This window comes from Micrasema longulum, unplaced genomic scaffold (assembly GCF_059751315.1).
Source record: "Micrasema longulum isolate JH-2025_06_02 unplaced genomic scaffold, ASM5975131v1 h1tg002182l, whole genome shotgun sequence".
NCBI classification, from domain to species: Eukaryota; Metazoa; Arthropoda; class Insecta; order Trichoptera; family Brachycentridae; genus Micrasema; species Micrasema longulum.
The window spans coordinates 13,408-301,765 of record NW_028279347.1 but is presented as its reverse complement, the minus strand read 5'-3'; the positions used below and the strand labels follow the sequence as shown (position 1 = coordinate 301,765).

Here is a 288,358-nt window from a genome sequence, read left to right as displayed (position 1 = left end):
TAAAATATGTGAAAAAAAATTGTATGACAGTTTTATTTCAAATTTACGTGTTTCATATCGGACCATTCCAAATTTCTGTGGATCTTTCACCGTAAATAATTTATGTGGCTCCTGTTTTGTGAAAAACGACCTGAAAGGTTTTTTTCAATGCGGTCAGTTTTATTAAAATACTAAAAGAAGTTTAATTATAGCATGTCTAGCAGTTACAAACAGAGGTGGACGGTTGATTTTCAATCCCAATTTTCAGGTTAAACAATGATAATTATAAAATTTAATGGTGAGGATACGTGAAATAATTGAGTGAAATTGGTCAACTGTTGCCTGTATAGTGATATTAGCTTTAGGTAATAAAGTTAACAAAAGCCTCTACTATTGTTTGTATTTTCCCGGCTTGGTTTATTTCATGTATTTTTAATTATCGCCTCAATCAGTTAAAATTGTAACAAAGGGTTATTTCGAAAAAGATTTTTTAACGGGTAGGATGAATAGTGTTCATGTACTTACTGTATCCAACTGGTTCTCAAACAAGAAATTTTTTTTTTATTTTTTAAATAACATTTGAGAAAAGGTAATGTAAAACTCTAGGCATTTACAGGGCGTATGACCAATTGTTGGCTGATTTAAGTGGCCACTTTATACAGTGTAGCATTCACAATTTTGCCTTTGTTTCAACATCCATATTTCCCTAACTCTTTCCTCACTCCATTTGTTGACTTTTTTGAAGGAAAAGAGCTGAAATATTTATCATGTGGGTGAGATTCATCCGGCTAAATGATTTCATGTATTCCCTTTCTATTGCAATAAATTTACTTCTAAATAACTCCCGGGAGAGGATATCCAGTCTGTCTACAAGCATTTGGAATACTACATTTGCTTTCTGAAAACATCTTTATGTAATACCATGTTTTTATGAAAAGGATCTTCACCGACAAGCCGTATAAATTGTTTTGGTGAGTCTTGTAATTAAAAAGAGTGTTTTATTATATTAAAATAAGCTTTTAATGTGCGTCTTTTATGGATTAATTCTGACATTTAAGCTACCACTGCAGGAGCCATCTTCAGGGTATATTGTGTGTTTTGTAGAAAACAAAATATGTTTATGTACTAGTTATTTGTGCCGTGTTATAGTCGGCAGGCACGTTTTGTATCATTTTTGTAGTATGTGTGCTGGGAACCATGCCGAGTTTAATTACAGCCCGTCGTCATTTTTTATGTTATTTGAGTGTTTGTGTATTTTAATTGCCTCTTCAATTATTCGTGCACTCTAATGTTTCCTATGTGTATTTCGGCTGTGTCGTTGTTTGATTTGTTTGTATAACTACGTTCTTCTTCCTTTCCGAAGCGGGGTCTGGAGCATGCGTGCATTCATGAACACTGTTTTCCTTCAATGTCATGCTGGGAAATTAGAAAAATGTGATTGTACTTACCATGTGTATTTGATTGATCACCAATTGACAACACTACAGTGAGGGGGTACAATGAAAGCTTTTAACGATTCTTTGTTTTGTTATTTCCGCGGTTCGGTTGTAAAGAAATATTAAATTTTTGCTTTATTAGATTTTAAAAATTGATAATAATATGTGAAACTAAAGAAATACACACATCTTTATGAACAGTTTCGGGAAAAGGATGGTGCTTTCATATTCACGCACTGTTATTTCTAGGTTTTATTTTTACAACATACACTGATTCACCCAAAAAAGATACATAATGATGTCAGTGACCATAAAACCCTACGCACCTATTAAAAAGATGATTGTTTTTAATGAAAAAAAAGAAAACACACAAAAAACTTTAACTTTACTGACGCCTTTTATATAAGTCACCAATAGACCGATTTCTCAATAATTCAATTGATGTTGTCAATTTCAAAATTAATTCATTTCTATTAATATAACTGAAAGCGTTTTCTACATTCCCGAAAACAGTTTTATAGACCAAGGGTCTTTCTTTTGGCTTTTGTAACACTAAAGATTTTTTTGTCGAAAATAAAGTTATCCTTTTTTTAAAAAGGAATAACCTACTAAACCTCTATTTTGAGGCTTGTCAGCAAGCAGGACAGAGGAGATATGGAAGAGTTTTGTTAAAATTACTAAGGAAGATTGACAACCCATGGTCTTTCCTATTTAATTATGAAAATGCACGTAACAGAGTATCGTAGAATGACGTCACTCGTCAGCCATGTGGGACGAGACTATATATTAACGTTCTTGCGTCTTTACTCTATATTGTGAAACGATGTTTAAGTAATAATAATACCTTTATCCAGGTACAAAGGTTGTCTTAAACCCTTTTATAAAACTGACAGATTTATACAATGTAGCTTGTAAACGCAAGAATAAATTATATTTTCCTCGACCTTAACTAGAGCAGTATTTTATGGGTAGGCATTTGTTTGGTCAGTTCAATGCCTCTCAGGCATCGAGTAACTGATAACAGCGGGATTTTAGAGTTTTAGCGGACTGTATGGAATTGTTACTCACTTTTAATGTTCTTCCGACTGTTTCTTGTATGAAGCACTTCCCTATTGCTGTAGCACGTATACCGGTATCGTGTAGATGTTGTAGATAATGATGAACTGTACAATTTAGTCTGTTTATAACACACTAAACTTCACTTTGTTCGAATATGCTGACGCAGTATATGATAAAGATTTATCAGAGAGGTGAATTTTCACATGTGACTTTCTCACAGAACGGTAGAAGCAACAAGAGTTTTGAAATAGGAAGGGTTTGGGAAGGAAATGAATATTTACAGTCTTATATGAGTTGCCAGTATAGAAAATGTAAAATCAGTACTTAACAGCATTCATATAAATTAGCACTGTGATTGGTGTAGTAACGCAGTGTCCAATGCATCGACAGGTGTAAATTAGGGAAGTATTAATTATCGTTACACGAAATGCATTTAATTAAAATATTGCTGCTCTTTCCACTCATTGAATTCATTTGGTAAAAGTAATTGAAAAAATACGGATGTTTTAACAAAGACAGAATTATGATTACAACACAGCATGTATAGTGTTCACTAAAAGCAGAAAATTAAATATAACAAAGCGTATTGATTATTTCCATATTCCTTCTGCTGTTGAAATTCGTGTTAATATGATATGATATTTTAATTCATAACATTTCAGCATACGTAAATTGATAATACTAATAATGTGCACACCAACTCACATCTGAACACTTAATCCCACATAAATACATACCTCTACACTTACTCTCATACAAATACACATAAACACACCCTTTTGTTGAACCACAATTAAAAATGTATAATTTTTATTTAGTAACTTCACTGGTTTGTCTTTCAATCTTATATTTTTATGTTATTATATCATTATCGACTGTTTGTTTCTGTAAACAAATAAATAAAAAAGAAACTTAAAAATAATTTATAATTTTTTAAGTATCAACCATTTCAATAAATGTCAGTAAATAATTTAATTCATCCACTGACCGAATTTTTTATGTCTATGGGCTTTAAGACGTACCTTTCTAATAGCATGTGTCCTATCAGCCCGTTGGTTTTATGTTTTTGTACAACTAATATGGTGAAGGTATATATTGTGATTCTACGTTAGTATAATTAGTATTCTAATGAAGAGACAAAAAAGTAAGGTTAAATAGATTTAGTGGTATGTAAGAGAATGAGTAGGGGGGAGTTTGGGAAATAGAGGAGCTAAAAGGTGCTTTTCGTACATGTTTGGGTAAGGTGGTGACTACATCGCCCCTAACTCTGCATGTTATTTATGTATTTTTTCGTAAATACTATGTATACTATTGTGTATTTTAAAAGTAGAAAAGCGTTTTTTACTATTTTTATGTTGGTGAAGTAAGTGATTGTCCTAATGAATAAAGGGTAGATGTTTTGAAACCGGTAGATATAAAATTTTGGTATGTGGTTAAATACTAATATTTACTAAGACAAGTTTAAATGTTTGACCACAAAGTTAATACTTTAATCATAACTAATAAAAATAAACCAGTTGTTTTAAAGATTGTTTATTTTTCTTTAAATTAATATTTGCGTTCATATGATTTACCAAAATATTTAATTTTGAGGCCATTTTCAACGAGTTGTTAATGACTCACTATTAGATAGTGGTAATCAAGTAGGGGTAGAGTGGGATTCGAACCACGGAACTTTGAGCCGTGAGTCCGAGACACTAGCCACGGGACCACAACCCGATTTTATATAAAAGTATTTAACAAAATTGAGTTGATAAATATTAAACGCAGGTATGTCCACAACGATCTACCACAGTGTCCATGAGGACCATCTAGCTTCTGAATTGAAACAGAGTTTTTTGGCAGTGGTTTATTGTAATAATGAAGACATGTTTAAATTTGAACAGTAATGAAATGATCATCATTTTTTTCTCTATATTTTATAGAACAAATATTTTAAAAAATGGGTGGACATAACGACGTTTGATATTTATCAACTGAATTATTAAAATTCCATTGTAATCAGGGATATTAATTCGGCAGTGACTTGTTGGGAAATTACGCAGGCGAGATACATAGCTGTAATCATCTTAAATAATACCTCATTATAACAAAGCGAGCTGTCTGTGGTAGTTCTGCTGATACGGTTTTGTTCTCAGTTCTAACATTTCTAGTATACTACACTCAAGTAGAAGTATATTCTATTCCCCTGTCACGAGAACTCACATGCCCTGCAATAGAGTCGCTCCTGTCACATACAAATATCCAGTGCAGGATCATTTACCACCTACACTTCCTAAACTCTATTTATCTGATATGTGCACACTACAAACCTTCTAAAATTATCTTTTTTTAATTACAATTCTTTATTATGTTTTAAATTAAAATAGTTTTTTGTGCAAGTTAAACAAACAGCCTGTAGGTGAAAATAATATTATGAACTTAAAAATAAATAATAAAGACGTAAATATTTTTGTTTCGTGTAATATACAACAAAAATACTTACTTGTTTTGTATATTACATAATACAAAAATACTTACACCTTTATCATCCATACATGAAAATTTCAACCTACAAATGGGCTAAGCCGTGTTAAATGGAGACTAAAATAACTAGAAGACACTCCAAATCAATGTAAAGTAAAGATAGCAGAAGGTACTATTTGTGATTTTCAAAAATATTAAAAGTGAGTTAAAATACGACTTAATTTAAAGCCTTTAATCCGCTAACTCAAATATTTTAGTGTAGTTTTTCAATAATAAATTATCATTTCAAATTACGCTTTTTTTTTTGTATTTATTGACTGAAAAATTTGTTAATTGAAAATTACAATGTAGAAAAAAATACAGATGCTTCTGCCAACTGACTACCGACATATGTTCATGTATTTTTGATAAATATCGACTGAAAATTTAAAACTCACGTGAATAAACCTGAAATAACTCGTTAAAAATGTTATTTTGCTGTCAAAATGATGAGTATTTTGTTTTTAACTAACTCGCAATGAAGAGAAAGCGAGGTCCAAATTCAAACACAGAATTCTATTGTTTTCTGTCCTCTCTGCCTACCCTTAGAGAGAAGCAGCGTTATAACTTGTTTGCTTTTAATTCGTATCTATTTATTTTTTATTTAACTCTTGAAGTGGGACACACATAAACATATTTTTATGCAGTTCTAATAATTTAAAATATCATATTAATACAAAACTATCGTACCTCTACCCCAGATGTTGCTTGAGACACTGCATGGTACACCCAATTTTAAAAACACCTTGGTAAAGAAGGTACAAAAAGTTTTCACGAGATATGCAACTAGACATGAAGAAACGGACCTTGCTAGTTTAAGAACTATGAAATATTGTGGGAAATAAAAACACATATAAAATAAATATTATCTGTCAATCCTGCCAGGAATCGAGCTCAGATCCTTAAAAATGGTGGTTACAAGTACTAACCACTACCATCCGTTTCAATTGCTTTTAATATGTTTCAAAGCAGGTTTCACTTTGTGTTTGGTGGTTTGATTTTGTGAGAAATGAAGTTATAAGAGAACGGACGCAGCAAACTCCGGTGACAACTATCGACAAGCAAAGGCGACACAGTTGGCTAGGCCATATACTGCGGATGCCTCCTGAAAGCCCTAACCACGCTTGCCTACTTTACAAGGCATCAGGTTCTTGACGTCCTGGACGTGAACTGCTGACTGTTTGGAAATTATGTCAGAACTTCGGGACGAAAACTTGACTTGGGAGAACGCAAAGGAGTTGGCAGCCGATAAAGATGCATGGCGGCTCTTTCTGGATAGCATTTGCTTCAACTAGGGAGCGGACATGGAATGATGATGATGATGAAATTAGGCGTCAACTTTTTAATTATTTAACTTTAATCTGATTTAATAACGTTCTCAAATATGTTTGTGGTACGAAGTGCAATATGTTCCTTTTGTTGTTTTTATTTTTTTTATATTTATTTAATCATTTTAACTCCCAATAATTAAATAAAACTATACCAAGACTAATCTACGAGGCGGCCTTATATTTACTCAATTTCCATTTTCAATAGGTTTACATGAGAATAGCCATCGAGTACAAAACACAAATTCAGGATTCAATTTCTAATTTTCAGACAGAAGATAATTGATTCACTTGTGATGTTTTGCATGCTTTCGTTTTAAAATTAAAGAGTTTTTATCAATACGTAATAATATCAATGGTCGCATATTTACTTTGAAGTGTATTGTTATTGTTGCAAATTCGTAAAAAAAATTCATCCACCTACTTGCTCTTCAGTCAGCCAGTCCTTCGGTAATTGCCGCTAAAGAAAGTCCTTAAAGAATCGCCACTGAATCTAGAACTTAAACGGTGGCAATACGCGGTCATTCGTTCGCGCCTTGCGTTCGTGTTGGCGCCTCGCGTTGGAAGTCGCCTCCGAAGGCCTCCGTGTTATGCAATCATCGTGACCACCGCGCCATTGTAAAGTGTTATGAGTCAGAATCAACCGAAGAACAGTGCTGCAGGAAGAAGAAAGAAACCAGGAACAGGTTAGTGTCTATCCCATCCTAGTCAAATTGGTGAACGACAATTAATTGACACCGGTTTAGTTGACGCCCGGACCGCTGTCATCACAAATCGAAAATTGCATCGCGTTAATGAATTAAAATCTAGTAAATACAGTCAACTTCTTTAGACTTTATGAACTGACTTAATAAAGCATAAATAAAATAAAATTAAACAAATAAGCAGCAAGGACATGACTTTTGGGAAATTTCGTTTTTTGAGTCTTTCTCCGCCAATTAATGTGAACGCAAAACAGAATTGGCCTGTCAAAAATACTCTTTCTTAAATTTATCTAAATAATACTAAATAATTAAAAGTCATCAAATCAAAAACAATTTGTTTGAAAATGTTTTTTCGTCCTAGATTGTTTTCTAGTTTTACTTCGAAATTCGGAAAACTGATTTTACAATATTTTATTTATCTTGTTTGTATAAAATAACATATTTCAAATTGAAGCAATATGCATATAAAAAATATGCAATTTAGAAAATAAATTTTGTTTCATCAAACAAATTTATTTATTTAAAAAAAGTTTCAGGTTTAAGTCAATATAATGAATACATAATTCTAAGAATTTTTCTAAAAGCAGTTATCTCATTATACTATCGCTGGTTTGCAAAACCGTTTTTTTATTATTATATAATTTAAATACGATTAACGAACAGTGAATGTTCGCCACTAATAAAGCGTATATTGCACTGAATTCTCACGTGTTTGCTATATTATGTGGGTAACGCCAAACGTTAACGTGTCGACACCCTTAGTTAAACTAAATGACAATATCCTTTGGCAAAGATAAATACGGACAAACCATAGGTAATATCATATTGTCTAGAGTTTAACACTAACATTATCATGATGTAAACACTTATAATTACAAATAAGTTATTAATTAAAAATACTTTATACACATCCACTTATTTGTTTGACCCATTAGCGCTTTCACCCTACAATAGGCAACCTTAGACTGGTTTAATTAATAACTATAAGTATAAGTTATTAAATAATAACAATGGAACTTCATCAAGAATAGTCGAAAAATAATTTAAATCAAACAAACATTATCTCTTATAACAATAAAATCAGTTTAAAAACAATTTCAGTTCGATATATAACGAAACATTTCGAAATCTCTAAGTTCAGTCATATCACTCCACTATTTCGGGAACTACACTGGCTACGTTTTCCACAGAGAGTCGAATACAAACTCTGTTTGCTTATGTATAAGTCACTGCACAACTCGGCTCCGGAATATCTAAGGGAACTATGCATTCCATATGAACTAGCTGACAGGCGTCTCACGCTTAGATCAGCTACGTCTACGGCGAGAGGAAAAGTTATTATACCCCTACGCAAACAGCGCACTAAATTTAGTGAACGAGCATTTGCGGTCGCAGGCCCTATGGCATGGAATGCTCTCCCAGCAGAGTTGCGAGGCTGTGAAAGTGAAGTGATGTTTCGGAAAAAACTTAAAACCCACTTGTTCTCTAAATCATTTGAATAAATCCGTAGCACGTGACAACAAAATAAATTGTTTTAATTAAATTACAAATTTAAAAGCTTCAATTAAATTAATTTAACAATAGAATCACCATGTAAAGCGCCCTTGAGGTATATTTATTACGAAAATGGCGCTTTATAAGTTGTCCATAATAATAATAATGCTATTTAAAAAACGAATTAGCAAATGAAAGACTAAAATTTTTAATTTGACTTGTCAATCGATTGGTTTTTGTCAAATTTTAAACGTTTCATTTCAGATTTAAAATATTTAGGGCAACTAACTATCAGGTAGAAATCCTAAAAAAAAAAATTTGGGGAGATTCGTCCGCCGTGTAGTGTAGTGTTTGGTATATTCGCCTACCATGTTAGAGGTTCCGGATTAAATTCCTCACAAAGTCAGCATAATATGTTAGTTTAAGAAGTAGTTTTGCATTTTTATATTTTATTACCGCACAAATGGTTTCAGAGCATGGGGAGTTGGGAGACAAGCTTGATGACCTTAGACTTGCCTCTGTCTCGGGCTGTGCTTACGGAATAATATAAATTTGTTCCTCATTCTATTTGTTGTAATAAATATATAGGTACTCGGACGTTCATTTATTTATTTACTCATACGCCCAATGGGCATTTTTTAGGACATATTTATATGTAGAAAATTATTATTAAAAAAGTAGAAAGACTCAATGGTATATAGTAGACTTTGTGGGAAAGGAAGCGGGAGAGAGGTGTTTATAATTGAATTTGATTCAGTGATCGCCTGAAAGAAGACAATATTTTATCAAAGAAATTAAGACTGTTATGTTTGTTGGCAGACCTAAGAATTCTTGTCATAGGAGAATGAAAGCCATAGTTATTTCTATGGTTTTCAACCAAAACCAATTTTCGGCTTCTGTTCTAGTTTCAGCCGAAAGCGAAGCTCATTTAAGTATGGTAAATCTCTTTTTAAAACGCCTTAAATTATGCATTTTATTGTTAAACCCTATGAGTTTATTCGAATAAGGTAAAATATACAATAAAATAAAATAAATAAATTTGACGGGACAACTAACAATACACACCGGCCGAAAGCCGAAACAAACTAAAGGTCACATATCATGCGGCTGAGTCACGAGCCATAAGATGCACCCGAGTACAGCTAAATGTAGTTTGACACAAAATGACAACAACAGATTTTGGCTGAGCCGAAGGTTCGGCTGAAATCAAACCTTGGCCGAAACTCGTTTTACCGGCCAAAACTGGCTGAAACCGAAACTTCAGTCAGTCACGTAAAATACATTTATTTTAATAATTGAATTCCAAGTTCCTTTAGAGTGCGGTAAGGTAACATTCAAATATATTTTCAACCGATATTTTTTATAAATTTAAATTAATTGAACAATGTTTCGAGTATGTCCAAATGCTTGCAGACAGGCTGGAATTATTTTCTAGATAGTTATTCAAATCTAAATTTGTTGCGACATAAAATGAAAACATTTTTGACAGAGGAATCCATATTACTTTCATAATTCTAGGCATTTACTGGGCTTATGAACGGCCATAGGTTGGTTTAAAAGGTCACTTTACATACTTTGTACCATTCAGCGTTCTGCGTATGCTTAAACATCCACATTTTGTCAACTTTTTCATCTATTGACTTCTGTGAAGTAAAAGAGCTGAAACCTTTATCACGTGAGTGAGATTCATCCGGCTGAAACAATTCATCTACTAGGCAACGCAAGAAAACAATTTCCAAATTTTTATACTTCTTCTCTTACCAATTAGTTATATACATAATTTTTTTGAGTATGTCCAAATGCTTACAGGTTGGCTAAATTTCCCCCCTAGGGAGTATTTCCGATCTTAATTTGTCGCAACAGAGAGGGAAAACATTTTTTAATACGGATGAATCTCCCTCACATGATGCAGGTTTTAGCTCATTTACTTCACAAAAGTCAACAGATGAAAGAGTTGACGAAATATGCATGTTTAAACATAGGCAGAAGAGTGAATGTTACACAGAGTGTAAATTGGCCAGTAAACCAGCCAATGGCAGGTCATAAGCCCTGCAAATGCCTAGAATTACATAAACAAATAAATTTTCTTTTCGAGAAGGTTTTCCTTCTCTGTTGCGATTAATTTAAATCCAAATTAAATTATTTTCCAGCTTGTAGCTTGTAGCTAACTGCTACCGTAATTTATTAATTAAATTTTCCTCATTTTTCCCTGAAATCATAATTCAACTTTAGCCATGAACGAATAAGCGCAAATTGCGTTAACTTGGATGAAGCTAACTCAAACTGCGTTTAATGTTGCGGCGCATCTTAAGCCTGAAACTCAATTACTTAGTAGCATAGTACTTTTAAGTTCATCCTTAAAAGGAAATAAGTGTTGCAGCTAAATATGTGCCAAGATGGGTCTATGCCAAGACTACTGAGTCTAAAGAGACGTGTGCACAATTCCATGTACTAAGTAGTACATAAGTAATATTAATCTATTATAAGGAACTTATGTAAGTAAGTTTAAAACTACATACTTATAAGGGCGGGCTTAAATATTCAACCATTCAAAAATTATCCATGTCCGGGTGGTTCCGTGGTGGACAAGCGCTTTCGACTCGATAGCTTCTCTCAGGTAAAAATTCCTAATACAAAAATCGAGTGGAGATAATTCCGCCTCGTATTGTAGTGGTTGGCGCATTGGCCTACCATGCATGAAGCCTCAGTTTCAATTTTTGGGAGGGTCGGCATGAAATGAAAATGACATTTTTTATTTTTGGACTGGCGCCAAAGCATATGGTTGATCATCTTACCTTAATATTACAGGTGATCAATATACGCTGCATTTAAAGAAATAATAAAAAAAATCGAGTGGAGATAAGTCCGCTTCGTAGTGTAGTGGTTGGCGCATTGGCCTACCATGCATGAAGCCTCAGTTTCAATTTTTGGGAGGGTCGGTATGAAATGAAATTGATTTTTTTTATTTCTGGACTGGGGCCGAAGTATATGGTTGATCATCTTACCTTAATATAACAGGTGATCAATATACGCTGCATTTAATGAACTAATACTGCCTTATACATCACCAGGTGTAAACAGGGGTATGATGATAATGATTTCTCGTTGTTAAACTAACAACATATTATTTATGGAGGCGGTATTCTTCCGGACTATTACCCATCATTTGCATATGGCAAATGTTTCGAGGCGGATAAACAATAAAGTTATATATGTAAAATAGAACCAAAACCCTGGTTGAGTATTTTTGACTCGATTGGTGCACATATGAAAAAATCCTGAAAAGGCGATCGAGTGGTAATAACATGTTTTCTTCGTAGTGTATTTGTTGTTGCATTCAACAAGCATGCTTTAGGTTTAATTTATGTCAAGGTGGACGTAAAATGTTGGTTTTAAATCAAATTTCTCCTGTTATATTTCATATTTATTAGTTGACTTTCATCGGAAGTGTAATACTGTTCCACCTTATCTTATTATTATTTTTAGAGGTGAGGATCAGTGCAATAAAAGCTCTTAACGTCACTGCAACTTGTGAAGATCTGTTGTGGCAAGTTCCCGTAAATAGTTCTCGTCCTCCAAGCTCAGGTTTATAAAGAGCTTGGCTACTGTGTGAAAGGAGAGAGTTCTCATTTTGCTAAATCTCCCCCTCCAAGCTCAGATTCGTAAAGTATATCTTTAGTTAGCTCGTTAACATCCCAGGTTTAACCAGTGGTTCCCCGAGGATGAAATTTTTTTATGATGTAAAGCATAACATTCACATATAATGCTTGTAGGTGTTTTCTGATCTGCACTATGGAATTTACATCTATAAGTTTCCTCATTCTAGCTAGGTGTTTGTTCTATCTGCACTGCCATGTAAGGGATTCTAGAGAAAACGCTCACTTGATTTCAGCTGAGCTTTATTTGGTCAAAGGAAAACCTTTGCGAGTACTCTTTTATCAGTTTCTTCGCATGAGGCTGACCAAATACTTTTTGCCAAAGCATTATTCTCTTCTTCCTGACCCATGACCTAAGAACGTTACTAGGAGCACATTTAGGCAACCCACAGTAAGACTCAGGGCTTATTGGGGCTGTCTTAGTTTCTAGCCTTGCTTATTCATCAGCTGCTTTGTAACCGTCGATGTTTTAGTGTCCAGGTACCTAAATTTATGTCATACTGTTACATTCAACGACACAATTAAGCGTCCATAAGTATTTCAAGGTTAATTTAGTATTGATCTCGGCAGAGCTCAGTGATTTTAGAGTAGCCTGACTGTTGAGAATACAAAAATCTATATCTTAATTTAAATACCTTTATTTTTAAGATGTCTACGCTGCATTTTGTAAAATGATTATTTATTGAAAGAAATTTTGATTGGTTGTTATCAACATTGTGCTAGTTTTAAATTGAAGAAATACTATATTTACGGAAGGTCTAAATGTAGGATTACAACGTTGAGACGTGTTGTGTTGAGGTCTGGGCTATCGTGATGGCAAGTTAAGACAAAATTACATTGTTGTGGATTAATATGGTGTGTAGACGGCTCTTTTTTCATTCATTGTGCTTGCTTAACTTGTTTAACATGCAGACTGAGACTCAATGCGCAAAAGAGACTTTTCTAGAAACACAATGCTTTGATGTGTTATAATGCTCCATAACCCCCCTCATCATTCTGACGCTGACCGAAAATTGTTGTTTCGGGACTGCTTAGATAGGCTAGAGCAGTGTTATTCTAATTATATAAAAAATATTGAAGTGGTATGCACCAGATAGCTCTTGAACACATCTCTCCACAATATGACATTACAATGTAATTCTATCTTTAGTGTATGTTTCATAATGCAGTTTTAAAAAAGACATAATTGTACACTGTCTAACGATTGAGTATCTTAAAAATATTTCATAGATACGTATAAATGTGCAATTTTTTTTTAATTTTTATTTTATTAATTTTTCACGCCCATAAGGCTTTTACATACATGAAAGTTATATAAAACATAAGTATAAAAACAAAATTAAATTTAAAAAATACAATATAAAGCAACAAAAGATAGAACAGTGTTTAGAAGTAAAGTTGGTATAAAAAAAAGAAAATGAGTATATAAACAATATAAATATTTTTAAAAATACAATATAAAGAAATAAAAGATAGGAACAGTGTTAAGAAGTATAGTTGGTATAAAAATAAAAGTGTATTAACAACATAAATTTAAAAAAATACAATATAAAGTAATAAAATATAGAACTGTGTTTAGAAGTTAAGTTGGATTTACAAAATTAAAAAAAAATATTAAAATATATGTATATAAATATTTTTTTTTTTTCTTTTTTTTAGTTTTAAATAAGCTAAATAAATGCAGTTAAAGGTTAAAAGCAGCTAGCTACAGAATATTATGAAATACAATATGAACAGAATATTAAGTTCTATTTGATATGGAACATGTACATTGATATTTAAAATTTCTAAGACTCACGTTAAAGACATCGATGTTGTTAGCATATTGGTTCGCAAGTACATGCATCCGCATTACTGGTGAATGCGCGCAGTAATTGGTCGATGATGGACCACAGTAGAACAAAGTATTACATCGGGTAACTCAACCAGGCACCCGCACATTAAGCAAATTGATAAGTTCACAACAATCGAACATCGATATTATTATTTTAAACAAAAAAAGCAAGTCATTTAATTTTCGTCTGTTTTCTAATGTTTGGATGTTTAAATTATCATTTCAGTATGTGTAATTTATGTATTCAATCGGTATACTTAATTTAAAATTGATAAAACGCAAAAATTTATGCTGAACTCTTTCGATGTCTTTAACATGAACCCTGTAATGCGGTGACCATATAACTGAGTTATACTCGAATTGACTTTGCACTAAGGTAATGTAAAATGTTTTCATAATGTTTATAAACTCAAAATCCCGTATCGTTCGCAGCAAAATCCCAAGGTTCTCATGATCTTATTTGTAATGTTTTGTATTTGTTTAATAAAACTCAGTTTTTCGTCAAAAAGAATACCTAAGTCTGTCATCTCTGTAACTTCTTCTAATGGTGAAGAATTTATTTTATTCGTGAAAACGATGGGATTCCTGTTGCGGCAGAATGTCATAATTTAGCATTTTTGAATATTAAAAAATAAATTATTTTTTTACTCCAATTATACAAATTATTAATATTTGATTGCAGAGTTTCACAATGATTAATGTCCAAATTTTTTTTTAAATATTTTAACATTGTCCGCAAAAAGCAAAACTTCGACATCACGGAAACAGGATGTAATGTCATTTACGAACATTAGAAACTGAACAGGCCCTAGGTGACTGCCTTGTGGAAGACCACTAGAGACAGAAAAACCGTCTGATTTTACATTTTTGATCTTTACATATAAAGACCTGTCAGATAGATACGCTCGAAACCAATCAAGGATAGCTCCACGAAAACCCAAACCGTACAACTTATTTAGTAATATTCTGAAAAGTGCACGAGTCTTAAGTAACAAGTGGTCGATTTGTGAGCATTGCGGAATGAACCAAAATCTGGATGCAGATAACTCTGCAAGTTATTGCAAGAGTACATATTCATATCATTATCATGTTTCTGCTTGGTATTTTTTACGACACCAATAAATATGATTGTGAAGATTTGGCCATTTGTTTCAACAACGCGTTGTGTCTATTGGTAGCCATACGCCTATGTTTTGTCATCTGTTATGATACGTTAAAGGAACTTTGGATCAGAATCAAAACCTACTACCTCACGGCTCCTATAAAGATTTTGTTCAGTACTCTTAGAATTATTGTATATTGTGCAGTTATTTGGTAGAAATCTTTTCTAATTATTAGTAAAGTCTCCAAAATATAAACATGTTAGTCGATTTAATTCTACTTTTATTTAAATGGTATATAAAAGGATTCAGTAGACGCGTTTCGTCTAGTTAGGACATTTTAAACCATACTTTTTTTTTTTTTTTAAGCCAATCAACAGGCTTTAGTAAGTCCTAACAGATTGGTATCAATGAGTTATGCTTAATCTAAACATTCTTAAAATCTACTTAAATTAACAAAGTGCATAATTTACAAAAGGTATGTATATGGCGTAATCTAGGCGGAAATGGCAAGTGTGACGTCGCGAGTCAGGAGAGACAACACCGCTTGCTTCTTAAATGCCTGCCCTTGCTGTAGGAACAATACCGTTTAGTGAGATTTCGTTCACTGTTCTGAGGATCCTTGGCAGAGGGGAAAATAATCCGAGGTTAGTTTTATAATTTCCCACAGCAAAGACAGGATTGGTACGCAAGTTAGGGCGAGGTACATTAATGTTTATCTGAGCGAGGATATCATGGGCATCTTTATAGTTAGATATTAATTTGTGCAAGAATATCAAACAAGTAAAAATCCCTCTGAATTTTAAGCAAAAGATGAGAAAGTATTCTAGACGATCATAATAGTTGATTATGAAAGTATTTGATCCGATTCTAAATATTAACGATTTAAAAAAATTACGTTGCACCGATTCAATCCGCGTTCTATGAATATTATAATTAGGAGACCATATTATAGAATATAGAAATAAAACATATATGTGAAACAAACAAAAACTCAGTCGGTAATACAGTCAGCAAAAAAACTCTAATTAATTTATATAAATTTTCCAATGTTATCAATTAATACTTGTTAGATTTAATTAGACAAACGACTATCTATACTTATAGGAAATAGCACAGTTTCTCGTCTCTCTTGGTTTCCGCATGTACGAAAGCTCGTAGACTTAATAGCTTCACGATGCATCAAGCTAAGGGCTGTGTTAGAAATTTGAGCCTCGAGCCTGGGGAATTTATTTCATTAACTTTACATGAGGAAGATGCTCCAGTAATTTAAATGCCACGTCACGTATGTAATATGAGAAGTGTTCAGAAAAATTCTAAAGCTCGTAATATTAATATATTATAAAGTTTATTTTAATTCAGTTAATAATAATTTTGAAAACTGGCGAGTCTTGTAAAATGTTAATTTTTTCTTCAACAACTCTTGAAAGACTGTAAAAAATAATTATTTTATGAGAGGTGATGAAACATCTTGTTACCACAAACAAAATACGGAATATTCTAAAGTTTAGACATTTGAAAAGCAGAACATTGGTATGTACCTGCTGTTTATTTATTCCTTCTTAATAATTCAAAAAAATCATAAAAATGCCGGTCATCTAACATGCGCGCATTCCCCCTCACTGCCAATACCCGACTGAATATTTTTCACAAGAACATCGGCCATAGAACAGCGTCTCTGTTTTCCTTGTTATGAGTAATATCTTCGATCTCTCTTGTACAGATTTATTGCTGTATTGACATCACAATCATTTTTCGCGTGGCAAGGATAAATATTTTTAGATTAAAATCCAGTATGGTTATACAAATTTAATTTCCAAATCCAGTGTGAAAATGTCCATTTGAAGATTACAAAAAATACAAATTCATCATTTAAAAAAAGTAAGAGATATATATCAAGACTTGTATCCTATGTAGACCAGTGTGACATCACAATCACGTTACTATTTAAACACAAAAATGTTAAAAATTTATATATAAGAGAAAAAAAAATATGGTAATTCTAGAAAGAAGTTTATTACAATTGTATAATTTTATAATAAATTAACTAGTAGGTAGTCACGTTATTGTTTATTTTTGCAAAAAAATGTCTGCCTTAAAACAAGTTGTGCCTAGTTAGGCAGACTAGACATAATCCAGAGAAATCTATTACATGAGTATGTATGTAGTAGATAACGAATTTGTAATTTTTAGTATTCGCGCGATGCTTGTGGACGCAATGTATTGGCGCCTAGTTCCCCCTGTTCGTACCATTTATATGCCGATGATTTGTAATTGTATACTCATTTCAAACCCGTTGACATTGTTGAAACACAAAGAGTAATGTCACTTGCACTCGAGCATATCTCTTTATGGACAAAAAAACATGGACCTCTCATAAATCCAACAAAAACCTAAATTGTACTTGTTGGTAGTAAACAAATGTATTCAAAAGTGAATTTTTCCACACTTCTTCTGTTCAAAATAGATGATACAGAAATTCCATTCATGACTTCAGTCAAAAACTCTGGTATTATCATTCATAAGCATTTAGGGTGGCACGATCAGGTTAACGAAGTTAGTCGTAAACTTTATAGCAGTTTGCACTTAAAAGATCACAGAATTTATTTCCAATTAATGTTAAGCAAACATTAGTCCAGAGCTTACTTCTTCCACTCCTTGACTATGCGGATGTATGTTATCCAGATGCTAACTCTGAATTACTTGATAAGTTAGAACGATCGCAGAGTATTTGTATACGTTACATCTTTGATCTTCGCAAATTTGACCACATAACCTAGTATCGCACGCAACTACACTAGCTCAGTTTCAAACATAGAAGAAACATTCACATTTTATCACTTCTTCACAATATTTTAAATAATCCCACTTTGCCTGTTTATCTGAGAGAGCTCTTCCAACCTCTTTCACAACACGGACTATCTCTTCGTTCTAGTAATAATAGAAGCCTTTTAATACCCTGTCATTTCTTTAATTTTCTTGCCTCCTCTTTCACAGTAGTAGCTGCTTGATTGTAGAATAATCTACCCACTAATGTTAGCGACGCCCCTTCTTTATTTACATTAAAGTCAAGATTGATATGTTACTATCTGAATATTAAAATCGTTCCTTTATCCTTTTTCTTTCCTTACCATCCCCTTTCCTCTCTTCATAGTATAGTGTTAATTTTTTATATATTTTTTTTTGTTAATCTTTGTTTTTAATTTTTGAATAAAATTGTAAGATTCAATATGTCCATGTATTTGTAATTTTCTCAAACTAAACGGTTTGGCTAGGTAGGAAGAAATTGCCTTAAGGTAATATTCCCGCCCTTATATGTATATATATTGTATAAGTTTATTAAGTGTTAAATAAATAAACAAATAGATCTCGCTAACGCACGAATTAATTTGCGCGAAATGTTTTGCGGTGAATTCGCCCCTTCTGGACAAACTCTTATAAAAAATGAAAAATAATATGACTTAATTACTGCACTTCGAGTAAAAGAAATTAAAAACCATTATACTAATACAGGCAGTTTTACTCTTGAAAATATATAAAAATAAAATTCTTAGTAATTCGCTTAAGACAAAATGTTTACATTCTCTATCTAATACTTCATGCAGCACCATTAATTGAATATTCCTCGTTCTCGTGTCTTAAGCTTGCAGGGGTTGATAACTTAAAAAATAAGTATAAAGATTATTATAACTAATAAAAATCATGTGCAAAAACTACTGAAAATGCGCTACCTTTACATGGAAACCATTTTAAAGACAGAGTCTTCTTATTGGTTTCACTCATAATAAAAACTGTTTTGTCAAATATTGAATAAGTTTTAAAATTTCATTCTATCTCGATTCAAATTAAATTAAACTCTTCTGGTTTTATTGAATCTTTTTCTGTGAGTTTGACAATGTGTATGAAAGGTTTATTTTGAATATTCTGTTTATTTATTTAAATCTTCAAGTACAAAGAATATGTACTTTGGCGGAATTATTGCTAAAAGCAATATCTTCCAGCCATCCAAAAAACAAACTAGTCAAAAGAAGAGTTGGTCAAAAATTTGTACTAAGAAACGAACATTTATATCGAAAGATAGGTACATAAAAATAGCTATTTTTTATGGGAAGATAAGGCTTGCACACATTAACTTAAATAAAATTACATTTTTCCATTAAGTTGGATCCCAACTCAACACGGAGCTATTGGCTTCATAGAATTAGAGATACTTTATTTTTTTATTTTTCGTGATATATATTTATTTGATAAATAAATAAACCCAAAAAAAAAGGAATGTGAAATCAGATAATGAATTTGGAAGAAGAGCGAAAGAGTCTTATTGTTTTTGTTACCTCATAATCAAATAAAAAAGAATTAATGGAAAAAAAAACGCGCTGGGGGTTTATTGAAACAAACCATAAAACTTATGAACTTTAAGGTTTTCTCTGAAACATTTTATTATTCATACCTACATATATTTATTTTTAAAAAAAATTTTTTTCATGGAGAATTCCATTTTTTGTTTGCAGAGGGTGCTTTTTTATTTTTATTTTTAGTCAAAATTAATATAATTGATTCTTAAGATGGTTGGTGAGCCCTCCCACCCAGATAAACGGTTTACTCTACTATAGAAAATGAACGGTGGCCAGGAAGATAAGTTAATGGCGTTACCTCAGTTCACTTAGTTATTAAGTATTCTTCAACCAGAGGGTAGTAAATTAAAATAGCTGTTTTTATAATTTATTTGCTTCCGTTTTTAATTGGAAACTGCATAACAAGGTAAGCAAAGTACCAAAAAAAGTAGTCGATAATTGAATTTAAATGGAGATCATCGGTAAAATATCAAAGAAATTAACATATTTAACCCATTGTTCTCTAAAAATAAATTAAGTAGAGTTTTTGAACTACTTCGTAAATTATGTTATTTATTTCTCGAAAACCATTAAGTATTTTTATTTTCTAAAACTCTTTGTCAAAAAAAAATGTGGTGCATATTTCTACCGTCAAGAAATTGCAGTAAAAAAGTTACAATACAAACAATACGACATATTCACAAAAATTTATAAAATTCGGATTACAGTCAAATCAAAAAATACTTGAAAAAAAAAGAACTTACTTTCTATCGTAATTCTAATATTGACGTTCATTTCATTACCTCTTTCCATTTCTCCTCTATCTTACCTGCTGACAAGCCCCTAAATAGAGGCTTAGCGGGTTATTCCTTAAAAAAAAAATCATAATTAAACACGACGAAACGGGTAACAGCTCTACGTAAAAACTGATCCATCGGTGTGTTTTTTTTAAACCAATTACTTAAAAATGGATGAAACTTCTCAAAAATGTCAAAATATGTACAATCAGTAATTAGTTACAAATAAAATTAGTTTTTTACACCTGGAGAAATTTGCAACGTCAGAGAGCAAAATTAAGTGTTTGTAAAAATTATTTATTATAATTTTGAAATATTTGTAGGTGTATATTATATATTTCAAGTTAGTAAAATCAATAAACATGGGTGTGTGCGTATGTCTATGTTAATGTGTAAACGTGATAGAATGAGAAAAAAGAGGTGGAAATGACGAAATAAATATTCATCTTTTTTAAGAACATAATTTTTTTATTTTTTATTAACAAAACTTTAATTACGTCTATGGGTCTGTAGACAAGGCTGGATTACACTCCCTAAAAAGTAATGAAAATTTTTATATATTTCTAAAAAATATAATGCAAATAATAGAACAGATGTTTTAATGATGGATCAGAGGTCCAAGAGTCAAACTCCACTCTACCCCAACTTGAATTCCCATTTTCTACTAGTTAGTTATTACCAACCCGTTGAGAATGGTCCCAAAAATCAATATATTTGGGTTAACAACAAGAACGCAAATATTTCCTTTTAATAAAAAAATTAAAATCCTCGTAGTAACTACAATTTAAAGTAGATGTTATTCAGAACAACAAAAAAACAAAGCAAGTTAAACAGCTTTATAGCTAAATATATAACAACAAAGTGGTAAAGGTCTTGGTTTTTTCTGTATTCATGTACGGTGTGGAGTGTTATACACTGAGAGAATCTGAAAAGAAAAAATCAAAGCTTTCGAAATGTGTGTTGGCGGCGAATGCTGCGGAATCCGTGGACGGCCAGACGTACGAATGTAATTTTACTTCAGGACATAGGAGAAACGCTTACATTCATGTACGAGAAAAGGACATACTTTCAGGGGGAACTCTGATAGTTAAGAGAAAATTCTCCTGGGATGTGTCGAAAGGACAAGGTCGCGTAGACGTCAATCTATAAAATAAAACATAAATCAATCCCCTAATTAATGAAAATATGTAAAACCCTGCGTATTATATATTACTTGGAATACCAAGGAGTAAGTCGTAAAGGTTCTCGACGTCCTGGATGTCCACTGCTGACCGTTTGTCGGCAGTTCATGTCAGAGCTACGGGACGCGAACCTGACTTGGCAAGATGCACAGAAGCTGGCAGCCGACATAGATACCTGAAGGATCTTTATGGATACCATATGCTCCAACTAGGAGCAAGGAGCGGGCATGGAATCATGAAGTCGTGAAGAATTCAATATGTAATAAATAAAATCTACAAAAATTGAACTGAGACATTTTTGCAATAATCCTTTATACGTTGCTTATTTACAGGAATGATAAGTAATTATTCAAGACGATTTGTCACACAAAGTTAATGTGTCTAAAATTACAATTTACGAAGGAGTTAAGTAAGTAGACAGTTTTGAATGGCACACTAAATTCTCCGGCGTGTGTTTGGTCCTATTATTATTCAAATAGTATATTTTACAGCAAATTAGACGCAAGCTGTTCACTTGATTTCCCACAACATTGAATATAGCCGGTTGTGCCATTTAATTGATAATTTCACATAGAAAATTACCCCAAGTTACCCGCCTGTCTTGAACTAGGAATTTGAAGAGATTGTACGGGTCAAGTGTTACGTTGCCATCTCCATGGAAACAACCAGTACGAGTATTAAAGTGGAAAAACCAAACATTTTCTTTTTCAAAAAAGAAAACTTCAAATGACTTCAGAATACATGAATAAGGCGTATTTATATATATATATATATATTTAAGTATGATTATCTATCTGTTTATCGTAGGTGACCAAAATGACTCAAAATCAGACCGCGGAGAGACTCTCACACCCTGTCACTTCGGTTCACTGAAGTTTTAATGTGTTTTTTTATTCTTAATCACTTAACGGTTTACCCGTTCCTTTTTTTCTTAAAGTACCTTCTTAATTTGCAGCCACAACCCTTCTTTCTTCATTTAATCTCATAGTGTCCATGCAACTCGACTGTGAAATCATCTCCCATCCAACATCAAAGATTTTTCTACAGAATCTCTGGTGAAATCACGACTAAAGAAAAATCTCTTTTTTTTCCCACATATGTTCATAGATTACTGACTAAATATAACACCGGGTGAACTGAACTCTTCACACTTTAAGACAATATTTTTTTTGTTTAATAGGTTTTCTTTTCAAAAAAAATTTTCGTTTTTGGTAGTAGAGAGTTAGAGATCCTACCCAAGTTGGTGATGAACAGAAAAAACGATATTGATGCGTATTTATTGTATGTCGAATAAAATACAGAACTTGGGTGTGTAGCGCGAACGTAGTGGCTATCAAGAGTTGAACTGGCTGCACTTAGACTATATGCTAGAACTGAGTAATTGCGTTGAGTTGACTTGGTTGGGCTGACTTGTTAGGCTGACTGACGTTACCGCACCCTGTAATCTCTCTCAAAGTTAATGTTCTTCTAGACATTGGTCTTATGTGGACGGACGTCTTATATGCAATACTGTTGGTCAGAAAAAGTTTAGTTTTTTTAAGTTCTTGCTCTATATTTCAGGTTAAATCATGCACGTCTGTGTCATTGATCAATGAACTATGACCTTCATACTTTTTTAATGTATGTGCGTCTATTTATCATTACTGTGTATGATTTTGAAAAAGTTTCTGGCCATTTCAATCCGGGTATTTGTTTTTTCATCTCGTTCAATTTTTATCTAAATCAACTTAAATTTACTATTTTTATAATTTCTCTATTAAAAAATATTTTATCTGGTACGTTTTTTACGTACAAAAAATTTTGATGTGTTATTTTTTTATCAAATTGTTGCCTGTATTTGTTACAGTGTAAATTTATTTATTCAATTTTTACCACATTATAAATCAAAATACAAATAAAGAGTCCTCGTTGTTATTACTCGTGGCAAGGACACATAACAATATACTTATATATTTTTTCACATGTGAGGATAAACAAAAAAAAATTACAAAATGTTAAGATAGTTTTAAGCACAACGTATTCATGTTTATATTTAGTTTCTGCACACCTAAATTAATTATATTATAGAACACACAATAAAAGAGCAAAAACATAACACAAACTCTACGTTTGTAAAGCAGGTGGTTAAATGTTGAATTTGACGAATGATACCATCCATTTTACTTCTGCTTACCTCCACTATCCTTTTTTTATGCCATGTTTGAATATTTTCTTGTTACTAATTTCTTATTTTAATGGACAGTCGAAGCAGGTTATAGATTTTGATTGCAGAATACTCAAAACCCCTTTATCCGAAAGTGGTATTAATTTGTATTTGCTTATGTTGTCTTTGTGTTGAAAATATAGTAATCATATTTTTTGTATTTTTTGTATTGTTGGGGTTATGTCTTTTGTTTGAGTAAGTAAGCGTTTTATTCAAAAATGAAGCAGAAATGGCTTTGTTAGTGGTTCGCAATATGCGGACGTCTTTTAAGTGCACAATGTAGGTGACTTAGAAACGTAAAGCTAGGTTTAGACGCGTTTACATTACGAAGCGGAATATATTGTATAGTCAAGAAAATAAAGTATGGTCTGTATATTATGTTTATGAAATATTTTAGTTCGTTACTGGAATTCGTTTATCGTATCACCATTAAAAAATATTTGAATTATCATTAATCAGTAATTACAAATAAATAAATATAATCATGTTATAACCTTTTAACATCTTTGATACAGAAATGAAGCTATTAATAAAACGATTTTTTTAAATTTATAATATTCAATGAGTAAAATTCAGTGGTCTGGGAAATTCAATTAAAAAAATGTTTTCTTACGCGCGGTAAAAATTAGACAATTTAATTGTACAGCCGAGTTTCTCGAAAATATATGAAAAATGAATAAAAATGATTTTCATAAAAAGAAACTATTTTTAACTACGTCAAAAGTGTAAGGGAAAAACTAGTTTTAACTACGTCCAAGGTGTACTTACCCTCTAAGGAGTTATGAAGATCAACAAATTACAACAGAGATGGAAAACATTTAAGAGAAGGAAACATATTCAAAATATCCAATGTTACACAGTGTGTAATGTAACGACTTAAACCAGCCAATGACAGGTCATAAGCCCTGTAAATGCATAGATTCTCTAAAGTCGTCTTTTGTGTAACTTATTGTACATAATACTGTCTGCGCATGCGAGATATAATATTTAAAATCCATATTCAAGAAGAAATGATTAACTTGTAGTATGTCCGAACTATGTAGTAATATACCATCATATCTGCTGCAGTGTCCTTTCTGAACGTCATATTGGCGTGAACTTGAGGCGTCCCCATAGCAACATCGCAGAGAAGTCTACAAAGGCCATCTATTTATAGGGTAGGGTAAATTATACACGACAGTAATGCGAGGTGTCGGGCGTAACTACTAACTACGTCGGATTTGGAGTACCGTCACCTTGTTATGTAGCGATATTATAACTTGCTACAGCAAACTTTACGCCTTTATAACATTACTAGCTTTTACCCGCGGCTTCGTTCGCGTAGTATTAGGAACAAATTATTTAGCTAAGTAATTTGTTTTGTCGCTAAGCAATAACAATTTTCCAGATGATGCAATATATGTTTTTGTGGCAGAAAGTATCTTCGGTCAATTGGTGGTCCTAGAACTGTCACTTTGAAAACAAAAACGACGATCTATGGGTACGTCACATCATTTTGTTTCAATGTATAATATTGAGTAATCACTGTTAAAATGAAATAGGCAAAGATTCATTTGTTTAGTATTCCTTGATAAAGAAGATAGTGTGGCTTTGAAACCGGTCAGTAGAAAAACTAAAAAATAAGTGGTTAAAACAAAGTTGTTTTATGTTTATTTTATTATAATGGATAACTTCTATTCGAAGAATACAAATTACCTATTATGACAGTTTTAGTGACATCGACATATTGCATTGAAAATACCATATTTTTATCTGATCTGTTAAAGACATTTTAAATTTATCTACTGCTTGACTTTTAACTTTTAATTTGATTTTTAATTTTATCTTTCGATTTAAACTTTTTAATTTCAATTCTTAATTTTAACTTTTAATTTCAACTATTAATTTGAACTTTTAAGTTTATTTTTATTTGAACTTTTAATTTAAATTTAAACTTTTACTTTTGATTTTAATTTTAACTTTTGATTTCAAATCTTAATTTTTACTTATTCATATATACATTTACTATTTGCATCTAATAAATTTTTGTTGGTTGTGAATTTTTACAAAGAAATTTACATGTTCGGGGAAGCAGAGACAGAAGGAGGAAAGTAAAGTTGGAGCTATACAATGTCTTCTCCCTTTCATATAATTTTTATTTAATATTCATTTTTTTAATTATTTTTTTAATATTCATTATTTCAATTATTCATTATTTCAATTATTCAATTATTTTTTTCCTCTCCTCCTGCATTCATAATAAATTAGTGTGAAATCTGTAATTAGTCTTACTTTTTTAAATTGTTCTTTTGTACCTTGTTTTATATAAAGACTGTATGATTTCCTTAGTAAATAAATAAATAAAAAACTACAAAGTTAGTGAATCAAATATACCTACCGAACAAACATTTTTTTTAACATAAATTGTTATATAATATACATGCATATGTACATGTTTATAAGTTAGTTTTTCTTATGTATTTACAAGCTTTTACTCGCGGCATCAATCACGTCGTATTTATTAGGAAAAAAATATTTATCGACAAAAGTTTTAGCTTATGAATAACGATTTTCCCGGTGGAATGACATATTTTATCGGGGTTGAAGATATATAGAAAAAAGACATTGAAATTTAAAGAACTAGAAGGAAACAGTCAGCTATCGTCAACTGTTACATGCTAGGAAATTCGGCACTTCGGGCCTCGCTTTATCGGCCCTGCGGGTCTCAGTTGATTAATTAGAATCTTGGGCTCCATGAAATTTCACCCCTTTGAGTTTCACAATTTACTTTTTGCTGTTAGGAGAAATCTAAATGTAATAAAGAACCGGGTTGTTGTTCCGTGGCTGGTGTCGCGGACCCACGGATCAGAGGTCCGAACTTCGCACCCCGCTCTACCACAACTCGGTTTCCATTTTCTAAAAGTGAGTTATTTACAACTCGTTAAAAATAGCCCCCGAAATTAAAATATTTAGGTTAATCATATGAACACTCATATATGTTTTTTTAAATAATAAAAAAGAGGAATCTGTCACTTAGAATAGAATAACGCTACTAAAACCACCGTCACAATATATAAAATATCCCGGCGGCCTCCATGGTGTAGTGGTTAAGACGCTTGACTTACGCTCGGAAGGTTACGATTTTTCTTAAAAACAAAGGGCAATTCACTTATAAATGAATAAACCAAATACTCACTTTTTTCTTTTTGTTCAGAAAACTACTTTTTCTGCGATTTGTTTATTTATTTTTATTTTTTTAACTACACCACAACAGGTCAGGAGGGCCATTATAAAGATGAATTGTATTTCAGAATACCCGGACTTTAAAATAATCACATTTATTCTCATTGGGAATCGAACCCGGAACCTTCCGTGCGTGAGTCAAGCATCTTAACCACTTCACCACGAAGGCCGCCTTTTATGTTTTATAATATAATACGCTGATAAATTAAGTAAAGTGAAGCAAAATATATATTTTTTTTAAATATGAATAACCCGCTTAGCCTATATTTAAAGGCTTGTCAGCAGGTGGGATAGAGTAGATATGAAAGGGAATCATAAAAAATACACCACAACACCCAGACCAATTGAAAAAAAAATCGAAGATTTTTTTTTCTTGCAACTGGCGGGATCGAACCCGCGACACCAGTTTCACAGTCGGCCGTCTTACCAACTGCGTCACTAGCTAAATAATTTATTCCTAATACCACGTGAGTGCACGCAACTTCATGGGCGCTAAATTAACGCTGCTAAATGCTTCCACGCGTTGGCTCAGCTTTCAGTAAGCTATGAACTACCGGAGAGGGCGCATGTTTTTTTGTGGGCTTTTAACGTTGCAATGTCCGCACATTGACTCCCACTACAGATATATTAAATCCCCTATTTAGTGGCTCCTTCGGACAAATACAGAATAACTCAACAACGTGTGAACAGTTTAGCGATTTCGCTGGTTTTTTTTCATAAAAAATTGTAAATGATCTTTTTGATGTTCCTGATTTGGTCAAATGCACCTATTTCAATGTGTTTAATTGGCCAATGAGGCATCATATTTATTTTAGATATATTAACATATCCAAGTCGAATTTCCACATTGATTCTCTGTTCCCGAAAATTTGCTCTCTCGTGAACAAACACACTGCTGACCAAATTTGATGATATTTGATATAATTTTATCAAACTTCAGGGACCAATTATTTTTAAAACGTTTTAATAAAAGTTAAATTTCTTTTATTTTTATATTTGTGCATTATTTATAATCTCTGTATATGTAAAAGCCCTTTGGGCGTTAGTAAATAAATAAATACGCACGCCAGCGTACTGGCCGACCGACGTACCTGTACCTAATGGCCAGTGTGTTGAACCGCTTTTAGATTTTCATACACACGAGTTATCGCGGAATGCCTTGCAGCTAAAAATCCCGCGTTAACGCAAATAGAATGATTACATAATATTCTACTTGGGGAGTTTTTTCTTAAATTTCTCTACAAATTACCCTTGTAATTTGATATGTAACGAGCCGTGAATATCAAAGATTTTAAATTCGATCCATTTGGAAGCCTTTGGAAACCGTTTCGCGTCGCAAGGCAAGAGGCTTGTTAATTTGCCAGGTATAACTACGTTAAAAGGTTCTTGGCCTTAGGGCAAATACAACCCTAAAGGAAGGTAAGCAGTTTAATCTAATTTGGAATACTTACAATTACTGGGAGGAGATATCTTTGCAAATTGTGATGTTTGAATTTAAGTTTCGACTAACTGAGGTAGGTAATAAAAAACATATTTCTTTGAACTGAAAATGGTTTCATAAATTTTTAATTTTTTTAATTAATTAATTTTACCAAGTTTACCGCTTTATTGTAATAAAATAAATATTATTTTAGTTCTCAAGTACAAAAAATAAGCAATTTGGCGGACTTATTGCTGAAAGCAATATCTTTCAGCCAACCAAAAAACAGACTGGTCAAAAGAAGAATTGGTTAAAAATCGTAATATTTAAAAAAAAATATATCAATCCATAAAAAACCTAATTAGTTAAACAAACAATAGTTTTTTTTTATTTGGGAGATAAGGCTTCCATATATTAACTTAGAATAAAAGTACATTATGTTAGACATATGAAAGAATCAGGAATGTGGAATCAGATTAATAGTTTGAAAGGAGAGGAAAAGAGTAACCGAGTAAAAAAAAGGTTGAAGGTATATATTTTAAAAAACAGTCAAATCAAAGAAGGTCACTAAGGATATATAGTAGCATTTCAGGCGTTTTTGGAAGGTGGATAGAGAAGGCTATTTATACACAGTACTACAAAATTAAATATACCTACACACATAGGAGCACGTGATATGAATCAAACACAATGACATTTAATGTTAAACATCAAATAAACCATACACTTATACAACCGAATAATAAGAAAAATTAGTGAACGGATTTTGCGAGCACAATAATTCATAATATACTCTCAAGAGTTATTAAAATTAGGTATCTTGATATTATTTGCTCAAAAATACAGGTGGACCTTAACTATATGTTGTTTCAATCAGCAAAAAATAAATAATTAAAGAACTTAGAAATGTTTTATATACATTTACAGAAACTACAGCAGATGGGAATTTTAATTATATCTACGTTTTAAAAATTATATTGTCCAAGTGAGTTCCACCAGCTTGTGAACATTGTTTAAGGCGGATTCGCGAATTCACGAAAACACGTTAACAAGTTGCCTGTGGGATGGCGTTAATTTCCCGTACAAGGCTTTGTTTAAACTGATTTATTGTTGTTGGATTGTTTTCATAGACTATTGATTTTAAGTATCTTCCCAAAAAGCAATTACACGGGCTGATATCCGGGCTCCATGGGGGCCACTCAATGTCTCTTCTTCGTTAAATGAGTTTCCCGGGGAAAACCTCCTTCAAACGGTCGAAGATCAGTATCATTCGGCTTCAACTCTTGCGTCAGCTGAATTTTGTAGGCTTTTAAATGTAAGCCGTGGCGTGAAATTCTTCGTAAAACGGTCCTTTTGTTATTTAAGGCTTGGCTTCTCTTGCGAGTCGATTGTTGTGGATTTTCCCTTACTAATTCACTAACACGCTGAATAACTTCTGGTATCCTCGCTGACTTCGGGTGGCTCATTCATTATTCTTACTGTTGAGCCGGTTGTCTCAAATATTTTGATCCATTTCCGAATAGACTCAGCGCTTGGTGCTTGACTAACGTCTCGTAACCTGAATTGAGCACGGTACATTTGTCTCGAAATTATCAAGGAATAATTATTTACGTAATATGCGCGAACACAAAACACGCGCTGCTTTCGGATAAATATCTCTATGGCAACTAAAATTCCACAAAATAGCGCGTCTAATGCTACCTCCCGCACTACGTCCGCCCCACGTATTATTAAAAAAATAACGAAACAAACCGCGAACGCAGTTAAGGCCTACCCTGTATAAAAAAGATTGTAGATAAAAACGTACCTTCTTTCTGCAGGGAATTATAATTGTTTAATCGCCAAAAATATCTTTATTTATTATTTGCATGCTGTACATTTAAATGTTACGGTATTCGAGTTACCGGCTCGATTGGTGATCATAATGTACTCGCTCGCAACTGCGAAAAAAGAAAAAATGGCCACGTGCGTGATATAAGAAGACGGCTAGACTCTAGTGTAACGTGGTTAAATTATGAAGATAATAATGAGCCCCGAATAAGCAGATGATAGCTAAAACAGGTAGATATAGATTTTTTTTTACAAAAAACAGACCCTTTGCATTATTCGTGGGCGATAGATAGACCCGACATGCCTCTGATTGAAAGAATAATATTATAGATTAAAGATCATATTATATAAAATGGAAAATAAAGATAAGAAGCAGTATACACAGTATATGATGAATAAATATAATAAATTTAAATTTATCGTAAAAAAGTGAGGATATGTTTTTGATTTGTGAATTACTTATGATAAAAATATTCACAATATTACCAAATTTACCAGCAATTAATAATCCATAAATTACGTTATTGTAATTGACGTTGGTTCGGTAGTTTTCTTCCAAAAATGACATTTGTTATCTTGTACATCTTTGTAGTACATAAAACCTAATTAATTGTACAATATCTGGCCAATCTGGTAAAGTTGATTATTCTATGAAGTAATATAAAAATTGCTCTTCATACAACGAAGGTAGTTTTAGTTCTGCTCGTAATTCTTTGCCATTAATCACATCTATTGGGATATTGAGCTTGTAGTTAATTTGTTTGAGAAGTCTTCTCTGTATAGATTCAAGAAGTCAATTTATAATTTATAATACGGAGACCATATTTGATAACAGTATTATAATTGACTACGAACAAATGCGAAAAAGTGTGTTTGAATACTATTAAAACTTTTCTTAGTACGAAACCTATAATTTTCATTGCTTCATCTCTGACAATTAAAACATAAAATTTGTACGATAAAATTTGTACATTGGCAAGCTTATTTACAAATAACAATTTTTTTTAACCAACTTAAATAAAATATGTTATTTATGCAGTGCTAGGTGTGAAAAAAACCGAAATCCCAGAAGACTGTTTTAGATTCAATGGCGGCTCTCGGGTAAAAATCCTTTATAATAATAACGAGTGGAGAAACGTCCGCCTTGTAGTGTGGTGTTTGGCACATTCGCCAATCACAATTGAGGTCCCGCATTCGATTCCCGGGAAGGTTGACATGATTTTTTTGTATTTAACGGTGGTTTTCCACTTAAGTATTTCACTATCCCAGGACTGGCACTTGATCAGCTTACCTTCCTGTGACAGATGGTCGAGAGACGCTTTGCGCATGTTGCAACGTAGGGTATTTTGTTGATTCGGCGTATTAGTTTATTGCAAACTGTTGACTCCTGAAGAGACTGTTATGGAATGAGCTTGCCAGAATATGCAGATACTAAACTAGTACACATGTGAATAATTGTGAATTGTGAACAATATATGTGAATAATTTAATTCGATACTGTTCTTTAATAGAAAAGATCGAAGAGGGACGTGTTAAAGGTAATTGAAGAAGAAAACGAGAAATGTGTTTGATGAAAGACGGAAAATGTTTTTTCAGACGTTATTTAACCTAAAACCGTTTTTTTCTAAAAACGCGGTTCATTAATTTTCTCCAGATTCATTTTTTAAATTCTTATTGTCTACAGAGAGTTAATGAGGAACAGAACAAAAGAGTAGGAAACACGATTTTCAAGGAAAGTTAGCAATTTGACCTGGTGCCTGGAAACTATAACTTTTAATTGAACGTAGTTATGCAGAAAGCAGCCAACCATAGAAAAGAGAAACCGAGATAATATCACCGCAGTGAATAGACTGAACAATCAAATCTACACAACAGTTGGAATGTTTTGGACAAATGATAAATAATTACGCGAATCTTTTGTACACAAAGATTTTTTAGAAAAAATAAATAAATTTACCGTTCATTACAGCTAAAAAAAAGAAATTGTTTTTGCAATGTGCGTATCTAAAAAGAGGCCACAAAACCTTATAAACAAATTCGCGTAAATGGTTGGGGTTTTATTTATTTGTTGTTTATCATTTATCAAATGATAAACATTGATTACATTAGGTTTTTTTGTATTAAGAATAAGAAAATGATTTTATATTTGACCAGTTTTGTTGATTTTTAAAGTACCGTCAGATTTGTGCAAATTGAGAAAGGACGTTTTTGTGAAATAAAATATTTTTTTAGAAGGTAATTGTTCCAGTTTTTTGTATGAAAGCGGTCTGGCTGTTTTTAACAGAACATAGAATTGACCTTACTGCATCAGATAACATCAATATCTAATTTTTTTTAAACTGTGGACTAGCTGCTTTCTGCATGACTACGTTCAATTAATGTATCTAACAATCATACTCCTATCCGCATCCAATATTGCATTGGAAACTAAATTATAAAACTAAATGCAATGTTTTTCTATAATTTACTATATGGAAGTAAGACGATTAGTCTTACACTTCAGGTGCCAGTCCAGAAACCGTAAAATATTGAAGTTTTAAAGTGCAGAGCTTTGAAAATGAGCTACCTCATCATATAAAAAATGCATCATCTTTGGTCACCTTCAAGAAACGCCTGAAACATTAGCTAACCTCCCTTCAATTTACTGGTTTGAAAAATTTCAAAAAATCGTTTTCTTTTCTCGGTTTTTTTTCTTTCTCTTTCCTAACTCATTACTTTATTCCACATTCCTCACCCTTTAATATTTACTTATAAACCTGGTATAAAGTTGTGCTTAGGCATGAATTTATACCAGGTTTATTAGTAAGACCCAACATGTTCCGCTGGATTAAACTGAGGTCACCAGGAGTGCACCCTTCTTCCATCAGTGGGCTTGCCAGTAGGTGGCTATCTGGCTATCGTACTAGGTCTTGCCGCAGTCACATAGAAAATCATTATCAGATATTTTTCTTAGATCTCCAACCACCGTCGTTTTTGAGGTTTTTGGTTAATATGACTGCTTATGTCGCTTTACATAATAATATTTACTTTAAATGAATCTATTTCAATTTTCTATGTCAATTTACATAGTTTCGGTTACAAAGGAGATAGCCACGTTTTTTTTTAGCGATACATATATACTCTAACAATTGGAGATTTTTTTATATCAACTAACACCCACCTGTTATTATAGTCTGTTGAGGGTGATCCATAGAGTGTAGGGTAGATATTCGCCTACTTGGATACCCTCGTGTGGATCCTTCACTGTCTCGCTCAAAGATCCTGTTGCCACAGTTCCTCTCTTCGTTATTGAGAGGTTCAACAGGGAGGGATGGATTTGATATCACCTAAAAGGTTGTGCAAAAAATTCCTTAGCACGCGGTGATGTAACATTGTGTTACCTCAATCAAAAGACAGAATACTGCTAAATAATTCCTTTTCCGTATTTTACTAAAATAAATAATATTTTAGGCCTGTTATAGCAAAATAAATAAAAAATCTTAAATACGCCGGTCATTAAATTAGCATGCACTTACGCTCACTGCCAATAACCGTCTGATTGAACTAATTTCATCTTTAGTTTTTGTCTCTTTCACACAAACATCGGCTAAAGAACAGCTTAAATTATTTTAACGTGCTTCTTATACAGTAAAACAGATCTATTGTAGTATTGGCATATTTTTCATTTGTGTAATTATTATTCGCATAGAGAGGAAAAATACTCTTTAGATGCAATCCGGTGCAAAAAAGGTCCATTTGAAAATTACAAAAAATGCAACTTGGTCATTTTAATAATTAAGATAGATATATCAAGTATTGTATCCTATGTATACTCGTGATACACTCCAGCTACATAAGAGATAAATTTGTTTGTAGATCTCAGACGCAAATCCGTTGGTTGCTGATGATCGTGAGTTTGATGTACATCTCTGCTTCTATAGCTGTCCTTCGTCAAATGTGTGGTGAAAAGCCTTTGATAGTTATAATTATTAGAATATTTAAAAATAAAAATACTTTTTCTTTATACTTTCATATTTAATTGATTACATAATTATCTTCCTATAATTTAAAAATACCAAAATTGTGAATTACGATTACTCAAAAATCTTACACGCGATTGGGTGATGATGCATAATCCCAGGCAATTGTGGAAACGCTCAGTAGTTAAAAATAAAGTTCAGAGGTTTAAAAAAAATACATTTATCAAATTACTAACTAAGCCAATGTTTATTTTGATTTGGTTTACTATCATCAATATGCTATTTAAAAGTTTTTATTTTGAAATTACACCACCCGTGATGTCACGAGTGTTTCTCGATATTAAAAAGAAGAACCCCGTACCTGTCAAAACACGCTTAGCGTCGAAAAACATGACTGCACGTAAACTGGAAAAAAATTCACCATAACTCTCTAATTGATTGATTATTGTTAACATATGTATATCGTCGTTGCACATCAAATATGTGCCATGTGACTCCAAGCACATTCTGAGAAAATCATCAAAATGCGACTTTTTGGCATAAAGTAATTAATATTTTAAATAAATATATTACTTTATTGAACAACGTCATATTTTTCCTACTTTGTCCATACGCAGAAGCGTTATTTTCAGTTTTTTTTTTTCATCATTTTTATCGATTTTCTCAAATGTGCTTTGAGTCACATGGCCCATAATTGATGTGCATCGACAATATGATAAAATGTATAAATAAAAAAAAATAAATATATTTTTTTTAAACACGTGTTCACTTAAATCGGTGATTGTGTTTCTAAGTTGTTCATTTTTATTAAAACCATTTTTAAAGTTTTCATATATATATATATATATGTTTTAGAAACTTCTTCGTAGAATTAAATGCTTTAAATTTTGGGTAGAAACTATATTTTACGTCTAATTTCTCGTAGTAATGAGCTGTCTCATTGCCGTAGGAAAAAGTTGTTGTCACCTACGTTAAAGTTAGACATTTTGATCAAAGTTTACAAGGAATGTTTAATTATAACATTTATACCATAGCTAATTTCATAGTAAAACGTAGCGCCCCACAGTTCTTATATTCACAAAAAAATATTGTTTAAATATGGAAATCGATACATAAGCAGAATTACCAAACCTCTTAAATAATATCCTGTAAAATTTACTGACTGATAAAATAAGGGCGCCTACAATTAAATTATTTCTTTTCAAACTGTGTATATTAAAACAAAGTGGATTATAAAAGGTCTTGGCACTTTATTTGAACATGCGAGAATAAAAGCTACTAACGGTCCTCCTATTTCAGGGACAGATGTTGTACTAATGTGTTTCTCAAATTTTTTGTACGTAGACCTTTTTTTGTTTATTTTATTTATTGACCTACTTGTGCACAATTCATTTTTGTACATTAGCGGGCTAATTGCTAAATTGCAATTTCTTCAATAAAAGCGTTATTTATTATTTAATTCAAGCTTCAAAATATATTTGAGAGAAAATAAAATAAATAAATGCAAAAATAGAAAAAGCTATATTTTAATATGAATTAATTTAAATCAATGCTAATATTCAATGGGTGATGGGAATAAAGATGGAGGAAAATAGTAGAGATTAAGGGTGAGAAGGGAGATGTTTCTTCCGGCCGACTTAAACAAATATACTGTGGAAACATTTTTGATGGAGAGTGGAAGATGGTTCTACATCCGAGCCGTATATTGAACACTTTATGAAGTGGAGAAGAAAGAGGAATAATTGTGTTTGAGAATAAAGAGGGTGCTTTAAGAATCAGAACGAATGTGTAAGTTTTGATTATTTATTATAATTAGTATTCGTTAGTTAGATTTAATATATTTTAACGTCGCACAACTTGGAATTCTTTGAGATAGATCTTCCGGCTTTTTGTGTATTTCTTCGTCACTAAAACAGTGTGGGATGAAGATGGGTTGCCATGGTCTATCTCGAAGTCCTTTATGTTAATCGTGTTTATAAATATATTGTAAGAGATTATTTAATTCCCTTGTTGTCTTTGCTACGTAGATTTATGTTATTTTTGTTCAGTTTCTTATACATGTTTCTTATTATAACTTTTGTAATTGGCTTAGGCCTTATACAAAACAAATTTTAAAAAATTCATTTGATTTTTACCATTTGACGGTTGAAAAAGTTTCAGAGTCCCGAAAAAAGTTTTTGTTTTTACTAAGCAAAGTTTATTATGAATTGTGATAGTGTAGGTTAGAGTGAAAAATATGGTAAAGCAGTTTTATCTGAATGCTATTTTAGTTCATGAGAAAATATGAAACCATGTGTAATCCTATGAAATATATGGTCAAAAAAATAAAAAAAATATCTGAAATAGCAACAACTTAACACATTATCTTTGATTTATAAATATATTGAGATACGTGTTGAGTAAACTAAATAAATTTCATTTTAGGATATTTTTTAAAGTTATCTTTACTTACGTAATGTCGGCAATAAATGATGTAATTTTTTTTTTTTTGAATTTTTAACCTAAATACAAGCACTTACTTTTGTTTTCAACATTTCCCTTTCTCATTTTTATTTTTGTAATTATTTAATATATGTACATACTTATTTATACGGTTTTTATTTGTCCTGACCTTGTAGATACATTTGCAATGATATTTGGTTGGTTAGAAGATATTTCTTTATAGCAACAGATCCGCCTATTAAATTTACTTTGTACAATTTTTTTTTTATCTCTATTCTTTAATCCCTCTGTCCAACACTATTACTACCTTAGAACTATTATGTATAATTATATTGGTTTAGTTTATATTTACACGTGGTAGTTTATAGTTTTAAATACCCGAAACTTTTGTTTGTGGCGTAAAAATACAAAGGGCCTTACTTATAAACCTGGTGGTAAGTTACGCATAGACAAAGTAATAAAATAAGGGTGGAAAAACCATATTTATTTTACCACTGTAATAAGGATTATATTTCCATTTGTATTCTACCACTATACCTAGGCGTAACTTCATACCAAGTTTATGAGTAAGACAAAGGTTTTTATTTATAATTTATTTGAAATGTTATTTTACAAAGTAAATGCTGAAACCATCCATTATAAAGATTAATTTTTTTTAGCAGAAATTTTAACAATGATCCTTATTCAGAAGTATTTAGATATAAAATATGTATTATTTTGCATATTCAAATTTATTAAATGAAAATATAAGCATCCAAACACTTATCAATGGCATATTTTTGTGTGTGGTAAATTTGCCGTTTTTATGACAAATATCAATTTGTGGGTGGTAATATATCTTTTGATTATTTAGATTGAATATTATCTTTCAAAAGTCTCATGACGCACAGAAATGATTATTTATGTAAAATATTTTCTCGGTTGAAGAAAAGTCGGGAGTTTGTGGATACCAGTTTATTTATAATATTACGTGTTATTATTAAAAAGTCCTGATTCTAAGAGAGCGAGCCTCGCTTTGGCTCATACTCCGAGGTCTCTGTGGTTTATTTACGGTTTGTTCTTTTAGAATAAATTCCGAATGAAAAACAGCACAATTATCAAATAAAACATAACCGATTTTGATTGACTTGGATTCCGTAAGTTGAGGTTTGTTTGGTTTTTTTTTTAATACGAATAACGTTTTTACTGCGTAAGTAACTTTTTTATAAGTATACGCAAAAATATAATACAGTTAAAAAATAAACTTACTTTATTTATTCTAGGTGGTAAATATTTTTTAATGTAATATTTTTCTTATACGGGTATGGTTATTCCAAACCATAAGCATGGTTTAAGGAAATCAAATAAATAAGGTCCTAAGTGTGAAAGCAATTATTTTTTTTAATATAAAAGAGAAATACTTGAGTTTTTATTATTCACTAAAATACTTAAATTTTCAGACTGTTTCCTAAAAGTCGTAAATAAATTATTTTGGAAAAATGGAAATCGAGTTGTGGTGGAGTGAGATTTGAACCTGAGACCTTTGGCCCGTGAGTCCACAATACTACCACGGGACCACAACCCGGTTATTTATATTATTACTTTAATATTATAGTGATTTTATTAAAATAGTATTATAATTTTTTTAGGAATAAAACGCGTCTAATAATTGAGTACGAATTTTGAATAACCAAAACCCGCTTACTTGTTTTTTTAGGGCCTTACTTATAAATCGGGTATAAAGTTAGGCTTGAGAATAGTGGTAGAATAATGATGGTATAGCAAAAAGTATTATATCGGGTTGTGGTCCTGTGGCTAGTGTCTCGGACTCACGGACCAAAGGTCCGTGGTTCGAATCCCACTCTTCTTCAACTCGATTACATTTTCTAATAGTGAGTTATTTACAACTCGTTGAAAATGGCCCTCAAAATTAAATATTTGGGTAAATCATAAGAACGCAAATATTAAAAAAAAAAATACTTATACACCTCACATAGAGTTAAACTCGGTTTAAATCTGGTATAGCAACCATAGAAACTTATACCTGCATATTTTGTGATATAACGCTGGAATAAGCACGCGATCTGTCAAAAATCATCATTTTCGGTAATCAAAATGGACAGTTTATCAGTTTTCTTTCAATTTTATACAATTTCGAAGTCCCGCAATCTTCTCAATGCGATTTGAGTGATTTTTAATTATTCGTTTAAATAATATCCAAAATGTTATATGTTTTTATGTGTTTTACTTCATTGTGATAAAAAAAGAAACACGAATAAACCAAAGAATTCGTTTTTAACTTTTCCTCTTCTTACTAATTTTGATTTCTTTTTCATACGGTTTTCTCCATGTTTGTTCTCGATTACATTGACAGTAGTTTTGATTTGACTTTAACGTTTGTTTGTATTGTTATAAAAGTTACTGCGCACGCGCACATATCAGTGTTAACTGTTAAAAAAAAAAATAAGCATGAAATAACCTGTGAATTGTTATTTTAGGTAATAAATATTTTCATAAGTAAGCTTTTTTTTATATCGGTTATAAACAGTTAAACCGGGTTTGGTTATTTCTTAATTTAAACCTGGTATAAGGAAATCTAATAAGTAAGGCCCTTAATGTATTTTATGAATAAAATATTTTTTAGTATCACAAAATTTTGCGGCATTACCACTGTTTGAGAACAGACGATCTCAAACAACGATCTCCATAAATATGACGTATGTGAACATTTGTTAGGAGCATGGACATACCTTATTCTCTCAAGATCTTATTAAATATTTCCATCTAACAACCCTTTGAAGGACAATCTATTGAATGGGATATTTAATTATGCTAATGCGCTACGGTCCGGGAGAGAACTTAGGTTGGGAATTACGAGTACCTTGTACATCAGAACTTAATTGAAAACGTTAATGGCGATTATGAGAATAGTAATGTGGTGGGTTGAATAATCCTGAAATCTAGTTTGCGTTTATTAATTTTGCAGCTAACACGCGAATAATTTTTTGGAGAACTCAATATTTACTAATACCTTAAAGTACATATAGATGTTTTTTTATTTCTTAAATAACAAGAACCCGCAAAACCTCTATTTTAGAAGCTTGTAAGTAAGTGGAACCATGAGAATATTTGAAAAAGTTATAAAAAATAAACATCACCTCGACCAAAGAAGACAAAATCTTTCTCTGATTCTTTTTGGAACTAGAGGAAATTGAACCCGCGACGCCACTTTCACAATTGGCGTCTTCTAACTAGCGTGCCATAGCTCCTGCTTAAACTATGAAATTAAATGTGATATTATTTTTAAATATCATCAATCCCCTTATTAAAAACGCTACGTTAAAACGATAGGTGACCCCGTATTAACGTTGGAAAAACTAATCGGAAATTGAACGTAGTTATTACGATACGGACTATCTCTTCGTTTCGTTCTAGTACCGAGAGAACCCTTTTAATACCCTTTCATCGCTCTAATTTTCTTGCCTTCTCTTTTACAGTATTAGCTGCTTGATTGAGGTATAATCTACCCACCAATGTTAGAGACCTTATTTACTTACATTTACGTAAAGATTGAAATGTCACTATCTAAATATTTAAGTTGTTCGTTTATCCTTTTTCTTTCCTTCCCATCCCCTCTCCTCACTTTATAGTAAAGTGTCATTTTTTAATTTTTTTAAACTTAGTTTTGGTTTTTCATTTTGTAGAAAATTGTAAGATTCAATATGTCCATGTACTTGTAATTTTCTTAAACTGAACGGTTTAGGTAGGTAGGGAGAAATTGCATTAAGGCAATATGCCCGCTCTTGTATGTATATAAAGTGTTAAATAAATAAATAGTTATGCTGAAAGAAAAATTATATTGAGATAATAGCACTTTTGTGAAAAGCGTGAATAATCAAATTTACACCAAAGTTGGTATTGTTTTTTTACTTTGATAAATGATAAGTAATGTATTCATTCGTTTTTTTATAATTTAAAAAAGGATTTAATTAAATATACGAAAAGATTTCATGATTTTTAGAGTCCGGCTAACCACAAAACACAAGATGTGCATTTTGCAGAAAACAGCTAGCTCTAGTAAAAATCTAATGTGTGTTATGTCAGCATGTAGTAATCATATAATATTATTAACATATTACAACAGAGATGAAGAACATTTAAGAGAAGGTAATATAGAAGTCTAGGCATCTACAGGGCTTATGACCTGTCAATGGCTGGTTAAGTGGCCACTTTACACACTGTGTAACATTCACCATTCTGCATATATTTGAACATCTATATTCCTTCAATTCTTTCATTTGTTGATGTTTGTGAAGTCAAAGAGCTGAAACCTTTATTTATGCAGGTGAGATTCATCTAATTGAATTATTTCACCTACATACTAGGCAACGCCTGAAAATGTTATTTTTTCAATTTGTATACTTCCTCATGGACCAGGTAATTTATCAGCAATATTTTGAGTTTGTCCAAATTTTTGTAGACAAGGACTGGATTCAACTCCCTGGGGAGCTGTTTATCATAACATATTACAACAGAGATGAAGAACATTTAAGAAAAGGTAATATAGAAGTCTAGGCATCTACAGGGCTTATGACCTGTCAATGGCTGGTTTAAGTGGCCACTATATTACCTTTTGTTAAATGTTCTTCATCTCTGTTGTAATATGTTAATATAAACAGCTCCCCAGGGAGTTGAATCCAGTCCTTGTCTACAAAAATTTGGACAAACTTAAAATATTGTTAAACTATTATTGTTAACCGTTTTTCGATGGTACAAGCAATATTTTCCTATAATTACACCGCAACGTGTAGATTTACATACCACAGTATTGAGTTTCTCAATACCTTTTTAGATTAGCCCCATTTTCCGATAACACATCTCACCTTCCAGAATGTTCCATTCAGTTCGTTTTGTTTTTTATCTTGCTTTTAGGGTCCTTCTACCTCCGTCTACACAACGTGTGACTCCTTTCCACTCCATTAGGAAATCAACTCGGTTCATGTACGTGTAGGGGAATACAGCACTCCCAAAGGACAGACGGATATTTTAGTAAACATTGAAACACCATTTCTCAAAAGACACCTGGGGCACACTTGAAAAAATACGATAATAAAATACGATAAAATACGATACGATTAAATTTGTAAGGTATTTGAAAATTATTAACTATTTCATACAAACACTATATTTGAGAAAGCAGACATTCTTCTTTTTGCTATGATCTCGAAATTCCAAAAAACTATTACTTCTGATATCCATTATGGAGTTCTTTAGTCTAATTTGAACATAGTTATGCAGAATCCAGTCGACAATTTCGAAAAAAAAATAGATATTGGTGTTATCAAGAGTGCGGTAAGGTCAATTCTATGTTTTGCTAAAAACAACCAGACCGCTTTCATGCGAAAAACTGTAATAATATCCTTCTGAAAATAGTGTTGATCACAAAAACGGCATTTTTCAATATGCAGAAAACACCCACAACACTACAAAAATCTTACGGTATTCTAAAAATCATTAAAACTGTTCAAATACAGAATGAGATTCTTATTTGTTATATAAAAGAAAACTAATGTATTCATTGTTTGTTAATCATTTGTCAAAGTCAAAAACATTCCAACTGTTGTGTAGATTTAATTATTCACACTATTCATAAAAGTGTTATTATCTCAGATTCACTTTTTTATGGCTGGCTGCTTTCTACATAACATCGTTCATTTGACATGACAAAATGAATACAACTTTCGGTCAAAGAGGATTGGCCTACTACTCGGTTAAAGTGTACAATCTACTTCCATTATCTATAAGGACAATTAGTAAGTACTCACAATATACAATTGCTATTCAGAAATGGATAGTGAAGGTGGGTTGCGCACGGATCGATCAGTGGATCAAGCCAAATAGGTAAAAAATTGTGTCCTGGGTACGTATTCTGATGGAATGTTGAAACTTATATTCAATTTTATCTACAAAGTAAAATAAAGTTTTCTGTATGAAAAATAGAATATGTACACAATTTTTTTTAAACATGTTCGATTACCGGTTACTGACTAAAATACACTTTCATACATATATATCGATATTATTTGATACCGTCTCAGTATATACCGATGAAGATAGCCGTTCATAATCGCAACCCTGATTATGAAATTTTGTCTACAAGTTATTTTCGTTTATATTGTATTATGTTTACGATGATAATTAGATAAATTAGATTAATTTATTATCATTATCATCATTCCCTTGCCGCACCTAATGGTGCATAAGGCACTGCATGGTACACCAATCGCAGAGTATCTTTTTTTGTTTCATGAAGGTAAGATGATTAGTCTTACGCTTCAGGTACCAGTCCAGGAACTATGAAATATTCTAGTGTTAAAACAACCTTTCAAATAAATATTTCATGTTAACCATGACGGGAATCGAACCCGAGACCTCTTGCATGGCAGGCAAACGCGCTGACCATTACACTACTAGGCCGACTATTACGTTTTTATTAATTACGTTTTTATTTTCTTAATATTATGTTAACTAAGGTACACTGCGATTGGTATATTAATGCAGTTCCAAATGCACCATTAGGTGCGGAAAGGAAATAATGATGATGAATATGATAAAACAACAATATAAAAACCACGTAGGTGTCCTTTTTTTATTTTATTTTTATTTAAAAAAAAAAAAATGTTACAAAAAAAATAATAAAATACTAAAAATTGTTTACATCCAGTTAGAGTAATTCACAAATATAATAAAGGAACATGTTACACAATAAAAAGAAATAAATGGAAGAGCTTAATAAGAAAGTTGGAGGTGAGGAAAAAACGTAAAAGAGTGGAGGAGAGCGATTTTTAACATAGTTGACTAATTCGAAATTTACTTACGTTAATAACACAAACAGCATAAAAGCAACATAAATAATTTACACACTGACAAATGTATCAAATAAAAAAAAATTTAGTCATCAAATTTAGCATTAAAAATATAAATGAGGACAAAGTGAGTTTAATTAAGACGAGCTACGATGGACAAATGAATTTTGAATATAACTTATTTTGGGGAATGGATTTTTAAAAAGTTGAACCTGTCATGCTTACTTGACGAGACAATATATTGAATACGCTCTACGACATATAGACTATCAAAATAATTGTTCAAATTTTTGAAGAAAAAAGACAGATCAGAAAAACTTCTTCGTTTAGTAAGAGAAGTTAAAATATGATTCAAAATATAAAACCTAACCTAACCTACTTACATACGAATAAAATTTACATAAATGATTGTGTGTAAGTGGCGAGTGCCCGTAAAGAAATTGTGATTAGATCAGATAATCTTTTAAGGAAAAAAAATCATTTTATTTTTAATCAATCTTATTGGGGATTGTACCCCTATCCCCACAAACAGCAGGATTACTTTTAAAATAGCTACATCACCAGGAGATTAACGTGATTACGAATATTAATTGACTCTTTTAATCCTATGTAACAGATCGTTTACCCAACCGGTGTTTGCAAAATATTCCATGTGGACGATTGACGACTTTATTGATTTCATTTTAGTTTTTTTGTAAATTTAATGTTATGTTATATAATAATACCGTGTTAACATTCCTATCAAAATAAATGTAAAAATACTCGTATAAAATAGGAAAGAACTGAAGTTTTTTTTAAATTTCTTGAAAATATTCCACATTTGAAATAAAACAGACTGAAATAAAAGTATAAGAGTTTATTTTTTGACAAAATATTTTTATCGTCTCTGTATTTTTAAAAATTCATTTGTTATATTTGTTGATTCCTTTACAATTTTCAAAAAAATGTGCTACGCCCTTAGAAAATATTTCTCTATTCTCCTTATTTGCAGTTTAACATGATTTAGGCAGACAAAAATGATTATCTATATTCAATATCAATAATGCTTCGAGCCTCTCTAAATGCTTGTAGACAGGTTAAACATCCTCCCTGGGAGTTTAGATCTTAATTTGTCATGCTTACAAACATTTGGACATACTCAAAGCAATGTTGATTAAACGAACTGGGACAGTTAGGTAAGGAATACAAATGACGATTACGGCACGAAGCAAATCATTTGTATACTACAGCAGCCCAAGTTGATGTTAGAACCTACAATTTCGTCAATCACAAGAATCTATAACTCTCTATCAGTACATGGTATAAACTCAGTTAAATGTTTAGTATCAGAACACTTTATTCATTTAAATGAAGAGCTAGAGATGAATATTTCCAAGACTAAATGTATGGTTATTCGGAAAAAGCCACAAACTTTCCCGATGACTTTAAAACATGGAGGTTATTGAGCAAGTTCGTCAATATAAATATTAAAGATGCTGGCTGAATGATAAATGGGATCAATCACAAGAGATCAAAGTCAGAATAAAGATGGTGCGAGACTGCTTTTTCAGGATGCGTGACCTTCTTTGCAGTAGATACTTGAATTTAGACCTCCGAATGCGCATTGCTCTATGTTACGTCTTCTCAGTACTTTTTTACGGCATCGAAACGTTGACACTCACCCAAAACACTTCAAAAAAGATCGAAGCCTTTCAAATGTGGTGCTACAGGAGGATATTTAAAGTTTCGAGTCCGAAACGATGATGTTCTCTGACGGATGGAAAAAGATAACGAGGCACTGAAGACCATAAAGAAAAGAAAACTTGAGTACTTTGGGGATGTGATGAGAGGCATTCTACAGGAAAAGATTGAAGGAAGACGCAGTGCAGGTAGAAGGCGCATCTCTTGGCTTAAGAACTTGCGCGACTGGTTCCATTGCAGCACTCAGTCCTTGTTCAGGGCAGCTACCAATACAATAAGAATCGCAACGATGATTTCCAACTTCCATCGGGGAGAGGAACCATAAGAAGAAAAAGAAATGAAATATCTCTTTTTAAATTGTGCAGACACAAAACTATTTTTAATTATTCCTCTAGAGCATGGGTTCTCAACGAGGGCAATAACGCCCGCTGGTAAGAGTTAAGACTTTCAGGGGGGCAGTTGAAGACCCAGAGAAAATTAGGGGGCGTTGAGATGGCATAGTAAGGGCGTGGGCTGGTAAAATAAAAACATAGTCTTAAAAATACAAAAAATACGCAAATTACGTACTAATAATGCAAATTAAACTTTAATTATTGTTATTGTATGTATTGTACTAATTTTTATCACGTGTGCAAAAATTCGCTACCTATTTTGGTAGTTCAGGAAATTGATGAAAATTGAACTAAAAGATTCCATTACATTTAAATCTACATTGAATTGGATGATATGAAAAAAAAGAATCTAATTGAATAAAATAAATAAAACTTCCGATTTCACGTGAAAACATTTTTTCGTCGTGAATTTTTCGGTAAAAACTGACGCCATAAATTCGTCTGATTAGGCATTTTCAGCTTTCCAGTCAGTGGTTTGGCTGTACCAGGGCAAGTGATGTGCAAAACGTGATAATACGTCATACGTGACGTTACTACATACCTTTCATTTTTGATAAATCATACCTGGAATAATCTGGAAAAAAAAGATTTAATTGAAAATACTCGCAAACAATGGACTTGTCATAAGTAGGTACATTTAAACACCTCAAAAATTAATTATTTCTATTTCAATAAAAATAAACGAAAAATTGGTTAAAAGTAGAATTTTTTTTTTTTTTGCATCACAACAGGCCAGGAAGCCAATGAAATGCTTTTGTTCTCACGGTAATCGAACCCGTAACTGTCCGTGTGTGAGTAAAGTGTCTTAGCCATTACACCACAGAGGACGTTCATGTACATAATATGATTATTTATTCATTTATTTATGCACCTGAAGTACAAAAACGATGTAAAATGTAATATGTACGTGACTACGAGTATGATGTTGTATAGATATGTATGTATAAACATAATACCTACTCGCTTACAGATTAAAAAAACTAATCTAACTCAATCGAAAGACATAACCCTAACAATACAACACATACAAATAATACAATCACTATATCCACAACACAAAGACAACAAGCAAATACAAACTAATACCACTTTCGGAAATGGTGATTTTGAGTATTATGCAATTAAAATCTATAGCCCACTTGCACTGTTCATTAAAACAATAAGCAACGAGAAAATGCTATAAAAAATAATTGTGGAGCTGAGTTGAAGGAAAATAGATCGTCTCATTCACTCAAACCAATATTAAATCACCTGCTCCACGAACGTATAGTTTGTGTCATATTTTTGTTAATTTATTGTGCGTTTTATAATATAAATAATATACATATTCAGAAATTAAATATAAACATAAATACGTAGTGTTTAAAACTGTCGTAAATGTTTGCCATTTCTCTCTGTTTATTAAGTTTTCTTTGTTTATTCTCACATGTTAAAAAAAAAGTAAATCGTTTAGTGTCCTGGGCACGGGTAACCCCACCCCAGTGAGGTAACATTATATTCAATATTTATTATTGTTCACAATGTGAAAAAAATGAATAAATGAATAGGGTTGTGGTCCCGTGGCTAGTGTTGCGGACGGTTGGAGGTCCGAGGCTCAAACCCCATTCTACCCCAACTTGATTTCCATTTTCTAATAATGAGTTATTTACAACTCGTTGAAAATGGCCACCAAAATTGAAATATTTAGGTAAATTATAAGAACGCTAATATTTCTTTTCATTTAAAAAAAATAAAACGAAATAAATAATGTACGTTCGAGTATATTGTAATTAATCATATCGCCTATTATGTTAATAGTATAATAAATTACACAAAGACACCGCGACGCTGCATACATTGATATCTTTGGAGACGAAACTTGGTACGCGTTTTCACGGGGGCGGGGGGTTTTTGCAATGTCCGTTGCTTCAATTTTTTTCTCAGTATTGTATAAATGCATAAGCTTTAAATAAGGGCAGAATAAGCATTTTTACAGTATTAAAAGACATAACTTAAACAAGCTAGTCAAAGGCTTGGTAATTTTTTTATTCATATTTTTTCTATTATAAACTATAAGTAATAAAAAAAATAATGTGACCTCACTGGGGGTGACCCATGCCAAGAAAACTTACAATGTACTTGTATACATACTTTAACCTTAAAAATAAACAAAGAAGACTAACTTAATAAATAGGGATAGTTTAAAAAATGTTCACAGTTTTAAACAGTTTTATTAATAGGCTTTTTATGTTTTCCTTAAATATTCTTATTCTTTGTCATATGAAAACTAAGCACCCAGAACTTGTATACTTAGAAACGTGTTTTTGTGTTTAACTTTGAAACTCCACGAATAGTTTAATGGATATTTTATTTTTGTGATGACATGGTTATTTTTTGTATTCAGTCTAAAAAGATCCAACTGAGTAAATTGAAATTAAGCATTCTTTTTGCCGAGCAAGATATTTATTTTTAAATCTAAAAACTTTCCTGACAAACCATTTTAGTATCTTTCATAAAAGGTAAAAAGACTCCAACAGGAAAGTAGTTTTGTAGTAGTTTTGTATGTTTGGTTTGTGTTGAATTATACCCATATATTTTATATTTATTTGAGTATCTAGCATACAATTTCTTGTATTCAGTAAACTTTGTTCTGTGCCGATGACGAACGCGAAAGTGAATGTCAAATGCACAGCATGTCAGATTGTAGTTTAATAGCAGTGCCAAGAACTCACCGATCTGAATTTGTTGGCTTAAACCCCTTTCTACCACACCTTGTTTAACATTTTTTATCCTCAAATTACCTATTTAAAACAAGTGTGGGTACAGCGTCCATCGATTAATGATACATACACGCGCAAAATTATTTTTTCAAAAATCTAGAGCGTCGACCGAAGAAAGCAACTTAGCTTTTTCTATTCAACACAATTGATTATATATGCAAGACATACATAATATTAACTCTCAAGAGAAAACGTGGTCTTAATTAAGAGCAATATTTTTTTTTTCACACATAGTACTTACGATATGTTTGTATATTATACGACTTATTTTTTCAAATCAAACTGTTTGTGTAGTTTCGACGAAATTGTCTTACGGTAGTAAGCCCCTCCTCATAAATATATAAACGTTTAGGAACATAATTATTTTATTTTATTAGGGAAATCAACAGTCCTACATACATATTTTTAGTAAAAGAACAGATAAAGTGTATAAACTCAGAACTAATAACAGATTTCCACATAGTATAAAAAGTAAGTAAAGAAAATATATTACATATCAAATAAATACATACAATTTATACATATCAAAATGTTATTTTCATGTACTCAATAATCAAAGATTTTTTAAATATTAATTTTAAAAACATTAAGTTACTGTAAATTGGGCGGGATAAGGACAAAAATGCTTGAAGAGAGGATAAAGAGGGGAGGGTAGATGTAAGTATTTATTATTATAATGTCTACTAAGTTACATAATACATTTTTAGTGTAAATTTTAAATCCGACAGAGTGATGTTTGTGTAATCTATATTTTTAAATTTTGTATTGTACATTGAAAAAGTCCTACGAAAAAAAGCATTTTTAACATACGATGTTTTACTTATTGGTACATGAAACAGGTGGTACCGTCTACAAATCCTGGCTGGCACATGTATTGTTATTAAACCAAGCAGCTCTGTACAGTCAACCATTCCTGTCATAATTTTGTAAAGCAGTATTTGGTCCGCACACACTCTGCGGTATTGTAGAGAAATGATTCCATGGAAGGTGGAGGCAGTGAGAGTAGATACATAAGAAATACCGGTTTTGTATTTAAGGTACCTTATAAATTTGTTTTGAATATTTTCTATTCTACTTATATATATGGCATACCGGGGATTCCATATCTGAGAGGCGTATTCCAAATGACTTCTGACAAATGTAATTTCAAACTATCGTTCTATGAAGCATCATTTCTATTTAATTATACGTCAGTGACCATTGGCGACTCCCTATCGTTTTGTTATTTTTGATAAACTGTTTCTTATAGGAGCTAGGACCATAAAAAAATATTTAAAGCGTCAATTTGTATCTGCCGTCTTTGTAAGAACGATATGCAAAAACAAAAAGTTTTTTTTAAAACAACAAGATACGGACTCAGAAAATTGAATTTTGAATTTTTTTCTTAAAAAATAAAAAAAATGAATAAAAACGAAGTTTTGAATTTTTTTTTTATTTTTTTTATTTAATGCACAAAATACACAATTTTACATAGCCACAATTATATGTTTTTTTCTGTCCCGACTTGTTAGAAAATTCCGTGTTAAGTCGGGACTCTTCGATATATAAATCAAAAATGAAACATTATAAAGTTTTTAAACCACTGGGACATTCAAATAAACGTATCCTATTCATAAAACAGTCTAAGTAAGCTATTGCGATATTGTTAAATATAAAAGAACCTGCCTAATCTATAAAGATTAATTATTATACTCTTCTTTGTAATCTTAAATAAAGAAATCTGCTTAATATAAATAGCTTATTTAGATTGTTTTATATAATCTAAAATGGTTTACCGCCATAAAAATAAAAAATTAAAAAAATTGATACCACGTTGTTGTTAAAATAACGTAATATCTTATACTAAATGCGTGACAATGCATGCAACACAAATTCTATTTTGAATTAATGTATCCGATTTGGATTGCGAGATGAGCTGAAAAATATTTGTCAAACCATAGAGTTAAAGCAGTTTTGTACAATTACTTGAAAGCGAAACCGAAAAAGTGCTCGCTAGCACCAAATACCATATTTCGTTCTAACGATCGTAAACACCTTCGTTCGGTTAAATTGCTGCATAGTGAGTCCCCGCTTATATTCCCACTAAGGAGACGAAAGAGAAAACTAACGAACCCTAGAAAGCCTTCCGGGCTTTTTGTACGTTCGTTTTATACCATTTCTTGAGGAAATAAAAGTCCATTCAGGCACCCCTATTTTGGGAGATTTTAAATCTCTTAGACCCGGGAGCACTTAAGCATTCAAGCCGAATGTAATGTTTTGGAAAATTAATATTACCACATTAAGCTACTAGCCAGAAAATACACATAACTTTTGCGTTTAATATAAATCCAGAAATATACTCGCTAATCTAATGTCCACTGCCTAAATTTTAATGTGAATAATTTGCCCTCTCTAATCACCATGGAAAAACGCCTGAAACCTTACCATCTAGTAACAATATTTTGAGTCTGTCTAAATGTTTGTAGATAACGACTGGATTTCCCCCCTTAGGGAGTGATTAAGATTGTCACATTTTTTTTCTCCCTCTCTTACAGGGAATGTCTTTGTGCACACATATTTCTTTCATTCTTCCATCCGTCGATTTTGGCGAAGCTATTTATTATACATAAAAAAAAAACATAATATAAAACAAATTATTCACGGTTTTTCACGGGCAGAGATAATACATTTCCATATTACTCTGTATTTCCATGCTGACCTCGCTTCCTCTACATTCATACATCTTCTCGTGCACGCGCGCCGATTATTCCAACTTATAACATTCCATATTGAAGTATTTGTTGGACTTGGTCGCGCCATGTCTTTCTCGGATTTCCTCATAGCCTGCACCTAACAACATTCGTATCGTAAATCTTTTTAGCCGTTCTTTCGATGTCCATTCGATGTACACGTCTAAACCAAAACTCATTTCTTGTTTTTTTTTATAGTGTTTGTCTTATGTAATGCACGGATTTCGACGTCTGTGCACTTAATTTTTAAGCCTTTCATAAATACGTATATACATTAATTTGGATATTTTTAAAAGCTCTTGACCTCTATTAAAATTAGTACAATATGTTTTTAAATTCAACAGAAAGTTAAGAACTTGCTATGACCGAGGGTTTATGTAATTGCTCCTCTAAGAAAATTTTATTATTGTCACGAATGTTTTTTTTTTGTATTTCGAAGTACAATATAAATCTAAAAATAAAGTTAAAAAGTTCATTTATTTTATTAATGCCATCTATGGGGGAAAAGTCTTAGTATTGTGAGTGATAGAGTTAGCTTAAAATATAGACGAAAAAAGTTTGACTAATAAAACAAAGATGGTTAGATTTACATTTGAAAAAAAATAATGTGTATTAAAAAAAAGAAATAATCAAATAAGCATTCTTGTTAAAAAAATAAAACCAAGCACTTTCGTTTATTTTTATGACTAATAAATTTTTTGCTGTCATGTTAAAATTCCGACATTTTGTTTAAATTCCGTCAGACACGTAAAAATGCAGTGTTGGGAGACCTCTATTAACAAGTAGAAAAGTTTAACATTTTGCTATTCATAAATAGATGCTGCTTATTTGAAACTTCATGAATATTTAAAAAATAATGTGGGTAGGTAACGTAGTAATTTTTTTTTTATTCTTGCAAGTCAATAATAACTCGTCCCAGCATTTTTCATGCATTTGTTCATTTATCATTCATGTAACGGAAACTTTACTTCATCAAAAAACAATATGTTCAATACTTACATAATATTAAATTTTATTACGTTTGTTTTAAATATTTACGTAAGTGTGTTTATTTGATGTTTCCATCTCTCTAATGGAGTTCATATTTCATATCGATACAAAAAACCATGAAGAAAAACTATATCTAATTTTTAATAATGAAAACTAATTTTAAAAATTCTAAATAAATGCATTACAACTACTTACTGATTTTTCAATGTCTACCGATTTCGAGACATACCCGCCTCTTCGTCAGGACGCTCATAACACTTACATACAAATTTCACTATAGATAGACCTTCGCCATATAAGTTGCTCAAAGGAATTAAACCATCAAGGACAAATGATATAAAAACTAACACTAACGGTCACTGATTATATTCCTAAACAATAAATCTTTAGGAAACAATAGTTGAATGAAATTGGTTTTATATTTTTGATACTATGGTGAAGTGGGATTTACATGTAAGTTTAATTTGTGTCCTGACGAAGAGACGGATTCACTCGAAGCGGTAATATACAATATTTGCTTTTATGGATTGAAATGTTTGGCCACAAAGTTAATGGTTGAATTTAATATCATAAATACAAATACAATTGTTTATGTAAAAATATATCAAGGCACTTTTATATAATATTAACAATGGTTTTTTTATGAAGAAAAATTAAACTTTAAAAATTTTATAAAATAAAATATAAGTTACAAAACTTCAATTTCATAAACCTCGGTTTTGATTTATTGATATTCTTAAATTAAAGTACAAGTTATTGCGTTACGTTAGTAATACATGCACTTTGGCGGGCTTATTGCTATCTTCCAGCCATCCAAAATTGAAAAATCTAAGTCAATTCATTTTCTAAAAATTCATTCTGTCGACTTTCATTTCCGAAAGTAAATTATGGTTTTTAATACCCATAATTTAAATTGATAAATTTGTTTATACCTAACTACATTATAAAAATTAAAGAATCTTTAAAAATGCAGAATTAGATTTTTTTTTTAAATTAAAAAATACGCTGATTGCTCAATTTTTTAATTTATTTGATCGATTAGATAATGTTTAAATTATTGTTTATGTAGCAATATTACTGTCCAATTGTAAATTCATATTATATGAGAAATGTATTATGCTATTATTTTTTAAAAGGTCTAATACATCGATTTGCTTAGCCAACATTGTGGAAAGTCCACATAAACATGTTTTAATACTGTATTATGTATTGCAATATTTCACTGTCTCTGGATTGGTACCTGAACCATCACACTGATCACCTAACCTTCCATTTAACAAAAGCAATTAAGATGCGCTGCGATTGGAGTGCCCATGCTTTTTTACCCCGTGGGTGCGGATGGGAAAATGATGTACTTGTTTAAATATGTATATTTTTTTATTAAAAAAAAAAACAAAACCTATAATTAATAAAAACGTTTCTACTTCCCCAATAGAGTGAAAACTCGTGTTTAGAGACGGAGTTTTTTTTACATTCATTTTTATATTTGATGAACCTATACTTTATGCTATATTTAATTTTGTAAATTCACATATATTTTATTTACATTTCATTTTTATGATGTAAAACAAGTTCCTTAAAATTAGATATTATATTCTAAATATTTTAAATTTGTTTTTATTTTTTAAAATAAAAAAGTAACAACATGTTAACAAAAAAAAACATTATAAAGCAAGAGTACAGAAACAAAAATACATAGTTTTTTACTGTATGGAGTCCAGAATAGGGTGAATCGCATGGGCTATTTTAATTAAAATTTTAATGTTTTAATATTAAATATTGATTTTAAAATTGCATCTTTGTATAATAAAATTATTTGGAAATCTAGGATTTCGGGAATTTTCTAAATAAGTGTTTTTTTTTCTTTGAAAGTTTGTCTAATAAATGCATTATTAAAGATGTAATCAATTGAAGGTACATCTAGTTCTTTTAAAATAACATTTGAAAGGGAAGTTCTAGGCTGTTTGAATATAGTTTAAGCGATTAAAAAAAAATCTACACGGGTAAGGTCAAAAAAATTAATCTTCGTTGTGTTAAAAGTTGAATATGTAAGTATTTGACTATATTTTTCTGTCACTATCGCAAATGCCTTTCCGAATACTGTGCGAAAAAGATAATTGCACGTCAGCGTCGGACTGATTATGTCTAACTAAAATCGACAAATCGAGGTTTCACATTCCCATTTTCCCTACCTCAAAACTGACCGTTTTAATGTTTTTAAAGATAATGCATCAGAAAGAAATTTCCGGCACGTTTTGTTTTTTTCAAAAATATTTATCATATTTATATGCCATACGTCCGAAGACGACAGAAGAAAATATAAATTATAAACGATTTTTTATGGTTCCAGATCCTATAAATGACAATTTAAAAATACTTACATCAAAACACAATGGTAGATATAAATATGGGAAACAATAGTGTATATTGTGAAAAAAAAACCATCGCTCTAAGACCCTAATCCAGGGATAAAACACGAAGATACGTTTGTATGGAGAAAACTCATACCGCGCACTCTTTAAGTACTATAAAATAGATAGATAAATAAGATCGATTCTTATATTATTAATTAAATAAGATAAGATTTAAGTATATTTATTATTCATGCTCATATGAAACGTTTTTTATAAAAATTTGTTTCTCAAAAATGCTTTAATTTTTGAGTTATCGAAATTGTAATTTATTTGCAACAGAAATGAAAACATTATTTTGTTATTTTGCCTCACAAAAGTCAACAGATATAGGAGAAGGTTAAAGCAATAAGGATTGTACAGACATAGGCAGAATAGTCACAAAGTGTATAGTTATAATTTTAACTAGCCAATGACAGGTCACAAGTCTTGTAAATACCTATACTTCTAAATTCCCCTCCATTTTCTTTGTGTTTCAATACTTTTCTTACTAAACTCAACAACCCAAATTTCTTTTTGTTAATTTTCAACAATCATTTTTTACCCATTATATGAATAACTAAATGTATTATTATGAATTTTTAACTTAAATGTTAAAACAACTATTTTTTATTCCTCCATCTCAATGATATCGGCGCGGCACGTCGAGGTACAAAATAATTTATGCTTAAAAGCCAATTAATGCGTCTAGGTAGGTAGTAATTGATTTCAATAGATAAGAGACCTATCACAGTCCTTTTATAGACCTATATTATTACTATTTTGTTTTTAACAATATTGTTTTAATATAATGTAATATTTTGGAGATTTGTATTTATTTAAATTAAAAAAAATAGTAGAAACCAAAGGCAATAATATAAATTAAAGCAAAGATGAAGACGTTTTTATAAGGGTATACGGATAGGCATTAAGGGAGCATATAACTTTTATGTGGAGTAATAAATAATTAACATACTTTATTTAACCTTTTATTTTTAGCTATTTTCGCTATTAGCAGTTCAAAAGTTAATTTAATTGGGCAAATAATATTTCAGAATATAAAAATGCTGTAGTTCTTACTTTTTTTACCCTTAAAAACTATTGTATGAGTCAAAATGACCCATATACAACTCATTTTACCAACTATAAAATATCAGTCTCACGTTTTTGGTATTTCTTGTTTATGTTAACACGTCAAACGGGGTGGATGTATTGCAACTGTTTGTTTTATAGTTTCTTTAATAAAAACGTCTATGGTCATATTTGACCCATAAAAAGTATTTACGTACAAAAGAGTCTTAATATTTGACGTAATATTTTTGTAGGATAATAGTTAAGGATTAAAATGATTTTTTCTGAAAAAAGACAACGAATAAATGTTTGCACTTTCATAGGTAGTCTTACTTATTTTAACCTGTAATAAAAACACACATCGTTTAAACATATTAATTAACTAATTACTATGCAAATGTAATATCAATTTCTTGTTTAATGAAACTTCGTTTTTATTTTTATTTTATTTTTTTATTTTTATAAACTTATTTAAATTGAGGAGTAGGCACCTACCTAATGGGATTCAACTACATCCGAATACAAAAAAACTCAAATATATATGATTTTTTCGATTATATTCTCATTTACCTAGAGTTGACTTTGGATAATTAAAAAATATCATCTTATACGAGAGCATTTCAAAGTAATGTGATGATTATTGCAGGTTCTATTTAAAAAAAATAATTATCTTATTTATACTGATAATAAAAAAAAAATCCAAAAATGTTAAACAATAAAGGTACTTAAAATGCAAACATGACAAATGTATTGTTGGTACAAGACTCACAGAACTAATTTATATGGCTTGTGAAGATTATTTACAAAAAATATATTACATAAACTATTTAACTTTTGTTAAATATTGCTTATTTAACAATAAAGAGTGGAAAAAACACTTTCGACAGCAAGAAAATTAAAAGGGCAATACCAAATTTAAAATAAGAAATATAAAGAATAACTTAATATTACTCAGATATCATTATTATAATTCTTTTTCCGGAACTTATGGTGCATAGGGCACTGCATTGGTTCACCAATCGCGGCGTATCTTGTTTTTTTTTACTGAGATATATCCCGAACCAAATGTAGTTTTAAAAATACAAATATGAGATGTTAAAAGTTCATTTTAAACTGTGCAATAAAACTGATTTTAGAATATACATTGTTTTTTTTTATATTTCTCTCCAGGGACTAGGTTTCAGCTTAAAATCTTATTTTTTTTATTACTATTATAATAATATTCCACAAAAGAAAAAAACGTGAGTCTATCTATAAAATCTAAGCAAAACTGACGTACAAAAACATAGTAATAGTATTCAAATAAAATAGTTATTGACACAACACACCGTAGGTAATTTGCGGCCAATACAAAAAAAATATAGTTGCATGACTTGTAATATATAATACTTTGATTACGTATTTCTGAAATTATTAGATAACCAAAATTGGAGTCTTAGAACGGACGCAGCAGCCTCCTACAATGAGCGTCTTGAGGGTGCGGCGGTAGACCTGGCTTATACACGTGCTGCTGATGCATCAGGAGAGCCTTAAACAAAGTTGCCTCTTCTTCACGCCTGCTGGCTCCTGCTTGAGGAGGCGAAATTATGTGCTAGCGGTAGAGTCTCCTGGAGACGTCTGGTGATGTTCACGTGCTCCATTTTGGAATGGATATGGAAAAGGACAAGAATAAAAAAAAAATAAGGACATTTTTATTCTGAAATATCCATTCAACGACATGAACAATACGTACAAATAAATTTTTATGTCTCATAAAAAGTTCAATTTAATAAAAATTAATATCATTATTGAGCTAAAATACCAACAGTGGTAAGTTACCAAACATAATACCCAGGCTAGAGAAATAATAAAGTGAAAGCACTCCCTCGACATACCCGAAGAACGTTTGAAAGACTATGGGTCATTTTATCAGTTTCGATCATACTATAAAACATTTTTTTTTGTCCATAAAGAGTTATTATTTATAATTTACAATTGCTTTTACTGTCACTTTTTTTTTAATAAAAAAATAAATATAAGCGTTCTTATAATTTACCTAAATATTTAAATTTTGGTGGCCATTTTAAACGAGTTGTAAATAATTACTATTAGAAAATGGAAATCAAGTAGGGCCAGATAGAACCTCGGACCTCTGATCCGTAAGTCCGCAACACTAGCCACGGGAACACACCCCGATTCAGTGATTGCATGAAAGATTCATATCGGATGTTGCCATTCATCCTCATGACCATATTGCAGTTATAAAAACTGTGTTTACTAGTTTTAAATTAATAGAAAAAAAATACTTTTGGTATTTTGATTTCATCGGGAATCTAGAACAAATTTAAGAACCGTACTTTTTTGTGTATCGCTTTACACGAATAGTACAAAAATTAAATCAGGGCGAGATCGTAAATTTTATGATGAAACATTACAATTTTTATTTGAATGGTACAATTTTATATTGTAGTTAGTTATACAATTAAAAAATTAAAAAACGCGCTTTAGAATACAAATGTATATGTATTCTTGTATAATGCCAGTGTTAACGAAAAGCGGACTGTATAATGTAAAAACTAATATCATTCAATTTTGTACAAATTTGGAATATTTTAATCGAGGAAAGGAGCACGGGAATGAACCTACCTTTGGTGCGATGAGGATATTTTCAATATTGGTGCTCTGAATTATATAAGTTCACTATAAATTATAATGTTTAACGATCTATTATAATAACTTTCACATTCAAGCATGACGAGTCCAAGAATTCTTGTGCAAAATGAAGTAATGTCAAAATTTATTCTTAATTTTCCAAATCTAAATTTTCTACTATTATAAATCTTCTATCTTGATGTTAGGTAGGTACCATAAGAATAGGTTAAGGGAAAGATGTAAAAAAAGGGTAATCGGCCAGGAATAATATCGATAAAGGCTGTTTTATACTAAAGCTCTAGTCATCATATATGGGTGCGAATCTTGGCACCTTACCAAAACTCAACACCCCTAATTTCTGAGTTTTGAGAGTACATAAATGCTTGAGGAGAATATTAGATACTTCTTAACTTACATTGAAGTCCGAAAATGGACGCGCAGCCTCCCATACGAGTGATTTGAGGATGCGGCGGTGTAACTGGCTTGGATGCGTGATGCGCCTACCTCAGAAGAATTTAACCCCATTTGCCTCTTACACACACCTACGGGCTCTCGTCGCCCTAAAAGGCCGCCGAAGACGATCTTTCAGCTTTATTCGGCAGAACTAAGGGGCGCGGGATTGACGTGGGAGGAGGCGAGAAAACTTACTTTACTTAAATAAAAAAATACGTTTTTGCTGGAAAAGGAAAAACGCAGTATTTCCATAGTTATGTTTTTGTTTAAACATGCACTTGGAGAAAATAAAATAACTACGTTACACGTTTAGCGTAAAAAGCAATAAAAATGATTATAAATTTCATGACGAAATTCTTTTCGTTACATTACAATAATTACACCTTGTAAAATAGAAATAAATTTACCATTTTTTTCATAATATAAAAAGATTTTAAATTCCGCAAGCGTTGGTATTTCACATTAACAACTGCGTATACCATCAAATTAACGTTATTACAAATATTTTTGCTTAGAAAGGTGCATTTGAAATCCTGGTTTCTATAATGTAATGACAAGATACGCATGTTAAATTATACAGAAAATTTTATGCAACACCTTATTATTTATGGAAACTATTAAAATAATATATGCTGATAGTTTGCGTGTCGAAAACTTGTGTCAAACCTGCAGCAGTGTCATTAAGAGAGTTATTAATTGTAATTAACCATTTGATGTTCGTTATTCGAACGGACTCTGCGATGCAAAATACATAATTTATATCTGTTATTATATGCTAAAGGGGAGGGAATCAATTTCGCATTTAGCCCAAGGAGAACTTCTCTCATTGGTCCATTGAACTGAAGCGTGAATTTTAAAATCCCCGGTTGGCTGATGTATCAGGGGCGGACGCTATCCAATCATTGCGTGGAGCAAATCTAATTGCCGTTTATCTTTATTTTTTTCGCTTCGAGAATATAGTAGTACATAATTGTCGGTACGAGAAACCTGGCCGGAGGTTTTTTGATTGGCGAACCTGTCGATTTAATAATCTTTATTATCTGGCCAATTCACAAGTTCGTTGGCACGACTTTTTATGCGAGTTCATTGAAATCTAAATTTGATTTATAGCATTTTAATAAGGTATTGAATACATCTTCGCGATGGAAGATTAAATTACATAATCAACTTTGACGAAAGCATAAAGAAATAAACGAGTGAATTGAGAGCTAAAAATAGAAACTCGCTACAAGAGACAAGTTGTGAAATACTATAATATGTTCACATATATTGTACTTAATAAAAATCCTTCGACGCAAAAACTGGAAAAGTATAGAAAGCATAATTTTTTCACTGTTTTTATAATAATTTATATTTAAATCACTCATTTGCAGGCTCTTTGCATATTCACTTCACTTGTTCTATAAGGCATATAGTTTCACAAAGGAAAAAAACACTGCGTTTCACTTATTGAAAAAGCTCTAAAATATAGTAAGCATTTCACTAGGTAAAGAAAACTGCAAAATCTCTGAAAAATTGAATATTTGTTTCGTAATTTAAAAAGAAAATATTGACCGTCATTATGATTTTAAGTATGAGCTTAAAAAATCAAAAACTATTGATTTCCAAGTGTAAAATTTGGTGAATCTCACGTCCTGATAATCCATCGCCGAAGACGATGTCTTGCAAAGATATTGCCCCGTAAAATGTTTTCATGGCGGTGAAAATCGTCGTTTTTATACTGAGCTGAGCTGGGGTTCAATTCTTGGTACAGAACCCTCGATGGAAGCAGACCGTCGAATTCTCAAGAAGAACAGATTTTACTAGGAATCAGGGTTTAATGATTTTCAATACCTACACACACACAGGTGCCCAGCGTTCACACTACCACAGTGTGGGCTGTTACACAACCCAATATATTTGGAGATGATTCAAAAGATATTACTTGGATTGATTTAGATATTAATCTCTTGAACGTCAATTACGATGGCAATCTATGAATTATTTCTTGGCAGCTCCAAGGGCTTTCCCAGGAATCGTGGCCATTTTGTAGCTGTTGAGTAAATCAAATCTAGTGTCGGGTTGTTGATCCGTAAGTAATATTATGAGAAAGGTGTTCAGTATTCCGCCAAGTTCTGAATTTTTTTAGTACTCACAATAAATTTAACATTAAAAAAACACCCTTTTTCTTTTAAATGAAAATGTGCTTTGACAAATACAAGCACATATAATCTAGTACCATATTTATTATCATTTGTTAGTTTTATTTATAGTTTCGCTTTAAACGTGCCACGATAAAAAGTCACGATGACAAAACGCATTATTAAGACTTAAATTGTTTTGTTTTAAAATTAAATTGATTCAACTTTAAGTAAATTATTTTTTTTAGTAAGAAGACGTTGGAATTATATAAAAAACACTTGTGCATTTTAATAGTAGCGATATTTATACATGATGTCTTTTCCTTGCGCTTATAATTATATTAATCACCTGAATATATTTAAATGATAACATTTAATGAATGGACATTTTGTTTGCACAATATGGGAAAAAAATAATTCACGTTTTTTTAGTTGGGCCTTAAATATTTTTGAAAAAAAATATGACTTCAACATTTTGAAGAAAAAAATATCTTTAATACTACTTTAAAATATATTGAACCTGTTAAAATATTTCAACTTTGCTATTGAGTTTTAGTTGATTAAAATATATTAGGGTTTGTTGGAAATTTGTAACCTCATTGTTTTATTTTATATTATCCATATAAATTTGTTACTGAAAAGGTGATCTAGAATCAAAATTAATCCTAAAAATGTTCATAAATGTGTATAAGTGCTGAAATAGTAAAAAAAAGATGACAAAGACACGTTTTAGACAAATTAATGTAAAGTTGAAATAAGAATCATAAGAATTAAATGCTTAAAGTTTTATGAAACAACCATCTTAGGTTTTTGATCCATTATTTATTTAAAATTTGCTCTTTCATATCAAGAAACTTTCATATCACTTTATGCCTGCTCTAAATTAGGTATCTCGCGTTGGTTTTATATTGCTTTTATTTAACGGAGTAAATTTTAAATTTGATGATAATTTTAACTATCTCGTGAGTTTAAGAAAAAAATTGTTTTATAGGGACAGAGAGATATCACAAAATTTAAACAAGGAAAAAATTTCAACTAATTCCTTAATTTCACTCTTATTTATTTGAATAAATTTTTTAACTAACAAATGTAGGAAAAAACAGCACTTGACTAAATGATTTGATGCTTTAATAATATTTTATTCCAATTTAGATTTAAAAATGTAAATTAGTGGAAAATAAAAAAAAATTGCTAAAATAATCCGACTTAACTATCATGATCAGTTTACATATTAAAAAAATAAATTAATGTTGCATTAGTTAGTAAAAGTTAGAAAAAAAACACATGACATTGCCTTATTAAAAAGGGAAAAGTCTTTGTAATGTAGCCTAGACTTGAATTCAGAGATTGTTATCCAAAGTTTTTTTTTGGTTGGCGATATTTGAGTAATTTAAATTTGAAAAATTATATGTATAAGGTACTTAGCAATATAATATACATTTATTTTACAATAAAAAAACACTTTGAAAACTGTCATGTCAAGTTCGGATCTTAATTTATCTTAACTTAATTAAAAGACGTTTTTTAATACCATCAAAATTAAATTAATTTTATTTGTACCTACAGATAGCATAAAAATCTTATAAAAATAAAATTAAATAGTCATAGTGCATTATATCCCACTATACCAGCACTTTATTATTATGAAAGTATTCGATCCTATTCTAAATATTAACGATTTTAAAAATTATTGATTTAAGCACCGATTCAATCCGCGCTATATGAATATTATAATTAAGAGAGCATATTAAAGAATTAAATTCAAGCAAACTACGAACAAATGATTTATATAATGTAATTGCGATTTTCGGGCTTTTCAATTGCTTTGATAATCGCAAAATAAATCCACAAATTTTGGACGCTTTCTTTATTTAAATATTTGAGTAAATAATAAAAAATCAAGTATTTCGATTTTTTTCGCGAAATTTTACCGACATCCTAGGCAACGCCAACATATATTTTATTTTTTATACTTCTTCGTGGATCAGGTGCATTAATCAAAAACGTTTCTACCAGAACGCAGCGCTGCTATTCCAAACGCTCTCGCGGCCATTTAATAGCTCGTATTTAGTACGTTAATACGCGCTATAAAAAGCTTTTTCTACGGCCGCAAGAGCGTTTAATACAACAGCTTAGGGCCTTACTTATAAACCTGGTATAAAGTTACGCTTAGGCATAATAGTAGAATAAGGATTTGTATACTATCTCAAAACGTTACAATTTATAAATAACACCTTTTATATTATTCGTTGATTGAATAAAATTCCATTTTGGCTATGAGCTAGCCAATATACAAAAAAAATAAAAAACAAAAAATAAACCCAATTACAATTTCTATCGTTATATTAAAACGCAGTTAGTTGGTAAAAATCTATTTCAATTATTGGTAAGGCAAAAGTAAAATGTCACTGTATTTAATTCTACACCAATTTATTAGCTGTAGTTTTAAAAAGTCATAAAAAGTCGAAAATCATTACATGTTTTACTTCTGAATATTAATAAGCGCAGAATTTATTTATTCACAACAGAACATACATTAAATAAAATGGTAACGCATCCCAAAATCCATCAGACCAAAAGCCCAGCGACGGGTTGAACAACAACAAACCATCACACCGTTTCCCCGTAGGGGTAAGATGAGAAGGTAGAACGCCATACCACTCTGTCTTTGTATATGACCTCGCTTCCTATACATTCATACATCTTCTAATGCACGCACGCCGATTGTTCCTAATATTAACACGTCCATCTTAAAGTATTTGTTGTTTATTTGATCACGCCTTGTCTTTCTCGGTCTTCCTATATTTCTGCATCAATCAAATTTCGCATGGCAAATCTTTTTAGCAGTTCTTTCGCCGTCCATTCGCTCTACATGTCCAAACCAACGCAGAGCTTCTTTCTTGATTTTGTCGGTAGTGCCTATCTTAGCCTTACATAATGCACGGATGTCGAAGTTTGTGCATATATCGTACATAGTTTTACCACACGTTTCGAAAGCATTCAGTCTAATTTCATCCATGCTTTTCCTAGTCCATACATCAGGGTCGGCACCAGAACTCCCCTGTAAACTGCAATTTATGTTTCTTGCGACATACATTTATTTGCCATGGTTCGTTTAAGTGAACCGTTTACTCTGTTCGCATCACCCACCCTCCTAATATCTTCCCCAGTCATACTTCCCATATACACAAATTCCTCTATTTGTTTCATCATATCCCCCCCCCCCATTCACAGTGATTTTACATTTAGTCATAGAATAAGAATAGTCTAGAAGGAGCGTAGAATCATATTTAAATACATCGGACTGTGTCCAATAATTCTCGCACTATGTCTCACTTTTGTCGCGCGTATTCTTGTTGTCGCCGCGTAATGTTGCACGATGGGAAAAAAATAATCATTACACAGATGTAAGGTAAAAAAAAAGTAACCTGTTAATTTCCCTAAAATTTTATTGTGCACGCGGAAATATTGATCGACACAACAGAGTAGAGAAGTAAAGGGTCATTTAATAAGAGGAATTGAATCAACGAACTTTTATCTCAAAATATACAACAAATTTTATTTTACATATCATATTAAATAATTTTTGATGTTTTGTTGAAGATAATGCCAGTCAAATGTCCACCACAGAGTTGTTTAATCCGAGGTCGAATTTCAATTCGTTCTCTCTTTAGATAAAAAAAAAGTAGGGTAAAAAAAAATACTACCCTGGCAACATTAACGAAATTTCCATTAAGTTTCTTTGACAATCTGACAGATGGAAAAATAATTCAATTTTTATTTTATGCATTTGCTACTTAAACATTCGTTTGCTAATTACACATGAAATGTGATACCACCCTGTTTCTTTAAGATCCTAGCAGTATTTTAACACTTTAAAAGGACACAACACGGCATAGTTAAATTCAAATCAGGAGTTGCATACTGAGCGACGTCTACAAAGAAACTAATGAGTCAAAACGCAAACCTACTCATTTATGAGTAGTTTAGTCGCCTTATGTTTGATGTGCGTATACGGTTTCTGAACTATTTAAAATTCTATGCATTTAGTCATACTTTTATATAAAATTGTTGCAACAGAGAGGTAAAATATTTTTGAGAAGGGAATATGGGAGTCTAGGCTCTTACATGGCTGACGACCTGTCATTGACTGGTTTAAGTGGCCACTTTACACACTGTGTAACATTCGCCACTCATTCAAAAACTATCACATTCTGTTTATCGACATTCATTAGCAAATCGCTTTCTTTGCATGCATCGTAGACTTACAACATAACATTATACCATAAAACAACAATTTTATCGTACTATCTGAAAGAACAGATAGCACTTTGTGCGCATCATAATATTGTAATGAATAACAATGCAAAATAAAGCCAAAATAATTCATATTAATGTAAAAACATAAATACGTTCAAAAGTTCAAGTCTTTGTTAGCATATTAAAATATTGTAATAATTTTTACGAGATTTACAAGCCCTTCTTAATACAATGGCTATTCGTGTCTTCAACATGTCTCAAGGATTAGATGCATATTATTAACCGATCCCTTTATTGGATCAGTCTATCATTCCCGCAATGCTCCATGGCCAGAATGTGATCACACCGAACATGTATCAAACCAATAGATCTCCAGAGGCGTACTTACTGAATTCGTAAGTGATTGCGTATTAGAGAGGCCGATGATGTTTTTAGACATCAAAGTAAAAGGGGTCTAAAAGGTTGCATTTTGGATCACGTTAAATGTAAAAATTATTTAAAAAAATATTTCATACTACTTTTGGCCTTCAACCGAGGTTTGAAGTTTACAACTGCCTAAACATTTTGTGAATTATCTATATTGATAAAATTATTTTTTTTAGTAAGGATATAACCGAATCACATTACAAATTCGAACATGTTTTAAAACTACGGAAATGCAAAAAGTTTACACTCCGCGGAACTGATTCCGTTGGGCACCTGGCTAATATTGACGAAAACAATGGCGCATTAAAACAATGCCATCCATTTATTACAAAATAAAGTGCAACTCGCGCCCTTAGATGCTTATTTAATAAGGTTTAATGCACATTATAACATTTAATTGGACTGATTTTCTTACTTTATTAGAGCAAAAAAATGACATTTTCGAAAACTTCAAGCTCTGGTTGAGGGCCAAAAGTAGTATCAAGTAATTTTTTTGATATTTTATGCATTCCGAGTAATCCAAAAGGCAACTTTTTAGACCCCTTTCATTCAAAAATTCGGAAAAAAAATATCGGCCCACCCTATTGCGTATAAATACCTCTTAGGTAAAATTAAGGCTCAAACTAAACCTTAAAGCTTCCTAAGTTCCAGCTAAAGCCAACAACTATTTATGCACACGTTTAGTTTAATTTATTTAAAGATCAGTAATTTCAATGTGAAAACTTGTTTTAATCGAGTTCAGCTTAACAAGTCGTTGGTTCAAGATTACACTTTAAACATTAGTAGAACCAATTTTTGTTTTTGATTTGTGTTTCCCAAACCTTATTAAACGTGTTATTTTTTAAGATAAAAATATTTTGCATAATAGCATCTGGGTGGTAGATTGATTAGAATCGTAAAAAATGTAGACGCAAATTCTGGTGGTATATGCACGAAGCACTTTTTTCTAGTTGTTAAAAGGTTAACTTAATTAAGTCTAAAACTAAAACAATAAATAAAACAACTTTGTTTTTAACAACTTTTTTTTTTAACCACCAACCAATAATCAACCAATAACGATAATGTACGAGCTTCAAATATAAACTATATAAGTCTAAAACAATTTAAACTCAAGCTAAAGCTTAAAAATACTTAAGTTCAATCGCTTGCTGAAAACTTGTTAAGCTTCAGGTTTTTTACAGTTTAAAACTTCTTAAACTTTACTTAAACATCAAAATTTTTATTTCAAGTTCAAGCAACTACAAATTTTATAAGCTAAAGCCTATTTTTTTTTTACGATCAAGCTTTAAATAATATTTTTCCCAAGTATAAAGCTTTTTTAGTTTAAGTTCAATAATAAAAACTTTTTATTCCCAAGAAAAAATAAATTTTTTTTCAGTTCACGTTCAAGTTTTAATTTTTCTGAGATCAGGTTCACTTTTTTTTAGTTCAAAATCAATCAGAAAATATTTTGAGCTTAAACTCAGGCCTAAAACTTTTGAGGGTTAGGTTTGACACTTTTAACACTGAATCTCGAGCTCATATTTCTTAAGCATTTTTTGAATTTACTTTTATTTACAGTTTGAGACCTCAATATTTAGACATTTATATTCTTATTAGTTCGTAAATGTTTTTTGTTTTTGTTGAAATATATTTTCAAAAACATGCAGAATCTTAAAGCAGCCTACATCTTGCCAAAAGAGTAAATTAGTATTTCATAGAGTTCAATAATCAAATATTTTTTCATTAAACAAATTTAAGATAGCTTCCGTCGAGTTAAAATTGGCTTCAAAACGAGACATAATTTAATTGTTTTGTATAAAAAAAGTCTAGGTGGATCAAAAATACTGTGTGTGAAATAGAATCAGAACCCTAGACGAGTATTTTTAACTCAATAGCTGCTCTCAGGTAAAAATCCCGCTAAGGAAATCAATTGGAAATAAGTCCGCATCTCTGTGTAGTAGTTGACGTGTTTTACTACCATTCTTGAGGTCTTGGGTTCGATTCTTGGTAAGGAGGACGCAAATCATTGATTCCGAAGGCTTGTTTGAACTGCAATATTTCATTGTTTCTGGTCTGGTACCTGAAGCGTTAGTTTGATTACTTTATCTTCGTGCAATAGATAATCGAAACGCCAGTGCTTTGCCCTATGCTCCACTGGATGCGGAAAGGGTTATGATCATGAGTTTTATGAATTGAATGAAGATCAAACTGGTCTTTGATATAAAACGTCTTCATAATAAAAATGTTTCAGCATTTAATAAAGGAAATTCATTTCTACGTACGTCTCTGCATACCTGCAGTACCGAAATTCTTCTTTGATCCACCTGCGAGGTATATCTGAATAGGCCACTTCCTAGAATTTTCGTACTTTATTCGACGACAGAAAACGAGGCGGTAAATTGAAGCGACTTACTTTCGTTTACATTACGGTCTTTGGAGATTTTTTTCTTTTTCTTTTTCCACCAACGGCCGGTAGAGAATAGTCGAGATGATAAATTGGATTTATAAAATCTCTATTATAGTCCATGAGACCTAAGCGTACTTATTGATTTCCTTAATGGTTGAGAATGCTATTGTTTCGTAAGATTCATTTCTCACACATGTGACATTTGTAGGTATGCGACTACCGTTATTTTTAATGATTTTTATTCAAAAAACAAAATTGCACCTTTAAAACAAACCGTTGTTAAGCAAAATCTTTCAAGAATTTAGTTAAAAATGTTCTATTTAAAAATAAAACTTCTAAATTGGATGTTTTAGTGTAAATAAATAAATAGCTTCACATAGATTAAATAACGATATATCAAACTATGCATCAAATTTAAATGAATTAAAACATAATTTTGACAAATCAAATAACATAAAAATTTCACATGTAGGACATAAAGGTCAAAATTTAGATAGATTGGAAATTTTAGAAATAAACAGTTTAAAAAATAATAGCGATAGAATTCTAATAAATCAGCAGATAAAATTCAAAAACTCGCCCTTATTAGCCCCTTTAGTAGGACCCTGTACATTGTTATAAAACCATTAATGTTTTTCATGTAATAGAATCTTCTCCTAAAGTACACCGCCGACACATGTTTCAATAATTTGTCTCACTCTGTTCCATTGAAATATTGCGTATTGTATATTTTTCAACTTATTTTGAAATGTACTCGTACCCTACACTTAAGATAATATTTAGTTTTATATAAATTATCCTTACACTGTACAATATTCACCAGTCTAAAGATGCCCATTAGAGAGTGAAAGCGCTAATTAGTCAAATAAATAAGTGGAAGTGTACCAAGTATTTTAAAATTAATAACGTATATGTAAATATAAGTTATTACATCATCTATCATTATGACCGCAAAAGATGGCTTAAAGCTCCATGGTCTTAAATTCCATTGCAAAAAAGCCTTGCATTTTTTTTATACAAGTTCTGGTGTAAAATTTTATATTTTCGTTTAGTAACAGTTTGTATTTCAATCAAAATCAGACGAGACTAGTCTAGAATATGACGTCTAGTCATATTATGTCTCGTGTGGGAATGTAGTCATTGTTTGCTTTTTTGGGTTTCATTTCATTTCATTTATTCATTATTTTCACATTTTAAACAATAATAAAAATAATGTGACCTCACTGGGGTTACCCGTTCCGAAGACACAATTTTTTTACATGTGAGAATATACAAAGAAGACTTAATTTACAGAGAAAAATTAGAAAATGTTAAGATAGTTTTAAACGCTACGTATTATGTTTATATTTAATTTATGTATATCCATATTATTTACATTGTAAAACGCACAATAAAATAACAAAAACATAACATTCACTATATGTTTGTGGAGCAAGTGATTCAATGTTGGTTTGGGAAAATAAGACCATCCATTTTACTTCTATCCAGATCAACTACTTTCCATTTTTATAGGATTTTTGAACGTTTTCTCTTTACTAATTGTTTTAGTGGATAGTAGAGTTAGGTTAAAGATTTTAATTGCGTAATACTCAAAATCTCTTTATCCAAAAGTGATATTTGTTTTATTTGTCTTTTTGTTGATGATCTAGTGATTATAATATTTGTTTGTTTTGTATTGTAGTGGTAATATCTTTCGTTTGAGTATGAAAAGTTTTTGAATCTGTAAGCGAGTATGTTTTTAGCGTATAATTGCTTTGGTGTCATAAGTTGTGATTTGTGGTAAATGCCTTGTGGTTTTAGTAATAATATTACTTACATGTATAATGTCATTTGTAAATTGTTCAAAGCATATTATGTCTTAACGTCAAGTTTAACACTCCCTTCCCGGCGATGTATAGCTAGTACGCGTTGCATTACTTAAATATCCCCATAAATATTATAAATTCAAGGGTTGAGATTTTCGGTATTCCTCCGTTATACATTTACGTATCAGTTAAAATATTTTGTCATTTAATAATTAATTCTCATTGGAAAGAAAGTATTTTATCGAAAATCGGACATAAATCACCAATATAATTGAAAGTTCACCAAAGTGGCGAATGTTCCGGAGTACGTAGTAAAAGAGTAATCCTAATATACAATTATCTCACACACTCTTTACGTCTGACTCCCTATAATACAGATATATTCGGGAACGAGAGAGACAATTGCACGCATCATCCGCGCGAATAGCAAAGTTTCTAGTACTTCTCCCAGACGCCAGTTAGTAACTATCTAACACTCGTCAGAGGTGGTTCTTTAAGCAAAAGCTACTGGTTTTTTTGTGTTTTTAGCAATTCGATTAAAAATATTATCACTTTAGACTTTAACTTTATATAATTGAATCAATTGCTTTTGAATATGATTTTTTTCCGATTTAAAAATTCTCATTTTTTGCATGCGTAATGACTACACAGCACCGTAACGCGGGGATGTATTTGTGACAGTAAGACAAAGGTTAAATGTTGTTTTTTTTTTCTTCATTAAAGTTTATTCTTAATATTTTCAATTGCCTTATATAAAATTGCATTCTGTGCTTTTCTCTAAATCGGAGTTTGATTTTTATTTTTTCTCTCGCATTATTATTGTATTATTATCATAATTCCATTTCCGCTACCTAGTTGAAGCATATGATCTCCACAAACACCCTCCCGGTCTCTTAGTCGGCTACCAGCTTCCCTGTGTTTTTTCAAGTCAAATTCGCGTACCGAAATTCTGACATGAACTACCGACAGGCAGTCTGCATTGGAAATCCAGAAAGAATACAAAATCGTTAATTACAAAATACATTAAAAAAAAATTAAAGAGCAAGTCATTCTTTTACCTGCTCAAAAACTGATATTTTTTGCAAGTAAATCAAGATCATTTAGCCGGTCAATTGGGTTGTCTGAAAAAACGGAAGCTTTCTTTAATGCTTTTATGCTTCGTTCATTAACTTAAATCCGCCAAAGAAAAATATTTGTAGACTATAAACCCTTTAGCGACTGTTGAAAAATACCGCTTTTATAACATGACACCTGTTTAGGGAGATTATTTAATGAATTATTGGCGTCAGACTGTCTGGTAGGAAATCAATCTAGGCAACCCTCGGCTGATTGAAAAACCATTCATCCCCTGGCAATTTGCCAACGGAATCTCTTTTCATAACTCTTTTTGTGGTTAAAAAGCTGGTTTGACAATAAAACTACTCAGAACACCTGCATACCTGTAATAATATAGATTTATGATGACGAAGTAAGTATAAATTTTTACCATAATACCCGATATATTGAATTTAAAAAAATGTTCGTAAAATCGAATCGCAAAACTTAAAATAAGCTATGTTAAGCTATGTTTTGCATTTCAGTTATATGAAGGTCATTCATCGCATTTAACTTATATCCGGGCGGATAAAGAATAAAGTTCTGTGTATACTCCGATATATTAAAACCTCTTAAATAGTACAAAGATTAAATATCAAAGTAATTTTAAAGAAACCCTTAACATTCAATAAGGAAAATCTATTTAAACTATATCAAATTCATACCGTAGATACTATTGACCAAATAAATTCTAGTATACAAAATTTACAAAAAATAATAAAATAAACGGAATTGAGATAATTAAGTCACTCAGATACCAAAAGAATATTGAAATTCTTAAATTTCACACAAGTCATGGTCGAAATACCTTTGTTTTTAAATGGATAAATATTAAAATAATCTCCCTAAGGAACTCAAAACTATTTAAAATAATAAATCACCAAATGAATTAAAATAGTGTTTTTGAACCTGAGTAAAAGCTGCATTTTATTTTAATTAGTATTACTGGATTATAATTGTCTTCTGTTTTTCGTTTTATTTCGTACATTTTTTTCATGTTTTTTCGAAATTCCATAACTTAAAATGACTAACTTACCATAACATGAAGCATAATAACAGAAAAAATGTATGACTAGTAAACTTAATTTTAAAGGTGTAATACTTTGAGTTTTATAACAAAATACAACATTGTACGAGTAGGTACAATATATGTAATATATTTCTGTTCTATGTAGGTACAGTATTAACAACATTTTTAATACCCGTGTAACTATTCGTATTCGATTCGTATTGCCGAATAAATAAACATATTGATCTTAAATAAATATTTATATGGCAAATTGTACGTTTATCATTTTTATTTACGAGTACAAGTAGATAAATGTTTGTTCTTTGCTACGTTTTGTAGTATTCCATTTGATTTTTGACATATTAACCCTAACAAAAGGTTTTGCGAATTTTAAAAAAGTTGTAAACGTGTTTGCCATATAAATATATAAAAAAAAAACTTTAAAAAGGTACTGCCGGCCTCGTGGTGTAATGGTCGACGCATTTACCTACCATGCGAGATGTCTACGGTTCGATTCCCGACATGGTTGATAAGAAATATTTATTTAAAAGGGTGTTTTTACACTAGAATATTTCATGGTCCCTGGACCGGTACCCGAACCGTAAGACTGATCATCTTATTTTCATGTAAAAAAAATGATTAAGATACGCTGCGATTGGTGTACTAATGCAGTGCCCTTTGCAATTTAGGTGCGGAAAGGGAATGATGATGATGTAAGGTTAGGAATGTTTTTACCATCACGCCGTTTCCCCGTAGGGGTAGGCAGAGAGAATGGACCGCCAAACACGTCTATCCTGGCATATATTCCTAGCCTCTTCCATATTCGTACTTCTTGTCGTACATGCCCTTCGTTTCTGTCTGCTTTTGACATAACCAGACTTAAGATTTTGGTTTATCTGAACATGCCACGTCTTCCTTGGTCGACTTCGCCTCACGTTACTGTTCATTTTCGCCATATATACTTGTTTTACCATTATCTCGTGGTCCATTCGTTCTACGTGACCAAACTATCTCAGAGGCCCTTTATTAATCTTATCAATTATACTTGACTCAGATTTACACTCTCGCCTGATTTCATCTTTCGTAACCCTGCCATACATTGATTTACCACACATTCGTCTAAGAGATCAATGAATAAATTATTCAAAATTATTAGTTAGATAACTTATTAAATAAATCATTCATTATTATTATGTCCCTATTTCGTAATGCCAAAACTGTTATTTAATGACATATCAGCGTCTAAGTAACTAAAATACACAGATAAGTAATTGAAATGGTAATTAAAAGATATAATTTACTTTCTGGATGTATTTAATAGGCAAAACTAATGAAATGTTCCTTTTACTAAAAAGCTATAGTTTTTTTAATATTTTCTATGACGTTGAGGTAGAGATAATAAAATATGGTATGTGAAATAGCTACCTTAATAGAATAATGTTCTATTAACGCTTTTTCATGGCATAGAACTACTATATACCTTTTGTATTATATTTTTTTATAAAATTCAGGGTTATAAATCATTGAATAGTGAAAGCAATAATTATAAATTGTTGATGATGCTAACAAATTTTAATTTTATGTGTATAAGATAAATATGATGTTTCATTGCTTAAGAATACTTCCATATAGATCTACTAAAAACTTACCTATTACATTTTCGGCAATGGATTTTTTCGAGAAAGATTAATTTTAACAGAAACGAATAATATTTGAAGGATAAAATATGGAAATCTAGGCATTACTAGGATCTGCTATTGCCAAGTTTACGTACACGGCATAAATTGCCTATAACATATATTGAACATAAATTGGAAAAAAATACCCATATAAATACATAGCAAAAAATGATGAAATTGCATAACTATAATAATAGTAACAAGTAGGTTAATACACATAAGCAACCAAAAATATTAACAAAATAATACATAAATATGAAAAAGCAAAAAAGAAAAACATTATTAAATGTAAAGAAAAGTTTAAGAATTATATTGCGAGAGAAAAAATAAATCAGACTGGTTTTATAACTTTTAAGTCCAGAACCAAATATATCAGTCTTGTCCTCAACTCCTGATGAAAAAAAGAACCTATGTACATTTTAAAACTGTGAAATAAATAAGTGCTAATATGTTAACATGTAACAAAGTTATTTTTAAACGCGATTTTTTTAATAAAATAAAAAATCTTTTTTCGAACATGTCTAGAGAAATCGTGATTTTAATTCTGTTTTATAGATTAATTTAACGCAATGCAATAAAAATCGTTAGGTAAAACCTTTTGAAAGTAAGGCACCGAGATGCAATCAAAAGCACGAAGGTGGGCAATTATTGCAATACCCAGCTCATTATTACATGGAATTATGCAATTAAGACCCTTAGCAAAAAACATTAGCAGCGAACCACCGCGCGCGGAAAACTTCTGGCATATTTTCGCAAATTCAATCCCGTAGCCTGACGTCCAATTATCGAGACGAGGAGACGAATGTCTGTGCTAATGGACACTAATTTGTCTCCGTTTGTTCCTTGTGGCTTGTAATGACTTTCTAGGAACACTCGGGCGGCGTAAAGAGATAATATCCCTGTCCCAAGGTCTCCTATCACAACCACTGTCTTCATCGGTACGTATCGAAACCGTGTGCTACTATTTTTATCTACTATAATCACGTCCGATCGATTTAATTTTAATCACTTCCCCCTTTTTCAGAATGAATCTAATGTAGTCTATGTATTAATCTAGATTATTGACTGTCTGCAAATGATGCCAAGGCTATTAGATTACAGGAAGCTTCTTAATGCAGCTTTTCTTGTTGGGCAAGTAGGAATTTTCCTGTGTATGTGAGCAGGTCAAAGGAGACTTATTTTATTGAGAGAACAAACAGATGTACATGTTAAATTGCTAATAGTTCGATGAAAAAACGACATAGAGAATGCGAAGTAGGGGCCTACCATTCAATTATATGAGTTCATTTAAATGTTATAGAACAAAGCGATAGGTTTAAAAATATATCTTTTAAAAGTGGTAATCAAAACAGTATTATCGATAAAAATTAAAAAAATAAGAAATAATGACAAAACAAGAAGCAACTGAGAAGAAGAAGTAAAGAGAGTGACGAGGAGTAATAGAAGATGAATGAAATAAAATAGGAGTGCATTGCATTTGATTTCATGTGAATAAGTAAGAGAAATAAATAACAGAAATCAAACAAAACGTCTATAATACCTGTCCTCAGATTTGGTGTGAGGTATGTGGTAAATATTCCACGTGTGTCTACCAATGTATTATAAATCAAGCTCAATAGACATTGTAAAATGCGTTTTTAGTTTTGCTAGTAATTTCAGTAAATGTGTAAAGCATTTTTCATTTCTAATATACTATAAACTGCAACTATCGGGTTTCTAATATACATAAACTGCAACCTTTTCTAACTGTCAAAACTCGTACGTTCTATATCTTCGCCAAAGAGTGTGCGAAGTATTCCATCACATCGTCTTTTTACAGATAAAGCTCCTGTATCGTCTCACTGTAATCAGCCCCTTGGTATTCTTTACTGTGTTGTGAGACTATCGACCAAGTGCGTGTTTCTTCTAGAAAAGCATTGTCGCTTAGCGCTGAGCTAATTTTTTTGTAACAAACGCGTCGCATAGCAAACGTAGGTAGAACAGTTCTATGAAAAATAACGTTTATAGTTTTTGTAAATGATTGTCGGTTTTTCCATAGACTTTTTGAAATCGACTTTCATTATTTTATATATGGAACTTAGTTTTTTTTTCATAAGGAAACTTTGTCTTTCATCATGATTTCAACAAAATTATTGCCAATTCATCTTAGATATACATCGGACTTTTAAAACTCTAAAATACATAAACGAAATAGTTATTGAGAAATATGTAGGTATAAATAGACAATGTTTCCATGTCTTGGTGGACGATGAATACAGTGCTCTGCGTAAAATAGAACCAGGACCCTAGATGAGCATTATCAATGATATCCTCGATAAATCAATCTCGTAGTTTAGTGGTTGGGGCTTTTGCCAATCATGATTCAGGTTCTCGGTTCAATTTTCACTAGGTTCATCCTCTCAACGCGGTCTCTCCAGAACCGCCTTCTCTGCCTACTCTATCTTATGGCAATGTTTTCATTTCTGATATTCTAAGAAGATGTTTCGTTCTTACGGTGTCTTCTCTCGCTTCGATTTCCTAATTTAATAAGTGCCTGATGCATTCTTTGTATATTCTGGCTACTTTGCGTAGCATATGCTTATTGTCCTATAGAGTGTTTTTACTAAAATACCTTATTCAAAAGTAAATTGGACCATATCTAACTTTTTTGTTAGAACTATTATTTTATCATAAATATTTTGAGTACCTGTTTCCAAATGTTTCTAAAAGGCTAGACTCCACACATTAGGGAGTTGAAAATATACATTTATTGCAAAAAATATGAAAATATGTTTAAGAAGAGAATAAAAATGTTTTTCAATCAGTAAAGCTCCCGTCTTAAGAAATCTGTTTTTCAAATTGATTTCCTATAATCCTCGTTTGAAATTAATAAGTGTAATGTAAAACAATTACAGATAAGAATAATTGAATCCGTAATAGAAATGGCTGCATGTTCCGTGTACATAACGGTTTGTACATGACATGAAAATGTTGTACATAGATGCGGTTACCTTTGGTATACAGCATACTTCAGTGTCATTATGTATAGAGAAAAGCAATGTAATTATAGCAAAGAGAAAATATAGAAGAAAATACGGAGAAACATAATCTAGCAAATTAAGTATATTATATTACATATCTTTATGCCTTGCCACATTATGTGGCTGTTTACATTTAGTGTACGTAATAATTACAATATTCTAATCATACCTTGCAAAATACAAATGGAGGGAAATATTGCGAATGCAATAAACTCACTTCGGGCAGAAAAAATGACCTCTTGCTCAATCACAGATGTTTATAGACGTGGTTAAAAAGTCTTTAGACTACTTGACCGATCACAATGGAGCATGTTTAATTTGTAGAATCAGCGCAAAATACATTTTTTAATTTTAATTTTTTATTTTGTTTATTAAGCAATACAAAAAAATATACGCAACATAATAAAAAAACATAAAATAAAGCCAAATCAGTTTTCCACATAAATACAATTATAAAATCCAGTTCAGTTAGATATAATTCATAGAAGTGCATGTGTGCGAGTTTTTTTTTGTGTGAGGATGCGTGTGTAAAAAAGTGGAGTGTGGTTTTGGTAGGTATGTGAATATGTGTGTGATTGTATATGTGTGTGAGGGTAGGTTAAATTATACACTAACAATTATAATAAATTAATTTCAATTTACCATACTTACTTAGTGAATATTATAGATGGAAAAGATGAAAATTGAAATTGTGTGCGAATCTTGGTACCTCACCAAAATTCAAAAACACAAAACTTCTGAGTTTCAAGAGATATCGATTAAGAAGAATATAAAGCATAAGGTAGTTTGATTTCATGACATACATTAAAGTCTAAGAACGGACGCAGCAGCCTCCTATAAGAAGCTTTTTAAAGTTGCGATAGTGGACCTGGCTTGACACGTGCTGCGCATGCCTCAAAAGAACCTAAACCCAAGATGCCTTTTCTATAAAAGCAATCGATGAACATATTTTGAGCTTCTTCGGTGGAACTCAGGGACACGGGATTGACGTAGGAGTCGGGAGTGATTTTTACATGCACCATCTAGGAGCGGATGTGGAAAATGAAGAAGAAAGAGAAATTGAAAAAGGTTTGGCGGCAAAGAAGTATTATCAAGTTTACAAAAATAAAATCCTAGTTTTTCGTATATTATACGCCGCAGAAACAAGGACTTTGAGAAAAAGGGAACTGGCGTAGAATGTTGCGGATCCTAGACATCCCATAAGACTAATGTTTCCGTAATCGAATTGCACAGCAATCTTCCACTGTGTTCTCAGATACTTTGGCCTTGCTCCTAGGCAAAAAGACATCATAAATGGTACAAGGATGAGTAGAGGGAACTTGATCTCACAGAAAGAAGTCCTCCAAAATGGTGGACAGACTTGGTGGCAAAAACGGCTGCCGTTTTTCTTCAAGAGGCCTGCAGAAATGCTGAAGACAGAAGCGGATGGAGGCGGATCGTAACGACGTGCTTCCCTACTACCAGCGGGACCACGACTGCTCTGCCAAGAGTGAACAACTAAGAAGAAGTAAATAATACGCTATATAAATAAAAAATTGAAAAGAATTATGTATATTTTTAACCAAGATGCGATTTACATTCATTATGAGTTTTTTTAAATATTTAAACGCCTACGGCCAGTTTTGTCATTATTCAAAAATAACATATTACAACAGATATCGAGAACTAGGCATTTATAGGACTTTGTTCCTGTTATTGGCTGGTTAACCATACACCAGTAGCGAGCCGTGATTTATTTTATAGGTAATCTATTAAAAATGTTTATTAATTTGTACTACATGTAAGTACTTACATAACATGTCAGTAATGTAATTATAAATGACTAATTGTTTCGTGGTTCTGTGAAAATTAACTCAAACAACAATTATTATTAACCACCCGATACACGTAGCTTTATTCTACACTATTTTAATAGAATACTAAACTTGTACAAAAGTTTATTAACAAATACCACAATGACATTTAGCAGATATTTTAGTTATGATCTGTCATTGACAGTACTGTCAAGACTTGAGCACTGGCCGATTTCTTTTAAAATGAATAATGCCTAAAACGGCCACTGCGAACGCCACCTGTCCTATGTGATACATAAAATGTCAACGGTATCCCATAAAAAAAAAATAGTCCTTCGGAAAAAATGTTCGAAAAACTAGTTTCCAAATAGAGAACCTTCTAAAAATATTTGTAATCTGCAAGTTTGTTTTAGTACTAAAAAAGCCGACTTGGGTTAAAGACAAAAAATACAGTGTACATTTTTGTATGGAAGAATAAGCTTAGTTAATCGGCTAGTTTCATCGTTCAGTAAGAATGGGCTGAGCGCTGGCGTTGGGCGTACCTCATAGATATTTTTTTGTAGAAAGATATAAATGGTGATTTATAATAAATAACAATTACTTTATTTATTTTCCCATAAACATCGTTACTATAAATTATTATAATTAAAAGTAAAATATAATGGTAAGCTGTGCATAATCGCTTACTTTGACGATTCGCCCCTGCTATACACAGTGTGTCTTTGTTTGAATATCCGTATTTTTTCAATTCTTCAATCTGTTGATTTAAGATTAGGAGTTTAAACCTTTATTGATGAAGATTCATCAAAATGAATGATTTTATCTAAATATTAGGCAACGCTCAAAATATTTTTCAGATTTGAAGCCTCATCTTAAAATATCTTCAATTATCACATGGGAACAATATTCATAAATATTTCAATTTATTTATTTTATTTACGTTTATGTACATTACAAAAATATTTCAATGCATGCGTAACACGAAAAAATTATTGCTAAAATTTAAATATACAAAGATGGTAAAGTAAAAATACCCAGCAATTATGAAAAAAGGATTTTCTCCTCTCCCAACTTTTTTTCACTAATACGAAAGATGCCGATATCTGAAAAAATACAATTGAGTAAAGACATTTCTCTTCCTACTGGCATTACCATCGGCAGGTTGGTTCTGCAAGCAGGAAGATTAAACCGCTTAAGCCTTCTATGTCTAAGGTAGTCATTAGGAACATAAAGAAAAATACTCTCCATTACTCTTATGTTGATCGTAATACCACGGAATAATCGGAAAAAATACATAAGCAGGATTATTTTATTTTATTAGGGAAATCAACAGTTCTACATACATATTTTAGTAAACAAACAGATATAGTGTATAAACTCAGAACTAATAACAGATTTCCACATAGTATACAAAGTTAGTAAAGAAAATATATTACATATCAAATAAATACATACAATTTATACATATAAAAATGTTATTAATGTACGATAAATGTAGACAGCGCAGTAGGAGGGGTCGCATACAACGATTTTTGATTATTGAATTCGTAATATTGAAACTTGCGTATTAGAATGCTTATCAACGGAAAAATACTTGGCAGCCCAAAAGACCAAAAATTTCAGAAAAATGTGACAAAATATTATTTTTTTTTGCTCAAAACACATAGGCAACCTTTTTTTACTTTAAATAGCATGAATAGATTATTTACAAATTAAGTTCGTATTGTTAACCAGTTTTCTGACTCCTTGTTTCACATGTCAATCAACCATTTGCCATTTTTTCCCCCAAAATACGTTCTATTTTCGCAAGTACCTAGTTCATTTTAGTTGCCTGGTGATATATACGTATTAAGGACATCTTGAGTATACGTAAAGGGTATTTAAAAAAAAAGATTTTTATCTTTGAGTAATAATACGCCACTGGTTAATAGAGTCGCCCATACGGACAGTTATAGTCAGTTTTAATCGAATACAACGAGCCGTAGGTACTCAGGTCGTGAATTTCAAGCTTAAATCGAAGCCACCCGTTAAACGTTTGTTGTTTAACTAAAAATCAAATTGGAAATTTGAAACGCTTTTGTTTTATGCAATAGAGCTAAGGGGCTTCTCCAGATAATTATTTGTTTTTACCGTTTTCATTTTGCAGCCTATCGCCCATTTCATAGTCTGATTGGCACCTGAAGCGTAAGACTGATCATCTTTCCTTCATGTAACAAAAATAATGAAGATACTCTGCGATTGGCATACTAATGCTTCCATGACTGATTTAAGCTTCAAGCAACTCGATAAACTTTAACGACTTCAGAATACATGCATAAGGTATATTTTTGTTATAAGAAAATATGACCACATTTCTGATTATCGTAGGCAACTGAAATGGCTAAATATTAGACAGAGGACAAACTATCACTCCCTCTCACTTCTGTTTTTTATACTTCATAGTCCTAACACTCCGTTATACCTTTGTGAAAAAGAAAAGTTCAGCGCCTATTAGTTCACGGTTTACCTCTTCGTTTTAGTTGTCAAAGCATCCTCTTAATACCCATCCACAATTCCTGTTCTTCTCTAACTCATATAGTGTCCATGTGGCTCAACTGTGGAATCATCTCCCATCCACTATCAGAGATGATATTACAGTATCTCTGTTTAAATCACGTCTTAAAAAACATCTTCTTTCTCTTCCTTAATCTCTCCTCCTCTCCTCTTTCGTCTTTATTCCCTTTTCCCATTGATATCTTTGCAATAATAATTGCTCTGAATTCACAAATCACTTAATCAATTTAAATCATGACTTTAATAAAAATACAGGATTTAAAATCTTACATACAAATAATAAAGGGTTAAAAGTAAATAATATGGAAATATTTCGAATTAGGAAAACTTTAAAAAATAATGTTTCTTTGATCAATAATCAAACAAACTTCCAATATAATCCTTTATACGATGTTCCACTGTAATATTCACCCTATTAAACCTATTTAGCTTACCCCCTCCCTCCATGCCCTCTATTTTTTTCAATAATTCTCAAGCAACAGAATATTTTCATAATTTAATCAGTGCATGTTTGTCTTTATCAGTGCATGTGCTTATTAAAATGCATGTCATGCTGGTTTTATATTTTTGTGTAACAACTATGGTGAAGGTGTATAGTGGGTTTTGCATGTTAGTTAAATTGGTGTCCTGACAAAGAGACGGATACGTCTTAAAACCGTTAGACATAGAAAAGTCGGTAAGTGGTTATGTAAATTTTTTTAATTACAACATTAGTAAAATGTTTATTGTTATTTAGGCACCTTTATTTGAGTACTTTTTCTCATTATTAAAAAAACAAAACGATCAGAAAATAAATTATTGTAGCATGGTTTGATTTTATCTTAGCAGAGTAAAAGACATATCTTCTGACTTTCTTTTCCAGAAAATCATTAAAACCTTCACTTTCTTCAAATAATAGGGATGCCTTGTCAAGAAATGATTATAAGAACGATTACCCGAAATTTCAAATAATTATTCATCCCAATGATCTGATCGCTGATCTGCGATACGGTTAATTTGATCATTCAGTGCTACTAACAATACGCAGTCCAGACAGAATATGTCCGAACTGAGCGCGTTTTCCTGGAAGCAGTTCAATTCTGTTCCATTAAAGTCGTTAATCTGAATGATGATCTGGAGAGACTAAAACTTAAATGAAAGTAAAAATAATGATGAAATAAAAAGAAATGCATAACTTTGATTAGTACCTTAGTTATTTCAGAAAAAAAGATACGTCACTCTCAAATAATTGAATGATAAATTCATCGATACATTTGTTTTTATCATAAGAAGTATAATTAATTTATTTAAATATTTTATTTATTTATTCGAACAAAGATACATTCCACAAAAAAATAAAAACGTATCCCTAACTCTATGAGGCCGAGAGTCTTATACTAAGTAATACATTTATAACATCTGGGCCCCGAATACAATGGGAAATTATCATGTTTCATCAATTTTATCTTCAAAATAAAATTTAGTTTTCTGTATGAAAAACAGAATATGCATACAATTTTAATAAATCAATAAATAAATTTAAAGTAAATCTAAAGAATTTTTTTGAACACGTGAACAAACTACATTAAATTTTAATTGTGATGAATGTATTATTGTTTCATGTGTTTTCTTTATATATCCCATGTTTTTTTTTTTCTCATGTACTCTTATTTAAAATTTTATGAACTCTTATAAATAAACAACTACAACAGTGTTAGTCAATCTCCGAGCACAAGGGTTAGTCTCTTTTTTTAAAGAATTACAGGAATAACATTTCCTACACGTGTAAAAGTAGATATGTATAGAAAACATGTTTTCAAAAATTCTATACATATCTATACATACCTTTTATGAAATTTATTAATTAAAAAAAAATAAAAAATCTTCTAAACATGTTCAATTATATGTTACGGGCAAAGATACCTTAAATGTTCATGCAAATATACTTATACTGCAAATGTACACAATTATCGGTTTTTATTTATAAACAGTCGAAGACAACTCTTGTTAACGAGTTTCTTCTTCAAAGCAATTAACTTTGCTGGACTTGTTTAAGTATTTTTTCAATTTTTAATTTTAACTCACTAAATTATTTCAAAAGCAATAATCTTAAGAGTCAATTTTGAGTTTAAAAAAAAAAATTGCCTTTATTCAATGGTTAATTCATCCGTATCCGGATTTCTGCATATCTGGATAACATCTGACTCTCATAAATCAGGATAATTATACTTTTACTGTGAATAATAACATCCTACCTTACTAAATGTAATCAAATATTTATAAATAACCACTTACCGACTTTTCTATGTCTACCGATTTCGAGACGTACCCGTCTCTTTGTCAGGACACCTAATAAACCAGCATGCAAAACCCACTATCCACCTTCACCATAGTTGTTGCACAAAAATATAACAATTATATAACTATTTAATAAAATTTAGTTAAATATTTGACCACAAAGTTATTGCTTTAAATTTTAATAACATCCAATCTTACTTATAAATTAATATGATTAAGCAAGTTTTCACAATTTTCCCTTCCTAATCATTCAAGCAGCAGTATTATTACAAATTTATTCAGTTTAAAATAATAATAAAAACTGCAAACATTGGGCATATTATTATTGAACATTTGGGAATGCATACAACCATAACAATTGAAAGCATGACCAAGAAATTTAATTTGTCTCCATGACCATTCCTTAGATTTGACCCCTGGTCAAGTAATAATAATAATAATAATAAATTTCGTCAATTTTTGTAGCGCCGTTTTCGTGAGTAATCACTTCAAGGGCGCTGTACATTATACTTAAATAAAAAACAAGGTCTATCTACAGGTAGGAGTGTATGTAGGTATATTGGGGTTTTACAGTATTTTTCTCTCTAATAAATATGAGAGTTTTGTTGACATACACACGCTTACCTCAGATTTAAAACTCAAAATTTCTCAAATAAGTTAGTTGTTTGTGCCATCGGCATCGTCCACAGTGCTTTGTGTCGAGATAAGGTATATACGAGTCTGTCCCATCCTAACGTATACCTTCCTTATTCCCGTACACTTGTCAGATCTCTAGTTTCACCTTCGTGTACCTCATCCACCTGTGGCTTTTCGTCAGTTCCAGGAATGGTATCGGCCTTCGATAAGCTCAAATCAAATTATCTCAAGTTTAAGACAGGCGGTGACTTAACAAGGAGCAAAGAAAACGAACGGGAGAGATGATGCATACAGATACTAATAGTATATTACATTCCATTGTCATGAGAAAGTATATATTAGTATTTTAGAACGGAGTATTTAAATCCATATTTTTAAGATAAATAAATACTATAAACATATAAATTTCTTAACAATATTTATTATATGAGCGCAAAGGGGTTTTACATGACAGGTAAAAGATTAATAAATCCACTTTGCCTGTTTATCTGAGAGAGCTCATCCAACCTCCTTCACAATACGGACTATCACTTCGTTCTAGTAACGAGAGAACACTTTTAGTACCCTGTCATCGCTCTAATTTTATTGCCTCCTCTTTCACAGTAGTAGCCGCTCGATTGTGGAATAATCTACTCATTAATGTTAGAGACGCCCCTTCTTTATTTACATTTAAGTCAAGATTAAAATGTCACTATCCAAATATTTAAATTGTTTCTTTTATTCTTCATCTTTCCTTCCCATCCCCTCTCCTCTCTCCATAGTTTAGTGTTAATTTTTTTAAACATATTTTTATTTTGTTAATCTTTGTTTTTAATTTTAGCGTAACATTGTAATCTTCAATATGTCAATGTATTTATAATTTTCTCAAACTAAACATTTTGGATAGGTAGGAAGAAATTGCCTTAAGGCAATATGCCCGCCTTTATATGTATATATATTGTATTTGTATATAAAGTGTCAAATAAATAAATAAACGAACTATGTAGGTATTCATCTAATAAAAGACAATTATAATTTTAATTTGCTTTTTTAAGTATGGAATGATATTATGTTTTATAGATATACATAAGTTAAGATATCATAAATTCGGTAAGTACAAAATTAAATGTTTTTAAAAAATTAAAAAAGTTTTTGGGAAAAAAGCTAAGTTGTAAGTAGGTACGCAAAAATAAACAAATATTTTTTTTTTTAAAGTGTAGGTAATGAAAAATAGAAAAAATGTGAGTTATTTTTACAGCATTTAAATAAAAAAGTCATTTTTTGATTTTATCAACGTTAGAATTTTAAATTTAAAAACTTTATTTTTTATTTTTTTTAAAGTGAAAGAAATATTTGCGTTCTTATGATTTACCGAAATATTTAATTTTGAGGGCCATTTTCAACGAGTTGTTAAAAACTCACCATTAGAAAATGGGAATCAAGTTGGGGTAGAGTGGAATTCGAACCACGGACCTTTGACCCGTGAGTCCGAGACCCTAGCCACAGGACCACCAGCCCGACTCTGAAAAAACTGACAAGAGAAAACAAAATATATCAATTTATTCCTACTTGTTTTCAAGCCGGTGCAGTCTGACGATTAGTGGTTGCGATAATACGTACAAAAATATTTTTTTCAATGCAATTTTTGAACTTAGAAAAAAATAAACTGTTTTGCGCTTAAATCAAAATCATCATCACTATCATTCCATGTCCGCTTCCTAGTTGGAGGATATGGTACCCACAAAGAGCTTCTATGCATCTCTTTCGGCTGACATCTCCTGTGCGTCCTCCCAAATCAGGTTCTCGTCCCAAAGTTCTGACGTAAACTGCCGACAAACAGTCAGCAGTGAACGTCCAGCACGTCGAGAAACTGATGCTTTGAAAATTAGGCAAGCCCGGTTAAGGCTTTCAGGAGGCATCCGTAGTATATAGCCCTGCCAATCGTATCGCCTCCGCTTGATGACAGTTGTCACCGGAGTTTGCTGCGTCCGTTCACTTATTACTTCATTCCTCAAAAAGTCAAACCACCGCACACCTAAGATTCTTCTCGGACACCAATTCTCAAAACTCAGTATTTTGCTGTTTTGGGCCTTAGTGAGGTGCCACGAATCGAATCCGTAGAGGAAAATAGGTGTTATGCAGGCGTTATATAGGCGGCATTCGATTTCCACCGAGTAAAAATTCAATCTCCAGACAGCCTTAATGCTATTGAATGTGGCACCTGCAACTCCTAGCCGCACTAGCAGTTCTTTTTGAAACCTGCCTTTTTCTGTAACACATACTCTCAGGTATTTAAAACCCTTTCTCTCTCGACCTTTTCTAATACATACAAAAACTAATACATTATTAGCGATGTTCATTATCATCGTTCCATTTTCACACTTGGTGATGCATAGGGCACCGAGACTTCTAATAAAAATCAAATTACAATAGGATTTTGTATAATGCAGACGAGTTTATTAACCTCTTTTATTGTCTAGATGGCCTCCATGCTTTGTACTTTCGTCTCTCTCCTCGTCTTTCGCTTTTCCGAGAAAAACGTTGGGAGATTTCAGTAAATTAAATACCATTCAATTATTATGCTCATGACACCTATGTACTCGTGTACCGGGCTGGGGTTTTAAGACAGGTGCGTCCAATTTATCAGGAATGGAAATCGTTATTAATTTTTTTTAAATTACATGCATTCCGGTTAAACAGGTATGAAGGTTTTCACGGTGAATGTAATCAATTTGTTTCTTTTTTGGGTGATACCGTGTGTGCTGGATTTGTTCCGACGTTTCGGCTACCATTGCAGGAGCTATCTTCAGGTTTTGTAGAAAAAGTGTGTGTTTAAGTACTAGTAATTTATACGTGTTGCAGTCGGCAGTAGGCACATTTCTTTTCATTTTTGTATGTAATACTGGGAACCATGTTGAGTTTAGTTTAAGCCCGTCGGCTTTATTTATGTTATTTGGGTGTCTTCAAATTGTTTCGCCTGTTAAGCTAGGGTTTCCTAGGACAGCGGCGCCCGTATTTTAACGGCCGTAGTGAACGGTGATGCGGTGGACAGCCGTCGTAACGGTGACTAGAGAGTGGTTTCCTAGGAAAACGATGTTGATAACATCGTTAAAAAATAAAAACACTCTCTAGTCACTGTTACGACGGCTGTCCACCGTATCACCGTTCACTACGGCCGCTAAGATACGGGCACCGCTGTCCTAGGAAACCCTAGCTTTAGCCAATGACCGGTCAAAAGTCCTGTAAATGGCTAGACCTCCATATTTCCTTCTTACAAATATTTCCCATTTCTTTTATTTTATTTATTTTATTAACATAAACGGCAAATCTGCCTTTTACAAAAAATTATAATACTAACATATTTGGCTTAATATTTTTTTTTTAAAAACCTAAATTTCTTTATACCCAAGATTTATATATAAAAATAAACCTAAAAATTAAACAAGATTTATATAAAAAAATTATACAGCACATTCAGTTGAATGTTTAAATAATTCAAGAATAAATGTAAAAAACAAAATTAAATAATAAAACATTCTACAGTAATACAACAAGAAAATCATCAAGTACTTTTTCATACAGTTGGGCAAAGTGAACAAAAAACTGTTTATATTATGAAATGCATGAATAAATAAATATAATTACCATTCACCATCTTTGAAAAAGTTCAAAAGGTTTGTTCTATAGGAACAATACCCTACACTCTACACTAAATATATCAGATACGTGGAAATAACTATTGCCGAGTTCATGAAGTCTGTTTAATACGGCTTTTATTTTTATTAACTTTACTCCCAAGGGAATGAAATTCAGCCTTATCTACAAACATTTGGATATACTCAAACTGTTGTTGATGAAACACTTTGTTCGGTTTTTCTGTCCAGAACTTGATTATCCTTTTCTTGGCACCTAGTGGACCACAACATATCTTGAAAATGTATTTCAAACATGAAGATAATATCATTCGCTAATAGAAAAATATAACATACTACAAACACCAATAAAAATATGTGAAATGGATTAGGAAAATTAATTGTTATTTCAAAATCAATTGTGAAAAAACATTTTTATTCATAATTTTATAAATAAAATTGTTTTAAAATACGCCTTCGCAAAAACGCGCCATGATTGATCATGACACTCGTGACGTCAAGATTCATGTTCGTCAACAATATATTGACATTTTTTAATTTTATTTGTATGGACTGTATGGGTTTTAACGAAAATATGGGTTTTCCAGACATAATGTACAATAAACAGTTGTTAAATTACTAATACCTGTATATGTATATGTAAATAAACGCAGATGAAATTATATACGACAGTATGTTTATAAAAAGTGCGTCACAATTCTATGCGAATCTTGACTTGTAAGGGGCAGGGCCAATGCAATGAAGCGTTTTCAGGGGAATTCAAAATCATAAATTTTAAAATATTTTTTATGCTACTAATATGTACAAATAAAGTATTTTATAGACCCTTATTAATGAACAATTGTTTAAAAACACGTGTTTTCCATTCAGACCAGGGACTGGAATTTTGTACTGAAAAATCACCATTGGCAATAATTTATTTACTTTGATATTACCGGGAGTCGAGCCCTTGACCGCATGCACGTCATGTCATTATCAGGGTTATGCTAACCACTCCACCACGGGGCGCACTATTTATAATTTATGATTTTTTATTAGTAAAAATATTTTTTATATCTGGATCAATAAGTATACACTTAGATATCCAAACGATCCAATTAAACGCCACACTGTAGCGCCGTTGGTTAACGAGATTTATTAGCGAAGACTCAAACCCAGCGGGCGGAAGGCCCACCGTATACCCCCTACCGGGCTACAGCGTAACTAGACATGGCACCTGAAATCATCAAAAATAGTCATTTTGTAATCACGATCATTGCAACTATAAATATTTGTCAGTCACCGAACTTTGACCTCTACTTACCTCATAAATTGGAAAACAAATTGGCTAGAATAAATGTTCCTTTATACCATCCATGTTTAACCCTTGATCCATGGATTTAGAAGAGTTTTTGAATATTTCCCTTTTTGAAAATTGTATTAATACAACAATGTTTTGAGTATGTCCAAATGCTTGCAGGCTGACTGGATTTCCTTCCTAGGGAGTTATTTATATTTAAATTTGTTGCAACACAGAAGGAAAACATTTTTGAGAAGAAAATATGGAATTCTATGCATTTACAGGGCTTATGACCATTGGCTGGTTTATGTGAACACTTTTAACACTGTATAACATCCACCATTCTGCCTATGTATAAACATCCACATTTCCTCAACTCTTCCATCTGTAGGATTTAGGTTGTTGGGTGTGGTGAATGGAAGAAATGAAGAAATATGGATGTTCAAACATAGGCAAAATGGTGAATGTTACACTGTGTGTAAAGTTAAAGCCACTTAAACCAGCCAATGACAGTTCATAAGCCCTGTAGATGCCTAGACTTCGATATTCTCTTTTCTAAGGTATTCTCCAATAAGTGATTATTGAAATACAATAAGACATTATTGAAATGTTCAGTCCAGAAAAATCCAGTCTTGTGCATACAAATATTTGGACAAATCAAAATATTGAAATCAAAATAAACATTTAAAAAAATATTGTTCAGAAAGTGGATTGTATTGCAAGAAGCAAATGTTTTTTTGTAAATAAAAAGATTGTTTTTGTATTTGTCCGTTTGGGTATTGTGTCTCTTTTACGTTAGAATGTTTGTTTACTTTCTGTAAGCATTACATCGTTTCAGGTAAAAATGTTTTCATGATTTGTAAGGGTTGTAATTTGCCGTGAAAACGGACATACCCAGACACAAAAAAAGTAAGGACCAAAACAGCTAAAAACATCCGTAAAATCAGTGATTGATGACATAGCTTTTAGAGATTGACAAAATTCAGAAGTATTTACTTTATTTTAACAAGTTAAAAAGCGTATTTGTTTATTGATTTACCTACTCATCAACGATTCATACAACTTTTAACACGATTGATAAAAATGTGTTTGTTACATATAAAAATTGTAAAAAAGTAAGGGCAATTGTATTTTTGATTTTACAATTATAAACAATAAACAGAGCAACGTATTTTAGTTACGTGAAAATGTTTTTTTTTATTTTTTTTAATACATACTTATGATCTACCATTTTTACAGAGTTGTAAATAACTCACTATTAGAAAATAAATATAAAATAAATCAATAACATAAAGATAATACATATCAAATATTGATTATCTCTTTGGTTAAAATTTAGTGATTTTTAAGAATTATGTTTTATGTAAATTGTAAGTAAATCGATGAATATAAACTATATTTGCGGTAGAATTTATTGTATTTCACAATGTTTATCCTAAAGATGCGTTGACATAAATAATCTATTTATCGGAATAAGCAAAGTAATTTTAATGAATAATGATGATTAACAATACTTTTATTTGCATCAATAAATGAATCCATGGTCGACGTTGCGTCGTGTCGTAAGAATCCGATCGAAAAATAAACTAATTTCAAACAATAAATTCATTTGAAGGTAGTACTCATATTTCGGTGTTGATGTGTAGAAGTTGGTAATTGAATTTTGCAAGAATAGGGTCCGTACATTTAGTCCGGATTCTGTTTGCATTATTTATGGGACTCTGTTTTCATTAGTTTTTTATTTACTCTGTCGTCGAAAAAATATTTAATGTAAGTCAATAATTGTGTGTAATCACTTACCGAATTTTCCATGTCTACCGGTTTCAAAACGTACTCGTCAGTTTCTTCGTCAGGACACTTACTATGCAAAACAACATGCAAAACAAAAAATATATAATCAGTACACGTTAATGATAACTACTAAGAGCATGTATTATAACAGCACGTCAGTTTTATACTTTTGCGTAACTACTACTATGGTGAAGGTGTAGTGGGTTTTTCATATTAGTGTAATTAGTATCCTGACGAAGAGACGGTAGATATAGATCAGTCGGTATGTGGTTATTTACCTACATTTAAGATGTTTTTAAACTGAGTGTTTTAATTGATCTAGCTTTCGCTAAAATACGTCATATTTGTTGACACACAAAAAATCCCAGTGATGTTAAGTAATATGAGTCGCTCAAAAACGTTTTTTTAAAGTGATGTGTCAGATTTCTTTCATGTTTGTTATAACAAAGCGAAGCGTAACTTAGTTCGCTTCCTAAAATTATTTTAAGCCCAGACATATTATGATGAGACACACAGACGACAAAATAAGTCAATTGTGACTGCTTAAACTCTTGCGTGTCCAGCCGAAAATTTTGAAGAATAATCATGTTCATTTGGTGAATTTGGATCCATTAATTCTTGCGATGATCTGTCCCGACGCCAACGATCTGATGGTGAAAAATGAATAAAACTCTTGAACAACAATCACTAGGATGTCACGCCAAAGATTTACTATGGCGAGGTTTAAATTATTGCAAATCTCATTTTTTCTTTGTTATCTGTTATAAATTGCGTTAACACAACTCTCCTGAAACCTGTGGACCACAATTTTTCAATCTCTTAAGAGGAAATGCGGGGCAGAATAATTTGGTAAATGGGTATTTTAATAAAGTTTTGTTGTCACTTTCTCGCAGATGCCTCCCGGTATTTGACAAAAAAGACAGTCGGACTGATTATGCTTAGCCAAAATCATAATAATAATAAAAAACGAATAAAGTTTTATTAAACTTTAAGTTATAATTTTTACCTGTAATCGGGTTTCATCGTGACTAACATCGTCAGACTGGTGGGAGACTAAACAAACTTCTATGTTATATGCAAGTGCAAGCAGGGGTTGTAAATCATGATTTTATATAATTATGGGAAAACCAATTTGCTTTCAGAGAATCACTTAATTACCCCTAGGCCCGGAGACATAGTTGTCGACGAAACTACCAACCAGCGGCCCCTGTTTTGGTTTTAATAAAATTTATATACAATACATATAATTCAAATACGTTTTTACTTTAAAAGTTCTTAAAGTTATAAATTTTACATCAGTTTTTATTATATTAATTCAAACAAAACCTAAATTCATACAATTATTATTACTGATACTTTAATTATTTTAATTTTAACTCTTTTATTCCCATAATTATATTAAATCATGATTTACAACCCTTGCTTGCACTTGTATATAACATAAAAGTTTGTTAAGTATCTTACTAGTCTAACGATGTCGGCCACGACGAAACCCGGTCACTGGTAAAAATTATAAATAAAAGTGGAATAAAACTAAATTCGTATTTAAGTTATTATAATTAAAATGCAGTTCCATCAAGAAATGTCCGTAAAAAAATTCAATCTATTAACTAGAATCGACAAAATTGAAGTTTAGTTGTTCCGTTTTCCGTACCACAAAACTGAACCAATTTCGTTTTTTTTAACAGTATCAGACCTTTTTTGACTGTGTCATAACCGTTTCCATTTTTCAAAATTATTTATTATTTAGTATACCGTACGTCTAAAAATGACAGATAAAACTGGGCTCTTTTATGGGTTTTCGGATGGTCTACGCTCCCATACGAAACAATTTATTAGAATAGTAACATTATAAACACACGACAATAGTGCTTTTAAAAAATCACTGCTTTAGTGTCATAATCCAGGGAGATGCAGTGTTACGTTAGCATGTGGAAAAGTCAGACCGCGTAACCTCTTAGATATTTCGTACTAATTTATAATATTTTCCCTCTTTTCCCTTATAGAGAAAAGTATGACAATGCAGATGTACACCATTTACCTACGAGTACGTCGAATCTGAGCGGTTTTACTAAGTAGTCAAACATGGCAACCATCAGAGAAACTAATATTTTCATTAAAAAGTAGTTTTTTTATCGCGTTATGTATGTATGTACCTATTAGTTATCCATGCCAAAAAAAAGTATTTTCATAACAATTAGGCATTTCCATGACATTACCTACCTTTTTTTATCTTAAATTTTCCGAAACTATATCTGGATGAAATAAAAACAAATTAAAATATTATTGTAAATATTTTTAAAATGGCTAGATTTCCAATCTAATATGTTAATAATGATGACGTTTGTAAGTGTGTGTTTTAAAGATTTTTGAAAACAAATACGTATTTGAATTTTTATTGTTAACCAAAGCATTTCGATTTTCAAATCATTTCCCGAAAAATGGTAAATAACTTGACCTGAAAAAAACGAGTTTTGGTGGAGTAGAATTTGAACCACGGACCTTTGATCCGTGAATTTACAACACTTACTACCGGACTACAACTCGATTCCCGGTTGAAATAATGCGTTGAACATTTCAATATTTATGTCATTTTTTGGTTTATTTATACAAAATTTCGTGGTACAACACATCATTTGCAAATAACGCATTTAAAACATAAAATATTTTTATAAAAAATAAAATCTAATCAAATAATTCTCGTCGTTTTACTTATTTTCACAAATACTGTATTTAAAACACGTTTATTTTAACAAGTTCATATTGGTGCACCCGCTTGCTTCAAATGTTGATACCTTGTATTACATTGTGTTTTAATGTAGTGTGATGTAAGATCGCTTCAATTTAACTCCTTTTAAATCCTTTTTTCCAATAGTTAAAGTCACAGCTTTAACAAAGGCGCAAGGACCCTAGCGGCCCATATTTCCCGGAAGAGTGGTGACCAGACATTCTGTAGCATTACCTCCCAATCTCACCATCTCTTCACGCCATTATGTGAGGACTAATGATGGCCATCATACCTAATAAATGATCTACATAAATAAGACGATAAAAGGAGATAGGGGAATCATCGTTCATAAAACCAGAAGAAATATAAATCCAAGATTTTTAAAAATAATTTTAAATTCACGTTTACACATTTCACCTGAGTAATAATAATGGCACAAATCCAAAATTGTCGATTATGAGTTAAGTTTGCTTTAAAAATATTTTATTCCGTTGGTTATTTATATGACTTTAAAAGCAAAATGGTTAATGTTATACTTGATGTATTTATTATTCAAACTCAAAATATAATCTTGACACAAATGATCCAGAAACATTAAAAAAAACTAGATGGCACAAGTGAGCGAACATAAGTTTGTCATTTTGTTTTTCGGAATTAATATAAGTATACTGATAAAGTGAGTGTGTGTGTAACTGCTTTTCTTTAGAAAAGTTTTTTGAATTAAGCCAATAATATTCCCGGAGGGCGGTATGCTTAAAAAAGATGTATTCAACTGAGAAATTTGACTTCGAAAAGTTGTCCATTTCATCAGAATCATTCCCTTTTATGCAGCAAATGCAGCGTATCTTAATTATATGTTAATGTGGCTCTACACGCTCGACTATACCTTCGCCAGTACGTTGGCAAACACGTTTTGGCAAACGTGTAGAGTGGGGTATGTATTTGTGGCTTGCAGAGCTGGCATCCGCGCCGCTACATACGCTGGCGTGCGACTCGAATATTATCTGTTTTTCAAAATACATGAACGGGCGCTAGCTGGACGCTGGTAAACCCGTCTACACGTTAGTCCAGCTTTTAGTACTACCGAACACCGGAGAGGGCGCACGTGATTTTTGTACGCTTTGGAGGTCCGCACATTGGGACGCACGGCAGATACTGAACGACTCGCGAACGCGCGAACAGTTTAGCGATCTCGTTGCCAATACACGCGCCAGCGTACTGGCGAACATATCGACCAGCATGTAGAGCCGTTTTTACTCGAAAGTAAGGTGACCAATATCATGCTACAGTTGCGAATCCAGGAAAAATTAGAGATAACAAATTACTGCCACATTATAAATTATTATCTCATATTGACATCCACAGAAATTGAATCCGGAAACTTAAGCATGGTAGGCAAGCACGCCAATCACTACACTACAAGGTAGATTAATCTTTGATCAATTTTCTATTACAAGATTTTTACCCGAGAATATCCAGCTAATCAATAACACTAACTAGTCTAGAGTTCCGGTTTTATTTCACTCATATATTTGTTTTCTTGTAGCCCGGACACCAATTAATACCCATACTAAACTAAGGAAAGCAGAGTCCTTTTATTTCATTTATGTTTCCTTAAGATTCGTGTATTTTTTCTTGCAAGTTCACTATTTTTCATTATTTTTGAATTATTCGTTAGTTCATTGTTTACGTTTTACTTAGCTTATTACACGTTAACACATTTCTTTCATTTTTTATCTTATTTATTTCATCTATATTATTGTATGTTACGATACTAAATTATAATGTAAAAACTAAATATGTATAGATTATAGATTATTTAAATTTGTAAGACCCAGTAGCTATCATTTCCTCCTTAAGTAACCTTGCAGATTACATATATTACTTAAACATTGTCTATTTCAACAGTAGTATTTCGAACATGATTTCCAAAGGCGTATTTTTCGAGAAAAATCACATAAAATTTTGGTGTTCTCCCCGGGAATCGAACCCGAAACCTTCCGTTTGTGAGTCAAGCATCTTGACCACTACACCACGGAGGGTACAACAAACCGGAGCTATTTTCAGGAGAGGTGTACAAGTTGGAATTTCGTCTAAGGGAAGAGACCAATTGCAGGAAACTGCTGCGAGACACTGCATATATGTTTATATAGCATTTAAGCTTTTTGTCCAAATGATTATTAAAATTTATAGTTATGTAATAACTTTTATTTGTAGTTTTCTTTAATAATATTGATGCCTCCGCTTTCTATTATGTTGCATCCCAACTCAACATGGGACTCATGGTCTCGTAGAGTTACAGATACGTTGTTTTTTTAATGAATGAATATAATAAAATTAAAATAAACAACTTATCCAAGAAGTACATAAATTTAAAAATATTTTAAAAGTTTACCTAGTAAGTGAAACAATTCAGTCATGCGAGTTTCATCAACATCAATGAAGGAGTAAGCTCCTTAACTTAGATGGATATTCCGATGTTTGAACATATACTTATACTTTTATACTTATAAACTACTTTTAATTACTTATATTATATATGTATATAAAATCAATATATTGCTGCTCTTACTATAATGTGCAATTAATTTTGAAGATGTTTTTTAAATTAACTTTAATTTATCGTCTTATATTTCACTTAAAGATTCTTCTCATCGTTTCTTTGAATCCCTTAAAATATGTATGTGTATATTTATATTTTTCCTTTTTTGAATGTCATTACTATTTTATTGTATTTTAACGTGTGAGCATGTTTTTCTTCTTTATTTTAATTTTTAGCTTTTAATTACTTTTACAAATTTTCTAAATTTTTAATATTATTTCCATTTGTTAATACTAACTACGAACTACAAACTTTAAAATAACTTTTTTACTTTAATTTTTATTTTTAAAGAATTTCCATTCATGTTTTTTTTCCTTCTCTTTTTGTACTTTCATTAATAATAACCTTACATACAATTACTTTATAATATGAAAACTTCACTGGTCCATTAGAGTTATGTCAAACTGTGTAAAATATAAAACTTTGTAACTTTACTGTATGTTTCCTAAATAAAAGAAGAAAAAAAGTAGAATGGTAAATATTACACAGTGTATAAAAAGGCCACTTAAACGAGCCAATAAGAGGTCATAAGCTCTGTGAATGCCAAGACTTCCATATTCAGTCTCAGTACGTTATGCTTATTAAATTAATTAATACTTAATTAATTATTATACAGCAATAATTTCAAGCTCGTATGCTAGTATGCTCATACTCACACCGTGTAAAAGAGGAAATAATAACAACTTGGTCATCGTAGGACAAAATACAGTACCTTTTTAAAATACTTCCAGCGATTCCCAAACAGTTTTCTTCTTTTTGGCTTCGATTACAATGAGAAGTCAATAGAGTTAAGCTTAATTGTTCATAAAGCGAAATCGAATTTTAATTATAAAAATGTGAATATTTGGATAAAAAATCATCGAAAACCTTTAAATAAGTGTGTAAAAAAATGTAAAAATGCAATGTTTCATACAGAAAATTCAACTTAACAATGTTGACAACTGTGGTAATTTTTCAATATTATGCGGGCCTTGGTTTCAATTCAAACGATATTTTGTTTTGTCCCTTCTAGTTTGTTTTGTCTATATTTTATTGAAAATGGAGTGCAGGAGATTTTCGTAGCGCGAAATTTCACGGATCTAATAATAATCAGTATCTAGTGGTGCATAAGGCAAAGCCTTAGTACCTATTCCATTTCCAATAGCAGTGAATCTGGATCTTATATTTTTCATCCAGCCAAATACAAAAAAATATTTAGTTATAGGGCTTTCATATTTGTTATTTGATTAATTTGTTTAGTAGTGCCAATCTCTTCCAACTTTTTAACCGGTGAACAATTTTTTCATTATGTGATTTATCCGCTTGATTTATGGTTCTCTTGAATTTCATTAAAAATATTCGTGTGAATAATGAAACGAGTAATATTATTATTTCCTCTATATAACATTTAACGCAACTACCATAAAGTTGCGTGTCTTACTGCAAACATGATGTAATTTTTTTAAATTTTTTTTTTAAGATGAGTTTTATTAATGCTTTTTTAAAATTTAGATAAGACACTTCAAATAAGAATGATGTTATTGTAAGCTGCGCCTGCTAGAAATTTAGTGGATTGTTCCGTAGTTGTAATGCTTCTTTTATCAACTCATGACACAAGAGCCACAATGACACAATATGTATTGAAACTCATTTTATTTCATTATTTATCCTTTATATATACAGTCTAGGCCAATTACAACAATATTGTGAAGAAAAATATGTACAAGAAACCAAACAGAACGCACATAAAATTATTTAACAAGACAAACAAGGGAAGTAAAATAATGGTGTACAATATATTCTTAAACATGATCAACATGAAATACTTCTAGTTACCCATGCCAATTCATTTTCATACCACCCTGTGTAGTGGCAAAGAGATCTTAGAAAAACCGGTAGATCTTCACATTCTGGGCATTGGGACATAAAAGCAAAAGTTGTTCTTAAAAGATTTGATAAATAACAGATTAAACAAACATAATACATCAAAACCTTGGAATAATAATGGCACAACCGAAAAAATCATATTTACAGAAGTACGGTTACACAATAAATTAATATTTATTCGCCAAAACAAAGGCACAACTTAAAACTCACTCAATTTTGCCATCTTGTATGAAATTTCGTAGCTATTTTTTATGATTTATTTTATTTTATATTTTTATTTTAAAGCAAAAAATATAATTTTTTTATTCTAAAGCCACATTTTTTTTTCATATTTATGTGTATGAAAAATATAATTAGGAACATTTCTACAAACTTTACTAAAAAAATTACGATTTTGGATATGTCCACTTAATAGTGATAATTCGCCCAGGAGTACTATATAAACCCGGCATCACTTAAATAAATGGTTCTACAGATAATAATATTGATTTATTTAAAGTGTTGAATCCCTTATTCTTTTTGAAAAAAATATTTTTAATTTTATAGTAAATATACCAGTTCAGTTTCAGTGTATCAGAACTAAGAACTTTTTAAGACAAGTTTATTTTACGCACTTTTATATTTTACATATTTATTTATTAACTTTTAACGGACTCCATAAAGTATTTTGCAAATATTTATTCAGATTAGTCTTAAAATTTCGATGAATCTAAATCGTTTATTGTTGATTGTTTTAAATATATGTGGATTTAAGTTTAGCACGTATTTGATGTCTAAAATAAATTACACTAAATCAAGAATTTTTTTTGGCAAATTTGAAAGTTTCATTTTTTGTTTCTTAAAAATGACCCAACTAAATCATAAAAATTATTTTTTTTATTAAAAAAATAATAAAGTCAAAGTTCGAGAAACTGGGGGTTTGAAGATTGACTTCCGGGAATCGCGCGGCGCGGTAAAGTATCGACGTGCCCCTCTTTATATTGGCACCCTATTGTGGAGCTATTGTCTACTAGTTACATATAGATTCACCAAGTCATCATCCAACCAGATCAGCGCGCAGGCTCTCAGTGGTAACCCTAAATAGCCAGCTTTGTTAACTCTACGTGGTTATTGAAATGACCGGAACATTTTTACATCATGTTTATATGAAAACTGTTATTCTAACTGTTTCTGTATAAAAAAGGATTTTTTAAAATTTATTCATTAATCTTTTTTTTTTACATAAAAAACAAAAATTGATAATACAAATAATGTGAACTCACTGGGTTAACCGTGCCAAGAACACTTAAGAATAATATTTTTTTAATATTTTTACAAGTGAGAATAAACAAAAAAGACTTAATATACAGAGATAATTAACAAAATGTTCAGACAGATTTAAACACTGCATATTTAAGTTTACATTAAATGTATGTACATCTTTATTATTTAAACTTTAAAACGTACAATAAAATAACAAAAACATAACATAAACTATTCATTTGTGGAGCAGTTGATTTAATATTGGTTTGGGCGAATAAGACAATCCATTTTACTTCTACCCAGTTCTACTATCCATTTTTTATGGACTTTTTCAACATTTTATCATTTTCTGTTGTTTTAATTGACAGTGGAAGTAGTTTATAGATGTTTATTGCATAGTACTCAAAATCTCTTTGTCAGATAGTAGTATTAGTTTGTATTTGTAAAAGTTGTATTTGTGTTGAAGATTAAATGATTGTATTATTTGTATTTGTTGTATTGTTGGAGTTATGTCTTTCGTTTGAGTAAAACTAGTTTTTGAAAAAGTTAGCAAGTATTGTTTTAGCGTATAATTGATTTTGTGTCATAAGTTGTGATGTGGGAAATATTTCTTCAGTAGATCTCTGTATCGGTACTCTAAATTTTATTTTAATAATGGTTTAATATTTAAAACTGTGCCACTCGCACCACCCCATCCAATTATACCATACTCCAAAATTGATTTGCACAATGCAAAATAAATATTTTAAAGTCCTTTACATTTATTATATTTTAAATTGTTTTGAATATGTACGTTCATATTTTAAGTGTGTTTGAAATATTTTTAATCTTCTGTTTCCACATTAAATTGATATCGCATAATTACAAATAGTTTTTGAAATTATCTACCCTTTTCAATACTGGGCAATTACGATGGGGTCATTTAAGTTTTTGCACTTTTTTATTTAAAAAAATGAGAAAATCTACATATTTACATTCTGTGGAATCATCTCCCATCTACGATTAAAGATGTGAGTACAGTATTTCTGATTAAATCACGTTTGAAGAAACATCTCCTTTCTGTTCATTTATATCTCCAACTTTCCTCTTTCCTCTTTATTCCTTTTTACGATTTTGTAATAGTATTGATTTCAGGTAGTTTTTACATGAATATATTTTTTTGGTTTTTGTATATATTTAGCTTTTTTTATTTTTCTTTTCTATTGAATTTGTTTTGTACCATGAATTACATAAATAAACCTTTTATTTTATTGGTTGGTTGGAAAAAATTGCCATTTGGCAATAAACCCGCCAATGTACAATTTACATTAGATACACAAAGGTAAATAAATATATATATTCTAACGCACACAGGTTTATTCAGACACGCCGACATAAGACATAATGAAATATAGAAACTAAAACTAAAAGTTAAAAATATGAATTTAACTACACTCAAAATAGTTTTATCTGATGAAATTTCTAACTTATTAATAAATATATTTATAACTTTGAAACGTTATTCCATTTAGTTTGATGCACCAATAACCGGTTTTATCACCCTCGCGACATTGTCAGACTGGTATGTTTTTTACTATGTTATTAAAGTTGATAGATTAAAGTGTGTATGTGGAGGGAAGAATTTTTATTTTGCTAATCCTTCAATTGTAACTATACAAAATTCTAAAATTAACTTATAAAATAACAGAAATCTACGTAATTTTCAAAAATGTAAGAAATAAATACTTTAAATAAATCAATTAAAAACTAAAAAAAATAATTTATTTAAATAAACAATCATGGCAGATCTTTTAGCTATCTGAAAAGTTAAAATAGTTAGATAGACAAAATAATTTTAAAAGGAAAATTATTTTTCGGTCTGTTACATTTATGCAAAATTTCTTTCACAGAAAGTATTTAAATCGTAAAAAACATAATAAATTTGTAATATATGATAAATAAAAGTTACTTAAAAAAGCGCTCATTTATAAAAAATACAGCTGGAGTCATATTTATCAGATAATATTGTATTCTATATGTTTGTTTGCAATATTTACTTACATACTTACGGTTGAATTATATCCTGCCACTCCAATACGTGGTGACAGATATGTGTGTAATTATTCATTGAGTTCGTACCAAAAATATAATAACTAAAAAAAAACAGTTTCAAATGTAGCTTTACATATCGGTTCTTAGTGAAATTACCACTACAGATAAAAATCCAGCATCAAAAAAGATCTACGGGAAAATTATTCGTCTAAACTTAATATTTTAAAGTCGAAATTGTATACAACAAGCGAAAAATTCTTATTGAGATAAAACAGTTGTTAGTAAAAATAGATCAGAATATTTTGATGTGTTAAAAACCTGACTAGCTTTCAAAGACTGTGAAAAATTTCCTGGAATCAAAATTATCCCATCCCAAAATTGATTTCTCTTAATAAAGAAGCTTGCTTTTTGCACGGGGATTCAGAGTTCTATTCCCAGTGAGACCACAATATTTTATTCTATGATTTCTTTGTGAAAACATTTTTACCGACTAACCGTATAAATTGTCTTGGTGAGTTTGGTTATAATATTTTTTTTTTTAAATATGAATACACTATATATAAATGAATAAAAATAAAAATAAAAGCCATTGAGATATACATTTGTTGCAACAGAGAATTTACTTTACACAGTGTTTAACATTCACCATTCTGCCCACGTTTAAATATCTGCATTTGCTCAACTCTTCCATCTGTTGACTTTTGTGAAGTAAAAGAGCTGAGACCTTTATCATGTGGGTGAGATTCATCCAGCTGAATTAATTGTTGCTTCTAATTTAGATCAGATTAACAACCTAAGGAGGAAATTCAGCCCGACTTTAAGCATTTCGGCATACTCAAAACATTGAAAAAATATTTATTTTTGTTATTTTTAGCTTTCAACATTGGCGAGTTTCTTGCTATGAGTATTTTCAAACCAACCATATTCAAATCAATTTAAGTTGGACTTAATTTGAATTTGTTCTATTTTGTTTTATTACAACTGTTTATAAATGTACAGATAGCTATTGCATAGTAATATGAATTACTTTGAAATTATTATTTAATCTTTTATGAGAATTTTCATTGGTGCAACTGGCATTGCATTAGATTATCAAATAAACCAACAAAAAATGTTAAATGTCTTTCAAGTGGTAGATAAATTTAATAAATTATATAGATGTTCCAACATAGACAGAACGTTAAATATATTTACACGGTGTATAAAGTAATTACTTAAATAAGCTAATAAGCTCATAAGCTCTGTAAATACATAGACTTTTATATTCTCCCCTCCAAGAGTTTCTGCGTCTGTGTATCGTATGAAAGTTTTTTTTTTAAATAATACATTTCACACTCTTAAATACAAATCAACAAGTACACTACTACTACTACTACTACTACTACCATCACGCCATTTCTCCGTAGGGGAAGGCAGAGAGAATGGACCGCCACACACGTCTATCCTGGCATGCAATCCTAGCCTCTTCCACATTTATACATCTTGTCATACATGCCCTTCGGTTCTGTCTGCTTTTGACATGACCAGACTTAAGATTTTGGTTTATCTGATCATGCCACGTCTTCCTTGGTCGTCCTCGCCTAACGTTGCCGTTCATTTTTGCCATATATACTTGTTTTACCATTCTCTCGTCGTCCATTCGTTCTACGTGACCAAACCATCTCAGAGACCCTTTCTTAATCTTATCAATTAAACTTGTCTCAAATTTACACTCTCGCCTGATTTCATCATTCGTAACCCTGTCATACATTGATTTCCCACACATTTGTCTAAGAGATCGCATTTCAACCGCGTTTACTCGGCTTTCATCCATCCTCTGCCAGTTCCATGTTTCACTTCCATACATAAGTGTTGGGACTAAAATTCCGTTGTGCACTGCCAGTTTAGCTTAACAACACAGTAACAAGTACACGATGTTTGATAATCTAAAAATAAATTTTAAATGAATATTTTCTTATTGATTTTTACTATATCTGCACTTATTTAAGTTATTTCTTATCTACATTATTTATCACATATTTTAAACAATATTTTGAGTTTGTTCAAATTTTTGTAGACAAGGACAAGATTCAACTCCCTAGGGTGCTTTTTATATTAACATATAACATATTACATGAAGAAGTATAGAAATTGAAAAAATATCATTTTCAGGCGTCGCCTAGTATGTAGGTGAAATAATTCAATTAGACGAATCTCACCCGCATAAATAAAGGTTTCAGCTCTTCAACTTTACAAACATCAACAGATGAAAGAATTGAAGGAACATAGATGTTCAAATATGGGCAAAATGGTAAATGTTAAACAGTGTGTAAAGTGGCCACTTAAACCAGCCATTGACAGGTCATAAGCCCTGTAGATGCCTGGACTTCCATATTTCCTTCTCTTAAATGTTCTTCATCTCTGTTGTAATATGTAAACACATATTTTGATATTACATAATTTATTTATTTTATTGATCTTAAGCTAGCGTACCTTCATACATAATTTTAAAAACAGATGCCTTTATATATAATAAAATCTTATTTACACATTACATATTTTCATGATAAATACTATCTATTTTAATATTCGACCTTGTAGTGTAGTGGTCAGCGCGTTTGTCTACCATGCAAGAGGTCTCAGGTTTGATTCCCAACATGGTTGCCATGAAATAAATATTATTTTTTTAAATTACACTAGAATTCTTTATAGTCCCTGGACTGGCACTCGGAGCCTAAGACTGATCATCTTAGCTTCAAGTAATAAAAATAATCAAGATACGCTGCAATTAGTGTTCCAATGCAGAGCCCTATGCATCATTAGGTGTAGAAAAGGAATGATGATTGCATTTATATTTATCGAACTTGCATTATATAAAATTATTATTTTGTTCAAAATTATTTTTTCTGCATTAGTTAGTTTTACGACATTATTTATATATTTGGATAATTTATATAGCGCCGTTTTTGTGAAAATCACCGCAAGGGCGCTGTACAGTAAATAAATATCCCACCACGTCTTGCAGCTACAGAACGCATGGACGGTTAGGATTCTTGTTCCTCGTCTCCAATTATAATATACAGGAGCTAGATTACAGCACGTCTTGCAGCTACAGAGCGCAAACACAGTAATCTAGCCCCTATTTACATTTTTTATTTTTTATTTGACAATAAAGTTAAGAGATTTAGTGACATTTAAAAAATAAAATAAAAAACAAATTTATAAAAATAGAAGTTAGATTACATGTCTTGTAGCTACTGAGCGCATGGACGGTTGGAATTCTAGACCTCATTTACTAAATTTTGATGTTTGATAGTTGATAACATTTACCTATTGAAACTAGATTACTAATCGTCTTGCAGCTACAAAGTGCATGGACGAGTGAAATTCTGGCAACTTTAAATTATCAAAAAATTTACAAAAACAAACATTGAGCATAATAGTAAATTTGTAAAGTGTTCGAAAAAAAGTAAAAAATAAAAAACTTAACAGATAAAGCACTTCAACACTATGGATAACGTAATAGATAGAAATTGATAACAGAAAGAAAACATTGCTTTTTAAACGTTTCGTTTTAAATATATTTTTACGTTTTAATTTTTTAATTATTTAAAAACGTTTTAATTTTATTTTTAAACCTCGTTCTTTATGGACATTTTGTTTTGAAAATCAATCGCTAAAATGCATTTGATACAGATATAATTGACTATTACTTCTTTGGTTAATTTTGCTTTTAGTAGACATCTTTCATATTTGTCAATAATTGATCGATAAATAAAATATTAACTAGACCAAGAAGTTTGAGTGATGGTGAGTATCAAATTCATGAATTTAGAGAATGCGTTTTTTTTTGTTTTTTTTTCAAATCCCCGCACTACCAAATTATCGATAAATCAAAACTGGAAAGAACAAGAAGCTTTTGAATTACAAAAGTGTATTACGATTGCCATTGAGCGTGAATTTATATCACTCTGAAACTTTATTGAAAATATCCCCGAGCACGCAATGTTGGTCTAAAAATAAAGTAAGAATTTAGATTACTATCAATTTTCAACGAAGCTTGCGGATGTGGAATATACAGTATGTTTATTTCTTTAAAATAAACCTAGAAAATTATACTAAAATTAGTACCTCAGTCAAGAATCGGGTTGTGGTCCCGTGGCTACAGTGACGTGGACTCATGGATCAAAGATCCGAGGATTGCACCCTACTCTACCACAACTTGATTTCCATTTTATAATGGCGAGTTATTTACAACTCGTTAAAAACGGCCACCAAAATTGAAATATTTGGGTTAATCAAAAAACGCAAAAATTTATTTTATACATTTTTCTCAAAAATTAAATACTTTGAAGATGTGTGAATGTAGAGGAAGCGAGATCAGAATGCAAAGGTAAAGTGATATGGCGTTCTATTCTATCTACCTACTTTTACGGAAAAAGGCGTGATGGTTTGTTGTTGCTGTGAAAACACTTGGTTTTAAAACTACTTGCATTCATTTTGAAACACTAATCTATACAGTTTTGGTAAGATCTGTGTTTTCCAAAACTATACAGTATCGCTTTTAAATAAATTCAATTGGTAGTAAAATAAATATAAAACACTTTTGTTTTTAATCACTTATTTTTTTTTTCTACCGACGGGTTCAAAGCTACATAAGCGTCTTTATGAAGGTATACTTAACTTAAGAATTTTTTACTATTTTATTTTTATTTATTTAACTTTTTGTACATAATATTATTTATACATTGGCGGGCTTATTACCAAATGGAAATTTCTTCCAACCAACCAATGTTTAACAGTGATTACTAAATATTATCAAATAAACATGACAATTTACTTGATTTATTACTTCCATATGTTCGGCATATACCACAAAGTTAGCGCTTTAAATGCGTATTTTTTTTTTAAATAAACATTTGCGTTCTTATGATTTACCCAAATATATGATTTTGAGGGCCATTCTCTTGTTTCTTCTTTCCAGCAAAACCAATTGATTGATTGAGGTATTGAAATCTCTTTCATTCATATATTTAAATAAAATATGACGTCTCATTGTCCTGTTACAAACACTCGAACTTTTTTATTTTATTGAATCAGGAGCATTGGCAAAAACATGGGTATGCTTTTGTTTTTATTCCAAATATGATCAAGAATAAACCGAAATTGATGAAAGTATTAAAAAAAATGAAAGTGCTAAAAAGCAAGGTCAGAATATACAAGACATGGCCGTGGAAGCACGAACTGACGCTTTTCGTACCAACGGGTTATTTTGAACATCTGCAACGAAGGTCTCAAGGTCCTTTACTGCGAGACAGAATCCGTAATACTGTAATTAGAGAAATGTGTGAAATGGAGGAAATTGTGTGATGGTGTAGATCCAGATGAAGATACCCGAAAGACCATGTGAGCAGGATGAGCAGTGATGACTTGTGTATGCTGCAGCTAATGAAATCCCATCCGTATAATGTCAACCTGGAACACCACCTAAGAGATGAAGGGACAGTTAGGTCTCATCGTCTCAGGAGAACAATAATTATTTTTCTGTTACACGGATCTCAGGATACATTAAAACGTGAAGAAGTTAAAAACTTTTTTTCCTTAAAAATAAACGTTGAAATCATCCTGTGTAGAAAATCACACGTTAACTATTGTAAAAGTATTTGACTGAATAAAAGATAATCGCTGTGCGAAGGTATTTATGGTAGGAATTTCAGTCTTTTATTATTGCGTGTTAGTTTAACCTCTGAAGGCGACACAGCTTGATGGCGAACTTGTCAAATTATGAACAAAATATTGAAATTATTGTTTAATTATTATACGACCGATTTTGTTTAATAAATACCATACGCACAACTGTTTAATAGTGATTGAAAGAAAAATAAAAGACATTTTGATCGTTTTTTTAGCTCTACAAGTTTACTTAAAGAATTGGTAAGTACCTGTGCATCGATTTTAAAAATGTTTTTGTTTATTGCTTTTTAAAGTTTTCTTATAGAAATACGTAATGAAAATATAATAGACATAAATTTAACTGTAAAAAAATTGCAATACTAAGATTTTTTTAAATCGTTGTTTACTCATATTTTATTTGGTAGAAACAAACCTTTTTAAATTAATCTCTTAAAAACCGTACAAGTTTTAAGTAAAATATAATAATCAATATGTGTACATAAATACATGAATTCGTTACTAATCTTCAATGAAAAAGAAGGAGAGGAAAAGAGAGGTACGTTTGAGAGGAGTGTTTAAGGAAGAAATAGAAAATTATTCTTCAGACGTGGTTTAAACGAATGTACGATGGGAGATAATTTGAGATTCCGCGTGGACAATAGGGGAGACCGGAGTTAGTAGACTATAGGCCTTAGTAGACTCATCGGTGATAACTCTTCCGGTTCTCAACAGAGGGCGTTCTTAGTCTTTCCCGTCTGGAACGTGGCGGGAGTGGATTAGTATTTGTGTTCCTTTGAATCATAACGCATGAACCGGTTAACTTAGAGCTGATTTTTCGTATTTTACTTCGGTGAGTAACTTTTTTACTTCTATTTAATTGATTTTATTATCCTTTAAGTAAACAAAATCATATACGAGTATATGTAAAGCGAATGCTAATTTTTCGTCTTTCGTGAGTTAAAAGCGGTATTGGTTTTACTTGTCGGACCTGTCGTTTACTGGAAATAATGCTTTCAAATGAAAACTGACTACTTGGGCTAGTCGACTCAGCGGCATTGAAGTCACTCGACTCACTCAATTTGTAAACGTTTTTTACAACCAATGCATAATCACATAACTACTAAATAATTTATCGTTTACCAAGCCATATCCGATGTTTCCTTTTTTTTAACGATTACTATTTTCTACCAATCCAGAAAGGATTTTTTTTTTCATTATTTGCGTTTACTATTGATTTCTTTTATTAAACTGTCACTCTGTAAATACATAATTGTTATTGAATAAATTATCGAAATATGAATTATGCCATTTAATATTTTTTACTTGATTTATCTCATACTACTTTTTTATTTTGGAACGAGTCAACAAACCCAATTAATTAATTTCCCCACACCCGTGGTTGGTCGACCCACTGGACGGGGTTTTCTGTAAACGTAATTGCTTCCTTATGGGCAGATTGACGTTTACTGTTTTGTATTGTATGATCACACAATCAAATATATATTTTACAATATTCGATTAATATTCCATCCGTAATAGGTTTTTCCCCCCCCTTTTTAATCACTAAGTTAGAAGTGGCTCCACCAGCCCCGGTTTACCCTACCATGTATTTGTAAAAAATGAGAAATTATAGGTGGTAGTTAAAAGGGCATGTTTAAAATGTAAATGAAGAAGTTAGCCATGACCTAATAACCGTTTTTTTTTTCACGAAGGTATAGTGGAGCGTTAGAACAATAAAATATAGAAATAACATTAAAACAATGCATATTTAAACCAGTGAATTTAAATTGAATTATCGTGACCAAATGTTTCAAGCAACTTGTCCACTACATACTGCTCACCGCATTTGAAGACATAAGTCTCCTTGGTGATGCCCAAATACTAGGTGCGTAACTTGAGTGACGATAAAATTATGCGTCTTTGGACCAAAACCATTCATCTAACCAATTTTGCAATTCTTCGAAATTGGCCAAATATAGCCCAGCTAGACCATGAGCAATCGACCGGAACAAGTGATAACCAAAAGAAACCAGATCTGGAAAATACAGCAAGTGTGGTAGCAGATCCCAATTCAGTGTTTTGATGGTATCCTGGACAATAGTAGTACGATGGCAATGAGAGTTGTCGTTCTGCAATATCACTCGTTCGTGCCTCGTGTCCCATTCTGGCCGTTTTTCGAGCAATTTATGATTCAAATTGATTAATTGTTGTCTGTTGTGACGCTCATTGACAGTTTCACCCATTTACAGTAGCTCAAAGCACACGATTCCTTTCTGGTCCCACTAAACGCCGAGCATTATCATCTTTCCGAAGCGATTTGGCCATGCCGTCGATGTTGATGGTTCGCGAGGTGAAAGCAACGATTTTTTGCATTTAGGATTCCTGAAGTTTATCCACTTTCTATCGCCAGTAATAGTTCTATGCAGGAAATTCTTTCTTCCATGCCACAAAAGCAATATTTCAGAGGTTGTTGTTCGATTTTTCATGTGAGTCTCAGTCAACTCATGCGGCACCCATTTTTCTTCCTTTTGAACTTAATGTTCCCATGGAATACAAATATTTGGAAATACCTTGTCGAGTCATGTTTAATGTTTCTGCAAGTTTATCTTGTGTTTGCGTATTATCTTTACCTAGTAAGTACAAGGAAAAGATGCAAAAAAAGAGAAAAGCTGGCCAAAAGAGCTCTATGTAATATTCTACTATGTATACGTAGTATGTACTTCATTTGATAGAAAAAAAGAGGAAACTGAATTTTTTAAATGTTTCAAAAAAAAATGTTTATTGTTCATCCTTTGAAAAATCAAGTATTTATATATTTTTAAAAAATTAATTGATCAAGGAAAATAAAAAGAAACATGGTTATCAAAACATTTGTTATCCTTATTTGCCATAATTATGTGAACAAAAAACCTTTAAACTTTGCAATACTAACATATTTTTTTACGATTTAAAAAAAAAACGTTTAAACATATGTAACCGTTTTTTCTTTGAAGGTCGCTTATTTTAAATGAGTAACCCGTTTATATGAAATTTATATAAATTATGTCACTATGTAAATGATATATGGTTAAATGAACAAGAAATTAGAAACCCTCGATGATTTAACAACGGTTAAGGATACTTTTTGAAAAGATATCTTATTTTCTTCGGCGCATTAAATTTGTCTGCACATACAAATTTTTAGCGTTCTAAGGACACTTAAGTAATTTATCCTGTGTGTTAATTAGGGTCAAATTAATTGACGCCTAAAAACATTTTGATAATCTTAACACATGTCGTATTTTAAACAGAAATAAACCCATGTAAATAAGTTGTAAAAAAATCATTTATCCTTATAAATCGATTTAAAATTGTCACTTGAGATTTTTTTGCGTACAAAAATTTTGAAAAACTAAAATTATTGTTATTTAAACCAACTAGTTAAAAAAAACTATAAGTATAAAAAAACAGTTGTTCAGGCGTTGTCTAGTATGTAGGTGAAATAATTCAGTCAGATAAATCTCATCCGCATGAATACAAGTTTCAGCTTTTTGTCTTCAAAAACATAAAAAATTGGAAGTATTGAAAAAATAAAGATGCTTAAATATAGGCAGAAAGGTGACTGTTACATTGACATGTCACAAGCCCTATGAATGCCTAGACTTCCATTTTCCCATACCTAAAATGTTCTCTGTCTCTGTTGTAATATGTTAATCTAAATAACTCCCTTAGGGGAGAAATCCAGTCTTTGTCCACAACAATTTTAGGAACATTAGAACATTGTTATATGAGTATTTCTTCAAAAATTGTGATCTGTAATAAAACTAAGTATCTCTGCATATTGATGCGGAACTGACAACTAGGACATAGTAAGATTTTAAAGTATTATAATATTGTAAAACTCAATAAATGATGTCAAATTTAATTGTGTTTGTTAAAACATCTTTCAGATTGTGATGGATAATTAATTATTTTACATAAATCAATGGATGGCTTCGGTGGCAGTTTGTAAAACTCTTCACAAACCATTGATATATAAACATAATAATACTTTGCATATAAAAACACATTTCTACGAAGTGTTCAAATTTATCGACAAAATACTCATTGTTTTAATAATTCAAACTGTGAAAAATTTATGGGTCGATCTCCATTTACGTTTGGATGGATTTTTTTTCGGATTTAATTCCGTTACATTTTGATAAAAAGGAGTGAGTTATTGTGTTCATCGATCCGTTCGCTGCGCGAAGCGCTTTGACCTTTTGTATAAATTTATTTACTGACCCAGTTTTTATCTAGGAAGGAACAACGTCTTGGTAGGAATATAATGGCTGAATACGCCGCATGCCACGAAACATAACAACTGTTTTATACATATAACATCAAGTACAGGGTTACGGGAAAAAAACTTGTATTTTTAGTTTGTCAAACATATCTTTATTTTTATTGTTTTTAAAACAAACTTTTTTTGAAACTTTTCCTTGGAGATTTATTTATTATTATTTTTTAATGGTTATACACAAATTTATAAATTGGTGGGTTTATTACCACATGGCATTTTTTTCCAATCCAACCAATACGATGTGAAATTTATAAAATTTTAGTTTCAAAACGAAAGAATAATATTCAAAAATATAACTAACATCATGTGTAAGTAAATGAATTAATATCGATACTCGTCTTCTTTAAGAAAAGATAATAAGGAAAGAGGAAAGTAGGAGAGATTAAGGAAGAAAAATGAGATGTTTTTTCAAGTGTAAATTGAACAGAGCTATTTCGGAGCTTTACAAGTTATTCCTGGAATGAAACGTATTAATTAATGCAAAAAAATAAGATGAAAACATAATGAATAAATAAATACAACGTTCCTATTTTACAAAATGACCACTCACATTGTTGAGAAACTGAATTAAGAAGAATAAAGAATTAAGACCATTTTATTATTTTATGTCACCTTGCAGTTTACTGTACAGACGTAAAATTAAACTTGGTTGTTCCAAACTATGCTTAGTTATTATTTCTAAACCTTGTCTAATTAGATTTCATTTTTTCCTTCTTACTGTTTTTGTCTGTATTAGATGATACTTAATAAACGGAATTAATATGCTAATTTCAGTATCTTATGATTAAATTCATTTACATAAAGAAAACGAGAATTTCAATTGAGATACCAATTAACGAACATTATTTTTCTAAAACAAACATTATAGAGCTACCTAATAAGTACAAATGTGTTTAGGACAAAGTTTCGAACCGCAATTTGGGCCAAATTTGTTTTATTAGTTTCAATATATTTTACCTAATTACGTGAGTCTTATACACATAGAAAATTAATGAAATCAATTGGTGTTGTTTAAACACTTTGGCTAAAACATGTATAATGTATAAGCCCTACTTACGCAATTTATTGAATAAAGCCTTTTTTTTGATAATTGTTGTTTGAAGCCTTTATCTCGAACACAGTCGATATAAAAAAACAGAAGGTTTTTTGTAGATAAAAATGTTGAACACGGATTATTGGGCTGATTAATTACGCTTATTGTATTCCTATAGAATAGTTTTAAATGATATTTATATCAATTTACAATTATATCCGTATGCAGAGACAAACCTTAAGGTGAGGTAAGTACATTCTATTGTCTTCACCTTCGGGTTATTCTTTGCATATGAGTTTTAGGCTCAATCTTACACTGGAAAATACGTGCTACAAAAAAGTAAATTTACCGAAACTACGAAATCTTAAAAGACTGTGGTAAATAATTTCTTTGCGCTCGGCGATAAAACATCGTGTAACCACAAAAGACGGAATATTTTAAAGTTCAGACATTTGAAAAAAAACCTGAATCCATAATGTTTGATAATTTCTTTTCCATAATTTATAAAAATAAACATACAATTTAGTCATAGCAAAGCAAATTAAAATTCATCTTACATGCGAGCATCCCCTATCACTGTCAATAACCGACTAAATCTGTTTCACACCAAATACCAGCAACGGAACAGCGTCTCTGTCTTTCTTGTTGTGAGTTCTATATTCGTGCTCTCTCTTGTACAGATTTATTGCTGTTGTGGAGAGCAACACCAAAAGCCGTGTGGTTGGCAGAACCAAACCCAGTTTTGATCCGCAACGCGTAATTCGCTGCAACGTCAGCTCGGATAATATTTTAAACATCGTGCACCGGAAGAACATTGTACATTTCGTCTTGATATTTCGTGCCGCTAACCACAGCTCTCCGTCCAGTGTTCGCTATTGTGAATTCCTTCTGTACAAAAATTATAAGGATGTAACTCGGGTATATCTACTCAATAAATAACCTCAATAATTGTAACCCGTTTTTCTAATTTAACCTCAAATCAATTCGCGCGTGCCCATCCATACACTGTATTGACGACACATTCATTGATTGAAAAACAAATATTTTGTTGTGTTTTTTTTTGTATTTTGTTTATATCCAGCACAGTTTTACAAATTTTACTTTCCATATCCAATGTGAAAATGTCCATTTGAAGATTGAAGAAAAAATAAGAGAGATTTATCAAGTTTTGTGTAGTATGTAGACAAGTGTGACACCGCAGCCACACAAGAGTTAAATAAAAAATCCTCTACTCTTTCTTGATGTGAGCTTGAAGTAATTTTTGTTTGATTGTGGGTATCGGAAGGAAAGTAGTAAGTAAACCCTAAGGTTTCTGGCCCGTCACAATAGATCTAGGGCGTGTCGAAAACAGCGATTTTTAGGTTATCGGATTTAAGCAGAGCTCAACACATGCATATTGGTACACTCTTTAACAAAAGAATTCTGCATCGCACAAATCGCAGTGCAAATGGCCTAAGTTTTGAGAAAATAATAAAAAATACCGAATTTTAATTTTTCGCGAAAAATACATGCGAAACTATTTTTACTTTTAATAGCATCTAAGTACTTTATTTTACTTTACTTACGATAGAAATAATTAATTTAAAGACATCGTGAGTATGCGCTAAACAACTATTTTATTTTGCAGCTCTTTCCCCATTTCACATTTCTTTAATTGTAATGACGTCTGTTGGCTGGCTGCTGTTATTTGAATTCCACCCACACCCTAGCCGTCCAACCAACTTATTGGGGTGTATTTTATACATTATAAAATAGTATTTAATTAAATCAATTATTGTACTTCTGTGATGTCTAAAATAGCGTTGATAAAATTAAATTTTAGGTGCGATGCGTTTGAATGTTCAATAAGCCTATATATAGTAATAGTGCCTATCGGTGAGCCAAATAAAAAAACACATTTCTTTTGTAGACACCCTAAACAATTTTATTAAAAAAACCATTTGGTCTCGCGCGTATAAGATAAGGTTTATAAATGGATACGCATAAGATTAGAATTTGAATAGACTGAACTTAATCCTAAACTTCTTTATTTGAAAAACAAGGAAACACCTGTCTATTTGTTAAAGAAAAATTAATGATTTTTCGTAAACTTAAATTCTGTTGAAGAACTCATTCTAATAAAAAAACGAAATAACTCATAGTGTATGATCATAGTGACGAGCGTTATGCGTTGCAGCGCGGCGGCACCTTGCCGCGCCCGGCACGGTTACTATGGACACTATACTTGTTCCCATATGTTTGAGTTCACCGCGTCTGCGCCGCCAAACGGTAGGCCACTATAGCCATACACTCAGGTCTTGACATCGCATTATATTTTAACCATAAAATTAAGAATATTATAAGCGGCATAAGCTATTTTAAGAAAAAATTATATTAAACAATGCTTAAGTAAATTAATGTTCTTTTGTTATCATTAGCTGTTACAATATGTTTGTACATTTCAACACAAGGCCAGTGTATGAAATATTTGTGAGTATTTTCGTTCTGTCAATATGAACTGAATTTTTAATCATAAATCAATACAATTTGATAAAAGTGTTTATCCATTGGTTTATCAAATGTTTGAACACTCTGTATTTCACACAGTTTACTTTCCGTTTTCAGGTGTAAAAAACCATTAAAATTTTTACAAAAAGTATGAGTTTATCTTCTTACTGGCAGATTAGTAGTTAAAACACCTTACTACAGTGCAAGATGTCCCAGGTTCGATTCCTGAAAATGCCTTTTTTTACAATATTTGAGTTTGTTCAAATGTTTTTGGACAAAATACTGGATTTCACCCCCTCGAGAGTCAATAAAACCAATTAGTCCAAGAAGAAGTTTGAAAATTGAAAAATTGTTTTCAGGCGTTGCCTAGTATGTGCAATAATTCAGTCAGATGAATCTCTCCACAGCAATAAAGGTTTCAGCTCTTAAATTTCACTCAAATCAATAAATAGAAGAATTGAAGAAATATGGATGTTCAAACATAGGCAAAATGGTGAATGTTACACAGTGTGTAAAATAGCTACTTAAACCAGCCAATGACAGGTCACAAGCCCTGTAAATGCCTAGACTTCCATATTCCCTTATTTAAGGTATTCTTCATCCCTGTTGTAATTTGTTAATGCCTTTTTTTATTAAATCAGTATACCTTTGTGAGACTCATCTGGAAACCAATGCCCATTGTCATTTGACCTTGTACAGTGCAGAAGGCGAATCGTGCATTTTCCGTATGTAAATAATAAAAACAACCAAAATACTGATCACCTAGCACGAATGTCAAATTGCTGACAGTAAGGGAATTAGGATTTGACTTCAATTCCCGACCTGGAAATAAAGAGTACGCTATGGAAAACTACCATAAAAACAGTAGCAATCTTAAGTATCAGCAATAGTTGTTTAGAAATTTTCGGTTCTGTTCAAACATTAAGTAAAATCGTTTCAATTTATCTATCGCCGTTACTCTCGCTCTTCATTACCGAATTCTGTATTTCATTCAAAATGCGATAAACACACATAAAAGTTATACACATTTTCTTTTGTCATCTCTAACTGGTGTAGCAGCTTCCTTTAATAAATAAGCGAAAATCGTACACATTCTTAAATACCAAAAAAAATATTTTTTTCTTTTTTTTACTTTTTAGCTACATATTAAAATGATTAATTAATTAAATGTATAAGCGACGAGGTATTCATATGTATTATACATGAATTTGAAAAAATACTAAATATAAACAGTAAAAAAATAATAGAAAAGAAGAAAAAAAAGGGTAAAAGGAACGTGGGAAAGTAGATAAGACACAATTTTTTATATAATTTTTTCGTATAAATAGGTTATCTGATATTTGTAAGAACCTGGTGGACTCAATTATTAAAGACAAAAAACAAGAAACATAAATAGCCATTTGATGGTGCATAGGGCACTGCATTGGTACACCTAGTTCACCATATTTCGATGATCTGTTATATAAAGAAAGGGTGATCAAACTAGCGTTTCAGGTGCCAGTACAAAACCACCTGTTCAATCAATATTTCATGTTGGCCTTCCAATAAATCGAACCCAGGATCTCAACCATTGTAGGTTGATAAACCAACCACTATTTTAAGAGGCCTAAGATAAGATTTCATTTTCAAGAATAAATAAACCAATAAGGAAACTAAAAACGATAAAATTTTCTGGATTTTATGAAAAATGTTGATGATCTCTGTAAAGACTGTGTTCAGACGCGTGGACAAAAATAATTCTACTAGCGATTTTGCTTCCACTGAGAAGAGTTGCTAGCACGCGAGTGTTATTTCAAAACTAATTTTCGTCTTTTCCTGTATACTTAGGATTTTTCCAACTTGCGACCCTTCCGCGGGACTTCGGAGAAATCCGGGCGAGTTCGGGAAACGTCGGCTTCCGCCACAGCCCGCGAGTTTACGAACAAATTTTCCATTCAAAATTCAGATGCTCTAGAGTTACGCCACGCCAGTTTGCGATTTTATCTTCCGAGCATATCACGAACGCACTTGTGTTGATTTATTGCGTAATCACAGAGAAGTGTCGATATTTCAACGCAGACCTGGAACACAGAACAACGGTAATATTATTTATAATATGTCCACATAGCGGAACGAATCTTAGCCTTTCTGTGCGCACGTTTGTTTCAATCTAGAAAAAGACATTTAGTTTCGTCTCGTTCTATCACAGGCCTAAGCACGTCTTCTCGGTATCGACTCGCGCGCGAAGGCCTCTTGTGTCTGGTCGTTGTTTACGCATCCAGTTTTTTCAATGTTTTTGTGTCAGGTTTGTCCGTGGTAGAAGGTAGAAATGAGTGCTTTTGAACTTGTGGGAGTTCCATTATAGCCCACGTTTGGATTTTACCTTGAACGTGGATTACTGAACTGAAGATTTTACCTTGAAATGACAAACTGAAGCGGGCAGTTTAAACGTTGTGAATAAGTTCAGTTGTTGCTTAAATCTAATCGAACCTGGTTGTTATATTTAGAGTTAAAGGCTTACAAGAATTAGGGTGTTTTGTTCATATCTGATTCAATAACGATTAGTTATCAAATACTGTATCAGTTGCACGAAGGTAAGACTCTTATATTATATGTAGTTTATTAAATAATATAGCTTAGTTGCCCTGACGTACAAATTTATAAATAAACACGTTACTCCTATACTAGCTACATTTAAGATACAGCAAATATGGCGTTAGCCTCAACAGTTTGATAAAAAGGTCTACTAAATCACGATACACATTCAATTATTCATGGAAGAAAGTGATAAACATGTTTCATTTGTTCATATTCTTTTTTTGAATTTCGTTGCCATAGATACGACTCTAGCTGGGGGCTTTCAAAATTTAAAAAAATCTTTATAAAATATAATTAATTATCTGCTTAAATAAATTCGAAAGCATTAACTAATAAAACAATTTTTCTGTTGTTTTTTTCAAAGTTTTTACCGTGCAAAATAATACATGATGATGGCACATTTCTGCGCACCACCAGATCTGATCATGATGAAAGTCCATTAAAGAATGAAGGCACTGAAGGCAATTATCCACGAATTATAATACCATTTTCTTCACCCTAGTAACGTGTCTATTTTATTTAATACATCATTGGCTAAGGGGCAGTTGCATCATAAAAACTTAAATTCAATAAATATTTTTTATTGAGTCGGCATTCACTTTGTAACACCTCATTGTAATTCATTATAAAAATAAAACTTTATTATTTATGTTACAGAATTTCACTATTTTACATGAACACTATATAAAACTAATATTGGTCACGGTGTCATTATAGAATCTATACAAAAAACAAACAAATTAATCCGTGATGGAACCTAAATCAGGGTGGTTATTCCACTAATCTAAGGTGTTGTGCATATATATGGATAGTTGTCTCAAGTACAAATACGGAAACACGATCAACGAGCGTAATAATATTAAGTCTAGTTTAGTTCTTAAAATCTGGCCTATCAGTAGATGTTACAACTATTAATGCTAAGATTTAGTATGTGGCACACAAAAAAAAAATCTCAGAACAATTTAATTAATAATTACACATTTGATCACCCCTCGCCTTTATTGACAATGTTCCCTTTGCGGTGGGATACTGGACCTCCCTCACTCCACTTACCACCCCCATAGATATAGACCCGCGTCTGTTAAGACACTCTTAGTCAAGTGGATGTCTTCCCACATACTAAATCTAGATTTTAAAAACTAAAATCCACTTTACAGCATTTTCCTCATTGATCATATTTCCGTATCTGTACTTTAGAGAACCATCCATAGGCTGACACCTTAAATAAGTGAAATAACCACCCTGATTTGGGTTTTTTTTGTATATCATATCATATCACACGGTGAACAATATTTTGTGTGTACAGTATTAGTTTTATATCATTCAAAGAATTTTTAAAATTTTTATAATTTTTGCATTTTTGTCAAAATGGACAAAATGAGTTGCTGGAAAAAAGTAAAATAATGCAGCTGATTTTTGTTCATTTTGAGGAAAATGCAACAATTATTTAACTTAACGTTTTATGATGCAACTGGCCCTGTGAAAAATTACACGTCAAAAGTAAAGACTCAAATGAGTAATATTATTAGACGTTATGTATTATATGAAATGAGTTTCTGGTGTAAATTATTACTCTTTTACCGTTACTGTGATTGATTACTTATTCAAAGTGCTTGTAAATTCATGCAAAGTTTTACGGCATGATAACCACTTCGGCACATAACCTTGGAGACATATGACTTATTGCTAAAAAACATAAAAAATACTGATAATATTATGATGATTATTTATTGACCGATATTTCAACAAAGATGAAGAATCTCTTCGGTAAAGAAATGTGGAAATCAAGGCATTTGCAATGGTAATAATCTTGGTATTGGTCTTGAACTTAGTTTTGATTGGCTAATTTAAGCGATCGTTTTGAACACAGCATATTACGTGTTATTTTTATAAATTTTGAATTACAGTGTACATACCCGTAATACAGAAAATTTCAATGTATATAAATTAAAGGCAATAGCAACAAAAAAAATAAACTGCTATTGTAAAATAGTTATTCTTCCGGAACAGCTGAATATGTTAAAAAAAATATAAAACTACTATTATATTCTATACTATAGTAAAACAAAAAACGGTAATTTTTCATATACGGTTGTAACAACTTCATGCAGTTGGTATGAATGTGGGGTACATTTCCTTATTTTTACTTATTATTGTTTCTTTTAGTTTTTCCTAAGTTATTTTTACTTTTAACCTTATGTATATACTTATGTCATAATGCTGCATTAAAATGTATTACTTATAAATGTAAAAGACTTTAGGGCGTACAAATAAACAAGACAATTAAACTATTGATGATAAGAAAAATTAACCAGGATATTAAATCAAACTGTTTTCAAAAATAACAGATTAAAGGTACATGGTCAAAATCGTAATCACCTGTCCCCCTGATTAAAATGAAAAAATGTGAATTTGTTTCTTAAATAGGAGTTAATACTTAAGAGTTTGAAGGCCATCATAAGCAAGGCAATGCTCCGTCTGGCCCTCAATCTTGTAATACCAAGCACGCCTGAAGCAAAACATGATAAATATTGCAATAAGTAGTATCTATAGGGTTGTGGTCCCATGGTTAGTGTCTCGAACTCAAAGCTCAAAGGTCCGTGGATCGAATCCTACTTTACCGCAACTTGATTTCCAAATTTCTTCGGTACTGATATCTGTTGATTTTAGTGAAATTAAATATCTTAAACCTTTATTGATGTAAAGAAATTTATCTAAAAAAATTATTTCACATACTGGGCAACGCATAAAAACAATTTTTCAATTTTAAAACTTTAGACCAGTTGGTTTTATTAAAATACTTTGAGTTTATCTATACGTGTGTGTAGATAAAAGACTGGATTTCATTACATTAGAAAGAAATTATACAGGAAACAGCCAGCTATAGAAAAGTAAAACTGGGATAATGGCACTTTTGAGAGGGAATAATCCGGCCTATAAAACAGTTTGAATGTTTTTTTACTTTGAAAAATGATAAAAAATACGTCATAAAGGCCACAAATACTTTTTTTTTCTATTTTTCACAGAAATCAAACTTCAGCAAGTAAAAATGTAAACTAGACAAAAATGCTTGAAACTCTAATTGGTTAAATAAACACTTGGAGTAAACACATTTACCGTATGAACGTAGGTACACACTACATCAGTGATGGAGAACCTTTTAGAGAAGTCGGTCAAATAACGATAATTAATGTCTTTAGTAAAAGATCGTGGGGCACTATGTCAGTCACTAGATACAATAGAAAATCAATTAGCTAATGTACGCTGGTAATTTTTTTTTTAAATTCGACATCATTCGATTATATACTGTATGTTCTCTCATTATGATATTAAAAATAAGTTTTTGCAAATCAACGCGTGGGTCATTTTAAAAGCCTGCGTGAGTCAGTGTCTGACCCGCGGGTCTTAGGTTCGCCATCACTGCACTACGTCATCTTTCCACCATAAAATTTTTATAACGCAAAAACACGTTTTTCAACACGTTTAGTGTCGGTCTAAAATGTTTTTATCTCAAAAAAAAAAAAAAATATTTTATAAATTTATTGCATAAAATTTGTATACATATTTAATAACAGGCAATCTATATTAAACTAATTAATATGAAATGAAAACGGAGTGTTCTCTGTTTATGATAGTCTCCATCTAATATGGCTCAGCCTGTTCTAAGATGAAGATTTTTTATCTTTTAGAGCATAAGTAGTTATATACTAATAAAACAATAACATAAAATGGATTTGATCGGATTGTGGTCCCGTGGCTAGTGTCTCGGACTCACGGACCAAAGGACCGTGATTCGAATCCCACTCTACCCCAACTTGATTCCATTTTCTGAGTATGAACAGTGAGTTATTTACAACTCGTTGAAAATGGCCCTCAAAATTATATATTTGGGTAAATCATAAAAACGCAAATATTTATTTTATCTAAAAAAAAAAAAAAACAACTTAATTATAAATGCCTAGCTAATCAAATGTAAGAAATTAAAAATCGTTATAATACAAATTTAAAGTAAATATATGTGCCAAGAATATATGTTACTTAAACATAAATAATATAGTACAATATATAATAAACAACAAATATATAGTAATGAAATACGTAAAAATATAAATAATATGTGTACCAATTATATAAGGACTACGTTTTTTGATTTACATATATTTTTCAAAAAAATCTCTCGCTACACTATTTATTGTGCAGTTATTTTTTTTTTACATTTTAAGTCTTTTATATTTGGAAATAAATCATTAAATATTTTTAGAGAAATTACATTATATTGCTTTTTACTAAATGCGGTTGATACAAATGGGACAATACAGTTAATTTGTGTTGCTGAACGAGTGTTTATATTTTGTTGAGTTCTTTTGACCTCACTTAATTTATCATAAAATTTAAGTAGTAGGCACCTCACAAACAATTGTCCTACATCCAATATCTTATAATTCAAACATGTTTTATTATCATATTGGCTCAGAGATCAAAAATGTAAAATGCAGAATAAAGCAAAAAAATTCGTATGTATTTTTGGGGAAAAACGTAAAAATGAAAACTCCGTCGACATGCGGAGCTGCCATATGGATGGAATTTTTTTCTTAACTCCAACTCCGAAAATTGGCAGAGCCGGCAGTGAACCTGTTAATGAATATTTCATGTCAATCATCTCGGGAATCGAACCCGAGACCTCCTGCGCTGTAGAAAAAAAAATAATAAGTGCTGACCACTAACTCTCGCCTTCCACACTGGCTCTTTATAGACCGGGGCTTGGAGGGCGAGCACTATTTACTAGGACCCGTCACAATAGATCTTCACAGGTCGCAGTGACGTCAGGAGCTTGTAAAGTACTGACTCCCACCTCTAAAAATAAGAATAAGCGGACCAATAAACCACTAGATTATTTTTTTTATATTCTTAAATATTTTTTTAAGTTATTTATTTATTTATTTGACGGACTTATGCAGTCTATTCTAACAATGGTAAATATGATTTTTTATAATTAATACAGGCACTAATAAAATAAAATTAAATAAAATTAAAGCTAGGACAAAAAAAATAAAAATTACTACCTCAAAACAAGATCCGGTCCATCTTAGTGAATTTTCAAATTTAAGTAGATGTAGATCTTTAAGTATGGATTATTTCTTTTCGCATCTAGAAGTGGATAGGGCACTGCATTAGTACGTATTGTATTATCATCGCTATGATTTTTTGAAGTTTTGTAATTTTTACATCATTCCACCCGTGACGTCACTAGTATTCTTCGGTGAGTTATCCTGACATTAAAAAAATAGAACCCTACAGCTTTAAAAACGCGCTAAAAATGGTTTCCATTCAACCGAAAATATGTCAAAACATTTAATTTATTGGTTATTCTAAACAGCTGTTCACTAGAATTTGAGACGTTTTAAAGTAGTTTATTTTTATTCAAACGCGTTTTTATTATTTTTTTCATACATTTTCGAGAAACTTCGCCTTACAATGAAATGCTTTGATGTTTACCTAGTGTAAGAAAGCATTTTTTACATCCATTTTCCCGTGGCATTGAACTTCCTCAGTGTACTGTATATCTTATGCTGCTGATGCCAGTCCAGTAACAATGTAATGTTGCTATCTTGGACCACATTTGAAACCAACATTTCAAGTCCACTCTGAAAGGAATCGAACCTAGTGCCTTAAATGTGGGTGAACGCTCAAACTAAAAAGTGGACACATCCTCTCGATGTTCTTTTTCAGGAATTGTACCATTGAACATGCCCTATGTAAAGTGCGAGTAAACAAAAGAAGGAAAAAATTACTTCACCTCGGTTTATTTTTGCATGCATACGTAATTTGCAATACAATGTTACTTTAATGTTACTTTAACATTGTTTTGTTGAGTATGTCCAGATGTTTGGGGACAGGCTGGATTTCCTCCCTAGGGAATTTTTTTATCTAAATAATTCCCTAGAGAGGAAATCCAGCATGTCTTTAAACATTTAGACATACTCAAAACATTATTGATTAAATTAACTGGTGAAAAAGAAGTATAAAAATTGGAAACTTATTTTCAGGCGTTGCAAAGTAGGTGAATTGGTTCAGCAGGATGGATCTCACCCACATGATAAAGGTTTCAGATCTTTTACTTAACAAAAGTCAACAGATGGAAGAGTTGAGGAAATGTGGATGTTTTAACATGAACAGAATGGTGAATGTTACTCAGTGTGTAAAGTGGCCACTTCAACCAGCCAATGACCAGTCATAAGCCCTGTAAATAGCTAGAATTCCATATTCTCTTCTCAAAAATGTTTTCCTTCTGTTGCAATAAATTTAAATGTCACTTTGTTGAATCAGCAGTTTTGATATTTAAAAATCAATAAATAATAAAAATCGTACATGCGATTTAACAGTGTATTGTGCAGAATCGATTGTTTTTTGCGGAGTTATATGGCTCCGCAAAAAATGCATAGTTTATAATGAGAAAAGTGAACAGAATTAAAAATGGTCTTAAGTATTGATAACGTGGATGGTTGATAATTGTATTGATATAGCAAAGAAAAAATAATTGTATTGATATAGCGAACAAAAAATAATTGTATTGATATAGCGAAGAAAAAATAAATAAACAATATTTGGAGTTTGTTAAAATATTTATAGACAAGGACTGGATTTTATTCCATAAAGAGTTATTATGATTGACATATTATATCAGAGGTCACATGCCGTGGAAATATCTCTACTTTCATAGTACCTTTTCTAAAATGTTCTCTATCTCTGTTGTAATATCGCAGGGTAATTAATACAACTAGGTTACATTTTATCATCTTTCCATAAATGCTACAAATAGTCGTACATACCAACAACGACAACGAATTATCACGCCGTTTCCCTGTTAAGGTAGGCAGAAAGGATAGAACGCCACATCACTCTATCTTTGACAACAGATCTCGCTTCCTCTACATTCATACATCTTCTCATGCATGCGCGCCGATTATTCCAACTTTTAACATGTCCATCTTCGAGTATTCGTTGGATTTGGTCATATTATTTCTGCGACCATCAGCATTCGCGTTGTAAATATTTTCAGCCGTTCTTTCGGCGTCCATTCGCTCTACGTGTCCAAACCAACGCAGAGCTCCTTTAGCATTCCAATCATCATAATATGATTTTAATGCTAATACTTTTAACTACTTGCTTATTTGTAGCAGTCATGGAGGAAGATATAAATATGTGTTTTAGTGGGTAACTGAAAAATGCTGATTTTGATGTTACGTAACTACCCCACCAAAATATGGGAAAAAACTAAAAATTAAGGTTTTTTTTAAAAGGCGTTACTTATTTTTTCATTGCTTATTATGCACAAGACTTATATTTACTGCAAAAGGTATATTTCTTCTAATAACTAACTAACTAACTAACCATCACGCCATTTCCCCAGAGGGGTAGGCAGAGAGGATAGAACGCCACATCACTCTGTCCTGGCACACTTCCTTTGCTTCCTTCACATTCATACATCTTCTCATGCACGCACGTCGATTATTCCGACTTTTCACATGACCACTTTCAAGAATTTGTTGTACTTGATCATGCCATGTCTTTCTCGGCCTTCCTCGACTTCTACAACCAGACACATTCGCATCATAAATCTTTTTAGCCGTTCTTTCATCATTCATTCGCTCCACATGACCGAACCATCGCAAAAGACCTTTCTTAATTTTGTCGATAATGCTTAACTCAGCCTTGCATTCTGCTCTAATTTCGACATTAGGGCACCTATCATACATTGTTTTTCCGCACATTCGCCTGAGGGATCGCATTTCAACAGCATTCAGTCTACTTTCGTCCCTTTTTTTCCAACTCCATGCTTCACTTCCATACATTAGGGTTGGTATCAGAACTCCATTATGAACTGCTAATTTAGCCTCTTGCGATAGACACTTATTTGCTACGACAGACTTTAAGGCACCATCAACTCTGTTACCGGCACTAACCCTCCTTTCAATATCCTTGTCCATATTTCCATCTCTAGTAAACATACTACCCAGATATACAAATTCTTCGACCTGTTTCAAACTATCTCCATTTACTACAATCTTACATTCAGTCATAGTTACATTTCTTTCAAAGACCATGACGTTCGACTTTTGCACATTCATTAGCAAATCACTCTCCTTGCACACTTCGTAAACCTTTGTAACCATGGATTGCAGTTCCTCTTCGCTGTCAGCTAGGAGGACTGCGTCATCGGCGTACAGAAGGCAACTGACAGTTAGATTACTCATTTTCGCTCCCACATCCATACTTTTCAATTCTTTCATACATTTCATAGTGTGAGTATCAGGTTGGATAATCGGCTGCGGCCTTGTTATGGAACTTTTCCGCATTTTCTTTAACAAGCAGAAACCACAGATAAATCATCCAGGAGAAGCCGGACCAATGATAAATATCAACAGACCTACCGTTCCACCTTGACAGTGTTCAGCATTTTATGTCCTATTTTTATTTATTTCAACAATTACTTTTACTCTTTTTACCATGTAATCTATTATTTCACGCGATACGTATTTATGACTTATAACTGTAGCTTTTACATGGAGCAATAAATCAGAATGCATTTAAAGTCCAATATATGATATATTCCTCAGTCTCCTCTCATGTCGTGAAACAATTTATTATAAATTCTTCGATAAGAATTATTTCATATCAGCGTTTAATTAATTGTTTTTACAATATAATTGTATTAATGGTCTCTGTGAATCATCGTAAATTATTATTATTCATTAATTTATTAAGAAAAATTAATTAATTGATTGATTTGGTGTTTATTTTGTAGAACTCCATATTTAAACTTTTAATAATAGAAATCAAACATTGATTTGAGTCTACTGAACACTTTATTTTATTTTTACAAATATAAAAAATATTTTTTTTTTAAAATTCTTGACAATTGTTTCGCCTTGTTAGGGCGTTTTCAAACAAATGTGAAGTTTAGATGGAATAAATGTCCTTATATAGTTTTATAATTCAAGGTACTTAAGTAGAAAATAAAAATAATCTTATGAACTATAGCATTTACATTAATTGTAATTAAGGGAAAAACCATTTGTTTTTATTTATTTTATTTTACAAAATTTTTGTTTTAATATTTTCTATATTTGTAAAAATAAAATAAACTTAATTAAATAAATAAAACAGTTTTGTTTTTAACCACTAATTTTTATTTTTCATCGACCGGTTTAAAAGCAAACAAGCTTCTTTTTCAAGGTTTACGTAACTAATTAATTGATTCCTTTTTTTATTTCTATCATGTTCACTAAATACTACACGTGGACCCAATAAATCAGGTGGTTTTTTTTTTCCTACACGGGTGGTAATTTGATGTCATTATTTTCGAAGTAAGACAGGAGAGGACTAAAAGAAATATTGTTTATTTGGTTATTAATTATTGTTTTCTTATTATGAATTGCTTTTTTAATTTCTAAGATTTCTAAGTTATCTAATTTTAATATTTTATTTTCAACATGAAGTACTTTTAATACAGTGTCTTTATTGAAGTTATGATTGTTTTCTATAAGATGATTTGCGAATTCAGAAAAATGATTATTATTTAAGCATCTAACTCGATTTATTGGGTCCACGTGTAGTATTTAGTGAACATGATAGAAATAAAAAAAGGAATCAATTCATTAGTTACGTAAACCTTGAAGAAGAAGCTTGTTTGCTTTGAAACCGGTCGGTGAAAAATAAAAATTAGTGGTTAAAAACAAAGTTGTTTTCTTTATTTAATTATAATGAGTGACCACAAAGTTGGTGCTTCAAATATAAACTTTATAAAATAAACTGTTCAGTGGACTCAAATCAGTGTTTGATTTCTAATATTATAAGTTTAAATATTAATTTCTTGATCGTGTCTGAAAATTAATGTCGACCGATTACGTAAAAATTGCATTGTAAGTGTTTATAATGTGGTTTTCACTGTAATGTGCTGCGGATGCCTCCCGAGAGCCTTAACCACGCTTGCCTACTTTGCAAGGCATCGGGTTTTCGATTCTCCTAAGCGTCCACTGCTAACTGTTCGTTGACAGTTCGTGTCAGAACTACGGGACGCGAACCTGATTTAGGAGGATGCGCAGGAGCTGGCAGTTCACAGAGATGCTTGGAGGATCTTCGTGGACACCATATGCTCGAACTAGGGAGCGGACATGGAATTATGATTATAATAATGATTTGGTCAAATGTCGTATCTATTGCAATGTGCCTAATGAACCAATGAAGCATCAAATTTATTTTAGATACAATAATATCTTTAAGTCTAATTCGCACATTAGTTCTCTGTTTCCGAAAATTCACTCTCTAGGGAACAAACATACAGATGACGAAAAAATAAATTTATTTGCTACAACTTAAACAAATCTTATGGAGCAATTAGTCTTAATTTTTTAAAATTATAATTGACTTCCTAGAATTTTATTTGTATTTTTTTTATAGTTTAAATTGTATTTTTATATTTTTAAATGGTTTATAAGCACCTTAGCAAATAAATGTTATTTATTTGTGAAAGTATTACCGTAAATATTCATTAAAATATAGCCAAAATGCCTATTTTCCTCATGTTTGTTTACCATGTTGGCCTAAGTGTGATTTATTTCTTGAGAAAAAGGCGTAAGCCAAGTGTAATAATCTGGCGCCAGCCTACGATCAATATAAGCTACTCTATATCGCTTCTATTTTCCTTAACTAGAGCAATCCGTCAAAAGTATTACAAATAGATACATGAAACGTTTTCCTGCAGCGTGTAGAGTGTACTGCTTAAATGCCGCAAGCATTTGTATGCAAGAATACAAAACTGAAGTTTTTAGAAATTATATTGAACGTTGTTATGCAGAAAGCACCAGTCCGCAATTTTGTAAAAAATAAATATTAATGTTATCGGGTTCAGTAAAGATAATTCTATGTTCTGTTAAAAATAGCAAGGCTACTTTCTACAAAAATTTATAAAAATCGCCTTCTGAAAACAGCGTTGATCACAAAAACGGCATTTCTCTATTTGCAGAAAACACCCACAAAAAAATATCACAGTATAGATGCTGATTAAAAGATTAATGCCTCCAGAAATAAAGTTTTCTTAAATAAATTAATATGTGATTTTTTTATTTTTTTTGGAATCATTAATTTAAAATACGTGTAATAAAAAACATGCTTTAATACGAAATGTCATCTCATATATTCAAAGTTTGAATGAGGTATCATTCAATATTAGATCTGCCAGTTTTCTGCGAAACGCATATTTTAGGTTGTGTGGTCAGCCATACTTTAAAAAAAAAACACAAATTTTCCTTGAACACAAATATAAATTAGTATTGAAGTCACTATAACAATTGAATTAAATGATATTTTACTAGTATCCTAATATAAATATAAAAGAATATGTTTAATACACAATGACACAACATACATCAAAGTTTTACTTTGGCTGGCTGTTTGCTGCAAACTGCACATCTTAGGTTGTGTTGTCAACCAGACTTTAATAATCATTAAAACTAGTCAAATGCAAAATTCAACTCGTTTCTGTATTGCGAACAAACGAATGCATAAATTATTTATTAATTTTCAAAGTAAAAAATCATTCCAACTGTTGTGCAGATTTGATTATTCACCCTTTTCACAAAAGTACATCTATTATCGCAGTTTCACTTTTCTACGGCTAGTTGCTTCCTCAATAACTACGTTCAATTGATAGTATATCTGGATGGGGAAGAGCTGCAATGTCCTATACTATATTATACGTGGTATGACTTTCTTCATACGAACGCATTCTCATATTTTCTCTTTGGATTATGACACTAAAGCGATGATTTATTAATCACTATAGATACTTATCCACCACTGATATGTCTCTATCGTTTTTTTAAATAAAATTAATTGTTTTTTCGACCGTCCAAAATTGCTTAAAAGCGCTTGCTGTCTTCGGACTTGGAACGAAGATGTACAAATATTTTTTTTTTTTTTTTAATAACAAAACACGCCGTTACAGAATATTTCTTTCTGAAAGTCTTTCTTTAAAAAAAGGACAATTTTGGAGTGCGGAAAACGGAACTACGAGACCTCGATATTTTCGATTTTAGCCGACTTGCAGTTGGTTTTTTCGCTCAGTATTTGGGAAGGCACCTGCGAGAGAGAGACAGAAAAATTGTATTCAAATGCTTATTCATCAAATCGCCCTTCCACTGCATATTCTCTTTGCATCAGAAAAATATATCTTTTCGATGCGAAATTTATTATATCATTAAAGTATTCCTCTACAAACAGGTTAAACAAGTTTTAATATGTGTTAACAACTTTATTAATGGGTATAACTGCAACAACAAATGCTTGACTCGTGATAAACTTATGCACACAAATATTAACATATATTTCTTATGTTATTTTTATGTATAATTTCATAAAATCGTAACATTTATCATATTTTATGTCACACTATTGTTTTCAAAATACACAAAAGCTTTTGCTATCTGCCGTCAGATGTCAGTAATAAAAAAATATTTTGGCAAAGATAAGGTAGGCGAATTGTTGGCTCCATTGTTTTAGAGCTTTTCATATTGATTGACAGATGTCGCTAAAGTGCTTTTATTTTATTTAGTTTTTTCTGAAGACGCAGAGCACCTAAGTAAATCAAATGTATTTGATATTTTTTATTTTATATAATTAGTTTGTCCCATGGTCAAATCACGCAAGAGGTCTTAGGTTCGATTCCTAACATGAAATATTTATTACAATAGAATTTCGATCATTAAATTTTTTTCATTGGAATATTATTTGAGTTTCTCGGCTGACACTTGAAGCATAAGGCTATAATCTTTCCTTCATGTAACAAAACACGTATTATATATTTTTATAAAAAGGTATTTGATATATATTTTTTTGCGGTAGAATGAATAAAGACGACTAAGCAAAGAAGTCATTTCATTGTGAAAGTTAGTATAAATGTCACATTTTTTTATTGTTTTAATCCAAAATGGTTATTCTAAAATAAATTTCGTGGTAAACACATTTTAATGGGTATTAGGGTGTATGAGCTATATTAAATATTAATATTTTGCTTATTTATCTATTAAACTGTTTTATATACCTACCTATCTATAACATTAAAAAAAAAATTAAATAATAAAATCTGTCCGAAACAAATTAGCATAGAAGAAATAAACAAAATTATTTGCGTGACATGACAAACGAACAATGTAAATTCATTTTTAAATACTATTCAGTCAAACAAAAATTAAAATAAATAAATAATATTTAACAATTTCACTGTATTTACATACATGTTTTATTTTAAACCCATATTGAAAAAAATACACACACAGTTTTTTGAACTGCCGGGTGATGTAATATTATGTATTATTCAAGAATACAAACGGAAAAAATCTTATAAATAAAACCGAAAACCATAACTAGGACTCTAACACAAAATAGCCAAATGACCCAATATATTATTCTACCGCGTAAAATTCTGATTTTAAACAGAAAAAGACAACAATAATCGTTCTAAATTCATTAATAAGTTTATGTAGTCTTTGAATAGGCGAGTGAATATAATAATTATGTTCTATTAGATTTGCAAACATAAAATAGAATTTATATGTATTATGTATTTTGGGTAAACCATGAAGTAGGTACTCATTCATGTTAAATTCTTTTAGGAGCTATTCAATCAATTATTACTCTATATATGTTTCAGAACTTAGAATAGGCAGACGAATTTTCACAATTTTTGTTTCTGACTGCTAACCGTTAGAAAATAACGTTTTTTTTTATATGCTTTGTCGTATAATACACGTTATTCTTGTACAAGATCCATGTAAGATGTGACAAATATTGCGTTGCCTTCAACAATTTGAAATGAGGAGATAGCAAATCACCATTAATTTTAATTTTACGTCATCAGGCATATGACGTTATTTTAAGTAAATATAAATTATCGCAAAATAAATAAATCTTAGATTTAATATTTAAATAAAGTAAAACGAACCTAATGAACTTCGTCATCTTCTATGACTGCGATGACTTGCATATTCTAACGACCATAATAATTCACACATAATTAAGTTATTATTGGCAATAATTCATGTACTTTGGAACATGACAAATATTTCAACAAATATGGAGGACCCATTTAAGAAGGGAACGTGTATTCCTAAGTTTATGGCCTGCAATTAACTTATAAGCCAGTGATCCATATGGTTATCACAGCATAGGCTATCTCTTCGTTTCAGTAATGGGAGAACCCTTTCATTAGCCACTCACCGCTTTAATTTTTTTGCCTCCTCTTTTACAGAAGTATATGGTCGCTTGTGGAATATAATAATGTCAGAGAGTAATTTGTTCGCATTCAAAATACGATTGAAATGTCACTTCCGTCTTTACCCCCCCCCCCCTCTTTCTATAGGAAAGAGTAAAATATTTAGTCGATTTCTATTTGTAAAAAGTATACACTTAATCATATAAGCTCGATAGAATGTATTCAAAAAATATTCTGATAATATCTTGCATGTGTGTGTATGTCCCAAATTTCCAACTCACATTCAAATTACGAACAAAATCTAATTCGTTATCATTTTGATTCCCTGACGAAAAGCCATGTTTTTGATAGTATGAGATTTGTCGACAAAATAATAAACCATAAAGTAGATATTGTATTAACCTCCTTAATAAAATTCAAAATACATAAAATTCGACTTGGACTTGCCAAAAAAGAGCCAAGCTCTAACTAGGTACACCAGTTTTTTTTTACTGGTATCCTTAAATACGTCTCCATTTTAAACTGCTTAAGTTGGTATCCAGCATTACACAGAAAAGTTCGTCTTAAGTTTGACAACTATTTTTCTTGCTAGTTTTCAGCCGGTTATTATGTTTTAGTAAAAGGCCGAAAGAAAAAAAAACCTTTACTTTAAAAACACTTTAGGTTTCATGAGATTTGTATATTTATCCTTACTAACATTTGGTTGTTTTTAAAATATGTTTTTAAAAACACGTTTTTAGGTTGGTTATTTAAAATATATTTTTAATTCAAATTAAAAGCTATGCGTTTTTTTTTAAAGTCATAGTTTCGTGTTTTTTTTTTTAAAAAGAAGAAGCTTGTTTGCTTTGAAACCGGTTGATGGAAAAAAAATAGTGAAATAGAAAAAAAAAGTATCTGCTGTTAGTTTTCCACAAAAAACTACAAAAACGTAATAAACCATATAAAATACTGCATTTAAGGCTATAATTAATTTTGAAAATCATTAAAAGTAGCTTTTTTGTGCAGTACCAAGTTTAAGTATTGCATTTTAACTAGTTTTGGGGCAACTTTTTGTCTGCAGTAACTGATGGAAATTAGAAAAACTTTTGTTTTCTTTGTATTTCAATGAATAATATGACACAATTTTTTCTAAGAATTAATCGAACTAATAATTACGATAAAATTTTGAAAACGTACTAGGAATCGAATGAAAAAAAAAACAAAAAAAAGTTTGAAAAATCTTTTAAGGCATTGCCTAGTACTAGGTGAAATAATTTAGTCAGATGAATGTCATTCGCATCAATAAAAAATTCATCTCATTAAATTCACTCGGAATATGTATGGTCAAACATAGGCAGAATGGTTAATGTTGCACAGTGCATAAAGTGGCCATGTAACCCAGCCAATGACAGGTCATACACCCTGTAAAGACTTGGACTCATATAGCCCGTTCCATAAAATTTTCTTCATGTTTCTAGTAATATACTTATTGATATCAATAACTCCCATGGGGTTAAATTCAGTCATTGTCTACAAAGTTTTTGACAAACTGAAAATACTAATGACTGTATTTATAAATTAATAGGTAATATACTTACGGTCTATGACTTTTTAGGCTGTACCCATGTTAAGCTAAAATGATCAACATAAGGCATAAAATTTTGTAAATTGAAATAATTCATCAATAACAATATCAGAATAACAATCCGAAAAAAAAATACGGTAAATGCATTTAAATAATAAAAAATACTCAAAGTATACGTAGAGTTTTAAACATAATCTAGAAAACAGAATAAAAAAATAGTATCAACTTTTATCAATTTTTAAATATTGTTACCTATATTGTATGATGTTGCAATAGCAAATTGATTCGGTTGAAGATGTAATATGATATAAGAATTGCCATTAATATGTTTTTGACGTCACACTTGTACGTTATACGTGCTAGTGAAGCAAAGGTGTTCCTACGAGTTCGCAGTAAATGAAGCCGGATTTACGTGGAACCGGGTGTAACCTTTGGTACCGTGACGTCACGCTAATCTGCGCTGTTTCACCTATCCGCCGCTAGGTGACAACGCGCACAATAAAGTCGAGGGAAAACACATAAAGGTTAATTGCTCTATTGTAAAAAAAATCAGTGTCTTTTTTAATTGATGTTTTCCGTTGAGTAATGGTTAAATTGTCAGTTTCCAATTAGACCATGTTTTACTTTTGATTTCCAACTGCCAATACCTCATAACCACTGAGGTATTTTTTATTTCTTTATTTATTCATATTTTTTTCCATTATAAACTGTAATTAATAATAAAAATAATGTGTAAACACTAGGGTTACCCGTGCCGAGAACACTTAACTTATTTTAAAAATATTTTTACATTTGAGAATAAACAAAAAAGACTTACTTAAAAAACAGAGATAATTAACAAAATAACGTATTTATATATATAATTAATTTATGCCCATCTATATTATTGATATTACAAAACGCACAATGAAAGAACAAAAACATAACACAAAATTACACTTGTGGAGCAGTTGATTAAATATTGGTTTGGGCGAATGAGACAATCCATTTTACTTCTACCTAGCTCCACTATGCATCTTTTACAGCCTTTTTAAACATTTTCTCGTTACTAATTGTTTTAATAGATAGTGGAAGTAGGTTAGGGATTTTAATTGAATAATATTTAAAATCCCTTTGTCCGAAAATGGTAGTTTGTATTTGTTTAAGTTGTCTTTTTACGCTCGTCATGGGTTATGTTTCCATTTCACACACATAACTGTATTTTTCATCCGTCTGGACACAGGTTTTAGTTTTTCATCAAAAATATAGTAAAAATTTTAACATAATTGGACCTTTAAAATGAAATAGAACCAGAATCTTGTGACCCTACCTTTGCTGAAATTTGTAAATCCAAATAACTCCCTAGGGGGATGAAGTCCAATCTTTTGTCTACAAATGTTTGGAGGCAACCAAACTATTGTATTTAAACCAACTGGCCCAAGAAGAAGTAAGTTTGAACTAGTTGCCTAGTAAGTGATATAACTTAGTCAGATGAATTTCTTCACAACAATAATTGTTTACGCTCTTTTTTCACTTACATCAATAGATGGAAGAATTGAAGAAATATGGATCAAACAAAGACAAAATGGTGAAAATTACACTGTACAAAAAATGGTATCTTAAACCACTTAATGACAGGTCTTACGCCATGTAAATGCCTAAACATCAATTTTTCCTTTACTAAAATGTTCTCCATTTATTATACATCAATCACTCTTGTCCGTCTGTGTTGTTCTTGTCCCATAGAAGGGAAATGGTAAATTACAAATCTAAATAGTAGACTAACTCAAGAGAACCACGCGCCGACCATGCTCTAGGACCCGTTTCGTCTGCTTTAAGGTCTGTGAGATTGTTAGGACGATTAAGGTCTATGCATAGGATTGTTACTACTGTTGGTATTAGGAAAATGGTTTTTGCGAGGAATTCAGTACTATGACGAAAAGTAATTTCGCCTGAGTTCGATAGGGATTATGTTAGGATCTGTGTTAGGATTTTGCCGGTAGTGTCTTGATAATGTGATGTTCCACTGTGATTTGTTATAGATACGTATTGTTTTTCTTCTGTTGATTGAGTGCATGTTGTATATGGCAAATTATTCTAATGTTTCCTATGTGTAACTGGGTTTCGTGTCGTCTGATTGATTTGTTTGTATTACTTCGTTCTTCTTCTTTTCCGATGCGGGATCTGGAGCGTGCAGCCGCGGTCTCAATTTGGAACTAACACTGTATTCCTCCACTGTAATACTGGGAAATTAGAAAAAGGTGATTGTGCTGACCATGTGTATTTGATTGATCACAAACTGACAATACAGCAATGAGGGGTACAATGAAAGTTTTTAAAGTTTATTTGTTTGGTTATTTTCGCGGTTTGATTGGAAAGAAATATTAAATTTTCGCTTAATTAGTTTAAAAAAAAAAAAATTGATATTGATATGCGAAACTGAAGAAAGACTCAAGTCTTTATGAACAGTTTCGGGAAAGGGGTGGATGCTTTCATTGTATACATCAATCAATATTTTGACATTGGATGTACAGACATAAGTGTTTATAATATAAAACAAAAAAGTACGGACTTATACGAAATACTGTATAAAGAAAAAGCGTAGTCTTATATCTACCCTCAGAACTCAGAAGTACACAATGGTTTGTCTAATTTGGTCATTTTGCAGGAAAGCAAAAACAAACTTTTAAATATGTATTAATTTATAATTCAACCGTTCGAAGAACCTGTTACGAAAATTGTAATACCAAAGCAATCACAGCAGTGGACAAATTACAATGTAACCTATAATATTACATATATTATATTCAAGTATACTGAAAACTTGATTCGATGACAGTAAAATAACTAAAAAATATAAAAGCAGAATGCAACAGTAAGACAGAAACATATCATCAGTAAATAAAAAATAACATTAATGATAAAAATATCTTATTTACTGAAATATACTGAAATTACTAAGTAAAGTGGAGAATGATATCAAATTTAAAAAAATAAAAAAAGAATGAAGTGGTTTATATTTACAGTAATAATTCTTTAAAAAAATTAAAGATTTTAACAATATTATTTTAAAATAAACAAGTATTTTTTTTTTAAACGATTGCTGTTCCAAAAATTACCGAGTGAGACTATATTTCAATTGATTAACATAATTTGTATTAAAACTGTCAAATATTTTCTCAAAATGATAACTATACCTATGTTTTCTAGGTATAGGTGAGTGCAATTCAATATGGTTCGTGAAAAATTATTGTTACAAAAAAATATTTATTTCTTATGCACCTGCTAAGTATTTAAATTTGGTTCAATTCAAGCCAAGGAAGGCTGTCAATTATTAATTTTAATATAAATAACTTAAATAAAAATGAACTAGGACTACGGGCTGACTATTTAATTAGTCTCATTTCACTTCTTAGGAAATAGAAGTTTAAGGATTCTATAGGTTTTTAATTTAGAAAGTGCAAGAATTTATTTTGTTAAGAATTATTTTACCTAGCATGATAATGGATTTCATAATAGGGTGGCCAAACCGAAGAGTTGTATTCCAGTCAACTCCTTGAGCATGCTGTATATGGTGCGTGTTGTGTGTTATGCTCATATTCATATGATAATACCCAGAATTATTTTAACTCAATTGACTATAAAGATATGAGCACACTGTAGCATCATAAATACTGCAGTGTTCATCTCGATATTTTACTCATAAAAAAATCATAGAGATACTCCTAAGAAAGAGAAATGAAAATCCAGTAAAACTGAATTAATTACCAAAATCAGCAAAATTAAGATTTACGACGGTGTTTATTAGGAGGTGCAATATGTGTTTTGATGTTTTGAAACGAAAATTTCTTTTCAAACTGCAAGTAAAACTGAATTAAAAAAGAAAATTATGCACAGGAAGAAGAAAAAAATGAATGCACGTTTTTAACTATTGTTTGGCTGTGATGTCACAGTAGTCGACACAAGACACAAGACTTAATATATCGCTCTTATATTTTAAAATTATAAATTCGTATTTTTTGTAATCTTTAAATGGACATTCTCACACCCGATTTGGAAAGTAAAATTTGTATAACTATGCTAAATGTAAATACAAAAAATATTTATTCTTGCTACGCGAAAAATGAATGTCCGCTAATTCAGCAACACATCTATTTATTTATTTATTTTAAAGAAACAAACAGTCGACAGTGATAAAATAACATTTTTTTTTCAAATACAGTTTAAAGACAGACCAGCAAAGTTTCTAAATAAAAATCATACATACTATTAAATTGTGTTACAACAAAAGGATGTGTTTATGTGAATTTGTAAGTGTAGATGTGAGTTTATGTGTATTAGTGTGGGAGTAAGTGTTCAAGAGGGTGCATCATTAAAAAGTAAGTAGGATCGTATCGCAGCCAGAAATAATAAGTCTTAATTTATTTTTAAATAAATTAAGTGTTATGTAAAATATATCAATACATGAAAAAAAACATTATAGTTAGAGCAAGCACGAAGATAAAAGTCATAACGAGGAAGACAGAGACGCTACTCTGCTGCGGGTTGACTAAACTGATTTAGTCTTCAGTCGGTTGATGACAATGATGGGGGATGCACGCGAGTAACGTGGGCGGCGTATTTGTGATTTTTAATTTATTTTGCTATAACAGGGCTCAATTATATGTTTATTCCCATAAAATATGGAAAAGGAATTTTTAAACAGTAGTCCCCATGTTTTTTTTTTTTTCAAATGTCTGAACCTTAGATACTCCGTCTTTTACTAGTGGTAACACGATGTTACATCACCGCGCGAAAAGGGATTATTTACCACAGTCTTTTAAGAGTTAAGTTCAAGCGTGTTTTCAAAACAAATTAATGTGTTTTCCTTGTACATACTTGTATTTGAACGAATGATAGTAGGAACTTAGTGTACTAATGAGGTGAAATCATTAAACAAATATTCCTTATTTTTTTTAAAACCGCATTGGTCACAAATCACATAAATGTAGAAAGGCAGCCTAAGGACTTGAAAAATAAAATGCGTTTCATTATTTGTGTGAGACATGATAAATTATAAAATATTTTATTTTCCATCGAATTTAAAGTCGATGAAAATATTTTAATGATTATTTGATACGATAAATAACACTCTCACCCGCTTGAGTGTATAAAAATTGCAGTTTTTTAATAAACATAAATATTTTTATTTACAATGAGATCCTTGGATTGTAGTCGCGTGGACAGTGCCGCGGACTCTGGATGAGGAAATTAGAATCTCGAAATATTTATGTAAATCATTAGAATGCAATTTTTTTCAACTAATTTCATTGAAAAAATATGAAAAACGTACTTTAGCCAAAAAACACGTCTTCACTATTTTTTAAATATTTTATTGAATTTACCTATTTTAAGATTAACAACATTTTCAAATTTTTTTAATAATAATTTTGTGATTTTTCAACATTATGTAAATTTGATTAAAAATCATATTTTTTTACACAACATAATAAATTAATTTATTATGTTATTTAATTATTTTTTTAAACTAACCCCTTTTTAACAATATCGGTATGTTGCTTGTTTTCTCCATAGTACTTAAATCTCCTCGCTTGGTAATATAATATTCAAACCGAGCATATAATGTCCTGACAGGACTCTGCTATTTTAATTGTGCTGCACAATCCATGACATCTGCGACTCCGGTTCGTTACCAAATTCCATCATTTCTTTTTCTGTCTCTTAGACATACCTGAGCATCCGTTTTTCCATGGATCGTTGCATGCATTTCAGTTTCTGGCTCCTTTTTGGTGTCACAGACCCGGCAAGACAAAATTATAACAAAGACACCAAGAATAATCAAGTGGAGACGAAGGGCAAGCCGTGGAGGTCGAAGGCCACAAACAAGATGGCCGACGACATTGCCTCTATAGCTGGTAAATCAGTGGAGAAAATAAGGTTTAAGAAGAAGTTTTGAGAGTTATTCTGCCGGTACTACCCTGGTACTTTATGCGTAGTATCCAAACCATCTAACCTCTACACTTTAAAGCGGACAATTGATATCTAGTAACGGTCAAATTACCTAAATGTATTATGCAACGCTATTATGTAACTCCGTAGTAACCACGAGTGAACTCCGCAAGCGATCATGACACTTCTATCATTTCCCGCTCTAAATGTATCACTTCCACGCGGATGCTAACCAAGTATTGTATTATTAGTAAACACAAAGGCTAACCGTAATTGCCATTCATTACGGTTACTGTTTAATCACATGAAAATGTGGCCACTTGGGGTTTACCCAAATCCTGGTTCCTGGGAAAAGAAGGTCGCTCAGAGCTTTATAGTGCATTGGAAAATGTACAAAAGGGGTTATTTTTAGAATGATTATTGTATTTTCTACTTATGTCATTGCAAAAAATAACACGTGTTGCCTTTAAACATAATTTGTAAATAAATCGATGCTTTTTTGCGCCATGCTATGAATGGGGTCTTTCCACGTGTTTTAATTTTCAAAGAAGCCAAAAGTTACGATGGTATTAAATTTTTTTCGTGCGACATCGGATAAATGTTCTACAAAGGTCAAAAATATGCATATTTTGAATTACCCGAAAACGAAACGTTGCGTACCCTGTGGGACAAACGGCACGTACGACGTTTTAGTCTCAAACTTGTACGCAATGTTTATTGGGAGCGAAGTCGGCGGTCATAACGCGTGACGTCAAAATGACTGCGAGCCGTTTTGTTTGTGCTCATTTTTTAATTCCAAAAGTATAAATGAAAACTTGTTTTGAAAATATTGATAGTTGTATCATTAGAATCGTAAAAATCTGATGTAAATATTTAATAATCACACTCACGAAGGATGGGACACTAAAAATAAAATACTTAAACTCATTAAAATAGCATTATATCAACTCATTAGTAAACCCGAAAAAATGTTGATAATGATCCTTAAGATAAAAATATCTTTATTTAATTTACTTTCATATAATTTCGAATTTTCTATCCTTACCTCTGTTTTGTATAAATACACTGAACTCCTTAATAAAGATACCAGTCTCGAAGATGTCGCAAAAGCGATGAAACCGGTCACTGGATATTCCAAATTTGTGGATTAAAGTATCATCACTCGTCTTTTATTTGTATAATAAAAAACATATATGATATTTTTAATGTTATTCCTGACTATTGAAAAAACCCTATTGTACATGCCGTATAAAGTACTAAATGCTTTTTTTGACAAATTTTTCTTAAGTTCGTTCGTTCTTCATATATCTATCTCATTCTAACGCAACGAATACCACATTTAGCTCTCGTCCCCTCTCATACGATACGAATTAGTTGACGAAACGAATTAGTTATAGCATAAGGCCACTGCTATAAAAAGTATGTATTATTTTCAAAGTAGCGTTATTTTGATTGGATTATTACGAGTAAGCTTTTAATAAAAATGTGTATTCAATAACGATGAAGTTATATTCAAACGTTTGCAAACAGGCTGGATTTCCTCCCTAGGCGGATATTTAGATCTCAATTTATAGCAACAGAGAGGGAAAACATTTTCGAGAATGAAATATAGAAGTCTAGGCAGTAACAGGGCTTACGACCTGTCATTGGCTGGTTTAAGTGGCCACTTTACACACTGTGTAACATTCACCATTCCGCCTATGCTTAGACATCCTCATTTCCTGAACTCTTACATAGGTTAAATTTTGTGAAATAAAAAAACTGAAATCTTTGTCATGTGGGTGAGATTCATCCGGCTGAATCCATTCACCTATTAGACAACGCCTCAAAAACTTTTTTACACTTTTACGGTTCTTTTTATGCCAGTTAGTTAATTAAACGATATTTTAAGTATGTCCGAATGTTTGCAGACAGGCTGGATTTCCTCCCCAGGTATTTAGATCCAAATTTGTTGCAACACAGAGGGAAAATATTTTTTATAATAAAATAGGAATGTCTAGGAATTTACAGGGCTTATGACCTGCCATTAAACCTGGCCATTTTAACCACCTTATGCCAGGTCATAAGCCCTGTTAAGACCTAGACTCTTATATTTCCTTTTTAAAAATGTTTTCCCTCTCTGTTGCAACAAATTTAGAAAAAACATGTTTGAGTTTTTTAAAAATATTATACATTACAATATTTAACATTTGCTTAATTTACTTAACTCTTGTATGGCTGTGGTGTAATACGAGTTTTCAAAACATAAAAGACTTGATATTATGCGAGTATCTCTCTTATTTATTTTAATGACAAGATGGTATTTTTTATAATCATTAAATTGACATTTTCCAACTAGGTTTGAAAAGTAAAATGAATATTAATACGACTTATTTTAATACAAACAATATTTATTCTTGCTACGCGAAGAATAATTATACGTATGAAACTGATGCTAATATCACAATAAATCTGTAAAACAAGAAAGACAAAAGCGCTGTTCTGTGGCCGGTGTTTGAATGAAAGGTACCAAAACAAAATAAGAAATTCGGCAAATGAGTTGGTTATTGGCAGTGCTTGCTATGCATAGCATGCTATTGAAACGACCGGCGTATTTGAGAATTTTAATTACTTTAACAATAACACGCCAAAATCACGTTATAATTTTTATGAATTATGAAAAATGCATTATTAACAGTATGTCTGTATATTTTTAGAATATTCTGTCTTTTACTTGAGGTAACACGATGCTATATCACCGCGTGCTAAGGAATTTTAGTGCACAACCTTTAAAGAGTTAAATAAAAATAAATGACATCCAGATTTTTTAAATTTTTTTTTTTACATGGGTTAATTTTTTTTAATAATATGCATTTTTAAACATTCATCGAAATTTATTGGTCTTCCAATATTTTTTCTTCCACAATTTTAAATGAGCCGTCGAAATTGTTTTTCAAATTAGCATTTGGAAGAGCTAGCCCCTTTATTTCTAAATGAATAAATATCGCAAAACTTTAGAACTCCTAATTTTTTTCTAGTATTAAAATTAATTTGTTTTTGCCCCTTATGTATGAAATGTTCAATTTTTTTAAATATTCGTTTGAAAAAACCTAAACCCGATGTACGCACTAATTTTTATAACTATTGTTTTATATGAAAATATAATTAAATAAGTATTTATAACGAAATATCTTAGTTACATAATTATTATTTTTTTAAATTTCTACAATAATATATTTGAAACATATCTACGGTATAAAGTCTCTTTTAGCACATAAAAAGAATTGTATAAAATATAATAAAAAGAAAAATTTTGCAATCACGAAGTGTTTGAAATACTATGGAAAAGATAAAAATAACTAAACCCAATAAAAAAGAAAGCTTGTTTGAAAATTTAATAATTTGAAGGGCGAAGCTCAGAACAGTCCGAACTAAAATGCATGCAATGGTTGGAGGAAAACGCATTGAAATATTATTTTGGTTTTTATATTTAGTTAAAATTGAAATATTATTTTAGTTCCGATGAAAGCATCGAGAACACACCTTATTTTACAATCGAGAAGCTTCTAAATTTGAGCACATAACAATGTACCAGATATTTATCGTTGATCAAATAATACAACTCGCACGTCAATCGTTTTGAAATCTCAATACAAATAGTAGATCCTCATAACATGCCCGGGTTGCGTATTTGAATCGTAACAGCGTGGACCCAGTCCTATTTTGGCTTAGTGCCACGAATTCCGAACAGTCTTCTTCGGAAGTGTTCGGAAATTTTCGGAAATTCTTGGAAAATGCGCGGCGGATTCCTGGTAGTATGATGGACACTATGTTAGTCATGGACAGACGCGACCTTTGAGTCATTTTCGCTGGACGCTCGTGTCTGCTCTAAACTGGGTTATAAGTCCAAACTCTAAATGGGGTTCCACGAACGAATTCGCATTTTGCCAACCCCAATATTTGCTTTTTTGTGGTCAAAGCACACATTTCTAAAATGCCTTAATAATGAATAACTTTTGTAATGTCTGCGAAAGTATTTTATCAGGATACCGTGTGCAATGTCTCATTTCTGGAGAAAATGGTTTAATAGAAATTGTTAATGTATTGTTTTTTTATTTTATTTAAATTAATATATTTTTCAGTTTTCTTTAAGGTTTACTTTTTTATCTTGGAAAACGTGATTTAAGTTTTTTATCGGCTGGTTATATATTTTTTATCCACAAAATAAAAGAAAATAAAGTTTTAAAGAAAAAGTGTTTAAAAAATGAATGTGATGACGTTATAAACGATGATTTTTTTTTTCTAATGTATTTTTCTTTAAAATCTTTGGCTTAGCAATTTATAGTCTTACCGCTTCTGGAAAAACAGTTTTAGATTTTGACACATAAATATTCTCCAGTCACAATTTGATGATCTTTTTGTGTAGGAGTAAGAAATCTGAGTATTTTATTTACTTATGTAATAATATGTTTATAACATAAGTAAATTTAAAAAAAATGTAAATGTTTATAACATAAGTAAATAAAAAAACAACCTAACGTAATTTCTCCAAAAACCTTTAATGATTTAATGCTTAATATAAAGGACACGAAATAAGGAACTAATTTTAAAATAAAAGTAACTGCATATATAATTAGATAGTGTAGCGAGAGATTTTTAAGAAAAATGTATGTAGATTTTTTTTCCACACATATTGGTAAACATATTATTTATACTCTTATGTTTTACATTACTGTATAGTTTACTTTATTTTTTATATTCATGTAAAATAATGTGTTCTAAACACATATGCATACTTTATAAAATAATGATAATTCAATACTTACATTTGATTAGCTTTGCATTACTAATGAAGTAGTTATAATTTGTTTTTTTTTGTTATTGTTATATTAGTATAGAACTACTTATACTTTAAAACATAAAATATCTCCATCTTAGAACAGGCAGAGCCGTGTTAGATGGATACGGTCCGTATTCATTTTCTAATGCACTAATTCTATCTAAATTTCCTGGTATTTAATATGTTTACTTATTTATGTGATAAATTTATAAAATAAAATAAATTTTTTTTTTTTATGCCACTATTTCAATGTTTCTATTAGTTTAACATATTTCAATAAATTAAAATTAAAACAGTTTAATCTTTTACGAACTGTAGTCTTGAATTTATAAACCAGCTAGTTTCGTTAACATATTGCCTTCTCCAGGATTAATTTCAAACATACGCCATGTGTTGCCGCGAGTTCACAAATTTAAAATTAAATTGGTGCATAGTGACAAAGCTATTAAAATTGTCATCTATTGGTCAATGAAGTTTCTAAAAGTTAGTATTTCAAACATTTTAAACATATATCACGCACTTTTTAGTAGATATCCATAAATTGTAGCAATATTTCTCTCGTATGTTATTTTATTTTATTTTATTTTATTTTATTAGGGAAATCAACAGTTCTACATACACATTTTTAGTAAACAAACAGATATGGTGTATAAACTCAGAACTAATAACAGATTTCCACATAGTATACAAAGTTAATTAAGAAAATATATTACATATCAAATAAATACATACAATTTACACATATCAAAATGTTATTTTCATGTACTCAATAATCAAAGATTTTTTAAATATTAATTTTAAGAACATTCAGTTACTGTAAATTGGACGGGATAAGGACAAAAATGCTTGAAGAGAATTATCATATTAAATTTGTTCTTACACGTTAATTTATAAAATTAATTTAATATGTAATTTTATTTTAAAACCTGTTTTATTTTTCGACTAAGAAATAGCTTATTTTTTTTGAACTGAAAATAACAGTATAATTTTGTCTCATTCAATTGTTAGGATCGACGGTCTTCTTATGCACCAATTATTAAAGTTATTTGTATTTTTTTAAATTTTATTTATTGGGGATATCAACTGTAATACAAATGAAAAAATATAACAAAAAAATATACAGAAAATAAAACCAATGAAAGATGTCCACAGAAATACATGTTTGTGTGTTAGGGTGAGTGTAAGCGTGTGAGAGGGTGGGTGAGTGGGTGTTATAATGGAATGAGGGTGGACAGTGGACATGTGTATAAATATTATTGCGCAAGTGCCAAAAATACATGAAAAATTAAGAATTAGATATAAAATAAGATTTAATAATAGAAACTACTAAGTATAACTAACTACTTACACTAACTTAACGTTCAAATTTTAGATTAAGGTTTTGTATTACATGGGTTATATATAAAATGGTACACGACCTTGCTCAAGATTTGATGGTATGAATATTGTGTAAAATATAAATTGGGTGAAATGTCTTGTCAAATAAGAATATGCTAATTTTTTAAGGAAATATATAAACCAAGATCTACCTATATTTGGTATAAGCGCATCCCCTACGCCTGTTATAACGCGTATTTGACGTTGATCATGTCACTGAATTCTTCCTCTTATTCTTATTCTTAGAGGTGGGGGTCAGTGATATGCAAGTTCCTGACGTCACTGTGACCTGTGAAGATCTACTGTGACGGGTCCCCGTCCCAATGAATATTATCGAACTATTAGGTAGGGGGCGAGCTCTTTAACATATTCGGGTTCACCTAGGGGTCCCCCGAGGATGAGGCTTCATTTATGATGTAAAACATCACATTCATATAGAATGTGTTAAGGTGTTTCCTCGTCATATTTTTCCTATGTCTTATTTGTTTCATTTAGCGCTTGCCTTTCTTTTATGGAAATGTAGATTTTCAGTAAGGTTCACAGTCCATGTTATTATATATATATATATACATCGATAGGGACGAGGTTGTCAATTTTTTTAAAGTACGAAATTAGCAAAAAATTATAAATCTGCTTTCCTTCCATACTCTTTTACTTTTTTTTGTTTTTTATATATATTGATAATTTTTATGTTTTTCTTATTATGTATTTTTGTATAATTTAATTTAGTACGTACTATTATTTGGCATATGATTTATTGCTCCTATTCCTTATATTTCTTACTATAATTGAGTGAATTTCTAGAAAACATAACTCAATTATCATTTCAATTATGCTTTTATATATATTTATTCTTATTCTGTTGATTTAAATCATGCTCTTATTGTGTGTTATTTTTTTTATACTACTATATTTTACTATTATTTTGTTGATTTTAATGATACCACTATTTTGTATATTTGATTATGTGTGATTCTTAATTTGTATAATTTATATTTTAAAAATTATTTCTGATTTTCTTTTTTGCATTGTATTCTTTGGAATGTGATTATTTATTAAATTTACCTTTTTTTCTAGATTGTGATTCTATGTCATTATAATTTGATCTAATTAACTTTACTATGTATTTTTATTGTTATTTATTGTGGCTTGACACGAGCATAGCCTAAAAAGCCTTAATAAGTTCATAAATATGTAATTTTGTTTTTTTGAATGAATAAATAAATAAATTTGAGAAACCTGATGCCGATCGCAGAAAAATATTTTGTTAATTGTCAGTAATTGCATCGCGTCTTCACAAGATCACTCACTTTGTCAACTGAAAAATGCCTACGTACTGCGTATGTTAACCCGCAGTTTTAAATCCCGGAAACTGCTCCGTGTACAACAGCAAATAAAATTATTATTATAATTATCATTTTTATTATTAATAATATACTAGCAGCTATTAAACTAATGCGTGTATATCAAGTGTACATGGTAATTAAACATTAGAAATTGATGTGTGTATCAAGGTGGTTTTTAAAAACATACCTGAACCAATCACTTTCTCGGGAAGGCTATTCCATTTCTCCACAACTCGGATTGTCAGGAAGTTCTTCCTGGGATTGGATGAGAAGGAAATAGTTTTTAATTTAAATGAATGGCCTCTGAAACGGTGGTTTTCATTCTCAGTGAACATTGATTTCAACTTGGGTACATAATATTGTTCAGTTAAGATTTTGAACGTTTCAACCAAGTCACCACGCTGGCCCCGCTCTTCCAGTGAACTTAACCCAAGCTCCTTTAAGCGATCTTCATATGGTTTAATTCTTAAAGAAACTACCATTTCAGTTGCTCTTCTCTAAACTTTCTCCAATCACTCTTTCAACATGTCTTTTTTAAAATAAGGACTACAGATTTGGTAGGCATTCTCCAGGAAAGGACAACTGAAGATTTTGCACAATAATTATTGTAGAATAAACTGCGCAAATCTTGTAAAATTTTCTGACCCATTACGAGGGCTACCCTAAAACGATTCATATAAAGTATTTTTAGTATATTTTAGTGGTATATTTTTTTACACATTTGACGGTTGAAAAAGCTTGAAAGAATCCAAATATTTTTTTTAAAGTTTTAATCAAAGTTTATCATGAATAGGGAAATATTACGTACTACGAATACCGATAAAAATAAATGAAATGGATTTAGAATAATTAAGTGTATTTTCTAAATCGACGTGGAGAAATGTTTTCATATTAATCAACTTTAAAAAAGAAAATATTTTTTAAAAATGTCAATAGAAAAACGCGACATGTTTTGCATTGATAGTTGTGACATTAAGATTCATGACGATGTTTAATTAAAATTTGAATGGTTTGGAAGATAAAAATGAACATGAATAGTGACATATTAGGAGCTTGGCCAATGCAATGACCGATTTTGCGGGAATTCAGAATTGCAAATTTAAACATATTTTTTATGCTAGTAATTAGTATATGCCACTAAGAATATAGATGTTAAAATATGGGTAGAATAGTAAATGTTAAACAAAGTGTAAAGTAGCCACTTAAAACAGACAGTGACATGTCATAAGCACTGTAGATGCCTAGACTTCTATATTACCTTCTCTAACACGTTCTTCATCTCTGTTGTAATACGTTAATATTACCAGCTCCCTAGGTAGTTGAATCCCGTTTTTGTCTACAAAACTTTGGAGAAACTTAAATGTTGTGGATAAATCCACTTGCTCTATGAAGATGTACGGATATTGAAAAAAATATTTTTTTTTATGAGTTGCCTAGTGTGTAGGTAAATAATTCAATTAGATGAATCTCACCCGCATAAATAAAAGTTTCAGCTTTTTAACTTCACTAACATCAACAGTTGAAAGATTTGAAGGAATATACTAGTAGATGTTCTAATATTGGCAGCATGTTGAATGTTACACAGAGTGTAAAGTGGCTACTTAAAACAGCCAATGACATGTCATAAGCATTATAGATGCGTTTACTTCTATATTACATTCTCTAAAATGTTCTTCATCTTTGTTGTAATATGTTACTACTAATATGTTCAGTAAATTAGTTTTAAAATGTACCTACAGTAAAATATTCAAATAGATAAATCTCGAACTTATCGAAATTACTACTACCTAGGTACTTTTTGAATGATTTGTTTGAAAAATTTCTCACGTTAAAAAAAAAGTTTAAACGTTTCTTGAATTATTGTAAGTTGCGTTTCATTAACTGTAAGAAATTGATACATTATTTAAATTGTAATGCTGGCGCCGTATAATTGAAATTCTTAGTATAATATCGAGACAAGGATTTCATCATCAATGGACTAGATTTTGATCGTATTTCCAAGCGCTGTCCATGGAATCTTCCCAATATTTCTAACGTGGTCATAATTATTGAAGTAAATGAGCATCGTCACGTTGAAAGACATCGCTACGTGTGACTCAGTACTATGGAATGACATTCCTAGTTGCGAAAATTAGACATATTTGCTCTAGTCAAATTTACAATAAAACATTGAGACTATCAAACACTAAAATATCAAGGTCCAATAAAAAAAAACCTTTAATTATTATCTTATATAATATCTATGGCGCCATTTTCGTTATATCCCGAGGGCGTTTTTCGACAAAACTTTTTATTATAATAATAAAAAATACGTATTTATTTTTGTTTTTATTTTATTTATAATTTTAACCAGTGACCGGATTTTGTTTGTGATTGACATCGCGAGACTGGTGATGTTGGTTTTCGAAAACTTCCAAAACATCACTTAACTCACATATTTTCACACTTCTACTGGGAGACTATTCCATGTCATAGGGCGCGGAACCCCAAATGAACATTCGTCGTATTTAGTAAGATAAAAAAACTTTTCTTATCGCCGTAAATGGAGCTGATTCAAAGACATCTGTCAGGTAGTACATTAGGAATGCAAGGTTATTTTAGATATTTAGATGCCTTTGTGAGATTTTTTTGTTTACTATTTTTACTATTAATATGTATTTCATTGCTATGTAATTATGCTTTATTTTTTGAATACTCTGTTTTACCACTTTTGTTTATTGTAAAAAAACAAAAAAAAATGATTAAAAAAATATAAATATTCCGGAGCGGAGTTGTGCGGCTACGCCGGTGACTTATACGAGTATATAAGGCAACAGAAATTGTATTCTACTAAAACTTGTAAAAAACGGAATTTATGAAAACGTATGTATTTTTTTTATTAAAGAAGGTAAAAACATGTACAGAAAATATAGAAGGAAAAATAATGAAACCCACTAAACTGCGAAATCGGCTTGTCAGCAGGTTTTTTATTTTTCCTTTACAAAGAGAAAGTTAGGCAAATTATAAACATTTAAAAAGTAATATAAACATTATTAAGAACTAAAAGCATACCTAATTTTCACACAAAATTTATTTATAAAAATTAAAATAGATGACATTGAATGATAATCAATATAATGCTCTGTTACACATTAACCATTTAATTATTTTTTTCTTAAAATCTTTGTCAACATTTTCTTTTAAAATCATCTTAGAAATCTTATTAAAAAAAATATTTATTGTATAAAGAAGTGTTCTTTGTTATGAATACGTTAGTGTATTTATTGCTTTAGAAATATAGCGATGTTGTGTGCTATTTAAGCGAAAAATTTGTTTAGTTGGGTTTTGGTGATTTAATCGTGTGTTTTTCATTATTTATCATGAAAAACTTGACCAATGTAAATCATTTAAAATAATAATTCTCCACCTTTTCGAATACGGGACCCCTTTATCAGAAAACAAACCTAGCGACCCCCAGGACCTTAATTTTATCATGCTACTCACATGTTTGTGATAATAATGACGACGTTTTTAATTATATATACATAAAAACCATATTATAATATTACTAATAAAAATATCATGTGCAAGGAAGGAGCGGACGCAGCGGTCCGTCAGCAATTAGATCTTTAAATCGTACAGATCTTTCTGTAGACGGCAGGCTTAAGATAAAATTCGATTCGCAAAAGATTGATAACTATTGGACGAATTGAAAAAAAAAAATGTCCAAAGCTGGTAAAGGAATTTTTAATTTTGCTTTAGTTCCATTTGCCACATCCTACCTATGAGCTCTCCAATGGTGGAGAAAAAAACTAAAAAGACAAATAGATTTCTCCAAATAGAAAATAATTTGGTTATTTGTCTCTGAAAAATAAAACCGCTCACTAAAGTTATAGTGTTTGTATTGTAGTTTATGACGTAAAACCCTTGTTTTTACGGAATTTTACCTGACATGAGACCGCGACCTCCAAACAAGGCTATGCGACCCCCGAGGGGTCGCGACCCACATGTTGAGAAACACCAATTTTAAACATAATCAATGCATATAAACTGCACTTCAAACAACAATCCAAACAAGCGATTATTTAACTGTTTTTCTTCGTTTATTTTCTATAATTAATTTTGAAACAGTAAGGCGTAAACAGGCAGGGTTAAGGCTCTCCTGAGGCATCCGTAGTATTCTGCCATGTTGTGTAGTAATTTATGCATTTGCATACCATGTTGGAGATCTCGAATTCGATTCCTGGCAGAGTTAGATGTGGAATATTAGTATTAAACATGGTTGTACGCTGCTATACTATATAATTGTTCTTAACCTGAACAAAAATGATATAGATACGTTGCAATGCACAGACCAATGCACCATAGGGTTCAGATAGAAAAATGACATTGACGATGAATATATTTTGTATAAGTATTAAATAATATTTTATAGTTTTTTTTTCTCATATCTGTCTTGTTTTTCTTTTATTCATCATTAAGTTCGACATTTCTTATAATTTATTTGATTACTTTAATCCTACTTATATTTTGTACAATTTGGAAATTTTGGTTTATCACTGGTTATGCCAGAGAGCAAAAATATTTTCAATAAATTGTAATTACAATTTTATGAATAGTGTAAACTGTGTAGGTATTTATTTTGTTCAAAATCAATTTAGCGAATTTAAACAAAACAAATAATTCATCACCATCTTAAAAATTCTTCCATCGACACATAATTATTTATAGATTCAAATCGTGATCTCTTTATTCTCTTATCAGACATCTTAATACCTTAAGATGTTCATTACATTCATAGAATAAACACGCAATCCTTAAATAAAACCCATGATATGGAGTTCAGTTGTTTCATAGAGATAATACATTTTTTTATATTTACAGCGGTAATCCCAGTTACGCAATTAAAAATCTTGTGACATAATTATTATATCCGTGTTGTGAAAAAATCATAAAAATCAACAAAAACAACAAACTTAAGAGGATAGAACGCTATATCATTATGTCTTTGCATACAGATCTTGCTTGCTCTACATTTTTACATATTCACATCCAAGATTGAAATCTAACTAAATCTATAACTGGATAGCCAGTTTTAATGACAACCGGAAATAGTTTGTCATGAGTAGAGGTTGCGAGATGACGTCACAACGCTGCGCGAGGGAGTCTTAATGCGGGCTTGTGTGGGCACGGCGCGCGGTCAGTTCCGTTGCATTTTCAGAACGAAATGGTCGATATTATCGAGGTGTCTATTTATAATTATCGAGCCATTTGTACTAATAATTTCGATGAATAAATTTTATGTATGGCGTTATTTTGTTTCTTTCAGGCAATCAGTAAAATAATACCTCAATAACGAGAGCAACATATGTAATTTCGCATTCACGAAATACTCCCTTTATAATTTTTCATCTTTTGACAAGTCCATTTTCAAATATTTGTTAGATTTGGTCATGCCATATCTTTCTTACACTTCCTCGATTCCAGCATCCATCAACATTATCATCGATAATCTTTTTAGCCGATCTTTCAAAGTACATTCGCTCTACATGTCCAAACCAAAGAAGAATTCCTTTCTTGATTTTGCTCATCTCAGCTTATCTCAGCCCTATTTAAAATTAATTTGAAAAAATATGTTCTTGAGAAATTTTGAAAAAAATAGTAATGTTCATAAAAGTTTATATTAGTTCTTAAAATGTTATGAATTAACTTAAAAAGGAATTAATAAAATAAAGTGTTGATCTCGACATTTGTGCACCTATCGTTCGTAGTTTTATTACACATTTGCCTGTAATATCGCATTTCGATAGCATTCAGCCAACCCTTGTTTTTCCAATTCAGTACTTTTTTTTATTTTAATATTTGCGTTCTGATAATGTTCCTAGATATTCCAGTTTGGGGGGCATTTGGAACGAGTTATAAATTACTCATTATTTGAAAATGGGAATCGATTTGGAGTGGAATGGGGTTCGAACCTCGGACCTTTGATCCGTGAGTCCGCGACACTAGCCACTGGACCACAACCCGATTTCTCACTCCCATACATAAAGGTGGGCATCAGGACTTTATTGTGAACTGCTAATTTGAAAAAATAAAAATAGTTGTAAATCAAGTCTTGTATTCTTTGTTGAACACAAGGGTAAGAGTTCTGATTTCCGTATAGACGTATGCATCATTATTAATTAGAGGTTTAATTAAAAACAGTTTGCAATAAGCTAAGAGTTTGCCTACTTAACATGTACCATTTAAAACCATACATACCCAGTGCTGAGACTAGTTTACTTGGGGCTAGTTGACCCAATAATTCAATATGGGGACTAAGTTTCAAATCTTATACCGACAGTCTTAAACTTACAAGTACAAATTTTAAAAACTGTCGTACCTGTAAAAATAAAGATTGAGGCAAAGACAACAATAAAATATTATTTAATTATGTTGACGTTTTGCCAATTAACAAAAAGTGTCAGTACAAGATAGTGACAGATCATTTCCTCGATTGCTGTTTTAAATCCAAAGTATCCCACCAGATCGTGACCCGACAAGTATCGGCACAGCAACTGACGGTGCCACGACAAAAGAACAACTATGGAGATAGAACAATGGGGAGTGTAGTACCAAAACTATATAATTTAATATTAGCTGAAAATTGTGAGGAAAAAACCTAAATTCATTTAAAAAATTTATCAAAAAATATTAAAAACAGCAAGTGAAACTTAAGTGTGCATATAAATATATTTTATTCTTCATTTGTTATTAAACTATGTACTTACTTATATATTTTTTTTAAATGTAATGTAACCCGCAGACAAGCTTCGGCTTTGCGGGAACAAAAATACAATTATGTATGTTACTGATTTGTTTAAATAAATAAAACTTTTAAAAAATAAATAAAATAATAGTATCTAATCAACTAGAGGGGCTCACGTAGGTACCAAAAAGGCTATGTAAACAACCATGTCTAAGGTCCCAGGTTCGATTCCCGATAAGAGTGACGTTAAATAATAACTAATTAAATGATTGTTTTTTGGGTCTGGCTTTTAAAACATGTATAAAATAAACGGCAGAACGTTTATAAAAATATATATTTGTTCTGTCCTTTATTTTATACAGTACAAATTTTGTGACATTTGCACCAATGTATTGGAATTAAATAATTATAATGATGACGTACAGATATACTTTTTTAACATAAACTGTAAACTTAACATTTCTCTCCAGGGTAAAAAAGTATGCTGGTATCTTGCCAATGTTGTGTGACGTATGTTTTGTGACGCATGTTGCAAACTCTCCGTATATGATGCAATATGAAAGAGAACTGCAGATATATTTTATTGGTGAAAGTGACCGATTCTTGGTAGAGCCAATAAATATATCTATATATCAGACGTTGGCAACCGTTTTTAACTTCAGGTTAAAATCGTCATCAGAAATCGCTCGTGATTGAAAATTTTTACCTCCCGGTGTAGTGGTTATCACGTTTGCCTACCATGCAAGAGGTCTTGGGTGCAATTCCCGACATGGTTGAAATGAAGTACTTTTTAAAAAAAATGTTTTTCCACAAGAATATTTCATAGTTCTTGAACTGGCACCTGAACCGTAAGATTGATTGATCATCTTACCATCATGCAACAAAAATGATCAAGGTTTTTTGCGATTGGTGTACCAAAGCAGTGTCCAATGCACCATTGGGTGCGAAAAAAGGAGTGATGATGATGATGCCAGAAATAGAACCCTGGAACTCTCAAGAGTGGTAGGCAAATGCTAAAACCACTACATTATGGAGTGTTTGCTTTATTTATTTTTTTTGGATTTTAACCCGAGAGAAGCCATTGAGTCGAAAACATTGGTCCAGAATTTTTGTTTTATTAGTTAGTTAGATCTAATTTTTTTTTATTCCTTGTCGCGATAGACAGACCAAAAGGAGTATCGACAAGTAATGGCTATGATCGACCTACTGGTCTAAAGAACCTTGATCAATTAAATAAAATTTATCTCCCGCTTAACTTTTAATTTTGACTTTTAATTTAACTTTATCTTTCAATTTTAACAATGTTTGAGTATATCCAAATGCAAACATACTAGCTGGATTTCCTCCCTAGGGAGATATTTATATTTAAATTAATTTTAACAGAGAGGGAAAACATTTTTGAGAAGAGAAGTGTGTAAAGTGGCCACTTAAACCAGCTTATGGCAGGTCATAAGCCCTGTAAATGCTTAGACTTCCATATTCCCTTCTCAAAAAAGTTTTCATTCTTCGTTGAAATAAATTTCAATTCCGACTTTTTAATTTTAATTCTTTATTTAAGCTTTTAATTTTCATTTAAACTTTTAATTTTGATTTTTACTTTTATTTTAAATGTTAATTTTAACTCTTCATTTCAACTCTTAATTTATACTTATTCGTATGTACATGTACTACCTGCATCTAATTTATTATTGTTGGTTGTGAATTTTTACGATGAAATATACATGTTCATCAAAGCAGAGCGAGAGTGGAGAAAAGGAGAGTTAGGGATATACAATGTCTTCTCCCTTTATGTACTTTTTATTTAATATTCATGTTTTTATTTTTTTTAGAATTCAATTATTTTTTTCCCTCTCCTCCTGCATTCATAATAATTTAATTTGAAATCTGTTATTGGTCTTACTTTTTTGAATTGTTATTTTGTACCTTGTACCTTGTATTCATATAAAGACTGTATGATTTCCTTAATAAACAAATGGATAAAAAAAACAATATATAAACTACACATACTTATTATGGTCAGTTGAAAAGAACAGCTTAGACTAAAATGAATACAGAAGGAAAAACGGGCGTTTCTTGAAAACCAAAAGAAAATAGATGGCTAGCGGCTTGATAAAATATATGCTCTGTCAAACTGTTTTAAATGTCAACATTATTTTGAGTGTGTCCAAATGTTCGTAGACAAGGACTGGATTCAACTCCCTGGGGAGCTGTTTATATTAACATATTACAACAGAGATGAAGAACATTTAAGAGAAGGTAATATAGAAGTCCAGGCATCTACAGGGCTTATGATCTGTCAATGGCTGGCAAGTGGCCACTTTACACACTGTGGAACATTCACCATACTATCCATATTTGAACATCTATATTCCTTCAATTCCTTCATCTGTTGATATTTGTGAAGTTAAAGAGCTGAAACCTTTATTTATGAGGGTGAGATTCATCTTATTGAATTATTTCACTTACATACTACGAGTAGGTTGATAAATTACCTGGTCCATGAAGAAGTATAGAAATTGAAAAAAAAATATTTTCAGGCGTTGCCTAGTATGTAGGTGAAATAATTCAATTTGATGAATCTCACCCGCATAAATAAAGGTTTTAGCTCTTTACGTCACAAACATCAACAGATGAAGGAATCGAAGGAATATAGATGTTCAAATATAGGCAGAATGGTGAATGTTACACAGTGTGTAAAGTGGCCACTTAAACTAGCCATTGACCGGTCATAAGCCCTGTAGATGCCTGGACTTCTATATTACCTTCTCTTAAATGTTCTTCATCTCTGTTGTAATATGTTAATGTCTTAAATGTTATTAAAAATTCAAGTTTGTTTGTGAAAATTCTTGGTAAATGATTGCAATTTACTGTACTAATAAAGACCAGCGATACTTAAATACAGAATTTTATACTTTAATACGCAAAAGAGATGAAACCGGTAACTGGTCATTCCAAATTTATTTATTTGAGTATCACTCGTCTTTCACGTCTATAATAAATTATTAATATTCGTTGTTTTGCGGAAGAACCGTGGAATTTTAAACCATTTAATTTTTATATATATTCGTAGAAATTTGTATTTCTGTAATACTTTAATAGAATACAATAGAAATACAATATTTCAAAAAATACGAAAAAAAGAGGTTATGTATTGCAGTTTAGGCATGTAAAGGCTAACGGCCAATAATTTAATGAATTTTTTTAGTTTCTGTTTTTTATTTTTATTTAAACACTTTATATACATATACAGTTAAAAAACATATGCACAAAGGCGGGCATATTGCTTAAAGGCAATTCAAATTCTTCGTACCTACCTAAATCTTTCAATTTGAGAAAGTCAGTGGTATATGAACATATTTTTGGTTTATTAATAATTGCATTATGGAACAAAATATTTACAAAAATTTACAATTTTAATGTAGTAAAAATTATTTTGATTGATTTGGTGTTTATTTTGTAGAACTCCATGTTTAAACTTCTAATATTAGAAATCAAACACTGATTTGAGTCTATTGAACAATTTATTTTATTTTTACAAATAAAAAAAATATGAAAACAAAAATTTAATGACAATTGTTTCGCCTTGTTAGGACATTCGTTTGAAAATACCCTAACAAGAAAAAAACAATTGTCACGAAAATTTTGTTTTTATATTTGTAAAAATAAAATAAAGTGTTTAGTAGACTCAAATCAGTGTTTGATTTCTAATATTTTAAGTTTAAATATGGAGTTCTGGATTATAAGTGTAGCAAAAATTTACAAAATATCTACACTATACTATGAAGAGAGGAGGGAGTAAACAGGGAAGGAAAGAGAAGAAAAATAAAAATCTTAAATATTCAGGAAGTTAAATTTCATACAGTATTTGAATGTCAGTAATCATTGACCATAAACCCAAGATATTAAGAACTCTATAGATCTAAGTTTTGCTTAATTAATCTTACTTAACCACTAAAAATATATACAAACAGCTAAGACTCAAAAAAGTAGGATTTCGTGTATTACCTGTCCCGAGCCATTTAAGAAAAACCTCTCGCGTCACAATATATTTGGTCTACGTTACAAAACGCATTTCACCTGTTAATTTATGTGTCAGTATTGTCTACCTGTTTGAGGTGTCGTTCTATATTAACCGGAAGCTGGAAATATGAATCCTGTTTTATCCATTGAACGTCATTCCTCATTTTTATTCTGATCAGGATTTTGTATCAATCTTATTGTATAGTGTACCTATTTCACGAATCGTGCGTGGTTGCTCTTACATTAAGTTAAAGATTACTTAAAAAATACCTGGAAATTGAATACAGATTGGGTAAGTACGCAATCATGCACGGACTGTTCATGTATTGGATGGATCCAACGCTTCCCTAAATAATTGACCTCTAAACAATCAGTATTTAATTTCTTTTATTTTATTTTTAAAAATCAGCCATAAGCAAGGTGATCTTTTTAGTTGATCTCTCAGACGGATGTGTGGGAAATCAATGTATGGCGAGATTACAAAAGATAAAATCAGGCGAGAGTGTAAATTTGAGTCATGTATAATCGATAAGAATTAGAAAGGGTCTCTGAGATGGTTTGGTCAGGTAGAACGAATGGATGACAAAAGAATGGCAAAAAAGTATATATGGCGAAAATGAACGGTAACGTGAGACAAAGATAACCAAGGAAGACGTGGCATGATCGGATAAACCCAAATCTTAAGTCTGGTCATGTCAAAAGCAGGCAAAACCGAAGGGCATGCATGACAAGATGTATGAATGTGGAAGAAACTAGAAACGTATGCCAGGATAGACGTGTGTGGCGGTCTATTCTCCTAAATGGAAATGGCATGATGGTAGCAAAGGAAATAGCAAAATTTTTAATAACTACAACAAATATTTTTTAATTCATTAATAACTTTAAAAAAATTGCGGCAAGCCCGCGCATAACATTTCGACTGTCCGGTTATGCGTGTCTCTCCTCCGTCCTCCGTCTTATTCTGGAACATGGAACTGAATACTTAATATCACCCAGTATAGAATTCACAAGTCCGCGCACGTGCAAATTAAGATCTTTAGTATCTCTATGGAAGCAATTCTAACTAACGAATCCACGTTTTTTCATATATTGTGACGATTTTAAAATGGTTGTCACTATAGCATAATAATATCGAACTATGAAATATAACTCTTCTATGCTGAAATTATGGCACAAAATTGATTTTTAATTTATTTAAAATCACTTAATTTGAATTTTTGTGTTGGAAGTAAGAAAATATTTTCCTTTTGTACCTAGAATTACATGACTGCTTTCTTAATCTTAATACTCACTGGTTGCCTCTGGTATTAATATGATTTAAATACACACAAAAAAGTATAAATGTACAAGGATCAACTTATTCAATTATTAATTTATTTATTTTAGGTAGGTATATTTATTAAATATTCTCAGGATTATTTCCAAATATTGTGTTTAAGTCTCATACTGTAATAGATTATGATTATTGTCTTACAACTAACTAAATAAAATAATAAAAAATGTTACCAAAATATTTTTATTTTGCCAAAATGTTTGTAGATAGAAGACTAAATTTCACCTCCTTGGGAGTCATTAAGATAAATGAAAGTCTAGGCATTTACAGGACTTATGACTCGTCATTTATTTTATTTAATTTTTTTTATGCACAAAATACATAATTTTATCATAGAGCACAACTATATTTTTTTTATGTCCTGACTTGCTAGAGAATTCCGTGTTAAGTCGGGACTCTTGTATATATAAAACAAAAACACTTTTTAACATATTGAACAATATACAAAATAATCAAAACAATGTACAAAATAATAATAGAAAAATATAAACAATAAAAATTCATTGGTTGATTTAAGTGGCACACTGTGTAACATTCACCATTTTGCCTATGTTTAAACAACGATATCACTGAATGGTGTGTCTTCTACTTAAAATTGACAAATTTAAAATTATATCTTTTAAGCGAAAAAAACCCGTATAGTTTAACTACAAACTAAAAAATGTTTACTTTTTAATGGTTTCTCCAATAAAGGATCTTGGCATTATTTTAGATAGTTAACTCTCCTATCGTGAATTGATAATATTGTAAACAAATCTCTTAAACTTCTCGGAATTCTTTGGGATAGATCTTCCGGCGTTTTTGTAGATTTTCTCACCATTAACACAGTGTGGATAAAGATGGATTGACACGGGTTAGCTAGAAGTCTTATAGTTTGATCGTGATTATGAATATGAGGGTACTACTTGCAAACCCGGCCAAATCCAAAATTAAAAAATGGTGAGATATTAATTAAAACTTATTCAGAATATTTTCAGTGTATATATGTCAGTTAAAAATACGGCGTAATTTGTAATACTCGACTTTTAAATTATCAGCTTTGTTGCGAACATGGCAACCTCTACATGAGTATTGTAAAATTGGTAATGTTAACATTCAAATTTATTATTTCACTACTTTTTTTGACACAATCATGCTTACATCATTACTGCTTACGTTTAAAATATTTACTGATTATAATAAAAAAATAAGTTTAAAAAATTTTTTTAAGTTAAGTATTGTATCAGTTTTTTGTAATTCACTTAAAATAAAGAAAGATGGATTTTGCCGAGTTTGCAAGTATACCCTCATATATTGTTACCGTTATTTCATTGCCCTTGTTTGTCTTGGCTACACAGTTTTATGTTAATTTTTTGTTTATTAATTTATTTATACATTTTATTATAAATAAAATTTTATATTCACTTTGTCCAGCAAACAAGGGTACATACCCCGTTACATGCTAGGCAATTACATTTTAATATATGATAATGGTTTACAAGTTAAAAGAAAGCACAGAGTAATAAAATATAAACTGATTCGCATACACATTTTGATACATATACATACACACATACACATATATACACATATATATGAATATAATATTTATTTATTTTTATTTATTTTATAAATTTATTGCAAAAAAAAATAGTATACATACTTAATAACAGGGAATCTATATAAAACTAATAAATGTAAAATGAAAACGGAGTATTCTCTGTTTATGTTAGTCTCCATCTAACATGGCTAAGCCTGTTCTAAGATGGAGATTTTTTATCTTTAGAGCATAAGTAGTCCTATTCTAATAAAACAATAACATAAACAAGTAAAACTAAAACTACTTAATTATAAATGCCTAGCTAATCAAATGTAAGAAATTAAAATTCGTTATTATACAAATATAAAGTTTATATATGTGCCAAGAATACATGTTACTTAAACATAAATAATATAGAATAAATACAATAAAAAAACAATATAAAGCAATGAAATACATAAAAATATAAATAATATGTGTACCAATTATATAAAGTACTACGTGTTTTGATTTACATATATTTAATATACACACATTTTATTTAGTTGCTTGTGTACAAGTAACAAATATGTTCTTTTATCTAACGGTTGAAATTGGCTTAAGCCGTACATTTAATAGATAAATATATTACATTTCGCCAAAAGTTCTCAGAACTAATGGATATTCTAGCTTGATTCCTAAAGCAGCAAAATAAAAAAATATATTCTCATGTGTTGTGGCAACATCCGAAAGAAAATTATGTTAACTCTTGTGCCAAGTACACTGGAGATATATATAAATAGAATGACCATCAAATTTTACGATTAAAGCGGAACAACTATTTCAAAGTCAAGGCCGTCCGTTCACACAAACAATGGTGTCCGCAACAGTCATACATTTGTCATAGGCCAGCAAAATAACGGAGAATCCAAGCCAATGTTTCAATTAACATGGCACCACGCAAACTGGTTTTTCCATGGCAAACGACGTAAAATCAAGTTAAATAAACACAGGGACATTTTTGTCGAAATTGTATTATTTATCATCTCAGGTTTTTCATACTGCAGTTCGGCATTTTAATTGAGCCTTTACGTTAGGAGACAATTATTGATTGAATCAACTTTCTTTTTATTTAACGTTAATGGATAAAAAATATTTACTTCCCACCTAAGAAAAAGTACTTTTTCAATTTTTCTAATTCTGAGATATTTAAAGATTAGTGTTTACCTTTTATTTGAATTCCTACATACTCAAATATTTCAATTTCAAGGTTCTTAGTAATAGGTACCAAAAATTGGATTATAATATGTGCACACTGAAGACTCAATTAATTATTTTTTTTAGTTTGTTTGTTTTAAAAAATATTTACAAAAATAATCTTAAAATAAAAAGTCCTACTGAATTGCAAGCATGAAATTCATCAGCAGGTTCCACGTATTTTTTCAATATTATATATATTTTTTCTCACTTCTCAGTCGTTTGCTTGCCAGAGTAGTAGTGGTTATGTTGGCAGAAGGAAATCACGTCGTTACAATGCGTCTCCACCCGCTTTCATCTTCAGCGCTTCTGGAGGCCTCCTGAAGAGGGACGCCAATCGCTTCTGTCACCAAGTTTGTCCATCTGGTAGGACTTCTTCCACGAGACCACGTTCCCTCTACTCGTCCCTGTACCACTATTTTTACCATATTGTCTTTTCGCCTCATAACGTGGCCGAAGTGTGGAAGAAAAACGCTTTTCAATACCCAGTTTTTTTAAGCAAACAAACAGGCTTATGAAAGCTCTAATGGATTGGTATTAACAATGTATAATATATTGTTTAAAACCAACCTAAACAATCTTTATCAAAATAACCTTTTACATTCTTAGAATCAATTTAAAAGTACAGTATGCGTGACCATAGTAAGATCTAAGCAGACATGGTAAATGTGTCATCTTTAACTCAGTATTGAAATAACAAAGCTTGCTTTTTTAAAGCTTGCCTTTGCTGCATAGACACATGAACAGTTTTGTTTAGTGAGATTTTGTTAACTGTTCCGAGGATACTTGGCAGATGTGAAAAGAATCCGATGTTTGTTCTAAAATTTCCTACAACAAAGACAACATTGGAACTCAATTAACGGTGAGTTCTCTGATTCTAAAGACCTATGGGTGTCCAAGGAATTGCATCATTCTACGCCAGATTTGAGTGCTTCTATCTTAAACTGTTCTCTTTCTTTCATAGTCATTGAAAAAAATAAAGTTAGTACCATTTTTATTTTTGTAGACTCGATGATACTACATTGTTGCCAAACTTTTTTCAAGTTCTCCACAACCATAGCATTTCGCAGAGCAAACCAAAGTATTTCGTTTCTTGATTTCAGCATCGCGCCCTCCTTTGTTTACTATGTTATATACTTGACTTAGCCTATATTAATAATTTTATTTAAAAACATCATATACTCGTACCTACCATACTTAATTTAAAAGTATTCCGATTTCATCATTTACATATACATACCTAAGTCAAATAATCCAAGTACTTTGTACAATACATGCCAGTTTTATTAGTTCATTTACGTTTCCTATAATGCTGTAATGGTTAAGTAGAAAATCATGGCTAAAAATATGGCTAAAAATATTTCCAAACACAATGCTGGAGCCGCATGTTCTAAAGAAACAATTAACATATTTCCTCTAAACCAAATACAACCTGCCCGCTTTATTTGAAGATATTATGCAAATCTACCGAAATTGTTCATTGGAACTTAATAGTTCTGAAAATTCTTAAATAACCTGTACTTAAGGCATTTTTTTAGCTATTATCATCCAAATTAGTTCAATGCATAGAGGGTTTTTTTAGTTTCCGTTTTCACCTGAATTTTACTTACGTTAGAAAGATACCCAGAAGAAAAATTTATTCAACGTGTGTATAAAATTTATTTAACGTGGTATTTTTTGCACGGTTAATGTATTTTTAAATATTTGAAGCATTGACTTTGTGGTCAAATCATTTTATTAAATTTAAGTCAACAATTGTGTATAACCAATTACGGACATTTATACGCTTACCAGCTTTAATATGTATCCATCTCTTCGTCAGAACACTCATCAAACTATTTACTATACACTTTCACCATTGTCCTTTCAAAATAATATTAAACCAATGTGCTGATAGGACACGTGATTTTAATATCTAACACTAACGTGCACTGTTTATAACTTAATTTTATTTTATGTTGGTGCAAGAAATGGGGTGCGTCTTGAAATCGGTAGACGCAAAAAAGTTCGTAAGTGATTTTGTATAATTATTTACTAACATGGAAAATATTTTTAAATAATCAAATAGATTAAAATTATTGCCAAAGAGAAGATTAATATTTTAAGAAGGGAATACGATAGTCTAGGTATTTACGGGGCTTATGACTTTTCATTGGCTAATTTGAGTGTTTACATATACTGCGTAACATTTACCATTCTGCTTATATTTAAATATCCTTTCGTCAACATTTCCATTTGTTGACTTTTGTGAAGTAAAATCAAATAATCCAGCCTTGTCTTCAAACATTTGGGCATACTGAAAATATTGGTAACCAAATAATTACTCACGTACGAACTCAATTAGTTGCAAATTCTGACACGCTGTTAAAAATCGCAACTGTGATTTTCTCAAACAAAGTGTTCAGAATAATACATTTTTTTTTGGTATCGTTCCATTCAAAGATCCAGTATGAACTATTAGACGCGAATGAACTCATCATAATAATTTTAAATTAGTCTCTGTTAATCTTAATTTATTGTTGTGTATGATATTAAATCTAAATTAAGATACGCTAACAAGAGTATTTGACTATGATTCAGCTACAAGATCAATTTAAAGTCCGCGAATGACAGTGGCACAACTCAATGAATTCATTTTTACGCGAATCGGTTATTCCTGTTCGGCTAGATAGAAAAAAAAATCAAGTTATTTAATGGTGTTACATCCGTTAAGGGCCATTCTTATTAACCTAGTATAAAGTTATACCTATGCATGGTGATAGAAAAGGGATGAGAATTAAATTCTTATTCTACTACTGTAATAAGGATGGTATTCTCACCCTTATTCTACCACTATGCATAGGCTTTACTTTATACCTGGTTTATATAAGTAAGGTTTTAAGTGGTTTTTCTTATCTTAATACATATGAATCTATTTTTATATATTACCATGAATATTCTCCATGGAAAAGGCAAATAAAGTTAACAATGATTCTTTTCTCACATAAGTTGTTTTTGTAATCTTTAATGTTCACATCTTTTACTTAATTTATGAAAACTCAATTGGTCTTCTCATGTTAGAAAATTTTTGTTTTTAATATTGATTATAGATGACTGAGTGTTTGCTTAGTAAAATATGCGTACATATATTTTTTAATATTTTAATAAATTAAAAATGGAAAAATCCTCGAAATAATAACATTCGAAGAAACAAGTTAGTTATGGAGTTATTTGCAAATTTTCAAGTTTTTCCACTTGATAAAATTATCTTAATCATCCAAGGTTTAGTTTTAAAGTTATGATGTACAATCACAAACATAAATAAGAAAGTTTTCTGGCGAAAATCGTTAATTCCTTTTTTTTTCGATATCTCATTCATTAAATCAATTCAAATTAATTAAGATGCTTTTATAAGTATGTATCATGTCCAAAATATGTTTAAAAAACTACTATTAAGTAACACATTTGAAGTGTTTTTACTTAGTATAGTCAATAATGCATTTAGAGGGTTTTACCAGTCCTACGTTATTCTCGGATACTTCATTCATCGTATCTTATGCTGGCCCTCCACAGTGATTACTTTCGTCATGACAAATTAAAGTTTTTTCGTAGCCTCTTTGAATAAAAATTCTAAGCTACAGAAGAACCACTCTCTTGAGTTTTGAACGTTTGACGTTAACGCTTTTTTCTTTCCTTGCAATTTGATCGATACTTTGCATTCTTCTCTCCTTCAATAAAATCTTTAAATTAATCTAGTTTTAATTTTTTTTAAACACCTAGTTCATTCTTGTATACATGTAAAAAGAATATTGTTTTCGTTTGGTATTTAAGCATTAATGAAAATCGTTTTCTAATCCATTTTATTTAAATCAACGGCACTTAATGCCTTTTCCATGTAGAGAAAAATACATGATAAAATATGCATACAAATAAAAAGAGATTTCAAAATAAATTAAAACTAATAACAATGTGACATGTCCGGCTTAGCGTCTTATTTGACGTCAGAACCAATAATACTGAGGGCTATTATTGCAAAACAAAACTAGAGAAAACAATGAAATAAATATGGGTAAACCCAAAAGGAAAATACGTATCCATACATGTTTGCATTGTTATATTAAACTTTTTTTAAAATAGGGGAAGAGATAGTTTGGAATATTTCCTATTAGGTACAAGCAAGAATTAATTTTCATTATTTCCCCTGTAAATAACAAGTTTTTTTTACATGCCCAGAAGTTCCTTTTTGGTCCTGGTTAGCTTACAGTTTCCAGTGTGTTCATAAAATTCTGGAAAATTTATTCGAAGACACGTCAATTTTTTTTTTATTCAAATTCAAAATGTTTGCAATAAAAATTTTCGATTGTAAAAGAATTGGTTTCTCAAATAATATTTTATTTTTTATTTAATTTTACAATACGCCCAAGGGGCATTTACCAAAAATATACAGGTAAGTACAAAACATAGTAAGTAATAATTTAAAAAATAAACAACGCTTTTTTGTATACATGTAGAAACAATAAAAGGCATACTGCTATGCAAAATAAAAAGTGAAACTTTATATAGTAAAAAGAAAAAAATATGGATATAAGAAAAGTGATTAAATTAAAAAGCAAATTGTAAATAACTTATAAAGAATTTAAACAAAAATATATTTATATACATACGTATACAAAATATGGTATTAACAAATTCATGTTCAAAACAAATAATAAAATTAAGTTTACAGTCAGTATAAATAAGACATAATTATATTATATGGTACACAAAAATATTTGACGCATTAATTTCAGAATGAGATAGGATAACTATAATACACATCAAAAACAGAGAAAAAATTGCATGAATATTATTGTTCATTTAAAAAAAAAAACTACGATTTCACTTTTTATATATAAGATTTAACTAGAAAATACATGTATTTCAAGGAGTAGTTATATTCGTTTTATTATGATAACAAGTAGCATCTCTGGCTATTGCCGATTGTTGCATGATAGATAATTGGAAACTTCATGCGTTATGCAATCCGACCACCGGGCCACTTTGACCGGGATAACTTTGCCTTTCGGGCCTTAGTTAAAAGATACCTTGTACATAGAGAAATGTTGGCCGTTTTTAAAGTGTTTTTATAATTATAATTCATAATTATTTATTCTAAAATGTTATATTTTACTTTATTCTCATACCACTCTGTATTTATTGCTAAACCTATGTTGTCCTTTTCTTATTAGCATATCTCTTTCTTATTTCTTGTCCCTCACACTGGTTTAATGCATATATTATAGTTTATTTATCTTTATAAAACCTTAATTTTACATACGCCTGTACTAAGTGTTCCTATTGATATACAATAGTTTTATCTTTCGCTATTGTTTGTTATGTATTTTAAGTAAAATTTATTTTGCTATAATTAATTATTTATTTTACATATTTAAACCAAGTTTTAATACAAGTTTTGCTAGGTTTTTTTTCAGATGTATGCTTGAAAGCATGTTTATAATGAAACAATGTATTTAAATATGTCAAAATGTTTGCAGACAGGCTGGATTTCCTCCCTAGAGAGTTATCTAGATCAAAATTTATTGCAACAGTGAGGAAAACCATTTTTGAGAAGGAAGTCTAGGCATTTACGGGGCTAATGACCTGTCATTGGCTGGTTTAAACATAGGAAAAATGGTTAATGTTACACAGTGTGTAAATTAGCCACTTAAACCAGCCAATAAAAGCGTTGTAAATGCCTAGATTTCCATATTTCGTTCATATAAATATTTTTCGTCTATGTTGCAACAAATTTAGATGTTTTTAATTTTCGTATCTACTTTCATTCAACTGTCTATTTATAAAAACATTCAGGATTTTTATTTTTAATTGCATGCTTTAAAAAAAAAAATTTCTTACCAGGTTTATGCATTCGAATGTACCAAATGCAATTCCATTTCTTTGTATCTATTTCTCAATATACCATACTTGTAAAAGGCCTTTGAGCGTTTACTCGAATTAAATAAGTAAGTAAATAAATTTGGAGCAATTGAAATATTACATATAATGAAGAAGAATTTTATATGCTACCACAACCATATAAATCTAAATTGGCCCCAAAATTGAAATGTTTTATAAGAAAGGAAATATTTATTTATAATATTTAAAGCATTAACTTCGTGGTCAAACATTTTACTAAATGTTATTAAATATTTGTATATAACCACTTACCGACTTTTCTATGTCTACCGGTCTTCTTTTTTCATTAATTCTCAAACAACATAACATTTTCATAATTTAATCAGTGCATTTTTGTGCATGTCATGTTGGTTTTTATATTTTGTGCAACAACTATGGTGAAGGTGTATAGTGGGTTTTGCATGTTGGTTTGCATGCTGGTTTGATTGGTGTCCTAACAAAGAGACGGGTACATTTCGAAACCGGTAGACAAAGAAAAGTCGGTAAGTGGTTATACACAAATATTTAATAAAATTTACCAATTATTCATTATTTTAAATAGCATAACGTTTGAAGAAGCGTATTATTTAAATTTGTCAAGCCGGGGGGGCGCAGGCAAATGAAAGTCTAAACTCAAAGAAATCATACAAAACATGGACCTTTTAAATACGTGTTACCATTTATAATGTACAACAGGGTCTCCGTAGTATTGTTAAGTAATTATTTCGATATATGTCGACGATATTTTTATACTATAGTAGTGTTTACGAATATGTGTATAATGTTGGTTTATTTTTTAGCTACGCTAAATTGTATACATCATCATTATCATTTCCCTTCCCGCACCTGCTGGTGCATAGTACACCAATCGCAACTTATCTTGATAAATTTTTGTTACATGAGGGTAAGATGATCAGTCTTACGCTTCAGGAGCCAGTCCGGGGACTATGAAATATTATAGTGTAAAAACACCTTTTTGAATAAATAGTTTATGTCAACCATACCGGAAATCGAACCCGATACCTATTGCGTGGTAGGCAAACGCGCTGACCACTATACCACGAGGCCTTGTATTCAATTCATAATAAATGAAATTAACAGTATAATACGTATTACGGGAAGGTTGAGAACAGGATGCCTCGCTCTACCGAGAACTAAAACTACCACGGCCAAACATCATTAGACTTGCATAGGACGGAAGCTTTTCAATAATTTACAATAAAATCTACGTCAAGAAATAAATCACGGAAAATTTAAGGATTAATTAAAGAAAAGCTTCTTGACATAATTAACATTAACTGTATTTTGACAAAAGAGATGTATGTTTTATATGTGCCCGTGTTTACAAATTTTGTGTTTTGAATTAATATTTTTTTAGTGTTATATTTTCTCAATTTTTAAAATTGTTTAATTTTTTATTTATTTTATTAATTTGTTTTGCATTTTATGTTTTATTTATATGTTATTTTGTAAACTTTTCCAAACACAAGAGCAAGACTCTTTTTTGGCAAGTTCAACCTTAAGTGTTCCATTTTTCTACTGAATGTATTGTTTATTTATGCTAATAAAGGTTTTTATTAAAATAAATAATAAAAAATAAAAAATAAATAAAAATAAAAATACTATGTGCCTTGCAAATTGTACATAACATTATCGACCTAAAGTGTGTATGTATATATGTTTTACGACGTTTGCTCACAAGAAGAATCTTCGATCTTCAATTACTGAATAACCATAAATTTAGTCACCTCTGGGTTTTTCTGCATTGATATATTCAATTACCGATACTATTTTACCTTCCTATCTTACTCATCTTTAAACAATAGAAGAGCATGTGTTGCACGTGTATATCCATTGTGTTTCTTTTGGGAATTTTCACTCTCGATTTTGTGTTTATTATCCTGGGCGGTAAATACCAGACACCAAAGTTTTTAGAATCCTGGTGTAGTTAAAGAGAAATTGAGGCAGTCTGAGAATTGAATACGGAGTACCCTCTACGATTTATGTTATCCTGATACGGGAAATAGATTTAAATTCCGTTCGTAGGTACACACACATATTAATTTTTAAGGCATTTTGATTGATTACTTGTCTGTGTCTACGTAGATGTAGAATGCAGTAAAATCTGTGAAATAGAACCAGAACCCTGAACGAGTGCTTTTGACTGGATGTCTGCTCTCAGGTCAAAATCCTGAATGAGAAAATCGATTAGAGATATATCTGCCTTGTTGTGAAGCGATTGTCGCGTTTGCTTACCTTTCTTAAGATCCTGCTTTCGATTCCTAGGAGGTTGATCGTAAAATATTGATTTTAATGCTTGTTTAAACTGCAATATTTCATTATTTCTGGACTGCGCACTAAAGCGTTAGACTAATCATTTGCCCTTATGTAACAGATGTAACTGAAAATTTGCTGCATTCGATTTACAAATGCAGTGCTCTGCGTACCTCTGGGGTGTGGGAGAAAAGGGAGTGATAGTTATGATTTTATCGAAATATTTAACTCTGTAAATAATACCTACTTAATACTTTATAGTCACTGTTTAAAGATAATAAATTAATGTACATAATATGAAAGTGTGTAAAATAAATATGTTTAAAAAATTGTGTCATGATGAAAAGTCTTTAGATTTTTTTATATTTGTTTTATTTATAAATAACATTGTACATACAATTATTAGCAACAGAGACACAATTTATATTAACACAATCAAGAACGACCCATGTCAGTAAATTCATTAAAATATTAACATATTATAACAGAGATGAAGAACATTTAAGAAAAGGTAAAATGGAAGTCTAGGCATCTACAGGGCTTATGAACTGTCATTGGCTGGTTTAAGTGGCCACATTACACACTGTGGAACATTCGCAATACTATCCACATTTGAACATCTATATTTCTTCAATTCCTTCATCTGTTGATATTTGTGAAGTTAAAGAGCTGAAACCTTTATTTATGTGGGTGAGATTAATCTTATTGAATTATTTCACTTACATACTAGGCAACGCCTGAAATTTTTTTATTCAATTTCTATACTTATTCATGGAATTGAAATTGAAAAAAAATAATTTTTTCAGGCGTTGCCTAGTATGTAGGTGAAATAATTCAATTAGATAAATCTCACCACTCACTGGCCACTTAAACCAGCCAATGACAGGTCTTAGGCCCTGTAGATGCCTAGACTTCTATATTACCTTATCTTAAATGTTCTTCCTCTCTGTTGTAATATGTTAATGTAAACAGCCCCCCAGGGAGTTGAATCCAGTCCTTGTCTACAAAAATTTGGACAAACTCAAAATATTGTTAGTTACTAAAAATACAAAATAATCTGTGTTTTGCAACACTAAAACTAAAATAATATGTTTTTTACAAGGTCTATGGCATGTATGGATTTGTGTTTTATTCTGAGGCTTTTAAGGACTAATTTAAAGATACTATTTGACAATAAGGTGGTACGTGATGCTTTGTACGTATGAAAAAAACCTTAAAATTTCTTGGTTTTCCGTGTGGGTGTAGAGGAAATATGATGAGCCTCCTATGAATCAACGGAATACTTGCGGTATGTATTAGAAGTAACTTCGACAAAAGATCGTGTGTAATAATCTTGAATATGAGATCCTGATTCAGAGTTCGGTCGGCGTTATTGTGCCAAATCTCGGTCCGAGATCTTTATTGTTTTATGTACGTGGCGATTCATTTTTAAGGACGTGAGTAAATGGCGTCAGTGTCTGACTAGGTAAAAAATTTGTAAATCCAAAGGTATCTTTATGAAAAATATTTTGAGTTTGTCCAAATTTTTGTAGACAAGGAGTGGATTCAATTCCCTGGGAAGTTGTTTATATTGACATTTAACAACAGAGATGAAGAACATTTAAGAGAAGGTAATATATAAGTCAAGGCATCTACAGGGCTTATGACCTGTTAATGGCTGGTTTAAGTGGCCACTTTACACACTGTGTAACGTTCACAATTTTGCCTATATTTAAAAATCTATATTCCTTCAATTCTTTTATCTGTTGATGTTTGTGAAGTTAAAGAGCTGAAACCTTTATTTATGCGGGTGAGATTCATCTAATTGAATTATTTTACCTACATACTAGGCAACGCCTGAAAATGTTATCTTTTTCAATTTCTATACTTCTTCGTGGACTAGGTGGATTTATCAATTAGATGAATCTCACCCGCATAAATAAATGTTTCAGATCTTTAACTTCACGAATCGACAAGCTGTAAACAGCAACGACTGCGGCACAGTACAAACCCTTAGTACTTTACACACGTATTTCATAAATAACAGCAACAGCATATCGATGGACGCTGTAATGCGATCCGAAACGTCGGTAAATAGTACGAACGACACACTACATAATAACCCAGAAAAACTTACGTGCAGCCAATGACAGGTCATGAGCCCTGTAACGCCTAGACTTCCCTTCTCTCGGATGTTTTTAATTTCTTTTGTAATATATTAATATTTTTCATATGAAAACAAGTTTTTAATAGAAAAAAAAATAACGCGTAAATCCCTCACCATACTCTACGAAACACGTATATTAGATTATATTGTTGTTATTTCTTTTATTTATCTAAATCATTGTATTTATTATAATTTCCTTTTTTAAATATACCTTCGAAAATATTTTTTTTGTAAGTGTAGGTTGGTTTACTAATGATAATGAATAACTCAAAAACGGAAATAAGGCACATATTTGTAGTTATGTCTACGATTATTAGTCAAGATGATTTATATGGTATAATTAATGTATTCTAGATCTTAATGAAAAGAGTAATATCTTTTGTATTTGTCGCGTATAATACATTACATGCTATTAAATTCGTTTTATAAATCTATTTCACCACCCACATTTGTAAAAAAAAACTATGAGTGTGCAGTCAGAAAAATAAATGTATAAAGCGCGTGCGATGACTATTATCAGAAGCTATTATTATTTGTGGATAACTTATATAGCGATTTTTTTGCGAAAATCACCTCAAGAGCGCAATACAATAAGCATCCAGCTTCTGGACGGAGTAGCGCATGGACATTCTAATTTATCGTTTCCAATCATGATATAATTTAAAGACCGTTTGTTCGTAGACAATACAATATTGTTTTGTCCACGTGTTAATAGAAATTCGCAGGACAAAACATTGTTACAAAACATTGTCACGGAGATAGACGGCAGGCTATCTCTGTGGAACAATGATTGACCGCACCACCACGCGCCGACGCGTTGTCCTCGTGTGAACGGGCAAGGACAGGACCGTGTTACAGTAGCGATTCACTCGACGCGTATGCATCGCTCCGACATATTTTTTCTGTCGAAAATGGCGGCAGAAAAAATATTTTTTGTTATTAAGTTCGTTTTTTTACAATTGTAATACATTTTGATTTAACGTTAAGAGTATTTTTCGTGAATGCGCTCGTAATAAACGGCGTCGTGTATTCATTTTCGCAGCGCTCACGAGTGTATCGAGCCAGCGTTCTGTCCTGCGCGGTCAAGGCTGTTCACAGAGCAGGGACAAGACAATATTGTCTTATCTATTGTATTACCCACATGTAAAATAACTTTATTCAAATATAGAAGCTTAATTATAGCACGTCTTGCAGGCACAGAACAATCAAAATTAAAAATTAAATTAATTGATTATGTTTTCTTTTACAGATTCTACAGACGGATTTCATCAAGTATAGAAACAAATAATTAAGGTAAGATTTTTATTTATTTATTTTCAATTATAAGAACACGTTTATTCTATGAAAGAAAACACGTGTTGTGGCTAAATTTACTAAAATCAGTTGGTGTTAACGAATCAATTATCTACAATAAAATTCAAAGGTTTTAATATACGCTTTATGAATGAAAAAGGTTTTTTGTTTCAAATATCATGAATGGTATGAAGACATTTGGAAATGATCTTCCTGTAAAGCATGTTGATCTGATAAAAACATCCCTAAATTCTTTATAAAGATAACGATGCATCTTGTGTGGACATATTAGGTTGACCATCATACTGTGCATAGAAAACGGGAAATTTTTAGAGCGGGTCTTGAGTGCTTCAGTGAAAGGAACTATTATCGCAACAAAACTTTTGATGTATAATTTTAGTAAAGTACGCATTCAATAACTGTAACAGTAACAAAATGCAACTGGATAAGTAATTTTTAAAAACTATCCACAGTATGTAAGAAACAAAAAATTATAGGATATTAAAAAAATATATAAAAAATACAGATATTGAGAAAGAAGCATAAAATGTAAACAATATTTGATCAAGGGGCAGATACATATCTACAAAAAATGAATAAATTGCTAGGTAAACAAGTAAAATTGAATAAAAGTGCAATTTATAGAAATTCAGTATAAAAGTTAAAAACATCTCTAGGTAAATTATCATTATCAATAATAATATCACTCAAGCTTGTAAATAAGTGGAACCAAAAAATTAAAAATGGATATAATTAGTAGTTAAAATAAGTAAACAGTATAAATTAAGTACATTTAACTATAATAAATACATTTAACTTTTTTATAATGATACCAGTCTCGAAGATGTCGCGAAAGCGATGAAACCGGTCACTGGATATTCCAAATTTGTGGATTAAAGTATCACTCGTGTTTTATTTATATAATAAAATAAATTAAGTCATTAACATTTCAATAATGTAGAAAGTGCTGATACACAAAACTAAAAAAGGAAATAAAAGATATTTTATGAGTTGAAACTTTTTTCTGTTGACGACTTTTAAGACTTAATTTTTAGGTTTCGATTCGTAATCTAGCGACAAAATATTTTTAAAAATGGAACAGAAATAATGTTTGTATTTTGTGACAAAATAAAAGACACAATTATATAATGGTCACCATAGCAAGGACCCAAAAATGGGATGAATTTTTTTTTGGTGACATCTTTATACAAACCACTGCGGTTAAAATATTTTAAATCAAATACTCGAACAACCTGTTTTTTTTTTGTTTGCGCTGGTTTGGTTAATTCTTTAAATATCACTACCTGCATATTATGTGGTTAATCGCTCTTGTTATTGGGGATAAATGTGTTTTGTCAAAAACTTAAATTGTACAAGTTGTTCTATCATTATCTGACCACAAATATAAAATTAAACACCTTTGTGTATTTTTTTGTAAACCTTTGTATATACGAATACAGTATAAAACAGGAATATATTTGAAATTGTTATTCCAAACATTTGTTTATCTAAGCTTTATGTAAAGACTGTTTATTACCGAAAAACAAATATAAAGTAAAGTAACCAGTTCTGTGTCCGGGAAGATGAAGGATACTCTTACCTGTGTGAAATAGAACCAGAATTCTGGATAGGAGTTGACTCGATGGCAACTCTCATGTCGAAGCCCCGAAAAAAGAAATCTAGTTAAAGAAATGTGCGCCTCGTAGTGTAGTGGTTGGCGTGTTCGCCTTCCCGGGTTCGATTCCCTGGAAGGCTGACGTAAAATATTTGTTTACAAAGGTAGTTATGCGTTTTTAAGAAAAAAGTCTTCCAAATTGTTGTTGCTTAAGACTGCTTTTAGTATAAACATGTATTTTGCATCCAATTTGTTCATGTTTTTAGGTATCTTCAATTTAATAATTTTGATACATTGTTTAAAATATTTTTTTAAAATTTAATGTCTTGTGATTTTTGTGACTCACATTTAATTGTTAACTGGCGAAGTTATATTTTAAATTTATTTCAACAGAGAGGGAAAACGTTTTTGAGAAGGGATTATGGAAGTCTAGGCATTTACACCTAGTAGGTGATTTGGTTCAGCCGGATGAATCTCACCAACATTATAAAGGTTTCAGCTCCTTTACTTCACAAAAATCAACAGATGGAAGAGTTGAGGAAATGTGGATGTTCAAACATGGACAGAATGGTAAATGTTACACAATGTGTAAAGTGGCCTTTTGAACCAGCCAATGGCAGGTCATAAGCCCTGTAAATGCCTAGACTTCCATATTCCCCTCCCAAAAACGTTTTCCCTCTCTGTTGAAATAAATTTAAATATGAACAACTCCCTAGGGAGAAAATCCAGCCAGTCTGCAAGCATTTGGACATACTCAAACATTGTTGAAGTTTTATTTTGTTTATATTTGGCTGCGCGAGTGCTTTTATTAGTTTGTCTTTTTTTAAATATAACACGTCTAGTTTCAACCTTAGAGATATTCGGAAATTTTCAATAAAAATCAGAGAGATATTGAAAATGCTTTGTATGTTTGTAATGCAATATGAAAAAGGATATATTAAAAAATATTAGTTGCGGCGATTTATTTAGCGTAATATTTATACATGAATGAATGAAGCTGACACCCTCACGAAAAATCTCGAAGGACATTCATAAAAAAACAATTGGAATTCAATACCTGGCAACCTATAAAATCCTTCCCGAACAAATAAAAAATATATTTTCATAATTGAATAATCGTCGCTGTTGGTCAGTTATTTGAACGAGGCGGGTTTTGTTTTTTGTAAGTTGTCCTAATTTCAAGGGGCATATTTTACACCACTGATCTTACCGTGGACCGCGGCAGTTGTTATGTTGTCGGAACAAAATGAAACACTTTTGATCACCTAATTCGAAGATTCTCTAACTTTTAATAAATTTACAAATTAACCTTAGACTGACATTTTAATGTAAGGGCCATTTTCGTTTATTTACACTCAACATGTTTTACTCTAAAGAGTGATGCCTTTTATCCAGAAATTTTTCCTTTGACCGATATTGTAACTTTTGGGGTCATTTTCAACGAGTTATAATCAAATGATTTTACTAATGTCCGTACAATCAAAACTCTTTATTGCTCAACTGTTCGCCCTTTTCTAGAATATGCCTCCGTGGTCTGGTCTCCATTCTATGCCAATCGCATAAATCACATTGAATCAGTCCAATATTGCTTGCTTCGAAAAATAGCGTGGATGCTCGGACTAGAGAGAGATAATTATTCTTATGCTGAAATAGAGTCAATTTAAAATATTTCTAGTCTACAAAAACGTAGAACTAATATTGACTCCATATATATGTTCGGCATACTAAATAGTATAATCGATGTTCTATCATTACTGGGACAAGTAAAATTCAATATTCCGACTCGTAGATTGAGAAACAATAAAGTACTGTTCATCGATCAGCATATAACAAACTATGGCCTTAATTCTCCAATGACCCGTCTTTTTCGTATTGTTGTTTAGGTTTACAACGATTTAAACGAGCACTAAATAAGTAGTCCAGATCTTGTCTTGATGTCCCTTTTGTTTGTCAATGCTTCTTTTCTTTTTTTTTATCTTTTAAACTTTTATTTCACTGTAATATTTAAACCCTATAAATTTTATACATGGACAATGTCCGTTAATAAATAAATAAATGACTTTAAAAAAATGGGGATCGAATTAATTTAACTTTGTACTGATTTTTTTACTACAGAACTAAAATACGAATGTTATTTAAGTACACAAATTTTGGATTTAAGCATCCCTCGTCTTTTATATCTCTGTTATAAAGTAAAATCAGCTTTCAACATGAATTTTCACTAAAAAACGCAGCTTTTTATTTTCCAACTATTTATAATTATTACATTCTACCCACTCATTATTGAAGGCAATGTAGGTAATTGCGTAAATAAATATACATGTTTGAGAGGCACGCACATATACACATCTTCACACATACTATGCTCACATATGCACACATTATCTCACTCTTTTACGCCCTTAATCACTCATCGTATCGTCGCCGTTCAGGCAAACGTCACTAACTCTAAAAACGACCGTTTTGAGTGAATGCCATTCGAAGGGTAAAATTGTGTTCTAAGGGAAAAGTCACTAAGGTAACTTAGAAAAAAAATATTTTATTCCGAATTGTGTGTTTTTTATATACTTAAAAAAAAACATATCGTTATAATAATTATTCATAAAGTTTCCTTCCTTCCACTAACTTTTATAGCTTGCATGTCTAAATTTTAGACACCTTGCCTTATTAAAAATTTCCAGATATTTTTTAATGTACGAAAAGGAAAAAAGTTACTTATTGAATTCATCAAAAATATAAAAATAAATTATGTTGTGTACATAAGACTTCATAAACACAAAAATCTGATTTTTACTTGGCCTCCAAACTTTCGAATTGCGATTTTTCAAGATGATGTTTTGGGTTAGTGACTTTTGCCTGAACGGAGACGATGTGTTTTTACAAATGTGCTATTATGACTCTAAATAATACGTTTCAATTAGTTGATATAGTCAATTGGCTAAAGTTTTGGTACTTAAAGTAGATAACATCATAACAAAATAAATAAATACGAGGAGTTTGAACCTCGGATCTCTGATTCGTAAGTCCACGATACTATTTACGGGACCATAACCCGGTTTTTCGAGAATATTTTTTTTGGTTTATTTTACAGCATAAAAATAATTTAAATTAGATTTTGTGATTTTTACTTTATTTGTTTTATTCATTTAGTAGCATATCTGATAAAATATCTTAAAAAAAAATCGAGTGGAAATTATTCGGCATCATAATAACTAGTTAATTCAATTGGCTGCCTTTTAGAAAAATTAATTCACCTGTGTAATTTTATGGGCCCGTGTGGATATATCTGATAAAAAATCTACAAAAAAATGAAGTGAAGATTATTCGGCCTCATGATGTACTAGTTAATTCAATTGGCTGTCATTTAAACAAATAATTAACCCTGTGTAATTTTATGGTCTTGTGTGGATTTTTAGGATCATAAAAATATGAAATGAGTCCATGAGCGGATTTTTATTGATTGATTTTATCTACATTTGGGGAATCTTTTTGCTCTCATCAGTTCCGTTCGCTGAACTAACAAGTATGGGAATGGGTTGAGTTAGACAGTTTTAAGCTGGGTGGCGGTGATTAAGGCAGAGCAGTTTTGAACGGAGATGAATGAAACTCGATAAACGGTCGTCCTCACATACTTTACCCACTTCGCCAACTTGAGGAATGAACTGGGGACGGTCGCCGCGACCGTTTGTGGTTACGACTTCAGACGGTTTCGATTGATCCTCCGATTCATGTATTCACAAAAGCAACGTTTTTCAACTGCGGTTTACCCTCTACGCAAATATCGACCGCATATTTTACAAAACGATTGATAAATTGGAAAACTAGTTCATAACCAATGCAAAAATACATTAACTTTGGAAAAAAAATGTTTGTTGCAAGATGCAAAATTAACTGTTAAAATGGAGTCCATGTGCAGACTATTAAGTATGGAAACGAAGAATGAAATTGAATAAACTAGGATGAAAGTAGACTGAATGGTATCAAAATGTGAATTCTCAAGCGAATGTGTTGTAAAATTACATACGATAGAAGTGTAAAACTTAAAACGTTATCTTCTATGCAACAAAATTAATTAAGATTCACCCCTATTGGAATTTAAATGAAGTGATAGGAAAATAATGATATTTTAGTAGACACATTATTTGCCTAACGGTCTATTTTACTTTTGCTTATTCTAATGGCTAATTCTATGACTTATGAATACAAAGTGAAATATTAATTTAACAGTCGAAAAATAAATAAATAAAGCAACTGAATACGCATCTTTTTTTTGTTTTTTGCATTCTATTCTAAGTTTGTTTTGCTACCAACCAAAAAATGACATTTTTTTGAATTTATTATAAAAAATCGTCATTTTAATGTATGTGCATACGTGTATGTAAATATATATAAAGAAGAAAAGTGTATATTTATTATAAGTAAGTATGGAAATAATAATAATGTTATGTAATAGGCAATAATTATTTGTGTGACAAATATATTCTACGTGTGTTAAGATGAACATTTTTACTAAAAATGATCTTGTTTAAAATTCAGCATCTTGTCTTTTTCAAAAATTTAACAGAACCTTTTATTAAAAAACCGTGACATATTTCGTCTTGTTTGGACATTTAGAACAAGGGATGAACACTTTTGTAATGTGATAATCTAACATAATGATATACCTTTTATTCTACCGACATTCTTTCATAATTGAAAAATTGTTACGTTGAATATATCATTTAAACTGAGTATTGGAATATTGACAGACTTTAACTAGATACGATACTTAAACCACACATGATATTTATTCCACGCAGTTTCAGTTTGCAAATAATCAAAACTTTTATGGTGTTTAGAGTTTTGATTTCCCCATAGAGCAACATATTTATTTTTTAACTACTACAATATTTTACCGTATTATAATTTTAAATTTTACCATATTATATTTTCCCGTAGATTCATTGTTAAATAAGCTCCCGACGTCACGTCATTGCGACATGTGTAGATCTATTATGATGGGTCCCCGTAAATTAATTATCACCCTCGAGACCTAGGTCTTTCAAGACCAGGCCTTCTGGGTGGAGGGCGAGTGGTATAATATCTATTATTGCTTAACCCCCTCCTCCAAGTTCAGGTCCTTGAAGTATCGAATTTTAGGGTAAAGAGGGAGTGCTCCACAACCTCAGGCTTAACTTTGTATCCGAGAATTGTTTTTTCTTTTCCGCAATGGGAAACTTTAATGTAAATAAACGTTTTAAATTGATTTTATTCAATTATTTAGTTGTAAAATTACATACTCATATTCTTTATCTGAATATACTGAAAAGCTAAAATTGCTTTATTTTTTGTGAGATAAAGCATCACAATCACTTACAATTTTTTTACGTGTTTTATCATCTACATTGCAGAACTTACATCTAGAAGTTTCAGAAATGTTCAATCTAGCAAGGTGTATATTTAGTCTGCAGTGCCCTGCAAGGGCTCTAGTGATAACCCTTACTTGGTTTCAGATTATTTTGATTGAGTCGAAGTCAAACCTTTGCAAGTACCACTGCAGTAATTTTTTGGCATGTTGCTGTACAGATTTTTTTATGCCAGATCGTTATACTCTGCTTATGGTCACACGATCTAAGTTTTTTACGAGGATCATATTTGAGTTTCATTTTACCTAAGAATTTTATTTGTATATACAACGATTCATGACGCAAGCTCATAATCGAGATTATCTGCAATTAACTGTATCAGTTCAGTGAACTATGCACCTCTACGACTAAAAAATATAAATAAATTGAATTATTATTCAGAATAGTTTGTTTTTTATTTTCTTTTTTTTGTACCACAACAGGCCAGGAGGCCCAATTATAGTAATGAATCAACACACAGTTCACCCAGGCTTGAAAAAAATCACATTAAATTTTTGTTTTCTCACCGGGAATCGAACCCGGAACCTCCTGTGTGTGGGTAAAGTGTATTAACCACTACATTACGTATTAAAAAAATGTAAATTGTGATTTATTTCATTAATACTTCACAACTATAAGATTAATGTTACATGCGTACGTTGATAGTAAAAATAGGTTTATTGGTTTTGGGTCTTCTACCAAAACATGAAAAACATACATATATGTTTAAGTATAGGACTTTTCTGAAAATGTAATACCAAAGCTTAGACATTCATAGGGGTGTTTTTTTTTTCTTTTTTAGGTCTTTTACAAAAACATAATAACATCGGCCGAAAACAAGATGCATATATGCATATTTGCATATATTTAATAATTATTATAACGAGCTTATATGAGTAAAAAGTAAAGTTACACCACATGTAAAGTGATAAAATTAAAACTATCATTTGCGTTCTTTCTGATTTACCCTAACAGTTCAAATAACTTACTTTTAATTCATGAGTTTACGACACTAGCTAAGGGATTACAACCCGGTTTTGGTTAACGTGCTGGGTTCGATTCCAAAAGGTGGTTTTACACTGCAACATCACACTGTTCCTTTACTGGCACCTGAAGTGTAAGACTGATCACATTACCTTCCATGCAATTAAAAACATATGTTGTGATTGGAGCATCAATGCACTGCCCTGTGTACCAGTGGGTACAGATAGGGAAATAGGATGATGGAAATGGTGTTTTTATTTTAACCATCAATAATGTACGACGACCAAGGATGTAGAAAGGGTTATAATAATAATACTATTTTTTTTCTAGTAAAATGTAAATAAAAACATATTTAATTTTCAAGTAACAATGTAGAGATAATTTACATGATATGTACAATACATCATTAAAAAAATAACATTTGAAAAATTCCTAAAAAAATTCAACATCAAAAACAATAATTAAAAAAAATAATTAACTCGTAAAGAGAGAAAGAAAAAAAATGAATAAAAATACGACAATAATTAATCATTATAATCTATGTTAAGTGAATATGTAAACCTGCCAATGAAAGCTCTGAAAATTCTTATATATTATCTTTAAAAGTCCTTTACTATTTTAGAAATAACTGTTATTCCTAACAAACTCCTTAGTGAGTACCTACAAATAAATTCACCATCTCAAAATTATACTGTTCTTTATTATAATCTTTGTTTTGAACGTGCAAATATTTCATCAAAAAAATGTGAACGCCAAGGAGGCAAAAGAAGACATGTTTCCTTCACAAACGATGTAATGAGTATTGTAACGTCTGATCATAAAATCCGTTTGAAAATCCGTTTGAAAATCCATTTGAACATGAGGGAAAGAAAACCAAGTAAGGCAATTATCCACAAAATTAAATGCTTTCTGATACGCGCTTATAACGTGCTTATCTATTAAATTATACATCATTGCTTTATGCGTTATTTTTGTTGTTTTGGTCTGGAGTAATATAAAGTGTGAGGGTATGGTCTTCTTCCCTTTTCATCATACTCAATATTAGTCTTTAACTTCATTCTTATATCCCGACGATTAGCTACATTTTCGCTGGGAATTATTTGAACCCTGTTCATGTAAAAATGTTCATCTGTCTTCAGCGGTATATAAATCATGGTGGAGTTTGTCGTTTTATTTTTGTTGAATTCGTCCCATTCTTCTTTGAGCACGGGATCATTATCAAATGTTAATCTTGTCAATAGCCGCCTTTTAAATAATTCTGTCATATACAGCGGAAGTACATCAAAACTTTCTTGCATTTTAAACAGTATTGAATGAATGTTAAAAAACTGTTTTGTGACTTGAATAACACTGATATTGACAAACAGAACCAACAAATTTTTGACAAATTGAAAAAAATATAAGTATGATTCTATTTTCAAAATATTTTTAGTTCTTTTTCGCATTTGGATACCTACCTATAATAAATATTTTCAGAAAATGATTAGAACAGAGTGAATTGTGATGTTGAGGTGCGATCTTTTTGTGTTACGTGTCGGAAATCGGTGTATGACAGGGTTACAAATTATGGAATTAGATGAATTTGGTCATGCCATGTCTCTGTCGATATTTTTAGTTTTTTGCCTCCATTTTCTCACGCATTTGCGTCGTGAATCCTTTTAGCCGTTCTTTCACTATCCATTGTCCATGTCCAAACCAATGGAGCACTCTTTCCTTGATTTTATCCATAATTTTTGTCTCAGCCTTACATAGGTGCATGGAACTTGACATTTGTTTACCTATCGTACACCTTACATTTGCCTGAGAGATTGCATTTCGACAGCATTTAGCCTACTTTCATCCCTGTTTTTCTAAAATTTGATCACATACATTAGGATCGGCATTGGAACTCCATTGTGAACTGCCTATTTTGCCTCCAGGGACAAACGTTAAAAAAAATTTATTTTATCAAAAAAAAAAAAAATTCATTATTATTTACAAATACGTGTTATAATTTTATGTTTAAGTGCGTTGTACAATTACAGTATTTTTAAAATCTTTTTTATGACAAGGGTTACAAAAATATCCATACAAGTATGTTTGTTCAAAAATCAATTGATACTGCATGGAATTTACAATGGGCTAGATTTCATATGATTGTTTAATTTATTAGGCAATAAACAAAGCAAAGGATAAATAAAATTAATAAAAATTTGTAGAGATTCACTAGGATGATTTAAGTAAACAATAATTAAATAAGCGTTTCCATGGCATAATTGATAAGATGCTTGCTTCGCGCAAGGGAATTCCACGTCCGATTCTTGCTGACCATCGCAATAGTTGGTCATTTCCTTATCCATACCCAGAGGTGCGCAGGGCACTACATTTGTGCTCCAATTAAGTAGTAAAGTAAAAATAATTATTTTTTATTTTTGCTGGTGGTTCATCTAAACTGCCTAACTTGGGATAGCTTCCCCGTTGTAAGGCAGTAAATTATGTTTTTTATAATAATACTAAAAATTAATTACAGTTTCATTATTATTTATGCTTTTTCAGTCTTAAAATAAAATAATAAAATATACAATGAAAATATATATGATACCAAAATCTCTATATCCTTAGTCCAAAGTCATTACTAGTAAGACAAGAAATCAACTTACGTCCTTCTACACCGGACAACAATTTCTCTACTCCCTCCGACCAATACCTACATATTAAAAATGCAGTCAACACCTTCCTCAGCCTGGCAATCCCACCACATTTCCATGAATCTGGGATAAGGTTATATATCCTCGGGCCTATATAAAATTGCTGCTTTTGAGACAAAAAAGTATTAACTCCTCTCTGTAGAATCAGATCCTTATTGGAGTGTCTAGTATTATGAATATGACAAACCATTGCGTATTTTTTCCTATTGAGATGCGTGACCGCTACTGACCTCAATATAAACTGTTAACGAATATCCAGCACTTGAAATTCTTTGAAGAGCAAATCACCTGGGTATCGGGAAGGGTTTTTTGAATAAAACTCTTATCACTGATTTTTGAGCTACAGCTGCTAAAGCCATAATCGTTTAAATGCAGCTTCCCTAGCCAATTCGACTATACGTCAGTGTTGAATTTACCAATTCATAAAACAATTGGTTTATTTTTTTTTCTTTTTAGTATATTTCTTAAAGGCATGAAAAAATTAATCAAACGTTGTATTTAATCAGAAATTTCTTCAGTCTGTAGGTTCCATCTCATGAATTTATCTATTTTTAAACCCAAATATTTTACACGAGTGACAATTTTTTTTTATATTTTCCACTTGCAATTTATATTATTCATGCAATGATATAATTTAAATTCATACCCAGAGCTTGGTTGTCTTACCGAAGAAGGGCTGAAACAAATAAACTTTGTTTTTTTCTGCATTCAGAGTAAGCAAATTGTCGTTTAACCAATTGTTAACCCTTATCATATCTTCGTTAGCTTTGTCATGAACTTCTGTCCAAATTGTCTCACTGTATATTAATACTGTATCACCAGCGAAAGATATTATTTGTCCAAGAGATTCACTCCTACAAAGTCCGTCAATATATACTAAGAACAGTAGTGGTCCCAATGTACCACCCTGGGGAACACCATAATCTAACTCAGCAGCATCACTTAGTTCATCGCCAATTTTTACTTTAATTACAGCACATTCCGTTAATCACGATCAGAAGATACAGGAATAGACGCCAATACCAACATGTTGGGTATAACCGGTTAGAAGATTATCCCAATCTGAGATTAGTTAATTAAAGTTATTCAGAAAAGAGAAATACCACATACTACGAATACCGATAAAAATATGTGAAATGGATTGGTTGTATTTTCAAAATCAATATAGATATTGTGGAAAATGTTTTCATACATGGCCATTAAAATAAAAAAAACTGTTTTTAAAAACGCGCTATGTTTGGCTTTGACAATTGTGACGTAAAGATTTGTGATGATATTCTATTTAATTTTAAACAGTTACAAACACAGTTCAAAATTTACCCGATTCGAATCATGACGTATTGTGGGCGTTGTCAATGCAATGAACCGCGTTTGCGAGGATTAAAAAATATTATTTATTACAATAATAAGTAGAAAAAATATTTTTTCAAAGTATATCATAGAACCTTATTAATTTTAAATTGTTTAAAACAAGATAAAAAATTGGTGAAATCATAGTATAACAGCCCAGAATAATCTATCAAAGTAATAAATATGTCAATAGTTAAATATTTCATTTCCAATACTCGCATGACTAACTAAATGAGTATAACTATGATGAAGTACAGCCATGACAAATTTAAGTGAGTCAAAAAATAATCCTATAAAGTTTATTGTTTTTTAATGCTTTTTTTACGCTCTGATGCGATTTCATTCATAGATTTGCCAACTGTTAATAATACATGACTACAAGTGAAGTTCATGGTCTACTCGTAATCATAAGCAGCTGACGAAAGTTGTCTTAATACCTAATAGCTATTTATAAAGTACTATTTTTATGACATTCGCAAAATACATACTTACCCATAAAGAGCTTAAAGAAAGTGATTATAGTAATCTAGAGTAAGATTTACCTAAATGTTAACAAAATAACAATAGTTTTACTTAACACACTTATTTAAAAAAAAAATATATCTTTAATCTCTTTACTAAAGTGGTCAAATTCGAGTTACGCGGTAAAGGATTGCAGTTGAAGTAATATTATGTTACTGAATTCTTTTTGTATTTAAATTTAATTGAAACTCTCTAATAAGGAAAAAAAATGGTTTTGCCTTTTTAAAATGCAATTTTCCTAATCGTGCCCTTAAAAAATAATACAGTTTAAAGTTTAAGTATTTTAATTTTGACATTCATAGTGGCCATTCGACGGCATTAACATTTTGCTAAAGACATACTATACAAATGAAATAATTATAAACAATGTATTTTTCTTTCATTGAAAAGGGTTTTAAAGTTTCGACGACGTCGGGTTTCTACCACAAGTTGGTAACTACATTTTACTAGTTGTGAGATATTGCATTTTTAAGGCTAAAAGCTCATCCCAAACCAACAATTTAAATGAAACTGCAAACTGAATATTATAAAATATTATTTTTTTACTCATAAAATATGAAATATTTTTATTTACTTTTAAAATAAAGATTGTTTAATGTCATTTATGAAGACATCTTTTTTTACGAAAATTTATAGTTACTAACTTGTGCCAGAAACTCAACAATATCAACGAACAATTTTAAAAAAATATCAAAGAATTTGTTTGATTTAAAATGCTCGTTATTATTTCAACTATTGTCTTTAAACGTTGGAACAAATTTTACTTACATACTGCGTCTTTATATGAGTGCAAATGTATATTTCAAAGGAATACCAAATTATCGGTGGCCTCCGTGGTGTAGTATTCAAGACGCTTGACTCAAGCACAAAAGGTTCTGGGTTCGATTCCCGGTGAGAACACAAAAACTAAAATGTGACTTTCTCAAGCCTGGGTGTTCTGTGATGTAACTCACCACTGTAATAGGGCCTCCTGGCCTGTTGTGGTGCAAAAAAATAAAACTAAAATAAAATATTAATCTTCCCAATGAACTAAAAATTATTCAAACTTTTATATCACTAAATAAATAAAAAATAAATTTCAAGAATATTTTTGTACCCGAGTTACAACTGTTACAAGTTTTTTTTTTTATTCTAATATATACATTCGAAATATTCGAAACTTCAAATTACTAAATAGCTAAAACAGTGTAAAGCACAAGAGCTAGTCTCTTTTTGGAAAGTTACAGTTTTAATTATTAATTCAATATTTAAAAGTAGATTGTAATAAAAAAAACATGAATCATTATGCAATATAATAATTAACAAATAAAAAATCTGAATTTATTCTTAATTTCAAGCGGCGTTATGTAAATATAATGGTAATAAAAAAACACTTTTTAATTATGTACTTATATCTTCTATCAGAAATACATTTGATTTTTTTTTTCGTTGTGTTTTTTTTTTTCTCACACTTTTTTGAAAGAGCGGCATTCAAAATTGATTGTAAAAATCTTATGAATTTATTACTTTTTTATGAAACTGCAGCCTTAATAATATATTATCATTATATGCCAAACATATATTTTAAGCATAAAGGGAACAATGAGTGATATAAATTTTTTCGAAACATCATTTCACTTTCAAAGTTTCAAAATTTATCATGAAAAGCGTCTCCACTTACGAAATAAGAGTAAAAACCTATCCTTAAATATTACGCCATAAGGAAATTAATCTTGCAGGAATTCGGAAACGGATGGGAGTGAGTCAATCTTTTAGTTACTAGTTATCCGGCCACGTGGCGGCCCGGCGGTTCCTTAATCAAACTTTTACATTTTGCCGCCACCATAATTTGATTCGATTAAGCATTGATTTATCAGCATCCAATTTGTAATTTGCAGATTGATCAAATAAAGCGGCTTTATGTGGTTTAATAAAAACCGTATAATTTTTTTATTCTCAAGAACCTCAGCATCGAATCAAGATTTTGTAACTTGTTTTCACAGAAGGCACCTATCTGTGCGGTAAAGGGAAATGTTTTTTTTTCTTTTGGGGCAGTATCATTTAAATTGACCCATTTCCGTATCAATTTATTTGTGATGACTTATACCAAATTGTGTTGGTTTAGCGGTTAGCGATTTAATAATGAAGTAAACATATTTTTTAATTTGCTAAAACTACCTACCCGAAGGTTTGATTTATATGTTAAGTGGGTGGTTAGTCGGTAAAATTTATAAACTAATAGTAGTAGTTGAATATATTTTATTTATTTATATGCGCATTCACAAAACTTAAGATTTAAATCCTACTTCTTGTTACCTTTATCGTGTGCTAGGTCTACGTAATTGCCTATACTGTATTTCAGTAGTCAGATGGCAGAAGCGACCAACTGTGATTTTCAAAACGGTTCAGGAGAGCTGAAATACGACTTAATATCAAGACTTCAATCCACGAACAAAAATATTAAAGTATTGCTTTTCAATACTTATTTACCATTATAAATTATACTGTTTTTTCAAAAAAAAATATTTGTGTATTATTGAAATATTTATGAATAGTTTTGAAATCTAAAAAAACAGAAAAAATTAAAGATGGTCCCTTCCTGATTACCTAATTATTATTACTATTATGTCCAAATAAATAAACCAGCCCCGTGATATTCGACTGAGAATGGCCCATTTCACACATTTCGTCCAAATCCAAACGGCACTGTAAAATTAGAGTAAATAAACATATGTACCTATTTTCTTTGAATTTATTCAAAATAACTTATTAGAGTAATACTGTAAAAAAGTTATTGAAAAACAATGTTACCCAGAGGACCTTAAATACTCCCTTTAGGCCCGGTAGGGTAAAAGTAATGCCGATGTGTCATATATATTTAGATTTGTCTCATAAACGCTATTACATTTTTTGAAAAAAATCTCAATTGTCAAAATGAAAATTGGGTCGAGGTGTCTCGACGCAACACACGAGAGCAATGTTATTCTACCCATACAATATTCTTGTACGCAATAAGTGGTAGAAAGTTCCTCAACACATCACTCCACAACAGAAAAGTTAAGAACAGTTTTTAAAAAATTGCGATACGGCATTTTCTAAAAATATATGTCTTTGGGAGAGAAAACTGCCTAGTTTAATTTTTCGTAAAGAAATCAATACTAAAAGCCTTAGAACGGGGAAGCTATCCCTAGCTAGGCAGTTTTGATGAACCACCCGCAAAAATAAAAAATATACATGTTTACTTTTACTATTTAATTCATTTGTTGTATAAATAATTCATTGTAAATTGCTGTAATAAATATCTAAAAAATAAATTTCAAAAAAATAAAATAATAATAAATAAATAAATAATGGCACTTGACAGTTCTTATACATACTTTTTCATGTCTTTTTTTAGTGGCAACAGTTGAAATCCAAACTGGGGTATGACAGAACAGCGCATATTCGATTTTTTGAATATTTAACAAAAGCCACGCCACTAATTTGACATTGTGATGTCAGCTGTTAAACTTGTGTTTTTTTGGTTTACTTACGTAAATTTTTTGTTATTATTCAAGTGGATTAGATAATTGAAATGGATCTTTCAAGAATTTTATTTGGTTCAAGAGAATATGTATGAATGGTTCAATACTCGAAAAATAGATGTTCAGGTAAGCCATTTTTATTACTTACTCTCCGTTATATTTTTTAAATTTAAACCATCTCGATTTTAAATTAAGCCGGAATTTGACTGACTCTTGACGCCGTATAAAATAAATGTTTTTGCTTTCGATTACATGTAAATTGAATTACTCGTTAAAGCCAAAGTAGTGTTTAAAATGACATAACCGGCTTTTTTTGTTATTTATTTATATATTTCGACGGCAATCATTAACTGTTGTCAAATGCGTTTTTTTATGTTATTTATTATCATAATTTCTCTATCCACATATAGTGGTGCATAGGGCGCTGTGTTAACACCTTAATTTAAGTGAATCTAGATCATTTATGTCACATGGAAGGTAAGGTGATCAGTCTTACGCTTTGGGTGCCAGTTCACAATATTGTGTTGAACCACCTTTAAAACCGATATTTCACGTCCACCTTATCAGGAATCAAACCCAGGAACATTCGAATGGTAGGCGAAGGCGCCAATCACTGCGCAACGAGGCTGACGCGCTCAATTGACTTTATCCGGATTTATACCTGAGAATAATGATCGATATTATTATGACAGTTAATATCATTTTATGTATTGGATTTTTTTTCATTTACAGTATAAATAGTTAATTTTATTTCTAGCTTTTTGATTATCTCCTTTCAGCACAAATATGCTAAGGCTACCAGATTACAGAAAGCTCCTTCCGGAATATTTTCTCGTTCGACAAACAGCAATTTTTCAGAATTCTGAAAGGGACTTATGTACTTAAATGCAGTGTGCTGTATATGGTGCTCAAACTGCAGTATTTAATATTATCTGGACTTGCGTTTAAAACGGATTAATCATGTAGCCTTCATGTATTGCTGACACGCTGTGATTTAAGTATCAATACAATGCCCTATGCATCACTTAATAGTGAGTAAGGATGTAATGATGGTGATTTATTAATCTTTTCTATTTATATATTATATGACTGATCAGTCAAGATGCATGGTGTTTTTGATAATATACAATTATTTGGATTCTTGATTATTAATCACATCTGCGCCAACCTTCCGAGGTCGCGAATTCTTGGCATAGCTCAGTGCGAAGAATTATTGAAATTTTACAAGACGTTATGACTAACCTATTAGTAGTTTGTGAAATGTTTGATTTAAAATTGGTTCTACACTTTTTTTTAAATGTCTGATTTGCATAATTTTTAAACCCTGCTTCTAATAAACAAGGTTTATATTTGCGGGATATATAAACGGATAGTAATTTATTTGTTCACTTCAAAAAAAAATTATATTAAATTTATTTCAATGAAAATTTTTTTTGGTTGATATAATATGAAAGGATCAGGTGGGATGTTTCGGTTGTGGCCTGTTTTAGGAGCTTTTTGTCATTTTCTGATGAGAAAACCACAGAAAACTCGTCAGGAGAAGGCGGACTGTTGTCTTTCGTCAACAGATATTCCGATCTACTTGAAGAGTGTTCGGCATTTGGTGTCCTGCTATCATTGATACATTTTATTGCCTTTAATATATTTGTCATATATAATGTTACCTCTCTTGACAAGTTCTTATGACTAATTACAACATGAACATCGTGTTAATGGTTCAATACTGCAAGCTTTCATTGTCCCTGAACAAGCACAACCGTAAGACTGATCTCCTCGTCTTTCACAATAGATACACTACAACCAGAGTAGAAATGCAGTGCCACTGCATTGCCTTGTTACTCCACTTAATCTATAAACTTCACATTGCAAAACTTTCAGTAAAGACAAAAAACTGGTTACTTTTAAAGTTACGTATATTAATTGAACGTTGTTATGCAGAAAATAGCCACAGTCTACAATTTTGAAAAAAATATATATTAGTGTTATTGGGTGCAGTAAGGTTGATTCTATGTTCTGCTTAAAACAGTTAGACCGTTTTCATACAAAAATCTGTAATAATTACCTTCTGAAAATAGTGTCAATCACAAAAACGGCATTTCTTATTTTGCAGAAAATACCCACAGCACTAGAAAAATTTTACACTACTTTAAAAATCATTCAAACTGGTCAAATACATAATAAAATTTTTGTTTGTAATACAAAAAAAAATGCGTTCATTGTTTATCATTTGTCAAAGTTAAAAACATTCCGACTGTTGTGTAGATTTGATTATTGACTCTTTTCATAAAAATGCCATTATCTCGGTTTCACTTTTGTATGGTTGGCTGCTTAGTGCATAACTACGTTCAATTTTTTTTATCCATTCATCCTAACTAAATGCGGGACTTTAGTCTCACCGAGTTCAGATCTGATATTTTTTATGAAATGTTTTTTAAATGCAGAATTCAACACCACGTTATTAATTTTTTACTATGTCTTTTACTTTTTGGTTTATTTTTACTACGTATTTAACTGGGTTTTTTAAAAATATGTTTTTACTATGTTTTTTCTAAATTTTTTGCTCTGTTTTTTTGCCATGCATTTTACTATGTTTTTCACTACGTTTTTACCTTAATTTAATGTTTTTATGTAATGATTAGGTAGTGTTTTTATATGTTTTTTTGACTAACTCAGAACAGAGTAAATAATCCTAGTGAGATAGTCAAATCAACTCTGTATACATGTATACTTTTACGCATGGAATATGATTATAAATAAATAAATAAAATAAGCCAATTTTGTTGAAAATTGGCTTATAAAACAGTTTTTAAATCAAAGTATCGAATTGCGATTCTTTTAAAAGAATAAGCTGATTTGAAAAAAATCTTTTGAGAAATACTACTGTTTTTGCAAAATTGATAACGGTTTTTGTACGTGCATATACTCTTTTTGTACTTGCATGTACGTCAATTACTTTTCGTGCAAATCTATTACTTTGCAAATGAGAGGCTTAAAGTTTTTTTATTTAAATATTGATTCCCCCTTTTATCCGAATTATTTACGTCTATAAATTATTTAAACATTTTTGTATGTTTAATGATTAAAATATCTCAAAATCGTAATGGTAATAGTTTTTGTAAGACATATTGATGTCTGATACGTGTAGTGTCTTAGGTCAGAAACTCGCGGCTCTATATAGTGTAAAAAGCTTCGACCGCCCACCCAGAACTAACTTTATATTGAAAGTCTAGTCCACGACAAATTAATTGAGCATTTTAAAATGCCAATGCCGAAATGAATAAAAAACTGCTAGAAAGGTATCTAAATCCACTAATGAAATCTATGCCTTGACCACTATCTCACAGTTTAGAAAAATATTGGAAAAGGGCTACTAAAGCCGCGTATCTGCACAACAAAACTAAATCAAATAACTATCCAAGTGTTTTATTTAATGTGCTCGAATTTTTTTTTTGACTCAGTGTTACCTTGCATAACAGATTTTTAGAAACACCGCGACTTCGCACAAGAATCATCTTTGCAAATGCGGAAAACCTACGTAGACGTTTTTTCGAGCAAATCAGGTGTCACTTTATTGGGCGATATATTATAAAAACTTTTTTTTTAATCGCTTAACTTTCATTTGTACTGACGTTTCGGTGTGACCCTTTTAATGAGTGTACAAATGTTCTCTGTCGAAAATCTCGTTGATGTTTTCTGTAGGTATTGTTGAATTGTTGGCATGTAGCTGCAAGCAAAATTATGTCGTTTGGCGGGTATGAGAAAAAGCGGCTTTAGCTTTGACGGTCAGTGGCGTGTTTGTTGAACCATTTTTTTAATGTTTAAAATTTGGCGGTCTTCGTTTTGTTATACCTACGGAGGAATTGCAAATTTTACTGAAGGGCCGATGTATTTTATTAATAATATTATTTTATTAATAATTTAGTGATTAAAATACTTGATTATTAAAAAAGGATAAATTTCCGATGGTAAAAGTACCATTTTTTATTCAATCATCATTCATAATTATATATATTGAGGTATTTCTTTAAATACTTTTTACTGAAAAAATGTTTAATTATTAATTAACATAAAAATTTTTGCTCCAACATCGCTTTTTTAAAAGCCAAAAAATCAAATTCACCATTAATTCTGATGTATTTCTTATGTTTATTTGAGTAATGAAGGTTTTTATTTACATAACTCATAATTTTTTTTTATTTACCAAAAACCTTAATTATCAAGTCCCACTGACCTGCATAAAATGAAGTTCGTCAGCGGTGCTTAAAGTTAAGTTCTAATATTTATACATAATCTTATCTTTTAAATTTTATAGCATATAAAAAACTCTTATTACCACGGATAAAAAAGAAAATATGTATAGTGCATTGAAATTCGGTGCACAAATTGAAAAACACAAATAAAAATTTGTCCAAATAACAAAGGAAAAACACAAAAAAATTATACAAAAACCACCTTCTAAAAGCAACATTGTTAGCTTACATCTTTCTTTTGAGCCTGATAAAGTAATACTTAAATACGTTTTAAGTATTATAAATTAACATAATTATAATTTTCAACATAACTTAAAAATACTTTGCTTTCTAATTAGGGTGAGTAAACCTGTTTTAAGTAAGTCAAAAATATATTATTTTGCCAACCTAAAACACAATATATAATACGTACGACAACACAATATATAAACGCAATACAACATTTAAACAACATTTACATTTTAAATTACGTTTTCAAATAATAACATGGGACCCGAAACGTAAAACTGACCACATTATCTTCCCGTAACAGATAGTCACTTTACATTAAATTTAAGGTTATAGTGTCCAGTGCATCATCAAGTACGGATAAAAATATGATGTTGGTGTTGATTAATTTTATTTGTGTAATTTTGAAGAATTTTCCAATTCTATAAATTATTTTTTGTCTATGATTTATAAGGTATTATTCCTTTAAAAAAATTCAAATAAACCGTCCTTATCTTGATAGTTTTTGCGTTTATTGAATAGGTGTTTTAAATAATAACTGTAACAACTGAAAAAGTACTTCTTCTTCTTCTTCAGCCTTCTGTCCTCCACTGCTGAATATATGCCTCTTCAATATCCTTCATTTTTTTTTGGTCGGTTTCTGCTTGCAGCCAATTTTTACCCCCACAGCAATCATGTCGTCGGGCCATCTTTTTTGAGGTCTTCAGACGCTTTGCTTATTCTCCCAAAGTCTCTATCTTTGAATTTTAGGGGTCCATCTTGTGAGGTCCTGTCTCGCAACAAGTCCTGCCCATTGCCACTTCAGTTTTGCTGCGCAATCCATGTTATTCGCTATTCTAGTTTTATTTCTAATTTCTTATTTCATATTTTGTCTCTTATGCTTATACCAAGCACGGATCTTTCCGTGGATGACTGTGTGCATTTGAGCTTTTCAACATTTCTTTTTGTGAGGGCCATGTTCTCTCATGTAAATGTAGACACAAGAAAAAGTACATAAATTAATATTGAATTTACTAACGGTTTTTACATCTTTTTTGTGCGTATGGTAAAAATATTAAAATCAAAGCGAGAATTCAAAAAATAAAATAAACATACATTATATAAAATGATTCTTATAAGGATTTTTTCTTTACAAACCGAAACATTAAAAATCAATGTAAATAATATAACATTTAGTATATTTTTTCTTAAATAAAGTATGATTTATTCATTCATAACATTGTAGATATTCAACGAGTTGGTTATAAATAACTACTCTGTCGAATAAAGAATTTACAATACATATAATATAAAAATGTTGCCAAGTGTTTAGCAAATATCGATGTTTACAATCAATATTTATATATTTTTAAGCGATCCTATGTTTTGAGTCACAGGTATCCTATAAGCACCTGTTTTATTTTTATCCTATGACGCATGGTAAAAAATCTGTTTTTATTAGAAATCTGAAGTTAACAAGTTCTGAAATTAAACACCGAATACAAAAAAAATACAGGGCACGATCAATAAAAATGTTTTTTTTGTTTTTTTCTTAATTGATTCATCATATAATGCTGCTTTAACTGTCTTTCTAAGGTAGATTACCCTGTTCTAAGATACATACATTTATTATTTTATTTATATAAAACAAAGTATGTCATATACTACTTTGAATATCTTTTAGAATTGTTTTTAAATATAATATATTGCTTTACTAACCGTAAAATTTTATTATTTTTCAAGGTGCTTTTTAAATAAACTTTGATTTTCTTATATTGTTGCTTCTCATTTGTTCTTTTTTAAATTCCTTAAAATATATATACATATCATTCCATTTTGAAAATGATTTTTTGCATTCGACCAAGTTTTTATTCTTATTCATTAAAATTTTTACCTTCTAATGTCTTTTAGTAAGTTTTTTTCATTTTTAATATAATTTTCACTTATGTTAATACTGACTAGACGCTTTTAACATAACTTTTTTTCTTTGATTTTAATTTTAATTAATAGTTTTAACTACTTTTAGTTATGTTTTTTTCCCCTTATAATTTTATTGTACCTACTCGAAAAAAAAGGCAATTGATAACCTTAGCATGTAATATGTAATATAATATGCAAACTTCACTGGTCCGATAGAATTAAGTCTAGTTTTGTATACTATAAAACGATGCACCTAGTTGTACTTTGTTTCCCGAATAAAAAAATAATGAGAAAATAAATTAAATGTATTGTACACATATAAAACAGTAATTAAAATAAAGTTTCAAAATGTTTTTTTCAAATTCAATGAAAATTCCGTTTTAATTGAACTCTGCCCGTCAATAAACAAATTAAAATTTTCCAGGGTAATAAACCCAACATAGGATTCGTGAGCATTTACCATTTATTGTAAAATATTTTTACATTAACAATTTACATATGTATGCATTTAAGAGAAAGAAACTATTAACATATGCAGATTTTTATATTTTTTCTCAACATATTGTCTTAACATGGTTAAAATAAAAATTACTTTTTCGTTCAAATGTGCATTTTGTAAGTAAAATCCATTGACAGGTAGACACATACACACAGAAAAACAAAATAAAAAACTCTTTCAGAATGATTTTTTTCTAATGTAAATCAAAATATCATATTTTGCTTAAATAATGATGATTATCAATCAAAATTTCAACCAATAAAAGAGAAGTGAAATGCCTAGCATTATAGATTAAGAAAATAATGAGTTCTTTCCTTGCTTTGTAACAGGTACGGAAAATAACAGAGTTTTCATTAATATCACGCTGTGCAAATACTGCAGGAAAATTCTTGTTCGCTAAGAGTAAGTTCCTTTTCAGCTTTGTTTGACGAAGCATTTATTCAAAAGATGACGCAAATCCGCTCTACCATTTCCTCTTCAGCATGTCCTGTTTCTAAAAATAGCAATATACATATAATGCGACAATAGAACTTATTTTATTCCCACATATGGCTCTGTTTACCCTCACCTTTTTCAATGTATATTTATGTAATTTTAACAGATAAATACTGTGATAAGTGAACGTATTTACTTAATAAGTTAACATGTTTTATTGACAGATTGTGGGTGTAATATTTTGAACAGTAGATTTATTCGACAATACTTTGAGTGTGTCCAAATATTTGTAAACAAGACAAGATTTCACTACCTGCAGAGTCATTGAAATTAAAATGTACAGCAACAGAGAGGGAAATATGAATGATTTCTTATTTTAAAAATACGATTAAAGTTTAATAAAACAGGTTATTGTCAAATAAAACAAATGCAAACATGGAATCGTAACATATTACAACAGATTTGTTGAACACTTAAGAGAAGGGAATATAGAATTCTAGGCATTTACAGGCCTTATGATCTGTCGTTGGCTGGTTTAAGTGGCATGGTAATATGAAAAAGCAGTAAGATATTCTTCGATGTGGTTTTTGTTTTCTTTATAATAAAATTGCACTGATTGGGTGAAAAACGCGTTGTTTCTCATTTATGCACATATAACCAAAGTTTATTTCTTATAAAATTTCAAACAAATACGTTATTCATAAGGTTGAAAATATTTTATCGAGGGAAAATCGAATTATTTGTATTCAATTTCAAGTTACCTTGTAAAATATGTCACAGAATGTTGCCCATAAAATTTTATGTAGGTGTAGAATCAATTTTTATAACAACAGATTGATTTACAGGTATGGTAAACTAGATTTTTTGTTCTCGTAAGTAAAAATTTACTTGTTTTGGTCAATTTCCTTCATTTTAACTTTTACAAAACCGTTCCTTACTGAAAGTTTATGATTATGCAAGTTTTATTTTTTAAAAAATCTTAATTTTTTTTTGCCTGTACTTAATGTAAGTGCCAATTTCAATAATTACATATTCGGAAAGGTAGTTTAGGTGAATCACACAGCACTCCACATATTGTTAGAGGCGGAATCGTCGCGTGACTTTGTAGTGATGAATCAGTTATTCAGACAGCCGACGTACAGGTATGCTGTAACTTCCGATGTTCACGTGTGAATTTGTAGGTACGGACCGATTATGATATTAGCCTTACGCATTTCATGCCCTCCTTGTATTTCAATAAAAAAATAATCATATTAAAATTAAAAGTGCTATTATAATATAAATAGCCGTCACCCATTATCTGCACCCACGTGTGCATAAGGCACTGCATCGGTTTCAATTTATTACGTGTTAAAGTGATCAAGCCAATGATTAAGATGCCAATCTATGGTAATGAAATACTGGAGTGTAAGACCAACTTTAAATATAATAATTTCTCATCCCTCTTGCCAGGAACCTCAAGCACGGTAGGCGAATCCGCTAACCCATACACTACGTGAAAATCATATTTCCACTCGTTTTTTTTTTTCACAGTTTCTGCATTCGTCGCCAAATAGAAAACCCACGTCTAAGGTGTTCTGGTTCAATTTGAATAAAAATAAATTGTTTTTAGTTGTTTTGATTTTTATAATAAATATAAAAAAATACAAAATACACTATCAAATAAACAAAAAAATCTCACAAAGGCATGTCCTATGTGTGGGTATACATTTAACGCTATAGGTTTGCTACACATTAATCAAAGAAGCTATTTAAATCCATTGAGGTATAATTAAATAAAGATGATGTTTCATAGAACAATAGGCTCAAATAATGTTCTAAATATGAGCGTTGTTGCATCATGCCGCATGAACATTTCCGTTTAAAACGCGTATTTAAGTAAAATATACTAACTGTCTATACCAGTTTACTGTAAGTTCAAAGCTGTATGTCGCGCCCTTTAAGGCTCCTTCTTAACCGTTGTTTTTTTACTGCTGCGCGTAAAACACTATTTTCCACCACATCAAATATAAGTTTCGAAGCCTCAGTTGAATTGAACCCAAAATGGGTGCTTAGTACAGCATCCAGTGAATACATATTATATCAATGTTAAAATCTGATTTTTTCATTAAATAATTTCATAAATGGTAAATGTATTTTTTTTATTCTTTACAAATCTACTTGTATACATCTAGTAAATGTTAAAACTGTAACTCTCCAAAAAAAGAGACCTTCTCTTGTACTTGGAGAGTGACTTCCACTGTTTTAGTTGTTCATATATAAGAATTTAAAAAGTTTTGAATAAACGAGTACATGAGAAAAAAAACTTAAAGGATGTATAAAGAAAAACAGAAAATAATAAAACTTTCATAAAAATTAAAATGTAATGCAGTTTTTAAACTTGTTCAAACCACTTCTTAGGATTTACTTTGAATTTATTTATTGATTTATTAGTTTTAATAGTTTTGAGTTCATTGGGGACATTATTGTAATCCATGTATAGATGGTTTGTGTGGAATTTAGAGATTTTAATATTATTTTGGTATCTGAGTGACTTATTTGTGTCAAATTCTTTTTTTTTCTTCTTTGTAAATTTGTTTAGTGGAATTGATTTTCATAAATAGTGTCTACTGTATGAACTTTAAATAATTAATATAGAATTGCCGTATTGAATATTGAAGGTTTCTTTAAAATAACTTTAACATTCTTATCTTTATATTTTTTTTAAATAATAAAAACAAATTTAAATAAATCATCGCAATTATAATTATCACCTTTTAGAAATGCACACAGAACAAATAAAAGAACCCCTTAAAGCGTTACATTTTTTTAAAAAGTAGTGACTTATCAAAATTGAAATTTGTGATTGGGCCCTCTTATACAAAAAAAAAATCGCATTTAAAAGCCGGATGAATTTTTCCAAAGCCCAACAAAATAACAAATGAAAATTAATGATTTCTTGACTTATTCATTTTGTAGTTCCTGTTATCAAATTGCGCAAAAGTAGTTTCATTCAATATTCTGTAGGTCATCTGCTATCTTATGTTGGCACTCTATGTAGGTTATATCACAGTGAGTCATAGTGAGTATAAAACTTTTTATTTCAACACTGCAACGCAACACACAGAAATAATTTCTCCCGTTATTTATTTCACCTAGTCACCTGATGAAGCTCAAATTTCACATGTAAATCAAATTACTTGTTGATTAATCAATATCAGAAATAAAAACCGGGTTGTGGTCCCGTGGCTAGTGTCTCGGACTCACCGATCGAAGGTTCGAACCACGCTCTACCGCAACTTAATTCACATTTTTCAATAGTGAGTTATTTACCATTTTATAAATTGATTTTGTAAAACCTGTTGTTTTCCTTAATAAATAAAATAAAAATGTAACAAAATGAAATTAACTAAAATTTAATTTAATTGAATTTTAAAAAATAAAAAAAATTATTAAAAAAAAAAAAAATATCGTAATTATAATAATAATAAAATGAAATGGAATCAAACCAAATAAAAATAAATAAATTTAAAAAAAATTAATTGGAAAATAAATTAAACAAAAAATATAAAAAAATGCTAGTAAATACTCTGATAGGAAATAAAAACAAAGTTAAAATTTTTTAATGAATCTCCCTGAACAAATGTAGGTTTGGAAGTTACAAGTTTTATAAGTTAGTCCGACGACATTTAATATTATTACGATTTAGTGCGAGAGGAACCAATGATCAAACTTCACCTGATTTAAAGACGCGTAAAAATAAAATTTTATTCATATAACATAAGTGATTCATAACATATACACCTGTTTGAAAAAATGCCCGATTGCAAAGTGTTGTGGCGAGACAAAATAAATAAAAATGTATGAAAAGCAACCAAGTTCACAGCACTGAAATTCCGATGACGAAATTCGACGAAATATCGACGTTCAATAATACCTGATATTTCTATTCATTAGTGACAAATATTCTCCAGATAAGTCATTTAAAATAAGTATCTTTAGAATATTTTCAATCCATAAAATTGGCGTGCACAAACTTTTGAGCAAAAACTAACTAAATGTAAGGAAGTAAAATACATAAATAAATAACATTTTTATATGTATAAATTGTATGTATTTATTTGATATGTAATATATTTTCTTTACTAACTTTGTATACTATGTGGAAACCTGTTATTAGTTCTGAGTTTAAACACTATATCTGTTTGTTTACTAAAAATATGTATGTAGAACTGTTGATTTCCCTAATAAAATGAAAATAAAATAAAATAAAATAAAAGACGACAGAGCTATTCAAATTAAATTGATTTATAATTCAACAATATTTTGAATTTATCCCAATTTTTGTAGACAAGGACTGGATTCAATCCTGGGGAGCTGTTAATATTAACATATTACAACAAAGATGAAGAACGTTTGAGAAAACGTAATAAGTCTAGGCATCTACCTGGAAAACCAGTCAATGATAGGTCATAAGCCCTTTGTTGTAATATGTTAATATTTACAGCTCCCAGGAAGTTGAATCCTGTTCTTGTCTACAAAAATTTGGACTAACTCAAAATATTGTTGATAAATCCACCTGGTCCATGAAGAAGTATAGAAATTAAAAACAAATATTAAGGCGTTGCCTGGTATTCAGGTGAAATAATTCAATCAGATGAATCTCACCCAAATAAATAAAGGTTTCAAATCTTTCAGATCTTAAAGAACTGAAGGAATATAAATGTTTAAATATAGGCAGAACGGTGAATGTTAAAAGTGGGCACTAAACCAGCCAATGCCCTGTGGATGCCTAGACTTCTATATTTCCTTCTCTAAATTGTACTTCATCTTTGATTTGATTTTGAAAAATGTAAATAGATAGAGAAAAATAAATAAGTTTGTTGAGTTAGTCCAATTCTGAGTTTACTAAAATAGAGTGTAAAATCTGATTTTTTTTCAAGATTTCTAGTTCTGCAGATAATTAGAAATTAAAGCATTTTGTAATTACAGACAAATAAAAAACATAACTACAATGGTAAAATATTCCTAAATTCTAAAATAAATCAATACAACAATTTATTTATTATTAAGACGCTTTGTACGGTTATTTGTTAACTAATTCATTTACACCTTGCTGTAGGAGTATTTTTTTAAAAGGGTGAATCCCAATAAACCTCTATTTTAAGTATAGATGTAAATATTGTGTTGTAAATATATAATAGACTTTGTTTATCATAGAACTAAATATAATAATAAAAAAAAGGCTCATTAGCAAATCGGAAAAATAGGATATGGAAGGACATGGCCAGGCCTCTTTCATACAAAAAACCATACTAGTCGCCTTATGAAAATAGTGTCGATCACATTAACGACATTTTTCAATTTGCAAAAATCACCCAGAGCACTAAAAACTTTTTACGGTAAGTTAAAAATCATGAAAACTGGTCAAAAACATAATTACGTTTTTGTTTATAATATTTTTAAAAAACTAATGTATTAATTGTTTATTATTTGTCGAAGTCAAAAACATTCTAAATGTTGTGTATATTTGATTATTCACTCTTTTCACAAAGGTGCTATTATCTTGTTTTCATTTTTTATGGCTGGCTGCTTTCTGCATAACAACTTTCAATTGAGAAAAAAAAATCTTTAGTATTTTTCATGCAACTGACGGGAATCATATTCGTGACGTTAATTGACGATCCCTTAGTAAATTCTGCTGTAATTAAGTCATTAATTGTATTTTCATACGAGCTATAATTATTTATTGTGTATGCAGATAATTGGTAGAATTCCATAATGAAATTTGGTAAGGTATCCAAAATACAAAAAAATACTTCAATTGAAATTAATTCTACTTTTTTTAAATATAGGTGAAGCATTTTGTCTTGTTAGGACATTATCAAACTGACTTTAACATTTAAAAAGTATCTTTATATACTAACAATAATTGCTGTTTAATGATATAGGTACCTATATGATATGTAGTTTTTTGTGTTGAGAATAAATTTTAATAGCAATTATTTGTTGGATATGTTCCACGGTTTGTCTGTCCAAATTTCATAACGTTATAATTTGTTGGAAAGTATGATTATTATTTTTTATTTTTTTTGTATTTTATCAATTGGGGATATCAACAGTATTACATGTAAAAAAATATAGTACATGTAACAAATAATATATATAGAGAATAAAACCAATGACAGATATCCACAGAAATACATTAAATACTCGTACAATACATTTTAGTGTGTTTATACGAGTGTAAGTGTGTAGGAGGGTGGGTGAGGGAGTGTTATAATGGAATAAGGGTGGATATATGTGTAAATATGTTTGCACACGTGCTAAAAATATAAACAATAAAAAAAAATAGATAAAACATAAGATTTTATTATTGAAACTACTAAGTATTAAAAAAATGTGTGTTTTATAACGCGCATTTTAAATGTTGATTTGTAACAATCAAACGGATCAATAAGGGAAAGTTAAAATTACACTCACGAGCTAAACGTACAAGTGGAGAGTTCTGGGCAAAGTTTGTATGAACTGCTGGCACATGAAATAAAGGGCTCGACGTGTGCCTGTTGCGGTAGCCAGGGATATAATAATAACTCCAACATAAGAGCCAAGGAGAAAAACTTATTAATAAATAAACGTTAAAAAACAATACTAAAATAACCAGACAGCTGCGTGGCGCAGTTGGTTAAACGGTCAACTGTGAAACTGGCGTCGCGAGTTCAATTTCCACCAGTTGCAAGTAAAAATTCTAAGAAATATTTTTTCTATAGTATTGTAGTGTATTTCTCATAATTTCCTTTCATACCTATCTTTCCCAACTTCTGACAAGCCTCTAAAATGGAAGCTAAGCGGCTTCTTGTTTTTTTATGTATCTCTGTGTCATCGCAACGCTTGAACTTTTTGTTTTACACGGAAGAAAGACTTGATTTATATTATTTTAATCGAACTAAAGCAACAGTTGACGATCGCTTTTAGTGAGTAACAAACTGGCGGAGTTTCTCGATTATGCAATGAACTGACGGCCGCGGCCTTGCAAGGACGTCTGATTGTGAGTTGGCTGTAAATGCGGACTTAACACCGCTTATTAAATTTTATCCGCACCATGTGGTACATTAACCTTAAGGGATATTTTATACTTCAAATGAAAAATAAATAAACGAATTTACTGCGGGCTTAAGACCGCAACCACAACCAAGTGATAACTTCTATGAAGACTGGTATTGGCCTGTAATTTCAAGCAATACATGTATTATAATATGAACGCTTGGATTGCTTTGAACCGAATATAAACCGATCTAAAAAACGCACTTTAACATTAATAAGGGTCTATGAAATACTGTCAAATAAAATAAAAAATGCACTTATTATTCATGTTCATTGCATTACCCACACAACTAATACGTCATGATTTTGTTAAATTTTGAACTTTGTTTGTGACCGTTTGAATTTAAATAGTACAGCATCATGAATCTAGAGTTCCAAAATTATCAAGGCCAAGCATGTCGCGTATTTGTAAAGAGATAATTTTAAAACAATTAATTTTTCCATTTTCCAATAGAGTTATATACAACTCGTCGAAAATAGCCCTCAAAATTAAATAATTTAGTTATTCATAAGAAAGCAAAAAATGATTTTTTTCCAAAAAACTAAATATTTTTGAAAACTTTTCTTCATTTATCCACATTGATTTTGAAAGTAGATTTTAATTTTTCTAAATCCATTTCACATGTTTTTATCGGTCTTCGTAGTATGTGATATTTACATATTAAAATTAAGTACTTACACAATGAAATAAAAACATAAATTTATAATATTAATTTGACAGTCGAAAAGACCGACATAATTTTATTTTCTATACATAAAATTATTGTAGATATAAAACGTTACTTTGACTGAATACGCTAAGAGTACCTTAGTAACCCTGTTCTTAGATAGTCAAAAATATATTATTTTACTACCTAAACACTCAAACACATGTAATATTCACACATATTCATATTTATAGGTAATATAGAAAAAATATTTTATTTAAAAAAATGGATACATGATAAAAATAATAAAGAAGTTTAAACATTATTTAACACAAAATTACAATTTAAAGATTAACATATTGTGCTCTCCTTTTATCGGCTATCATCAACCTCTCAGATTCTTCGCGACCAATTTTCCTAAAGGGCCGTTTACCTGTGGACAATACAATAGATATGACAATATTGTCTTGTCCCTGCTTTGTGAACAGCCTCGACCACCCGAAACCAAACGCTGGGACAATACGAAAAATCGGCCGCCATTTACACACGAGCGCTGCGAAAATGAATACACGACGGCATTTATTAGGAGCGATTCCACGAAAAATATTATGTGTTTTTATTCCAAGATGTATTGGAATTGTTGAAGAAGGAAGTAAATAATGTTTTTTTTTGCCTCCATTTTTGGCAGGAAATGTGCGGGGGCGACAGGTCCGTGCGTCTTCTAGAGGACAATGCGGCCGCTAGCGGCCTCGCGCGGTGGTGGGGATAATAATTGTTCCGCGGACTCCCCGTGTATGTCGGTGGCGATGTCTCGAGATATTTTTTTCACCTAGAAATTGTTGTTTACACGTAGAAAATGGTCGAGTCCTGGGATTATTATTATTTTATTATTATTTATTATTTATTTACTTAAGTTAGTTAATATTACATTGTATATTAACTAATATATTTACAATTATAACAAATACTTATTAAATATTTCTTACATAACTACATTATTACAATAAACATAACATTTTTTTTTTAAATCCGTAAGTTTTCTTTCATTCTTCATACTTTCAGGCATCTCATCATACAGTTTTAACCCTTTATACATTAAGCTATTTTGTGATTTTGTTTTTTTCTTAAGTGGTAGTCTTATCCTATTTCTATTTCTTGTCCTATATTTATGTACATTTCTATTTAATATAATTTCACTTATAAAATACTTTGGCATGAGATTATTAAACACTTTATATATAAATACAAATACATTATACAATAGTCTTTTCTTTATTCCTATCCAGTTCAATTGTTATCTCATTTTTTCAACACTATTATATTTGCTTTTTTTCAGTATAATTCTCATTGCTCTATTTTGTAGTACTTCAAACTTGTTTATGTGTCCCTCGTTAGCTAAATATAATATAGTAGAGCAATAGTCCCAATGAGGGGCAATTATTGTTTTGTATATAAGTTCTGCACTCTTTTTATTTATTTTTTTTCGAATTCTTCCTAGGAAGAAAATCTTTTTTGAAATTAAATTAAACAATTTGTATTGTCCACTACCCTCTTAGCTTGATGCTCTCACATGCAATATTTTCAAAGTTCTCACATTAAATTCAATGTTTTTTGTTTAACATAATTATATTTTTAACTGATTTTATTTTAAATAATAAAACTTGTGAAAATTTTTTTTACGCATGAATCATAGATTTTTGGTAAAATTTGTTAACTTAACAATGAGTTTGACTTAACAATGAGTATTTATATAATGTGCTTGCACCACTTTCTAGTTCCACAAAACACCACACTTCCACAAAACATTCTAGTTTTTATTGTGATTTAAAAAAAGTAAAAGTTATTAAAAAAATATTTTTAGTTTTTAGATGAACGATACATCTTTTCAAAACGTAACGAATATTGCTAGGTTTTATCTTTTCAAACTAACGTCCAATTCTTGGTGCATTTAGTATCATATTTATCTAAATCAATTCTGACGTCACGCGTGAGTGAAAGTAAATATTACAATACTTGAATTGTAGTAGAAACTATAGGAGATATTTGGACCTACATTTCATCAGCTGACGTCACAAAACTCGATACGCCATTGACGTCACGACGTGCCTGGCCTAAAAATTCTTACTAAAACTTCTTGCGTATAACTGAAAAGAGGCTGCGCCACATATCTAATTCGATAGTGTAAACGTCGAAAAAAATTGTCTTATTTTGCCATAGAACTATTAGTATAACGTACTAAAAGCGCAGTCTTCATCCGTGTTTTGGGATGTCTCACTTACTCTTTTCTATGGATTCTAGATGGGTGGATGGATTCTAGATGTCTCGCTTACTCGGAATGCAAAAGGAACACACAATTTTAATGACTTTCATTAGAAAGGCCTATCTCGTTTCTTTAACTCATAAATTTCTTTTGATATAGAGATAGAATAACTTCGATAAAAAAGTCTCACTAGATATTTTTTTTTTCATTACGTTATTATACATTGAAATATTTAGAAACATAGTTATACAATGTCTCCTCATTTTAAGTAAAAAGCAAAACAGAAAAAACGTTTTTTCGAAAAATTTTCCTAGAATGGGATAATCAGATTTTTTTTTCGCATGCAATCATCACATATGAAATCAATATTATCGCCCCCCGAACACGCAATATGGCACCAACGATGACAAGCTTTGCACTGGATTCACTCCTTGATTTTGATTTCGTGTATTTAAAAAAAAAACCCGTTTCTTTGTAAACCCTCTAGTTCTAATTTATAAAGCGTCTGGAACCTGTAAACAACCTGGCAAATATAAATAATTTAAAAGATCAATTACAAACAAATACATATTTCAAGAAAAAAAATCAACTTTAATTTTTCTCTAAAACATTATGAAAACATAAAATGTAGGCTTTAATATTGTCGATAATAGAAAGATAGATAATTTTGTAAAGAAAAAAACATTGTAATTTAATAAAGTAGAATTGACGTGAATATCAAATCGAAAAGGTACAAAAACGTAATCGCTGTCTCTGATACTTGTAGTGCGTTTGACACCCGGACGTGTACTAACATTTTTTGTTCTGTCAGTGGGAAAGTGGGTACGCTAGGTTAAAGAAGTCGTTCTTAGTTAGTTTTTGAGAAACACCGTCATCTGATATAAGGGACGTATGCCATATTTAGTAAATTGACTCTAAATATTTGTTTATTTATTTATGTAAACTCCAAGTGGGCAAGTAGTTTACTAGAATAATAAACATTAGATGATCGAAAGGAATGATAAGCACAATAAAATAGACCAAACCATTGATTTGACATTAAATATCAATGATAATGAAGATTATTTGTGAGAAAAAAATGTGTAATATAAATATTTAAAAAGAAAAACAAAGAAAAAAAAGAAAAAAAAAGACATTCAATTCGCACACAAAGTTGCCCAAAACTAGTTAAAATTCAGTATTAAAACTTGAAACTGAAAAAAAGGTACTTTTAGTAATAATATATAAAACACCCTTAAATGTAGTATTTTATAAGGTTTAATGCATTTTAGTTGGTTTTCGGAGAAAACTAATTGCAAATATTTATTTTGAGTAAAGGCAGTTTGAATTAAAATACATACATATTATTTTTTAAATAACATAGTTTATTAATCAAATTATAATGTATTTTTTTTGTGGAGTCCATTTTAATAAACAAAAGTATTCAACGTTATCACGTTAAAATATTTTTTAAAAACCGCGTTCTTGATATTGTTTTTATTATTTATTTGCCAAAAAAATATTTTGCTGCATGATTAGGAATTTAATTTATAAACTCTCAGTTGTCGTATCGAAAAAAAGTTGGATACACTCATACCTAATTAAATGCTGATTACGAATCAATGAATATCTCAAAAACTACTAAAAGTGAATTGCAGTGGTTTAGGCAATGCACTGCAGTGTACTGGGATGATGACATTCAGGTGTCCTTCCGTCTTTTTAGCGGCCTTCATGGTAGTCTTCTGCTGCAGAGGTTTTCAGAGTTAATGATTTTCGCATGCTTCTTATCTTCCATGCGGTCCACGTGGTCCCTTCAAAACCGCCCTCTGCCTTTTCCCCATCTTACTTTGTCTTCAATACCACAGACAGACATTATCGTCTCATTTCTGATCCGATTCCTGAGTGTTCTGCCAGCGATGGAGCGTAGGGTTCTCATTTTTGCTACTCGGAAAAGGCATTTTGTGGATGTATTTTTTACATTTGAAAAAAAAGGAATAACCCGCTTTGGCTCTATTTAGAGGCTTGTCAGCAGGTGGGATAGAGGGGATATGGAAAGAGGTAATGAAAAATACACCACAATACCCAGATCAATTGAGGAAAAAATATTTCTTTGATTTTTTTCTTGCAACTGGTGGGAATCGAACCCGCGACGTTAGTTTCACAGTTAGCGGTTTAACCAACTGCGCCACGGCACCTGTCATGATTTTACAAATAACTTTCATGTATTTATTTTGGGTGATCTTGTGTCAGTTATATTAGTTTCGACGTTTGAGCTACCATTTCGGGAGCTATCTTCAGGATAAACTGTGTTTTGTAGAAAAAATATATGTTTATGTACTAGTAACTTGTACCGTGTCAGACACCTCTAATTTTATATACATCATGTTGGTGTAGTTAGATGGGTGTTACTTTAAGCATTTTATGTGCCCACAAAAATAGTAAAATATATAAAACAGCTGTTTTTTTGGCACTATTTTTTTATTTTACAGCTATAGGGAACGATACTAAGACAAAGATTGATTTAATAGTTACATACGAAGCACGAAATTGATAGAATCCATTTGTTAAGTATACCTTGATAAAGAAGCTTGTATAGCTTTGAAACCGGTTGGTAGAAAAAATAAAAAGCAAGTGGTTCAAAACAAAGTTGTTTTATTTATTTTATTTTTTATAAAAATATATTTTTTTAATCAATTTGTGGATATTTTCTGCAGAAATTAAGAATTTTTTGAGAAGCGAATATGTTAAGAATTCTTATCATTAACATGATAACCATGACCATTAGTCATTATCTTTTTTCAGTAGTATCGAGTAGATGTCCGTTTTTCACTCAAAACCATGGCCACCTTGGCTTCTTTTCCATAATTTATAACTTCTCAATGTGGCGTGTGGTTATTCATCCAAAACGTAATACGGCTAATCGTTGATAGGTCCTTTCACAACACAGATCCGTTTTGTAATTTAGCTACCCGATATGATTGTATTCCGGCTAAAATGACAATCCGGCTGCAACACATACATACATAGGTGAGGTGTGTGAAGATAAAATGATGTGACATATTATACTATTAAATAGTTTACTAATTCTATTGGAATGTATCTAAAAGTGTACTTCCGTACCTAGTGTATTGATTAGTGTATTGTGTTGTCATGCATGAGATCCCGGATTCAATTTCAAACTAGGTCAATATATTATATGTAAGTGACTTTGTTTGTTTCCATGCGGTTTAAGAATACAGTTTTGTGTGAAATAGAACCAGAATGTCCCGGATGCGATTCCTGGCAGGCTAAAAGTGAAATATTTGTTTCAATAGTGGTTTAACACAGAAATATTTCACTGTTCCTGATCTTGTGTCTAAAGAGTATAACCAGTTATAACCTTGCTTTGATATAAAAGACGTTCAAGGTGCCGACGCTGAATTTGGTGTTACAATGTTATACCCTATGTAACATCGGGTGTAGATAGAGGGGTGTTATGATAATGTTGACAATTAGATTATTTGCTTATTTGTGAAATCAGTAAACTCAAATTTAAATCAGCATAACAATCCTTTAAAAATTGGTATGAATTATATAATAATTTGGCATGATATATTCATTATTTATCTAAGTTAGCGGTACAATATTGTACCTTTAATAAAATACTCAGAAACAGAATGCAAAAATATTTTTTAAATTATAATAATTTTCCCAAGTGGTGCATAGGGCACCGTGCGTGAAATGCAGCGTATCTCGATTATTCATTACATGGAGAAGAATTGACCAGTTTTACATTTCAGGCGCCAGTCTCGGGACAATGAAATATTGCAATGTCTAACCACTTTTTGAATTAATATTTCGTGTCGATCTTATCAAGATAAGCAAACGCAATAACTAGTGCAGTACGAGGCGGACTTATCTCCACATGACTTTTCTTTTTAGAAGTTTTACCCGAATGTAACTTTTTAAATTAACATTACATTTATAATATAATTAATGTAATGTATGAAGTAATGCCTAGTAGGAGAAGACCCGTGCTAAGGCAGGCTAACATATACGTTTATTATATATTTCCATATACATACATACACACATACATACACATATACATGCATATATACATACCATGCGCGATCCGTTCATATATTGGATGGAACCAATGCTTCCCCAAAAAAATGACCTCTAAACAATCAGTTTCTTTATTTTTTTATTTAATAAAATCAGCCATACTTGTAAATTAACTACTTCTTTAAATAACTGCAAGAAATGTTTCATTGTGGGTTTGTTGTTTTAATCGAAGCCATCTGAAAATGTTAATTCATCAATAACGTCCAAAAATTTGCGACACTCTACAAACAACCTTTCGACCGCGCAGTTACAGAATATAAAATACACCGCGTTTTGTCTGATTCTGGATTATGGAACTACGCAAGTGCTTTAGTTCCTTTGGGGCGGGACGCCAGTACATAATTTTACAAGTCCACGCACGCGCAAATAGAGATCTTGAACATTTTTGGAACGAATCCTAACAAACACATCCAGGTTCGTTTTCTATATATTGTGACGATTTTATAACAAATGAAGCACTTTAATCGGTTGACACAACAGCATTATATATAATATTAAACTATGACATATGAATATTTTATATTAAAACTATGGCATTAAATTGCTTCATAGTTTATTTTAAAGCACCTAATTTGAATTTCTGTGTTAGAAGTAGGCATAAATTTTACCTATGTATGAATGTACCTAATACCAAATGACTGCTTCCCAAATCGAAAACTTCACCGCACGCTTCTGATACATATGCAGATACATGCATATATACATTAATTTGTACATGCACATACATACACATATGCCCACATAAAGATACGTACATATATATATATACACATACAAACGTCTGAAAAGTTGATGCTTGCCACGGATTGGAGATTCTTACTGGATGTCGAAAATAAAATATAAAAAATAAGGAATAATTTTAAAAATATATATTTATAGATGACAACCATGAAGTTTCGCATAAATTAATTGTCTTTGTTTTTATGTATGTATGTATGTGTATGCGCATGGGTGTATGTACGTGTGTGTATGTACATGTGTTTATATGTATATATATATATATATATATATATGTGTGTATATATGTGTATGTCTGTATGTATATGTATCATTTATATTTTGTTTGTCTGTGCTCTATAATATAATATATTCAAATGTAATTGCCTAGCTTGGAACGGGGTATGTACCCTTGTTAGCTGGGCAAAGTGAACATGGAATTGTATTTTGATAAAGAGTGTAAATAAATAAATTAAATAAAAACACATAAATTACATACACATTACATACACATTGCAACTAGAAAACATTCTTCCGAGATTCTGGCTTTGTTTCACATGTAAAACTGTATTTATTTTGCCCAGATACAGAAGAAAAATTAAAAACATCACGTAGAAATACGTTTTCTTGTATAATAAAATTAATGCGGAATGGAATAGGATGATAGACCCGGGACACGTATGTAGGGAATGACACCAAAATTTCTATTTATATCATGTTATTATTGGTATTACAAATAAATATGTACATATTTTCAATTAGAAAATATTTTCAGGCTTCGCCTAGTATGTAGTATGAAACTATTCAGTAAGATGAATCACATCCGCATTAGAGGTTTCAGCTCATTAACTTCACAAAAATCAACAGATGGAAGAATTGAAATAATACGGATGTTCAAACACCGTGTGCAAATGTAATTGTCCTACTATGGATGTTGTAAAAAATCACAAATATTTAGGATTATTAACTCACCTACCAGTCTCATCCGGGTATGTTTTGTGATATTCATGGGAGACTGTTAAAGGCAATCGTACCAAATCGTAATCCGTGAGGCAAAATATATAGGCAAAATTGTATATTTTAAATTCTGTGATGTCCTACCAGTAAAACAACTTTGTGACTACAAATTGATTGTATTTCACTTTGTTGATTGGAACATAGTAAAAGAGTTTCCCACGACGTTCACAACACAATATCAAAAACTAAAAGTTTCCTGGTCGTTCCCCGAATACCAAATTTATTCAGATATTGAACATTAAATTGCGTTATTCTAAGGATGTTCAATAATCTCTCGAAAACCATTGTTAACAAGAAAGATATTCAAGTGAAAAATAAAAAAAAGGCCCTTTTGGTACTGTATACTTAATATGCTTAAATATTTTGAATAAATGTATGTATGTATGTGAATAATATAAAAGTGTTTTAAAAAAACAGTGTCTGATCAATCATCTTGACTAAGTGGGTAATAAAAATTATAAAATTAATTTACCAAATATAATTAATAAACTTTGAAAATATGGCCACATAAACCAGTCAATGACAAATCATACACCCTGTTAAAGTGTAGGCACCTATATTCCTCCCTCTATTTAAAAAAATATTATGTTGTAATAATTTTATTTTTAATAACTATCTAAAGATGGGTCAACGACATTGCCTCTATTGCCGGTAAAACGTGGATGATGAAAGCGGGTGATAGGAAGGAATGGAGACGTTTGGAAGAGGCTTTTATCCAGCAGTGGAGAGAATAAGACTGAAGAAGAAAAAAAAGAAGAAGTAGTGAAATCCAATCCTAGTATTAAAACTCAAAATATTGTCGATTACACCAACTGTTTCAGGTAGAACTAAAGAAAAATCAGTCGTTGGCTGGTATGTAGGTGAAATAATTCAGTCAGATGAATTTCACTCACACCAATTAAGGTTTTAGCTCTTTTATTTGCGAAAATAAACAGATAGAAGAGTTGAAAAAAAACGTGCCCAACCAATCTTCATTATCCACTTCTTGATAGGAATTGTATAATTTCGGTTTTTACTAATTATTGTAACGGACAATTGAAGTTGGTGGTACACGTGAAACCTCTTTGCCCGAAAGTCGAGTAAATTTAAATTGATTTGGCATCATCGTGTCTAGTATAATTTTTTTGGTCATAGGAGGTTGTTTATATTTTCTGTACCCATGTAATAGTAGAAACTTTACATGAATAAAACAGAATTTAATTTATTTTTCTTTAATTCAAACAGAAGGTTTAGAAATATGTGTTAAACAACTTAAAAATAAAATATATGTACATTGCTTATCATTAGAGCGCACATAAAAATATGTTTATGTGTGCCCTATTTTAAGATTCAAATTAGAATTAAAAAAATAAATCATAATAATAAATATGAAAAAGGCATAACGTTTTCTTTATACATAAACATGTCAAGGGTACTAAGACTGACTGGGAGTTTCAAAAAAATTGTAATTTAAAATTGATATTTGAAGCACTAACTTTGTGGTTATTCATTATCATAAAATAAATACAAAAAAAATGTTTTTAGCCACTTTTTTATCTACCAACCGGTTTCAAAGCTACACAAGCTTCATTAAGGCATTATAATTAACTAATGAATCTTATCTTATCCTATTTGAAATCAACAGTGATGGCTTAAAATTACATGGAAACATATGTAGCTAATACTCGAACGTCAATTTTTTTGTCATGCTGTTCTCGTAAAGATGGGAAGTGCGAAGCGAAATGGATACGATCTTTAAAGCTAGACAGGAGTAAACTTAACAAAATAGTATTTATTCAGTTTTTTTATATTTTTATTATGAACCGATTTTTTCAATTATTAAGAATTCCAAGTTGTCTAATTTTTATAGTTTATTTTCAACATGAAGAACTTTTAATCTGGCGTCTTTATTAAAATTATGATTTATTTATTTTAGTCCACTCCTGTCTAGTTTTAAAGATCGTATCCATCTCACTTAACACTTCCCATCTTTATAAGAATAACAAGACAAAAAGACTTGACTCACGAGTATAAGTTCTATGGATTAAGATGTAATATTTAATAATCATTGTTAAAATAAAATAAGTAAAGATTAATTTGTTATTTATACCTTGATATAGAAGCTTGAGTATCTTTGAAACTGGTAGAAATAAATGGTTAAAACAAAGTTATTTCGTATTTATTTTATAATAATTTTGATACATTTACCATTTACTCTCTGCCAGTAAAATTTTTGATGACATAGTTCTTATTTTATTTTTATTTCAATCTATTATTCACTATTATGAAAATGTGTTATTAGTTCCGCAAAATTACTCAGCGGTAATCTGTTTCCTCGCCTTCAACTTTTTGCCGTATCTAGTTAAGTTATGAATCAGAAATCATTGAACCACTAACTACTTACTACTTACTACTGCATTCAACACCTTTGATTCATTCATAAATACGTATCTAAGAAGAGCATTATTTCATTTGGAATAGTTCCAAGGTAACCAGTTGTAATTTGTACATAATCATTACGAATGACTTGACTTACACATAAAAAAATCCACCGGTGTATGAAATGGACTTGTTTCACTTGTTGCATGCGTGCGTAATATTGGAAATCTTCCCGTTCTTAAAAGTAGTATAATTCATACAGAAATGATATCATAGTAACCGTGAGAAATGAGGGCAAAAGTGAGTCAAGTTGAGTTTCCATATAAGGGTAATGTAAAAGATTCAACAAATAGTTATTTTCAATATTGGGGTTTGAAATTCGAGATTTTAAACATTTTAATATTGAAAAAAGGTTGATTTAACTTAAATGGAGATGTTTTCTAAAAATAGAATACTATAATTTATGCATTTTAGGGATTATGACCTGTCTATATCTCGCCAAGCAGGTGGCCAATAACCACTCCGTGGTAGTTATACAAAAAGCACCATGATTACGTATAGTTTCAAGTATAATCATGGCTCACCAACACTGAATAAAACTGGTCATTCGACTTGCAACTTGCCAAATGTCTAAATGTTAGCAGTCAGGTTGGATTTCCTCAATCAAATAACAAATTGTTCTTTATCATACTATCCGCACCTGGTAGTAAATCGAACACTTTACTGGTGCTCCAATTTTAGTGCATCTAGATGTTGCATGGAAGGTATTGTGATCAGTATTCAACTTCATAGGGATAATTACAATCGAAAGTTAACAGGAAGAGTTTTTAAAAAAAAAATATAGTCTTTATTCAATAAAATATACACATTATTACAATTTTAATACATTAAAAAGAAAACAAAGTATTAAAATATATTTTATCCCAATAAACTATTCAATAATAGTTTGTCATCGGGTGCTCAGACATAAGTTTTAATTAATAATCAAATAAAATAGTACAGACATAATACTGTATACGTATAAAATAATGAACATTTATTATTTTGTTTTTGATGCTTTGAAAAATATTATTAAGAAGAAAAAAACTCAACAAAACCAGATAAAAATGGTTTAAAGAAATATTTTTTTGAAAAGTAAGAAAATAGAGTATAATAAAACAATTAAAATTAAAGATAAGCCATTAACTTAGATACATTTTTTTTAAAAAAAGTGTGTGCTCATAAATGTAATCAAAACAAGATAAAAAATAAAACAAAGTTAATCGAAAATTCGACTTTATATAAAGTTAAACCTATATTCAATTACGAAAATGTGTATTGTTGTATAAAAATGTCTTCACCAGTAACCTGTAACTAAACATCTTCAGATAAAAAAATCTGTAAATATACTATGTTTCATACAGAAAACAAAATTTTACTGAATAGATAAAATTGCAATACAGACCCATGTACCCCATCTGTCCAGTAGCAATGAAATATCATTACACTGGAAGCTCTCCCCTCCCGGATCCATTTTACAGCACTTATGGCTTCTTTTTAGATGGACGGTCAAGTACTTTATTTAAAAATAGTTTTTAATAAACATTATTTTACCATTATGACAGTGTAGGACCACTTTTAAAACCAATATCTCATGTCCACCCTGCTAGGAATCGAACCTGAGACCTCAAGCATGGAAGGCGAATGCATTCACTACGAAGCGGGCTTATTTTTTTCCATTTTTTCCACAATAGACAGACAATTAAAATGGACAAAACACATAGACGAACTCACTAAGGTAATGGCATCACTACATAGCTTCTTCTACAAAATTAAAGATTTTATACCAAGAAAGGAAAAAAAATATGTTGTACGAAGCCTATGTCAAAAGTAAATTGAGTTTTATGATCGCCTTCTGGGGAGCTGGTAACAAGACAGACATAACAAGAATACAAAGACAACAAAATAAACATTCTTAAACTAACATACAACCTACCCTACCCGACCTCTACGACTGAACTGAACAAAAAAACACACCAGTTTGACATAAACTACTTGACTAAAATTGAGACCTTAAAAATTGTTCACGAAATAACACTGGGAAACATACAAAAAGACGACATAATATTAGCCAAAAAATGCTGTCATACACAAATATAACACCAGACAACAACAACACTATCATATTGAAAAAGCAAAGACAAACACAAGACAGTCAAAAACACTACAACGACTTACCTTACTACTTGAAAACTTTTACTGGAGACAAATTTAAAATCAATCTGAAAAAGCACATGATGATTGAACTAACTAGACTAGACGAGACATAAAATGACTAGACAATATTAAATTTCTAATGTAACCCTAACGGGTTTTTTAAAATTGTAAATAAATAAAAATAAAAAAAATATCAAAATAAATTTTGGCATATATACGGGATAAATTACTAATCAAAAAACTTAGAATATATTTTTTAGGCAACTACAAAAAAAAATGCCCCGGGGTAGGAGGCAGTATGGGGGTAGGGGGCAGTATGGGGTAGGGGGCTGTATGGGGTAGGTATAGAAAACGGGGCAATATGGGGTACGTGCTATTATCTTCTTTATTCCTACTTTCTGTTTACTCCGGATTATGACTTGCAAAAATTGAACAGATTCCAAGTATTTATTTTACATCTCTTAGTATCACATTCTTCCGACCCACTCAATAAATTCCATTCGCAATCTTTGCTAAATCGTTACATAGCATAGGTCAAATAAATATCGGAATTAACCATAGTTTACTAAAACGACATCGTTTTACTTATGCCGTTATATATCAGGCAATGAATAGTATATAATATCCTCTTTCACTTTTTGCTTATTAATACCTAAGTTGTGATAATGCCAGTATAAAATTATAATTTTGTTGTGCCTGTCCATTTTTCAATAAAATCAACATCAATTGTTTATTTCACTCATTGGTTGTGGTCCCGTGACTAGTGTCATGGACTCATAGAACAGAGGTTCGAATTCGGCTTATTGAGTTATTTACAACTCGTTGAAAATGGCCCCCAAAATTAAAATATTAGAGTTATAAGAACAGATAATTTCCATTTTATCTAAAAAAATATCGGCAATAAATAAATACCTATTCAAATATCAGAATTAATTTTAAACAAAAATGTGAATCGAATAATAATAGATAAAAACATATTTAAATATCGAAAAAAAATTTAAGTAAGACTGTGAATTTAATCATAAGAATATCCAAGCTGATTTGTACGTAGGTATTTTGTACTTTATTGGGAAGGTGGGTTTACAATTAATGGTTTATTATTTTGTAGATAATTTTAATGGCAAAAATAGTACAGCGCTTCGTTAAATAATCAAATCAGTATTATTTTTTTGTATCTTTTAAATTTTAATTTTTTTTTTGCATATATTTTTGGTGATATCAATTTTTATTATTATTATAAGTATATTTTGTGCTTCAAATTTTATTTTTACATGTAGATATGTTTTTTAATTTATATTTTTGTTAATAAGCACAATAAAAACTTTAATTGCTCTTATTAATTACTATGATTGCTTGAATTTGAGTAAAAGTTTATGGTGTAACATTGTCATTTTTGCTTTTAAGGCCACACTTGTATATTTTTTTTTATATTCCGTAAATTTTACGGATAGGAAAATATTCAGGAATATGTGCGGTTACAATAGGCAGTTATTTGAGTTTTTTTCAATTGTCAGTGAAGTAAAATCGAATTTTCTTTACAAAAATATGTATATTTGTATAAACATTTTAAGTTTCATCGTCGGAAGCTTGTAATTGAAAATTAAACATGTCGAAAAACATGTTTTACATAAGTATTCAATTTTGCATAAGAAGTATTTTGTGGCCTTAGTGTTCAATGTTCTGGATAAACATATTAAATTCTCCAAAACGAAAGAAATTTTAAGATTTTTTCCAAGGGAAAAGACCATTTCTAGAGACTGCCGCGAGACATTGCTTAGATTTATATACGATTAAGCGTGTTGTTCAGATGTTCATTAAAAATTATGATAAATAAATATTTTTAATATTTTTAATAATATTCAAGGAAGCTTCCACTTTCCATTATTTTGTATTCCAACTCAACACTGGGCCTCATAAAGTTGGGAATACGTTTTTTTGTTTTTTGTATTATGTATCTTTGTATGAATAATTAAATAAAATTAAAAAATAAATAAATATACGTTGAAGAGGACTCTGTTAATTTCGGACTGATGTGAGACTGATCTTCCTACCTTCGTGTAACAAAAATGATCAAAATACGCTGCGATTGGTGTCCTCGTATACCGATTCAGTGCCCAATACACCATTTGGTGCGGAAATGGAATGATGATATCTGAAAAATGACTTATGACTTATTTCACTAATATTGCTTGGGTACATGACAATGCCTTTTTTACATTGTTTTTTTTTTTTTAATCTCGTCAATCAAATTTCGTTCACTATGAATCTCCCGCCTATGAATCACGTAGTTCCGGCGCCATCCGCTAGCGGTCCAAATGTCGCATCCGCGGCTTTCCTAGAAGCGTGTTGCTCACCGCGGGCGTGACGTCACACTATCCGCATAAGCCAGTTAAAGTTGACTTTACGCTGGCATGGCGCTAATGTACGAGCTGGTGCTATTCTGGCGACGCGCTGTTATAACGTTACGGTGGAAAATCCGGGCGCTATAAGTTAGTGGAAACATTGAAATGGCGAGTTCCATAAACGCTTTTATGATTTAAGTCGAAAAAATATTTACCCAAGAGTGTTCACATTCACATTCCATCACTTCTTCACAATATTTTTAAAAATCCCACTTCGCCTGTTTATCTGAGAGAGCCCTTCCAACCTCTATTATAGCATGAGCTAACTCTTCGTTCTCGTAACGAGAGAAACCTTTCAATACTCATTCACCGCTCTGTTTTTGCCACCCCTTTCACATTAATATCTATTCGATTGTGGAACAATCTGCCTATTCTTTATTTACATTCAAACAACGTATAAAATGTCACTTGCTGAATATTCTAGTTTTTCCTTTCTCCTTCCCCTTTTCATCCCTCTTTGCACCCTCCTCTCTTCTTATTATAGTGAAAATATTAATTCAAATTTTGTTTCTAAAAATACATTTAAAAATATCAATATTTCGTTTTAAAATGAAAATATTATACTACAATACAATATGTTCATTAACCACTGATTTTCTCATATTGAATGGTTTGGGTAGGTCGGAAGAAATTGGCTAGAGGCAATATGCCCTCCCTTATGCATATGTTTATAAACTGTATATGTATATACAGTGTTTAAATAAAAATAAATAAATAATTTTCCCTGTCCAATCAACGCTTTTTTTATTTTATTTGAAATTTATTTATAAATCCTTACCGATTATTACGTAAATTTAACAAAATAATTTTTATTCTTTAATTTATACTATGTTTGTTAATAATAATATTTTTACCATCTCTTGTAAAGGTTGTCTGGGTCTATTGTTGAGTTTTGTCTGGTAGTTAATTGCAAAATTTCAGTCCCTGATATATTAGGCTCGATTGTCGTTATCGTGTTAAAGAATGTTGTATGCGATATTTGTTCTGATATCCTCGTATTGTGTCAGTGTTCATGACAATTTTTTTCAAGTCTTAGTTATTTGTTTACAATAACATTAGTGGCTAATTTATGAATAAATTTTAATGGTTAAAGATGAGAAATTTGTTACTTACTTAATTTTAAAATTTAGTTTTTTAAAGAGTACTTCAATAATTGTTAAATAAGAAAGGTTATTATGCCATATAAATAACATTAACATTGATTATTTAGTTATTTATTAATATACATGGCTTGTTGTGCCTTTTACTTTTAAAAGATACACATTTAAAATTTTCAATTATTTTAAATAAACACTGCAATATAATGTAAAAAACTTCAAAATTAAATTGAAAAGTATTATGTTACATAAATACTATATATGATATGGCAGTATTGTATAAAAAACATATTTAGATAAAGAAAAAGTATTTAATAATGTGTGCAGATTAAATTTTAAAAGGAAAATAATTTATATCTATTTTTTTTCATTATTTTATTTATATCAAAATTTGAGGGGTCATTAACTCAATCGACCATAAAGGAAAGCCTCTGCTGATGAATAGTAATGTATATTTGGGATACTTCCTAAACAAATTACCGGTCACAGGTCACGTGGCAGTCACGAGCCATAAGATGGACCTGAATACAAGCGAACGTAATACGACACATCCCGACCTCAGATTTCGGCTGAGCAGAAATTTCGCACGGGGCCGAAGCTCGTTTTATTGGCCGAAACTGGCCGAAACTGAAACTTCGGTCAGTACCAGTAATTACCCTGCTGTATAAACCTACGTATTGGAGTTATTGAAAAGTACATAAAAAAAGCCATTATTTATAATATTTCTATCAGATTTGTCTTCCCCGGGTTTCAGAATAAGCAAATTCATCCGATTGATCTATGAAACATACACACGTATTATGGATTTACGTAATATGTATGCGTCTAGTACACGCGGTCGGAATTTCTCTAGGTCAAGGATTTATTCACGAGATCGAAAAATAGCATAGTAGAATATTTGTAAAAAGTATTTGTTTGGATTCTGATTAGATTCTCACGAAACGTTTATAAGTGATCTTTTGACATTGCAAAAAGATTTACGTAGGCTTTCAATGAGATGCGCGAGATACTCTTTGAAAAATGTAGTTAAAAAAAAAAAAAAAAATATTCTCGTTTTTATGATTAACCCGAATATTTCAATTTTGTCGGCCATTTCCAATAAGTTGTTGATAACTCACTTTTAGTAAGTAGGAATTCAGTTGTGGTAGATCGGGGTGCGAACCTCGGATCTATGATCGTTTAGTCCGTGACACTAGCCATGGGACCACAACCCGATTCTAAGTTTTATTAACTCGTTTGCAGTTATGCCTCGAACAGCCGTCGAAATCATGCCTCTCATTTTGTAAACGACCTCTTAAGCTGTCAGTCCAAAATACTCGTACATTGAAACAGTGAAATATACGTACAGTGAAAAGACGACTATAGCCTACATAGTATTAAAATAGTCCAGCAACCGCGTACGCGCATCAAACTGAAGCCGATTAAATTACTTATAAATGAGTATTACGTTTTGGCCATTATGGCTACCCTGTAGACTTTGCTTATTACGCAACTGCCAATTGAAATTCAATTGTGCCGAGTTGTGTCGTTTTTAAGTGTCGAAATACTGCTAGGATTAAATGGGAATAAGGTGCGATCACATTTTATGTGTAAGAAGTGAATTCACAAATAATATTATTTGAAAATTCGATTATTTTACAGTCTGTCAGATAGTGAAATAAAACAAGATGGACGTTTTGTTAGTATTGCCAGGGTAATCGAATTTTTTACCCGGCTTTCTATTAATAAGCCTTACTATTTTATTAAACGGTATTAATCGACTTAATTACTAAATGATTATTTAATGTTTTTTTTACATTTGCCCAATAAACGTACACATATTTTTTTTAGTCCAGCCAGTAAAAATTTTTTAAAACTTAACATAACATAACAAAAAAATAATTTATATTTGTGTTATGATAATAATTGTTCGCGGTCTGTCAACATTACGCAGCCATTTCACGTATGCGCGCAGGCGAGATGTCGTGCAGGTGGTGAGTAATCGGGAAACTTTAGGACACTGCGATGTATGTAAACTTGGTTTTACGCATCTTCTGGCATATTAAATAGGGAAATATAACTTTTTTTACGTTTTTAAACTAATAAACGTCTATGAAATACTGTCCAGTAAAAATTTTTTTTTGCTAATTATTAGTATCTAGCATAAAAATACTTTTAAATTTGTAATTTTAAATTCCCGCAAAAACGGCGATTCCATTGGTCACACCCCTAATACGTCACGATTCATGTGTATTTATTTGTTCCTGCCATTGAAATTTGTGTAGAATACATTCACAAATCTTGACGTCACAACTACCAAACACGTCGCGTTATTCTGCGAACGTATTTTATTAAATTTATTTTTTTACATTAAAAAATATTTCTCCACAATGTCCAAATTCATTTTGAAAACACAATCAATTAATTTAAATCCATTTTTAATATTTTTATCAGTATTCATAGGATGTGATGTATATTTCCCTATTCTATGAAAGCCTACGTAAAACATAAGTAATTATAGGGTACGAGGAGATATTTTGTCCCTATAAAAAACCAGTATGCAGCGAACATGTCTCAGTATGTATTAACTATATATATATAGTATGTATTTTTTTTTAATGTTTCATGTGCCCATAAAAGAATTAAACATAAGAGAATCCTATAAGAATTAAATGTACTCCAAAAATTTTCTTAATAAGTAGACTAGTTAATCGGGTTTTTTAAATATTTTTACAAATAACTTAATAAATCGGCACGTTAAATTATTGTAATATGCTTTTGCATTTTTAATTTTTTAATAATTTTGAAGTTTAAAACCCGCCTCGTGATTCAATGATCAATATGATTCCCTCCCATGCAAGAGGTCCTGACGACGTTTCTGACGAAAATCGAACACAATGAAATACTTACACTATGAAATACTTACATACTATTTAAAAATATTTTTTTGCATTTCATTGTCTCTGATTTGAATCGTCCGATTGATCGTCTTATTTTCATTTAAAAAAAATAATTGACACGATGCAGTTGACTTACTACTTACCAGTGTTCTATGCGACACTAGGTGCTTGAGTGGGATTATTTGATATTTTCCATAATTATTCGCATTTTCTGCGCTGACAAGAAAAAAAACTTGTTATCGGTTTACCATTCAACGTTTATTCATGTAAAAAACATACTGTTCCTACCTATAAAAACAAATAGAAAAAATCTTATGGGAAAACGAAAAAAGATTTTCTAGTTGTTTAATCTAATAAGATTTTATAAAAGATTCCTCTTCAAAAATTGTTAAAAAATAATATATATTTACAACTACCACCAGGACAGTAGAAATGGTGGATAGAAAATTAAAAGAACAATAAATACGGCTAAATTTGTTGCTACTGAGCGGGAAAATATTTTTGAGAATTAAATATGGAAGTCTAGGAATTTACAGGAATTATTATCTGTAATTAACTGGTTTAAGTGGCCACTTTACGCACTGTGAAATATTCACAATTCTGTTTATTTTGAATGTTACACTGTTTACAATGTTATAAATGCTACACTGTGTGTAAAGTGGCCACTTAATGACAGGTGACAATGACAGGTCATAGGCCTGTAAATGCCTAGACTTCCATATTCCTTTTTCAAAAATATTTTCCCTTTCTGTTGCAACATTTTTAGATATAAATCCCCCGAGGGAAGAAATTCAGCCTGTCTACAAACATTTGGACATACTCAAAACATTGTCAATCATCACTTGGTTATTTATTTTGCTTCCTCTGTATTGTCTTATTCTACACATTGCATCTTCTCACAAATAAAACTGACGTGGATTTTGAGCGTAATACTTTTTTAACGATACTTAAATTTTTAATTTATTTTTAACTATATTTTCGTCTGTCATTGTGTTTACTCTTCATACCCAAACCATGTCAAACCCACTAACTCACTCTCCAATTCGTTAGTTTTACTTTTTATAAATTAAAAATATACCTTATTTTTGTTATAAAATACTTTGAGAATAATTATTTAGAAAAATTATTTACATAAAGATGTTTTTTTATGTTCATAATACGTACTATACGATACATTCGTTTTCGTAAGAGCGACTAAAATATATTTTTGTTTGTTCGATATTTTTTTAGATACGTTTATTTAATTATGGAACGTGTGATTTTAAAATTTGAATTCCCAGATTTTTATCAATGGTAGGAGTAAAATTCTGATCTACTGCATCCAAAATGCTAATTTTTAATTTTGATTCTACGGCTGGGAAACACGTTGTGGTCTTTCTAAGAAAGACGCTGGTTATTTCATTCCTAGTGGATATATTAGCGTTGTAATATGATTGTTGTTATTTTGAATGAAATGGGTGATATTTTCAATGAAATGTTTTTTTTTCGTTGTAAAATATAAATTGCCTATGCCCACGCCTGTAAAATAATTATTGTTTTTGGATGAGACCAAACTTAGTGTAGGATGATTTGTTTGAATTTTTAACCAAGATATTAAAAATAAAGAACAGAATACCGACTTGTTTATTTATTTTAATTTCTAGAATATAAAACGTAAAAAAATAATGGGTCCATTCTGGGGTAACCCGTGCCGGGGACATTATTATTTAACGGTATAGATACAAATTACACATTTAAGTCCCTTATTACTAGTGTTGTAGAAAAATTTAGTATGATGCTAGGATTTGAACTTTAAAACACTAGATATTTCAATAATACTACTGCAGTTTGCACATTGTATGATAAACTAGTCCGCAGCATGCTAGAATACTGTTCTATAATTGGGGACCCTTTTAAATCAAACCATATCCCGAAATATAAAAGATTCAGAAGCGATTTTTCCGATACTTATAAAAATATAAAAAATAATAATCATCAATTAATTAATTAATTAATTATTCCTCTGTGTGGTCTTCCCAGTGTTCCATACATAAGATAAGGCTTGAAAATATTCAGAAAACATTTTTGAGACATCTTAATTGGAGATCCAGATTTACGAACCTTAACTATAAAACTTCTTGTCATAAACATAATATACTTAGTCTTGAGGATCGTCGTTTGTTATTAGATATGGGGATTTTACATGACATTCTTAATGGACGTCTTGATAGTCCTTTTCTTTTTTCTGAGTTGGCCCTTAACGTACCTGGCTACCGCACCCGTCACACGAATCTATCTCTTTTCCATGTACCCACAGTTCGCACCAACTATGCACAGAACTCTCCTCTGATTCGCTTGACGCGTAATTATAATTTATTTTTCAATAACATAGACATGTTTAACTGCAGTAAACTCACTTTTTAAACCAAAATTAAAAAACTATTATTTGAAAAAAATTATGTTTCGTTATAAAAAAAATATATATTTTTACATTATAAATTTAAATTATTTCTATTCACTCATATCAAACACACACTTACCCTGTCCTTAAACCTACCCTCACACCCATATACAATCACACACATATTCACATACCTACCAAAACCACACTCCACTTTTATACACACGCATCCTCACACAAAAAAAAAACTCGCACACATACACTTCTATGAATTATATTTAACTGAACTGGATTTTTCTAATTGTATTTATGTGGAAAACTGATTTGGCTTTATTTTATGTCTTTTTTTATAATGTTGTGTATATTTTTTTGTATTGCTGTTGTTTTTCTTAATAAACAAAAATTAAATTAAAAAATCAGTTCTTGTATACATCATTATTTCTAGCAGAGATGCTAAATTACAACACCCGCGAATCTTGTCGTCAATTTTTTCTTGGGAAACATTTCTATAAGCAGATTTCTGGAAGTATATATAATTCAAATGTATTAAATAAAAGAGATCAGTTTGTTTATTACCAATAATTATTCTAGATAGAGATCTTATCTTTAATTTTACACAACCAGAAGCCATACAAATGCAAGTCAGATTTTACCCATTAATAGAGTAATTCGCTCGCTGAATACGGTTTCTGGGTCTGTTTTTCTGAATATATTAGTAGTTTAACAGCTATTTGATTTCTATTCATTATCTTCTGATTTATATTTAGTCTAAACAGCCCGTTAAGTAATGTCGACCACAATTGTCGAATAAATAAATAGTTTTTAAATCTTACAAGATTACAGAACGAATCTTTATGAGATTTTTTTTCATTTAAAATGGAAATATTTGCGTTCTTGTGATTCACCCGAATATTTTAATTTTGTGCGCCATTTTCAACGAGTTGTAAAAAAATTAACAATTAGAAAATGGAAATCAAGTTGTGGTAGAGTGGGATTAGAACCACGGACCTATGATTCGTGAGACCGAGAAATTAGCAGCGAGATCACAAGCCGGTTCATATTGATTACGGAAACTATGTACCAAATATCATAACAATAATATTGTTTTGAAAGTCTCTGATATTGAAAGTATAATATTTTTAATTTCAACAAATTATTTTGTAATTTATCATCATTTTCATCATGTCCCTATAGGCGTCCTGTGGTGCATATGGCACTGCATTGTTACACCAAATGCAGCGTTTATTGATCATCTATTACGTGAAGGTAAGAGGATCAGACTTACTCTTCAGGTGCCAGTCGTATGCCGCGCCGGATCTCAAGCATGGTAGGCAAATACGCAAACCACTTCACCGCAAGTTTGACTTTTGTTCACTCGATTTTTTTATTATACAAAAAATAAAACCAACACGACATGCATTTTAATTTTTTCATATTGGTTTAATTGGTGTCCTGACGAAGGGGCGGGTACGTCTCGAAACTGGTAGGCATAAAAAGTCGGTAAGTGGTTATATAAAAATATTAAATATCATTTAGTGTTGAAATCATCATTTAGCGGTTGAAATGTGATCTCTTAGACGAATTTGTGGGAAATCAATGTATGACAGGGTTACGAATGAGGAAATCAGGCGAGAGTGTAAATCTGAGTCAAGTATAATTGATAAGATTGAGAAAGGGTCTCTGAGATGGTTTGGTCACGTAGAACGAATGGACGACGAAAGAATGGTAAAACAAGTAAACATGGCGAAAATGAATGGTAACGTGAGACGAGGACGACCAAGGAAGACGTGGCATGATCAGATAAACCAAAATCTTAAGTCTGGTCATATCAAAAGCAGGCAGAACCGAAGGGCATGTATGACAAGATGTATGAATGTGGAAGAGGCTAGGATTGTATGCCAGGATAGACGTGTGTGGCGGTCCATTCTCTCTGCCTACCCCTACGGAGAAATGGCGTGATGGTAGTAGTATTAGTAGTAGTAGTGTTCTAATATGATTTAATAATAAAGTCTTGTTGGAAAACGCCTGTCTTTTCAATTTAATGCCATAATGCAAATAAAATTTTAAAAACTTCCATTTTTATAACACGATGTTTCAATTCCATGAATCACGTAAACCAATTTGTACAGTGAACCATGTTTTTAATTGCTGTAATAGCGAATGTGAGAATATTGTATTAACAGTTTTGCCAAGTGGATATTTGTACAGATGTAGTATTAATGTGTCATTTTTTGTGGGAGAACTCAAAATGGTTGAATCACACAACTGCCGGAATCAAACTAAGTCATTTAATAATTAATTTTGTGTACAAAATAACTATTTTGTCAATTTTATGACAACATGGAGTGAACAGATCAACCGCCAAGTTGACTTGTAAATACAGTAAAATTTAATTCAGTCTTACTTTTGATGTGCCGTAAATCTAATCTGGTTAAGTGTCACCTGTGTTACGTATTCTGTAAATTTTACATTAAGTACCAACATTTTTTTTTAAATCACACCGTACCAAATTGAAAAAACCCCGAACGTAACCAAATCGACAAGCGCAGAAAAATTACTCGAACGGAAGACTCAACTTAATTTTACTAAGCATCGTTATTGGACGAATTTCACAAGAATTAAAATATTTATTTCATTCATATTTTATCAGATAAGTCGTTGCGAATTTTTTCAAGTTGCGTTTTCTGGCAAAAAAACATAAAATTGATCGAAATTGTAATAAATTATAGCGATACGCTATGTTTGGTGAAGCAATTTATTTGATTTTTTTATTTTCTTTTGTTTAGGAAACATACAGTACAGTTACAAAGTTAAATATTTTACACAATTAGACTTAACTCTAATGGACCAGTGAAGTTTCCATATTATAAAGCAATTATATGTAAGGTTAATTACAAAAGTATAAAAAAGAGAAGGAAAAAGAAAAACATAAGTGAAAGTTGTTAAATTAAAATTTAAGTAAAAAAAAGATATTTTAAAGTTTGTAATTTGTAGTGAGTATTTACAAATTGAAATAATATTAAAAATGAAGAAAATTTGTAAGAGTAATTGGAAAAATAATGATGAAAGTAGGTTGAATGCTGTCGAAATGCGATCCCTCAGGCGAATGTGTGGTAAAACGATGTATGATAGGTGCACAAATGTCGAGATCCGTAAAGTGTGTAAGGCTGAGACATGCATTATTGACATAATCAAGAAAGGGGTGCTGCGTTGGTTTGGACATGTAGAGCGAATGGACAGCGAAAGAACGGCTAAAATGATTCACGATGCAAATGTTGATGGATGCAGAAAACGAGGAAGACCGAGAAAGACATGGCACGATCAAGTCCATCAAATACTTGAAGATGGACATGTCAAAAGTAGGAATAATCGGCGTGCGTGCATGAGAAGATGTATGAATGTAGAGGAAGCGAGGTCTGTATGCCAAGATATAGTGATATGGAGTTCTATCCTCTCTGCCTACCCCTACGGGGAAACGGCGTGATGGTTTGTTGTTGTTGTTGTTGTAATTAAAAATGCAATTAGCAACGCAGTGCTTTTTGTATAACTAGTTGCAGATGACGGAAAAATTATCATTTTTATTTTCGTCAAAAATTCATTCTAGGATAGATCAAGTTATACAAATCCTGTTAAAATTTATTACATTTTTAATTATTTATATACCAGTTCTTCTACAAATTTATATAAAAAAATATTTTAAAAAATAAATTATTAATATGATTACATAACTAATCGATGCATGTTTTTTTTCTATGCAAGCCAATTTTAAAGTTTTTTTAATGTTATAGCTGTTACTCTTAAATAAAGAGACTAGCTCTTGTACTCGGAGAGTGACTTGCTTTGTTGTATAATTATAGTAATGTGAAGTTATATAATTTAAATGCACGAGTAAAAAAAAATTAAAATTATACCAAATAAAAAAAAAGAAATAAAATAAAAGTACATAAATATTAATTAAAATAGAAAGTCGTTTATACTCGGGTTCAAAAATTTTGATAAAACAATTCGTTTTATCAAATAATTCACGATTTTTTAATGAAATTTTAATAATAATTTGAACATTCAAAACCAAACGCGACATAAAAAAAATGCAATCCGGTAATTGCTGTTGGATTGTAAAAATAAACTTGGATACGTAAATATTATCCAATGTTAATTAATGAATATATTGTACCTACCGACATTTTAATATATTCGAGTATGACATGGTGATGAGTAGAGACCGTATTACATGCTATTGCATATTTAGTTTTGCCTATTTTTACAGGTTTTAGCATATTTTACTAAAATCCTGCTGATTGGGCATATTTGCGATATTTTCACAGATCATAATAATTGTGCCCCGACATGATTGACATGAAATATTAATTTTAAAAGTTGTTTTTCACTAGAATATTTCATAGTACGTGGACTGGTGTCTGTAGCGTAAGACTGATCATCTTGCCTTCATGTAACAAAAATTATTAAGTAACGCTGCGATTATTGTACCAATGCAGTGGCCAATGCACCATTTGGTGCGGAAAGAGAATAATGATGATGAAGAGTTGTAATCCACCTAAGCGATAAAACGCACAGCTCGTATGAGCCTGAATTGAACTCCGAAATATATAAACTTAGAGAAAAGTTAGAAAATATTTTGTAAAATAACTTTTTCGACAACAAATAATAGTTTGATTAATGGCACGGGTAACGGGCAAAATTTTGTCTGAGATAATATGAGATAATATGAGCTAACATAGAACTTTTTTTCAAGCACTGTCCGGTAACTTCGGTGGACGTGAAAAGTTAATTCTCAATGCAAAAAAATATTTTGATTGATAGGAGGCAAAACCGCGCAACAGAATATTTAGAAAAATACATTATTGTAAACATTATTAAAAACAAAGATTGTTTGAATTTTCCCAAATAAATAAATAATAACTATAATTTGAAAATATTTTATGTTGCATATTTTCACACTCTCCTTGCATATGTTAAGCATTTTACATGCATATTTTGGTATTTTTATATTGCATACAATCCGGCAGTCAATTAATTCATTTGAAATGTTGTAGATAGTTTTAAAAAATCAGACTCCCATTCAGAAAGAAATCGTAGTCACAAAATTGGCAGGTAAAAAATTGTCTGAAATTGAAAAAAGATGCATAAAGAAAAAATAATACTTGTGTGTGGCCATAGTGGCGAGCGTTTTGCGGCGCGGCGTGCGATTCGAGGTCTAACCACGTGGTTTGCGGATGAATCGAACCAGTTTGTCTTGACGCGTGCGATATGACGTTTTGTGCTAATTGTGCAGATGCGCAAACAAACGGTGTTCTATGGAATATAAAGTATTACGTAAGAAGAAGGTCAACCGTAGGAAACTGGACTCTGTCCAAAGACAAATAGCTATCGGGTCATGCAAGAGATACAGTATAATCTCCCTGTAATCACCTGGATACAGTATAATCTCCCTGTAATCACCTGAATTTTTGAGAGGATTTCCTGAATTGGCCCACTACGAGTATTGAATGTCCCTCCTGGGCTGGTATTCCAAACGCTCTCGCGGCTGTATTATCTCCTGTATTTACATACAAAAAACACGAGAAAAACTGTATTCTCGTGCCGCGAGAGTGGTTCAAAATAGCACCTCAGATCCCAACACAATTGGTTTGACTTTCCCGTAAACCGCGTAGTCAAATCGCGCGCGGCTTCCGCGCCGCAAACGCAAACGTTCTGCACTTGTAGCTATGCACTAAGAATTTAAACATAACGTTAAAATATCCATATCAAACAACAACAAAAAAATCGTTTTTTATCACATCACACATTATGTACGGTTATGTACGATTAACAAATTTTAATATGAGTTTAAAAAACATTTATTTATTCACAATATAATTTTATTTACATTTATTAGGACACAAATCCCAAGTCCACGGGACCGCAGTTAAGATATATAATAAAATAAATATCCACCCCCGACCTTACGTGTATAAAGATTTGGTGATTATTTTAATCAATTTGAATATGAGGTGGACTGTAATTAATTGTTTGATTGAAATTGCATTAAATTAGAAGATTTGTTTTTTTTAATAACAAAATGTTCGCGTACCTTCTAGCATATATTCAAACACTGTACCTATTCTCGACGCTTTCCTTAGTTACATGTTCATAATATAAACCGATAATTGTAATCAGATGAGCGATATTTTAAATGACAGATTGTAATAAATAACGGCATGGCCACCCTTTCAATAATAATGTGAATTATTTTACACGATTTTCGGAACCCATAAATATTGATGTAAAGAACAATGAGCGGCGTCATTAGTGAACAGCTATTAAAGTATTTCTTCGATTTACAACCTGCTAAATCCTTTCTTTTTAATATTTCGCATTAATTTCAAGCACCTTCCTTCATTCATAATCTCCCTTTTACCTGAACTAATACATCCAAACCGTTACCAATAATTCTGCCATTAATACTATTTGTGTCCAACGCACTACTCTGTCTCTTTCACCCGCACGCCACTTAATGCAAGCGGGTCGTGACAAAAGAGAGAGAAAAATAGCTATTACTACAGTTATTAAATTCTAGTTAAACGATCATTCATAAAGGCGACTTACAAACCAATTATATTAATTTAAAAATTGAATTTAGAATAATAAAATATGAATTGAAATGCGTTAAAGTCCAATTTAGTTCATTTTACTAATTATCTTTGCAATTTAAAAATATTCACTGCGCGTTTTTATTAAACAATATTAAAATAAATCGTGTAAATTAAAAATAGCCATTAAATATATTAGACAAACTAAAACACATTTTCTTAAAAAATGTTTAAGTCTAAGGAATATTTACATATTACTACAGAGATGGGGAATATTTTAGAGAACTGAATATGTGAATCTTGAAAAATTGGCCTCGATACAGGTCATAAGCCCTATAAATGTCTCAACTCCCATTTTCCGCTCTCCAATATGTAATAATTGGTTGATTTTAAAAACGCTACGAAGAAAAAAAAGGTAATTAGTACTTACTAATTAGTAATCTTACCGCATTGTCAACATCTACATTTTAAAATTGTAATATTTAAATTACTTTAGGTGCCTAATTAATAAATATTCTTAACTCAAATGCATACTACACCTTCATTATCTGTGTCTTTTAGCACGGAAACTCGTAAAATATTAATCCTCTTTGCTAACTAAAATCCAGAAAATAATTTGTAATTATTTACTAGTATTTATAAATATGTTCCCGAAACCCGATTAAGAAAGATCAGACATTGCCAAGATTTACTTTAAAATTACTTTTCCGTTCATTTACCATGTCACCATTTGATATTTTTTTCGCCTACCTGTGACATTTCTTTTGAAAAAAGTTTGAGAATTAATCCGCTTTTCAAAATAGGTGCGACAAATAGATTTTTTTAAAGTACCGCACATTTCCGTGTAAACATTTTCTTGAGCTTAAAATATGCGCATATTCACCTTTCAAAGATAAAGTATTAGATTTTAAGATAAAATCCATATCAGGTAACTTTTTTTACGAATTATTTTAAGACTTTGAAGTATTTTTAATATAATAAAATTGTATGTTTATCAATTCTTTGCCAATCAATGCAATATTATTCTAAACATGTAACCTTTAACTATTTAAAAAAAAGAATTCCCTCTCAATTGATTAAAAATCAATAGATAAGCAAATAGATTTTTAAACTTAGGCTGAATTGTAAATTTTACAGAGTGACAGATCATAAGCTTTGTAAATGCCTAGACATCCATATTACCCTTTCTTTAATATTCTTCACCTCTTTACTAATCATTTTCACCTTCTTAAATACAAAGACAAAGCAGAATAAAATTAAACTTATATTATTGTAGTTAACTTACGCATGAATTGGTTAAATGCTTAAATTCACTTTTAAAACAAACAAACCATCACGCCGTTTCCCCCCGTAGGGGTAAGCAGAGAGGATAGAACGCCATATCACTATATCCTTGCATACAGACCTCGTTTCCTCTACATTCATACATCTTCTCATGCACGCACGCCGATAATTCCTACTTTTGACATGTCCATCTTCAAGTATTTGATGGCCTTGATCGTGCCATGTCTATTTCGGTCTTCCTCGTTTTCTACATCCATTAACATTCGCATTGTAGATCCTTTTAGCCGTTCTTTCGCTGTCCATTCGCTCTACATGTCCAAACCAACGCAGCACACCTTTCTTGATTCTGTCGATAATGCATATCTCAGTCTTACACAGTTCACGGATCTCGACATCTGTGCACCTATCATACATAGTTTTAGCACTCATTTGCCTGAAGGATAGCATTTCGACAGCATTTAACCTACTTTCATCATCATTTTTCCAATTCCATACTTCGCTCCCATACATAAGAGTTGGCCCTAGAACTCCATTATGAACTGCTAGTTAAGCCTTCTGCCATAAACATTTTTTGGCTAAAATAGTTTTTTAAGTGTTTCTATGAGCTTTTGGCGCATGAGCATTAAATTTGTTTGAAATTTTTCGGTTAGTATTTTGTATTGATACATTTATTTACAATTTTTTTAAAACTTGTTGGTACTGTTTTTTTTTATGTCTAAATCTTATTTTAGTCGTGTTTTGAATTTCAATAACTCCTGGGAATGCAGTATCCTTTCATTGTTTTGTATTATATGAATTATAAATAAAGGAAATAAATTATTATACTTGTGCAAATAATGCGTAAATTAAAAAAAAGTGGCCTCGAGTGGGGTAAGTACGATTTACCACGTAATCCGACAAAACACTCGCCGAAAATAAAGTGCGGAGATAATCCTAATTACAAATTTTAAAACTACAGTTTGAAGTTGCCGTTAAGAGAAGGAAGCTACATAATCCGTGTGAGAAAGAAAAAAAAACTGTCATGTCATCCTTAGTCCTTAGCTTAACATTTAAAAGACTTCCTTTTCTTAACAAATGTTTAGCCCCAAGAGACAAGTTGGGACAGTCGAATATTTTTTTAAGTACGTGTGGTAAAATCTCTTTCAATGAGATCTGTTAAAAATTACACACCTTTTCGCTTACCTTCGTTTGAATAACTTTGTAGGTGTCATAAAATAAATATTTGTTGAAATTGACTTCTGAAATAACACTTGTTTTACTTATCTAAGTGTTATTAAAGATACTTTTTTTAATGACATTAAATTCATTTTTAAATGTTATTATCCAAAAATATGTAGGTATATTATGCAAGCTTACTTTACCTAATAACTATTGTGTAATCGAAGCATCTACACAAACAAACAAACAAACAAACCATCACGTCGTTTCCCCGTAGGGGTAGGCAGAGAGGATAGACCGCCATATCACTCTATCCTTGCATACAGACCCAGCTTCCTCTACATTCTTACTTCTTCTCATGCACGCACGCTGATTATTCCTACTTGTGACATGTCCATCTTCGAGTATTTGATGAACTTGATCGTGCCATGTCTTTCTCGGCCTTCCTCGTTTTCTGCATTCATCAACATTCGCGTCGTAGATTCTTTTAGCCGTTTATTCGCTGTCCATTCGCTCTATATGTCCAAACCAACGCAGCACCCCTTTCTTGATTCTGTCGATAATGCATGTCTCAGCTTCACACAGTTCACGGATCTCGACTTTTGTGCACCTATCATACATCGTTTTATCACACATTCGCCTTTCGCCTTCGAAGCATCTATGTTTAAATTAATATGCCCGTTATTAATATTTAACATACTTTATGAAAAAACTCCCTCGAGTCTCTGTCTGGTAATATTGGCTATTAGATCGCCTGATAATCACTGTCTCGTTTCTTATTATAAAAACTATACGTGTTGTTAGCTTAGTGATCTAATTAGATATATATCTTTCAAATGAATGTTTTATACATTTGTATCAGTGTCCCGATAGATTGTCATTTTCGGAGAATTAAGTGGACAATATATTGAATCAAAAATTATCTCATTTACCTAAATAAGTTATATTTTTTTCTTATGTGTTATGGTTCACTCAAAGATTACTTAAAAAAATATCATCGTAATATTCATAGCAGTTGTCGAAATATTGATTTATTAAGTTCAATTTGCAACGCCAATTTCATCGCAGGAACGGGCGGGTTAATGCATGTATAGTTATTTACATGTATTTATGTCCATAATTCAATATTTATTTACAAGTACGTGTATTGCAATGTATTCATTGAGTGAGTAATAATAATAATGTATGTAGGTACTGTCATTAATTTTTGTATGTTCCAATTTGCTTTACTTTTTTATCTTCTTAAACCAATTAAAAACTAAGCTAATATTTTTGAATTTTAATTTTAAAAGAGCATTATTGCAAATTTAGCAAATTTATATTTCTTACAAAAAATATATGATTTAGTTAAATATCAGGGTAGATATTTATACACGTTTGCAAAACCTTATAATACATAAATGTGAACATGGTTGAGGGGCATTCAAATCAACATTGACAAATGATTGTTTGAGGTATGAGGCGAAATGTGCCGACCCTTGTGTATGGAAGCGAAGTATGGAATCGCAAAAATTAGGGTAAAATTGCTGCCGAAATTATAGGTATACAAATGTCAAGATCAAAGCATTTTGTAAGGCTGATACAAGCGAAGGGCAAAGGTGTATATTTTTTAAATTCTGTAATGTCCTGCCGGTAAAACAACTTTGTGACTACAAATTGATTGTAGATCAGTTTGTTGATCCGGAATATAAAAAAAAGAGTTTTCCACACTCACAACACTATGTTGAAAACTAAGGGCTTCCAGTTTGTTCCCTGAATTACAAATCACTTCGGAGAGCGAACATTAAATTGCGTTTTTCCAAGATTGTTCAATGATCTCCCACGAACCATCATTAACACGAAAGATCTTCAAATGAAAAAATAAAAGAACTGAAGAAATATCTCCTAGATGCTTTATAGTGCCTGTTTACAAATAAATTTGTAAAATATAAATAAAATAAATGTAATAAAAACCTGTCATATTTTTTTTTTAAATGTGTCCCACCGAAAAGTCTTTAGACTTAGTGGGTAACAAATTCTTATACGTTTTTTTAAAATTATTAAATAAACGCTGCTCTGAATCACTGAAACTGAAAACATTATCAAAATCATCTTGGAAGGAATGGTGCGTTATTTTAGACACGCGGAGCGAATTGAGAGTAAAAGGATGTTGATGGATGCAGAAAATGAGAAAGACCGAGAAACACATGGCATGGCCAAATACAAATGTTTGAAGATGGGCATCGAACCCGAAACCTTAGGAGGATATGTTATGCCATATAATTTCGATGTCTAGGTATTTGAACATTTTTTTTCTGCCACTTTTTCGCAAATGCCTCTCCGATAATGTGCAAAAAAGACAACTGCACGTCGCGCGTCGGACTAATTTTGCCTAGCTAAAATCAACGTCTCACAAACCACAAAGCTGAACGGACTTGGATTTTTTTAAAGAAAAAGTATCAAAATGAAATGTCCTGTGTCGGTGCTTTTTACAGTTTTAAAAAATATTTATTTTATTTGTTTACCGTACGTCTGAAGACGCCAGATAAAACTGGGCGCACTTTTGGATTTTTGAGTGGTCCTAGCTACCATTTGTATCCCGATACACGCCGATGGAAAATATATAATATGAGTATATTATCATTGGGATTTCAATAGTATGATCTTCATGGTGGCAATGCAGAAACAAACTCGAGTCATGTGTTGTCTATTTTCGTAAAAAGGGAGAGGGTTTATCTACTAATACACTAACGAGTAGGGCTGAAAGGCGTGTATCGGGCGGGGGTCGGGCTGGGCTGCTCCTTCGCCGCCGTGGTGTGGTATTGAGGACGCTGTCTTAGTATGTAGGATTGGGTTTTTATATTGCGTGGGATTAATAGGTTGGTTGATAGGTCGGTTGATAGATTAGTTGAAAGATCTTGACTAGGATGATGCCAGGTTTTGACTAGGTTGATGATAGGTTTTCGTCTTGAATAGGGTAGTGCTAGAAATGGAGCGAATTATTTTTTTTTAAATTTAAAGAAAAAAATTAAAAATTAACTAGAAGTATTTGTCCACCTCGTGGTGTACCTAATGGTAAGTGCTTTAAGACTACCATGCGAGAGGTCTCGGGTTCGATTCCCGACATGGTTGACATAAAATATTTATTTAGAAAGGTGCTTTTACACTGCAATATTTCATAGTGTCTGAACTGGCACCCGAACCGTATTTTTTTTTCTTATAAAAATGCATATTCCAAAAAAATAACGTATTCCTCTATGAGACCCAGAGCCCTGTGTTAAGTTGGGATTCAACGTAACAGAAACTGGAAGCATACATATTTTTAAAGAATATGGCAAAAAAAAATATTACAAAAACATAAAAATTAATGAACAGCTGGGCGCTTAATACCACTATACTCGTATATAAATCAATGCAATGTCTCGCAGGAGTCTCCTGCAATGGTCTCTTTCCTTAGACAAAATCCAAACTTGTACACTTCTCCTAAAAATGGCTTTCATTTTGGTTAACCTAATATGTTAGGCGGCCTCCGTGGTGTAGTGGTCAGGTCGCTTGACTCACACACGGAAGGTTCCGGGTTCGATTCCCGGTGAGAACACAAAAAAAATTAATGTGATTTTTCTCAAGCCTGGGTGTTTTGTGATGTAATTCACAACTGTATTTGGGCCTCCTGGCCTGTTGTGCAAAAAAAAAAAAAGAGTTAAAAAAGAGTGAATGTTCATCCAGGACATTGAACACTCCAGTTTACCTTTATTTAGTAAAAATGATTAAAATACGCTGCGTTTGGTGTACCGATGGAGTGTCGTATGCACTATTAGGCGCAAAAAGTGAATTATAAAGGCATTCGTACACTTTATGAAACATTATATGAAAATTCTCAAGTGAAAGTTTCCAAGGTTTATTGTGCCGTTATTCATAAAAAAACTTTTTTTTTTTAAATTTCGAACAGCCCATCTTTTATAATATGTAGGTTTATGTCTCAATAATACATATTCTAGTGTGCAGTAGGCAGTACGGTGAGTCTCCAATAATGTTTTATGATGCATATTCAAAATGTAAAGTTTACTGTTTTGATGAATAGCCCCTTTATTTATACCTGTCGGTACTTGATTTTAGCAATTTGACACCTCTTGTGTGCACCTTGGGAAGGTTTTTTTTTCAAAAGTCATGGTTATTGTTTTTTCACCTTATTTAGGTGTTTTCTCGCTTTTGAGATAATGTTTCCAGGGTTGGAATCAGATATTTTCATAATAATCAAAATCACCGGCTTTTGAAGATTTTTCATTTTATCTATCAGGTATTAATCGGCTTTGTGGTGTAGTGGTCTGCGCATTTGCTTACCATACAAGAGGTCACGGGTTCGATTTCCAACATGGTAAATTATTTTTATATAAAAGTGTGTTTTTACATTTTAATATTTCATAGTCCCTGGACTGGCATCTGAAGCATGAGACTGGTCATTGGTCATCTTACCCTCATGTAACAAAAATGTTCTAGATACGCGGCGATTGGTTTACCGATACAGTGCTCTATGCACCATTAGGTACGGGAAGGGAATGAAGATGATCAGGTATTACCTTATGTTGTGTCCGTTTTTTTCCAATTTAAAAATGAGCATCAAAAGTAAAACACAATGGTAAAGGTTTTATATTCAAAACAAAATATTCTTTTCGGTAAGATAAAATGTTGCTTTTAGGTTACATATACTATTTTTTTCGATTACATGCTTTCAAAATAGAGCGTCAAGGGAGAATTTTCGACACCTGTTTGCGTTCAACTGAGGAAACAAAAAGGCAAAGCTGCTCGCGATATTTGCGCAGAGTAAGGTGAAGATGCTATGAACCATTGACGTTTTTTTAATTATTATCTTCATTTTTTTTGTCTTTATCCCCCCGAACACAGAAAATAAAATATATTATTTATTTATTTAACTTTTTGTACATAATGTTATTTGTACATTGGCGGGCTTATTGCCAAATGGCAATTTCTTCCAACCAACCAATAAAATAAAAGTTTTATTTTTATAATTCAAGTTACAGAATATATTCAATAGAAAATAAAAAAAAAAAAGATTAAAAAGTGAAAAATATATAAAAATAGAAATAAACGTATTTGTTTATAAATTACCTTAAATCAAAACTATTACTCAATGGGAAAAAGGAAAAAAGCGGAAAGAGGAAAAAGGAAAGGAGGAGAGATTAAGGAAGAGAAAGGAGATGTTTTTTCAGACGTGATTTAAACAGAGATAAAGTAGTAACATCTTTGATGGTGGATGGGAGATGATTCCACAGTCGAGCCGCATGGACACTGTATGAGTTAGAGAAGAAAGAGAAATTGTGTATGGGTATTAAGAGAGTGCCTTGAGAATGAGAACGAAGAGGTAAACCATGAACTGATAAGCGTTGATGTTTTATGTACATATGTCTACATTTATATTTCGTATTTGTATTTTTTGCACCGCAGCAGGCCAGGAGGCCCAATAATAGTGGTGAATTACAGCACAAAACAGCCAGTCTTGGGAAAAAACACATTTTTTTTCTCACTGGGAATCGATCCCGGAACCATCCGCGCGTGAGCCAAGCATCTAAACCATTACGCCACGGAGGCCGCTAAATATATGTACATCACAAAAGTCAAAAAATAAAATCAGTAAATGCTTTTTTAAATATCTGGTGTCTGGTGTATCTGGCTCTGTCAATATAAGTGAAATTTTTATTATTTTATTACGTACAGTCAATTCTGTAAAGACTACCGTTGGTGGCGTTATTTGAAGAGACTTCAAACGCCCCCGAAACACAGCAACAGGACAGCATTTTACACTTTTATTGTGTCACTTTGGGACTCCTCAAGGGGAACCTCTTGTGTCTTTGTCTTCCCTTCAGTATTACGAAATTACCAACAGTTCCGAACAATAAAACATTCCTTCTCGCCCCTGGCTAAATAAAAGCACCGATTGATAGAATTATGGAGACGAATGGCTTTATTGCCAACACGCTTCTTCGGAATTGTTTCCCTAAAATATGTGTCAATTGTAACGCAAAAACGGCTTATTACTCTAAATAAAAAAATGTTTTGTCGGGACGTACAGAATAACAAATAATTATGTTCGTATTAAAGTGCATTTATATTTTGCAAAAGAAATCTAAACAATACATACATACAAATTAATACTTCCTGTTATCTTTTCTTATCTGGTATCTGTTGTAACAGTAAATTAATATAATATAATTCCAGTGTTTACGTAAGTTACGTGCTTTCTGAGTAATTTAGATGTAATACTGAGAAATTCCACCGGTTGAGTTTCACGTAGCTACGTTGAAATAACCAGAATTACCAAATAATGCATGTCATGATTTGTACGCGTCAAAAACACTGGATAAAACATTGGTGTTTGATACTTAAAAGGACTGAATTTTCTTTATCCAAACTTTTCCCTTATTTTTTCCCTAAATTATGGCAATAGAGCGATAACTTTTTTACACACAAAGTTCAAGCTGTTTAAATACTATAAAAATAAATGTTCCTAATGGTCATACCTTAAGGAACCCGAAAACATTCCGCATAATTTCATTTAATAATAATGTGTCCTTCTTCAATCCAGTGTCAAGAATGTGCAGCTTAAACAACACCATTGAAAACTTAGAGATCAATTTTTTTGACGCTGGATTGCTTAGGTTTAAGAAGTGTACACAAAATGCGTTTTTATATTGAAATATTATTTTTTTCCTTTTAATTTTGATGGATTACATTGCTGATTTTGTTTCGATGCATTTTTTGTTGGTCATTTTTATTATATTGTAGTTTCTATTAGTTTTATATTAAAGAATGATTTTTTTTCAATAATTTAATTTTGATAATTTTATTTGAATTAGTATTTTATTCATGTTTATTTTATTATTAATTCGTACGATTTTCGCAATTTATTAAAAAAAAATACAATAAATTAAATTCAATTACAATAAATTAAATTCAATTTAATAATTTATTTTGTTCATTTTATATAAATATGTATTTAGTTAGTGTTTACATGTAATTGATGAAAAATAAGTAGTGTCTTTTTTTTATGGTTTCAATATTTATGTGTATTATGTATTATTTTTTATTGCTTGTAAACCAAATAAATAAATATTGATATCCACGGTTTTTTTTAAAATTATTTATTACTTGTCTTTTATAGGAGTTAGGACCATCCAAAAACTTTTTAAGGCTCCAGTTTTATATGCCGTTTTCTAACGTAAAGTATAGAAATACGCATTATAAATACTTTTAAAAAAAAATTATGCCAACGCAGTAAATTTCTTTCTAATCCTCTAACTTAAAAAACTGTAATTGCTTCAGTTTAGGGAAATGGAAATCGAGAATCCGACACCTCAATCTTGTAGAATTAGTTATACATAATCAGTCCGACATACAGATGTCACTTTCGCACAGTATTTGGGGAAGCATTTTAGAGAACATAACATCTTACACCCTAAGGAAAGAATGAGCGAGAGAGTGACAGAAAAACTATATTAAAATACATATTCATAAAAACTGCTCTTCGTCGCATGGATCGTTTCTCCTTTGAATAATTTTCTATGTCAAAGTGAATGAAGAACACAGTTTTGTGTGTTAAATAAAATCAGAAACCTAGACGAGTATTTTCGACCCTTTGGCTGTTCTCAGATAAAAAACCCAAATAAGGAAATCGAGTTGGGATACGTCCGTTACGTCGTGTAGTTATCGGCATTTTTCTATCATTCTTGAGGTTCTGGATTCGATTCCTGGCAGGGTAGACGTGAAATATTGATATCAAAGGTTGTTCAAACTAAAATATTTCATAGTTCCTGAACTGGCAACAAAGCGTAGGACTGATCACCTTTCCTTCATGTAACAGATGATTAAAATACGCTGCAGTTGGTTAACAAATGCCGTGTTCTATGCAGCACTGCGTGTGGAAAGGGAAATGATGATGATATAATTAGAGCTCTTATAATATGGTTCGATTTTTCTGATATATTTATTGAATCATGAATAGTTTATTAGAGGTTTTTTAGACATAAGTCCCAACTCCATGGGAACAAAAGTCCTGTGCTGAGTTGGGGCGAATAATTAGTTTACACAGACATACGAGTATATCATCACAAATTTTAAGTAGGATCAAAAACATTAAAATATTTTTTTTTAATAAATATATATGGCACATCAATATGGTGAACAGCAAACTCAAGCATTTGGTGTACATTTAATAAAAAAAGAATGAAAAAAATCGTCGTCATCATCATTATTCTCTGTGCATAGAGCACTACATTGGCACACTAATCACAGCGTATCTTTATCATTTTTGTCACATGAATGTAAGATGATCAGTCTTACGCTTCGGGTACCAGCCCAGATACTATGACATATTCTAGTGTGAAAACACCCTTCTAAATAAATATTTCATATCAACCATGTCGAGAATCGAACCTGAGACCTCTTGCATGGTAGGCATTCGCTCTGACCATCGGAAAAAAAGGTGTCCCGCTGAATACATTTTTTTCTTTAAATACAGTAATACATAATCTAATAGTACATCTAGTAATACATAATACAATAATACAGAATCTGTTTTTCTAATGTGACTCCAATCATTTCGGCTCTTATATCAAAGCCCAATTTATACTTGTTCTTGAGAAATTTTGAAAAAAATATTAATGTTAATAAAAGTTTATATTCGTTCTTAAGATGATATTTACTTACTTAATAAAGCATAAAATAAATACTTTTTTGAATATTTTTTTATTTTATTTTATTTATAAATCGTATGACACATTTATTTACAAGCATAATACGTTGAATTACATTCCCAGAAGTTACAAAAACTCAATTCGGGACATAAATAATTTAACAATTAGAAAAAAACACATATTGAGAACAACAAAGAAACAAAGCAAGTTTAGCACCTTTATAACTAAATATAGCACAACAATATGTACGCCAAAAACCTTTTCTTACACAAGCAGAAAAAATATATAAAAAAAAAAAACACTTTTAAGAATAAAAAAAAAGTTGTTAATCTACTAAGGGAGATAAGGTTATTAACATCACATGCCATGCAGACGATGCTGCCATGGTGATGATGAGAACATATCCATCTCAGTTTGTAAACATTTGGATGCCTAAGTATCATATAGTACAATGAACACATGATTATATGGGGTATAGTTTTTCTCTTTCAGCTGTTAATATAATAAAATAAAAACATTATGTTACGATTTTTCACTGGGTTGAATCTAAGAATTTTCTTTATTTAATTTGAACTATCCCCAAAAGAATAAAATACTGTTAAATATGTTAAGAATAATTTGAGAATTTCATTTTTGCACTAAGAACGAACAAATATGTCATTTTTGCTTTGATGCAATTGTGAATCATTCATCTGTACTTTCCAAAGGATTAGGATGCTCTTTATTTGCTCAGAAAAGACGTAATCGTTTCATAGTATTTGTCTACAAATGAAACGCTCGATCATGGCGAAACATGTAATGGTATTTCACGACTGACTGCCTCACTGTATCATATCTAACCTCTATTCAGTCTTGTGTCATCACGGTTCCGGAGAAACTACATCATTCACAGCTTACCTTTAAAAAACTAATTACAAAACAATTGCTATGGTTGAAAAAATACATTAAACACTAATTAATGCCATTTATAAAGTTGAAAAGAAGGTGAGAAAAATATGAAGAAAACAAAAGTGAATCCTTGTTAATATTTTTGGCTTCTGGCTAATTATTTTATTTTTTTATTATCATATTATAAACATAAAATTGTTTATTTATAAACAATTGCTTTAACTATCTAACTAGTATTATTTATCCCGTTCTAAGCCAGTCAAAAAAAATAATCAAAACATTAATCAATACATAGAAAAATAAATAATGGTATTATAGCAGGCGCGTGCGGTGAATATTGTTGGATGCTCTTATCTATACGAGTCTTGTAGAGCAATATGACGACGCCATGAACCTTAATGCGCTTGCGCGGATATTCGATCACTTGTAAAAAGACTGGAATCAAAATGAAGAGTAGTATCCAGATTCCAGCGTATCAAACGAATACTATCAAGGCCAAGGTACTTTATATTCAGTACCGTGACAAGAAATACGGGATACGATAATTGAGGATTATTTGAACTTTTTAATAATAAACTACGTATTATTATTTTCAAATTGTCAAGGGATGCGTTGCATCCTCAGTATGTAGTATGTATGGGCGGAACGCGCCTGTATTATACATACTGAAAAACATAATATAATTCTTAAATAAAATCTATTAAAAACAAAGTAAAAAATGTAAAAAAAAATATAGTAAAAATGTTTTTAAAAACTGTAATATACATAGTAAAAAGAGAATACATAATTAGAAACATAGTAAAAGACATACTCAAAACATATTTTAAAATCCAGTAAATACGTAGTAAAAAACAAAATCCAAAGCAAGAAACCAAGTAAAAGGCAAAGAAAAAAATAAATTATATATCAGTATGGCAAAAAAGTATTTTAAAAAACAAAATAAAATACAAAGTAAAATTCGTAGAAAATAGAAAACACGGAAAAAGATGTGATAAATAAAAAAATGTGTATATGTAGTAAAAACAGAGTAAAAAGTAATGAGGATTTTCAAATGTTTTTTGACTTAAATGTTATTTTTGGAAGATACAGAATTTTAAACAAAGTCTATTGGCATTTGAATTCAATTTTAATTGCAATGTTTATATTAGTAATTTTCTTTGTCTCTCAAACTTATCGGTTTTATCAAAAGAATGAGGACGGACTTCAAAAATATCGATACCATCAAAACTTTTTATTGCTTAATAGTTCGACCCCATCTAGAATACGCTTCTCCTATTTGGTCTCCATTCTACAGGACTCATATTGACCACATTGAGTATGTCCAACACCGTTTTCTAAGAAAAGTGGCATGGTTGCTCGAATTACAAAGGGGTAATTATTTCTATTTCGAAATAGAGCAATCTCTTTATCTGTTTTCATTTAAAAAACGTAGAACTGAGATGGACTTTATATGAATTTTCAAAATACTTAATGCTATAAGTGATGTCACATCTCTGTTACAATCAATTTCTTTTCATGCTCCCAACCATTTCACTAGAAGTAAAAATCTGCCATATATTCAATCTTCTAAAATCAACTTTTGTTTTTATGTCCCAATGTCCAGAATGTGTAGGTTAGCCAATCCGTCACACGACTTGGAATTCTTTTGGATGGATCTTCCGGTTTTTCGTAGATTTTCGAGTGTTTTAGTCGCGACTAAAACAGTGTGGGATAAAGTTGGATTGACATGATTTAGCTCGAAGTCTTATGTCTTTCGTTTTTATGAATATATTGTTTACTTTTATTGTAGTGTCCTTGTTTGTCATTGCTACATAGTTTATGCTCTTTTTGTTCAGTTTCTTGTATTTATGTTTCTTTATGTAACTGTTGTAATTGGCTTAGACCGTAAATATAATAAATAAAATAAAATATAAAAATAAAGTCGTTTTCAACATAAATATTAAAAAAAACAAATTTATCTTAAAAATATAATGAAAAATATTCATTTTATCTCTTGTGTATTCACAAAATGTTGGTTAAGATAAAAAAATAGGTTATTATCGTTGATATGATCTAAGTAAGGTTGTATTATAACCATTTTTAAAACGATAAATCTACTGTATTTTACTGTATTTTTAATGTATATTGGTTGCTATTAACATAAGTGTTAATTTAGATATGTACTTTTGCTAACCAGTTAAGTACATAATACTATGCAAATATATTGAAATTATGTTTTAAGTTTGTACTCTAAAAATAAAATTATATATAAATTACGTAGATCATTGTTCCCCGAATACGTATTTAGCAGCTGTATTAATAAGTTATTAGTTGAGGCTATCGACTGATGACAGATATATGGACAAAATGTTTGTACAACAATGTTTTGTGTATGTCCAAATGTTTGCAGACTGTATGGACTTCTTCCCTAGGGAGTTATTCAGATAAACCAGCCAACGACAAATCATAATCCCTGTAAATGCCTAGACTTCCATATTCCGACCTCAAAAATGTTTTTCTTCTGTTGCAATAAATTAAGATCTGAATAACTCCTAACACATTGTTGAATCAACTGGTAAAAGTAATATAGTGCAGGCAATTGGTAAAATGAACCAAATTAGGGAAGAAAATGCCAAACACTCCTCTAGTGGAACGGAAGGTCTGTTGACAACGGCTTCTCCTGAAGAGTTTTGAGTGGTTTACTCTCCACATGAGCAAATGCTAAGAAGTTCCTGATTGGCCTACATTAGTATATCCCTCCTGATCTCAACAGTTTAGATACATTTAAAGAAATTTAATTGCAGAAAATTCACTTTTGAAATATAAACCTTGTATATTATAAGCAAGGTAAATAATAAAGCAACTCCTTTATAAAAAAAAGAAGAAGTATAAAAATTATAAAATTATTTTCATGCAGAATTGGTTCAGCCAAATGAATCTCACCCACACGATAAAGGTTTCAGCTCTTTTACTTCACAAAAGCCAACGGATAGAAGAGTTAAGGAAATGTTAATGTTTAAACATAGACAAAATCGTAAATGTTGCACAGGTGATAAGTGGCCACTTAAACAAGCCAACGACAGATCATAAGCCCTGTAATTGCTTAGACTTTCATATTCCCTTCTCAAAAATGTTTTCCCCCAAGTGCAACAAATTTAAAAAAATTATATGCAGTGACACTGAGAAGTTTTTTTTGTTTAAAGTAATACCTACTTAATTGTTTAGTATAATAACAGCTTCGTAAAATAAAAGTAGTAAAGAGACGAGTCGCGGTCTCGCGGTAATATCGTGGACTAATATTAATACTATAATAATAATAATATTACTAATACTATAATACTTATAATAATATAAAGACTAATATCGTGGAAACTCCTAGATTCAAATACCGCTAAATATTTTATCTTTTAACATGGCTAGCTGAAGTTTAGATAGGTAGGAACTACAATAGTAAAATATCTGGGTAAATCACAATGATCAAAAAATTGATTCTTTTTTTAAAGTCTTTTCGGGGTTGTTTATAATATTTTTGATACCTAACGCACTAATCATTTATTAATTTTCTTACATTAAATCTGAAATATAAACAATTCCCCACTGTACTATTTCATATTTTTAAAAATACAGTTAAACTACAGTATCTCTGTTTAAATCACGTCTAAAGAAACATTTCCTTTCTCTTTTTTATTTATTTATTTTAAAGAAATAAACAGTCGGCAATGATATTAAAACATTTTTTTTAATACAGTTAAAAGACAGACCAGCAAAGCTTCTCAATAAAAATCATACATATTATTAATTGTGTTACAACAAAAAGATGTGTTTATGTGTATTTGTATGAGAGTAATACCCGTATGCAGAGACCAACCTTAAGGTGAGAATAGTACATTCTATTGTATTCACCTTCGGGTTATTCTCTGCATTTGAAATTAGAATGTACTTTCCTCACCTTAAGTTTTGTCTCTGCATACGGGTATAAGTGTAGATGTGTGTTTATGTGTATTGGTGTGAGAGTAAGTGTTCAGGTGTGTGCATCATTAAATAGTAATTAATAATTAAACCTTAACCTCTCTTCCTTTCTTCTTTTTCCCATTGAGAATTATTATTTATTTAAGTTAATTTATGTACAAATCCTGTTATTTCTATTTTTATATATCTTTCGCTTTTTTATTATTATTTTCTATTAAATATATTTTGTAACTTGAATGATAAAAATTAAACTTTTATTTTATTGGTTGGTTGGAAGAAATTGCTGTTTGGAAGTAAACCCACCAACCTGCAATTAACAATAGGTACAAAAAGTTAAATAAAAAAAAAATTCAAAAAAGGTTTTTAGTGGTAAAAAGATTACGTTTCAACTATATTTTGATTATTGATTGATTTGGTGTTCATTTTGTAGAACTCCATATTTAAACCTATAATATAAGAAATTAAACCCTCATTTGAGTCTACTGAACACTTAATAAAATAAAGTGTTCAATAGACTCAAATCAGTGGTTAATGTCTTAAATTATTAGTTATTTTATTTGTTTCATAGTTTTATGTTCTTTTTGTTCAGTTTCTTATAAAAAAGTTTCTTCATATAACTGTTGATTAGGGTTAGCCCGTATGTATAATAAATTCGTTAATCATCATCATTCACTGTCCACATAAAATGGTGCATAGAGCACTGCATTGGTACACAAATCGCAGTGTATTTTGATCATTCATGATATTTTGTTAGATGAAGGTAAGGTGATAAGTCTCAGGCTTCAGGTGGCAGTCCAGGGACTATGAAATAATATTATAGTGTAAAAACACCTTTTTAAACAAATATTTCATGTCTACCATGTCAGGAAACGAACGCTAGACCTCTTGTATAGGCAAATGAGCCGATCACTTTACCACGAGGCTGACAAATACGACGAAATTCATAAATAAATAGAAACAAAGCTTTTGCCTTTAATCAAGTTATGACCAAAAAAATAGATAAAAGTACGAAAACAATTTACATATCAATTTGTAGTATGAAATATAAACAATTTATGCATACAATGCAAGATCGTATGAAAGTTATTCATTTATTGCAACGCAAGCATTCGTTTGCGATACTTTTTTTAATTATTTTTAATTTACCACTATCGTCATAAAAACCTGTCTAAATTAAAATACAAATACTTTATTTACCCGCTGACTATGGTAAATTTTTAACACGTTCAACTTAATTGTTTCAAGCGATGATTTAATTTTGAGAGTACTGATTTTTTACCAAGATTATACAGAAAATTAGTTTACAAACCTTTGTTTATAAATTCCAAAGCCTTTCAACGTTCACTGAAGGTACTGAATACAGGATACGTTTCATAGAAACTGCGATGGGAAAAAGTGTATACGAAATTCCCCATCATTTTTCATTCGTCACATCTTGAAATATCAATAGGGTGAGTCGATTCTCGTATTGAATGACTTTTGTGGTACAGATTGTGAATGATATCATTTATTCGCATTGTTACCTGCGGTGATACATACATACCTATGTACATTTAAAAATCAACCGGATTTCCTTTCGTACATATAACATTTACCTATCTTAAAGATTATGAAAGTTATCAAAATTATTTATCAATTATCAGATATATCACTTCCTTCTTTGAATTTTAAATTTGAGTTATTTTATTTCAGTTAAGTTCAAATTGTTACATTTTTAGTGTGTTCTCACTGGATTCTCTTGTACTTGTTTTTTATTTTTTTATTTATTAACATTAATCCACCAAAGAAGGCAATAGGAAACCACTCTGGTTATATTTTCCTAGGAATCACAACGGCGAGTACATCTATAAGCAGTCGTTCTGGCTGCGAAATGTAAAATTAGCGCAGGACAGATACATATGCTTTCATTGTAATGACGCCAACGCTGGGGCGACCTGGCAAGGCACTAGAAGAAGTAGAAGAATAAACATTATAATACATTTAAAAATACGCTTAAAAACATTACAATTTAAAGAAACTAAAATCATACCAACCCACTTTTTGCGGCTTTTTAATTGAGATTAGATTAGATACACCGAAATATACTTTTTTTTAATATTTAAAAAGGAAAATTGCTTTAATATTTCTTTAGAACGAACTTTTCAAAAACTTCTAGATGTAGGTTTGGCAATGCAGATGATGAAACAAACAATCATGTACATTATATGTTGATGTGATGCTTTTCATCATTAAAGAAGCCTCACCCTCGGGGGACCAGGTTAAACCTGAAGATGTTAATGAGATCGCCCCCAACCTAATAGCTTGATACTTTATGGATCTGGGCAAAGAGGGAGAGATTTAGCAAGATGAGAACAGTAGCCAGGCTCTTTATAGACCTGGGCTCAGAGGGCAAAAACTATTCACAGGGACCCGCTACAATAGATCTTCACAGGTCACAGTGATGTCAGGAGCTTAAAGCATAGCACTGACCCCCACCTTTAAGAATAAGAATAATTCCTTCAGTGTTACTTAATTTTTTTTTGAACCATTTACAAAGATAATTAATATTAAAAAGCCCAAATTAATTCACAAAACAAAGTCAATTGTGAGCAATTCTTGCAAGTAAAAAAAATATTTTTAAAACACGTTTACCTGTCCTAGTTGTTTCAAATTTAATTAACTTTGTTCATAATTAGATATTTTTATACAAAAGTTTATTAGTTAAATAAAACTTTTATGAAAACTTTTCAATAAAAGGTTTATAGGTGTATAATTAGTTGATATGCTTTCTAATATGTTGTTTGTGCTATTTGTTTTAAATGAATTTTAAATTGGTTTATTAGTTTTATTGTAAAAAATCAAACTTCCTTTTAACTTAATTTCCTCATTCCTCCTTTCTACGCTTACGTTTCGTTTTTTCGTGTACTGTTTTTTATTTCTGAAAAAAACAATAACTGGATATAGTACGTAGTATTTTGAATTTAAGCTGTTTTTCCTAAAAAAACAGAAAAAAAATCACATAAAAAAGTTCGCGTAGCGGTAATGGCTAAGTCCTTGCCACAAACAGTAAGGATTCTGGGTTCGATAAGTAAGTTCTGTATATGCATTAGTTTAAGCCACATATATCTGCTTTCAATAGTCGCTTTCTAAGTTTTACCGAGTTTCTAGTTTACGATTCAATAATTCCAATGACGGAAAAAACAGTGATATATCTTTAGCATGGATCAACTGACGATGAAGAGTAAGTGTAATATTTTATATTATTTTGAATGCCAGGAATAGCATAAGAAATTATAGCGGGTGCCTGTGATACGAGTAATGTCACATATTCACGAATCAGAACTTCGCGATTCAAACCTCACTCTACCACGACTTGGTTTTCATTTAAAAAACAATAATTTCTGGCAAGTTAAACTGCTGAAATATAAAAATATTTAACTTAATCATAAAAAAGCAAAAAGTACGCACTGGTATAAAAATCGATGAAATCTTAGGTTTTTTTGTATCAAAAATCAATCTTATATTTTTCTGACTAATTTGGTGTTTTTTATAGAATTCATCATGTCTATTTAAATTGGTGCGTAGATTTCACAGTCGCTATTATTTTTATGTATAGTCTTTTTGGGTGATTTATTTCAGCGAATTCAACTTACTTGGTCACCCAGAAGAGGCAATTCATAATATTATCTTTTTATTTCTAAATAGCCTTATTTATTAATTATTTCACTAATGAGTTGAGTTGCCACGAATATAGTACAGCACAACAAATAGCATTAAAAAATAAATACATTTAATAAAAAATCAAATATAAATGAAATTTACAAGAGATGATCCATCTCTGTTCCAATTTATTTCTTTTCACGTTCCCAACCATGTTACCAGAAGTCAAAATCAGCTATTTATTAAATCTTCTAATTGCGACTTCTATATTTATGCCCCAATGTCCAGAATGTGTACATTGGTCATTCCATCACAAAACTTGAAATTCTTCGGAATAGATCTTTCGGATTTTTGTAGATCTATTCGTCACTAAAACAACGTGAGATGAAGGTGGATTGGCATGATTTAACTCGAGTCTTTATGTATTTATGAAAATATTGTAAACCATTATTTTGTTGACTTGCCATATAGTTTTATTTTTTTTATAGTGATTGGCATAGGCCGTATATATGATAAATAATATCGTACGCGTAACAATTTATCAATTTAAGAAGAACGACATATTTTATATGGTAAATATTTAATTTACACAAAATAAGTGCCAAATTAAATTATTGAAATAAACTATCAGTTTTGACCTTAAATCCCTCCGCAGTAAGTAATTAATAATTAATAATTATGGACTTTTAATAATCTGTATTTTATAATTATTGTTGAAACGAGTGCCGTTACCACTATTGACGAAAGGTAGTTCACCCCATTCTGATTGACTCGCCCTTGAAAGCACATTTCCTATGCCCTCGACCTTAAAACCCAGCGCCTGCGCACGCCGATACCTCAATTTCATAGGGTTACATGTCAAACCTGCGGGATATTTTTTTTTTTTTTTTTTAAAAAAGAAATATTTGCGTTCTTATGATTTACCCAAATATTTAATTTTGAGGGTCATTTTTCACGAGTTGTAAATAACTCACTATTAGAAAATGAGAATCAAGTTGGAGTAGAGTAGGATTCGAATTACGGACCACAACCCGATTCAATAAATTAATTACAATTTTGTCATTGTCCAATTACCTCTTATGAGCGATGCCTTTAAAAGTGCAGAATTAGTTTGTGTTTTTTTCAAGTTATATGGTTGTGCTCTTTATATAAAACAATAATCTCTTAATACCCATCCACAATTCTTTTTTCTTTTCTAACTCATACAGTGTCCATGCGGCTCGACTGTGGAATCATCTCCCATCCACCATCAAAGATGTTACTACATCATCTCTGTTTAAATCACGTCTTAAAAAACATCTCCTTTCTCTTCCTTAATCACTCCTCCTTTCCATTTTCTTCTTTTTTCCTTTTTCCCATTGAGTAATAGTTTTAATTTAAGGTATAAACAAATATGTTAATTTCTATTTTTATATATTTTTAACTTTTTAATGTTTTTTTTTCTTATGAATATGTTCTGTAACTTGAATTATAAAAATAAAACTTTAATTTTATTGGTTGGTTGGAAGAAATTGCCATTTGGCAATAAGCCTGCCAATGTACAAATAACATTATGTACACAAAGTTAAATAAAATTTAAAAAAAAATATATTTTGTCAAAAAGTATGTTTTATAATTAAAATTAAGAAATTTCTTAGATAAACTTAAAACCTACAAAATTAAGATATCCGAAATAATCGAAACAACAAAAAATACATAAAATGTATGTAAGTATGATGATAATAGACAAAATGATGTCGGTATGCGACTTCTCAGGTAAATGTGTGGTAAAACTATGTACATACCGTTTAGATCCGTGGATTATGTAAGGCTGGAAACATTCTTATCGTCAAAATCAAGAAAGAAGTGCTGCGTTAGTTAAGGTCTTATGAGGAAATGGACTGTAAAAAAACAATTAAGAGGACTATGAGTTCGAATTTTTATAGATGCAGAAAACGAGAAAGACTAAGATAGATAAAGCTTGACTAAATTAAACAAATATTTGAAGATGGGCAATTCAAAATTCTGAATAATCGTCGTGCGTGCATGAGAAGTTGCATGAATGTAGAAGAAAGGTGGTTAGTATAAAGACATATTAACGTGGTGTTTTATCTCCTTTCTCAACTCCTACGGAGAAACGGTGTGATGGTATTTCCTGTAAAAAATGTTTTTGAACATTTTTTCATTGCAACATCCCAAGATTTATTTATTTATTTTGATTTATGTATCTAATTTTTTGTGCATAATGTTATTTGTACATTGGTGGGCTTATTGCTAAATGGCAATTCCTTCCAATCCAATAAAATAATACTTGTATTTTTATAATTCAAGTTACAGAACATATTCAATAGAAAATAAAAATTAAAAACCTAAAGATATATAAAGATAGAAATAAACGTTTTTGTTTATAAATTACCTTAAATCAAAACTATTAGTCAATGGGAAAAAGAAAAAAAAGAGGAAAAAGGAAAAAAGGAGATATTGAGGAAGAGAAAAGAGATGTTTTTTCAGACGTGATTTAAACAGAGAAACTGTAGTAATATATTTAATGGTGAATGAGAGATGATTCCACAAAAGAGCCGCATGGACACTATATGAGTTAGAGAAGAAAGAGGAATTGTGGACTGGTATTAAGAGAGTGCCTTGAGAATTATAACGAAGAGGGAAACTGTTAACTGATAAGCGTTGAAATTTTTCACGCAGGTACATAAGAGCGTTAAGACTATGAAGTACATTAAACAGAAATGAGAGGGAGTGATAGTCTCTCCGCTGTCTAATTTTGAGCCATTTCAGTTGCCCACGATAATCAGAAATGTGGTCATATTTTTTAAGACCAAAAATGTACCTTATGCAAGTATTCTGAAGTCGTTCAAATTTATCAAGTTGCTCACAGCTTAAATCAGTCATGGAAACATCAGCGTAATTTAGAAAAGGTGGTAGTAATGCTTGTACAAGAGTGTATTTAGTATTAATGGGTAAGAATTTTCACAACCTTCTAAGTGAAAAAATATTTTGCAAATTAACTCATTAGTATGAGCTCGCCAGCATAGATGTTCGTCAATTAGTACTAAAAGTATCAAAGAATGATCAATTTTAATCATTGCAAAATATCAAGAACAGTTTTAATAATAATAATGTTGCATTTTCCTAATATTGAAATATTCACTACATAAAAAAATAAGCATATTTGAGACTTCCATAGTTTAATAGATAAGACTAGATATGGACTCAAACTTAAATTACAATAGTCATATAGAAACTATAATTAACAAGGCATACAAAATGACTGGATATATAATGCGGCTGTGTAAATCTTTTAAAAACTTGGGTTCATTTATATTGCTTTACATAACATACGTACGCCCCCATCTTGAATATTGCACTGCTATCTGGTCTCCTGTTTATAAATTAAATATTAATAGAATCGAGAGTGTTCAAAAAAATTCCTGAAAAAACTAGAATACAAATGTAATTTGCATTTTCCAAATTATTTAGCTTCATTAAAATTTTATAACCTTGATTCATTGTCACACAGAAGAGATATGTTTGATCAGATCCTGCTTTACAAAATTGAAAATTATTCATTCGATTCCCCGGAACTCACTAATTTACTTGTTCACCGTGTCCCCTCCAGGCCAACTTGACTCTTTGATATTTTCTATATTAATAAAATTAAAACATATTTAAAACATTCTACGATTCCTCGTATATGTGAAACATTTAACAAAAAAATAATAGTCTTGATATATTTAACACTCCGTACAATATGTACAGAAGTGAATTAAAAGGCTTGATTCATGCTCTTCATTTATAATTCATTTAATCATTAAATCAAATGCAATTTTCCACTCTTACTTTCCTTCAATCATCCTTTACCACTCCTTATCAATTTCCTTCATTTCCTTTCTACTATCTCCTTGTTTTGTCCATATTTGTCTTATTTTAATAAATAGTATATTTATTATTTATATAGTTTAAACTTCAAGCCGTCGTCGCTTTATTACAGTATTATTTAGTGAATATATATAATTGGATGGCAGGCCCTACTATGTATACATTTATATAGTTTTAAAAAATATGTTTTGATTTAACCTGTACACCTGTTTGTATTCGAAATAAATAAAATAAAATAAAACGCTTGCCTAACGCACAAAATTGACATGATTTATAGAGAGATATCGAAAATTAAATGTGATTTTTATAATCAGGATATTCTGTGACATAATTCAAAACAATTGTAGTGTTGTGGACTCCAGATCAGGTGGTCCGAGATCCAAACTCTACTCTTTTACAACTTGTTTCCCGTTTCCTAATATTCCATTGTTATTTACGACTAACAGAAAATGGCATGAAAATGAAATGTTCCAGGAAATCGTAAAAAAAAACATTTCTTTAAGCCACTTGTCCTGTTGTGCAGCAAAAAAATACTTCAAATTATTTGGAAACAAATGTGAACATTTGGAGGTGATACCCTATAGATTTGAGGTATCGATCTAATTCACCCCTACCCTTGCGCTGCTCGAACGCATCAGCTTTGAGTCTAGACTTAAGACGAAAGTTTGAAAGCCTCGTAAATCAGAACGGGTCTCGCTTTCCCGCGAAACTTTCGTTATTCAGCGGAGAGCTTTCCCGGAAGTGACGTCACTTCCAAACAGAGTAAAGTTTGGATTGCGTGACTCAAATTCTAATATCAAGTTGATAAGAAATAGTTATACTTATATACAACACATGGATCAATTTTTATCGAATACTTAGAGCAGTTTTTTTATTTTGCAAAAATATTTGATTCAATTTTTTAAATTTTTATTTATAAATCATAAACATAAAAAAAGTGTTAAACAAAATACTGTACAAATTAATTACATTCTCGAGTTACTTTAACTCAATCCAGGATTGAAATAAAATCAAAAAATATATTTTTTTAAATTTATTTTTTTTAAATAAATATTTGCGTTCTTATAATTTACCCGAATATTTCATTTTTAGGGCCATTTTCTACGAGTTGTAAATAACTCACTATTAGAAAATGGAAATAAAGTTGGAGTAGAGGGGGATTCGAACCACGGACCATTGGTCCGTGAGTCCGAGACACTAGCCATAGGACCACAGCCCGATTTTAAATAAATAAAGCTTTCAAGAATGCAGGAAGTGGTAAATCTAGGACTAAGTAAGATAAGGTCGACAATATGAAATGCTACTCAGACGATGCAACTATAATGGCAAATTCAAAAGATGATTTACAATACATGTTAAACAACTTTTACCTAGCGTCTCTGAAATTAAACATTAGCATTAATTATTAATGTTATCATATTAAATTAGAAGAAAGCAGCTTAAAGCCAATATACTGAAATCTATTGTAACGAAAGTTAGTTGCTGGCGCACTTTAACTTTTCCGAAACAAATCTAGTGCATTTTTGAACCTATTGAGATTAGCTCTTGTGGCAGCTTATTCCAACCACCAACAACCCTATTGCTGGAAATGCTTCTCTAGATTAAGATTGAATCTTGTTTTCTCCAGCCTGAGACTGTAGCTTCGAAGACGAGCATCTTGTTTAAGCTTGAACATGGGATCTAAATTTAGGCAGCTATAGTGACTGTTTAGTATCTTGTATGTCTTTATCAGGTCACCCCTTTCTCGCCGTTCCTGCAGCGTCGCGAGACGGAGCTCATTTATGTCATTTTTTTATATTTTTTTTTTATATTTCTTGACTCGACTCGAATAATTCTAAGTTAATTAGTATAACGACTGAAAATTTTGACATACCTATCTCAGTTAGTAAAACGTAAAAAAGTAGTAGTTTATTTACAAAAATTACAATTCAATCCTGATTGAAAAAACATGTTTGTAAGATAAGGTTATTTTTTCCAAGCATTTAATGTAGGTGCTTAATATAATTTGTTTTTATTTTGAAAGAGACTACTTACAGTTATATTGAAAAGGGTTGTTTTTTATTAAAAAACAATCATCCGGATTTCTGCATACCCGGATAACGTCTGATACTAATATTGATCCGTGTGATTTGAGTTATACTGTATTTCATTATTTTTTTTCATACCTTTTCGAGAAACTTTGCCATAACGATTAAATAAACGTTTTTATATCCAATTTCCAGTAGCACTTAACTTCTTCATTGAAGTTTTTTTTTTTTTTTTTAAATAGGGTCTTTTGCTTCACTGGGTGCGGAAAAAAAGAAAAACGAAGATGATGCAGTAGGTTAACTTGAATGAATAATTTTTTTTCTCATTAAGTGTGAAACTGCTTTACTACATTCGAGTACTTGTGAACTTTTAGGTAGTACTTTTTTTGGCGTAGAATTCTATTGACGCACAAAAATGTAGTAAAATTGTCGTATGTAAAATTTAGAACCTGCATCTACAAGTCGCGTTGGCAAGTGGACATAATATTATTATTTCGCTCGAACAGTCATCTTTTTTAAATCAAAATAAACAGCATCTTCAAAAGGCATCATGGAAACTAGCTATTTATTATTAATTTTTACGTCATGGTGCGGCGGTCAATTTTCATAGCCATGCAAGGTAATTTACGTTATTTCCTGGCATTTCATCAAATGTAGACATTGTACATGTCGCGCGTACTATAATAGTTTGTCAACAACAAGGCTAAGTTTGCAGACAAATTCGACTTTAAGAGTGTTGTTTAAGCATACATTATACGCCCACTTTGTATTGACAGAACTGCGACAGAAGATATTTCTTATATTTTTTTGCTTGTAAAAGATGCTATTACAGCAAAAGATGGTATTGCAGTATCACCGACGATATATCAGTTTTTATAAATTTTTAAGTAAAGTAATATTTAGGTTTGATGGGCTTCTAAAAATCGGAATTTTAGTTTTCAAGCCTAATTCTAGTGTCATAATAAGCATTAAAAATTAATTTTTCCATGTAATTATATCATTATTATTTCAATTATGTATTCGTCTTATATTATGTTGAGTAATAACTAGAAACCTCAGAAAGCAAAACTTACTCTTTCATACCGATAACCATAGAACTAACTATGGTTTTCATTTCCCTATGCCCAGAATTCTTAGGTCTGCCAACAAACATACCAGTCTTGATTTCTTCGATAACAAGTTGTCTTTTTTCAAACGATCACTGAATCAAATTCAATTATAAACCCCTCTCTCCCGCTTCCACTCCCACAAAGTCTACTATAAACCATTGAGTCTTTCTAATTTTGTTATAATAATTTTCTTTGTATAAATGTAAACATAAAAATGCCCATTGGGCGTATATATAAATAAATAAATAAATTACAATCCCATTTTTTTTAAAATGTAATTATTTTAATAGCCGTTTTTAGATAATGTTCATAATTATGTTTAATTTTATTCCATTATTTATGCATATAGTTAGTTTTTTATTCCTATCCCTACTCCCATTGTATAATATTTAATTATTTATTTTAATTAACTAGATTTTTTTCTCGTTATTATTATTATGGCTTAACACGGGCATAGCCGTAAAATGTGCCTGAATAGATATGTGCCTACTGCCGGCTGCGACACAGTACAAATTACTGGTACATAAACATAATTATTCTATCCTACAAATCTAGAAATGTGCCTACTGCTGACTGTGACACGGTACAAATTACTAGTACATAAACACATACATTTCTTTATAAAACACACAGTTTTCCCTGAAGATGGCTCCTGCAATGGTAGCCGAAACGTCGGATCAAATCCAACATACACAGTATTACCCAAAAAAGATACATAATATTGATAACAGTGACCGTGAAAACCTTCGCACCTAGACGAACACACATTCGCATTTAGAATATTTGTATGGATTTGTTCAAAATAAATCAATTTAAAAAAATTTATATTCTTTAACAGACGTAAAAATTATGTTCTTACCATTTTTAAAGTATGTTGACATTATTAACAACCCCAAATAGGTACATAAATAAGCTCTAAATAATATTGGCCAAACGTAGATTGAATAAAAAATGTTCATAAAATGACCACTGAAATGAGCCATTATAACGAACGTCTCGACTTTTATTTTATAAGGTTATTATTTTTTATGCTATTGAAACACGTGCATGAAATTTTATTAGAAAATATTTAAATATCTATATAAATTACTTATATTATTGCAATTTCAGAAATTACGACTGTATGTATGTTAAGGTATTGTTCTTAGACAGAAGTAATAAATTATAGATCATAATAATTAAGTACAGTGAAAGGTAAAATGTTAATACTAGTATTTTATGATAACCACCTGCAGCTATGTTTATCAATCAGTGTGGGAATCAATTACCAAGAATATTGCGGTTTTTGTTATCCTTAATTAAATGCAAAACGTATCCTTAACATACTTTAAAACTAACGATAATAAACGACATAAAATCTGGGTGATCTTATTACTTAATACTTTCCAGAAATCATTTAGAATGTGCATTAGTTATTGCCCTCATTGGTCAGTTATTATTTTAATTAAATTTCAATGTTAACCGCAGATTTATTATTTGTCATGAACTAGATTAACAATTGTAGATCATCGCTACTATCATGATATCGTGGGGTAATCACTACAGCTAGGTAACTTCCAAATCAGGATTTTGGAGTTAACCACTAAAACGCATTTTTGTGTCTTCCTCCGTGAATGTTTCAAATAAACAAGACATGAGGCATTGACATAATATTATCACCATCAATCCGTTTCCACACCTAGTGGTGTATAGGGCACTGTATTGGTATACAAATCGCAACGTATCTTAATAATTTTTGTGACATGAAGAAAATCAGTCTTACGTTTCAGGCCCAGGGACTATGAGATATTTTTGTGTAAACACACCCTTTTAAATAAATATTTCATGTCATCATGGTCGGAAATAAAACCCGAGACTTTTGGGCAGTAGGGAAATGCGCTGACCACTACGATACGAGACCGATAATATAAGGATCATTATTTTATACCTAGGGCATTCAATATCAAAACATTGCAACAATACCAGCAAATGAAGAATTTATGATTTTTGCCATTTCTCATTTACTACGTTACCTTTTTTTTTGTTTAACCTAGGTCTGATAAGTATAATGTATCACATAATATTATGATAAAGTACAGTATATAAAACAACGGCGTAATATGTATAACTATTAAAAAATTGTATTTTTTTATAGTTTTGTAATAGAACACTATAATGTTAAACGTATTTATGTTTATAAAAGGCATTTGCGCCGAATACGCTACATAATAAAATAAAAAATTTAAAAAGCATCACTCGTCTTTGTGTGGAATAACCACCCTACTTCAGATGTAAGCACTGATTAATTTGTTTGTTTTTTAAAGATTCTATAATGAAAAATATTCTGTGTGTATTTTTTTAAAAATATATAAATAAAACATATACTCGTAATACATTTAGTAGATATTCATCATCTATAGAAATTACATTAATAACTATCTTTTTCAAAAAGATTTAGGTTATATTTTTTAATTGCGACACTTTTGATTTTGCTAATCGACTTTTCGTTTTTAAGCTCATCGAGTTTATTAAATTCGGAATGGCCAATATTTTCCAGAGACCTTTTTTTGAACTTATTTTTATATCACCCGTAGATGGGAAGAGTGCTCTACTGAAACTGTAATAGTGCTTTTGTAAAATAATAAAATTGTGTAACACCTAAAAGATTTTTTCCTTAATAATTTATTCATTTATTTTATTAGGTTATTCAACAAAGATACATTCTAGAAAACATACAATTTAAAAGCATTCGTCGAAATAATTTAACATGCATATATATATATATATATATATATATATTCAATTATAGAATTACACAAAATAGATTTATATGTTAAGTTGTAATACATATTTTTTAATATTTTTGTTTATACAGGATACAATGCAATAAAAATAAGTTGTACGTGTGTACTTATTGAATAAAATTTATTCCTAAGAGATTTGAATGACATAACAGTGCGTGCAGTTAAAACTTACAAATTGGCGTATTTAACCCAAATTCATGTTTTTTTTATTTATAAATCATACAACACAAAGTATTTTACAAGTTTAATACGTTGAATTACATTCCCAAAAGTTACAACAACTCAATTCGGGACACAAATAATATTAACATTTAGAAAATAACACATATTGAGAACAACAAAGAAACAAAGAAAGTTTAGCACCTTTATAACTAAATATAGCACAACAAAATATACGCCTTTTCTTACACAAGCAGAATTAATATAAAAAACTAAATAAGCACGTTTCTTCCCTCCAGTTTTCATATGCTTGACCCTAAATGAGTATTTTTTAATTAATATTTTCTAATATAATATAAGATTATGTATGGTATGCTATCTAAATAAATAAATAAAAAAATACTAAACAATATTTTTTCCTTAAACCGGACACAAATTATTCATGTAGAATGTAATGTATATCTAGGAGTAAAGTAGGTATATACCTAATTAAAATAATTGATCAAACGGTAGTTAGTTGCTTATTTTCTCGGTAGCAATTATATATGTACAAAGCTGCTTATATAACACGGCTAAGGTGTTTCTAGGTACAAATATGTGCACCCACCCTGTAGCGGTAAAAATAAAAGACACAGTCCAAACACTCCGCCAGAGAATTTGTATGCATTATTATAAATAACTAACTATGTTACCTTCTTTATAAGACATTACGGCATTTTGTTAACGCTTGTTAGTACAAGTTTATCCGTTGAGAAAAAATATTGTAAATCTGAAACAATTTTCACGAAAATAAATTATCGTATTTCTGTCATTATTTTTTTAAAATATTTTCTATGCTTCTAAATTTATATTGTTATGTTTTTCTAAGTTGTTATGCCTCGCGGTGTCAATGATTCTTTTCTACGTGTCGTTTGCTGTTCTCAACGTCGCGCGTCGCGTAGCGTCGTAAGAAGGGAAAACAACACAATATGGCATAACAACTCAGAAAACCACAATCATTTCCTAGATCTGTTAATCTGAGAGAGCTCTTCCAACCGCCATCGCGGCATGGGCTATCTCTTCGTTCTAGTAATGAGAGAGCCCTTTTAATACCCATTCACAGTTTAAATTGTTTTGTTACCTCTTTCACAGTAATAGCTGCTTGATTGTGGAATAATCTAACCACTAATATCAGAGATGCCCCTTCAATATTCATATTTTAATCACGATTGAAATATCATTATCTAAATATTTGAATTTTTCCTTACTACTCCGTCTTTCCTTCCGACTTTTATCCCCCTTTCTCTTCAGAGTAAAGTGTAGATTTTAGTATAATCTTCTTCTTCTTTGGTGCCTTGTCGGATCCCTCCGACGTTGGCAATCACTACGGCGAAAACATTTCGGTCCTGCGCTACTCTTGTATTCTACAACCAGGACAACTGCTAATTGAATGTACTCGCCATAGTGGTTCCTGGGAAAAGATGACCAGAGTGGTTTCCCGATGCCTTTTCGGATGGATTTTTTGGCCGGGGTTACTTTTCATTAGCTCGTTTTGGTTTAAAACTCGCCTTTCACCCTCTCATTATCTGCTGTGATCTCACCGTTATGAGTGTGATCTCATTGCCCGGAGTTCGCGACGTGGACGCTAACGAGTAGAACTAGTCAGTAGTATTGCCGGTGGAATGCAACTGGGCGTTTGCAGCATTTTATAGAATCACACCCTCCAGCAAGATGTGACTCGTGGCGACCCTAAGACAGAAATTAAAATATTCTTATATATATTACCTACATATATTACTTATTTTATCAAACCGAAAGGTTGGGGCAGGTAAGAAGAAATTGACACATATCCGAAGTGTTAAAATCAATACATCTGTGAATTTGCCATATTAATATTAACAAAAATTATGCATATGGAAGTGTGTTGGTACCGACATATACATTCATGCACCAATATACCACGGAGGCCGCCTTACAAATTATTCGGAACATCGTCGAAAAATTTGGTTTAAAATGGCTTGTGCCAAGAATCGATTTGTACACAATCTTAAAAAAGTGTTATGTAAAGAAGTATGATTAAATCATTATCATCCCCCTTCCTTCATACAGTGCGGCATATGGTACTAAATTTCTAACCCAAATATGAAAAAAGTGGACTAAGTATGCTTTATTATATTTTTAATAATACTGCCTACCTCAGATCAGGCATTTACCATACCTAGTGAAGATAGACAGTATCTTATATGTTTGCTTAAAATTCAATAATTTTACTAAGTATTATTGCACTATATCCAATTGTACTTAATTGTATCCCTATTTCATGTTTTACCAACATAAGATATTGTATTATTTACTAAAATAAACGCCGATTTTTAGCACTGAACTGAACAAAGATGCAACTTAGTTCGATCATCAGTTTTGCATGTCAGTTTGAATACAACAGTTAATACTAAACTTGTTATTATAGTCCTTAAAATATAGCTTGATTAGAATGACAGCTGTCAAACTAATTTCATTAGTGATGGGAAATTACTGATCACTAAGCAAATCGATTTTATCAGTTATTCCATGCAATCATGAAACTCTGTTTCTGAAAATTGATACAAAAAACGCAAAAACAAACCTATTATAGTGTGTTTAACACAACTTTTCACCAAAAAATAAGACATTTATACTTTTTTCATGAACAACTTCAAATGAATTAATTTTTAATCGATCAATTTGTCCCATCTCTAACGTTTTTGCAAAATGATGTAACCTTGTAAGAACGTCGTTTATAATTAGGTTTATTTTATATTTTTTTCGTTTAAAAGCTGATTTTATATATTAATGTTGATTTTTGTGTCGAGCATTGTATTAAAAAAATATATTAACACGCTAGATACAAATGATTTTTCGTGTGTCAATATAAATCACTCCTTTGACGTTACTATAAGGTTATGTCGTCACTTTTTCTGACAAATGTCATTCTAATCTAGCTATATTTTAAGCACTATAACAATATATTGAGTTTATCCTAAATCGTCAGAATGGTGGATGTTACAGTGTATAGATTTGCCACTCAAACTAGCTTATGACCGGCCATAAGCCTGTAAACGTATAGACTCTTATATTCGACATGTAAAGTGTAATGAAAAATATAAAACATATAAAAAGTATTCCCTTCGCTTAAATGTTATCCATCTTTGTTGTAATATGTTTAAAGTTTTTGATATCATATCATACGTAAAGACGCAGTAAAACGGAGGGATGAAAAATATTTATAATGCACCGAAATATATGAGTTTTTTTGTCAATATTTTCTTATCGTAGGTTTATAATACACGTAAGCAAATTTGGAAATGATTTAGTTTTATTTGAGCTACGAACATTTTTCTCCAGATTACGTAGATATTTATTTTGTGTCATCACATCCTCAAATTTCGTATATTAAATTTATTTAATATCGTTATCTAGTTATAAATGAGCCGGTGAAACGTCAATGAATTCGTAATTGAAAATATTCATCATTCACATCCACTCCCTATTTAGAGCATATGATGTCCACAAAGACCCGCCAGGCATCAGTCAGGTGCCAGCTCCTGTAAAATCTCCCAAGTCAGGTTCGGATCCCGTAGTTTTGACTGCCGACGAACAGTCAGCAGTCAATTTCTTACAGCCTGACCAAAAACAAATAAAAAACACAATTATAATAAAAGCAAATGTTAAGAAAACACAAACAGTTAAAACGTCATGTAAGATTGTGGTATCTATTGCTTACATTAAGATAATTATATTTAATAAATTTTTTTTTTCTTCTTTTTCTTTAAATCTTCCAAATATTCATTTACACTATAGAAACATTTATTTCTTAGGAACACTATTAATTTAACCACTACAACATTTTTTTTTACAATTTATTTTTTTGGGAAGCTTATTAAAAAAAATACGGTCGTGTATTAGCCCTCTTTGTATAAATTATTGTTTCGCCAATGGAATTTTTAATTTACTTTTATTCCTGGTGTTATGTATTCTTCAGGATCATCTTAATTCCTTTTCGCATCAAATGGTGCATAGGCCACTGCATTGATACACAACAATCGTAACGTATGTTGTTCATTGTTGTGACATGAAGATTAGATGATTAGTTTTACGCTTCGTGTGCTAATCCAGGGACTGTGAAATATTCCAGTGTAAAAACAACATTTTGTTAAATGTTTCCATCAATATTTTGAGTTTGTCTAAATTTTTCTAGACAAGGACTGGATTCAACTCCCTGGGGAGCTAATTATATTAACATTGGCGGCCTCCGTGGTGTAGTGGTCAAGACGCTTGACTCACGCACGGAAGGTTCCGGGTTCGATTCCCGGTGAGAACACAAAAAAATAAAATGTGGTTTTTTCAAGCCTGGGTGCTCTGTGATGTAATTCACCACTGTAATTAGGCCTCCTGGCCTGTTGTGGTGCAAAAAAAAATAATTAAAAAATGTAAAAAAAATAAAAAATATATATTACAAAAGAGGTGAAGAACAATTAAAAGAAGGTAATATAAAAGTCTAGGCATCTATAGGGCTTATGACCTGTCAATGGCTGGTTTAAGTGGCCAGTAATTAACATTTTTATCAGTCGTTCATTTATATATTTAAAAAAGTGATTCACTAAAATCGGAGAGTTTCTGTGGGTCGATAGTTTTCATTATCTCTATAAAAAAAGCGTAAATTATGTCATTCGAGAAAAGATAATAATGTTACCTTAAGTTCTGTTTGCTAATTGGTTCTTCGTCAAACTTTGGTACACAGGATATCTGATTCATAGTATGATTATCCAATTATGCATCTACTCTTCATGGAAGATTGAGTTTTGAGGATGCTTAAATGTCCAAAATTAGGCAGTAAAAAAATTCGTTAATGAATACCAGGATGTCACACGTTTCAAGTTTGTAGCTTGCGGTTAAGTAATTTAATTTGCAAAATTTAATAATATTGTTATTCAATTTGAAGGTTTTCACGCGCTTACAATTCTTAACCTCTTCATGGATGAATAAAAAAATTTAGATGAAAAAAGAAAATTTATTTAGTAGTTATTTTAGATTAATAAACAATTAAAAAAAGATTCGAAATTTCCAAAATTAGATTTTTTTGTGATTTTCTATGTAAATGTATTTATGCATAGAAATACCAAAAATATATAAATATCTCTAACTCTATGAAACCAAACGCCTTGTGATGAGTTATACCCGTATGCAGAGACCAACCTTAAGCTGAGGAGAGTACATTCTATTGTCGTCACCTTCGGGTTATTCTCTGCATTTGAAATTAGAATGTACTTTCCTTACCTTAAGTTTTATGCAAAGACCAACCTTAAGGTGAGGATAGTACATTCTATTGTATTCACCTTCGGGTTATTCTCTGCATTTGAAATTAGAATGTACTTTCCTCACCTTAAGTTTTGTCTCTGCATACGGGTATTAGTATACAACATTATGGAAAATGGGAACATGTACAGCATTAAAGAATAGCAAAAAAAATAATCGAAAATTCAATGAACTAATTATAAATTCACACCGAAACACTGAAAATCGTTACATTTGTACTAAATAATATTGCCAGTACCGCCATTAAATTGATATTTTTTTTTTCTTCGAAGAAACATATCGCACCTTTAGGACGAAAACGACTCAACTCAAAATATCAACTTTTTAGGAAACTGCAAAAGAAGAATGTAAATTTTAACAACTTCGTATTAATTCATCGTAGAAGTATGGATTTTCATCGAAATAAGGGCATACGAAATAAATCTACACATTAGTTTGAACTACGTGATTCAAGAGAGAAGTCATTAATACCTCATTTATGAATTCATTTAAAATAACACTCGTTTACAGATTTATGAAAGTAGTCTTTTTCTTCTTCTTATGGTTCCTCTCACCGATGGAGGTTGGAAATCATCGTTGCGATTCTTACTTTGTTGGCAGCTGCCCTGAACAAGGACTGGGTGCTGCAATGAAACCAGTCGCGCAAGTTCTTAAGCCAAGAGATGCGCCTTCTACCTGCACGGCGTCTTCCTTCAATCCTTCCCTGAAAATTCCAGAAAAATAAAGTGTAAATAATAAATAATAAAATTCCTAAGAAGATACATAAAAAATAATCAGATCAAAGTATTAAAACATAAATAATCCAAATTTAGTGACATATATAAATAATATTTTTAAAAAACAATATAATCATCGAAATCAATAGAAAATAAAACAAAAATATAATTTAAATGCTAATTGAGATATGGTTTATGGAGTAAGAAATGAAAGTAATACTTAATATGCCATATAGCAGTGAGTAACTACTTAATTAAAAACTGCAAAAATAAACAATGAAAACACATAAAAATATCAAAATAAGTAAATAAAAGTACGGAAGGAAAGCAGATTACTAAATTTTCAATAATTTAGAATTTTAAAAAACTTGACAACCTCGTCCCTATCGATGTGCAGCCGCAATTTTCAAACAATGTTACGTAGGTACTTTGTTCAGTTGGTGGATTACTGTGGATATTGAATAAAAAAATGCTTCTACCTACTAAATGAGATGTAAGGAGGTTATTTAGCTAAATTACCAAACGTATGTTTTTTATGTTACTGTTAATAGAAAATTCAGTGCCTTAATACCTACGAGTTTATTTCACTATCGAAAATATAGATATGTATCTACCGCAAAAATCGTGGGAAGCTGATTTTGGCAAAACTAGCTTTTTTAATTTATTTCTCAGTTTATTGACCTCATAAGCTTATTTTTGTGAACGTTCGTGTAATTACTTTTATGCTGTGGATAAACAATATAAAACGTGCTTGATGAATAATTGCAAGCTATTGAGCTTTCGTTTTAGTTCTCACAATAGTTTGATATTGGTAAATTAGGTACCTATACCTTAACAGATCGTAGAAAAGCGGATACTGCGGTGAAAGCTCTAATTGGATGCAGTAATGATTGATATTCATATTTGGGCTGCACAATTTTCGGAAAGCTCTTGGCGGCGCGGCGCAGCAAGCGGATTGAACTTTAGGCAAATCTGTGTGGTCTCCTTTCGGCATCGGGACGCAGCCGCAAATTTCCGGCGCCATATTGCAAGATGGCGGGTAAGCGCGGCAAAAAGCTCTTCATGAATGGAGCGCGGTGCCCCTCCCACCGGGCGCGGATTGGTCCAGTGGGGAAATCCCCCGGTTGATTCGTCACTAGGGCCACGTGGTCGGAGGGAGGGGGGAGACGCGCCGCAGCGTGTGAGTATAATGCCGGTCGACTCGGGACACCGGCAGTCAGTTGACGTCTCGACACCGTCACGGTAGCACGGCAGAGCATTTCTCGCGATAAGTGTCAATCACATTAAAACAACCACTGATATTTTTGACATTTCGTATCGTAAAAGTGACAGTTATATAGAACATTTTTTTGTGCTAAAACTTATTGCAACGGTGTTTAAAATTTTATGTTTTTATGGTGATCGTTCTTTTTTTATTAATAACTTTCTTTTAAACGTTTCGTGCGGAGCTTCCACGTAGGATATCTTTTACATTTTGAAAATTTTGCCAATCGAGTTTGGAGATGGAGTGTTCGTTATATGGTGGAGATCCGCCTTTGGGTGTGAAGTGTGCCGGATGCGAGGTGGCTTACCTGCCAGGGATGCTCTGTCGCGAGCAGAGAACTGCCCTTACCACAGCGAGGGCGTGGAGTGAGAGGAAAAGAGACTTGGGAGAGATGACCTTACGCCTAACCGCATCCATTCCCGCCCAGAGCAGAAGAAGTAGTATAGTTCCCCTCTCGTGCTGTGATAACCTAACGCCAAACATTGATTCTATTTTCAATTATTCTGGACAATATGACGCTCTCGCGTCACCTTCCATGGACAGTTGTGGTGTATCAGGAAGTGACACGATATTGCCCAGTGTAGATCGGTTTTTTTCGAGTAATTTGGAATCCACCACTGTTCGGAGTTCTTCCACTAGACAAAGACGATCCAGTCATAGATACTTAAGAAATTCTAGTTCAAGTAAGTTAACATAACAATTATTAATGTTTGTTTGAAAAAAAAAATTACCGGCAAACAATTTCAAAACTTTATTTTTAAAATTAAAAATATCATATCACAGATATTTTTTTTCTGAACTTTCTTAGTAAAACTGCATTTTATTGTAATATAAGTAGAATTCGTTTTAAAGTTTTTTATTCATATAATAAAAACTTTTAAGTGTTGAAAAAAGTCTTCAAAAGTATTTTACGTATTCTAATTTAAAAAATATCAAAAGGTTGGTCTATTTTTTGGGAATTTTGTGAAACAATAACTACAGTGGTTTCATAATCCACAATAATTGTACTTTATTCTTTTTTCTTTTCTTTGGGAAATCAACAGTTCTACATACATATTTATAGTAAACAAACATGTAAAATCTATAAACTCAGAGCTAATAACAGATTTCCACAAAGTAAACAAAGTTAGTAAAGAAAATATATTACATATTAAATAAATACATATAAGTTTATGGAAATAAAAATGATATTTTCATGTACTCTTAAATATATTAGGCTCAAGATTGTTTATACAAAATTAAATACACGAGTACTAAAAAAAAAATATATCTACAACTGAATTGATATTAAGATATCTAAAATATCGTATTGGCAAAAATATTTTGAGTATTGTGATCTTTAAATTCATAATACGAAAGTTACTCTGCAACAAATATTGAGGGTTAAGGTATCTTTAACATAAAGTGCATATTATGTCAAAAAATATTTTCATCTCAAATTTAAGCATTAAAATGTATAACTGTCCTTATATTTTAGACATTAAGTGTCTTGTAAATGAATTTTCTTTCATACCAGCGTATTACCTTTTATCAGTCAATATAAACATTACGAGAATATTAACTTACTCATAACTATCGCTCCCGCGTTGACTCTTCTGAGTAAAATATGTAAATATTATGTTGGAACTCAATATTTTATCGTGATTTCATTTCGGCTAACGTAATTACTTAGTTCTGAGTCAGACGCGAAATGATGTAACAAAGAGACATCGACGCGCGGTTACTTCGGTAACCGCCGGAATTTTCCAAAGAACCCTATCATCACAATATTAACCCCCTTACATTAGGATTGTCCGGTGATGAAAATTAGCGACTGTTTTTTCTTACTGCGTGAGAAAAAGTTTTTAAAAATATGTATGTCGATTGTCGTTTAATGAAATAAGCATGCAACATAGTTATCGCAGTGCAGTGACGGGCGTTTAACAATTATCCGCGTTCTCGTCTTTTTTCCGCGCCTTGATATTCATCTCATCTAGCCTTAAGTACCGCCATGTCCGCGACGGGCAGTTTTTAGCCACGCGAAGGACCCGCCACTCAGCAGGCCTTGCATTCCGCAATGGTAAAAATGCGCCCGTTTTTGCGGCGGATAGGCGTCCGCGTGTGTGGCGGCTAGATACGGCCGGGAAATGCCGATCCGCAAGTCGGAGGCATTAAGTGTAACGACACATCATATTCTCACGCGGCTGCTCTCCTGGAGGTCTGAAATGTTGAGCTTTTTTCAACAACACGACGAGGGTTCATCGCGAATCGAGTACTTTGAAATATGCGAAGGCCGCAATTAAATTCTTTGTCATACTAAAGCTCATCTTCCAAACAGGCTATAGTCTGCGTAGACTCACATTTTATCGTACTAGCTAGACTTTTGACATTATTTTATTTAAAACTTTTAATAGCCACCTGATGCTCGGTGAAATATCTGAAATATCTCATTTTTCGTTTAAATGGAGCACTTGCCCAAAATCGGGTTTATTTAAGTAATAAATGCAGATTACAGCTATGTACTTGTGCGTGTAGACCGGGAAGTATTTGTATGGAATCGGTCGCGAGGCTTGCAGGAATTTTCTCGAAATTGAGCCCGTCTGCACTGGAATACGAAGTGGTAATTAAATCGATCATTAAATTAATTACAATATACGTTTGAGACATTGGTATCTCGCGTATGATGTATTGCACTAACTTGAGATGTTTTTTTTTATTGGTTGTTGAAAAAACGAGTCATTTCATTTGTCCCGGGAAATGTACTCGAAACGCTTTGAAATGCGGATCGAGATCTTATACAGTTTTTGCGCTGCTGTCACTGCCAGCCGAAATCGCATTTTTTTCGTAATAAAATTTGGCGAGTGGAAAGTAAATAATTTAAGGAAAGTTTAGATGTTACTGACTCTTAATAAAAACACCCCCTATTGGTGATTCTGTGTTTCGATTATCTTAAATTTATTTATTTTCTTCATTATGAAAAACAGCAAAAATATGTGAATATTCAATATATAATGTAGGAGTGTTTGATATAAGAAATTATAATTTAAAAATAAATTATGGAGAAACGTGTTTTTTAAAACAATTGTTTGAAAACTCTTATATTGAACGTAGGTTTAAGACAATTAAATAGATCTTTTATACTAGTAAATAAAGTGTAGTTGCGAGGAAAACAAACTATGCAAACTGCTGGAAGAATGAAAATGTGTGAGGGGCATGATAGCCAAGCACATACAAGGCCAATTCTGAAACCAGAGACCATTAAGACATCCACTGAGTAATATCACGTAGAATTCCCATATGTTAAAGTAGGCTAAGAATAATATGATGTTTATTACAAAAAGTTTTAAAGTGTAGGCCTTTAAATTTGATTCTTCAATTGAGATGTTGCAGGAACGTCTGCTGGATATTTTAAAATCTTACCTGAGGAAACCAAAAAATGTTGCCAATAAAAATATTAAAAAAACAGTTTGAACGTTTTGAGTTTGCCGTTACATAAGTTGAACATAGCATTAATGTCTTATCTTGACAAAATACGATTATTGGGAAAAAACTAAGGATTTAAATAGTTTCCTAGCAGAATCTGTTTCAAATAATTAGCTGTAAGCAGTTCTTGGTTCGCTTATTTTTATTGTGTACTAACATTATGAGCAGGTACCCGCACTTTGAATACCTTTGCACAAATTGCATGTCGTCCGGTGATGATTTTACTGTTTATTTATTATGAAGTAAAAATAAGAAAAAAGTTGGTCATAAAGAAGAGCGTCAATACCTATAGTTGAATGCAACATGTAATTTTTAATTGGTCATATGGATGTCTGCAGTATAGAGGTAGATAATTGAAACACAGATTCTTTCCATACTGTAGCATACATGTAAGGTAAATTAACGGTTGTCTTGGAATGAAAAAAGTTAATTGTGATAAAGGCTTAGAAGTCTTAACATGCGTACGTTGCACTGGTTAGACAGCAGTTTACTTCCATTGATAAATTCAATTTTATTGCAGATACTTAAAACAAGCAAATAAGTTTTCAAACATTAATAATCACTAAAAAAAACACAAAGGACTGCAATCATCCAGAAGCGGTAAGAGTAGTCTCCGTCGAAAATGTAAATTTATTCATCTTTACTAATCTAACCACTTAAGAGTCGTTCTGTACTATAAAATCATGAGGATAGTATCACCACAGGTAAACATTGTCCGTGAAATGGCTATGAATGGCCTATGTCCCCCGCATCACCAGACTCATAACATCATAACAGATACTCAAGTTTTACGACACCAGACATTATTAGTTTAGCAGCTTTTTGATCGCTTTATAAATCGGGGTCCTGCGTTTTTTTACCCTCTCAGAATTCTCGTTTGGCGAGGTCTTCTTTTGACGCAACAAACGACGCTAGGGGTGGCCGAGTTTGGTGTAAAAAATGAGTTTTTACCATTTTGTTGACTTCTATCATCGACAAGTGAAACTGATAAACCCAGTAGACTTTGTTCTAACAACAAAACAACAAACACCATCATCATCATACCCTTATCCGCATCCGATGGTGCACAAGGTACTGCATTAGTAAAATCAATGCAGCGTATCTCGATCATCTGTCACGGGAATGTAAGGTGATCAGTCACACGCTTCAGGTGATATTGTCCAGGGGACAGTGAAATATTTCTGTGTAAAATCACCATGTAAACAAATATTTAATGTCAATCCTCCCAGAAATCGAACTTAGGACCTCAAGCAAAGTTAGAGAACACGCAAACTATTAATTACACTACAAGGCGAACTTATCTTCACTCGATTTTTTTTTTCATCTGCTCGTCTAGGGTTCTTTGACTTTATTCTGTAACGAATTCGTTTCGTTAATTTATTCGTATTATATGGAGGGAACAAGAGCAAAATTTGATGGATATATGATGAACGAACGAACTTACGAAACGAAATTGTGATGGAATAAACCTGATGGTTATATTTCACACGCAGAACTGTATTCATTTTACAATTATTATTTTATAAAAAGAAACTTAGTTATTTCTTAATTTTATTGACGAATATATAAAAATACCCATATTTATTTCTATAGCCCTGTCACGTTTTTTTATCTTTGACGTTTTAACCTTTGTATAACGTAGGAGGTCTCGTGTGCATTTTTTGTGCCCTCCGCAGTATTGGGACACCAAAGCAGATAAAGGAATCATAATTTTATGACCGTTAAACTTATTGATGTTTCCACGATAAATGGGAACAATACTTCACACATCTTACGACAGATATGTTCATTGTCTTTTTTAATGATTACAAGATTATTTTTGATGCTGACTTTGACTTAAAGTGTGTCAACATAAATATTGTTATGGCTATTTTAAAAGACATATGTTTTATTGACATTAACGTGCTCACAAAATAACTAAAGATAGAATCATAAAAAGTTGCCTGAATTTATTTTTTAAGGAATATGATTAATAAGTCAATAGCTTAATATTGTTACCCTTTTAACAGGATATAATAAAAAAAAATGTTTGTTCTTTTTTTTCATCAAAAGCCAACTAACAATTTTATTTGACGTTTGAGAATGACCAATTTTTTTTCATTTGTTAAAGGCATTGATAGATACGTTTACCTCACCGCAAAGGCGGTAATTTAATTGAAAGCTTGGCAGTGAATTCTTTTTTCTTTAACTTTTTACAAAACACAGTGGTTATAAAATCATTAAAATTGGCTTGAGTAAATAATTGTATTTTCCACCTACTTACTCAAGTATTAAAAATATTAGTACCTACCCGAACCAAACATAATTAATTTGACCTATTTTGCGACATGGATGTAAGAAATGCGCCAAAAGGAACGAGCATGTGTAATTTTACCTCGGGGTTGACGTTTCAAAACATCACTGCGTTTAATAATTTTCATCACGACACCTCCCATAACGTCCTGTGCTCCCAATACACGTAGGTACCTGCGGGAACGCGAGCCTCTTATTTGAGGTTCTTCTAGTTTCACAATTGATTGTACAAATATGTACCTTCTGTTATTAGTGTGATAAAAATTCGATTGCTCTGTAAATTAACCGTGAGATTTGTCAATATTTGCATAAGGGTATATACCCACTCAAGACGGAATGAAAACAAAAAAATACACACAGATATCTAATTTATAATTATAATATATAAAAACAACTTAAACCAGATCAAATTAATACAATTACAACAACAAAATTATTAAATAATTAATTGGGTATATTATTATAGAAATTTCTAGCCGTACTGAACTAAATACGTTTTAAATTACTTGGAAGTTCACCATAGACAATACTTAAACAAATGCCGTTTCAGCATTCCTTTTTAAATAAGGCAACACGTTTTATAATATTACGTATATTTTGAACATAACAATTCATAGATCGTCAGTTGCATAATCGGCTTTTGTTTCTTGTTGGGCGCACTGGCCGCTTGTTTAGCTTTGGTAAAAAAAGATAATAAAACACACACCGTCTGTTAGTTCTTTTCTTGTTTGTGGGATCCAGTACATAAAGCGCCCACCGCCTGTCAATTTCCTTTACGTGGTTTAATAAGACGATCAGAGCCTTTTTAGAGATGCACACGTTTCGTACAGGGGCACCAAAATATCAAAATATAACCCGAAATACCCCTAAAGCTAAAAAAAATATAATAAAAGATATGTTTAATGCCTATAACACTCCTCACTTTATTTTTCTCTACCAAATTGGTGTTTTATTAAGGCAGTTTTATTTTAGTTTTGACAACCCTATCAGTATCCCGTCTCTAGAACCCTTTACAGTTTACACTGCGGTGGCGCTAATTACAATGGTATATTTTCGACCGGTTAACAAGGTGATGTCTTAATTGGTTCTTTTATTTGTTTGAAACAACCTTTTTGTTTTTGGGGCCTTTCTTAAACGCCGCCTTCAAATAATTTGATCTCAGGATGATGTTATAACTGGCGGAAATCAAACATTGTTCGTGTTTAACACAGTTTTTTTTTCATTGAGGTTGTAAAAGAAAACGTATAAAGCGTTTGTACTAATTTTAACGTTTTTTTGCAGAGCTAAGTGAGGTCTTCTTGTGGCTGTGCTTATTTGGTTTGATGCATTCCGCCTGCGCGAGGGCAACTCCAACAAGACATCCTTCTACTACCTCAAACAGACCCCAAAAAGCACACATGGAGCGACAAAACGGAGCCGCCCTCTGGATCAACCCCTGCGGAATGGGGGCAAATGAGGAACTCATGCCACAGGTGATAATACAAACATTAAAAGTACAAAATAAATGAGGAAATATTAAATAAAAATATACAAATACGTCAAGGCTAAGTGCAAAAAATCTTTATCGATTAATTCGTCTCGTCTGATGCGAGCTTCTATATTTCGCGCTTTGAGAGCGGAGAGTAAAACGCGGGCGAATCTTGTTCAAACATGTTGAAAAACACAGAAACATCTCGACATTGTAGACATTTCCAAACGCTGAAACTGGCTGAGATATGGCGTAACGGTCAATAGCGAGATGCTGCTAAATCAATAAATAAATTCATTGGTTACAAATGCTCCCCGACAATCGGCAATAAATTTGCGAGATAATAATCGCTGCTGATTAAATTGTGTAGTAACGGTTATATCTGGCTTAGTAGTGTGATTCCCGCATTGCCTTGCAACTACAAAACGACACTAAATAATGCAATCGGCTGGTAATCTCCAAATACAAGAGATTTCAATGATTTTTTAAAAACTTAAATAGAATATATTGGTTATTTTTTTGACATATTTTTTTCTCTTTTGCAGGATGTTGAAATACCCTACGTCAGCGATAAGGAACTTCTAAATCAAATTGTCGTCCAGGCCAAGAACGCACTCTGGGAAGCTGACAGCTTTAAAGTAGACTATGTATGTAACAATTTTAAATTAGTTTATTTTATCTTTTTTTTATTTTTCCCGCCAAATAGCAACCGGTGAATAATTAGCTCTGTGTCAAAGACGTTTAACAATGTTTACCGCCGTTTCATTCATATAAGTTTTTACGCGACACAGCCCGCGCCAGACACACAATGGTCGTTTTTAGCAGCCATCGATTGAATAATATTGCGTCTAATTTGCGTGAGTCTCCGCTGTCTCTTTCTCACTCGAGGTCCTGCCGAAGTTGTCTGCGTACCTGCCTTCTCGCTTCATCGGATGGAAGACGAGGTATTATCTCTCACCGGTCGCGTCCGGTCGCGAGTCGCTTCCTTTCCGTTAATTATCGCGTCTTGTCACCGCTCAAACCGAAACTTCGAATTTATCCCAATTTTCACAATTCTCTAAAAAAATACTTTAAATTATATAATCTTTGCCAAATAAAATTTCATTCATTTAACTCAATATAAAAGTATGGGCTTTGAATGCTCGAACAATGCTTCTCGTTTTTATTATGTGACACTGGCTCGATGTCCTGACAGTCAGCAAGTGTTGACAGCATTTTATAAATCGAATGTTACATAATTATTCCATATTGATTAAATTCGTTCAGTTGAGGTCACCGCAGCCGTTACTCAGCAACCTACAGTGACTCACTGTATGGAGTTTTGGTCGAATTTCTTCGGATCGGCGAGTGTCGAAGGCTCATCTTGATTACACGCAGAAACCATTCTGGTTATGTAGCACTCAAATCGAAAGCGGCAGTTCTGTGTGTAATGGCACCTGCCCGGCGCGTATTGAATGAAACATGACAGCGGTGCAGTCACTCCATTTGGCTATTTCTCGTCCTTGCAAATTGGAGACTGCGAAGCCCGCCATCAGTATTCTTTACCTCGCCACTTCGCGGTTGTGGATTAGGGAATCCCGATACTGAATTGTCTCAGTAAATTTTGTTGACGATTCCATACAGCTCACAGGTGAAAACCTTTTCTGGGCACGCTACTATCAAAACCAGCTTTAGATGTCAGCGCGCGTACCTACAAATCACAATTGTTTTATGATCACGCGTGTATACAATAATAATAACTCATTCGGGCTTGTCCTTGATGATATTTCAGTAGAGTCATTGAAACTATTAAGTATAGCGTAAATTAAATTAGTGTTTTGTTTTTAACCTACTGAATCAGAATTATCTGTTGATCAGTCATCGAACAATTGCCTTTTAGCAGTCAAATAGAGTTAAAATTAACATAGTTTCCTGTGCCTTGTAGTACTGCGTATGTCCATTGCCATCGCCTAGTTGAGCGAAAGGGGAAGCGGCTGAGTATTATTATAACATTTACAACTCCCGCCAACGATTAATGTGTCCAAAAATGAAACAGTGAACTAAACGGAAGTCACCAAACCTGTAACCCACTCCTGTTTGCGCCGTCGCTATTATTTTACTAAAATATGCTGCGAAATTAACGATATTCAACAGTATTCAAGCCAGAAAAAAACATTCTAATGTATCGGTGAAAATTTTTCTCATCCGATGATTAATACGTCGGTTATTCGACTCTATCTACACTAACAGATCTGTTCTGTTTCTTCTTCTGTTTGCGCCTAATAATTTGTCGGACCGGAATTCGAAGTGGTGGAATTATCTACAGCCAAGTGCAAGTGTTGCACCGTGATGCATGTGAAGGAAGAATTGGAGAGAGGTAGGTACATCAGCTAAACCATCGTCCCCGACTTCCTCTCCAGCTTATTGCTCATGCACTTCACGTGCCCCCACGTGGGCCGCGCGCAATCGAAACAATGATTACCAAACAAAAAATAAATAAATATTTTTTTAAATAATAATTAAGTCATGGAAGTGACAATGATCCAGTTATGTGCATGTGAATTGTAACACTCAGTCGACATTTTGACATCTAAATTATATTGCTTAATTCGATTCAATAAATGTTGCACCAAAAACATCAATATCAAGCCGACCGATTTCGCATATCTCATTCTAATCCGAAACAGTTTAATGTCTCGCTCGATTGAAATTCTTTTTGCCTTTAAAATTCAATGCACCGCTTGAATAACAATCAGTTGTGATTCAGAAAAGATATTTTTCTTTCTAAATCTGTTCAAAAAATAAATACGATAGATTTTTTAATACTGAGATACGTTGAAGGGACACTGCTTCTTCCGACGCAGACATTGTGTGATGTATGTACATAGACTGGACTACAAGTCGATTCACCTGTCATATTAGCGCGTATATGTGACGGAATTTTTGAATTGTCTTCAACAGTCGATAATGCTCGCTATGTCCACCTATTTTAATTGTTGTTTGATTCAACGGACTTAGTCTTTGGACTGCCGAGCAGTATCAACTTTGTCTTTTCTCACTCCCGGCATATCTGAGCACGTCGTATGGACGTTAAGATGTCCCAAAAGATAATGAGCTTCCTATCCGCGTAGAGAAGGATGTAACTCAATGTCCTACTGACGTGATACCAACCGCTATTATCCATTAAATGTTAACCGTTTCATTAACGAAAAAAAGATACAAAAATTTCACTGAAACTACAAGTTAAAAGGTTTTTTTTTCTTATACTTACTGATTATTTAACTATCAAAATGATAATATTACTGTCCGTCTTTAAATTTATTTTTCAATTATTTCCATTTATCTGAGAAAGTTCTTTTAACCCCAATCACAACATTTGGTAGTTTTTCTTTCTAGCAACAAGAGAACGCTTCCGATACCTATTTACTGTTCTAATTTTTTTGCCTCGCCAATTCCTTTTTACAGCAGTAGATAGCAGCCAGATACGCCCTTTATTTACATTTAAATCACGATTGAAATGGTACCTTTCTTATATTTGAGTTTTTCCTTTCCCCTCCTTATTTTCTTGCCACTTTTACCCTCTCCTTACCTCGTGGTACACTGTTATTTTTATATTCAATTAAAAATAAAATAAATATCTTGTTTCATAATGAAATTTTAATTGAAAGGGTTGTAATATACGTTCCTAGAGTATATTCATATTTGCCATTTATTTGTTTAAATTAAACGGTTCGGGTAGGTAGGAAAAAAATGCCTTAAGGAGATAAACCCGTCCTCATATTATGCATACAAAGTGTTTAAAGAAAAAAAAAATCCTTCGCGTGTGCTTAGCCAATATTTCCGAAGAAAAGTAGTAAGCATCTTGTCTGTATTCAACGATCAGCTGGGAAAACATTATATTTATGAAAAATTAGTTTTCTGAATTCACCGGGATTTCCAATATGGAAACAGACTGTAGATCTTCAGATATGAATAATGTATCATGCACTTTATCTCGCTGCAATGTGGTACACGCGGGTCGGGTGACGCATGCGCAAACAATCGCGAGTAAATTCACATGCGCATTATGTACGTGGGATTCTAATTACTTCGGCTTATTGTTTTTGATACTTTTGATGTACCCGTCGATTCTTTATTTTTCTCACTAAGTAATCCTCGCTTTATTATTTGATTGCTCTCTTGTTGTCTGCGTGTGGCCTCCCCTAATAACTTGAACAATCGGATGCACATCGCCCCGAGAAAAGACAGTGCAGACTTCAGCTATATTTGTTATTCCGTACGCGACAACTTTTGAAGGAAACTGTCATTTCGTAAACTGACTTGTCACCCTAACAGTATTATTTATAGATTTTCATCAAAAGTTATTTGCGTTTTCGTATAACTTAATATTTTCAGTTACCAATCTACGCATCGTACCGGAAATAAAAATACCAACAGCACGAATAGCTCATTCCACTTAACAAAACGTAAATCATTATTTTATTACATTAATAATCTCAAATTTGTTTTGAGTTTTTGACATACTATTCAATCAAATTCAATTCTCATTAATAAAATAACAAACATCTGCTTATTGTAAGATGGTGATTTCGCGAGAACGTTATCTGAGGTTCGTATTATTAGGAGCCGATAAATAGCACTTGTTGGAAATTGAACTTGCATACTGGTTATGACTGATGACGCCAGAATTGGTGATCGGACATAACACAGACACATACGGCCGTCTCGCTCACTCGCTGGTGGGCGCTAACATTGTGGCGGCATGCAGTCTGGGCATACTGGACGACAATCGGCTGTTGCTGTTATCTCCTAAAAACTTCTTCTGCCCGGAGAAATTTACATATATTGAGAACAATACTGATGCAAATCATATGTGCAATTATGATTGCATTCAATTATAACGCATGCCAATATGTGCAACTGCGTTCGTATCAACCTACATAAAAACTCAATTTTATGCACGTAATACAAGTACTCGGTACATTTAAAAATTAACGAAAAACAGATTATTTTATGCACTACTTAAATCACAATTTGTTCAATGATGCGCATTTATTCAAAGTATTTGCCGTTGCTGTGATTACTTAAGCAAATTACAAGCGCAGGTGTTGACAGCAGCTGACACTATGCTGATACAAAGAATTCCAATCGGAACTTTACAAAGCCTTGGGAAAGTATTTCCAATACCACACACGAACTATCTTTCGATACCGGAACATTTTTCATCCGACAAATATTTGTTTACATAATAACAACTGAAATTAATTTAATAATGAAGGTCTTATCTTTTCTGTTGAATGAGTTGCTCCTATAAACAAAATTGTTTTATCACCCAGACGCTGGGAGACTGCTTGGCACCACAACCTACGCTCCAATACCAGACTAGGCATCTTTCTTTATCGGGATATGTACATTGTACTTACATTGTAACAAGGAATGTGAGACTGATGTGATAAGAGGCATAATGTTGCAAAGAGAAGTGTCTTAAAACAAAATAATTGCATCTTAAAGTTTAAAAAGATGATTCAACTTGCGTAGGTCAAATGACCAATGATCAAATGATCATTAAGGTACATTTAAACGGGAATTTAGTAGCAATACTTACCGCTTATTTATTTTTCAATCTGTAATAACCCTGGAATTTTTTTTCTTCTTTAATCGATTTTGTCTGGTTGTTATTATTACTTAATAATACACAATACGCGTATTTAGTGATTGTATTTGACAAACATTGTAATTAGCGATTCAACATCATAAAATTGCGTTGTGATCTTAACATATATTACTATTACTACCGGTATTTGATAGCTTTTTGCGAGATTTATGATTTAAACAGGATTGCACGTGCCCATCGTAATATCAATAAGTATATAATAAAATTGTGTATTATGAAATTAGTGCAATTATAAAACCAAATAGAAAAACGATATTAATGTTCAACTAGCTTTCCAGAAAGCGAAGTTAAGTGCTCGTGTTTAAAACCGTTACTACGAAACAACACAAAATTCTGAGATATTTAACGATATGACATCATATTCAATGAGTAAACTCGGATCGATAATTTCCCAGTACCTACTGCGAATAATGTAATATAAAACTCGCGGGTTAACCGTCTCAAACCTTCGCGTGACCGGGTCACGTGTCAAATGTTTACTCTGAAGTGAAAAAAAATCTTATTCCATGCTCATGCCTATGACAAATAAAAATATCATGTCAAACACATGTTTATTATTTTCCGTTAGGTAATATTATTAAATATACCTGTGACCTTTTTAATCGCAGAGGGGAACACAGTTGTTCTTGTGCAGGTCCGATTCGTTTGAAATCGACGGGTTTTTCTTGGAAAACGGAACGGTCGATGCCTAAAGCCACATCATATGATGTAATATGGGTGTTTGATATATTTTTTGAGGCTTGCTTCGCAGTCGTTTTAAGTAACACGTGATGCCGGCGCAAGGCGATAAAATTGACCGATAAATTGGGTGTGTCGTCTTCTTTAAACGACTTGGTGAAATGTCGCGTGCGTATTTCATGCATAATTATGTATTGTTGAGTTTGCTAGCGCCTAGCGTTGACGCATAGGAATCACACGAGGTGCATCAGAACGTTAATCTGCTAATTTTCAGCTGGAGTCACGCTTCGGATAGTGGTATTATTTTACTCTTTTAGTGGAAAGTGTTAGTCACTGGGATCTGTAGTCGCAAATTGATAAATTACTATTAGGGCTAATCTGCTGATTACTTTTCACCGAAGTTAGTAATCTAAAAACTTTCAACTTCTTCGCGAATGATTTAGTGATTACATTTCTTCGAAACAATTTAATCTTGGAAGGGCTTGCTAAGAAACGAGGAGTCATTGAAATACCTACTATTTTTCTCGATACTAATATTTATTTTTCTTTGTTACAGGTTAAGAAAACGTTTAAAATGGATTATGACGAACATCACAAGTCTTGGCTCCAGAATCACTATGACTGGTTGCCGAGTAAGGAGAAGATTCCCAAAGCGCTGGGTGGTGAAGTACCCGCTGAACACCTAAAAAAAATCGAGGTAACTTTTTTTGTATGTAAATTAATAGATCAATTTTATTGTACGCCTAAACTTTGTTAGAGGTTTCTTTAATTTGTACGATAGGTAGGCAATAGATGTAATTTGTCTCTGGGAAACATAAAGAAATACAAAAGTGTTTGGAGGGTGATCCTTGCCTCGGGCTGTGTGTGGTGCGAGGCTTTGACCTGTCTTACCTTAACCTTGGGTGTGATATCAATATAACTTTATGGCGTGACGGATTTCAAAGATAAATTTGGAACCAATTATCCGTTTATTTCTGCAAACGTAGGTGCATATTTCGATTTTGAGTAGCGTGAAAGATTTTTGGTAACTTTAATTTGATGTCTGTAAGGTGTGCGTGATATGCTGGGTGCCAGACGACTCGCCTGAATATGACGATCTCCATCATGCTCCGTCAAATATAATTATAGTCGTCTCTCTTCAGGTTAAACACATCACTTTCGATGTAAATTTTGACTTCGTCTATAAATTGCTAATCATTGCTAGGAGTCGAATATTTTTTGCACTAGCTGTCTAGTATCACGCCACGATTCCTTTTCGAGTCGGTGACCTTGGTAAAATATAATAGTTTTGATGCATCTTAAGTTTCAAAATTTCGAAACTCGACGGACATGCACCGCGAGCCTTTAATTTGGATGCAGCATGACTACTCCGGATCCGTCATCATAAGTAAGATTTGTTTCTCATTAATTCTGTCACGCAATGGCACTTGAGATACTTGTCATATTCCAGTTCGAGTGTAACTAGCAATCAAAACGCAATTATCAGAGCAACATTCGGACCTGTACATACGTAATAAGAGACTCAAAAATATATTAAAAACAAGATATCGCCTTCCAGAAATCGCCGTTCCCAGTTTCACGTAGAACAACTTAAGCATATCTAATGATAACTTTGTATCGAATGTGATTTAACCTATTTATTATTTTGTTCGCAGAATAATCTTGACGGGACGCTAGCAGACTCGTACGAATATCTTCAGAGATTCGCTGTCGGCTTGGAACAAGTCGCGAGAGACCAACGTGCAAATTCCGCTCCATTCAGAGATCTCTTCACTGGAGCGGAGTATAAGCTACGCGCTGTGCTTTGCGAAATTCAGGTAAATATTAAACCGCACAGACATTTTTTAAAATAAAATTCATTTAATTAATGACAAATATTTTTTCGTTGTTGTTATAGTGGCTAACGTTCTTTTTCTTTTGCCTGCAGGTCGCCATCATAGAACGTAACGTGGAGCGCCGCCCAGACATTACTCGCGACATTATGAGTGACGAGTTTCGAAATTTGGGTGATTCCTATAGGAATTTGAGAGATTGGTTAATATACAGAGACTACATGAACGCTCTGGAGTACGTTATCAAGATTTTTGAGTTCTTCAGCTCCAAAATGCCTTGATTTGGCCGTGGAAGAGGCCGTGCCTAATTTGTGTTTTTCCTCTCCGTATCGTCGGGTCTTCAGAAAGTAGTGAAATTCGCTTGTGTAATGAATTGTTACCTATCAATACAAACTCTGTGTGGATTATGCCGCAAATCTTTGGCTCATTGTACTGGCCTGCTAAAGTATAACAAAATTAATATTGTCGTCTTATATTATGTTCTGTGTACTCCATTATATTAAATTGATGACATTATTTATTGACGCCTTGATCAGTATCTAAATATTTCGAATAGTTTTATCCAATTGGTCGAAATATCTAGTTTAAATGTTATATCAAGTATTAAGTAGATTGGCAGTAGAAAATGTTATACGAAATGTATCGTGCTAATGTAGGTAAATTGTATGAACTGATATAAATACCTCTCAGATCTTGTAATGGACTTGTTGATATTTCACTGCAACTCTTAAGTTACTTTACAGTGTCTTATAAATAATTATACGTTTTTCTACGTAGTTGTAAATACAAATTGTATATAACATAATCAGATTTACTTTTATTTGACTCAGATACAAATATTTTCAAAAATACTCAGCTTTGACATAAATGATGTCTTTATTTACTTTTTCCTGCAATTAACACAGTAATTTTGACAAAGAAAATCCTTTAGTTCATCTGAAATAACGATTTTTAGAATAATTCATTGAATTAAAAAAAAATCTGAATGTTAAAATAATATGTACTGAGAATTATTACAGAGGCAATAATTATCTTGGAACACATGAAATGTTTGTAATAGTTTGTTGTAAAAATATTACTAATTAGACTGTTGAGCCATTTTTTGCCATACCCTTTTTGAAACAAAGTAAATTTTTGGTGAATATTGATGATAATTGTTTCTGTTATTATCATCTCCGGTAAGAATAATTTTAAGCTACGATAGATAAATTGAAGTTTTTAAAAAAATAACTTAGTCATTCTCCTACCGAGACATCGAAATATGGCCATGAATATAAATTTTTACGCATTTTATAAGAAATATTGTATTTTATTTATTGATTAATTTATTAGATCCAACGATTTTTATAATGAAATATAAGTGATTTGTTGTAAGTTAGTTTTAGATGTTATTTAATAAATTATTACTAGGTTATTTATTTTATACGTAATATTCAATTCTTATAGACCTTACTCTACTTATCAGTGTTTCGTATTTCTACTGTTTTTCTGACTGTCCAGAGTAAAAAAGTTAAAGTACTGTTATTTCTTTATCTGGTTAAGACACCCCTTGAAATACTCTCTTGAAATTAATTACTAATAAATTTAATATGGAAAATTTTGCGTAAGAAAAAATGGAACAGAAAAACTGTTTTTTAACTTTTTTCCTATCAATACGAAATTACTAAAACAAGGCTGTGAAGTCTTTCATAACCAACAAAACTAAAAATGGCTATCAAACATCTTGTCGATGAAAATAAATCAATTTCAAAAGATAAGTGTTAAATTAATATTGTTTATGGTTTGCTAACTATGTCTGTGATATAATTCATTTATTATAATGTTAAATTTACTATTTAAATCTTTTTCCATTATAAAATAGTAATGTTCCTATGTTATCTTTACTATTTTCTTTTTATGTTTTCAAATTAATAATGGTTCTTTAGGGCGACGATTTTGTGCAAAAGTAATTAGGTCATCATTCGTATCTCTTTATTATCCAGCCTTTATTCAATAAAGAACTTTTATTATTTGATGCATAAAGTAATGTGACGTAAATACAATTTATTTTAATATTTATGAACTCTGTAAATATATAATTTATTAAACAAAAGAATTGATGTAATTATTAATTTTCTGGAATGAAATGTAAAATTTTTAACCAAAGACAGATTATTCCACTTATATACACAGTCTTTTACTTAAAAATTGATACACCCTTTTCCCCATTTAATCTTTATCGTGATTTTGGTTGGTTGTAAATATTCTACCTATATACAGTGGTTGGATGGAGTTCATATTACATGAAATCTTGGGTTTGGTTCTCGAGTGAGCTTTTTGATTTTTAGCTGCTTTTAGTAAAAATAATTAAAATAAAATCTTGACACCAAAAACTTATCACGACACTTTTTTTATTGAAGTTTGCATTCATGATGAATTGCAAAGATCGGATAAAAGTGAAGGAAATAATTAAAATATGCAAAAAATATATAATTTAATTCAAGCCACTATGATAAGAAACACATCACAACATATTTAAGGGGAGAAATTTTATAAAAGGTAAAAAAAACTCGTCGGTAGTTTTGGGAGGTTTCAACAAATATTTGTGACAAAGCAATTTTTAAAATTAAAAATATTACATGACATAATTAGGCGGCCTCCGTGGTGTAGTGGTCAAGACGCTTGACTCACGCACGGAAGGTTCCGGGTTCGATTCCCGGTGAGAACACAAAAATTGAAAATGGGATTTTTCTCAAGCCTGGTTGTTCTGTAATGTAATTCACCACTGTAATTGGGCCCCCTGGCCTGTTGTGGTGCAAAAAAAATGAAATGAAATGAAAATTCGGCAACAATATGTCTACGTAAAACATTTTATTATATTTTACAAAACATTTACAGTTTGCAAAAGCTTTAGCTAATTTAAACCCCAACAGGCAGTCGACGGTTTCACGTTTTTGAAATTTATTTGATTAATTGAAACATTTCGATCCTAAGCTGCTTTCCTTTCCTTTGATTTAACTGTAATGATTGCATTGTTCCTTTTATTGTGAGTTTGGCGAATAGTATGGAAGGCTTTTGTCGGATATTATCATTCTTCCTGCGATGTTGCGATTACACGTTTGGTAATTAAAACTGTGTTAATTTACACTTGAATCAAATTCAGTTATAGGAACATGTTAAAACTGAGATGAAGAACTTATTAGAGAAGGTAATATAGAAGTTTAGGCATCCACATGGCTTGTGAACTCAAAACATTATTGATAAATCCACCTGGTCCAAGAAGAAGTATAGAAATTGAAAAATATTTTCGGGTGTTGCCTAATGTATGTAGGTGAAATAATTCAATCATATGAATCTCACCAGCAACAATGAAGGTTGCAGCTCTCTAAATTGTCAACAGTTGGAAGAATCGAAGGAATAAAGATGTTCTAATACAGGCAGAAAGTGTGAATGTTACACAGTGTGTAAAGTGACCACTTAAACCAGACAATGACAGGTCATAAGCTCTGTGGATGGCTATTATATTTTTTTTGCACCATAACAGGCCAGGAGGCCCAATTACAGTGGTGAATTACATCGTAGAACTCCCAGACTTGAGATAAATCACAATGATTTTTTTTTGTGTTCTCACCGGGAATCGAATCCAAAACCTTCCGTGTGTAAGTCAAGCATCTTGACCACTACACCACGGAGGCCGACACCTCTATATTACCTTCTCTAAAAAGTTCTTCATCTCTGTTGTAATATGTTAATATAAACAGCTCACTAAGAGGTTGAATCCAGTCCTTGTCTACAAATATTTGGACACACTCAAAACATTGTTAAATATAACTTTTTCTTTAAAATCTGTCTTGTCTCACATTGCATTTCTGTCATTTTTACAAGGAATTGATTAATGACAGGAACCAAAAAAAACTCAACCGATCTGAACCGCCTTTGAAAAAAAAAATTGCAACATAATAATAATTTAACAATAATATCCGTAACGCTTCTAGGTCTTAAAAGACTGTGGTAAATAATTCCTTTACGCGCGGTGGTGTAACATCGTGTTACCGCAAGCAAAAGACGGAATATTCTTAAGTTCAGACACAAAAAAAACAAGGTGACATACTGTTAAAAAAAATATTTTCCGTAATTTATAAACATGCATACTAGCCCTGTTATACAGGAAATTAATTAAAAATCATCAATACACAGCTCATATCACATAGGCGCGTCTCCAATTACTATCAATAAAAGACTAAATCTATTTCATATAACACCGGCTACAGAAGTGTCTCTGTCTTCCTTGTTATGAGTTCTATCTTCGCGCTCTCTCTTATACAGATGTATTGCTGCAATGGCCGACATTCATTCTTCGCGTAGCACAGTAAAATATTTTTCGTATTTAAATCCAGTATATTTATTTAAAAAATCGTTTCCAAATTCTGTAAAAAAATGTCTATTTAAAGATGACAAGAAATACAACTTCATCTTTTAAAAAAATAAGAGAGCTACTTATATCAAGTCTTGAATTATCGTATGTAGACTAGTGTGACATCACAGCCATACAAGAGCTAGCTTGGAG

General features: G+C 31.2%; 1 protein-coding gene across 4 annotated transcripts; it reads left to right on the top strand.

The window, feature by feature from the left end:
- Window positions 1-115,890: 115,890 nt before the first annotated feature.
- LOC148272816 (uncharacterized) lies at window positions 115,891-284,769 on the top strand. Of its 4 annotated transcripts, none has more exons than XM_088239540.1 (7): window positions 115,891-116,227; window positions 172,450-172,493; window positions 275,463-275,653; window positions 276,195-276,296; window positions 282,537-282,677; window positions 283,636-283,797; window positions 283,908-284,769. In XM_088239540.1, the coding sequence occupies exons 3-7, from the start codon at window positions 275,504-275,506 to the stop codon at window positions 284,091-284,093; spliced, it is 741 nt and encodes a 246-aa protein (XP_088095666.1). In that variant the 5' UTR covers window positions 115,891-116,227; window positions 172,450-172,493; window positions 275,463-275,503; the 3' UTR covers window positions 284,094-284,769. The 4 variants fall into 4 exon arrangements, with proteins under 4 accessions (XP_088095666.1, XP_088095665.1, XP_088095664.1 ...); XM_088239539.1 differs by having other exon boundaries at window positions 115,891-116,722; window positions 283,908-284,225; XM_088239538.1 differs by lacking the exons at window positions 115,891-116,227; window positions 172,450-172,493 and adding an exon at window positions 188,492-188,664 and having other exon boundaries at window positions 283,908-284,225.
- Window positions 284,770-288,358: the final 3,589 nt, after the last annotated feature.

Excerpts from the sequence above, each read along its gene's own strand:
- LOC148272816 (XM_088239537.1), top strand. The coding sequence starts at position 268,666 with ATGGAGTGTTCGTTATATGGTGGAGATCCGCCTTTGGGTGTGAAGTGT. Across the intron at positions 269,111-275,462 it reads CTTAAGAAATTCTAGTTCAA|AGCTAAGTGAGGTCTTCTTG; the intron begins GTAAGTTAACAT and ends GTTTTTTTGCAG. Across the intron at positions 276,297-282,536 it reads ACAGCTTTAAAGTAGACTAT|GTTAAGAAAACGTTTAAAAT; the intron begins GTATGTAACAAT and ends TCTTTGTTACAG.